This window comes from Bufo bufo, chromosome 6, assembly GCF_905171765.1.
Source record: "Bufo bufo chromosome 6, aBufBuf1.1, whole genome shotgun sequence".
Taxonomy (NCBI): Eukaryota; Metazoa; Chordata; class Amphibia; order Anura; family Bufonidae; genus Bufo; species Bufo bufo.
In genome coordinates, this window is record NC_053394.1 from 123,160,526 (window position 1) to 123,436,778 (window position 276,253).

General features: G+C 45.5%; 3 protein-coding genes and 1 long non-coding RNA gene across 8 annotated transcripts; 2 read left to right on the forward strand and 2 right to left on the reverse strand.

Annotated features, from left to right (window-relative positions):
- Positions 1 to 51,103: 51,103 nt before the first annotated feature.
- LOC121005567 (protein kinase C delta type-like) lies at positions 51,104 to 65,833 on the reverse strand. Its single transcript, XM_040438343.1, has 8 exons — positions 65,581 to 65,833; positions 54,966 to 55,243; positions 53,636 to 53,727; positions 53,295 to 53,357; positions 53,031 to 53,169; positions 52,682 to 52,822; positions 52,447 to 52,572; positions 51,104 to 51,382 (listed from the first exon to the last, which is right to left on the reverse strand). The coding sequence occupies exons 1-8, from the start codon at positions 65,831 to 65,833 to the stop codon at positions 51,248 to 51,250; spliced, it is 1,227 nt and encodes a 408-aa protein (XP_040294277.1). The 3' UTR covers positions 51,104 to 51,247.
- A 9,040-nt stretch (positions 65,834 to 74,873) lies between these two features.
- Positions 74,874 to 81,112, reverse strand: LOC121004695. The gene is made up of 2 exons (XR_005779813.1): positions 80,895 to 81,112; positions 74,874 to 75,456 (listed from the first exon to the last, which is right to left on the reverse strand). It is a non-coding gene; the product is annotated as an uncharacterized LOC121004695 (long non-coding RNA).
- Positions 81,113 to 81,173: 61 nt separating this feature from the next.
- Positions 81,174 to 213,056, forward strand: LOC121006119 (WASH complex subunit 2A-like). Of its 3 annotated transcripts, none has more exons than XM_040439047.1 (30): positions 81,174 to 81,445; positions 89,422 to 89,586; positions 91,545 to 91,610; positions 93,503 to 93,676; positions 100,911 to 101,004; positions 107,539 to 107,613; positions 109,072 to 109,121; positions 119,314 to 119,406; positions 121,137 to 121,224; positions 121,310 to 121,381; positions 121,801 to 121,925; positions 128,940 to 129,009; positions 129,100 to 129,159; positions 142,515 to 142,664; positions 144,678 to 144,808; positions 162,590 to 162,682; positions 163,672 to 163,776; positions 165,324 to 165,446; positions 167,304 to 167,455; positions 169,863 to 169,950; positions 173,729 to 173,869; positions 184,164 to 184,346; positions 184,624 to 184,749; positions 186,081 to 186,182; positions 193,523 to 193,630; positions 196,144 to 196,206; positions 196,761 to 196,928; positions 201,869 to 202,465; positions 209,697 to 209,877; positions 211,953 to 213,056. In XM_040439047.1, exons 1-30 carry the CDS (start codon positions 81,335 to 81,337, stop codon positions 212,090 to 212,092), a joined length of 3,894 nt encoding a protein of 1,297 aa, XP_040294981.1. In that variant the 5' UTR covers positions 81,174 to 81,334; the 3' UTR covers positions 212,093 to 213,056. The 3 variants fall into 3 exon arrangements, with proteins under 3 accessions (XP_040294981.1, XP_040294983.1, XP_040294982.1); XM_040439048.1 differs by having other exon boundaries at positions 81,175 to 81,445; positions 107,539 to 107,609; positions 109,074 to 109,121; XM_040439049.1 differs by lacking the exon at positions 196,144 to 196,206.
- A 3,897-nt stretch (positions 213,057 to 216,953) lies between these two features.
- Positions 216,954 to 243,477, forward strand: ZFAND4 (zinc finger AN1-type containing 4). Of its 3 annotated transcripts, XM_040435059.1 has the most exons (11): positions 217,139 to 217,369; positions 217,763 to 217,815; positions 225,361 to 225,651; positions 230,546 to 230,621; positions 230,716 to 230,783; positions 232,099 to 232,285; positions 234,493 to 234,640; positions 235,059 to 236,174; positions 238,757 to 238,811; positions 239,841 to 239,958; positions 242,372 to 243,477. In XM_040435059.1, exons 3-11 carry the CDS (start codon positions 225,468 to 225,470, stop codon positions 242,505 to 242,507), a joined length of 2,088 nt encoding a protein of 695 aa, XP_040290993.1. In that variant the 5' UTR covers positions 217,139 to 217,369; positions 217,763 to 217,815; positions 225,361 to 225,467; the 3' UTR covers positions 242,508 to 243,477. The 3 variants fall into 3 exon arrangements, with proteins under 3 accessions (XP_040290994.1, XP_040290993.1, XP_040290992.1); XM_040435060.1 differs by lacking the exons at positions 217,139 to 217,369; positions 217,763 to 217,815 and adding an exon at positions 216,954 to 217,126; XM_040435058.1 differs by lacking the exon at positions 217,763 to 217,815.
- Positions 243,478 to 276,253: the final 32,776 nt, after the last annotated feature.

The following is a 276,253-nucleotide window of genomic DNA, read 5'->3' on the forward strand; positions in this document are numbered from 1 at the left end:
TGGTTTCGTCACACGGCAGCGCGCGCAAAATGTTACGCGTTTTCTTCACTCAAGATGGCACCAATGGCCACTCCATTAGCAAATAATGGTGTGTATGTTTTTTTTACTGCCATTTTAGGAAAAGTTGATTCGTTACCACGAAGCGCAAGGAAATTTGGCTTCATTAGAAATTGAATTTTCCCTGAAATTCAGATCAAAGTGAATTTGTTTTACTTTGATGGTCATTGACGTCATCTCACCCGATGTCGTCAATCAAGATGGCTGTGATGGCCTCTACACAATCAAATTATTAGGGTGAGTATTTAAAGGCCTAAATGATAGCCTTAGATGCCGCGATCAGTGATGAATGCAGCATCTGAGGGGCTTAATGATGGACTAGGCACAATCGCTGTTACACCCGCTACATACAAAGAAATACGCTTTGTAACAAAGTAATTTGAAATTTGGCGAAGCAGCTGAATCTAATTTTCAGTAACTTTGCTAATCTCTAGTTGTAAGCTGTAAAATGCTGTTGCCCACTCTGTCGCCATACCCTGAACTTGTCCTCCAAAAAAAGGCCTTATACTGCTACACTGTCCCATCCTGCTGTTTCCAGGGCGTGATGGAACAAAGCGCACAAGTGTCCCGGATTATGGAAACAACCGAGTGGCCTGGTGCACTGTAACTGCCATTGTAGTAAATAGGAGCTCCACAAACAGTATAGCAGAACAAGCCACACTGCTTCCAACTATAATGCCAGCTACTGACCCACTATAATGCCAATGTCCCACCACACTGTCAGAGCCCCACCATAATGTCAATGCCCCACCATAATGTCAATGCCCCACCACACTGTCAGTGCCCCACCACAATGCCAAGGTCCCACCACAATAACAGTGCTGCACCACAGTGCCAGCTAATGATCCACCACAATGTCAGTGCCCCTCCATAGTGCCAGTCCCAGTGCCCACCACATTCTCAATGCCCAACCACAATGCCAATTTCCCACCACACTGTCAGTGCCCCACCACAATGCCAGCTAGTGACCTACCCTCCATGAGCTCACCACACAGCAGATGATTAGAGGGCAGACAAAACGTTCATAAAGTTGTTTCTGCTCCCTTCAAGGGCTACAATCAGGGGCGGACTGGGAGCTTAAAGTGGCCCTGGCAAAAAAATTTAAATAATAGCCTTATGTAGTAGGTCAAAATTGAGAGAAGGCGAGGAAACACAAGTAGGTCAACAATACCATAGCGCAAAATACCATCCCATCAGAACCACTGGCCGGGTACATGAATACCTGATTCTCACAGCTTTAATTACTGCTGAGAGCTTATTATATAACCAGCCAGCAGCAGAGAGGAAGCCTTAGGCAGGTCCCTGGGCATCGTCCCACCATGAAATTTCCTTGTAAGATCTATGGCCAATCTGCCCTTGGACACATATCTGGAAGACCAAAACCACCAAATGTATTTTCTCTGGTGGGAATAGAGTAAGCAATTCAAGGTGATCTTGTACACCACAGAAAAGATTCTACAGATTTGTCTAAAAAATGATAGCGGGAGCCATATGTGGAGTTTGGTGTAAGTAAAGAATTTTTGGTACAATGTAGGTTTCAATTAAATTCTTCCTGCCAATCCACAAAATAAAAGCACCTAAGACATAGTGGCCTTGCAGTGTTCTGGGGGATGGGTTTCTTATCCATAGTTCTTCACCTCCTAGCAGAGTCCCAGATATAGCTGATCTCTTTGAAGAATATTTTCCAGGAGCAGGAGCTCTGAACTTTGCTTCCTCTCCACACAGTAGTTTAACAGAAACTCCCCCCTCCAGGCAGGAAGCAGGACCAACCCACTCCTATAGAGAGGAGAGGAACGGGGTGGTTAGCACTCTTACTTGTTAACACTTGCCTTCCACATCCTTGTTAGATCAAACTGCCACAATCATATAAAACAATATATAGCATAATACATACTATATACAAGGGTAGGACCCCCAAATCAGCAATAAGTAATTCGTCACAAATCAAATTTCTTAGTGAAATTTGAAAAAGCAGCCAAATCCAATTTTTCATAACTTCAGTCATCACTTAATCTAATATATGAAGGGGCAGATTTATCATGCTTTCGCTCTAGAATTCTGCCTTCAAACTGTCTCAAATAGGGTTTTTAAGGGTTTTTGCAGTCGCTTGTGCAAAAATGTTGTGTCGTTTTGCATTATTATACCACTCACTCTAGTTTTGCAATGTGGGTGGAAAAATGGATGTGGTTAGCTATGTTAATGAGTTTCACTCCACATTTCTCATTGAGACTTTAATAAAAAAAAACTAAAAAAAAGTCCAAAATTTACTCCAATAGGAGGATGGAGTAGGAAAACTGGACTAGTTTTCTTGACAAAAGAATTGGGTTTACGGATAAGACACATTTATCAAACAACATGAGACGTTTGGTAAATGTAGGATAAAATAAAACAACACAGACTACAGCAAAACTGACTTCAAATACTCTCTGGTTATGATAAATTCCTCCCAATGTCTCTATGACTTTATCACAGGTTTATTAGAGGTGGCGTTCCCCTTTTAATATCACTGCTCTATATACAGTTCTTTATTCAGACTATATCTCTGATGACATCAGCAGCAGCCAGAAGCCCCGCCTCCTTAGAATTCTGATACTGTGTGACATCACAATGCTATGTCCGGGCTTCCATGTGTTGGGGGTGCACTGGATTCTTTTGAGGGTTAATTGTTGGAGAAAATGGATGCGAGAAGAGTTGCTCTTCTGTTTTTTTTATGTGCTATATTTTCTGTTGATGGAAAGCCCACAAAAACACCTACAGGTAATGGACATTATCTCCGGGGGTTTATCTCACTGAATGGGGACTAAATATAGTTTTTCTCCTGACATAATTATGGGTCCTAGAGGCGAATCTCATTTGTAGTCTCTGTGGCTTGGAGCTCATGTTATAAGACAGTGGAATGTGTGTGACATTGCAGCTGAGCCCCATTTACTTGAATGGCAGTGAACTGCAATACCGTACACAACCCATGGACAAGAGAGGTGATCTATTGAGTTCAATGTATGCATATGTGTATTGGCCCCCCACTTCCTATAATGATGGCACCCAGAATGGTATTATCAAATCTATGGCTATGCAGGGAATTTATAGCTCTGTGTCTGAAAAACGTAGCACTGATCGCTATGAAGATGTACAGTAGTAAGGAATTAATCAGCACAAAATTATGAACATCCGGTCTAAACTCATGTTAGTGTCAATATTTAGTGTCAAAGTTTCTATTGGGGGATTTTTTTTTTTTACTTAAAATATCCCCTTCTCATATAATCTGCATCTTTTAGGTATTATCTCTGATGACATCATCAGTAGCAGCAGCCTCATCCCCAGAGCTCTGATGATGGTGACATCCTAGTGCTTTGTCCAGTCTTCTATGTGTTGGGGTACATGGGAATCTTTTGAGGGTTTGCAGTTGGAGAAGATGGAGCTCAGCAGATTTCTCTTGTAATAGTTGGTGATTTTTTTGTTTGTTTTGCTGAACAGAAAGTCCCAGAGACACCGGGTGGTAATGGACGTTATCACTGGGAGGGTTGTGTAGATTTCTAGGGTTCAGTTAGTATCTCCACCTCATGGTCCAGTTTAGGGGTTCAGCTGCTGATTGATTTCATGTCTTTATTTTCCTTCATTCTTTTATGGACAGTGACTTTCCATGGATCACCGCGGACAACACACGGTCCGGACAGCGAAGGTGCGAATAACAGTGAGTAGTCATTTAATTCCTTTCCTATAATGATGTGCCCCTTATCCAGATGTTACCAGTCCACAGTCTAGCAATCACCACCACTATACCCAGCCAAGCTGCCAGTGCCTACCAGCTGATGTCCTCGTGAAGGGCCCTGCTGGCATCAGGAGGATCTAGAGATGTTGGACAATGTCTTGTAGAATTTTTTCTCTCTATAGTAAGAATTAATAACAAGCATCACGTTTCTTTATTACCAGACATATTGAGCGTTGTCCTGTCGCTTTTCGGACTTCTTCTTTTTGCCGGTGTGATTGTCATAATTTGCTGGTGAGTTTCCTTTTTCTTCTACTCTACACATCACATAATTCGTATAAGATTTAATGTCTGACCTACAGGTGGCGCAGTAACTACAGCAGCCAGTCTATAATACAGGGGCTGGATCGGAAAGTGCTATAATCAGGTAGTCGCTGTCCTCCCTTTCCCGCTGCTATATTATGATATCATATACACTAAGACACCAGATCCTTCCTGCTTGTTATACTGCACCTTTATATCCCAATCTCTGTAGTGGGGGAGGGGTCCATGGGTGTTTTCTGATGGGGAACTGAATATTGTCATCTGTACGGCTCATGTAAGGACTTTTCTCTGTCTCACAGTTATATGGCCTGGCGTCAGCATGTCAAAAATCAAGAAAGGGAACTAAAGGAAGTAAAGATATTTGAGGAAGCGTTTTTAAAGATGGTTGCAGTGAAGAAGCCAGGTAATAATTACTATTTAATAACTAATATAAGCGGGGTACAGATAGAGCCTAGGGTGACCTCATATCTGGTGATCACACACATTGGGGCTCCTTCTATTACCCCAGAAATCAGCAGAATGCAGTGATGAGACAGCTTGTGTCTGCCCTTCAGCTGCACTGCTATATTATTGCATTGCTCATATTACTGAAAGAATAGATTCTGCTCCATATTCTACCTGCTGATGGTTTCCTCTTCCTCTTCAGAAGCGCACGTACCATCTGTGGAGCTCGATCGCCAAGTGCTGCAGCTGCCGATCAATAGACCCTAAGGAGTTTAACTAGTTCCATCACTCCCATTGGGTCCTAAAGTCCTGGATTACCAACTACAGTGACTGTATATGTCTGTCTGTCCCTCTAATTGTCTGTGTGTCATTCTTTGTCTCTCTGTCTATTTGTCTCTCTTTGTGTCTGTCTATCTATCTATCTATCTATCTATCTATCTATCTATCATCTTAGAATAGATAGTTAGATATCGGATACCTGGAGGGGGTGTACATCACCCCCCTCCCCCTCCTCCAGTAAATGTCTCCGTTCCCCTCCAGCCCTAATAACCACACGTCCAGTTGGGGCCTGAGCCTGTGGAACCACAGCAGCCACAGTGGAAAGTCCTGAACACTGTTCTGTGTGAACTGATCTCTATGTGATGCCATGTTTTGTTGCTGAGCCAAATAAAGCCAAGTTGGATTTTTAACCTCTTAAGTCTGTGAGTTTTGTCATTGCCAACCCTGATCCCACATTCACCGATCCCAACAATATCCACACCATTGGCTGGAATGATCCTTCCAGAATCTGGGACTCGCTATGTTACTTAGTTCATGCAAGAGGTACAGTAGCAGTGGCGACTCTAGGATCAATATATAGGGGGGGGCACAGAAGATACACAGTCAAAAATGGGGGGGCACTAGTAATTTTCACCAGCTAATCATACTACTGAAAAATACTAAAGCAGCCGCTTCCCCTGCAGCTACGCCCCTGACGCCGGGGTAATATAATTAAGGGGTGTCAGGGTACATTGGGTGTAATATAACTGAGGAGGGCTATCATACATTATAAAGGGGTAATATAGCTTACATTACCCCTGTATTACGTCCCTGATAGGATAGAACTCCTTAGTTATGTTACCCCTGTATAATGCACCCTGATATCCCTTAGTTATATTATATAACTAAGGGATATCAGGGTACATTACACAGGGGTAATATAACTGAGGGGTATCAGGGTACATAATACAAGGGTAATATAACTGAGGAGGGCTATCATAGGACATTATACAGGGGTAATGTAAGCTATATTACCACTGTATAATGCCTGATAGGCCTTCTAAGTTATATTACCCCTGTATAATAATGTACCCTGATACCCCTTAGTTATATGACCCCGCCGGGATCATATAACTAAGGGGTATCCGGGTACATAATTATACAAGGGTAATATAAGTTACTCAGGAGGCCTATCAGGCATTATACGGTGGTAATATAAGTCATATTACCCCCTGTATAATGTACCCTGATACCCCTTGGTTATATTACCCCCTGTATAATGTACCCTGATTACCCTCAGTTATATAACTGAGGGGTATCAGGGGACATTATGGGTAATATTATAACTAAGGGGTATCATGGTACATTATACAAGGGTAATATAACTGAGGAGGACTCAGTGCTATCAGGGGACATTATACAGGGGTCCTTAGTTATATTACCCCTGTATAATGTACCCTGATACCCCTAAGTTATAGGGGTATCAGGGTTGAGGAGGGGCTGGGTGCAAGCAGGCAGGCCATGAGGCGAGGTAGTGGGGGTACATACTTTGTTTTCTTCTTAGCTTGCCTAGGGGCCGGCCAGGGCAGAGCCAGGCAGAGTTCTTGGGAAGTTGCCATACACAGTCCTCCTCTGGACCTCTCCTGTCCGAAGCTGGGGCCTGGGCTGGGCACAGACAGGCTCACTGACACTAGCAGACGCAGTAGCAGAGCTGCAGAACAGAAGCAAGTGTTCGGGCGGACAGGCAGGCACACAGCTTTACGTGGTGACGTCAACTCTGCGGCTGCCGCACTCCCAGCCTGCGCCCGGCCTGCACGCTCTGCCTCCACTGGGTCTGAACGCCGCCCCCACCCCCATCTGTCATGTCTGTGTATGTTGTCTGTGTTGTGATTTGTGAATCACTCACTCAGTAGTGCGGGCTAGAGTCGGGAAGTTCGGATCTTTCACATGAACCAATTCATGAATCGAATCTTTGGTTCACTCATTGACTCTGAGCTGAGACGCAAGTGAACCGAAGAGCTTAGGTGGTGCGCATGCGCGGAGGCTTCGATTCTGTCACGAGGGTGTCAAGACCCACGCCTGACTCCGTTATACCAGGGGTCAGGAAGTCACAGCAGTTGGCTGCGCGCTCTATGTAAGATAGGGCTGTTTCCTTATGGTAGCTTTCTGGGTTTGCTTTGCACTCTTTTTGGCTCACTCAGGGATCCGTAGCTCCTTCTCCTCAGCTGTTCCTTGTCCAGCACTCCCAACCTCCTTATATTCCCCTCTCACACTTCTCTGGTTGCCAGATATAGAGCTTCCTGCCTGGACTTCTATACTGACCCTCTGGAGCTGTGTTGCTGCGTTCTCTGGTAGTTGGTCCAGAACGTTACCCTCCGGATCCCTGTTGGACCTTTGTGGTCTGCTGTGGTCGCCCACCTGGGTGTATGTGTTTGTCTGTATTGTCTGTCCTCTCCCTGGTGTTTCCCTCTTAGTGTCAGTGGTGCGGACTAGCGATCCCTCCGGCCCGTTCACTATCTAGGGCTCATTCTAGGGAAAGCCAGGGTTTAGGCACGTGATCGCCGCACGGGTGAGGAACCCGTCTAGGGACGTCAGGGCAGTCAGGTGCCAGCCGCAAGGTGAGTCTGGGGTCACCACCTTTCCCTATCCCTTGGGCAGGGCTTTGCTTTTTCCCTCCCTGTGCGTGACACCGGTCATTACATTATATCTGGCCCTTATTTTGTGTAGGTAAAAAAAAAAATACTAATAATTTTTACCTACTTAGAATCCAGTATGGATCCAATTGCTGCTCTGTCCAAACACTTTAATGGCCTGTCTTTGGAGGTGGCAGGATTGAAGGCGTCGGTCCTCCAGCAACAGCAGCAATTACAACCGACCGCAAGCCCAGCGGTTGCTACTGGTAACCAGGTTGTTGCGGAACCCAAGGTCCCTCTCCCTGACAGATTTTCTGGGGGAAGGGACAAGTTTTTGACATTCCGTGAGGCCTGTAAATTATATTTTAACCCCTTAAGGACGCAGGGCGTATCGGTACGCCCTATTTCCCGAGTCCTTAAGGACTCAGGGCGTACCGGTACGTCCTAACTTGAAATCGGTATTCCGGCGCCCCAGGGGTTAATCGGAACGGGATTTCGGCTGAAATCATTCAGCCGGCATCCCGTAACAATGCAGGGGGGGGTCATTTGAACCCCCCGTATCGGCGATCGCAGAAAACCGCAGGTCAATTCAGACCTGCGGTTTGCTGCGCTTTCTGCAGTTTCTGATCCCCGCGGTCCCTGACCGCGGGGATCAGAAACTTTAATGTCCCTAAAATATGGCTTTTACACCCCCCCTGCACCCCTGCATGATTTTTGGCCGGCGGGCGGTGCAGGGGGGGGGAGTTGTGGGCGGTGGGGGCGGTGGGGGCGGTGCGGGAGGCGGGCGGTGCGGCAGGCGGGATCGCGATCCCCCGCCCGCCTCCCCTTGAATAATCGTTGGCTTCTAGTGGGTATACCAGGGTGCCAGCACATTGCTGGCACCCTGGTATAAACGGCTGACATCGATGATGCGATGTCAGCCGTTTAACCCTTTCCATACCGCGGTCCGTACGGACCGCTGTATGGAAAAAGTTAACAGTAAGAGGGAGCTCCCTCCCTCTCCCATCGGGGGGCTGCTGTGCCTTTGCATCCCCCCAATGGAGAGGGAGAGAGCCCCCAGACAGCCCCCTGACAGATCCCCTCCTTACCCTTCCCCGTCTGCGCAGTTCTGACCAGTACTGAGCAGACGGGGAAGGTTCCCATGGCAACAGGACGCCTCTCAGGCGTCCTGCTGTCCATGGTGCTGAACAGATCTGTGCTAAAAGGCATAGATCTGTTCAGACAAGTGTAAAATACAGTGCAGTACAATATATATTGTACTGTACTGTATTATACAGACATCAGACCCACTGGATCTCCAAGAACCAAGTGGGTCTGGGTAAAAAAAAAAAGTGAAAATAAAGTAAAAATCAAAAAACACATTTATCACTGATTAAAAATGAAAAAAATAAAATTCCCTACACATGTTTGGTATCGCCGCGTCTGTAACGACCTGATCTATAAAACGGTCATGTTACTTTACCCGAACGGTGAACGCCATAAAAAAAAAAAAAAAAAAACTATGATGAAATTTAAATTTTGCCCACCTTACTTCCCAAAAAAGGTAATAAAAGTGATCAAAAAAGTCGTATGTACGCCAAAATAGTACCAATCAAACCGTCATCTCATCCCGCAAAAATCATACCCTACCCAAGACAATCGCCCAAAAACTGAAAAAACTATGGCTCTTAGACGATGGAAACACTAAAACATGATTTTTTTTGTTTCAAAAATGAAATCATTGTGTAAAACTTACATAAATAAATAAAAAGTATACATATTAGGTATCGCCGCGTCCGTATCGACCAGCTCTATAAAAATATCACATGACCTAACCCCTCAGATGACCACCGTAAAAAAATAAAAATAAAAACGGTGTAAAAAAAGCAATTTTTTGTCATCTTACGTCACAAAAAGTGTAAAAGCAAGCGATATGCACCCCGAAATAGTGCCAATCAAACCGTCATCTCATCCCGCAAAAAATGAGACCCTACTTAAGATAATCGCCCAAAAACTGAAAAAACTATGGCTCTTACACTATGGAGACACTAAAACATTTTTTTTTGTTTTAAAAATGAAATCATTGTGTAAAACTTACATAAATAAAAAAAATTGTATACATATTAGGTATCGCCGCGTCCGTGACAACCTGCTCTATAAAATTACCACATGATCTAACCTGTCAGATGAATGTTGTAAATAACAAAAAAAAAAACGTGCCAAAAAATCTATTTCTTGTTACCTTGCCGCACAAAAAAGTGTAATATAGAGCAACCAAAAATCATATGTACCCTAAACTAGTACCAACAAAACTGCCACCCTATCCTGTAGTTTCTAAAATGGGGTCACTTTTTTGGAGTTTCTACTCTAGGGGTGCATCGGGGGGGCTTCATATGGGACATGGTGTCAAAAAAAACAGTCCAGCAAAATCTGCCTTCCAAAAACCGTATGGCATTCCTTTCCTTCTGCGCCCTGCCGTGTGCCCGTACAGTGGTTTACGACCACATATGGGGTGTTTCTGTAAACTACAGAATCAGCGCCATAAATAATGAGTTTTGTTTGGCTGTTAACCCTTGCTTTGTAACTGGAAAAAAAATATTAAAATGGAAAATCTGCCAAAAAAGTGAAATTTTGAAATTGTATCTCTATTTTCCATTAAATCTTGTGCAACACCTAAAGGGTTAACAAAGTTAGTAAAATCAGTTTTGAATACCTTGAGGGGTGTAGTTTCTTAGGTGGGGTCACTTTTATGGAGTTTCTACTCTAGGGGTGCATCAGGGGGGCTTCAAATGGGACATGGTGTCAAAAAACCAGTCCAGCAAAATCTGGCTTCCAAAAACCATACGGCGCACCTTTCCCTCTACGCCCTACTGTGTGCCCGTACAGTAGTTTACGGCCACATATGGGGTGTTTCTGTAAACTACAGAATCAGGGCCATAAATAATGAGTTTTGATTGGCTGTTAACCCTTGCTTTGTAACTGGAAAAAAAATATTAAAATGGAAAATCTGCCAAAAAAGTGAAATTTTGAAATTGTATCTCTATTTTCCATTAAATCTTGTGCAACACCTAAATGGTTAACAAAGTTAGTAAAATCAGTTTTGAATACCTTGAGGGGAGTAGTTTCTTAGATGGGGTCACTTTTATGGAGTTTCTACTCTAGGGGTGCATCAGGGGGGCTTCAAATGCGACATGGTGTCAAAAAACCAGTCCAGCAAAATCTGGCTTCCAAAAACCATACAGCGCACCTTTCCCTCTACGCCCTACTGTGTGCCCGTACAGTAGTTTACGGCGACATATGGGGTGTTTCTGTAAACGGCAGAGTCAGGGCAATAAAGTTACAGTCTTGTTTGGCTGTTAACCCTTGCTTTGTTAGTGGAAAAAATGGGTTAAAATGGAAAATTAGGCAAAAAAATTAAATTCTCAAATTTCATCCCCATTTGCCAATAACTCTTGTGCAACACCTAAAGGGTTAACAAAGTATGTAAAATCAGTTTTGAATACCTTGAGGGGTGTAGTTTATAGAATGGGGTCATTTTTGGGCGGTTTCTATTATGTAAGCCTCGCAAAGTGACTTCAGACCTGTAGTGGTCCCTAAAAATTGGCTTTTTGTAAATTTCTGAAAAATTTCAAGATTTGTTTCTAAACTTCTAAGCCTTGTAACATCCCCAAAAAATAAAATATCATTCCCAAAATGCTACAAACATGAAGTAGACATATAGGGAATGTAAAGTCATCACAATTTTTTGGGGTATTACTATGTATTACAGAAGTAGAGAAACTGAAACTTTGAAATTTGCAAATTTTTTGAAATTTTTGGTAAATATGGTATTTTTTTATGCAAAAAAATTAACTTTTTTGACCCAATTTTAGCAGTGTCATGAAGTACAATATGTGACGAAAAAACAATCTCAGAACGGCCTGGATAAGTCAATGCGTTTTAAAGTTATCAGCACTTAAAGTGACACTGGTCAGATTTGCAAAAAATGGCCAAGTCCTTAAAGGGATTCTGTCACCTCCCTTAACCGAAAATCCGATTTTAAAGCATTCATGTAGCACAGCTTACCTTGAATAGGCTGTGCTCTTTTATCTTCTAATCCGTCCAGTAGTTTTTGATAAAATCGACTTTTATCTTTATGTAAATTACCCCTGAAGGTGCCCAGAGGGGCGTTATGTTTGCTTTAGTGTGCCCAGTACCGCCCCTCATTCGGTGCACAAAACGCCTTCCTTCTGACTTGCTAACCGCCCCACAGCCTCTCCTCCCTCTCCTCCCCCTCCCTCATGGCCGAACGTACTCTCGCGCAGGCACAGTACCCTCTGAGGGCTGCGCCAGTGCGATCTGCAGGAGACTGAGGGCATGAGCTTCATCTTTGTCACTGGGCATGCGCCGAGCCCAGTGACGTCAGACGCTCGCTCTTCCCTCAGTCAGCCAGTCCTCACCAGGCTGACTGAGGGAAGAGCGAGCGTCTGACGTCACTGGGCTCGGCATATGCCCAGTGACAAAGATGAAGCTCATGCCCTCAGTCTCCTGCAGATCGCACTGGCGCAGCCCTCAGTGGGTACTGCGCCTGCGCGAGAGTACGTTCGGCCGTGAGGGAGGGGGAGGAGAGGGAGGAGAGGCTGTGGGGCGGTTAGCAAGTCAGAAGGAAGGCGTTTTGTGCACCGAATGAGGGGCGGTACTGGGCACACTAAAGCAAACATAACGCCCCTCTGGGCACCTTCAGGGGTAATTTACATAAAGATAAAAGTCGATTTTATCAAAAACTACTGGACGGATTAGAAGATAAAAGAGCACAGCCTATTCAAGGTAAGCTGTGCTACATGAATGCTTTAAAATCGGATTTTCGGTTAAGGGAGGTGACAGAATCCCTTTAAGGTGAAATAGGGCTGAGTCCTTAAGGGGTTAAACTGAGCCCTTACTCCTCTGGTAATGAAGAACAGCGGGTGGGGGTTGTTATTTCCCTGCTGCAGGGGGACCCGCAGTCCTGGGCATTCTCTTTACCCTCTGATTCCCAGGCTCTTCGGTCAGTGGATGAGTTTTTCGGGGCCTTGGGTCTCATATATGACGACCCTGACCAAGTCGCACTGGCTGAATCAAGATTACGGAGACTCCTACAAGGAGAGCGGCCGGTAGAGGAGTATTGCTCTGACTTCCGTAGGTGGGCTACGGATACCCAATGGAACGACCCGGCTCTCAGGAGTCAGTTCTGCTATGGGTTATCCGAAAGGGTTAAGGATGCGCTTGCATTATATGAGACCCCCTTTTCCCTTGATGCGGTTATGTCCCTTTCTATCCGAATAGATAGACGCCTTAGGGACAGGTTGAAAAAACCGGAGCAATTGGCAACCCCTCCCAAGCAGCAGTTAGTCTGTACGGACTTAGACGAGCCTATGCAGCTAGGAGGAACTACTCGTCAGGTCTGTCCTCCTGAGGCTCGGCGTAGGCGTGGGGTTTGTTTTTTTTGTGGGGAGAGGGGTCATTTCATTAATGTCTGTCCTTCTTTCTTCAGAAACAAAAGACCGTCAGAAAACTACTAACCCCAGGCTGTGTGGAGGATGTCAGCCGGGGGGGTATACGTTTCCTCCATACGTACATCGCAATTTGTGTTGCCAGCAGTTATTGTTTTTGGTGTTAAGACGGAGACTATTTCTTTCTTTCTAGACAGTGGAGCAGGGGTAAATTTGATAGATGCCCATTTTGCCCGCACTATGGGTTTGTCTCTCTGTACGCTACAGAGACCTATTCCCATATTCGCTATTGATTCTGCTCCTCTGTCTCAGAGAAACCTCACCCACATTGTTCATAATTTACACCTTCGGGTAGGGGACCACCATAACGAGATGCTTTCATGTTATGTTCTGGAGGGGCTTCCCACTCCGGTAGTGCTGGGTCTTCCCTGGTTGGTAGCGCACAATCCAGTGGTGGATTGGCAGGCCAGGGAGATATTGGAGTGGAGTGAGCATTGCAGAGAAAATTGCTTAAATAGCAATTGCTTAGTCGCCCCCATAACTACCCTACCTACATTTATTTCGGACTTTGAGGACGTTTTTTCTGAAAAGGGTTGTCAGAAGTTACCACCTCACCGTCCTTTGCCCGGTTAACCTTATTCCCGGCGCAAAATTACCCAAGACCAGGTTATATAATCTTTCGGGTCCAGAGAGACAAGCCATAAAAGATTATATCTCGGAGAGCTTGGCTAAAGGACACATCAGACCCTCTTCTTCACCTGTGGCTGCAGGTTTTTTTTTCGTTAAAAAGAAAGATGGGGGCCTGCGTCCTTGCCTAGATTTTCGCGAATTAAATCGGATAACCATTCGAGACCCATACCCTCTTCCTCTTATTCCTGACCTGTTTAACCAGATTGCAGGTGCTAGGTGGTTCTCCAAACTTGATCTTAGGGGGGCCTACAATCTGATTCGTATCAAGGAGGGGGATGAGTGGAAGACAGCTTTTAACACCCCTGAGGGGCATTATGAAAATCTAGTTATGCCTTTCGGTCTGACCAATGCTCCTGCCGTCTTTCAACATTTCGTTAATGACATTTTTAGTCATCTAATCGGCAGGTTTGTGGTAATATACCTAGATGATATTTTAATTTATTAGTCTGACCTGAGAACACATGAGGTGCATGTCAGACAAGTACTGCAGGTCCTATGGACGAATGAATTATGTGTCTTCGCCGTTCAGGAGATACAATTCCTAGGTTATTTTTTATCTGCGTCAGGTTTCCGTATAGATCCTAGGAAGGTCCAGGCAATTTTAGATTGGGATCTTCCTGAGAACCTCAAAGCTCTGCAACGGTTCTTGGGCTTCGCGAATTTCTATAGGAAATTCATTAAAAATTATTCAGCTATTGTAAAACCCCTTGACTGACATGACTAGGAAGGGGACTGATTTTTCTAAATGGTCTGACGCCGCTAAAGTTGCTTTTTCCTCTCTAAAAGAGAGGTTTACCTCAGCACCTGTACTAGTCCAACCTGATGTCTCTCAGCCTTTTATTGTTGAAGTCGATGCGTCAGAGGTGGGAGTGGGGGCGGTGCTGTCTCAGGGTCCGTCTCCTGGCAAATGGCGTCCTTGTGCTTTCTTTTCTAAAAAAACTATCTACAGCAGAAAAGAACTACGATATTGGCAATAGGGAACTATTAGCTATTAAACTAGCGTTTGAGGAGTGGCGTCACTTTTTAGAGGGGGCAGTCCACCCCGTCACTGTGATTACGGACCACAAAAATCTTCTGTACCTCGAATCAGCTAAGCGTCTCACCTCTAGACAGGCTAGGTGGTCGCTATTTTTTACCAGGTTTAACTTTGTTATTACCTATCGTCCTGGGGCAAAGAATACCAAGGCTGATGCACTATCTCGTTGTTTCCCTGGAGGGGGTAATGTGAGTGATCCGGTACCCATTCTTTAAAGAGGAGTGGTTGTTTCTGCGGTACACTCTGCTCTGGAGGGGAAGGTGTTAGAGGCCCAGGGGGACGCCCCGGTCTCTTGCCCCTCAGAGAAATTGTTTGTACCGTTGAACCTGCGTTTCGAACTATTAAAGGAACATCATAATTCGGCACTTGCTGGGCACCCGGGTAGTAAAGCAACCTTGGAGCTATTGTCTCGTCGTTTTTGGTGGTCAAGGTTGCGTCAGGATGTATTGGATTTTGTGTCTTCTTGTTCTACCTGTGCGCGCGCAAAAGTTTCACATACACGTCCTGCAGGGTCTCTATTACCACTCGTGATTCCCAATAGACCATGGACACATCTGTCAATGGATTTTTATCACTGACTTACCTTTGTCTGCGGGTAAAACAGTTATTTTGGTAGTAGTGGACAGGTTTAGCAAATTGGTACACTTCATTGCGTTACCCGCACTACCTAATGCTAAGACTCTTGCTCAGGTATTCGTCAGTGAAATCGTGAAGCTTCACGGGGTCCCTTCCGATGTTGTTTCGGATCGGGGTACCCAGTTTATTTCTAAATTTTGGAAAGCTTTTTGTTCCCGTTTGGGGGTACACTTGTTCTTTTCCTCAGCTTTCCATCCTCAGTCGAATGGACAGACTGAGCGTACCAACCAAAACCTGGAGACATATCTAAGATGTTTTGTGTCTGAAAACTAAGAGTTGTGGTCATCATATTTACCGTTAGCTGAGTTTGCCATAAATAATCGTCGTCAGGAATCCACTGGCAAGTCACCATTTCTTGGTGCATATGGTTTTCATCCCCAATTCTGTACTTTCAAAGAGGGGGGGTCTTCTGGGGTTCCCGAAGAGGAACGGTTTTCGTCATCTCTTTCATCGGTATGGCAGAAGTTGCAAGCTAACTTGAAAAATATGGGAGGTAAATACAAATGCATGGCCAGGTCCGGACCTTGGAGTGAATGACTATGTGTGGTTGTCTACTAGGAATATTAAATTAAAGGTTCCCTCTTGGAAACTGGGTCCTAGGTTCATTGGCCCTTACAAAATTGTAGCCATCATCAACCCCGTGGCTTTTCGCCTGGAGTTACCTCAGACTTTTAAAATCCATAACGTTTTTCATAAGTCGTTACTCAAAAAATATGTTCCACCTCTAGAACCGTCACCGCTGCCACCCCCTCCTGTTGTTGTGGATGGTAATCTAGAATTTCAGAAATCCAAAATTGTTAATTCTCGTCGGGTCCGCCGCTCTCTTCAATATCTGGTGCATTGGAGAGGTTACGGTCCCGAGGAAAGAATGTGGGTTCCTGCGTCTGAGGTAAACGCTGACAGGCTAGTTCGAGCTTTTCATGCCTCTCATCCTGAGAGACCTAGTCCTGAGTGTCCGGAGGCCCCTCGTAGAGAGGGGGGTACTGTCACGAGGGTGTCAAGACCCACGCCTTACTCCGTTATACCCGGGGTCAGGAAGTCACAGCGGTTGGCTGCGCGCTCTATGTAAGATAGGGCTGTTTCCTTATGGTAGCTTTCTGGGTTTGCTTTGCTCACTCAGGGATCCGTAGCTCCTTCTCCTCAGCTGTTCCTTGTCCAGCACTCCCAACCTCCTTATATTCCCCTCTCACACTTCTCTGGTTGCCAGATATAGAGCTTCCTGCCTGGACTTCTATACTGACCCTCTGGAGCTGTGTTGCTGCGTTCTCTGGTAGTTGGTCCAGAACGTTACCCTCCGGATCCCTGTTGGACCTTTGTGGTCTGCTGTGGTCGCCCACCTGGGTGTATGTGTTTGTCTGTATTGTCTGTCCTCTCCCTGGTGTTTCCCTCTTAGTGTCAGTGGTGCGGACTAGCGATCCCTCCGGCCCGTTCACTATCTAGGGCTCATTCTAGGGAAAGCCAGGGTTTAGGCACGTGATCGCCGCACGGGTGAGGAACACGTCTAGGGACGTCAGGGCAGTCAGGTGCCAGCCGCAAGGTGAGTCAGGAGTCACAACCTTTCCCTCTCCCTTGGGCAGGGCTTTCCCTTTTCCCTCCCTGTGCGTGACGCCGGTCATTACAGATTCACTTGCTGACTCGCTGAGTCGGCTCTTGGCACTTGGTCTGAGCTCTGACTGAGTGAGGAAGTGTAGGGAAGCGGACAGGACTCATGACAGAATGCATTGTCACCCACAGTGACAGTCTGACAGTACAACCAAGTGAAGTGAATCCACAGGGAAAACTGTATGTGCTAAGCTGATAACAGTAACACTGGCTGATAATAAAATAGTCCACAGTCCGCATAGACATAACACAGGAAAATAACTAGTGTGAACCCACCCTTAGTTATATAGCTACTGAATGAGACAGAAGAAGGGATGCCTTTAACATATATATCTCCTTGAGAAGCCAATTCGATCCTAAAGGGTTAATTCAACCTGTAATCTAAACTCGGTGTCCTGTCACTTCTCTTATCTCTGCTGACTGCCCCTTAACCTTATCACTGCTGCAGCCTGGTCATCAGCCTCAGTGTAAACTGTTCTGGTGACTCTTCTTTTAACTCAAAGAATCGAATGAGTCTCTAACTAAGTCGGATCTTTAGATTCTTTTAACCTGTGACTCATTCCATTCTTAGACTCCCTCCTGTACAGTGTGTGACTCATAGCTGCTTGCCTGAGCTCTGATTGGTTGCAGGCCGGGGTTGGCGGAGAGGGGAGGGGCTGGCTTCCACTCTAGGATCAGATTAAGCTCCTCCATGCTGCCAGCGACTCTCTGCTCTGCTATCTGACTGAGCGGCTTCTCACGGATCAGCTCATGGAGGCACATCGCACCCCCATCATAAGAACTTACTAACAATAAATAAGACATCACAATCTGGGTTGGATAAACAAAGGCTGCAATGCTTTATTATGGGTTACCTTAATAAAATTAACACCAGAATAAATTATCGTAAATAATTAAATAATTATAAATACTTCTCCAATAAATAATTAATTAAATAACCCATAAGCATAATCAATGAATTAGAACTACATCCACCCAGCTACACTGAGTGATTCTGCCCCACTAACTCAGCAAAGCGAAAAAAAACACTGTTTTTTTTTTATAAAAAGGGGGGGGGGGGGCGAGGCGTTGCTCCTCTTCTCTCTTCAGACTGGCCACGAACCACCGGAGCAGCTGCAATATAATAAAGGAGACAAGATTCCCGCCCCAAACATCAGAGCAAATCAAATCTCCGGAATTCTCCCCCAGCAACCGCTCTCCACCAATCAGCTTCCAGGATTCTTCAGCCAGCCAACATCCCAGAACAGGAAAAACCGGTTACCTCAGAACACCTTTACAGGTACCCTAAAACAAAAGAGCGGGAAAAGAGAGAGAAGAGGGAGGGAGAGAAGCACTACCTATACATATATATATATATAAATATATATATACATCCCACACATACACACATACAAGCGTACCTATATATACCTAGCCTACATATATAACTGAGGTGCCTGTGCCCCCATGTGCCCCCCAAGCTAAACACTCTGGGGGGCTATTCAGTCAGATGAATCGACTGCTCCGGTTCAGTGAACTGAATCGATTCAAAAGAATGATTCGTTCATGAGCCGGACATCACTAGTGCGGGCGGCCGGGCGCAGCAGCAAATCAGCGGGGGGGGCAAGGAATGACCGGGGGGGGGGGGAATTGCCCCCCCTTGCCCCCCTTTAGTGACGCCACTGTACTGTAGTATCTGCTGACATAAATAACGGATCTTCTACTAGCATTGTTCCAACTGGTTCTAGAAGGCAGGATGTGAGCCATATTATACAAAGGAACATTGCACCAGCCCTTAAAATGGTTTTCCAGGTTTAAACCCCTTTTTAATTAGGCTCTGGAATTTGGTCTACAAAAAACAGAAAGGCACTCATGTGCTCCCTTCTGCTCAGTTCCAGCACCAAGGCTCCATTCAGTGATGCTTCTGGTCCTCAGTCACATGTGCACATCGTGGTCCTTCTCGATTTGGACATGTGACCACTGCAGCCAATCACTGGCTGTCACATGTTGAGTAGAGATGTACCAAGCAGCAAAGACCGGCGGGGAATATATTTATGGGATCATATTTTTTTCATTCGCATCCCATTAGCTTAATAATTTTATAATGACGATAAAACACCTGTGTGGAGGACAATATCTCGCCCCAGTGGTGAAATGGTTTTGAACATCTTTGGTAAATGCTGATGACAAAGTTATTGGCTCGGGGTGTTATACAGTGCAGCATGATATCAAATACATTGGGACTTTGTAGACAACCTTTTTAGAAATAGATTTTTTAGCTTGTTCTTAGCAAAGAAATCCAAATGTGTCCTCTCTAATCATACTACATGGTTTATTACAATGGCAAGAAGTGAGTCCTGATCACTAAAAAGAACAATGGAAGAATTATAGGACCCATAGAAAATGTAACCCTTTTGGTGCTGGCGAACCCCTCTTCTCCTTCCCTCCTCCCCATCACCTAGGAACAGAAGGAAGTGTAACTTGTTCATTGCCTTCCTCATTGCCAACCACTGAGAGGAAGAAGGGGCTTGTGACCAAGGGGAACGTTACCTCATCCTTCGCTAACACTGCAGTGCTGGTGAAGCTGTTCATGCCGCCAGTGGTGTCAGACCATTCAACCCCCCAAAAAATGTATAAATGCAATTTTCAAGAAAAGATAATTTGCAGTCTTCAATTGTTTTTGTACCTAAAAGCTCCCAGCAATATCTCTATAGAAGCATATGTAATGTGGCCCCTTCACAATATGCTTGTATTACTGTTTGATGGTGATGGTAATTAGTGTTGAGCGCGAATATTCACAAAGCGAATTTTTATCTCGAATATCGCCACTTTGAGATTTCGCGAATGTGTCAAATCCATGACCTCATATTCGCAAATACGAATATTCACTTTCAAGACGGATAGTGTTAGTGAAACTCTATCATTATTAATTCTTTTGTGTGTCCTATTCAGAATACAATATTATTATTTTTTTTGAATTGTTCAAAGTCCCAATAATTCCATATTTGCGGGCATATGATGCTACCTTTTATTCGCACAATATAGGTTGCCCCAATAGTACAATATGTCGAAGATAATGCTATATTCATCAATTTCGAATATAGCACAATATTCGCCATATTTGTCAATTTCTAAACGCTATTGCCGCCTCGTGTCAAGGCTGTGAAATGCCTCATGCTGTATTGCGATCCGATTTGTGCGAATGTTAAATACCGAATAATCGCATATGCTAATTTATGTTCCAAGTTCAATAACATTTCCCTGATATCAATCTACAAATCGAATCAATGGTTTAAATACTCCTGTTAGAGTAAGGACATTATATGTAAAAACAATTTCAGCGAAAATTCGTCACTTGACTATTCGCAGTAATCTATTCGTGTTTTTTATTCCCTTCTTTTCTCAAGCGTTAACGGGTTGTGTCATACAGCACTACACTGCATGTATTGCGAAAAATCGTATATGTTATTTTTGCAGCATTCCATTCGCACAACCGACTACCGCCATTTCAAGCTTTCAATACGTGTAAAATCGTCTCCTAAGTCTATTTGCAGCATTCTATACCCGATACGGTGTTTGTCCCTTGTGTTATTTGAAGTACTAGAAGAATAGCGGAATATGTCGAATAGAGTTATATATTCGCATATCGAATATTTGTCTTTATTTTTTCCTTTCTAGGTGACTTGATCCTAACCCCTCCCTACTTTACCAAGATTAGTTGTTTCTCCAGATATGTTCCAAATCCTCAATCAGAAATTTATAAAGCTTTCTGTTCACTTGCCCTGTAATGGTACAATAAAGTGTTTGGCAGTATGATTGTGTCTCCATTTTTGGCCACTTTTAGGCCTACCCTCGCTCCGGGCTACCAGCATTAACCAGCCATCGGTAAGCTCCGATTAATACGTTCAGGGGCCGTCGCCCTGACCACAAGTGGTTAAGGCTGCCGTGCAGCCTGTATTTGTGGGAGGGGCTGAGGCCACGCCCCCTTTGCCTTTATAACCTCGGCGGGACTTACAGGCGGGACGTGCAGCCAGGTACCCCTCCCACCCTCCCCTTTTTCTTCAGTTCTATTGGGGTAGGCCCACTTTTAGGCCTACCCTCGCTCCGGGCTCCCGGCATTAACCAGCCATCGGTAAGCTCCGATTAATACGTTCAGGGGCCGTCGCCCTGACCACAAATATATATAATTTAAAAAAGGCAGACTGATGTACCAGCCCTAAAAAGGGCTTTTTGGGTGCTGTCAGGACGCTGTGGTGAATGTGGTGGCGGCATGGAAGTCATTTGTAGAGATACATGTAGTGAGTGCAGATGGAGAGACCTGGTCCCCATATATTCCACTGTGGAGAAATACGCTTCTAAAGGAGCTTCTTCATCTCCCTGACTTTGAATTCCCCAGAAAGGGGTGAGATAATTTACTCAACTGTATGAAGAAGTTTTTTTCCGCACTTTTGACAGTCTCAAAAGAGATTACAACTTGCCCCGTATAAGTTTTTTTTCGATACCTCCAGTTGAGACACGCCTGTGGGACACAGTTCAGAGCGTCACCTCTACAGTTGAAATGTGGCCTCTTCGAATCTATTGCTAGGCAGGCACAGCCCTATAAACCAGTTTCATCTTTCTATGAGGAGATAATGCGAATGCAAGAGTCTGCACTCAGGCGATCATTTGAAAGCTGGTCTGTGGACATCCCTGATTTGGAGGTGTCTCACCTGGAGGAGTTGAGCTCTGTATGGAGAACCACGGTAATCACTGCCCGAGACCAGCTTATTCAGATTAAGTGGATACACAGGGTGTATCTGTCCCCGGTGCGCCTGTTTCACATGGTAGACTACCAGGTCCTTCATGTCTGAGATGCGGAGAGTCGAGAGGAACCTTGTACCATATGGTATGGGCGTGTCCCACTTTGCAGGGGTATTGGGGTCGGATATGCACTTTCATTAATACAAAGCTGGGGCTTCTGGGGATTTGTTCCCCTATAGTATGCTTGCTGGGACTTGTAGTAGACATAATCCCCACTAAATATGGCAGAAGACTGCTCCGGTTATTAATGTTTTATGGGAAAAAGACTATTCTCCTAAACTGGAAACCTCCTAGGGCCCCTACTCTGGAACATGCTGATCTTAACATGTACAAGCTTACCTACACTGCTGGAGGAACTCCTGACCGCTTTGATAAGATCTGGAGCGTTTGGCTGCATGCGCAGAACACGGTTTAAGTATTAATTTGGGTGGGACTACGGGGTGCTCAGGTATGAATGTCTGTGTGGTGTGAATGATGTCTGGATATCGCTCAATATGTCGGGGGGGGGGGGGATACTGACATAATGGGACATACAGTATGTATATGATTCTGATTGGGTTCCCTCTATACTATTGGATTTCTCCTGTGACTGACTTTTGCGATACCTGAGCCTGCTGTCTTCAACAATGTCTAATGTTTGTTTGTTTTTTCCTTTTTTCTTTCATCCCGGCTGGGATGATGTTGTATTAAAACTGAAAAAATAAATCAGTACAGGGCAAGGCCCCATTTACACACCTAAGGCTACTTTCACGCTTGCGGCAGTGTGATCCAGCGGGCAGTTCCGTATTCGGATCTGCATGTGACTGAAAGCATTTGTGAGACGCATCCGGATGCGGATCCGTCTCACAAATGCATTGCAAGAACGGATCCGTCTCTCCGCTTGTCATGTGGACAGACGGATCCGTCTTGTATCTTTTTTCACATTTTTACCGGTCTGCGCATGCGCAGACATTCCGGTATTTTGAATGCCGGATCTGGCACTAATACATTCCTATGGGAAAAGTCTTCAGTTTTTTTCGCCGGAGATAAAACCGTTGCATGCTGAACTGAAGACATCCTGATGCCTCCTGATCGGATTACTCTCCATTCAGAATGCATGGGGATATGCCTGATCAGTTCTTTTCCGGTATGGAGCCCCTGTGACGGAACTCTATGCCGGAAAAGAAAAACGCTAGTGTGAAAGTACCCTAAGATGCCCGTGCTGCTGGCTTCTGTGTGTTTCCATGGGTTTCTGGGTCCATGCCTTCTCACTGCAAAAGATAGGACATATGTCCTTGTTTGGAGGTCAGCAACCAGGGCAAAGTGGTAATACAGTTAGTAATAGATGTACACAGTGACTCCACCAGCAGCAGGGCCGTCTTTAACGCAGGTCAAAAGGGGCGGCTGCCCTGGGCCCAGTTGCTCTTTAGGGGCCCAAGTCAGCTGCCTCTTAAGCCCCGCTGGTCACTGCCCACAAATTCGATGCGTCTCCACACATTCTATAATAGCGCTCTACTCTCTCTTAGCGCTATACCATCCCCCTACAGCAGCACTACACTGTCCAGCGCTGGTGCGTTCTATCACACATAGCTCCGCTCGGAGGCTTGACACGCAACCTCATGCGCATGCTCACCGAGAGAAGCGTGCTCTTTAAATGCACGCCGCTCTTTCTCACTAGCGGATCAGTACAGCAGCAGTGCGGACGCACGCTTTCAATTTAGGAGCACTTTGTCGCCCACCACCTACCACCTTACCTGCAACAAGCGGCACCAGGTATCTCCCTACACAACACCACCGTTTTTCTGCATATTCGTTTCTTTTTTTCTTTCCTGCCTTATTATGTTGTCACATGTACGCTGAACTCCAATTGAATCAATAGACACTTAGTATGCTTTTTATAATGTCACCTCACTACTACCAACAGTTCATTATATGTATATATTTATAAATATATATATATATATATATATATATATATATGTTTGTATAATGTCACCTGCCTACCACTTACGGTTCATTTCACACATACCAGGTAATCCCCTATACTATACCCAGTCATCTAACTACTATTACCCTTCTTCCCTACTTTGCCTGGTCTTCAGAACGTGAACGCATTGCACCCGCACTGAATCCGGACCCATTCATTTCGATGGGGCTGTGCACATGAGCAATGTTTTTCAGGCATCACTTGTACGTTGCGTGAAAATCGCAGCATATTCTAAATTCTGCGTTTTTCACGCAACACAGGGCCCATAGAAGTAAATAGGGCTGCGTGAAATTCGCATCACATCTGCAAGCAAGTGCGGATGCGATGTGAGTTTCACAGATGATTGCTAAGGAGACTATGTGAATAAATAGGGATGAGCCATTTACTTTATTATTTTCCATTATAACATGGTTATAATGGAAAATAATAGCATTCTATAATACAGAATGCTAAGTAAAAGTCCATTAAGGGTTAAAAAAAAAAATAATTACTCACCTCACCCACTTGATCGCGCAGCCGGGATCCTCTTCTTTCTTCTTCTTGCAGGACCTGCAAAAGGACCTTCGCTGACATCATTGCGCTCACCACTGAACAACGCAACGCAATCGCAGACAAAACTGACTGAAATTGCGCGTGCACTCGTGCGGGTTTCCTGCAATGCACCCGCATTGCATCCATCCCTCACCCGCGACGCCCGTGTGTAAGAGGCCTAGGTATTTACAGTAATTCACGGTGGAGGGCGTGATTGCATGCTAGGGTGTGGGAAGGCGGGATCCAGGGGACCCAAGTAAATTCTTGCCCAGGGTTCAATCAACAATAAAGATGGCCCTGACCAGCAGAACAGTGAGTGCAGCTCTGGAGTATAATATAGAAAGTAATTCAGGATCAGTACAGGATAAGTACCGTAATGTAATGTATGTACATAATGTACAGTACTCATCCTGTACTGTTTCTGCATTTAATACTTTATTATACTCCAGAACAGCACTTACTATTCTACTGGCAGAGTCACCATCTCTATACATTAGATTATCCTGTACTGATCCTGAGTTCCATGCTGTATTATACCCCAGAGCTGCACTCATTATTCTGCTTCTGCTAGTGAAGTCACTGACATTAGAAAAGCTGAAAGGTATAACTCAGGATCAGTACATGAGAAGTAATGTAATATATGTATACAGTGACTCCACCAGCAGAATAGTGAGAGTACAGCCATGCACTCGGGCATAATACTCTCACCGTCCGCACCGCTCTAGGCACACCAGGAGATCTTCAGTTCTTCAAGTCCTTCTCCAGCTCCAGTATCTCCACCAGCCCCAACACCAGTCCTGAAGTTTTCTCCTCCTCTGACAGATATGGGGGGGAAGTAACCGGCGGCAGGAAACTGGGGTGGCCCATTGGGACTTCTCCTCCTCCTACTTTGTGCTCTACAGCTCTGCGGCTCCACTTACCAGAGCAGCAGCACTGGCCTCCTTCTCCCTGCATTGTGCACACATGTGCAGTGCTTAAGTCACAGTTTGGGGAAAATATTTCACGGATGTTATTTTTTTCTGCGCGGCACTGGTTTTGTGGACTTTAAGTAAATTTAAGGAGATTTGGCAACCCTGGACCAGGAGCCTCGGAGCCCCGTTACTCAGGATTACGGAAACACAATATTTGCAATGTTAATGAACCAGTAGGTTGTAAATTAAATACAATTTTTCATATTTTTGGCACAATTTACTGAATATAGATTTACAACAATTTCTAAGCTTGGCAAAAGGGTGTGTTTTAGTGGGAAGGGGGCATGACCTGAGGTGTGATATTTTGCACCACAATTTTGGTGTAAAATTCTGTCAGACAGTGAGCCAACCATTATTTGCTATAAAGTTAGAGTTAGAGTGTCTAGCCCTGCACCAGATTTATCATCCATTATGAGCCACTGTGATATATTTGGTGCAGGTCTAGACAGTCTGTCTTTACACAGGCTACAGGATTAGTAAATCCTCCTAATACTTCCCCAGACAGCAAGTGCTCCATTGCGGTCATTTTGCAATGTGCAACTCGCCAGGGCCCTATGGCATCCCAGGTTTAGTGGAATGATGAGTGGTGTGGTCACGGTGCTCCTACCTGGATATAGCAGGACCCCAGGCTTAGGCTCCAAAGCAAATAAAGGTGGGATTGTTGAGTTAGCAGACAAAGAATAATGTAGATAAACCACGGCACTCATTTTTTTGCAGTTGAATCAATTGTACTTTTATTCAATCATAAATCCATCCAGGAATAAATAATATAAGCTGGCCAATGTTTCGATCCTATCACAGGACCTTGCTCGCGGCCTGGGGTAAGATAGAAAATATAGTACACATGGGTATTTTGTACATAATCAATTGAGTATGCCTAGCTTAAAATGTCGAATAATTCATGCAAAATATATACAAATGCAAATCATATTACAGTATAGTGTGCAGAGGAGCAGCTGTTATTAATGCGGTACCAGCTGTAAAAAAAAAATTATTACACAAACAGCATATGTATTCTCTTCCTCAGGAAGCGACAGATCCACCAACTATCGCAATCAACGTTTTTTTCACAGGCACGGATACCGACCCGGGAGAAGAAGACCCACTGCATACGCCGAGGAAGGGGCATCCACTGATCGAAACCAGATGGGCATCCAGACTCGCTCGCAGGTAGGAACATAGTTGTGAACATTGCCTCATGTACACTATCGCCTGCCGAACTTAATGTACTTTCCAAAGGTTTATCCTTTTGCCCATATGGCAATTTACGCCATTTCTCTAAACGTCTAAACCTCACAAACAAAAGTAAGTTTATGCCTCCCAAACACTATCATGCAGCAGAAGCCTTTATTAATCTCGTACAACTAGAGATTAACAAAAACGTAAAAGATATCAAAAGCGGAACCATACACACTCCCCGGAACCTACATAGTGAAGAATGGATTGCACTCAACACACTTCAGTATGATAAATCCATTACTATTAAACCAGCCGACAAAGGTGGAGCAATTGTGGTTATGGATACTTTGGCATACATAGCCGAAATCCAACGCCAACTGACAGACGTGTCCACATACGAAAAGATGAGACACAACCCTATCTTTCGTATCAAAAAAGAAATGTGTTCCTTCCTTGACCATCATCTCCAGATAGGTACTATTGATAAGACTACTTACACCTTCCTCACTAATAAAAATCCAGTCACCCCAGTATTTTACACACTACCGAAAATACATAGGAACTTAACTAACCCAGCAGGCAGACCCATTGTGGCTTCCATGGACTCTATAATCTCCCCACTTTCAATCCTCTTAGAAAAAATCTTAACACCACTGGTCAAAAGACACACTCCTTTCTGTTGGATACGTCACATTTGTTATCCATTATTCTAAATCTTAATAATATTTCTGCTGAAGGCTTACTAGTAACACTTGATGTTAATAGTTTCTACACATCAATTTCGCATGACAAAGGCATCCAGGCTGTTTCAATACTTCTGACCACTTCTAACTACATTGATGTTTCTTCATTAGAGACAGATTTCATTCGTCCACATTTTGGCAAATCCAACACTGAACCAGTTTCACGAAACTTAGCAAGCAGTTTGCTAACTGTAGCATGGGAGATGGGTGGTCTCGTAGGGTGTCTTGCATTGAAATCTGCTACAATGACCCGGTTACTGCGTTCACCAGACATCAACACAATTTCTATCCGCTCCTCACGTGTTAACCTCGGCGACATGTCAATGGCTGTAAACAAAGAGAAACTTGTAAATAACTCATGAAAGAATAAAGTTATGTTAAAACCAAGCACACCATTGTTTTTCTTGTGAAATTCCCAATAAGTTGTATGTGTCACATGACCCTCTTCCTATTGAAAAAAAAAAGTTGGATTCAAAATGGCCAACTTCAAAATGGCCGCCATGGTCACCACCCATGTTGAAAAGTTTCCCCCCTCACATATACTAATGTGCCACAAACAGGAAGTTAATATCACCAACCATTCCCATTTTATTAAGGTGTATCCATATAAATGGCCCACCCTGTACTCCTCAAAGCCACAATTTTTTTGCATAGAACTCCTGAGATTTGTACTTGAAAACAATTACTTTATGTTCGGAGACAAATTTTATATCCAGAAACGGGGAACGGCCATGGGGGCAAACGTAGCGCCACCCTACACTAACGCATTTATGGCAAAATTTGAAGAAGACTTGATCTATCCACACCATCTTTTTCAGACACATGCTAAAACCTGGTACCGTTATATAGACGACGTCTTCTGCATCTGGAATGGCGACTCCGATTCGTTCCCTGAATTCACTGATTACATCAACAGACAAGACCCAGACCTCACATTCACCTCCCATACTGATCAGCAATCCATCAGCTTTCTGGATACGGTAGTCATTAAATCAGGTAGGCACTCTCACCACTGATTTACACAGAAAACCCACAGACCGCAATACACTATTACATTATTCCAGCTGCCATCCTAAAACCACTAAACAATCCCTACCTTGTTCACAATTTAAACTAGTAACTAGAGTTGTAGAAAACCCAATCCTCAGAGAACAACGTCTAACTGAGATGGCCCAAAAATTCCAAGACGTGGGTAACCCCACTACATTACTCAAAAAAGAACTCTCACCGCAAATCCTACTATACAGAAACCGACATCTTCACCACGCGTCCCTCTGGTAATGACCTATTACCCCATCGCACCCAAGATCAAATCGATAGTCAAAAAACATTGGCTCCTCCTTCAACAATCTTATCCAGACGTCACTGAATTCCAACAGCCCATCCGTATGTGCTACAAAAGATCAACTAATTTAAAAGATAAACTTGTACACGCAGATATCGGCTCCCTTAAACCTAAAGCACTACAAACCACCTTAACTCCTAAAGAAACAGGTACATACCCCTGTCTACACTGCGCTCAATGTACCAATGTGATTAAAGGGAAGAGAATTACACATCCCCGTTCTGGGAAAACATACTACTCCAAGGATTTCTATACATGTAATTCCTCTTTTGTGGTTTAACTGATTAAATGTCCATGTGGCTTAGCATACGTGGGCGAGACCACTCAAAATGTACGCGATCGGATCTCAAAACACAAATCGGACATTCGATGTCATAAAACAGAACAACCACTTCCACACCACTTTATCTCGGCAAAACATCAGGTTAATCAACTCAGATTTCAAATTTTGGAGCACATACCAGCAGCAAGAAGAGGAGGCAACCGGATTGCTAGTCTTAAACAACGCGAATCCTTTTGGATTTTTGAATTGAATACCCTGGCACCACATAGTATGAACAGGGACTTTGACTTTTGCACCTCATAACGATAAAACTATATCCAATTGCATATAGGGATGGACATTATATCTATGTGTTTGTTTTGTACCAACATATTAATGTTTTTTATTTTTTTACTACTTAAATCTTTATTATATTTTACAATTATAATACAGTAAACAATCTAATTTGCTTTACATTGTGTAACAGCATATCCACAATTATACATAAATATATATTCCCACCCCTCCCCACTGCTTGTTCCCAAAAAAAAGCGAGACTCTAGCCTGGTTCTCTCACTCTCTGACCAACATATTAAAGGGTTTCTACCACTTCGTTTCACATAATTAGCTGTCAGACACTAGCGATCCGCTAGTGTCTGCTCTACCAAACCATCCTAATATAATTGCTTTTGGGGCAGTCGTTTCGCTAAAAAAAAGAACTTTTATTGATATGCTAATGAGCCTCTAACCTAGAGGCTTGGTCTACCTTCACAAACTGCCGCCGCCCAGCGCGTCCCTCCAGCCCGCCCATCTCCTCCGGAATGCGATCCTCCCTGTGAGCGTATGTATTCGGCGCATGCGCGGTGAATGTCTGACCGCTTCCCTGCTCAGACATCTCTACTGCGCCTGCGCCGATGACGTCATAGTGCTCCGAGGAACAGGCGCAGTGGAGATGTCTGAGCAGGGAAGCGGTCAGACATTCACCGCGCATGCGCCGAATACATACTCTCACAGGGAGGATCGCATTCCGGAGGAGATGGGCGGGCTGGAGGGATGCGCTGGGCGGCGGCAGTTTGTGAAGGTAGACCGAGCCTCTAGGTGCTAATGACGCCCCCATAGCACCTAGAGGCTCATTAGCATATCAATAAAAGTTCTTTTTTTAGCGAAATGGCTGCCCCAAAAGCAATTATATTAGGATGGTTTGGCAGAGCAGACACTAGCGAATCGCTAGTGTCTGACAGCTAATTATGTGAAACGAAGTGGTAGAAACCCTTTAATGTTTAAACTACAACGGTTTTGTTAGGATATGTTTACTAATATTGTGTCTCTTTTCTACCCCCAACAGACAAAATGACTCATAAAGTCCACCCCGCCAGGTAGTATGAGTGATTCAATATAACACTCCGTATTACATAGTCCTATAGTTATAGTTATATGCCCTTTCTGCAGCACGCCAGACCTGCAGGGTATTGCGAAGTGAGGTCACGGTTATGGGCAATCGAGGGTTGCTCACTGTATTGGAGGAGAACCCTGGGCAGGCATGCGGCAGTGAAGGAGAGGTAGACACTTCCTCTGGGGCACACTCGGTATGTAGGGACCAGGCCTGATGGTGGATGAGGTGCCCTGGATGTTACAGGTATTTTGAGTGCCTGGGGCAAGGTCCCTTTTGGATTCGTGATGCCAGTGCCTGTAACGGTGGCACACCGATTTATAGTTGGAATAAGTGAGGTACACAGGTGGTATAGTGAAACAAACGTTGCTTTACTTAAACAATCCAACTTTGTACAGCAAGATAGTTATACAGTCCTTTAGATCACAAGCTTCACAAGCAGGCTTATTCCACAAGTTGGCAGGTATTGATCATGCAAGATACTCAGAGGGTAAATCCACAACATACTCAGAATCAGGTTGTACCTTTCCTCGGAAATAGTGTACACTGTTCTTCTAGAACTCCTGTCTGGTTTCTATCCCAAGGCCCGGATGCCTAAATGGTGGCTTAAATCCTTGGTAAATATATTTCTTCCTCTCGTATTAATCCTTGCTTTGCTTTCTAGTTCCTCTGCCTATTAATGTACTTATCTTGGCTGGAAATATCCTTGCTTGACTCGTGAATGACTGTCGGTTTCTCCCAGGAGGTTCTGTCCTTCTACTGGGGTGTCTTCTGAGCTAACTAAGGCTCTCTTGGACTTCAGGCAGGCTAGGTTTCCTCACTAGCCTCCTGGTCATAGCTAGCAGCCGGGGCTATCAAGCTGCATGTCAGGAGGAGGCCCTCAGCATATCTCTGGCTGGTGCCTTCTGACTTCTGTCTCCACAGACTCCTGACTCTGCACTACTTCTCCCTGTCTGGGCCTAGACATTTATACTAGGGGCTCCCTATCTCCCTCTAGTGTCTAGGATGTCCAACTACAACCTAACTTGGCCTGCTAAGCATTAACACAGGGGAACATTGCATATAAAAACACATTAGAAAATACATAAAATGCATAATAAAATATAACATTTCTGTCCCTTGTGAGTAGGAGTACACGCACACCAATTGACCCTTGTGTAGTGCCCACACCTATCTAGTGGGACACTACATACAACCACGCTATAACGTTGCCCGTCCTCGGCGCATCATGGAGGGGCCCTGCCCAGCTGGATACTGCACCTGAAAAAGAGAAAATAATGCAAAGCAGGAAAATCTCATCTACATTTGCAAAAATACATTATATGCATAAATCAGGCAGTTCCACTGGTTTAGGAACAAGTTCGGTGAAAAGGGGCGTCGTTCTCTTCTCTCAGGATAGTGTGAGGGAACAGGGGCGCTGACCTGGTGCAGCGTATCAATGATACCAGGATAGTCCATAAGTGCAAATTGTCCATAATAGAACAGTAGACAAAATATAAAAACAATTAAAAGTTCTTGGAGGCTCACAGAACAGTCCGTACCCAGGTTCCTTTCTTATTTAGAGCAAGTGTTACCCTCAAGCCAAGTAAGGTAGAAGATCACAGAGGCTCAGGTACTTTTGAGTCTATACAAACGGAAAATGCAAATGTGATCGCACACTACATCCAGCACTCTGCCCTCCATGCTGGATGAGACATTGGTGTACATTTTGGCCAAAGCGTATTAAGCCACTCACCGCGTCAAGGTCGTCTCATTTTGAGTGGTCCCTAACTCTTGTTCCTACCTGTTTCTGGGCCATGACAGCCACATAAAGTCCAGGGAATGCAGGTCAGCATGCAAGCCAAGTACACTCTGCTTTTAACCCCGTCCGGTGCCATTACAGCTTTCATCGGATCCAGGGATGCAAGTACCAACATGCATGCTGAGCCCACCATATACTTCTCCTGGAGCCAAATGGCTAATGGTAGGTTCTTTATAAGCAGACTCAGTTTTATACTGACTTTAAAACCAGCCTCCAGGACAGATTGACTGGTCAGGTGTGCTTGACTCAAAGGAGATCGCCACGCCTCCAATATATGCTACAAAGAAAAAATGTGGGGGGTTGAGCCCGCACAACCTGCCTGTAGGTGCAGATCACTATGGCGAAATACATATACAAACGGAAAATGCAAATGTGATCGCACACTACATCCAGCACTCTGCCCTCCATGCTGGATGAGACATTGGTGTACATTTTGGCCAAAGCGTATTAAGCCACTCACCGCGTCAAGGTCGTCTCATTTTGAGTGGTCCCTAACTCTTGTTCCTACCTGTTTATGGGCCATGACAGCCACATAAAGTCCAGGGAATGCAGGTCAGCATGCAAGCCAAGTACACTCTGCTTTTAACCCCGTCCGGTGCCATTACAGCTTTCATCGGATCCAGGGGAAGTATATGGTGGGCTCAGCATGCATGTTGGTACTTGCATCCCTGGATCCGATGAAAGCTGTAATGGCACCGGACGGGGTTAAAAGCAGAGTGTACTTGGCTTGCATGCTGACCTGCATTCCCTGGACTTTATGTGGTTGTCATGGCCCATAAACAGGTAGGAACAAGAGTTAGGGACCACTCAAAATGAGACGACCTTGACGCGGTGAGTGGCTTAATACGCTTTGGCCAAAATGTACACCAATGTCTCATCCAGCATGGAGGGCAGAGTGCTGGATGTAGTGTGCGATCACATTTGCATTTTCCGTTTGTATATGTATTTCGCCATAGTGATCTGCACCTACAGGCAGGTTGTGCGGGCTCAACCCCCCACATTTTTTCTTTGTAACATATATTGGAGGCGTGGCGATCTCCTTTGAGTCAAGCACACCTGACCAGTCAATCTGTCCTGGAGGCTGGTTTTAAAGTCAGTATAAAACTGAGTCTGCTTATAAAGAACCTACCATTAGCCATTTGGCTCCAGGAGAAGTATATGGTGGGCTCAGCATGCATGTTGGTACTTGCATCCCTGGATCCAATGATAGCTGTAATGGCACCGGACGGGGTTAAAAGCAGAGTGTACTTGGCTTGCATGCTGACCTGCATTCCCTGGACTTTATGTGGCTGTCATGGCCCATAAACAGGTAGGAACAAGAGTTAGGGACCACTCAAAATGAGACGACCTTGACGCGGTGAGTGGCTTAATACGCTTTGGCCAAAATGTACACCAATGTCTCATCCAGCATGGAGGGCAGAGTGCTGGATGTAGTGTGCGATCACATTTGCATTTTCCGTTTGTATATGTATTTCGCCATAGTGATCTGCACCTACAGGCAGGTTGTGCGGGCTCAACCCCCCACATTTTTTCTTTGTAGCATATATTGGAGGCGTGGCGATCTCCTTTGAGTCAAGCACACCTGACCAGTCAATCTGTCCTGGAGGCTGGTTTTAAAGTCAGTATAAAACTGAGTCTGCTTATAAAGAACCTACCATTAGCCATTTGGCTCCAGGAGAAGTATATGGTGGGCTCAGCATGCATGTTGGTACTTGCATCCCTGGATCCGATGAAAGCTGTAATGGAACCGGACGGGGTTAAAAGCAGAGTGTACTTGGCTTGCATGCTGACCTGCATTCCCTGGACTTTATGTGGCTGTCATGGCCCAGAAACAGGTAGGAACAAGAGTTAGGGACCACTCAAAATGAGACGACCTTGACGCGGTGAGTGGCTTAATACGCTTTGGCCAAAATGTACACCAATGTCTCATCCAGCATGGAGGGCAGAGTGCTGGATGTAGTGTGCGATCACATTTGCATTTTCCGTTTGTATATGTATTTCGCCATAGTGATCTGCACCTACAGGCAGGTTGTGCGGGCTCAACCCCCCACATTTTTACTTTTGAGTCTATCTCTGGGCACATTTCTTTAAAATAGCGAAATCTCAGAGGCTCAGGTACTTTTGAGTCTATCTCCGGGCACGTTTCCTTGACATTTAATGTTGCACAATAAAAAGACAGCACATAAAAATAGCCCACATTATTCCATTGGCATGTATATATAAAAACAAGTGCTGCAATACCCTTAATCAACCTGAAAGGGGGGTTAAAGGGTTAAAGGTGCAACATAAAAAATAGGCACAACTTGGTGAAATATTGTAGAAGCAGGCAGGAGGTCCTGTAAACAAATATGGCTTTGATGCAATTCTTATTTCAGTGGGCGACCATACCACTGAGCCGTGGGTAACTGGCAGCAGCAACAAAGAACCAAAACAAATGACTCCTGTCCTGCAAGGGTTAAATTCTCAACAATGAGGTCCCTTGATGAAAGCAAATCAAAGAAATCAATGGCCTAGGAGGCCAATTCACAGGGGCATGTCATAATCAGTTTGCATCTCAGTGGTGCTCCCTGGCTCTGCTTGTAGATGAGGCCTGTAATAAGCTTCCACAGGCGGATGTGCCCACAACACAGTATTGGGGGGCAACTGCAACATAAATGGACCCCTAATATGTATGGGCCCCATAGGCCAAGGGGTGATTACAGTTGGGGACCGCACCGGTACAGGCATAATTATTGTAGGCTGTGCTGGCCTAGGTACCGCCGCCGCAAGCGGTCCGGTGGGCTCTGGAATAACTGGCTCTGCGCAGCAAGTCACAGTGTGAGAGGGCCTTCTTGGGGGCCTCAACGCAGCCGCAGTAGCAGAAGGTGGCCGGCGGGCAGGGACAGGTACCCTTACCTCTGACCCAGCAACGTCCGAGTGTTGAAGGCGGACCTCTTCCTTCTTAGGTGGCGTCCAGATTCTGGCAGTGGCAATTCGGCGTAACTCCCGCAGCTTCTCCTCCAGACGGACGATCTGGTCATCTAGGCTCTCGGACTCAGGATCGCTGTCCTCCGATGTCGCCGCCGGCACTTGAATCCTAGAGGGTGCATCCTGCGCAGCCGCTGCAGGCTCAGGTGGCGCATCTGGTCTTTTACCCTTCCGGATATTGTCCAGGGTCACATGAAGTCTTTCCAAGTTCTCCATCTCCTTTATAGTCTTCTCCCTGCGAGGCAGCTCAGGGGACGGATAGGGGCTCACCCATTTCTCCAATACAGTTGGCTGCCAGAAAACATTCGGGCCAATGAAAGAGCCCCGCTCTTGAAACGCATGATGGGCCGGTTCTGGAGAGCGCGCTGGTTCGCGCTCGCAGCCAGTATAGTCCTCATCTGCTTCCCAGTCCTCCGGTTCTTTCTTGGGACGGGTCACGGCAGTAGCATATGGGCCTCGCAGGCCCTCGGCAGGGGTGAACTCCACCTCTTCTCCCTCGCGGAGGTTGTGCATATATTCGGAGAGGTAACTCCGCTTGACGGACCTCTGATTTACATATAGGTCTCTGCCGGTGGTATAGTCCTGGATGGAACCGTAGCCACGGTTCTTGTCAAAGGCCACAACCAACCCCTTTCTCCTTTGCAGGCGGGGTTGGGTGTCAGTGTGGCGCTCATGAGCGGTCTTTGCCAGTTCCTCATAATATATCTTTGTCTTTGTCGTCCTCTTTATGGCGGCCTCCCGTATCTCTGCCATTAATGCTGACCACTTGAATGAGGGTTGGAAGAAGTCTCTCCAGGAGCCATAATAATTCTCTGGTTGCGTCCTCGGTGGCGGGCAGGCGGGTTTCTCCGGTCCCGGAGAGTAGGCCGGTGGAGCGTCCTCTGGCTCTACACCAATACAATCCATCTTTAACAAATCAGGCGCGGACATCCCAGCAGAGCAGTCTTCACTCTTCAACATGCTCGATCCTTCTCTGGAGAGCGACAGGGTGGCGCCAATAATTTCAGACAGATCCTCCCATTGCACTGGGAGGCCGCCCCCCAGGTACTCCAGTATGGGGGAGGTGGAGTCCATTTCTGCAGACATGCAAATGTCCAGACAGGGCGGTGGCGCCGACAGATAGCCTTTCCCGCTCTTTTCAGCAAAAGGCGCCAACTTTTACCGCCAATTTAGTATGAAGATGACGCAGCAGTAAATTCAAGCAAGCTAAGCGGCCATCTTTAGCAAAACGCTGTCTATTCACAGACAGCAAGCGGTGGCTTAAATAAGCAGCAAACAGTCCAGAAAATATTATCTTCACACCGCTAATTATGACAGTTCTTTGGCACAGCAATTTTTAATAAAACAATTAGGGCTTGGTCACTTTAAGGCAATTTTCAGCACACAGTTTTACGTCCGCAATGGCGCAGTAATGTTCGTAATCCTGTTTGTGACGCCAATTTATGCAGCACGCCAGACCTGCAGGGTATTGCGAAGTGAGGTCACGGTTATGGGCAATCGAGGGTTGCTCACTGTATTGGAGGAGAACCCTGGGCAGGCATGCGGCAGTGAAGGAGAGGTAGACACAGTTCCTCTGGGGCACACTCGGTATGTAGGGACCAGGCCTGATGGTGGATGAGGTGCCCTGGATGTTACAGGTATTTTGAGTGCCTGGGGCAAGGCCCCTTTTGGATTCGTGACGCCAGTGCCTGTAACGGTGGCACACCGATTTATAGTTGGAATAAGTGAGGTACACAGGTGGTATAGTGAACCAAACGTTGCTTTACTTATATAATCCAACTTTGTACAGCAAGATATTATACAGTCCTTTAGATCACAAGCAGGCTTATTCCACAAGTTGGCAGGTATTGATCATGCAAGATACTCAGAGGGTAAGTCCACAACACACTCAGAATCAGGTTGTACCTTTCCTCGGAAATAGTGTACACTGTTCTTCTAGAACTCCTGTCTGGTTTCTATCCCAAGGCCCGGATGCCTAAATGGTGGCTTAAATCCTTGGTAAATATATTTCTTCCTCTCGTATTAATCCTTGCTTTGCTTTCTAGTTCCTCTGCCTATTAATGTACTTATCTTGGCTGGAAATATCCTTGCTTGACTCGTGAATGACTGTCGGTTTCTCCCAGGAGGTTCTGTCCTTCTACTGGGGTGTCTTCTGAGCTAACTAAGGCTCTCTTGGACTTCAGGCAGGCTAGGTTTCCTCACTAGCCTCCTGGTCATAGCTAGCAGCCGGGGCTATCAAGCTGCATGTCAGGAGGAGGCCCTCAGCATATCTCTGGCTGGTGCCTTCTGACTTCTGTCTCCACAGACTCCTGACTCTGCACTACTTCTCCCTGTCTGGGCCTGGACATTTATACTAGGGGCTCCCTATCTCCCTCTAGTGTCTAGGATGTCCAACTACACCCTAACTAGGCCTGCTAAGCATTAACACAGGGGAACATTGCATATAAAAACAAATTAGAAAATACTTAAAATGCATAATAAAATATAACATTTCTGTCCCTTGTGAGTAGGAGTACACGCACACCAATTGACCCTTGTGTAGTGCCCACACCTATCTAGTGGGACACTACATTTCTAGATATATGCTTTATGCTCCTTTTGCTCGCTATCTTACCTATATACCGATATATATAGTGATATTCTCTATTTGGATATAGAAACATAGAAACATAGAATGTGTCGGCAGATAAGAACCATTTGGCCCATCTAGTCTGCCCAATATACAGTCATGTGAAAAAATTAGGACACCCTTTGAAAGCATGTGGTTTTTTGTAACATTTTTAATAAATGGTTATTTCATCTCCGTTTCAACAATACAGAGAGATTAAAGTAATCCAACTAAACAAAGAAAACTGAAGAAAAGTCTTTTCAAGATCTTCTGTAAATGTCATTCTACAAAAATGCCTATTCTAACTGAGGAAAAAGATAGGACACCCTCACATGTATTCCCTCTTAAATTGGCTCAGATCTCACACAGGTATATCACACCAGGTGCACATAATTAGTAGATCGTTACTCTGCATGTTGAATGAGGCTTGCCCTATTTAAACCTCAGACATTTAGTTTGGTGTGCTCCTGACTGTTGAAGTGAGAGTGAGCACCATGGTGAGAGCAAAAGAGCTGTCAGAGGACTTCAGAAAAAAGATTGTAGCAGCCTATGAGTCTGGGAAGGGATTTAAAAAGATCTCAAAAGATTTTGAAATCAGCCATTCCACTGTCCGGAAGATAGTCTACAAGTGGAGGGCTTTCAAAACAACTGCCAACATGCCCAGGACTGGTCGCCCCAGCAAGTTCACCCCAAGAGCAGACCGCAAGATGCTAAAAGAGGTCTCCAAAAACCCTAAAGTGTCATCTCGAGAACTACAGCAGGCTCTGGCTACTGTTGATGTAGAAGTACATGCCTCTACAATCAGAAAGAGACTGTACAAGTTTAACTTGCATGGGAGGTGTGCAAGGAGGAAACCTTTGCTTTCCAACAGAAACATCGAGGCCAGACTGACATTTGCCAGAGATAAAGTTGACAAAGACCAGGACTTCTGGAATAATGTTCTTTGGACAGATGAGTCCAAAATTGAATTATTTGGACACAACAGCAGAGGACATGTTTGGCGTAAACCAAACACAGCATTCCAAGAAAAGAACCTCATACCAACTGTGAAGCATGGAGGTGGAAGTGTCATGGTTTGGGGCTGCTTTGCTGCAGCAGGACCTGGTCAGCTCACCATCATAGAATCCACGATGAATTCTACTGTGTATCAGAAGGTGCTTGAAGAACATGTGAGACCATCAGTTAGAAAATTAAAGCTGAAGCGGAACTGGACCATGCAACATGACAATGACCCAAAACATACTAGTAAATCAACCAAAGATTGGCTGAAAAAGAAGAAATGGAGAGTCCTGGAATGGCCAAGTCAAAGTCCAGATTTGAATCCCATTGAGATGCTGTGGGGTGACTTGAAAAGGGCTGTACGTGCAAGAAACCCCTCAAACATCTCACAGCTGAAAAAGTTCTGCATTGAGGAGTGGGGTAAAATTTCCTCAGACCGATGTCGAAGACTGGTAGATGGCTACAAGAACCGTCTCACTGCAGTTATTTCAGCCAAAGGAGGTAACACTCGCTATTAGGGGCAAGGGTGTCCTATCTTTTTCCTCAGTTACAATAGGCATTTTTGTAGAATGACATTTACAGAAGATCTTGAAAAGACTTTTCTTCAGTTTTCTTTGTTTAGTCGGATTACTTTAATCTCTCTGTATTGTTGAAACGGAGATGAAATAACCATTTATTAAAAATGTTACAAAAAACCACATGCTTTCAAAGGGTGTCCTAATTTTTTCACATGACTGTATCTGAATACTATGGATAGCCCCTGGCCCTATCTTATATGAAGGATAGCCTTATGCCTATCCCATGCATGCTTAAACCCCTTCACTGTATTTGCAGCTACCACTTCTGCAGGAAGGCTATTCCATGCATCCACTACTCTCTCAGTAAAGTAATACTTCCTTCTATTACTTTTAAACCTTTGCCCCTCTAATTTAAAACTGTGTCCTCTTGTGGTAGTTTTTCTTCTTTTAAATATGCTCTCCTCCTTTACCGAGTTGATTCCCTTTATGTATTTAAAAGTTTCTATCATATCCCCTCTGTCTCTTCTTTCTTCCAAGCTATACATGTTAAGGTCCTTTAACCTTTCCTGGTAAGTTTTATCCTGCAATCCATGTACTAGTTTAGTAGCTCTTCTCTGAACTCTCTCTAGAGTATCTATATCCTTCTGGAGATATGGCCTCCAGTACTGCGCACAATACTCCAAGTGAGGTCTCACCAGTGTTCTGTACAGCGGCATAAGCACTTCACTCTTTCTACTGCTTATACCTCTCCCTATCCATCCAAGCATTCTGCTGGCATTTCGTGCTGCCCTATTACATTGTCTTCCCACCTTTAAGTCTTCTGAAATAATTACTCCTAAATCCCTTTCCTCAGATACTGAGGTCAGGACTGTGTCGAATATTCTATATTCTGCCCTTGGGTTTTTACGCCCCAGGTGCATTATCTTGCACTTATCCACATTAAATTTCAGTTGCCAGAGTTCTGACCATTCTTCTAGTTTTCCTAAATCCTTTTCCATTTGGCGTTTCCCTCCAGGAACATCAACCCTGTTACATATCTTTGTGTCATCAGCAAAAAGACACACCTTCCCATCGAGGCCTTTTGCAATATCACTTATGAAGATATTAAACAAAATTGGTCCCAGTACAGATCCCTGTGGAACCCCACTGGTAACATGACCTTGTTTTGAATGTTCTCCATTGACTACAACCCTCTGTTGTCTGTCACTCAGCCACTGCCTAATCCACTCAACAATATGGGAGTCCATGCTCAATGACTGCAGTTTATTGATAAGTCTTCTATGTGGGACAGTGTCAAAAGCCTTACTAAAATCTAGATATGCGATGTCTACTGCACCTCCACCGTCTATTATTTTAGTCACCCAGTCAAAAAAATCTATAAGATTTGTTTGACATGATCTCCCTGAAGTAAACCCATGTTGTTTTTCATCTTGCAATCCATGAGATTTTAGATGTTCCACAATCCTATCCTTTAATAGGGTTTCCATTAATTTGCCTACTATTGATGTCAGACTCACTGGTCTATAGTTGCTCGATTCCTCCCTACTACCTTTCTTGTGAATGGGCACGACATTTGCCAATTTCCAATCTTCCGGGACGACTCCTGTTACTAATGATTGGTTAAATAAATCTGTTAGTGGTTTTGCCAGCTCACCACTAAGCTCTTTTAATAATTTTGGGTGTATTTCATCAGGCCCCTGTGACTTATTTGTCTTCACCTTAGGCAGCAAACTTAGAACATCTTCCTCTGTAAAGATACATGCATCAAATGATTTATTAGTCATCCTTTCTAGTGGAGGTCCTTCTCCTTTTTCTTTTGTAAAAACTGAACAGAAGTATTCATTAAGGCAGTCGGCTAGCCCTTTATTCTCTTCTACATACCTTCCGTCCTTTGTTTTTAATTTAGTTATTCCTTGTTTTAATTTCCTTTTTTCATTTATATATCTGAAGAATGTCTTATCCCCTTTTTTCATAGACTGAGCTAGTTTTTCTTCTGCCTGCGCTTTAGAAGTTCTTATAACTTGCTTGGCCTCTCTCTGCCTAATCTTGTAGATTTCCTTATCTTCATTGCTCTGGGTTTTTTTATAATTACAAAATGCTAGCTTTTTATTTTTAATGATTTGGGCCACTTCTGCTGAGTACCACAGTGGTCTCTTCCTTTTTTTTTTTTTTTTCTTTTACTGACAAGTCTAATGCAATAAGGATATGAGCCTTTCACTCTTTTGCCTGCCATCTTACCTATCTACCCATATACATAACTATTACCAGATCTATGGTCTGCCCTCCTCTCATCACACTGCCAGTGCCCAGACCCACACTATACTGCTCCCTGCCGATCTCGCATGCGCGGGGGAGCAGCTAGCGTGGTGACGTCACGCGCACAGCGGACCGGCGCACAATATTTAAACTAGGGCTAAAGCACTCGCTCAGAACACCATCCAGAAGCCAATATGCACCAGAAACTAAGGTACACTTGCTATCTATTTTATACAATGGGCTGCTCTATATGAATACTTAGGCTTTTAGGTTAATATCTATTTTGTACATCACTGAGCAGATGCCCCAGACTTTGGCAACCACTGGCGCAGGCACTTATGCAGCCCATATGCTCCCTGACTGACACAAGCATATATAGATATTCCTAATCCGCTACTATTGTGTCTCCATACTGAAATTAGCACTTTTGTGTCCTACAGGCCACACCAGGAATCACTCTTGGGATCCTTAATAGCCTGCGATACCCTGCAATACTTTGCTGTTTGTGTAATTAATTTTTTTTACAGCTAGTACCGCATTATACTGCACCCTATACTGTAATATGATTTGCATTTGTATATATTTTGCATGAATTATTCGATATTTGTATCTAGGGATACTCAATTGATTATGTACAAAATACCCATGTGTACTATATTTTCTATCTTACCCCAGGCCGTGAGCAAGGTCCTGTGATAGGACCGAAACGTTGGCCAGCTTATATTATTTATTCCTGGTTGGATTTATGATTGAATAAAAGTACAATTGATTCAACTGCAAAAAAACGAGTGCCGTGGTTTATCTACAGTCGTGGCCAAAAGTTTTGAGAATTACATAAATATTGGAAATTGGAAAAGTTGCTGCTTAAGTTTTTATAATAGCAATTTGCATATACTCCAGAATGTTATGAAGAGTGATCAGATGAATTGCATAGTCCTTCTTTGCCATGAAAATTAACTTAATCCCAAAAAAACCTTTCCACTGCATTTCATTGCTGTCATTAAAGGACCTGCTGAGATCATTTCAGTAATCGTCTTGTTAACTCAGGTGAGAATGTTGACGAGCACAAGGCTGGAGATCATTATGGCCACGACTGTACATTATACTGACCTTAACTACCACTGAGCACTGTACCAAAGAAACGAGGAGTGCCGTCCAATCAAACTTTTAAAGCAGACAAAGAATAACTTGAGTACAGACCTTGGTAAACTTTAACAGCAGCTTTACTTAGGTAAACTTGATTCCAGACAATATCCAGGCTTTTCTTACATTTAGGCTTTCTCTTGGTTCCAGGAGGCATTGGCATAAACTGACAGGCTTGCTTAATAACTCTGCTTTCTTTCTCTGTGCTGTGCTAAACTCTGCTTGGATCTGGTTACTGGACTTTTGGTCGGTCCTGGTATCCTTGGATTGTGGTGCCTTGGACTGTTATCCCCCTCCTGACACTCAGTAAAGTAAATTATCATGGAGTCCAGGTGCTCTACAAGCTACTTACCTTTTGTGTCTCCTGCTTCAGTTGAAAAACAATTTCCTCTGGTTGCTATGTCTTCCATACGTCCGATTCCATGGCAAGCATAGCTTAGCTTGCACTGGCAGTTATAGGCACATCTGGCTGTTTCTGTGCCCAGGCTCACACGCCACTGTCTAGCCTAGACTAGGACTCACTAGCACTGCTGCCCCTTCCTTCTGGTAGGAAGCAGGACTGGCCCACTTCATCCCAAAGGGGGGAGAATGGACTGGTGAGTTCCATTCTATCTAAGTATCTGTATCTCTCTCTCTGCCATATATGCTGCCACCTGCTGGTGAACCAGGCATAATACATGAGCAAAACAGTCACATAACAGTTATATCAATGCACACTTAAGAAGGACCTGGAATTATATACACAGATGACATAGGCGTTAGCAATAAAAGATAGTAGCGGAGTGAAAGAATAGTATCACCACTCCAGGGTTTTACAATTTCCCTCCTCAGCCCAGCACATAGAGGATCTGACTGGTTTTATTGCAGGCAGTTACTGATCAATGGAATTATAGATAGCATTTGTTATAGTAGGGGCTCCAGCTCCATAGTGCGGCAGGCACCACAGCTCCCTCCACAGCAGTAATATCCTTATTTGCATCCATCAGATGTTGGAAGAACCTGTGGTGCTCCAGTAATCACTCTGGTAGTCACTAGTGTTGATCACGAATATTCGAATTTCAAATTTTTATCGCGAATATAGGTAATTCGAAAATTCGCAAATATTTAGAATATAGTGATATATATTCGTAATTTCGAATATTCGAGATTTTTTTATTGAAAATTTTTGTAATGCGAAGTTTCGTAATGCGAATTTTTATCGCAAATTTTTCAATTGCCCAGTAAAAACATGATTCCTCCCTGCTTCTTGCTTGTGGGCCAATGACTCATTGGCCCACAAGCAAGATGCAGGGAGGAATCATTACTTTAAATGGGAAAAATGATGAATATTCAAAAAAATTTATATATAACACTATATCAAATATATTTGTTTTTTCGAATATTCGTAATATTCTAAAACAAGAATATATAGCAATATAGCGAATATTCGAAAGAAAAAAAACGAATATAGAGCAATTTAGCTAATATAGTGCTATAATCTTCTTTGTCTAATAGTTGTAATTTTTTTCACATCTGAAGTTCAGACTGGAAAAAAATTTGAAACTATTAAAAAAAATAGATTATAGCACTATATTAGCTAAATTTCTCTACATTATATTTTTTCGAATATTGGCTGTATTGCTATATATTCTTGTTTTAGAATATTACGAATATTCAAAAAAACTAATATATTCGATTTAGTGCTACGACTCATTGGCCCACAAGCAAGAAGCAGGGAGGAATCATGTTTTTGCTCGGCAATTGAAAAATTTGTGCTAAAAATTTGCATTCCGAAAATTCGCATATTACGCGATCATTACCTTGTTGATTTTTCGAGTAAAAAAAATCGTAGAATTGTCACGAGGGTGTCAAGAGCCACGTCTGACTCCGTTATACCCGGGGTCAGGAAGTCGCAGCGGGTGGCTGCGCGTTCTATGTACAAAGACAGTGCTGTTTCGTAATGGTAGCTTTCTGGGTTTGCCTTGCAACCCTTTTTGGCTCACTCAGGGATCCGTAGCTTCTTCTCCTCAGCTGTTTCTTGACCAGCACTTCGAACCTCCCTATATTCAAATCTCTCACTTCTCTGGTTGCCAGATATAGAGCTTCCTGCCTGGACTTCTATACTGACCCACTGGAGCTGTGTAGCTGTGTTCCCTGGTTGTTGTTCCAGAACGTTACCCTCCGGATCCCTGTTGGGCCTTGGTGGTCTGCTGTTGTCGCCCACCTGGGATTATATGTTTGTCTGAATTGTCTGTCCTCTCCTTGGTGTTTTCCTCTTAGTGTCAGTGGTGCGGACTAGTGATCCCACCGCCCCGTTCACTACACAGGGCTCATCTTAGGGAAAGCCAGGGTTTAGGCACGTGATCGGCGTACGGGTGAGGAACCCGTCTACGGACGTCAGGGCAGTCAGGTGCCAGCCGCAAGGTGAGTCAGGGGTCACCACCTTTCCCTCTCCCTTGGACAGGGCCTTCCCATTTCCCTCCCTTTGCGTGACGCCGGTCATTACATTATATCTGGCCCTTATTTTGTGTAGGTAAAAAAACAAACAAAAAAAAAAACTTTTTCTTTCTACCTACTTAGAATCCAGTATGGATCCAATTGCTGCTTTGTCAAAGCAACTTCAAGGCCTGTCTTTGGAGGTGGCAGGATTGAAGGCGTCCAGCAACAGCAGCAATTGCAACAGACCGCAAGCCCAGCGGTTGCTACAGGTAACCAGGTTGTTGCGGAACCCAAGGTTGCTCTTCCTGACAGATTTTCTGGGGAAAGGGACAAATTTGTGACGTTCCGTGAGGCCTGTAAATTATATTTTAAACTGCGCCCTTACTCCGTGAGGCCTGTAAATTATATTTTCCCTGCTGCAGGGGGACCCGCAATCCTGGGCGTTCTCTTTACCCACTGATTCCCAGGCTCTCCAGTCAGTGAATGAATTTTTTGGGGCCTTGGGTCTCATATATGACGACCCTGACCGAGTCGCACTGGCTGAATCAAAATTACGGAGACTCCTACAGGGAGAGCGGCCAGTAGAGGAGTATTGCGCAGAGTTCCGTAGGTGGGCTACGGATACCCAATGGAACGACCCGGCTCTCAGGAGTCAGTTCTGCTCTGGGTTATCCGAAAGGATTAAGGATGCGCTTGCGCTGTATGAGACTCCCTTTTCCCTTGATGCGGTGATGTCCCTTTCTATCAGAATAGATAGACGTCTTAGGGACAGATTGAAAAATCCGGAGCAATTGGTAACCCCTCTCAAGCAGCAGTTAGTCTGTACGGACTTAGACGAGCCTATGCAGCTAGGAGGAACTACTCGTCAGGTCCATCCTCCTGAGGCTCGCCGTAGGCGTGGGGTTTGTTTTTTCTGTGGGGAGAGGGGTAATTTTATTAATGTCTGTCCTTCCTTCCTCAAAAACAAAAGACCGTCGGAAAACTACTAACCCCAGGCTGTGTGGAGGATGTCAGCCGGGGGGTATACGTTTCCTCCATACGAACATCGCAATTTGTGTTGCCAGCGGTTGTTGTTTTTGGCTTTAAGACGGAGACTATTTCTTTTTTTCTAGACAGTGGAGCAGGAGTAAATTTGATAGATGCCCATTTTGCCCACACTATGGGTTTGTCTCTCTGTACGCTACAGAGACCTATTCCCATATTCGCTATTGATTCTGCTCCTCTGTCTCAGAGAAACCTCACTCATATTGTCCATAACTTACACCTTTGGGTAGGGGACCACCATAACGAGTTGCTTTCATGTTATGTTCTGGAGGGGCTTCCCACTCCGGTGGTGTTGGGTCTTCCCTGGTTGGTAGCGCACAATCCAGTGGTGGATTGGCAGGCCAGGGAGATATTGGAGTGGAGTGAGCAGTGCAGAGAAAATTGCTTAAATAGCAATTGCTTAGTCGCCTCCATAGCTACCCTACCCACATTTGTTTCAGACTTTGAGGAAGTTTTTTCTGAAAAGGGTTGTCAGAAGTTACCACCTCACCGTCCTTATGATTGCCCGGTTAACCTGATTCCCGGTGCAAAATTACCCAAGACCAGGTTATATAATTTTTCGGGTCCAGAGAGACAAGCCATGAAAGATTATATCTCCGAGAGCTTGGCTAAGGGACACATCAGACCCTCTTCTGCGTCCTTGCCTAGATTTTCGCGAATAAAACCGGATAACCATCCGAGACCCATACCCTCTTCCTCTCATTCCTGACCTGTTTAATCAGATTGCGGGTGCTAGGTGGTTCTCCAAACTTGATCTTAGGGGGGCCTGCAACCCTTTTTGGCTCACTCAGGGATCCGTAGCTTCTTCTCCTCAGCTGTTTCTTGTCCAGCACTTCGAACCTCCTTATATTCCCATCTCTCACTTCTCTGGTTGCCAGATATAGAGCTTCCTGCCTGGACTTCTATACTGACCCACTGGAGCTGTGTAGCTGAGTTCCCTGGTTGTTGTTCCAGAACGTTACCCTCCGGATCCCTGTTGGGCCTTGGTGGTCTGCTGTTGTCGCCCACCTGGGATTATATGTTTGTCTGTATTGTCTGTCCTCTCCTTGGTGTTTTCCTCTTAGTGTCAGTGGTGCGGACTAGTGATCCCACCGCCCCGTTCACTACACAGGGCTCATCTTAGGGAAAGCCAGGGTTTAGGCACGTGATCGGCGTACAGGTGAGGAACCCGTCTAGGGACGTCAGGGCAGTCAGGTGCCAGCCGCAAGGTGAGTCAGGGGTCACCACCTTTCCCTCTCCCTTGGACAGGGCCTTCCCATTTCCCTCCCTTTGCGTGACGCCGGTCATTACAAGAATATAACGAATATTCGAATTTGCAAATATTCGCTGAATATTCTACAAAATATTCGCGAAATATCGCGAAAATCGAATATGACTACTGCCGCTCATCACTAGTAGTCACCTCTTCCTTTGCGTGGGACAATCATTGGTGACATGGACTTTGTGCAGCCCCATATAAAGGGGTTGGCCAGTTTCCTATATTGATGACCTATCATCGACCTGTTGTACGATTACTGTGTTCTCTTCACGGTTTAATCGCAGCTCCTCTGTCCCCATTCACTTTATAGGAAGCAGCAGACGGAGTGTAACTACCTCTTCCCATTGAAATGAAAGGGACGGAGGAGCTGCAATTACACTGATCACCGCTGAGATGTCGATGGCGAGCAGTCAACAGGGAAGAGAACAGAACTCTTGTACAAGTGCTGCGTTCTCTTCCAACAGCTGATCGGCGGTGGTGAAGGGAGTCGGGCCCCTACCGACCAGATGTTGATGACCTTTACAGAGGAGAAATAATTCATATTTATTTCCTGGAAAACCCTTTTAATCACAGGAGATATCATACATGACTGACCTGACTGGCTAGGACCTCACCAATACTCATATATGTCGTACCCCCGGACACCCCCCATTTACTACATGGATATAAACCAGCTCTCCGTTATGTAGTAATATTGTCAGGCAGATCTGTGGTGTAGAAATATGAACTGCAATGACGGAAGATCAGGAGATTTCACACTGAATCACAGCACACAGAAAAGAAGACACAGACACGGTGAATTAAAATGAAATAATTATTTTATTCCTATGTATTATTAAATTTGGACTAATTAACCATCCAGTACTCTTTATAGAATTTACTGCGTAAGAAGATATGAACCAGAGGAAGGCAAAACATAACCCCCTGTGGGGGAAAAAATTCCTTCCTGACCCCATCAACTGGCGATCGGCTACTCCCTGGTTCTCTGCAGTGTCAGCACTGGATGGGGCCCTGTCACCCCTTATATGTAATATTATTCTAAACCTAATATATATTTCTATCTTATCTCTATATTTATCTTATTTATGGCTTATTTCTAACTAATACTTATCTTATATCTTACATAACTTATCTCTATATTAGATATCAGGTCCTGTCACACTGGCAGATATTCTGTCCGGTAAAGATCGGTTACACCATGTTGTTTGCGCTCGTTACCTACATTTATGTGCAGCAATGATCATTAGTATGGGGATAAATGATCGGTAATACGATCATTCATCCCCATACAGTGTTCATTTGTCGGCAGCATATGCCGTGTACACAGGGTGATGTGCAGCCAAAAAACGAGCATTTCTAATGCCACATAAAAGATCTGATCACCGATGAGCGAGGATTTTGTACACACAGCAATGATCATGAGCAGGAACAGCGGAGCTAACGCTTGTTCTTTATCATCCGTCTGTGGAACAGGACCTGATTATGGCTCCCCTTTATCTAATCTCTAATATATCTTTCTACCTTCTCATTAAGTGACAATTCCTATCTTAAACATTTATGGCATACCTACAGCCTGATATGTGCTGTTCTCACCTCTGAGAATCTCATCTATGGAGAGAATGAGGGTCCCTTGTCCCATTAGGAGTCAATGAAGAGGTTTGTAAATACCATAAATGTATAAGGTGGGAATACCCCTTTACCTTATACTTATACCTGATAACTATGGCTACTTTCACATCTGAGCTTTCCCTTTCCGCTATTGAAATCCATCATAGGATCTCAATAGCGGGGGAAAACGCTTCCTTTTTGTCCCCATTCATTGTCAATGGAGACAAAACTGAACTGAACAAAACTCCAGAATGCATTCCGTTCCATTTGGTTGCATCTCCTTCGCGGACAGAATAACGCTGCAAGCAGCGTGTTTCTGTCCGCGATGTAGTTCGTAGCAAGACGGATCCGTCATGACTCACAATGTAAGTCAATAAGAACGGATCAGTTTTCTCGGATACATTAGAAAACTGATCCGTTACCCATTGACTTTTAATGGGGTTCATGATGGATCCGTCATGGATATTTTAAGGATAATAGAACCGGATCCGTTCATAATGGATGAAGATGGTTGTATTATCATGACGGAAGTGTTTTTGCTGATCCATGTCGGATCCAGCAAAAATGCTGGTGTGAAAGTTATATTAAACCTACACTTATCAGTTTACTATCTCATATGTAAGTTACTTCTCTCTTATATCTGATAACTTATTCTTATCCTATCCTATAATTGTGCTATATTTTGTATTTTATTTATTTCTTTAATTTTTTTGCCCCTATGATATGTATCTAATGACTATTTTGTCTTAAAGAATAAATGCACTTTTTCAAAACTTTTAATGTGTCACAGTTTCATATCAAAGGTTTTGATCATGGGGGTCTGAGTGCTGAGATCGCCCACTGATGGTTAAAGCGAGGAGTTAGCGCCATTTCTCCTCACTGCTGAAGACGGTAATGAAGATGGCGTCAGTAGAAATCCAATGAGGCCGTCTTCATTTCTGTCCTCAGCAGTGAGGAGAAACAATGATAACTACTCGTCCTAGTGATTGGTGGGGGTCTCAGCACTAAGACCCCAGCGATCACTATGTCACTATGACATATCAAAAGTTTTGAAATCCTGCAGGTACACATTATATCTAACTTATTCATCTAATATCTATCTAATGTCTAACCCATTTTTATATCTAGGCTGCTCAGACCTCCTTTATCTACCTTCTCCATGTCTTACCCTCTGTTACACCTAACTTATTCCTTTCTATTATAAGCCTTACCCCTATGGTATATCTAATATGTACCAGAACATGTATCCGTTCTGCTTCTACAGTATATATGACGGTTTTTCTTTCTAATCTATGACTGCTAATTACCTATATTACTTCAGTCTACCTTATATTTAAAGGGCATCTGTCAGCAGATTTGTACCTATGAAACTGGCTGACCTGTTACATGTGCGCCTGGCAGCTGAAGGCATCTGTGTTGGTACCATGTTCATTTGCATATATTAAAATATGGGACCAAACATGGGACCAACACAGATGCCTTCAGCTGCCAGGCGCACATGCAAAAGGTCATCCAGTTTCATGGGTACAAATCTGCTGACAGATGCCCTTTGAAGGGGTATTCCCATCTGGCCCATTCATGGCTAAGATGGAAATACCGGTTGCATGCAGAGGCCAGAGACGGGCAGGGTTACTGAAGCAGCAGAGTGGGTTGTGTTACACTGTTTCTGTATCTCCAGAGCTATGGAAATATCACGGCTGCTATACTGAGCTGTTTCCCTAGTTCTTCTTCACCTCTATGGTAGTTACTATAACAGAGTAGCACAATCTACATGGCAGCTTCTGTAATCCCGGCCTCCTCTGCCCGCCTCATACAATGGGTGTTCTGATCTTAGCCATATCTTACCATTTACTTATATGTAACTTATACCTATGTTATATCTTATATTCATCTTAAAGCGAATCTCCAGTTTATCCCATTGGAAATTTAAGCTGTTCAGTTTTTTAACAATCCACATATCACCCTGAATGTAAAAAAGTAAATTGTGTATATGTCAGCAGAATTTAAGGGAAGTGCCTCAAACTACTGCTCTACCCTATGGACAAGGTGGTGGAAGTGGTAATGTGCAGCCATGACATCCCCTATGGTCACACCATCTGCAAGTGAGGTTGTATTCACATCAGATGGCATGGCTGAATTTACCTGTACAGTCCCTGATATTCTCTAAATCGTTACCCCCCTCCCTCCCCCCACTGGAAAGTCACTTTAATTCTTACATCTAACTCCTGTCTATACTATACTTATCATTATTATTATTATTATATCTTATAATTATCATAGACCTATCTTACATTTACATTTTATATTTTTTTAGTTTTTTTTGTGTTTTTTCAATTCTATTAACTATAAATATTTCTAAACTATACTTACCTATACCTACCTTACTTACCATAACTTATGTGAATATATTAAGGAGGCGATCCTTGCCTTTGATCTTCTTAGGATTCTTCTTTCTTCTGGAATGTGGGGCCAGACACAGCAAGGTGCTTCATTCTCCTCCTCTTCATTCCTGCAGGACTTGCTTGTAGATCACTGCAGTGGTGTCCAGACTTCTTTTCTTCACGTGATCTTCCTCTTCCAGAGGCTCAGGGGGCAGCTTGCTCTGATGACTATGGAGCTGGTGTTTCATCAAGGGTTTCCAAGTTGACAAAAAGAAAATCCCTCGAACAAGGCCTGGTCCACTGCTGAAATAGGTGTTCTGACCTCTGCTGCCTCCAGTTTGTCCAGGTGGAATGGTCTAGGACGATGATGAGGTTCAGTTGGCTATAACAAGACAGAATTATAATATTAGGATTATGTCTTTCGGTAGCACTCCTCTTTTAAAAATTGGGGCAATTTCTTTAGCCTTTTTATGGCATAAAAAAGGCACAAACAATGATGCACCTTATATTTTCTCTATAAAATGCAACTTTCTACACTTCTCACCGCTTCTGAAATATGGTGATAATGGTGGGTGAGGTGAAGAGGGACGACTCACTATAATTGATGCCAGAAACTGGTGTATGAGTTGGCATAGGTTTGATTTTTCTGTCACACAAACTTTGAGTTTATAAAAGTTGAGAAATGTTGTAAAAAAGAAAACAACTATTGCTCTTCATGTACTTTACATGACTTCTATGTCATAAAAAAGTGGAACATGTACTTCATAAATATGTTGTTCTTTTTAAACACCATGGAGAGAATGTATTACACCCTGCACTCCAAAATTCGAGCTTGCAATTTTTTGGGGCTTTTGTGAACATAAATTGTGGCTTTTTGCGTCTTTACACTCCTCACTCCAGTTTTGAAAAGGGGTTAGGACAGTGGTTAGTTATGTGGAATAGTTTTACTCTATACTTGGAACTTTAGAAAGTGGCAAAAATAATCTTAAACTCACACTTATAGCAGGGTGGCGTATAAAACCCGGAGCAGCATTTCTACACAACAGTGTTAGGTTTAAAAACATCAAGTTTATCAAACAATGTGACAATTGACTTATTTGGTGAAAAATATGCTAGTGTAGACTCAAGGTAATCTGACTTCAAATATTAGCCTCATGATCAATGATCTTCTGCTTCTCTTCACATGGTACATGATAAAAGTGGATGCCTGCAGCAATAGAATGGAAACTGTAAAAATCTATTTTAACCCCCCACTGGTGTGGTTTGCCTCCACGTAGAGTACGTCATAGGTGGAACAGCAGCACTAGATGTTATTATCTTTCCAGTATTAGTGCCACTAGTAATACTCAATACCTTCAAGATTACAATGAATATCCTCTTATAAAGAATCAGTTCTGTAACCTGTAATAGAAGAGTTGCTGGAACAACATTTGGTTATGAACTTACCTCAGGTGTGTATGGTGGAGGCAACTCTAGGGCTTCCACAGAGACCCAGTCCATACGCTGAAAGAATCGGTGCTTTCTGATGTTACCATTCACTCCTAAGCGTCTGGCAGGATCTTTCCGAAGGAGCTAAAATGATCAAATAAAAACCCGTAAATAGAAGAGATACAGCCAATAAACCATGCTCACAGCCATCACTGTATAAACCATAGTACTAATACCTTGTATGACTACTGACCTTTCTAATGATGTTCTTAATGCCGGAGGATGCATCATCGATTGTCTGATGGTACGCACAATCACTGGTAACCATTTCTTTCAAGATGACACCGAAAGAATACCAGTCTACTCCGGCGTTATACTCCTTCCTAGCCAGCATCTATCAGGAGGAAGAGAGTAGATACTGAATTGGTCAACATGTTCTACAACTGAGGTCACCATGCTGAGTTATCACTATAATAATCTGGGTGATTATGTAATACACTGAGATTTGATGATCTCTAACTGTAATGGGCATATGTCGGGCCATGTGTATGATCCATGATGACTTATACAATTACAATATGGAAAATCTCTATTCTGCTCACCTCAGGAGCTATGTAGCCGATTGTTCCAGCGTATGAAGTGGCTGTTCGGTCTCCATGCATGTTGACAAGTGCAAGACCAAAATCAGTGATCTTTACATGGCCCGTTTCAGCCACCAAGATGTTCTCGGGCTTCAGGTCTCTGTTAAATATAAAACAATTATTTGTTGAAGAGTTGATCCTACAATTAGATATCTTTGACAAATGGCTGATTTTGAGGTTAGACTTTAGGGTGAACCCTGGAACAGACAATTAAAGTGTAATTACCTGTGGATGACGCCCTTTGAGTGCAGGAATTGGATTCCACAGACGAGTTCAGCGGCATAGAATCTGACAGAAAGACAATGAAGGAGTGTAACATCCTGGGATCCGTAGATGATTGTCCACAGAACACACAACAAATCCTGTCAGACCCCAGTGACCTATAATGGGTCAGTCAGGCTTCTGATGAGGTTCTGGTGACTAGAATATGGCCGCAGTCTACACTATTGTTACCACAGAAAATACTAGAACCCTAAATGCACATAAAACAACACAGATATGAAGAGAGATGATCTTATATCTCATATACAGTTCTGATCAGATTTGTAGTTAATAGAAACCTTTACCTTGCACTGGGGATGTCAAGCTGGTCCTTCATCAGTAGGTAGGTGTAAAAGTCCCCGCAGCTCATGTACTCCAGGCCGAGCAGCACATGCAGCTGTTACACAGAACAGACATACAGGTATATTGCTACACATGGTACTATAGGGCAGTATAACTGTACTCTTTTTATTAGTTAAGTTCTAGTTGGTGACCATACGAGACATTGGACTTGAAAGCGATGCCCTTCTGGAGGATCACTCACATATATGATTACATATAACACTTAACCACATAAATATGTATATATATATAACTTCACATACTGATGTCAAAACTGACCATTATACAGAGATCAGTGGAGCTCTATAGTCACCACATATATCTTCCTATAGAAGTCTCCTGCCGTAAGTTACTTTTACAGGAAGTATAAGGCTACATTCACACAACCATATGTATTTTGCGGTTTGCAAATTGCTGATCCACAAAATACAAATACATACTGTCCGTGTTGCTGTTCACATTTTTTCACAGACTCATCGACCCATTTTTCCATGCACCATGTTTTTTTTTTTAATACAAAGAAACCAATTGATCTTTGCCCTCACTTCTAAAATAAGGGGAGCGGTTTTTCATAAATATGGTGCTCATTCTGAATACCATATTTCTCAAGTATCCTGACATAAATACATTGATCTTTACCCCAAACTGTTCTGTCCAGTTTCCCTTCATACAGTGAATATAATTCAAAACTGTAATCTTGCAACCACCACTAGGGGGAACTCATTGCTGCGCAGGAAGTTATACAGTGAATGCACTTTCTGGTAGTGTCCTAAAATCAAAGCCCGATGTTATTCACCAAAGTCTCAAGCAACTTTGGACTTAACCATCTTTGCCTCACCAAATCACATACATTTTTTTGCTGTATGGAGACAGGTCCCGGTACAGCATTAAAACAACGTTTTGGAACAAGTCAACTTCGGATCTTGGATCCGAAGCTTGATTGGCTCACCCCTGACACCACAAATCCTTCAACTTGGTGTGAAAAGGTTGAGAACCACTGCTATAGGTGACAAGGCCAATTTTTGTATTAGACATTTTGGCAAAAAAAGGCCCAATGTGGCCCCGACTATATTAATAATATCAGTAGTCACTTTAGGCCATGGCACACCTTGGGTGACTGGTAATATTTTTTTACAGTAGGGGTACATTATCCCATTTACATGACATGTATGTTATAGACTGAGGTACCCGTATGATATGTTGTCAGAAGATGAGATCAGTGGGGCCCATGAGGCAGTGAAGGACGTGGTACATATAATGGCATTTCATAATATCCTGTAGTCCATACTCTACCTTGGTCTGAAATGCAAAGTCTGCGTGGACAAGGAAGGGACTCCCAGATGCCAGCTGGAAAACTCGTCGCTCCACCATCACAGACTCATCATAACTTTCAGCAAGCAGGGATCTTTTGCTGATGATCTTAACAGCAAAGTGTTTGCGGGTAGATGGATCTTCCGCCAGCAGGACCGTTCCAAAACTTCCCCGGACGAGCACATGATGGAATAATAATCTCCTTTTGATGTTATCGGAGACTGTGCTGCTTGAGCCGGTTGGCCGAACACCGCTGCTTCCTAGGAGGAGAATAAATAGAGGAATTACACGGGGCAGATTTACTAATCCTGGCTCTAATGTGGACAGATTAAGGCAATCTGAAGATGCGCCAAATTTATCACAGGGATTCAGACTGGATGATAACTCTGGTGATAGACACCTTGGTCTTACTTTAGATCAAATATTGCTTGTGGAGCAATTCTGGTGGAATATGTTCTTTCACTATAAATAAAGATGGCCCTACTGGGGGCTATATAGAGGGGAGAGCATTATAAATAAAGGGGGCACAATATCATAGACGGTAATATACAGTGTAATATGGAGTAACAAGAGGGTGCATTATATTTAAATGGGGCACTGTTTGGGGACATTAAACATACTGGGGGCACTAGAGGGGGAAGTTATAAATTCTGGGGACATTAAATATTGGTGGCACTACTGTGGGCCTTATATATACTGTGGGCATTAACCATAAGATGGGCACTACTGGGGTAATATAAATACTGGGGGCACTATAGGGGGGCATTCATCATTACTACAAGGATACTGTGGGGCATTATTATTGGGTACAATATTGAGGCCATTGCTAGTAACGGGGAGCAATGTTGGTTAGCATTATCACTATTGGGGGCACTACTACTAGTGATGGCAATCTGGGAGATAATTATTACTATTGGTGGGACTTTGGGGACTATCTGTAGGGAGCTTCAGAGGAGACACAGGGCCCCCAGACTAGGGTGGCCACTGGCTCCACGCCCCCAAATGGATAAACCACGCCCCCATCACCGGCCAGAAAAAAAACCGGGGGGAGGAGAGGGAAGAACTTTCTGATGGGAACGTGAGCTGGGGGAAGCCAGGGTGCTTCTTTCTCCCTCAGTCAGCCACAGGGAGCCATGTCTGCAGCTCTAGTGACTGACTGGAGGTGAGAGAAGCCTCAGTCAGTTTAGTTTGTAGCTGCAGCTCATGCTCACACAGCACAATGCTGCTGTCTGAGCATGAGCTACTTCAAAGGTGGACATGCCTGCGTCCGTCCAGTCCCTGTGCCGGATGGAGGACAAGGAGTCTGAAAGCCGGACTGTCCGGCCTAAACTGGACTTCTGGCCACCCTACCCCAGACATCAGTGGTGTGCCTAAGGTCATTGGCCTGGGTTGGGTCCTTTCTCTGGCCCGACCTCCCCCATATGCTCCTTCACAGTAGTTATGCCCTCTCTGTGCCCCCTTCAAAGTAGTTACGCCCTAATTATGCCCCCCTCACAGTAGATATGCCCTCTTTGTGCCCCCATAACAGTTATGCCCCTTCACAGTAGTAATGCTCTCTCTGTGACTCCCTCACAGCAGTAATCCCCACAATGTGCCCCCTTAGGGTTAATTAAATAAAAAAACAAGCAGTAACTAGTGCTCTAACAATGTGTGCTTCCATCTGTACTGATGGAAGCGCTTATGGCATCTGGCACCCCCAACAGCAGACACCCGGGGGAGACCCCCACCTTGGCATGCCAATGCCAGACATGGCTTTTCTTGGGATCCCGAAATGAGAAGCCCGCTCCTGTTTACGGCATATCTACAGAATATGCCATAAATGACTGACAGATACAGGTCCCCTTTACACTCTGCAGTTACTAGGGATCAGGCTGTGTATGCGCAAGTCTCTTCTTTCAATGCTATGGAACATTTGGAAATATCTGACTTGGCTATCTTCACAAGTCCCCTAGCAGTGAATGGAGAGAGCCATGTGTGCACGGTCCGCTCTCCATTCACTACAGCACGCAACGTGATTCCATTTATAAATGTAAGTCCCAGAGGTGGGACCCACAACTACTGGACATTTATGGTCCATGCTGTGGATATAGAAAAAGCTTTCTTTATTCGTCACCCATATGTGACGCGCGTTTCGACACTAATCTGTGTCTTTATCAAAGTACAGGTGATAACAGCTCAAAACAATATACAAATGGCACCATTTAAATACAATTCAAATAACCCGCCTCCTAGCCACGTAAGTGATCACATGGTCGGGGGCGGACTAAACCGCCCCCAGCCATGTGACCAGTCACGGGGCCAGAGCGTCATACTGCTACGCAACCAGTCCAAACAAAACTCAATCTAGCCATGAGTGGAGTACGGTAAGACATGTATCTAACCCATGTACTATTATCTATCAGAACAATCTTTGATCCTTTATACATCTGATTTCAACAATTTATAAGTACCGATACATTAGAATTAAACCATCTCCTCATCATGTAGAAGATCATATGATCACGGAAGTAACAATCCCGGTCACATGATTTGTCACATGACACAATATTGTTACGTCACCGATCCAAAAAATGTTGGATCTCACAGAAGATAGGTTGCGGTGCAGTATTGAGAGATCCATGCTATGTTCAAACATATTTCAGAGAACTGAGATATCAACATTTGGTTACAGAACAACAGCATGCATAAATACAAAGTAACAATCCACAATTATCCGTTCCACACATTGAATCAGAGGAAACTACTCAGTGAGTATTCCTTATTGAGGCCTTTGGGGGCAAGCGTCTCAAGTCGATGGATCCAATATGCTTCACGCTGGTGGAGCATCTGGATCCGATTTCCTCCACGTCGAGGTAAGGTCACTTCTTCTAAAATTTGAAAACGCAATTGTGAGATGCGGTGATTTTTTTCTTTAAAATGCTGGGGAATAGGTAGCAAGGTGTTTTCTTTCCTAATTGTAGACTTATGTTTTGCTACCAGGTCCTTCATACGCATTGTCGTCTCTCCAACATAGCACAACCCACAGGGACATTTAAGTAAATAAATCACAAAACTGCTGTCGCATGTGAAATGACCCCGAATGGGGATTTGCTGTCCTGTCTGTGGGTGTGCTATGTTGGAGCCTTTGATCACATTAGAGCAATGAACACAGTTAAGGCAGGGAAATGTTCCCTTCCTAACTGTAGAGAAAGTGAGCTGTCGCTGAAGCATCCTGTCACTTCCTACGTCCGCCCGGACAATCATGTCTCTAATGTTTTTATTCTGCTTATAGCACATCATGGGGCGGTCCCTAAATTCCTGAATTGTGGGGTATGATTTTTGTAAAATATTCCAGTGTTTATAGATGACAGCCTTGACTCGGTCCATCCAAGGATGGTATTTTACAACTAGTGGTATTCTCTGTCCTTTGTCTTTCTTTTCTAATGACTCTGTGGGATTTCCTATCTTATCTCGCTGTTCATGTAATAGACAGGGCGGATAGCCTCTGTCTATAAAGTTCTGAGTCATTTCCCGTAACCTAAGATCACGTGTGTCCTGATCCAAAAAATCCTTGCCATACTCACAATATAGAAGAGTGGCGAATATTGTTATGGATCAGGACACACGTGATCTTAGGTTACTGGAAATGACTCAGAAATTTATAGACAGAGGCTATCCGCCCTGTCTATTACATGAACAGCGAGATAAGATAGGAAATCCCACAGAGTCATTAGAAAAGAAAGACAAAGGACAGAGAATACCACTAGTTGTAAAATACCATCCTTGGATGGACCGAGTCAAGGCTGTCATCTATAAACACTGGAATATTTTACAAAAATCATACCCCACAATTCAGGAATTTAGGGACCGCCCCATGATGTGCTATAAGCAGAATAAAAACATTAGAGACATGATTGTCCGGGCGGACGTAGGAAGTGACAGGATGCTTCAGCGACAGCTCACTTTCTCTACAGTTAGGAAGGGAACATTTCCCTGCCTTAACTGTGTTCATTGCTCTAATGTGATCAAAGGCTCCAACATAGCACACCCACAGACAGGACAGCAAATCCCCATTCGGGGTCATTTCACATGCGACAGCAGTTTTGTGATTTATTTACTTAAATGTCCCTGTGGGTTGTGCTATGTTGGAGAGACGACAATGCGTATGAAGGACCTGGTAGCAAAACATAAGTCTACAATTAGGAAAGAAAACACCTTGCTACCTATTCCCCAGCATTTTAAAGAAAAAAATCACCGCATCTCACAATTGCGTTTTCAAATTTTAGAAGAAGTGACCTTACCTCGACGTGGAGGAAATCGGATCCAGATGCTCCACCAGCGTGAAGCATATTGGATCCATCGACTTGAGACGCTTGCCCCCAAAGGCCTCAATAAGGAATACTCACTGAGTAGTTTCCTCTGATTCAATGTGTGGAACGGATAATTGTGGATTGTTACTTTGTATTTATGCATGCTGTTGTTCTGTAACCAAATGTTGATATCTCAGTTCTCTGAAATATGTTTGAACATAGCATGGATCTCTCAATACTGCACCGCAACCTATCTTCTGTGAGATCCAACATTTTTTGGATCGGTGACGTAACAATATTGTGTCGTGACAAATCATGTGACCGGGATTGTTACTTCCGTGATCATATGATCTTCTACATGATGAGGAGACGGTTTAATTCTAATGTATCGGTACTTATAAATTGTTGAAATCAGATGTATAAAGGATCAAAGATTGTTCTGATAGATAATAGTACATGGGTTAGATACATGTCTTACCGTACTCCACTCATGGCTAGATTGAGTTTTGTTTGGACTGGTTGCGTAGCAGTATGACGCTCTGGCCCCGTGACTGGTCACATGGCTGGGGGCGGTTTAGTCCGCCCCCGACCATGTGATCACTTACGTGGCTAGGAGGCGGGTTATTTAAATTGTATTTAAATGGTGCCATTTGTATATTGTTTTGAGCTGTTATCACCTGTACTTTGATAAAGACACAGATTAGTGTCGAAACGCGCGTCACATATGGGTGACGAATAAAGAAAGCTTTTTCTTCATCATTGGAATTACGGAGTGCTGGTCTTTCTATTGCAAGTATCGAGGTATCTACCTTTTGACCGTGCACCTGGACCGTGACTGATGCGCAGTGCCGCCCATTCATTCCCTAATTGACATGCTGTGGATATGTCATGAATGTCAAGATGTGAAAACCCCTGTAAGCGAACCTCTGGTTTGTCATTCCAGCGACTCCCTAATACTAGCTAAAGACGTGTCAGATTTATTTGTAATGTGTCTTGGCATATTTTAATCGTTTTTTAGTACTCTTTACAGAGGAAGTGACATTACAGGGGGGCACATATTATTATCTAAAGATAACACCAGGCATGGAGAAAACACTAAACTGAGTGTGGCAGCATGCATAAAGGGGTATTCCCACTAACAATCCTCAATATCCCCATCCACAGAAGAGAACAGAGGTCCCAGAGAGCCCCATGAGAATGATGTGGTGGTGCATATGTATGACCACAGTCAGTCCCATAGAAGTGAATTGAGCAGTGGTCATACATGTTCTCCACCTCCCCATTCTCATGGCGCTCTCCCTGACCTCCAATCTCAGAATCTCTGGGGTCCCAGTGGTGGGATCCTCAGCGATCAGACAATTATCCCCAGGAGACGAGTAAAACATCTTTAACCTCTATGGGATTCGCACTCACTTTACCAGCAGTCTATACATAACAATGTCACCGCCATCACACTTCCTACAAGAAACTGCAGGGTTATAACCAGGGCTGTGGAGTCGGAGGCAATTTTGGGTACCTGGAGTCGGAGTCGGCAAAAAATGAACCGACTCCGACTCCTACTAGATTTAAATTGGAATAATAAAAAAAAGAAAGTTTAAATGTCCCAATTCACAAAAAGTTATAATTAATTACCGTATTTTTCGCCCTATAAGACGCACCTGCCCATAAGACGCACCTAGGTTTTTGAGGAGGAAAATAAGAAATAAAAATTTGAACCAAAAGGTGTGCTTTTGGTGGTTTTTGAACTATCGGTGGCCTGTGGATGGCACTATTATGGGGGATCTGTGGATGACACTATTATGGGGGATCTGTGGATGGCACTGTTATGGGGTCATCTGTGGGTGGCACTGATATGGGGGCATCTGTGGATGGCACTGTTATGGGGGGATCTGTGGATGGCACTGTTAAAGGGGGCATCTGTGGATGGCACTGTTATGGGGGCATATGTGGATGGCACTGTTATGGGGGACCATTGTGGGGGCATCTGTGGATGACACATATATAGCATCTTATCTTATGTGTCATCCACAGATCCCCCCCATAACAGTGTCCCTGTGTAGTGAATGGGGGCCGGCATCTGTTTCTGTAATGGCAGCGGGGCCCGGTGCCTGCTTCATTCATAAAGTGGGCGGAGCAGGCGCGTGATGAAGTGAGCTAAGCTATGAGCGCCCACCCGGCCTCCTAACTGCCAAGAAGTTAGTAGTAAGTAGTACAGCGCTAGATTTAAGATGATTGGAATACTTTAACAATATCCACAAGTTAGATATGATTACCGTATACTACAGTGAGCGGGGCCCGGTGTAGTAGAATACAGTGACTGCACCGGGCCCCGCTGCCATTACAGAAACAGATGCCGGCCCCCAGCCCCTCCTCCCTTTCAGCCTATTCACCGGACGGTCACAGCATTCGCCCCCATAAGACGCACTGCTATTTTCCCCCACTTTTGCTAAAAATACTGTACTTCTCTACTGTAAGAATAAAGGCCAATGCATGCAGTGCGTCACGTTACCGCAAAACGAACACATTAAGTGACCATGAAGAAGCATGCTTTTCATATGCTTCACTATATGGCACGCAACGCACAGTTAAGGAGCGGCAATACTTATACTTTCCATTGTGTTGTGTTCCGCTGTTAAAAGGAACGCAACGCCCATGGTTAACCTAGCCTCTCACTGATGACTGATTAAGTAAATATGTTTTTTTGCAGGACTAGAGACACTTGTATAAGTGAAGGGAATGGATAGTCAATAGCTCAAGACTAAAGCTGTAAACCATTTGAAAAACTGCTGTCATTCAGCTAAGGCTATAAAAACTCAGATTGTTAGCTTAAACTTTAAATATGACTATGGGATTCTACTTCCCCTGCCCTTTCCTGGATCCTCCCACTGCCCTATCTTCAGCAGAAGATCAGCACACAAAGGAGAAGGCAGCAGCTTCCTAGCCAGTAGTTCTGTGGTAATGACATGAATGTTGCCTTTCTTTCCTTCAAGAAATGTATAAAATACATTCGCATATTAAATACAGAGGAGTCGGAAGTACCAAAAACTGAGGAGTCGGAGTCGGACCATTTAGCTACCGACTCCACAGCCCTGGTTATAACCCTTTACACTGGACATTAACTTTAACCCTTTAAATGTTTTTTACTGAGGTAAAAATGCATTTCCTATCTATGGGATAGGGGATAAGCATTTGATTGCTTGGGATCCGAACACTGGGACCCCCACCGATCATGAGAATGGGCTTTTTGATACCCCTTAACTGAAGTAAGATAACAGATCTGTATCAAGATAAAATTATTGTCTACCCTCAGCATAGAAGATAAGCATCTGATTGGTGGGGGTCCTACCACAGAGAAGCCCACTGATCATGGGAACAGAGGTCCCAGAGTGGAGTGGAAGCCAAGCATGTGCGCTGCATTCATTCTCTATCAGATTGCCGGAGATAGATGAACTCTGTACTTCTACTATTACTGGCAGTCCTATAGAGAATGAATGGAAAATCAGCATCCAAACTCTTATTTCTAATCCATCCCACAAATAATTTTTTTCCATAATAAATTATATAGAACATTAAATGATTACATTATAAAATACAACTCGTCCTGTAAGGTGATGTTCACACCACAGATCTTAAAATTACACTGAAAAAAATCTGCATAGAATCCACGCGTTTTTAGTGCAGTTTTTGCTGTTTTTTTTTTTAACCAATGGGTGTTCACTGTTCAATGCAGTTTCAGCTTGAGGGTTTTTTCCCCACAAAAAAAACTTAGAAAAAGCACCAAAAACACCTGGACCTTCAATGTCGAGATTCAGCGCGGATTCCGCCCCTGGATGATGAATGCTGCTTCCTTTTTCCACATGGAAGAAAAGTGCTGCCTCCCATTGAAATAAATGGAGGGCTGTTTTGAGGCGTTTTTTGAAGATGATTTTGAGGCAGAAGTGCTCCAAAATCAGCCCCAAAAAACTCTGTATGAACTGGCCCTAAGAAACCAGGCCTTACATGCTATGTCCAAGGAAAATGAACATAAAGGTATGACTTCTGGAAGATAGAGAGGAAGAAATGAAAACGTCATTGCCGAAACTGGTCATTAAGGGGTTTATCATTATACTTTGGCTGGATTTACACAGGGCGTGTTTGATGCATTTTTGTGGTCCTGAGAAACGCCACAGCCTTTTTAGGCCTCTTTCACACGGGCGTTCCGGATTTGCTCCGGATGAGTCGTGTGTGCATTGCGGGAAAACCACGCGAGTAGGCACGCAATTTCCGATGTTCAGTTCAGTGCAATGTGTTTTGAACGTGCGTGAGAAAAAACTGAATGTGGTACCCAGACCCGAACCCGGACTTCTTCACTGTAGTTCGGGTTTGGGTATAACATGGTTATAAGGGAAAATAATATCTATCTTCATTCAGCAGGACCTGCGCTGACGTCACCACGTGGTGAGCGCGATTATGTCATCAAAGGTCCTTTGGCAGGTCCTGAAAGAAGAAGCAAGAAGACGATGCCATCTGCGCGATCAAGTGGATGAGATGAGTTAATTTTTTTTATTTTTTAACCCCTCAATCCACATTTTAGTAAGCATTCGGTATTAAGAATGCTATTATTGTCCCTTATAACCATGTTACAAGGGAAAATAATAAAGTGAATTTACTTTAATGGGGTCTGGGGTTGCTCATCCCGATCATCTCCTAGCAACCATGCGTGAAAATCGCACCGCATCCGCACTTGCTTGCGGATGCTTACGACTTTCACGCAGACCCATTCATTTCTATGGGGCCTGCGTTGCGTGAAAAACGCAGAATATAGAACATGCTGCGATGTTCCCGCACAAGTGATGCGTGAAAATCACCGCTCATCTGCACAGCCCCATTGAAGTGAATGAGTCCAGGTTCAGTGCGGGTGCAATGCGTTTACCTCACGCATTGCACCCGCACGGAATTCTCGCCCGTGTGAAAGAGGCCTTACTGTTACATTTTGAGCAATTTTCTGTGCAGGTGGTCATAGTGCCTTGTCCTACGACCCCACTTTTCTAATTCACTAGTTATGACTTATAATATTATAATTATAATGTTATAGAGAAGGTTCCCTTTAATACTTGATGAATTTGTTTCTAATGATTTGATTATTTATTTACTGGCGTTATTACCCTTATAATCGAAAAATAGTGATAACATTGTATGAAATTAAATTTGAAACATTCCTAAATACATAATAATAACTAACTGTTTTAAATCCATCAAAAATACCAAAAAATTATGACTCCATCTGTTACTAAATCTTACTTAGGGCTCATGCACACGGACGTGTGCTGGGCAGGCCCGTGCGGCAGACCACAATTTGCGGTCCGCAATGCACAGGCATCGACCATAGAGCCACCGTATGCAGACGCTGGACCCATTCACTTGAATGGGTTCCGCGATCCGCATCCGACAGTCCACACCACAAAAAAGTAGTGCATGCACTACTTTTTTGCGGTGCGGAGGCATGGAGAGAAACCCCACGGAAGCACTCTGTAGTTCCGCACCGCACCGCACCGTCCGGATTGCGGACCCATTTTTGCAGGCCGCAATAAGGGCACGGCTATGTGCATGAGCCCTTATACGTCTTTCTATAAATACATTATACTAATAATAACCACCACACAAAGAATTGTTATAAAAACGTTTTATTGCAAGTAATACAAAAACATACAATTTATACTATATACAATAAACATAATATTTGTTACTGTTAAAATATATGCCCATAGCAACCAATCAGATTCCACCTTTCATTTTCCAAAGGAGCTCTGAAAACAGAACGGTGGATACTGATTGGTTGCTATGGACAACTAAGTCAATTTTCCTTTGCACCAATTTTGATAAATATCATGTTTTCAGCAGGTAAGGCAGCGATAAAAAGATGGGGGGAGATTTAGCAAGACTGGTGTAAAAGAAAACTGGTTTAGTGGCCCATAGCAACCAATGAGATTCCCCCTTTCTCTTTCCAAAAGAGCTCAGAAAAACTAAATCTGATTGTTGGAGGAGGAATCTGATTGGTTGCTATGGGCAACTAAGACAGTTTTCCTTTACACCAGTTTTGATAAATCTCCCCCATTTTTTTCAAATATGCTCAAACCCCCCCCCCCCCTCCCCCCATGTAACCCCAGCCTATCACAGGACAACATAAGAGAAGACGTAATTTCCATCAGTGTTCGGCCATTTCCCATGATACAATCATTCCAGGTGACAGAGCAGCATTAGACATGAGCTGTGTGTCCAGTGGGTATCATTGTATGGCTCCCCATACTGATCACATGTACATTATCTACCTGAGCCTCCCTGCTCGTCCTCTGCATCTTCTTTCTTCTGGCCTTCTTCACCTTTCTTGTACTTCTTGGCCCCACTTCCTGAGCTGAAGATGGCTGCTCTCTTCTTGGCTCCCATCTTCTGGATCTCCTCTTCTTTCTTCTGGACCGGTCCTTTGGTCCTCTTGACTGAAGACTTCCTCCCATCAGCCGATGAGTCCACGGTCAGTCTTCTTCTCTTCACTCCTCCCTTCTCCTTTTCTTCCTCCGCATCCATTTTGTCGCTCTGCTTACGTCCAGCAGACATATCCTCCTCCGTCGTCGGTCACTTCCAACTGTCACTTCTAACTGTCACCCACTGACATTCACATGTAATCATCACAATTGCCCTGGTCATGTGACCAGCAACTGACCAATCACATTCAAGAGAAAACTTTCATCTTGCCAAGATATAACACACAGACATTTACAATTCTGTCCAATATTGTTTAACCTCCTCAGGACCGCCGTACGCAGGATTGCGTCTTTGCGGCGGCCCTGCTCTTCTGGGTGGACGCGCAGGCGCGTCCTCTCGCGAGACGCGAGATTTCCTGTGAACACGCGCACACAGGCGCGCGCGTTCACAGGAACGGAAGGTAAGAGAGTGGATCTCCAGCCTGCCAGCGGCGATCGTTCGCTGGCAGGCTGGAGATGTGTTTTTTTTAACCCCTAACAGGTATATTAGACGCTGTTTTGATAACAGCGTCTAATATACCTGCTACCTGGTCCTCTGGTGGTCCCCTTTGTTTGGATCAACCACCAGAGGACACAGGTAGCTCAGTAAAGTCCCACCAAGCACCACTACACTACACCCCCCCCCCCCGTCACTTATTAACCCCTTATTAGCCCCTGATCACCCCATATAGACTCCCTGATCACCCCCCTGTCATTGATTACACCCCTGTCATTGATCAACCCCCTGTAAAGCTTCATTCAGATGTCCGCATGATTTTTACGGATCCACTGATAAATGGATCGGATCCGCAAAACGCATACGGACGTCTGAATGAAGCCTTACAGGGGCGTGATCAATGACTGTGGTTATCACCCCATATAGACTCCCTGATCACCCCCCTGTCATTGATTACACCCCTGTCATTGATCAACCCCCTGTAAAGCTCCATTCAGATGTCCGCATGATTTTTACGGATCCACTGATAGATGGATCGGATCCGCAAAACGCATACGGGCGTCTGAATGAAGCCTTACAGGGGCGTGATCAATGACTGTGGTGATCACCCCATATAGACTCCCTGATCACCCCCCTGTCATTGATTACACCCCTGTCATTGATCAACCCCCTGTAAAGCTCCATTCAGATGTCCGCATGATTTTTACGGATCCACTGATAAATGGATCGGATCCGCAAAACGCATACGGGCGTCTGAATGAAGCCTTACAGGGGTGTGATCAATGACTGTGGTGATCACCCCATATAGACTCCCTGATCACCCCCCTGTCATTGATTACACCCCTGTCATTGATCAACCCCCTGTAAAGCTCCATTCAGATGTCCGCATGATTTTTACGGATCCACTGATAAATGGATCGGATCCGCAAAACGCATACGGGCGTCTGAATGAAGCCTTACAGGGGCGTGATCAATGACTGTGGTGATCACCCCATATAGACTCCCTGATCACCCCCCTGTCATTGATTACACCCCTGTCATTGATCAACCCCCTGTAAAGCTCCATTCAGATGTCCGCATGATTTTTACGGATCCACTGATAAATAGATCGGATCCGCAAAACGCATACGGGCGTCTGAATGAAGCCTTACAGGGGCGTGATCAATGACTGTGGTGATCACCCCATATAGACTCCCTGATCACCCCCCTGTCATTGATTACACCCCTGTCATTGATCAACCCCCTGTAAAGCTCCATTCAGATGTCCGCATGATTTTTACGGATGCACTGATAGATGGATCGGATCCGCAAAACACATACAGGCGTCTCCCTGGAGCCTTCCAGGGGGGGTGATCACCCCATATAGACTCCCTGATCATCCCCCTGTCATTGATCACCCCCCCCTGTCATTGATCACCCCCCCCTGTCATGCTGCATTCAGATGTCCGTATGATTTTTACGGATCCACGGATACATGGATCGGATCCGCAAAACACATACGGACATCTGAATGGAGCCTTACAGGGGGGTGATCAATGACAGGGGGGTGATCACCCCATAAAGACTCTGTGATCACCCCCCTGTCATTGATCACCCCCCCTGTCATTGATCACCCCCCCTGTCATTGATCACCCCTCTGTAAGGCTCCATTCAGACATTTTTTTGGCCCAAGTTAGCGGAAATTTTTTTTTTTTTTCTTACAAAGTCTTATATTCCACTAACTTGTGTCAAAAAATAAAATCTCACATGAACTCACCATACCCCTCACGGAATCCAAATGCGTAAATTTTTTTAGACATTTATATTCCAGACTTCTTCTCACGCTTTAGGGCCCCTAGAATGCCAGGGCAGTATAAATACCCCACATGTGACCCCATTTCGGAAAGAAGACACTCCCAGGTATTCCGTGAGGGGCATATTGAGTCCATGAAAGATTGAAATTTTTGTCCCAAGTTAGCGGAAAGGGAGACTTTGTGAGAAAAAAAAAAAAAATATCAATTTCTGCTAACTTGTGCCAAAAAAAAAAAAATTTCTATGAACTCGTCATGCCCCTCATTGAATACCTTGGGGTGTCTTCTTTCCAAAATGGGGTCACATGTGGGGTATTTATACTGCCCTGGCATTCTAGGGGTCCTAAAGCGTGAGAAGAAGTCTGGGATCCAAATGTCTAAAAATGCCCTCATAAAATGAATGTGGGCCCCTTTGCGCATCTAGGCTGCAAAAAAGTGTCACACATGTGGTATCGCCGTACTCAGGAGAAGTTGGGGAATGTGTTTTGGGGTGTCATTTTACATATACCCATGCTGGGTGAGATAAATATCTTGGTCAAATGCCAACTTTGTATAAAAAAATGGGAAAAGTTGTCTTTTGCCGAGATATTTCTTTCACCCAGCATGGGTATATGTAAAAAGACACCCCAAAACACATTGCCCAACTTCTCCCGAGTACGGCGATACCACATGTGTGACACTTTTTTGCAGCCTAGGTGGGCAAAGGGGCCCACATTCCAAAGAGCACCTTTAGGATTTCACAGGTCATTTACCTACTTACCACACATTAGGGCCCCTGGAAAATGCCAGGGCAGTATAACTACCCCACAAGTGACCCCATTTTGGAAAGAAGACACCCCAAGGTATTCCGTGAGGGGCATGGCGAGTTCCTAGAATTTTTTATTTTTTGTCACAAGTTAGTGGAAAATGATGATTTTTTTTTTATTTTTTTTTCATACAAAGTCTCATATTCCACTAACTTGTGACAAAAAATAAAAACTTCCATGAACTCACTATGCCCATCAGCGAATACCTTGGGGTCTCTTCTTTCCAAAATGGGGTCACTTGTGGGGTAGTTATACTGCCCTGGCATTCTAGGGGCCCAAATGTGTGGTAAGGAGTTTGAAATCAAATTCTGTAAAAAATGACCAGTGAAATCCGAAAGGTGCTCTTTGGAATATGGGCCCCTTTGCCCACCTAGGCTGCAAAAAATTGTCACACATCTGGTATCTCCGTACTCAGGAGAAGTTGGGGAATATGTTTTGGGGTGTCATTTTACATATACCCATGCTGGGTGAGAGAAATATCTTGGCAAAAGACAACTTTTCCCATTTTTTTATACAAAGTTGGCATTTGACCAAGATATTTCTCTCACCCAGCATGGGTATATGTAAAAAGACCCACAAAACACATTCCTCAACTTCTCCTGAATACAGAGATACCAGATGTGTGACACTTTTTTGCAGCCTAGGTGGGCAAAGGGGCCCATATTCCAAAGAGCACCTTTCGGATTTCACAGGTCATTTTTTACAGAATTTGATTTCAAACTCCTTACCACACATTTGGGCCCCTAGAATGCCAGGGCAGTATAACTACCCCACAAGTGACCCCATTTTGGAAACAAGAGACCCCAAGGTATTTCGTGATGGGCATAGTGAGTTCATAGAACTTTTTATTTTTTGTCACAAGTTAGTGGAATATGAGACTTTGTAAGAAAAAAAAAAAAAAGAAAAAAAATCATCATTTTCCGCTAACTTGTGACAAAAAATAAAAAGTTCTATGAACTCACTATGCCCATCAGCGAATACCTTAGGGTGTGTACTTTCCGAAATGGGGTCATTTGTGGGGTGTTTGTACTGTCTGGCCATTGTAGAACCTCAGGAAACATGACAGGTGCTCAGAAAGTCAGAGCTGCTTCAAAAAGCGGAAATTCACATTTTTGTACCATAGTTTGTAAACGCTATAACTTTTACCCAAACCATTTTTTTTTTACCCAAACATTTTTTTTTTATCAAAGACATGTAGAACAATAAATTTAGAGCAAAATTTCTATATGGATCTCGTTTTTTTTTGCAAAATTTTACAACTGAAAGTGAAAAATGTCATTTTTTTGCAAAAAAATCGTTAAATTTCGATTAATAACAAAAAAAGTAAAAATGTCAGCAGCAATGAAATACCACCAAATGAAAGCTCTATTAGTGAGAAGAAAAGGAGGTAAAATTCATTTGGGTGGTAAGTTGCATGACCGAGCAATAAACGGTGAAAGTAGTGTAGGTCAGAAGTGTAAAAAGTGGCCTGGTCTTTCAGGGTGTTTAAGCCATGGGGGCTGAGGTGGTTAAAGGGTTTCTATCACTTCGTTTCACCTATTTAGCTTTCAGACACTAGCGATCCGCTAGTGTCTGCTTTATCTAACCATCCTAATATAAGAGCTTATTGTCCTGCCGTTTAGCTAAAAAAATAACTTATATAGATATGCAAATGAGCCTCTAGGTGCTATGGGGGCGTGATTAGCACCTAGAGGCTCCGTCTACCTTAACAAACTGCCGCCGCCCAGCGCGTCCCTCCAGCCCGCCCATCTCCTCCGGAATGCGATGCTCCTCGTATTCGGCGCATGAGCAGTGAATGTCTGACCGCTTCCCCTCTCAGACATCTCCACTGCGCCTGTTCCTTGGAGCACTATGACGTCATCGGCGCAGGCGCAGTGGAGATGTCTGAGCAGGGAAGCGATCAGACATTCACTGCTCATGCGCCGAATACGAGGAGCATCGCATTCCGGAGGAGATGGGCGGGCTGGAGGGACGCGCTGGGCGGCGGCAGTTTGTTAAGGTAGACGGAGCCTCTAGGTGCTAATCACGCCCCCATAGCACCTAGAGGCTCATTTGCATATCTATATAAGTTATTTTTTTAGCTAAACGGCAGGACAATAAGCTCTTATATTAGGATGGTTAGATAAAGCAGACACTAGCGGATCGCTAGTGTCTGAAAGCTAAATAGGTGAAATGAAGTGATAGAAACCCTTTAAGATGAAAAGAGCAGTTTCTGTTTCTACAGAGCATCTTATGAGTGTGATTCAAGTAATCTCAGTGGCAGCGGTGTCCATATATGTGAGAGGGCCTCATGGCAAGGATGAACATTGGGCTCCTTCTGGTGGTGTATAACTCTGCCACACCCCATGGATGTACATAAAGATTATAAGGTCCCATGACAAAACTTAGTATATCCGTCCCTACCCGCAGTGGTCCAACAAAATAACACCCCTTTATGGGGAGCTCTGTTAATACTGACTCAGCATGCATGCGGAGTGCCGGTATCTCCTCCCTGCAGTGTATAACACCCTGGGGATGAATCTGGCTTAGACTTAGATGCCAGGTCAGAAAGCAGCGCTCTGTGCCTCACTGAAGCCTCACCCACACTGACGTCATAAATATGGCGCTCAGTCTGAACACAATGGGGGAGATTTATCAAAATTTGTGTAAAGGAAAAATGGCTTAGTTTCCCTTAGCAACTGAAAGGAATCCATGTTCTTTATTATGTCAAAATCAATTCTGCTTTTTGCTGAAGTTTTGTTTCTATGTTAGGTACTAAGGCTTATTGCACACGACAGTATATTTTCACGGTCCGCAAAACGGGGTCCCGTTTTTCCGTGATCCGTGACCGTTTTTTCGTCCGTGGGTCTTCCTTGATTTTTGGAGGATCCACGGACATGAAAAAAAAGTCGTTTTGGTGTCCGCCTGGCCGTGCGGAGCCAAACGGATCCGTCCTGAATTACAATGCAAGTCAATGGGGACGGATCCGTTTGACGTTGACACAATATGGTGCCATTTCAAACGGATCCGTCCCCATTGACTTTCAATGTAAAGTCTGGAGTCCCTTTTATACCATCGGATCAGAGTTTTCTCCAATCCGATGGTATATTTTAACTTGAAGCGTCCCCATCACCATGGGAACGCCTCTATGTTAGAATATACTGTCGGATATGAGTTAGATCGTGAAACCTCATTTCCGACAGTATATTCTAACACAGAGGCGTTCCCATGGTGATGGGGACGCTTCTAGTTAGAATATACTACAAACTGTGTACATGACTGCCCCCTGCTGCCTGGCAGCACCCGATCTCTTACAGGGGGCCGTGATCAGCACAATTAACCCCCCAAGTGCCGCACCTGAAGGGGTTAATTGTACTATCATATCCCCCTGTAAGAGATCAGGGCTGCCAGGCAGCAGGGGGCAGACCCCCCCCCTCCCCAGTTTGAATATCATTGATGGCCAGTGCGGCCCCCCCCCCCCTTCCTCCCTCTATTGTAATAATTCGTTGGTGGCACAGTGTGCGCCCCCCCCCCTTCCTCCCTCTATTGTAATAAATCGTTGGTGGCACAGTGTGCGCCCCCCATCGGCCCCCCCTCCCTCTATAGCATTAACAACATTGGTGGCCAGTGTGCGGCCTCCCATCTCCCCCCACCCCCCCCGATCATTGGTGGCAGCGGGTTACTAGCAATAGTACAATAGTAAAAGATTCATACTTACCTGGGAGCTGCGATGTTCGTGTCCGGCCGGGAGCTCCTCCTACTGGTAAGTGACAGTTCATTTAGCAATGCGCCGCACAGACCTGAGGCTGTCACTTACCAGTAGGTGGAGCTCCCGGCCGGACACGAACATCGCAGCAGCAGGTAAGTATGAATCTTCTACTATTGTACTATTGCTAAGTAACCATGGCAACCAGGACTGTAGTAGCGTCCTGGTTGCCATGGTTACCGATCGGAGCCCCAGCGATTAAACTGGGACTCCGATCGGAACTCCGCTGCCACCAATGATGGGGGAAGGGGGGGGAGATGGGAGGCCGCACACTGGCCACCAATGTTGTTAATGCTATAGAGGGAGGGGGGGCCGATGGGGGGCGCACACTGTGCCACCAACGAATTATTACAATAGAGGGAGGGAGGGGGGGGGGCGCACACTGTGCCACCAACGAATTATTACAATAGAGGGAGGGAGGGGGGGGGGCGCACACTGTGCCACCAACGAATTATTACAATAGGGGGGGGGGGGGCGCACTGGCCATCAATGATATTCAAACTGGGGAGGGGGATGGGGGTCTGCCCCCTGCTGCCTGGCAGCCCTGATCTCTTACAGGGGGATATGATAGTACAATTAACCCTTTCAGGTGCCGCACCTGAAGGGGTTAATTGTGCTGATCACGGCCCCCTGTAAGAGATCGGGTGCTGCCAGGCAGCAGGGGGCAGTCTTGTACACAGTTTGTAGTGTATTCTAACTAGAAGCGTCCCCATCACCATGGGAACGCTTCTGTGTTAGAATATACTGTCGGTTCTCAGCTTTGAAAAAGCTTTATGCAGACGGATCTTCGGATCCGTCTGTATAAAAACTAACCTACGGCCACGGATCACGGACACGGATGCCAATCTTGTGTGCATCCGTGTTCTTTCACGGACCCATTGACTTGAATGGGTCCATGAACCGTTGGCCGTGAAAAAAATAGGACAGGTCATATTTTTTTCACGGCCAGGAAACACGGATCTCGGATGCGGCTGCAAAACGGTGCATTTTCCGTTTTTTCCACGGACCCATTGAAAGTCATGGGGTCCGCGAAAAAAAACGGAAAACGGCACAACGGCCACGGGTGCACACAACGGTCGTGTGAAAGAGGCCTAACTCTGATTGCTGTGAAACTAATATACTGTAAGGTTTCTATTCTCTGTAACCCTGAATCTTATCTCTTTGGCACTACTCCCGGACAATATTCCTAATATGGAAGTTCCGTTTTTGTTTCTATTTCTCTGACTGTAGAATGATACGTGTTAATATGATAGGTTAAATACATAACATACGATGATATGCTAATAAAGAGGGTAAAGCCCCCTCTATATAACCTGTGTGCATTAAAAATAAACCTCAGAGTGTTCATTCAGTACATCACTGTTGTGTCTTTCGTTACCTACTGAGTGAAGCGCTCTCCTGACGTCAGAAAGGGACTCAAACCAAGCCGATACTAGAAGTTTGGTGCCAGGGGTACCAAGTGGGACTCTGAGATTCCTATCAGCAACCAATCACCTTTTTTTAAAAGAGCTCTGAAAAATGAAAATGGAACTGGAATCTGACTGGTTGCTATGGACAAATAAGCCACTTTTCGTTTAAACTAGTTTTGATAAATCTCCCCCAATATTTTTTATGTTTTTACACCAGACAACTGATTTATAATTATCCTCCTTTCCCTTCACATCGTAGATGATGAAACTGACCACCAGCTGCTACCACTAGAGCAGGCATGCTCAACCTGCGGCCCTCCAGCTGTTGTAAAACTACAACTCCCACAATGCCCTGCTGTAGGCTGATAGCTGTAGGCTGTTCGGGCATGCTGGGAGTTGTAGTTTTGCAACAGCTGGAGGGCCGCAGGTTGAGCATGACTGCACTAGAGGGAGCTCAGAGCATAGGAATTAATACAGCTACCATCAAACTCAGTCTCTATGCACTGACCTACCCAAGAGGCATTTGTAGATTGTAAGCTCTTTGCCCCCCACACACCCTCTGTATCAGTCTGTTAATAGTTTCTTGTCTATCGTATTAGTATACTTATTACGTATGTGTAACCCCCTCTTGATATAAAGCACCATGGAATTAATGGCACTTTCAAATAAATAATAATAATCTGCAGAGAAGCAGGAGTTCATCCCCATGCCCTCTCTCATTATCTGTCCATAATGCCACGCCGAGTGGCAAAGATTTGATAAATTTATTAAGAGGCCTGAGCCCGTTAACAAGTTGTTCGCATCTTACTTTAACAGATGTGTATGCTTGTCTTAGTAACACCACCACCACCCCTCCTCTCAAAAAAATTAAAAAAGTCCCACATTTTGTATCAAGAGTGCAATCTGTACTGACAAAAACAAGGAATTATGAGGCCACTTAGACAAAAAATGTTCTTGGGAGCACAAGCATAAAACACAATAGTGCAGTCTAGATGAAAAGTCACAGAATGACCTCAGCAGGTCCCGATGTCTTTGAGGCCATCTCCTAGTTGCTTGATGGTACTGTTCACTTGCACCTTTGTTTATTAACTGTACATGTAGTTTTGGTTATCCTATGCTATATTGTGTTGGGTACAGTGGCCATTGGTTTGTGTAAGGTGACCATATATTTATAGTACTGGCATACATTGTCATTTCTATCTTGTGATTGTTGAATCTACACCTTTCAGTGTTCATACATTTACTAGTTAATAACTGGGGGGCATTTGATTTTTTTTTTGCTGTTTTTAAGCTCTTATTATAAGTCCGATAAAACTGCATTTTTGACCATTTGGAGTACATCATCTTTTGTAGCCTTCTTATATGTGGTTTTGGATGTGTGGCAAACATTTATATTCTTTTATATGGTGCCAGCCTTTTTGTCTTCTTGGATGCGGCCATTTTTCTACTGCAAAACTGTGGTCCACCAAAAAGTGTCTACCTGAAAAAAAAAAAAAAAAAGAGATTACTAAATAAAATAAAAAAAACACCACTTTTTAATAACAGCTGTAGGAAGGCGCAAGAGTCCGTCGTTGATGGAAGGCATGTGTCACCAAGGTTCCTGGCCTCGGTGAAGTAAGAGCCAGTATTTTCAGGTGTCAGCAACAGCTAATGCTGATTGACACTTTGCTATTTTAGTATGGCTGTATAGCTGATCCGGGACGGCTCTTACTGGGAGTAGGCAAAATGCTGGGTGGGTGGCTACTCCCCACGTTCAAGGCCGGGTCTTGACTAGCCTATAAAAAACCCAGCAAGCAGTGTCTGCTGTGTATGGATTACTCCTCTCTGTCAGTCTCTGTGTTGGGACCTGGGAGTTTGGGTCTGGATTAAGACCTGCTACCTTGTTGGTGTGAAAGCAGGTGGATTCTGCTCTGTCCAAGGACTTCTTCTTTGCCGAATGGTGTGAACGAACACCAGAATCACAAGGTGACCGTTTTCCTTGAAGCAGACTTTTTGTTTTGTCACTTACTTAATGTGTGAACACTGAACTGTTTAATTCAAAGACTTTGTTGTTGCCTCTATACTGCGTCCACTAACCCTGCCTACCAGAGCGAGTCCCCACACAGTGTATGTATCTAGACTTTCAAACAAACCTCTGTCATAGTGATATATGAAAGCTTTCGATCTGTGAAGGCGCAAGTGCTGGGACCTCTAAAACGAGGAGAAAGAGGTTCACATAGAGCACTGTCTCTCCTCGCTGCTGGAGAGGGACTGAAGCCTGTCTTCTGCAGCGAGGAGAGACAGTGCTCTGTGTGAATGCCTCTTCCTCCTCATTCTAGCAATCTGTGGGGGTCTCAGCACTTGGATCCCGACCAGTCAAAAGCTTTAGGGTACGGCCACATGGTCAGGTTTCTGCATGCAGTTTTGGAAGCCAATATCAGGAGTGGTTCATAAAAGGAGAGAAAGTATAAAGGACAGATACGACATTTTTATGAATTCTCTCCTGGTTTTGGCTTCCAAAACTATGTGCAGAAAACTGACCGTGTGGCCGTACCCTAATACGTCACTGTGACATATCATATATGTATGGTCTGTTAAAGGAACAGGTGCACTGTAGCTGCTATGTTTATCCCCCATGGGGTGGACAAAACCCGTGGAAAGCGGAAGTGTTACCGTACAAAGTTATCTAATGGCAAGAATCATAGGAATAGGTCACATCGGTGGGATAATAGACTGATTTATTCTCACCGCACGGACAGACTGCTGCAAAGATGTGCGATAACAGTGTGACCGTATCATCCACAAATGGTGGATCCTCTCCATGGGTTGTACTGGGATGAGCTACACGTGTAGAGTGAAGCTGGGAACTGGATGAAATCACGAAGACCTAACGGAGATAATCTGTAGGAAGGATGTAATGGATGTGTTACTGGTAGTGTTGAGCGAAGCAAAGCATTCGAAGCGGAATTCGGTCCGAAGTTTAGGAAAATTTCGCTTCGCAACGAAGCCGAATTTCCTTGCGCTCGTGATAACAAATCAGGTTTTCCTAAAATGGCGGCTGCACGTGTTGCAAAGTGAAAGTAGGAACGTGAGATCACCCATAATGCCATGCCGCCAGCCAATCCACAGGTAGCCATCCCCTGTGAGGTCACAGCCCTATAAAACCCTCATCCCGGTCTCCGGCATTGTCCTGTGAGCTGAGCCTAGGGGGACACGGGGCAAGCGACATAGTTGCTACAATAATCCAGAGGCCATGTTTGATCCAGCCACAATGTTCGGCATCTGGTTTTAACCCTAATAAGCGAAATACCATTAGGTTCAACGAGGGATCCCGAACCTTACGGAGGAATCCACATGGGATTCTGGTCATCCCTGTTGTGAATTCCTCTATTTTATTGCTTTGAGGAAGGTTTTCCTGCCTAAATGTTGTGTACCATCACTGGTACCATCACACAGGAGCTCCTGCAAACACGCTCCGGCTCCCCCCGATACCCGACGGGGGAAGCTGACGCACACCCGAAGGGCCACGGGTTCTGAAGAGTTGAAAGTCCACGATTGGCATGACACCCCGCAGCCATGGCACCCGTCGCACGCGCCAGTGGGTGCCATCTTTAAATCCTCTGCCGCTGGCATATAGTTACTGTCTGCAGTCGTGAAAGCATTAACTTCCAAGTCTTCACACTGAGATTGGGCCACCAAGTGGGAAGAATATGATTAGGCAGAGTGGCCTGGGTATACCTGATTCACAGCGATTTGTGAATTAATTCAGAACAATTTCTTGGTGAACTTCGCTCATCTCTAGTTACAAGTAAAGGCCCGAGTTATTATCAGTGCCCCTCACTAGCTCTGTATCCACGGCCTGGACATGTTATATACAACCTATACACCCGGATGAACCCCTGTACAGGTCTATTGTATTGTACCAGTGACATTAATATATGACAGGATAGGGGATAAATAGTTGATCGCTGGGGGTCTGCCCGCTGGGACCTCCACCAATCCCAAGAATAGGGGTGCCATTTCCCTCGTTTTGACGGAGCAGCACATTGGGCATAGGCCCTGCCACGCCATTCATTCTCTATGGAAGCGCCAGAGATAGCAAGTACAACGCTCAGCTATTTCTGGCACTCCGATAAATGGAGCAATAAGAATGGATCAGATCGGGGCAATGTGACCTCAGTTTTCATGATCGGTGGGGGTACCCATGCTTATTCCCTATAACTTCTAAACTTGGCACAACCCCTTTAACAGACAGCAGTACACCAATTCGGACCCTCATTGATTAGTAAGAGAGGAGAGCTTTGGTTCTGGAGGACCCAACATGTCCATGTATTACCTGAACAGCCCACCACAAATGACAGCAGACCTCTGGTGGTCTTAGCACTGTTAGCCCTGTTATGACAGCCCCTCTGCCCCTGAGACAGTCCATTTCTTTGGTACTAGTGTCTTCTGCTAGCAAAAACAGTTGATTACAGGTGGACCCTGGCTGCAGGACCCCACAATCAGCACGAGGGTGGCCGCACATGTGGAGGGGAATCTTGTTCACTTTGGGAACTTCGTTCTAGAGATAGTTGCAGGTCCTGGAGGTGGCAGCTGCACCCATCTGACATTGGTGGGATATCCTAGCAATAGCCACCAATGTTCCAGGAGAGAAAACTCCTTTAAGGGTACAGTGACTGAAATGTACGTAGGCAAAAACTGGCGTTTATGGGGGCTATTTAGTGGGCAGTTATCGGGCACTTATTTTCTCTAATGAAAGCATGGTATTATACACTGAAAAGGGGAATGTGTGCTTAATGGATGTCCTGGGGATGGTGGAGGTGGCCAATTTCATTCATTTTACAATGTCCCAGGTCAATAACCCATATAATGCGGATAGTTAAAGTAGATTTTTGGGGAAGAAAATGTCCGGAATGGGTTAGAAATAAAAAGGGTACAGGGCAAAAGAAAAACAGAGTGTTAATCAAAGAGCTATTTGGATACAAATCCAAAAGATCTTAGAGTAACTGCAGGGCGCTAATAGGAGGGAGAGTTAATCGCTAAAAGAAGAAGTAGTAGGCGGCTGCCAATAGTGGCTGTATATGTAGAAAGCAGTGCTACATAGGTATATATAGTGAAAAGGAAAGAAAGTTGTCAGCCACAGGGAGAGGCGCCATCTACTGATGGTTACTAAAAATCAATATAAGAGAGCAGAAAAAGCATAAGTCAAAGTGTAAATATTCATAAAGCAGAAATTTAAAAAATGGGTGTGAATAAGTACCTAAAATAATGATAATAAAATAATAATAAATGATAATAAAAATAATAAAGACTGCAATTGTGAATAAATACTTCCTCCTCTCTCAAAGATCCTCCAGTTATGCAAGCACTAGTGGGATGCCGTATACTCCAAATATTCCTCTTTCTACCACAGCTCCTGTAGGAAAAGCGCACCAATAGTGGAGCACAGTATAGGCTTCTCACCTGCACCTTTCCCTATTATACTCACAGGGGCGCCCCTGATGAAGCTTTGGAGCGAAACCCGGGTCGGGCAGGAGCAATAGGCTGCTATTTGTTATAATCTCTTGTGTCCACCTACATTTGTGAGTATAATTAAAAAAAGGTTTTATCTACTGAATAGCGGCTCTTCACTATTGGAGCTTTTATGTTATATAGAACTACTAAGGAATAAGAACATCGGAGGATTTGTGGTGTTTACTGTGTCTGAGGTGCCTGATTTCCACCTGCCCCTGTGAGTATAATAGGGAAAGGTGCAGGTGAGAAGCCTATACCGTGCTCCACGATTGGTGCGATGTAGTGGAAAGAGGAATATTTGGAGTATATGGCATCCCACTAGTTGCTTGCATAACTGGAGGATCTTTGAGAGAGGAGGAAGTAGTGAATAATCGCGCGGACCTGAAAAAACGCATGCTGATATTGTGAATTGAGCCCACTTCACTCCTGGGACCCGCAGCAGTAAAACCATTGTGACACCACGGTTTGGAACTTTTGTGACTTTAAATTGTGAATAAATAACTCACTTCACCAGGGAGGTGGGCTGTGGGATAAAGCTCAAGGCACCCACAAACACAACTTCCCTCGCCTGGATCGCTTGTAGTGTCTTAGGAAGAACGGCAGTCCCACTGACGGATGGTACTTCTGGTAAAATCCTTTATCGGTATCACAGCTCAACGCGTTTCAGGGGTGTTACCTCATACCCCCTTCCTCAGGAGCAACCACACTTAAAGGGGTTGTCCGGGTTCAGAGCTCTGAACCCGGACAACCCCTTTAATAAAATAATAAAATCATGGAGTTATGGGCACTTATTCACACCATTTTTTACATTTCTACTTTATGAATATTTACACTTTGACTTATCCTTTCTCTGCTCTCTTATATTGATTTTTAGTAACCATCAGTAGATGGCGCCCCCCTGTGGCTGACAACTTTCTTTCCTCACCGATCGCGTGCTTCTGACCCTGCTGTAGTGTTGAGCGAACTCGTGGTTTCAGGTTCGGGTCATCTAAGAATCCTGTTACGGATTCCGCTACCACAGACCATAACTTATAAAGTGGCCCCGTAGATGGAAATATGAAAAGTTATGGGTGTCAGAATATGGGGATGCAGTTTTTATTATAGTCCGTTTTAGCTGAATCCGGAATAACGGAGTTCTTAGATAACCCGAACCTTCATGGTCCTGGCCTGGCTCGAAATGCCCGCTCAGACAATCTCTGGCTGAGCGTGAATTTCCAGACATTTCCTATGTGTCCATCTGAGAGCAGCGGCGCCCAGAGCAGCGTCACGCGTCGGCGGTGTGGGATCAGTCCCGTGGGTATTGCTTTTTCTTTATATTTAACTCATTCTGGTCTGTTAAAAAAAAAAAATTCCACCCCTGGAAAATCCCGTTTAAAGGACTTGCCCCCTTTCAAGGAGTATTTCTCTGACCAATTTTTCACCTACCCACAGGACGTGTGTCTGATGGGACCTCTACTTATTGCCAAACTGGGGTACTCCGGTGCCATGTTGCCCCCATCTGCATGCCCACTGGAGGAGGAATCTGAATGGAGGGAGTGGAGTCCCCCAAAGACTTTCAATGACACAACATGCTGCTGGAGGGGACAGAGGATTGGGGCCCTCACCTCTCTAGCACTTCCCATAGGTGATAAACACTCTTTATATTTCTACTTCCACCAATCGGCGCGTCCTGATGACGTCAGCGGCCGCTGTCAGGCGGATCACGTGCGCGGGCAGGTCACATGACGCCTGTCACCTGAGCGCTGCTCCAGTATGGCGCCCTCGGCTGTCTAGAGACTCGGAGAAGTCATGTAGAGCTGCTCCCTGCTTCGTCCTCCGCACACTGATCGGCGCTGCTCTCAGCTGTGTGCTCCGCTGTAGAAGCCATGAACGGCCCCGTGAGCGCTGGGCCGGAGGAGCTGGTGTGGGAGAGACCGTGGTCCCTGGAGGAGATCGGAAGGAGCAGCCAGAACTGGTCACTGGCGGCCGATGCTGGGGTGAGGGAGATGTGGCCCGGGGTCTGGCCCCGAATGGAGGAAGAGTTGTCAGTGGCAACCAATCCGATTACAGCTAGGGGTCATGTGACTGGTTACTATGGGCAACTGCAGCGCCTTCTATCTGCTCTATTCTTTATGTAGAAGGCCTGATGGAGTCCGGGGGTCAGTGACGGAGTCTCTGTCTAAGGCCTCTTGCACACGACCGTATGGCTTTTTCAGTGTTTTGCGGTCCGCAAAAAATATGGATGACATCCGTGTGCATTCCGTTTTTTGCAGAACGGAACAGCTGTCCCCCGATAGAACAGTACTATCCTTGTCCGTTATGCGGACAATAATAGGACATGTTCTATCTTTGAACGGAAATACGGAAACGGAAGGCATACGGAGTACCTTCCGTTTTTTTTGCGGATCCATTGAATTGAATACGTTCCGTTTTTGCCTTCCGTATACTGAACCAAACGGGGGAAAAAATCTTTGTGTGCAAGAGGCCTCATGCACGTTTGCACACAAACGTATTTTCTTTCTGTGTCCGTTCCGTTTTTTGGCGGACCGCATACGGAACCATTCATTTTAATGGGTCTGCCAAAAAAAAAACCAGAAGGTACTCTGTGTGCATTACGTTTCCGTATTTCCGTTCCGCAAAAAAATAGAACATGTCATTATTGTCCGCATTACAGACAAGGATAGGACTGTTCTATTGGGGCCAGCTGTTCCGTAAAATACTGAATGCACACGGACGTCATCCGCATTATTGGCGGATTTGTTTTTTTGCAGACCGCAAAATACATACAGTCGTGTGCATGAGCCCTTAGAGGGCTTTTCCAGAGGTCAAATATTGATGTCTTACCCTTAGGATAGGCCATTGACATTTAATCCGCTGGGACCCCTGGCCTAAGTGACTAGGACACCTGTCCCCGTATGGATATGCCACTATGCCCGTATAAAACGCATGAGGCCCGTTTGATTCATTCTGCTGTTCGGAATGGATTAGACCACCGTTCAGCCAGCAGCGATGACATAACCATAAGGATAGATGTTTAACCCCTCAGATGCTGTGCCGTCCATTACGACCAAGGCACCAGAGAGGTAATTTATCAGGATTGGGCTGATTCTGTTACCTGAACAGAACACCTGCGAAGAGATTGCGGTAGTCGTTCTGTTGCTATGGCAGCCTGTCTTGGCAGGACTGTCCTAGGCAAGTTCCTATTGAGAATCTGTCAGCAGTTCTATTCTGCTAGGTCAGGGATCAGCAGCCTTCGGCACTCCAGCCGCTGTGATACTACAATTCCCAGCATGCACACTTACTCGGCTGTTCTTGAACCTCCCATAGTAGTAAAAGAGGTTGCTGATCCCTGCGCCAGGTTCTACCAGCACCAGCGCTGCCAACGAGTCCCTATATTCATGAAGTCACTTCCCCCCCCGCCCACCTGCCTCTGATTGACAGGTTTTGCTCCATATGATTCAGCAGCAGGGGGCGGGGAGAGCCTGGAGCTCATGAATATCAGGACTCATCAGCATGTGTTGGAGCTGTTTAGCACAAGATTTTAGCAAAACGGCTTTGTCAATTAAAGAAAGTGACCCAGCATTTTTCCAAGGGGATCTGTCACCAGTTTCTGTTGCTAGTTACGACACCATAAAACTGGTGACGGATTCCCATTAAGCCTTGCTGGTGGCAGGACTTGATAGGAATCTCACAGTTCTACCATAGAGTGCAATAGTGTGTTCTTGCAGACTGTGGTATAATTGATCCAACATTTGCACGTTCCAGTCCCCTAGGGTGGCTAAGAATAAAGTTTAAAATAAAGAAAAAAAAGTTTTAAAAAATTCAAAGGCCCCCTTTAGTGAACTATCACAATGTGAAAGTATTTGTCCTGTACTGTGAACGCCGTGACAGAAAAATCAAAATGTTGCCTTGCCTCCCCAAAAAATGTGATGGAAACTGATCAAAAAGTAATACGTACGTACGTACATATGTGTCACTAAAAACTACAGAGAACGTGCCCCGTAAATGGAAATATGAAAAGTTATAGGTGTCAGAATATTGAGATGCAAAGAGATTCTTTTCAAATATATTAAAACATAAAAAATCTATATAAATTTGGTATCGCTGTTATCATACTTCACCCACAGAGAAAAGTTATGTCATTTATACCGCACAGTGAACACCGTAGAAATGAAACCCATCCAGCAATGGCACAAATTATTTTATTTCCAATTCCCCAACCCCATTAATATTTTTTTCCAGCTTAACAATACTTCATATGGAATATTAAATGGTGGCATTAGAAAGAACTTGTCCTGCAAAAAGCAAGCCACTGTACGGGTTACGGGTTTTGGAAGGCAGGGAGGAAAAAATGAAAATGCAAAAATTGAAAACGGCTGCAGTGAAGGGGATTAAATAACCTGGACAATCCTTTTAACCACCTAATAACTTAAAGGGGTGGTCTCACTTAAGCAAAAGGCATTTATCATTTAATGAAAGTTAATACAAGGCACTTACTAATGTATTGTGATTGTCCAAATTGCTTCCTTTGCTGGCTGGATTCATCTTTCATTACACTGCTCGTTTCCAAGGTTATGTCCACCCTACAATCCAGCATTTCCTGGCAGCCCCGTGGAGAGCCCCGGTACGTCACCGGATCTCCAAAAAATGCCTTTGACCTGCGCGATTTAGTGCAGGGCAAAGGAGAGCATCGGAGCACGAACTGGGCTCCCGGGGTGAAAATGGAGGAATGGAGGAAAATGGAGGAATGTCCGGATTAAGCTCTGAACCTGGACAACCCCTTTAAAGGATAACTGTCGTATTTATTTATTTTTGGAGTATTGGATTGTGGTGATTAATCACCTTGGTGGCCCTATTTCAACTTTTCACTGTGTATTCAATTACCCCTTAATTCCACAGTTTTGTTCCCTGCACTGCCTACTTTTACCTGTGCTTAAAATAGGGTTGCTAGGCATGGTCCGTCTATCTGTTGAAGGACGGAGGACGCAGAAGCAGGCTGCGTGCAAGGTCACATTACTGACAGCCAGGGACTGTAAGTAAATTATTAAAGCCAGGTCCTCCCCAGCAGCTGATAACAGTGCCTGGGCTGTGTGCACTTCTCCCTGTCCCTGCGCTTGGCAGACGCTCCCTCACAGAGCTGGAGAATGCAGAGTGGAAGCAGCGCACAACAGGGAAGGGAGATCTGCCGTCTGCTCAGTGAATAAATAAAAGCAACATGTGGTAAGAGGACCCCTTTGTGCTGCAGGAGATTAACCCTTTAGGGGGAGGGCTCTGGTTACTGACACTTTTGCGGGGCTATTGTTACTGGCTAGTGAGGGCAGGCGGGATTAGCCTCAGGGTGAGGGCAGTGGCGGCCATCTAAACTGAATAGTGAAATTGCAGTTTTATGCAGACTGGTTGCTAAGGGCTGAATCTTATTAAATATGCGGTAAGTCAGTCTAAGGCCCCTTTCACACGGGCGAGTATTCCGCGCGGATGCGATGCGTGAGGTGAACGCATTGCACCCGCACTGAATACCAACCCATTCATTTCTATGGGGCTGTGCACATGAGCGGTGATTTTCATGCATCACTTGTGCGTTGCGTGAAAATCGCAGCATGCTCTATATTCTGCGTTTTTCACACAATGCAGGCCCCATAGAAGTGAATGGGGCTGCGTGAAAATCGCAAGCATCCGCAAGCAAGTGCGGATGCGGTGCGATTTTCACGCACGGTTGCTAGGAGACGATCGGGATGGAGACCCGATCATTATTATTTTCCCTTATAACATGGTTATAAGGGAAAATAATAGCATTCTGAATACAGAATGCATAGTAAAACAGCGCTGGAGGGGTTAATTTTTTTAAAATTTAACTCACCTTAATCCACTTGATCGCGATGCCGGCATCTCCTTCTGTCTCCTTTACTAAACAGGACCTGTGGTGAGCATTCATTATAGGTCAAGGACCTTTGGTGACGTCACTCCGGTCATCACATGGTACGTCACATGATCTTTTACCATGGTGATGACCGGAGTGACGTCATCAAAGGTCCTTTACCCAGGTCCTGAAGAAAGAATACAGAAGGAGATGCCGGGCTGCGCTATCAAGTGGACTAAGGTGAGTTAAATTATTTTTTATTTTTTTTAACCCCTCCAGCGCTGTTTTACTTTGCATTCTGTATTAAGAATGCTGTTATTTTCCCTTATAACCATGTTATAAGGGGAAATAATACAATCTACAGAACACCGATCCCAAGCCCGAACTTCTGTGAAGAAGTTCGGGTTTGGGTACCAAACATGCGTGATTTTTCTCACGTGAGTGCAAAACGCATTACAATGTTTTGCACTCGCGCGGAAAAATCGCGGGTGTTCCCGCAACGCACCCGCACATTTTCCCGCAACGCCCGTGTGAAAGAGGCCTAATAGTACCTGATTCTGGAATATCATGTTATTAGTAACTACATATATGAAAATTGAAATTAGGGTCTAAGTGTGACAGTTCTCCTTTAAGTGTCTTGTATTAACTTTATCTACATGATAAATGCCATTTGCTGAAGTGACACAACCCCTTTAACTGTTCTGCCTGAACCCAGCTTGGGTAGAATGGGGGACTGCTTTAGCTGCTCATATCTCTGGATTCGTAGCAGCTAGAGATATGGGCCTGGTCTTGTTTGAAAGACTACATACAAGAATGACAACATTAGCTGAACATCAGCTGGAGATATCGTTGTTAGAAATCGAGTCAGGAATAAATGCAGTGAAACCTGCTTTTACTTTCACTTTCAGCTGACAACCGAAAGCAAATGCAGACAAAACTGACTGAACATGATTGTGAAATGGTGCGAGTTTCACTGAACGCATCCGCAAACAATCCGGATCGTTCGTGTGAAAGAGGCCTTAAAGTGATATCTTCCCAGCAGCTAAAGCAGCCGCCTGCCCCTTTCAGTCTGAGCAGTTCACGAGCTGACAAGCTGCAGGAGGAAAGAAAAAAATAATAAAAAATATATAGAAATGTGGCATTATCATCATTGTAGTGACCCACATAATAAAGTTATACCACACAGTGAACATGGTAAATTAAATTCCACAAAATAATTTTAAAGGGAACCTGTCATCAATTTTATGCAGACCTCACTGAGGGCAGCATAAAATAGTGACAGAAATGCTGATCTCAGCGGTGTGTCACTCATGAGCTAAAAGTAAGTGGTCGCTGAAAACCAGCATCATAATCATTGCAGACTGGGCCTGGAAAAGAGTCAAATCTACCTGAGAAGAGTCCTGGTTATTATAATCTCCTGCTCTCCCGCCCGTCTGCTGATGATTGGCCGTTCTCTTCTAGAGAGAAAGGGAGACAACTAGGTAGAAGACTGTCAGTCATCAGCAGGTGGAGCTGGAGCCTATGAATACCCAGGACTCTTCTCAGGCGGCCGGGTCTCTTTTCCAGGCCCATTTACCATTTTCGCCTCAGGGGATGTTCACATGGTGGCTTTTTAATCAGAATTTTGCCCGCACGTAAAAACCCGCGTCCTCTCTGCCTCCCTCGCATCTCAATGGGAGGCAGCACTGAGGATCAGGCCCAGTCTGCAATGTTTGGGATGTTGGTTCTCGGCAACCTCTTACTTTTAACTTTTTTATGACCGCAGAAATCAACTCGCCTGTCTCTACTTTATACTACCATTAGTATGGGCAGCATGAGGGTCCATTCACACGTCCGTGTGTGTTTTGCGGATCCGCAAAACACGGACACCGGCAATGTGCGTTACGCATTTTGCGGACCGCACATCGCCGGCACTAATAGAATAGGGCATGTTCTATTTTTTTCGGGAACGGAAATGCGTACCCGGAAGTGCGGGTTTGTGCGGCACCATAGAAATGAATGGGTCCGCAATTCCGTTCTACAAAATGCGGAACAGAATTGCGGACGTGTGAATGGACCCTAAAGTTGATGACAGGTTTCCTTTTAAAATTGCAATTTTTAAAAAAACATTTCCCCTTTTAAAAATAAATTAATAAAAGCTATTTAATACTATATATATACACCAAAATGGTTCCTAAAAACCTACAACTAAGGCTACATGCACACGAACGTTGTTTGTTTCCGTGTACGTTCCGTTTTTTTTTGCGAATAAGATGCGGACCCATTAATTTCAATGGGTCGGCAAAAAATGCGAACAGCACACCGTGTGCTGTCCGCATCAGTATGTCCGTTCCGTAGCCCCGCAAAAAATAAATAAAACATGTCCTCTTCTTGTCCGTTATAGGCATCGTTACAATGGATCCACAAACAAAAAATGGACGTCAAACGGATCCGCAATTTGTGGACCACAAAACACGTACGGTCGTGTGCATGTAGGCTTATCCCGCAAAATAAAATTTCGAAGAAAAATTTTTAAAGTTCTTACTGCTGGGACACAAAGGGCGAAAATGTTACTGGTCCTTGAGGGGACATTCACACGGTGGCTTTTTAAGTGGAATTTTGGTGCAGGCAGCACATCGAAAAACCCGCTGACGGCTGCGTCCTCTCTGCCTCCTGAGGATCGCAGAGCGTCTTTACGCCACCACTCCATGATCCTCAGTGCTGCCTCCCATTGAGATGTGAGGGAGGCAGAGAGGACGCGGGTTTTTACGTGCGGGCAAAATTCTGATTAAAAAGCCACCATGTGAACATCCCCTGAGGCGAAAATTAATTGCCACTAAGGGTTTAAAAATGCAATTGTGTCCCCTAAGTTGAGCGCCCACAAGATTTACTTCAGACACGTATTAAAAATCTACAGTAAAAAAAAAAGTGCCATTTTTGCGAGGGTTTTTCCAATTTTTGTGTGACTGTTAGGCGGTTAAAGTCCATCCGTCAGCAGATTTGTTCCTATGACACTGGCTGACATGTTGGCAGCTGAAGGCATCTGTGTTGGTACCCTGTTCATATGTGCCCGTATTGCTGAGAAAAAGGAAGTTTAAAAATATGCAAATGAGTCTCTAGGAGCAACGGGGGTGTTGCTGTTACTCCTAGAAGCTCCGTTTTCTCTACAACTTCTGTCATCACACCTGGCCGTGACTTCTCCTAAAGCAAACCAAAGTGCATCGGACGCGGCAGTTACAGAGAGCAGAGCCTTTAGGTGTAACGGCAACACCCCCGTTGCTCCTAGAGGCTCATTTGCATATATTAAGACATCATTTTTCTCAGCAATGTGGGCACATATGAACATGGGACCAACACAGATGTCTTCAGCTGCCAAGCACACATGTAACAGGTCAGCCAGTGTCATAGACAAACCTGCTGACAGGCTGTCGTCGGTAGGTCATCATTGTTAGATTGTGAGGGTCCAACTGCCGACACCCCACAGATCAGCTATTTGAAGGGACAGCGATGTTTGTGCGAATGCTGCGTCCTCTTCAGTGTTGGCCTGCCACCGTGTATATGGTAGCAGCAGTGCAGTGTAATTACAGCTGTCCACTTTAATTGAAGAGTAAGCTGTAATTACCCGTCGCTGCCACTAGAAAGCGACGGCGAACAGGCGAACATTGAGGAGAACTTACATAAGCACAGCAGCCTCTTCCAATACCTGATCGGCGGTGATGCTGGAAGTCGGACCCCCGCGTACCTGATACTGATGGCCTGTACTGAGGATAGTCATCAGTATCATGAACCTGGACAACCCTACGACTAAACACCGTTCAAGTAATGTATCCAGCGTCACAGGAAGCGCCCAGCTAGATGGTCGATTGCCATTAGTGCATCACTAGTCCTTCTCTCTGCACTTGGAGACCACAGAGACCTACGTGGAAGATCAGATTTTATATATTTTTATTTGTTGTCCTCCACTTGCTTGTGCTGTTATTGTGGTTCCCGTATATACGTGAATCTTCCCTTGTAATATCTGCCTTGTCATTTGCCGTTGTAAGTCTATACCATGCAGAATTCTCTACCCGATCCATTGTTGATCAGTAAGCAGATCTCCTGGCCATTTCCTTACCATTTGTGCTCTTATTGCTTCAGCTCCTGCATTTTCTCCAAGAGTTCTCCCACCAAACCATCTCTAGAACACATGAAATCGAGAAGCAGCTGGATGGACTTGTCCATGAAGCAAAGACCTCCGAGTGCCGGCTGCACAACATCTTCAACGATTTCCTCATGTTATCTAACACTCAGTTTATAGAGAATGTGAGTGACCGGTGTTTGTTCCTTTAGTAAATGGTGGGAGGTAAAACGTCTACAAATGCTCCATCACTTGTGTTAGATGTACCAAGGAACGTTCATGTTATAGTAATAGTCCTAATCTTTATATACCGTACCTCCACAATTCAGAGGGGACATGTAGAAATCAAAATGGACATCACAGATTTACAGGCTTGGGGTTGACGCAAAAAGGTAAAATTGATTGTTTTCTAAAGTGGTCCGGCCATTTTTGTACTAAATAGTGCAGTGCAGATGTAGGCGAATGAGCTAGTACCTAGAGTGTCGGGATTACTGTCAGAAGAAGGACATTCGGTTCTGAAGAATGAGGTGGGTGTAAACAGGGAGGAGACAGTTTAGGAAATGTGATAAGCCTGCCTAAAAACATATGTTTTAAGGTAAGTTTAAAGCTAAAAAATTTGAGTAAGTTGGGAATTAACCTGATTCTCCAGGGCAATGCATTCTAGAGAGCTGGGGCAGCTCAAAAGAAGTCTTGAAGGTCAGATTGTGAGGTTTGAATTATGGAGGATATTAATCTTAGATCGTTGGCAGAACGGAGAGCGTGAGTAGGGTGGTAGACAGAAATCAGGATGGTTATGTAAGTAGGTACCACACTAGAGAGGTTTGTGGGTGAGGATGAGGAGTGTGAACTGTATTGTGTGGTGGATGGGTAACGTGACTGGCACAGGCTAAAGGCATCAGTGTAGGGGTTGGCCAAAAAGATGATCCTGGCTGCTGCATTTAGGACAGACTGAACGGGAGAGAGTTTAGTGAGTGGAAGACCGATTCGTTACAGTAGTCAAGACGAGAATGAATAATAATGGTTTCCATGAAAAAAAGGTGGTTTCTGGAGATGTTCTTGATGTGCAGACGACACCAGAGTGCCAGTGATTGAATATGTGGAGCCAAGGAAAGACATAACACCAAGACAGCGGGTGTGCAGCCCAGTAGTTATGATGGGGCTCCGAATGAAATATCAGGTATAAGTAGGTTAGGAGATGGGGGGGGAAAGACAAGAAGTTCAGTTTTTGAAAAATTTATGGGGTCATTTATCAAACTGGTGTAAAGTGGATTCCACCTTTCATTTTTGATAGCTCCTTTGGAAAATGAAAGGAGAAATCTGATTGGTTGCTATGGGCAACTAAGCCAATTCTACTTTACACCAGGTTAATAAATGACCCCCTTAGTTTCAGATAAGGGACATGTTAGACACAGCGGGCGGACAGTCATTGATGTTCTAAAGTACGGCAGGGGGTGATGTCGTCAAATCTGCTGATGGTCTGTCCGATAGGGACTGGTATTGGGTCATAAGGCTGTGAAGAGCTCCGTTTCTTCACCATTGACTTGTAAATGTGTCAGCAGATTGCAGGCGGTTGTTTATGGCAGCCTGGTTTCTGTCTAGAGATGATTTGATTTTGAATAGTTTTTATGCATTTTTATAGTATATAAGCTTAAAAAGCATGTTGGTTCCATACCAGACTAAAGGCCTTTCAGGTGGGCCAACTCAGCAGGCAATTATTGGGAACACACCGCTCGTTCACGATATTTGCCTGCTCATAAGAGTAGCTGAGGGCTGCATATAGATGCAGCAATCATCTCCTCTGTAAGGAGACGAGCGATCGCTGCTGTGATCACATGCCCACCTAAAGAATCTGTTACTGGGCAGAGGATCCCTGCTTACACAGGACGATCTGCTGCCCAGAAACAATCATTTTTGGCATCTGCATTGACCATGCTTTTACTTAATGAACCAGTGCTTGCTGGTGATCATCAGGACCTTTACACAAGGCAGTGTTCCTGATGATTGCTGTGATCATCAGCCCGTGTAAAGGGGCCTTTAGTCATGGTGGTAATGACATCATGATTTCACTTACCATGCGCTGCTCTAAATTTGATATATAAATGTAATTGTACAACAACTAGTAACTGGGTCTGTTTTTCTCCAGAGGGTGTATGATGAAGAAGTGGAGGAACATGTTGTAAAATCTGATGCAGTAGAGAAACCAGAACCGGTAAGTCTCATCAAACAGAACTGATTTCGCACTTTATTTTGTTCTGTTCTTTTACCTGCATTTTACAGTAAGTTAATATTTGTCACCACCAGTCGCTGCTACTTTCCACACATTTCAATGTAACCAGGCGATCAGATAAAACTTTCAAAGAACTGTCCAACCCCGCGTGTCGCTGCGAGGGGTTATTAATTACTTTCCCTATTGTACTGGGAGGGGAGCATAGATAAAGCCAATCCTCGTTTTACCTAACAAAAAGAGTGTAAAAAATGAATTTCTTGAATTTGGATTTAAAACGACAGTTTTTTAGCCCTTTTATATTTGAAGAATAAAGGGGCTTTGCAATAGGATGGTTGTTAAAACTCCCTTCCTCCCTGCCTTGCCTACTGAACTGGCACTCGGATCAATACATGACCATTCAGTCTCTGTCTGTGCAATGCACGGCACACCCTTATGTCGCATATGTGACATGGCTGCAATGGAAATAGCACGTCGGGCGTGCCCTCACCATTCGCCTACTGTATCGTTTAGGCTCTGTTCGGTCATCATCATCCATAAGGCCTCATGAAAACTAAAAATGCATGCTGTGTGGTATACAATCTCTTGGCGGTGGGCAACTTTTAAGAAAAGGTCTAGTATATGGCGTCTTCTGGGTGTTAAGGATCTATGAAACAAAGCCAAACTTCTCAGCACTTATATGAGGCTTTTTAAGCCTTGTTCACAAGTGACTGACTAGATGCAGATTTGCTGTCGTGGATTGAAGTGCGACAAACCTGCAACGTTGTACAGTACTAACAAAGGGAATACGTTTATAGCAATTCTCATTCACATGTGGCAGAAAAAATCCACAGCAAAAACTGACCTGTTATGCGTATTTTAAGGGGCATCTGTCAGCAGGTTTGTACCTATCGCACTGGCTGATCAGTTTCATGTGCACTTGGCAGCTGAAGGCATCTGTGTTGGTCCCATGTACATATGTGCCCGCAGTGCTGAGAAAAATGATGTTTTAGTATATGCAAATTGGCCTCTAGGAGCAACAGGGGCGTTGCTGTTACACCTAGAGGCTCTGCTCTCTCTGCAACTGCTGCACTTTGACGGGAACAAGCAGCGAAAATGTGATCACTCCTGTCCTGACTAACGTCTCGTGTTGCAGTAGAGGAAAGAAGCTTACCGGCAGTTATCTGTGCCGGATACTGAAGCACACAGCGCAGTGAGAGACTTTAGGAGTAATGCAGGGGGCACAGTAGTTGCAGAGAGAGCTGAGCCTCTGGGAGTAACTGCATTTTTCTCAGCAATGGGGGCACATATGAACATGGGACCAACACAGATGTCTTCAGCTGCCAAGTGCACATTCACATCTGCAGCTTCTGCAACAAAATCAATGGCAAAACGCACCACAAGCAGAAAACCAGTCACGTGTGAACCCAGTCATATAGTTCTGCACGTGCATTTAACGCTGTACACGCCAGACTCCAGACAGGTTTGAGATGTTAGATTAATCATCCTTCTCCCGGTGGAAAGCAGAAAGAACCTACAAGTTCTGTAACTCGTGTTCATTTTGATCTGTTTATTCGACATGAGTGACAAGGGGGGCGAGAAGAAGGAATGTGAAAAACGTAACGTACAGTGCTTGGGTCTCTAGGGGGGAAGTGAGGGACCAAGCGTACCAAGAGAAGAGATATTGGAGAAGTCTAATCAAAGACACGGCCTAGAGATGACCACTATTACTAGCATTACTTAGAATAGTGGGATTGGGTTAGGTAGATCTTGTGATTTTGTATGGACTGTGGCCGGGGCGATGTGATCGGGCAGATAGGTTTCTCTTCATTTTCCATGTTGTTTGTTCTTTTTTGCTTTATTAATTATAGTTGATAACATTTCTTACCATTTTAAAGGAGAAAACCCGGGAGCAGAAGGAAGTAGAACTGATCCCAAAAATCCAAGAAGCTGTAAATTATGGATTACAAGTTCTGGAAACGGCATTTGAACAACTTGACATCAAGGCAGGAAACTCTGATTCTGAAGATGAGGAAGTCAATGAAAGGGTTGAACTTATTCTGGAGCCAAAGGTAAAGTGTCATTCCACCAGACAGAACTAATGGAAATGCCACTGATATGAGGTAACAGAAAGACCTTCTACACATACAAAAGCCTGTGGAATCATGGGCGAATTAAAGAGGACAAGTCACCATGAAATGCAGTGCATGCCTGTTATAGAGCAGGAGGAGCTGAGCAGACTGATATATATAGTTTCTTGCCCAGTTTCCTTGGGGGACACAGAAGACCTTGGGTATAGCTCATCTCCATAGGAGGCGTGACACTAAGTGAAAGCTGTTAAGCCCCTCCTCCACAGCTATACCCTCAGCCTGGAGAGAGAGACTGCCAGTTTTTGCTTAGTGTCCAAGGAGGCAAGACACTCCCTGCTCTGCAGGGCTGTTTTTCTCCTTGTTTAAATTTTTGATTTTTACTTTTTTCTTTTCTTTTTGTTCCAGATCATCAGGGACAACAGAGACGCACTAGACCTCTCTGTTCTCCCGGGGTTGAGCTGCGCCAGTGCCGGTCACCCGCACTGCTGCCTCCCCCACAGAAGGCAAGGTGGATCAGGGCAGCCTCGCTCCCCTACATCCCGCCAGCACAAGGGTCGCCCCCGCACGCCAAGTCCCTCTTCCAGCGTCCTGCCACTACGGTGCCAGTAGCTGAAGGGGCGACCCTGCTGGAATGGACCGAGGGTGAAGACGGCTGTGGTAAGAGAGAGGCTTCTCCAGCCCTACGTCGTCCCCCCTGGTCTCCTGCGTGCCTGACCCCCATACTGGGCCTCTGGACCCTTCCCCTGCTGGACCTTGGCTGGCCCCTGGGGTGCCGCAGAGCGACAATCTGCTCTCTGCCTCCCCCTCCCTTTTCCTGGCCCTCATAGGATATGAACTAGCTAGTGGCTGTCTCCCCACAGCTAGCTGCAGAAGCTGCGACATAGTTTCTGCTGTCGCCTGCATTCTCCTCACGGACACCCCGTCTCTGGGTCCCCCCATCTCCTTACCGCAGTGTTGCGTAAGGCCTCGCCTCCGGCCAGCATTAATATTCCGGTGCGGCCGGGCGCCGCAAAAATTTCAGCCTCCGCGGCCTGCTAGGCCGCCATTCCGGGCCTCTGACTCTTCCGGCCGGCGGGGTGGGCTCCCGCGGCCGGCAAGCCGCCATTCCGGGCCCCCTGACTATTCCAGCCGGCGGGGTGGGCTCCCGCGGCCGGCAAGCCACCATTCCGGGCCCCTGTCTCTTCCGGCGGCGGGGTGGGCTCCCGCGGCCGGCATTGGGCTTGACTATGCCCCAGCAGGCCCCGTCCGACCGTCGGTGCCGGTCGGCGGGGCTCCGCAAATTTTGTCCCAGGCTTCGGCCTGCTGGGCCGCAATTCCGACCGGCCCGCGGGGTGGGCACCCGCGGCCGGTTTGAAGCGCCACTCCACCTCAGGTCCCGGCCGGGCGCCGCAAATTTAGACCCCGGCTTCGCGGCCTACTTGGCCGCAAAATTCCGGCCTCTGGTGGAGGGGGCGGGAACTTCTCCAGGCGCGAATTCTTCCCGCCTGGGGGTTCCTCCGCCCCCAGGGGATCGCAGCGCCGCCCTCCAGGCCGGATCCCTGTTAACCCTTTGGGTACAGGCCGGCTCCCAATGGGCCTGTATGGTTGGCCCCCCCTTTTTTCTGTCTCTCAGACGATCTGTGCCCCTATATGTTGGCCCCTCTTTTAGCCTCAGAGAGGCTGTGTTTAAAATAAAAATAAAAAATAAATAAATAAATAATAATAATGAATAATAGATAACAAATTTCTATTGGACTGCGCAGGACGCTGCAGCCTCATCAGTAGTGCTGCATGTCTGCATGACCTCTTTCCACAGGCGGCATGGTGTTGCGCTCCCAGTCTGCGTCGCTGCTAGGGCATTTTCCCTTTTTAGGCGGTTTTCTTGCTCTCTTCCAGGATACGGCGCTGGCCAAGTGCATGCGGCCCTTCCGTAGGCAGCATTCATCATCTCTCCAGTTATGGTGCCTGCCATGTGCATTCCCCCCCCCCTCCTAGGCGGGATACTGCACTCTCCCTGGCTGCCGGCTGTGCATGACCCCCTTCTTAGGCGGAATACTGCACCTTCACCGGATACGGTGCTGGCCATGTGCATGACCCCCTTCCATAGGCGGAACGCTGCACTCTCTGGATTTTGCTGCCGGCCATGTGCGTGACCCCCTTCCATGGGCGGAACGCAGCACTCACTGGATTCGCTGCCGGCCATGTGCGTGACCCCCTTCCATGGGCGGAACGCAGCACTCACTGGATTCGCTGCCGGCCATGTGCGTGACCCCCTTCCATGGGCGGAACGCAGCACTCTCACTGGATCTGTTGCCGATCATGTGCATGACCACCTTTTTAGGCGGAATACTACACTCTCACCGGATACGGTACTGGCTATGTGCACGACCCCCTTCCATAGGCGGAATGCTGCACTCTCACTGATGTGCTATGATGTACTTATGTACTATGTTACTATGCTGCACTCTCACTGGTTTCGCTGCCGGCCATAGGCATGACCCCCTTTCATAGGCGGTATGCTGCACTCTCATTGGATTCGCTGCCGGCCTTGGGTATGCCTCCTTCCCTCAGGCAGCATACATACATGTTTTCTCGCAGGTACGTTGCTGGCCATGTGCATGTACCCCATACATGGCAGGGTACTTGCACTTTCACTGGATCCATAGGCATGACCCCGCTTCCGTGGGCGGTGTACGCACTCTCGCTGGATTCGCTGCCAGCCAGGGGCATGCCTTCCTTCCTCAGGCGACATACACACATTCTCACTGACTGTGTTGTCTCTCGCCGGTACGTTGCTGGCCATGTGTATGACTCCCATACATGGCGGGGTGCTCGCACTCTCCCTGGATGAGATGCTGGCCATGTGCATTACCCCCCCTTTTTCTGGGCGGCATGCTACACTCTCACCGGATACATTGCTGGCCATGAGAATGGCCCTCTAACATGGGTGGAACGCTTGCACTTCCTTGGACAGTGCTGGCCTTGTGCGTGACCACCCTTCATTTCATGGGCAGAATTTGGCACGCTCATGAGATTCACGGCTGTCCTTGTATGGCTGTGCTGGACTTGTACATGTCCCCCTTCATTGGCAGAGTAGTTGCACTCTCGCTGAGTTCAGTGTTGGGTGTATTATTGCACACTCACTTAATGCTAGGATAACCCTGTGCATGTTCCCCTTTCACTAGGTGGACCTCCTGCGTTCATGCTGGATTATAGGGTATGTCCTGCTTCTCTGAAGTAGGTACGGCCTTGGGCATCACTCCCTTTTGGGATGGGCCTTTGCACTCTTGCCGACTGCAGTTTGCCAGGTACAATTTCCCCCCTTTCGGGGCGGACTGATTGCGTTCCATCGCATGCTATACTAGGCTTGTGCATAACTCCCTTTCAGGTTGCACTTTGCAATTCCGTACATGCTGTGGCACTCTGTGGCGAGCCCCATCTTTTTTCGCTGAGTAACCTTTTTGCAGTGAGCGGACGTTCTTGGCGTTGTTTGGGCCGTGTATGCCTTCTCCTCCTGTAGGTGGGTTGGCTTTCTCACTGCTTACGTGGCTGCTCGTACGTATGCCTCACCTGCTTCCTGCGGCATTCTTTTGTTTTCTTGGGATACGATGCTTGCCGCAAGCCTTACACTCGTCTCTAAGGAGTTCATTCTGTCCACCTGACCCGGACAGGCTCTATTGCTCTCTGCTGCACCGAGCTGGGTGGTACTCATTCATTTAGTTGGCCTTTCATCCCAGGGAGTGTTCGTGGGTCCTAGATGCGTGCCCATTCGTCCTTCCGCGGCATTGCTTCCTTGCGCTAGTGGTCACATGGTCGAGAGTGCTGTTGCCTGCTGCGCCCCTCAAATTCTTCGTTGGCTCTGGCAGGACTGCGGTTTCCTTGCCTGCTGCAATTTCCTCCTCTTCGGATGCAGTGTGGTATGAGTCCTTCCTCTTGGCGCCTCTACGCTTCAGTCTGATCTGCTACCAGGTTCGGGCCGCTTTTCTCGGGAAGGTCACCCAACTTCTCTTGGGTGCTCGATTACCCAGGTCCGGAGGACCTCCGCCTTGAGTTCTTCAGGGTATTCGCCTTCTGCGAGGCGGTGTTCCGGGCGTCTCACAGTGTAGCGGAGTTCTGCTTTTGGGCTGTCCTATGGCTTCCCTGTTGCCACTCCTCCTCCTTTCGGTTGGAGGGTGTTATGCCGGCCTCTGTCTCGACTACCTTATCGCCGGCTCTGTTTGGCTCCCGCTTGGTACAGATCACTCTGATGTGGCTTCTGCCCCGCCAGACTTCAGAGGCTGTTCTTTCACTGTCCTCCCTTCTGGGAGAGCATGGTTGTTCATGTGGATGGTTCCGGTGTTCCTTTTGGCCTGGTACTGTCTCCCTTGTTCACACTGGCTGTATTAGCTGTGTGCCTATTTACCGAGTCTACCGCGTTCTGTCCTCCCGCTGAGTGCAGATTGCGTGGTCCATTCTAAGACAATGGTCCTGCGGTAGACTTACCTTCTCGGTAACTTGGGGGGACTACCTTTCGGTCCAGATTGTCCTTTGATCTCCCACACGGGACTGTACAACGTGGCTACATCAGCATGGACTTTAGCCTTGTCTTGTCCTGGCATCTGGCGGATCCTTTGGGTCCTTTCCGTCTGTCCTTCTGCTCCCCCACTCGGGTGGATACGGGACAACGTTGCTCGAGGGCCGACGGGACCAGTTTTTTGTCGACCCTTCTGCCCGTGTTACTGGTCTGCGCCTGATCACATTGGGTTTTCGCCCGCTTGCCAGGCGACTCCAGCGGGTTCGCTACTGTCCGCTCCTGGCTGTGTTTTGTCCAGGATCTGTCGTAAGACTTAGGTTTTTTTTGTCTGGGGTTCTGTGGGAAGCTGTGCATTCCCCACTCTGAATTTCTCTCCCCATGGTTCTGTCTTTTTTCCAGTCCGGCCTGGACCTGGGACTGGGACTCCTTTACTTGAGGTGTCAAGTGTCTGCGCTGTTCTTCCTCTTCCAGCGTTCCCCGGCCCTCTGGGCCTGTCAAGTCCTTCTTCCTCGGAGTGGCTCTTTGGTTCCTCTGTACTGTCCTTCGGTACCGCCCTGGGGACTACATACTGAGCTCTCGGCGCTCCAATCTTTGTCCTTGGAGCCGTTACAGAAGTTCTCTCTACCCCTTCTGTCCTGTACGGTTGTGTTTCCGTATCAGTCGTGCCTCTGACGGGTGTCTGAATGGCCCCTTTTTTGTTCCGAGCCTTCTGTCTTTTCCTAGGACAGGGCTGTTCTACATCCCGTTCCTTCCTTCTGAAGGTGGTGTTTGCCTTTCGCTTCAACACTTCACCGATTTGGACGTTGTTTGGGCCTTGCCGTTTTTACTTGGAGATCTCCGACTCTTGTCGACGTTCGGCCTCTTGGGTTTCCAGGAGGTCCGTTCATAGGGTTGACGGACTCCAGGGTGGTTTTTCCTCCGCTTTATCAGATTGACTATTGCTGAGGTTACCGCACCAAGGGCAGGATTCTGCCTTTGGTGTCACCGTTCATTTCACCAGAGCGGTCGGTGCCTCCTGGGCCGGAGGCATTGGGCTTCGGCCATGCATTTGGGCAAGGCGGCCACAGGTCTTCCTTGCACGCCTTACCGAGTTCTACAGGGTGCATACTCTGGCTTTGGCAGATGCTGCCTTGGCCCGCCTGGGTCTGCAGGCGGCGGTTCATTGATGCCTTTCGGGTGCTTCACCTTGGAGCTGTGGTCCCTCCCCTTTTGGACTGCTTTTGAACGTCCCAAGGTCTTCTGTGTCCCCCAAGGAAACTGGGCGAGAAAACGAGATTTTTGTATAACTTACCAGTAAAATCTCTTTCTCGCTCTTTCCTTGGGGGACACAGCACCCACCCATTCATTGTTTTTTTCTGCACGGTTTCCGAGTTTTTTTGTTACCCGTTGGGTAGTTGGCTTGTTGGTTCCTTGTTGGACTTTGCCTTTTCTCACTACTTGGACACGCAACTGGCAGTCTCTCTCTCCAGGCTGAGGGTATAGCGGTGGAGGAGGGGCTTAACAGTCTTCACTTAGTGTCACGCCTCCTAGGGAGATGAGCTATACCCAAGGTCTTCTGTGTCCCCCAAGGAAAGAGCGAGAAAGAGATTTTACTGGTAAGTTATACAAAAATCTCGTTTTTATAGGAAAAGATTCAGTAAAACTTGTAATTTATACATTAAAGTCCCTGCTCTTTCTGACTTCCTTGCCCACGGTGAGGTGTTATCAGTGAGTGGCAGCTATCTGTGTATACACACTTAGAGTGTGAGCCCCATGCCCGTATAGCGATCCACAATGCACGGGCATCGGCCGTGTGCCCGCCGTTTGCAGATGCGGATCCGTTCACTTGAATGGGTCTGTGATCTGCAAGATTCAGTCTACACCGCATAAAAATAGAACATGATCTATTTTATTTTTTTTGCGGTGTGGAGGCATGGGCCGAAATTGTGCTCCGTGCCTCCGCTACGCACCGCGGACCCATTCAAGTGATACGGAGCGCACACAGCCAGTGCCCGTATATTACCGACCCACTGTTTGCGGGCCGCAATACAGGCACGGCTGAACACGTTCGTGTAGATGAGCACTTAAAGGGGTTGTTCAGGTTCAGAGCTGAACCCGGACATACCCAGAATTCCACCCAGGCAGCCCCCTGTAATGTGCATCAGAGCATTTCATGGATTTTATGGAGTTCCAGTAACGTATCGGGCTCTGCATAAGAACTGCTAGGCGGAGGCTTATCTTGTGCCAAGATTTCAACTTCTTACCTATCCACAGTATAGCGGATAAGTATCTGAATAATGGGGGTATGATTCCTGGGACAATTACAGATCAAGAGAGCGGGGGTTCGTTGTCCATTCCCACCCTGAATGACTGGAGCCCGCATGCTGCCGCTCCAGTCATCCATATGGGACTGAGAAGCTGATTACAGTGCCTGGCTATCTCCTGCAGTCCCATAGAGATGCATGGAACGGCAGTGCACATGCTTGACCGCTGCTTCATTCATATGGGGGAGATATGTGACCCTCGTTTTGGTGATCGGTGGGAGAGGCCATCAGTGTTCAGTGTCTGCATTTCTTTATGCAGAAATTCAAATGAAGAGGAATTATTGAAATCGCTTCTTTCAACTATGTCTGTACTTATCTTGGACCATTAGGTTACTATGGTGTTTTATACACGGCAGAGTTTTTAGTTTTAATTCTGTGACCATTGAAGTGAGTAATAAGTTCACATCTTGTTTCTTTTCAGGATTTATACATAGACCGCCCTTTACCTTATTTAATCGGCTCTCAGCTATTCATGCAGCAAGAGGATGTAGGTCTTGGGGACCTTTCAAGTGAAGGTAACTCTTTGTATGTAATTAGAGACCTATGAAGTTTAGAGGGACCATAACGCAATTCTATGACGGAATGCCTTTAGAGGCATTCCGTTATACATTCCATCATAATAGAAGTCTATGGGCTGCATAACGGATCCGTCCTGTTTCCCTTATGCAAGAGAGGACTCCCCTGCATAACGGAAACGGGACGGATCCGTTATGCAGCCCATAGACTTCTATTATGATGGAATGTATAACGGAATGCCTCTAAAGGCATTCCGTCATAGAATTGCGTTATGGTCCGTGGCAGCGGAATCCATAACGCAATTCTGCTTTTACCACCAAACAAAGCGCAAATGAATTTCAAAATATGACATTCGCTCATCTCTAGAAGTTTCCTCTACTCTGTGAAAGCTCTGTATATAATACTTGTGGGATTAACTATAATAGGAATTGTTTGCGTATATGTCTATTTTATGATTTTACTGCCTGAATAAACGCTTAAAATAACTTTATTAATATCTTTATTAAAATAGGGGCGACCCACCACATGAAAACCTCATCAGGCTAAGTCTGGAGGAATGGCTCCCACCACAATTGTATGGGTACAGCCTAATCCTCCAGACCTAATAAAACAGTGTGTTTTACTGGATATGTCAGGGTTAATGTAATACCCTGCCAAGATATCCAAACACTGTAGTAGTTGCTCAAGGTGCGCTGAATACACTTATTACAACAGCTATACACTAAGCTGCAGCTGGACACTTTGTTGTAACAGTGCGTCACACCAGCAACAAATGTAGATAGCAAAGTGGGATGGACATGGTGCAGGACATGGTGCAGGACATGGTGCAGGACATGGTGCAGGACATGGTGCAGGACATGGTGCAGGACATGGTGCAGGACATGGTGCAGGACATGGTGCAGGACATGGTGCAGGACATGGTGCAGGACATGATGCAGGACATGGTGCAGGACATGATGCAGGACATGATGCAGGACATGGTGCAGGACATGATGCAGGACATGGTGCAGGACATGGTGCAGGACATGGTGCAGGACATGGTGCAGGACATGGTGCAGGACATGGTGCAGGACATGGGTGCAGGACATGGGTGCAGGACATGGTGCAGGCGAGAGCTGTATTTATAGAGCTCTACCCTATAACCTGCTTTTCCAATCCAGCCTTCGTTGGACTTGATTGCTATTTACATAAACATGAAATTCCCTGCCTATTCATGCGTCTGCTCGACGCGTTTCTAGATCACTTTGGTGACAGTGATATGTCCTCAGGAGCAGAGTAGTACGTTGGCATAAGTGCAGTTCGCCCCATGTATTAAGCGAATACTGCCACTCTGCCTGCAGCACACAGATACACAGCCTCCGGCTCTATTATGGCCGTAGCGCGGACGCTTGAAAGCCTCTCTCATATAAAAGGTAGCCACTCCCACTAGGCGGAGCTAGTTGGCATGCGGATACGTCACTTGGGGGAGTGGAAAGTCAATCTCCTCCGCTCTGCCCGTTCTATACATGCTAACCGCTACAGTGGGTAATATTTTATTTGGCTGAAAAATTGCTTACCGTACCAGGGGGTGTACAGAAAGGTGCAGCATCACCCTAGAGGTGTGTGGATCTGAGTTACAGCAACTTAACCTATTCGATTATTTACCATATCCCCAATTCACAATAAAGTCACCCAGATGACAGGTGACATATTTGGTGGAGATATAATGTGTCCGAAGTACATCAATCCACATCCCATTATCCCGAAAACACATAGACCAGAGTATTTAAAGGGATATATGCGGGATGGTCTAATTCAATCATATAATCCCATCAGTTTGTGTGGAATCACCATTAGCAACCAGTGACTAATCAACCGGAAAGCCACTGGGGTAGAAGTCCACTTCATATCCATAGTATTGGGACGTCCAACTTCATAATTCAATGGAAAATCTCATTTTAAATGAAACCTGTATAGGACATAAAGTCATTTAGACCGAAGGGTTTTACAGTTCTCAGTGTAAATGTCCACTGCGCCTCTTTCCGCAGCAGCAGGTTGTCTATGTCCCCTCCTCTCGGAGATCCTCTAACATGTTCACTTCTCTGGAAGGAAATACATTGTCTAACTCCCGGGGGACATTCCATGACAAGCCCTCAGATAAAGGGGGCAATGTGGTTGTCCTGGATGATGATAAATATGTTGAGATGTGCATGCGGATACTGGATGACAGTGATTAGAACACAACCCAATGGAGGTGTTTAAACGTGAACTTAGGGGCAGCAGCATCTCATAGACAGAACAGAATTTGCGTTTCTGTTACCTGAATATCCTGTAACAGCAGCATTTTATAGCCTACCAAAGATCCACAAGGGGCTGAACCCTTTGAAGGGTAGGCCCATTGTGTCAGGAATCAATGGTTTGACTGAAAAAATCAGTCTGTATGTAGATGAGGTGTTGAGAGCATTTGTCACGAACCTTCCTTCCTACGTCAGAGATTCCATGGACGTCCTGAGACGGCTTAATGACGTTTATTGTGATCCAGGTACCCCACTGGCAAGCCTCGATGTAGGGGCTTTTTGTAGCTCGATACCCCATGATAGGGGCTGCCAAGCTGTGGGGACATTCCTAGCAGACAGGGGATCACATCTTGCGAATCATAATGGGTTTGTAATTGAGTTGCTTGAATTTATTCTGAGCCACAATGTGTTCACATTTGATTGAAAGTTCTACCACCAGCTCAGGGGAGTTGCCATGGGAAGTCCCTGTGCCCCTACGTTTGCCAACCTCTACCTGGGCTGGTGGGAGAGAGAACATGTATTCAGCGAGACCATGGAACAATGGACGTCGTCTATTGTCTTATGGCTCAGATTTATAGACGGTGGAATGGCACCAGCACGGCCTTCAATGAGTTTGTAATACAGCTTAACAAGAATGATTTGGGTCTATTCTTTACAAGTGAAATTGACTGGACTCAATTGACATTCCTGGATCTATCTATAAGCATTGATGGATCCAGAAAAATCACCACTAAGATGTTCCGAAAACCCACTGCTACCAATACCTTACTGAGATGGGAGAGTGCACATCCCACTAAACTAAAATATGGGATACCAAAAGGGCGATATTTAAGAGCTCGACTCAATTGCTCAGAGTGGGTGGATTTCAAAAGCATCCTCTGATCTACAAAAAAGATTCCATCAGAGAGGGTACCCTGGCCCTTGTCTTGCTGAGGCCTATTAGCATGCCTCAGCAAGTAATAGAGATGATCTCCTGGTCCCTAAACAACGGACGACAAAATCCGAATTATAGGCACATATAATAAGGCAAACAAGGAGGTCCGGAATATCATCAAGGAGAATTGGGGGATTTTGAAATCAGATCCGGTGATTGGACATCTTGTGGGTCAATTTCCACTTATTACGTATAGAAGAGGGAGTAATTTGAGAGATCAACTGGTGCACAGATTGTACAGTCCCCCAATACAGCCCACTTGGTTACCCAATAGACCACCCGGTACGTTCAAATGCGGTAAATGTGTTGCATGTAAGGCCATTAAAAAGGGCAATATAGTAAAATGCACCACAACCGGACGGAACTTTGTTATCAGGTCGTTCATCAACTGCAGAACGGTGGGGGGGGGGGGGGGGGTCTATGTGGCTACATGTATCTGCCAAAAACAATATGTGCGTAAAACCAAGAGGGAATTTAGGAGACGGATTGGAGAACATTTGCTGAGCATCAGCAATGAGAATGATACTCCAATTGCCCAACTTGTCACGGAATGTCCCCCGGGGAGTTAGACAATGTATTTCCTTCCAGGGAATCGAACATGTTAGAGGATCTCCGAGAGGAGGGGACATAGACAACCTGCTGCTGCGGAAAGAGGCGCAGTGGACACTTACACTGAGAACTGTAAAACCCTTCGGTCTAAATGACTTTATCTCCTATACAGGTTTCATTTAAAATGAGATTTTCCGTTGAATTATGAAGTTGGACGTCCCAATGCTATGGATATGAAGTGGACTTCTACCCCAGTGGCTTTCCGGTTGATTAGTCACTGGTTGCTAATGGTGATTCCACACATAAACTGATGGGCTTATATGATTGAATTAGACCATCCCGCATATATCCCTTTAAATACTCTGGTCTATGTGTGTAGGGATAATGGGATGTGGATTGATGTACTTACGGACACATTATATCTCCACCAAATATGTCACCTGTCATCTGGGTGACTTTATTGTGAATTGGGGATATGGTAAATAATTGAATAGGTTAAGTTGCTGTAACTCAGATCCACACACCTCTAGGGTGATGCTGCACCTTTCTGTACACCCCCTGGTATGGTAAGCAATTTTTCAGCCAAATAAAATATTACCCACTGTAGCGGTTAGCATGTATAGAACGGGCAGAGCGGAGGAGATTGACTTTCCACTCCCCCAAGTGACGTATCCGCATGCCAACTAGCTCCGCCTAGTGGGAGTGGCTACCTTTTATATGAGAGCGGCTTTCAGCGGCCGCGCTACGGCCATAATAGAGCCGGAGGCTGTGTATCTGTGTGCTGCAGGCAGAGTGGCAGTATTCGCTTAATACATGGGGCGAACTGCACTTATGCCAACGTACTACTCTGCTCCTGAGGACATATCACTGTCACCAAAGTGATCTAGAAACGCGTCGAGCAGACGCATGAATAGGCAGGGAATTTCATGTTTATGTAAATAGCAATCAAGTCCAACGAAGGCTGGATTGGAAAAGCAGGTTATAGGGTAGAGCTCTATAAATACAGCTCTCGCCTGCACCATGTCCTGCACCCATGTCCTGCACCCATGTCCTGCACCCATGTCCTGCACCCATGTCCTGCACCCATGTCCTGCACCCATGTCCTGCACCCATGTCCTGCACCCATGTCCTGCACCCATGTCCTGCACCCATGTCCTGCACCCATGTCCTGCACCATGTCCTGCACCATGTCCTGCACCATGTCCTGCACCATGTCCTGCACCATGTCCTGCACCATGTCCATCCCACTTTGCTATCTACATATGTTGCTGGTGTGACGCACGGTTCCAACCAAGTGTCCATCTGCAGCTTAGTGTATAGCTGTTGTAATAAGTGTATTCAGCGCACCTTGAGCAACTACTACAGTGTTTTGGATATCTTGGCAGGGTATTACATTAACCCTGACATATCCAGTAAAACACACTGTTTTATTAGGTGTGGAGGATTAGGCTGTACCCATACAATTGTGGTGGGAGCCATTCCTCCAGACTCAGCCTGATGAGGTTTTCATGTGGTGGGTCGCCACTATTTTAATAAAGATATAATACTTGTGCGCTAAAAGAGATTGACTATTTTTCCTATTTAGTATTAAAGGGGTTCTCCGTGCTTTTAGTATTGATGACCTATCCTCAGAATAAGTCATCAATATCAGATCGGCAGGGCTCTGTCACCCGGCACCCCCACCGATAAGCTGTATTAAGGGAAGGCGCACACTAGACATAGCAGAAGAGAGACGGCACGTGCGCACTGCACATGCCTTCCCATCATACAGCTGATCGGTGGGGGTGTCGGACCCCTGCCTATCATGAGGATAGGTCATCAATATTAAAAGCCTGGAGAACCCCTTTAATTTAATACCCTTTTATACAGGCCGATAATTGGGCAAACAAGTGTTTGCAACCCTGGTTCTCAAACATTGGCCCATGTAACATGGCAGCAATCAGCTGAAAAACTGCCCTCATTTGTTGGCTGATTGCATCTTAGAGCTGGGCCTAAAAATTATTATTGTCCCTAGCACATTGCCCACGTGTAGATGGCGGATGTGCTGCCCACAACATGCAGACTGTATGGGGAATTTCTTTGAAGTAGAAATTGGCCCAAGCCACTCTGCTTTAGAAATGTTTTAGAAAATTCACAAAATGTTTTAGAATTTCTGCCTTCCAGGGCCAGAAAGCCAATAATCATCCGTTTTTTCAACTCTGATAAATCGCCCCTTGTACTCATGACAGCAACCAGCGATGTGCGTGCAGACAGCGTATCACACACCCTATACACCCGCTAAGCCAGCTCGCCACACGTCACTTCCTTCATGAGCTGCGCGCTGCCTATTTCAAAAGTAGGAAGTGGTCATAATAATGTGACTCAACTGTGTAGACCGGAAGCTCTTGCGAGCAGGGCCCTCACTCTTGAGGTTTGAATTGTAGCTTAGGTTGTAATTCTAATATTGTTGTAAAGGGCTACATGCACACGAATGTTTGTTTCTGTGTCCATTCTGTTTTTTTTTTGCGGATAGGATGCGGACCAATTCATTTCAGTGGGTCCGCAAAAAATGTGTGCTATTCGCATCCGTATGTCCGTTCCATAGCCCCGCAAAAAAAAATAGAACATGTCCTATTCTTGTCCGTTTTAGGCATTGTTACAATGGATCCGCAAAAAAAAAAAACGGATGGCTTACGGATGTCATCGTTTTTTTGGGGTTTTTTTTTTGCGGATCCGCAAAACACATACGGTTGTGTGCATGTAGCCTAACAGGTATTTTTATTATGTTTCCACAGAAGGGTCTGTGGATAATGATCGGGGCAGTGTAATTGACAGTGAGAAGGAAGACGACAAAGATAACGAGGAGGTAACTGTATGTTTTTATCTCAGTCTCTGAAATATGCAGGAAGCTCGCAACGGTGACGCTCCCCACCAGCTACGAGGGTCTTTAGGATAGATTTGCCAATCAGATCGTGCTCAGGAGCATTATTTCAAACCACCCACTCCCAGTAGATTTGCACACCGTGGGGCTTTATATTGTGGTACCTCTAAAATGGTGCTTTTCATTTCTAGCAGTTGTCTGCCCATAATTCATTTACCTTGTGATATCTTTGTGGGCAGACCCCTTTAACAAATGACTCAGTATCCGTAATAAATGAAAGGGGTATTCCGGTTGTTAGAGGTTATGCCATATCCACAGTATTGCGCTCAGCTATCTATGGATTTCCCATACAAATGATTAAAGCGGCGGCACGCATGGCAGACCCGGGCATTCCATTGCTTTCAGGGGGTACGGGGCCCCCATTTTCGTGATCAGTGAGGGGCCCAGCAGTAGGACCCCCACAATCTAATAGTTATCCCCCATCCTGTGGATAAGGGATAACTACAAACAGCCAGAATACCCCTTTAACACCGAACCTAAAATAAATGATGCAAGCGAGGAAGAGATAATGTCCTACTGTTTTGCGGGATTTTACTGGAACAAAAAATCTTGAGAACACGGGGGTTAATCTTCTGATCAGTTTTCAGTAGGGGTCTTACATCTAGCCAGAGGATAGTGAGGAGGAAGGGGGGACATGACTGAGCTCCTGGACACACTGAGATTATGAGACAAAATTGGAGTAAAGGCGAGATTAAGGCTAGGGCTACACGACGACATTTGTCACACAACATTTTGTCGCATGACAATTTTTATAATTATAGTCTATGCAGACTATCACTGTCGCAGCAATTGTCGCGCAACATTGGTGCGACATCAATGTCGCAGTGTAGTTGTGTCCTATGTGTCGCGCGACTTATTGTCGTCGTGTAATCCTAGCCTAAGGAAGGCGTTTTCGGGATTATTATTTTTTGTGAATTTAGTGTTTATTGCAGAGCATGCTTTTTGCAGTCTTCCTCAAGTATAATAAGAGAGAAGTATTTAAGTGGTTGCTTCACTTTCCCTGTGCAGTGTTTGCTGTAAGGGCCCCTTCACACAGCTGGACACCTGCACTGAAACTTCGCCAGCGGCCGCATGGTTTCTACTTCCCATTTGTTTCTGCAGGAGGCAGCGCTGAAGATGGTGGAGAGGTGGTTTACAGCCACGGCCACGTTAAGAACGCCTGCGATTTTCAGCGCTGCCTCCCATTGAAATGAATGGGAAGCAGAAATTTACACGGCCACCAGCGAATTTTCAACACAGGTGTTCACGCCACAACTCCGCCGGCAAATACCGCAGTGTGAACAGGCCCCAATGATGCGTTTTATTTGTTTTCTTGCTCTGCTTTGTAATAGTTATGTAGTTCAGTGTAATAACTTGGTCAAAACCTTTGTTAATTGTTTCCAACTACAGGATTCAGAAGAGGATTTTGGCAACAACTCTGAGGAAGAAGGGAAATCAGTAAGACAATGCATGGCTAAGTTCACATTATCGCCACACTTTCATTTTTTTCATTAAAGGGGCTGTACACTTTTTGCAGGTGTTTAGGCAGGGCCCCCCCTTCCTCCCTGACTAGACCTACAAAGGGAAGCAGATGTTGACAATAGGGGATCTGACCAAGGAGGTGAGGGAGCGAAGGAACCGGGATCCAGTGGCAGGAGCAGGTCTAGCCTGGGGGGGTGGGATATATTATGTAGAAGAACATCACTGCTTTCTTCTCAAAGCAGCACCACACCTGTCCATGGATTGTATATGAGTGGCACTGTGCTAGAAAAACCCAAATAATTGGTGCAGATGTGTAGCAGTGTTTTTGGTAAGAAATCAGTCATGGAAAAAAAAAAACTTTCAATGAGCATCTGTCACTATGTTCAGCCCTATTACACCAGGCATAGCGCCTGGTAGGGTTGATCATAACTAAAATGAGCCCTTTGTTTCTGCAGTTGGTATTACCGATGGATAGGAATTCTTATTTTTGGTTTTATGCAAATGAGATGCTTGGAGCACCGAGGGGCTGGCTTCACCTGTGCCTTTCGTGTTTCCACTCCCCCTCCCAGTAATATTGACAGGGCCAGGTGTCCTCACTGCTCTGATGTCTGGCACGTGTGCAGTGAAGACGCAAAGCAGGGACAACTGCAAGAGATCTCCACCGTGCCAGCAGGTGCACAAGATTTTGGAGCCAGGCATCGGTGCAGTGAGGATGCTTGGCCCTGTCGGTCTCGCTGGGAGGCTGAGTGGCAACCAGAAGAGGTGAAGCAGTGCCCTGAGGGGCTGGGCCAGCCCCTTGGTGCTCCGAGCACCTTGTTTGCAAATAGCTAAAAATAAGAATACAGAGACAAAGGACTCATTTTAGTCACCATGATCAACCCTACCAGGCAGTATACTTTGTTTAAAGGGGTTCTACCAATGATGGTACCCAATTTTACATAAAGAAAAAACAATCATCCGTGGGAATGTTTTCCTGTTCTGTCAACACCACAGAACTGAAGGCCATACAGACACAAATGCCAGTGTGAACAGAGCCTAACTATACAGGGTCATTTATCATTTAGTCTGCATTACGCATATTGCATGAATACATATTCACATGAACTAGACACCTCTTCAAGCCTCCCCCCACCCCCAATACATTTAATGAAATTAATAACATGTTGTTTAATTTTTACAGCTCCTATGCAGGTCTTTTTGTCTCCATGGTAACAGACTGCAAACAACCCTGTGTAGTCTGAACCTGCTGTCCTACTCCCTTCCATCTGCTCATTTCTTGCTTGAAGATGGAAAGAAGTAGAACACAACACTAGAAAATGCTTAATTAAGACCCTTTGCAAAGTTGATACATTTTTGAAGCACTGTGGCAATAATAAAGGGCTGCTTACAAAGGTGCACATACGGTAGCATTTACAGCCGGTACTGTATCCTCTTTAGATTATAAGTAGGGATGAGCGAATCGACTTCGGATGAAACATCCGAAGTCGATTCGCATAAAACTTTGTTTCAATACTGTACGGAGCGAGCGCTCCATACAGTATTGGAATGTATTGGCTCCGATGAGCCAAAGTTATTACTTTGCGAAGAGTCGCGAGACTTCACATAATAACTTCAGAAATTGATTTATACTGTAAAAAAAAAAAAACATTTCCTGTTACAGTAGAAATTGATTTATGAAGTTAGTATGCAAAGTCTCGCGAGTCTTTGCAAAGTAATAACTTCGGCTCATAGGAGCCCATACATTCTAATAATGTACGGAGCTCCTGCTCCGTACAGTATTCAAACGAAGTATTATGCAAATTGATTCGCTCATCCCTAATTATAAGCTCTTGTAAGTAACATCCCCTCTTCTGTCATTTTATTCAGATGATTGTGATTTTTTTCAATATATTAGCTGCTTCTAACTATAAAATACTGTGAAATATATCTATACTGTATTTTTCAGACTATAAGACACACTTTTTAGCAAGCAAAAAATCTATGTCTTATAGTCCACAGTCAGGGAGGACCATCAGTGCCAGACCCACCTGACTGTTTCCTTAATGATTTGTGTAACTCTGCTGTGCATGGTATGTGTGTTCAGCAGAGCTGTGTGTATCTACTGTGCATGTAGCAGTGCTGTATGTGTCAATCCGCTGTGCTTGTAGCAGTAATGTATGTCTGTACAGTGGTCCCTCAAGTCACAATATTAATTGATTCCTGGACGACCATTTTATGTTGAAACCATTGTAACTTGAGTAATCGGTTCCAAAGCCCCAAAATGTCATCCAAGATAAGAGAAAATGATGATTTAAGAAGAATAAGCAGGGGGGCGTGGCTTGTGAGTGCATGGAGTAAGACGCACTGTTCACTGCTCCTGCTAAAATCCTGCTCATTTACACTGGAAGCGCACTCAAACTGCCTGAAATTACTTTACCTGGGGAGAGGAAGGTGTCCGGTGATTGCGGTGACAAAATCGGGAGCCTGAAAATGCCGAGGAAATCGTCCAAACTGGCGAAACAAGACCGCATGGAGAAAGGCCAAGATGGCGCCGGAAGTGGAGAGGGGTCGGCGCTGCAGGAGACGGTGAGCCAGAGCGCGGCTGCTAAACTCAGTAAATATGCCAGACTGGACGGTGGAGTGGGCGATTCGGCCAGCGATAAAGGGACTGATATACCTACCTCCTCTGATCAGGAGGACGGATCCATGGACGGTGATGACCCGTTTTTTTCCGGTCAGCCGGTGCTCAAATCTGCAGCCCCTGCAATAGTTCCAGTAGACCTGCGGGTTGATTCTACAAGGGAGCCCACACTGAAAGATATAATGGTGGCAGTGGCAAGCTGCAACAGTACCCTTAAAGTGCTTGCAGTGCAAGTTGGCAGCCTGAGATCAGATGTGTCTATAATCAGGCACGACCTGCACAAGATTTCTGAGCGCACTTCAGAGTTGGAAAAGAGGGTGTCCTCACTGGAAGATGTTATTCAACCTCTGCAAATGGCGTCAAAAATGAATGGGAAAGATATAGCTGCCTTATACGCCAAAGCGGATGATTTAGAGAACAGATCGCGGAGAAATAATCTGCGAATTGTTGGAATGCCAGAAAAAACAGAAGGGGCCAATGCTACAGAGTTTGTGGAGAAATGGTTGCACCAGTTATTCCATGAGAAGGGCCTATCTTCCCTGTACGCGGTTGAGCGGGCGCACAGAGTCCCTTCGCGGCCGCTCCCGCCAGGCAGGCCTCCTCGCCCCATACTGGCGAAGATTCTACACTTTAAAGATCGGGACACTATCCTACGCCAGTCAAGGGACAATGATGAGATGGTCATGAATGGGGTCAGAGTGTCCATTTTTCCGGATTATTCCAATGAGGTGCAGCGGAGGAGGAGCAGATTTATAGATATAAAGAAAAGGCTCAGAGTGCTACAAGTTCCGTACGCCATGTTGTTCCCGGCTAGATTGCGAGTGGTGGCATTGGGATCCACCAGATTTTTTGAGGACCCTGATGAAGCGACACAGTGGCTGGACGTCCACGAGCGGCAACTGAGAAGTGGAGCCCTGGACACTTGAAGGAAACAGTTTGCAGTTTTTTGTTCACTTTATATGCATAGGATTGCACCCTAATGTCACTTTAATCTTACACCCGTTTTATAGTGTATTGAGTGTTGCTACCACATGGTAGATCCTGATGCAGGAGTAGGAGGTTGGGATAAGAAATGTATTTCCCAGTTGTGGAGAGGATTCTCTACCTGAGGGAGAGTGTTGGAATCAGAAATGATTTTTGTTCAGCATTGGGCATGGTGCTTACAGATTGCCCTGCGTTAGAGTTGGATGTTTGGGAGGGGGGGGGGTTGGGGTTACTGTTCAAAGTAGCCTGATCACTGGGGAGGGGGAGGGATGGGGGGGGGAGGGGGACGGGTCAGAGATGGGTGAGGGGCGTGAATTATGAGAGAGTGACATTAGTATGGAGTGTGAGATTCAAACATGCCGTAATCTTTCATCATGACACAGGTGATTAAAGTGTTGAGCTGGAATGTGAGGGGAATGGCTGATGCACGAAAACGACAGTGTATATTTCAATATTTGGGTCGGTTTCAGCCGGCTATCTGCTGCCTGCAGGAAACGCATTTGTCAAATGATAATGTGCAGTGGCTGAACAAAAATTGGGTAGGGCATGTGGTACATGCAATCCATTCCTCTCACTCCAGGGGTGTAAGTGTGATTGTGCATAAAAGTATAAGGTACGAACATCTGAAACAATGTGTGGATGCTGAGGGCAGGTATGTGTGTGTAGTGTGCAAGATTGATGGGATCCAGGTGGTGTTGGTGTCAGTGTATGTGCCTCCACCTTTTGCTTCCCCTTTAATACGGGATATTATGACCTTTGTGGCGGACTTCCCTGGACTGCCGTGGCTGCTAGTGGGGGACTTCAATTGTACATTGAATGACTCCATAGATAGAGGTCGGGTAGAAGGTGCCAGTGGATCACCGGGGAGTGTGGCTCTTAAGAATATTATGAGGGAAACTGGTTTACTTGATGCTTGGAGGCTGCGTAACCCGGATAAGCGGGTGTTTTCATGTAGATCTGCTACGCCCTCCATCATTATCACGTATAGATCTGGCTTTGGTTAATGATGTTATGCTACCACTGATAAGAGATGTTATTTATCACCCTCGGTCGTTGTCTGACCATTCCTTGGTGCAGATTGATTTGTGCCTGGGCGTGCTTAGGCAGGGACCGAGGTTGTGGAAATGTAACCCGCATTGGTTGAATGTACTTGGTGATTTGTCTGAGATTACTCTGGAGGTCAGGGAGTACTTTTCTATTAATGGAGGGACGGCTTCAATTCACGGAGTCTGGGATGCCATGAAAGCGTTTTTGAGAGGGGTACTGATCAAAGAAATAAGTAAGCGTAAATCTAAATCCAGAGAGGCAGATGTTAAAGCTCATGTACAAGTAACAGAGGCTGAAAGAGAGTTTGGTAGACTCCCCACCATGGCTAATAGTGAGGCGCTGGAGGTAGCTCAGGAACAACTGAGGTGTCACCTACTACAAGCTGCAGAGAGGAAACGTAGTTTTTACCGCCAAAGATCTTTTGAGGAGGGAGAGAAAGTTGGGCATCTGCTCTCAGTAGTTTCTCAGGCACAGAGGGGTTCTTCTTGTATACAAGAGCTAATGGATGGTAATGGGAATAGTAGCCAGGATACAAAAGGGATATTAGATATTCTAAAAGGTTTTTATGTCTCTCTCTATGCTTCCAAGGCGTCTAGCTCGGAGGAGGCCTTGTCCGCCTTTCTGGCTGAGGCTCAGCTATCAGTGTTATCAGAGGAGGATAGTGAGACTGGAAGAGCCGATCATGCTGGAGGAGTTAGAGGTAGCTCTTGGGGGGATGGCGAACGGTAAGGCGCCGGGGGCAGACGGCATACCAGTGGAGGTGTATAAAAAGTTGCAAGGGGTACTTCTTCCTGAATTACTTAAGGTTCTTGAATATTCTCTGGAGACGGGTTCGCTACCACATTCTATGCAGGAGGCTATCATAGTAGTTATTCCTAAGCCTGGGAAAGATCCCAAAGTTCCTGATTCCTATAGACCAATTTCGCTATTAACAGCAGATGTGAAGCTCCTGGCGAAGGTGTTGGTGAACAGGCTGTCCAGGGTAATACTAACTATAGTGCACCCGGATCAAACGGGCTTTATGCCTGGGAAATCGACTGCTATAAATATCCGTAGAGTATATGCCAGTCTGAATATTCCAGCAGATAATGGAGGAGATAGGGCCTTACTTGCGTTAGACGCCGCCAAGGCGTTCGACAGTGTTAAATGGAACTACCTATGGGAAACCTTGAGAGTCATGGGCTTTGGTGCTCGATTTATTCAGTGGGTGAAAGTGTTGTATTCAAGTCCAAAGGCACGGATCAGAGCTAATGGGGGGTTGTCAGATAGCTTCTCTTTGACCAGAGGCACCAGACAGGGGTGCCCATTGTCACCCTTGTTGTTTGCGTTAGCAATTGAACCACTTGCAGCCCTTATCCGCCTGTCACCTCTTATTGTGGGGTTTAGATATGGTGAGACGCAAAATAAAGTGGCAATGTATGCTGATGACACTGTTATTTCTAGGTGACACTGGGGGCTCTCTGGATGCGGCCATGGCTTTAATAGATAAATTTGGTGGCTTCTCTGGGCTTCGGATAAATTGGCAGAAGTCTGCCCTGATGCCGGTAGACGGACAGGCACTCTCTGGTGTGCAGGCAGATAGTTTGATACCCTGGGTGGGCAAGTTTAAATATTTGGGGCTATATATAACACCTAGACTGCTAGATTTTGAAGAGCTTAATTTAACTCCTTTGCTAAATACCTTTAGGCTGAAGGCAAGGACATGGGGTAGACTCTTTTTGTCGGTGGTGGGCAGAGTGAATCTCCTAAAAATGGTAATGATGCCTCAGTTACTATACATATTGAATAATGCCCCTGTATGGATCCCAGTTGAGAGATTTAGGAAAATACTTTCGATATTTAGAGATCTTATCTGGAAATATGGTCAAGCTAGGATTAAGCTGGAGACGCTGCAATATCCCAAGTCTGAAGGTGGCTTGGCTGTCCCTAACGCCTGGATTTATTTCTTAGCCTCTCAGTGTCAACATTTTAAGGGTTGGATGGAATTTCAGCTACCAGATGTGACGGGGAAGATACTGCAACACTGGTTGGGCAGTAGGGATCTTATGGGTATTCTGGAGGGTGCAGGGATGCATGGGGGGAGAGAGAAAGTAACGCTTATAGAGCTTATGAAAAAAGTGTGGGCAAAGGTGAAATTGATCAGGGGAGTTGGTGGGGTAGGAGAGCTTTCCCCAATATGGAACAATAACTTGATGCCAGAGTTCATTTCTCTATCAGGAGTCCGGAATTGGGAATCCCATGGAGTAATGAGGATAGGTCAATTGATCGAGACTAATGTATTTAAATCATTTCAAGGCCTACAGCAGGAATTCAACATTCCTAAAGTGTGGTTCTATCAATACTTGCAACTGAGACACGCCTATGATGTCACGATAAGGAAGGGTTGCATTATTGCAAAAATGGATGTGGTCCATAAACTGGTTCTCCCAGCTGGAGGAAAGAGAGGTCTGATTTCACAGGTGTATACTCTGCTTTTAGACAAATTCTTGATAGAATTCCCTCTTACAAGGATGAGAAAATGGGAAAAGGATCTGGGGGACATCCCTAAGGAACAGTGGGAAGATATATTGGAGGCAGTCCCGAGAGTGTCTGTAAGTGAACAGGGCAAGCTGTCACAATTGTTTATCATCCACAGAGTCTACAAAACTCCAGTGTTTTTACGGAAAATTGGGGTTAGAACTGATGACAATTGTCCAAAATGTATGGCGGAAGGTGCAGATCTGTTTCATATGCTTTGGTCTTGTCCAGTGCTAAGTAGTTTTTGGGATGAGGTGTTGACTTTGATTAATCGTAACCTGGAGTTGAGGGTGCAGAAGGACCCCAAGATATGTGTGCTGGGATATGTGAAGGAGATTGGTGGGGGAGAGGCGGTCAAAGTGGCAGTTGGGAGACTATTGTATGTGGCCAGGAAGTTGATTGCCTTTAGGTGGATCCAGGGGAGTCCGCCAACTGTGGATGAATTTGTGAGAAAGGTGAATGATAATGTTGACTTTAGAGAGGGGAGTGTTTGTTAGGAGAGGATGTCCTCAGAAGTTTAAAAAGTTGTGGAATGAATGGTTGTCTCACACTCATGTAGTAATATAAAAAGGTCTTGAAAATTCATGCTCTGATTTGGGGGGGGGGGGGGGGGGGGTTGGTAGTTGGGGGAGGGGGGGGATTGTTGGGTTTTAACAGTCAAATAACTCTGTAACTGTTTTGTCTTTATATTGGTATATTCATTATGTACAATGACTGTAGAAGATGTATCAAATATTTGGACATATGATAATGTTTTATACAATTCTGTGTATATGAGATGTGGAGGGGAGAAAATCTCAGAAAAATTGTAGACGCAAATTGTCTTGTGATATGCCAATTTTATTTAAATAATAAAAACGATTTGATTGAAAAAAAAAAGAAGAAGAATAAGCAGATAACGAAGACAGGTAAAACCTTACATATAACAGAAATAGCTGCTAACTAGCAACTAATCCAGCTATTTTACCAGAGAGTGACCTTGATGGGTTGGATCTGAGGCATTGTATGTTTAATCTGGTTTCAACTTGCGATGGGTCCAAAAAGACCATTATATGTTTAAAATATTGTATCCTAAGGCCATTGTATCTTGAGGGATCACTGTATCTGCTTTGCCTGTAGCAGTGCTAAGTGTATAGTACGTGTGTTCTGCTGGGCTGTTTGTATATAATATGTTTGCTGCAGGGTTGGGTGCGTATATGAACTGGCCATGCAGCAGAGCTGTGTGTGTGTATTGTTATAATGTCCTGAGAGAGTGAGAAATACTTAAAAGAAAGAACAGTAAGAGCAGAACAAGCATGGCGAGACACTACAGAGCAATACGGGAGATGCACATGACAGGAGTCACATTTACGCCTATCACGTGTTTGTTTCAATCATCAGAAGATTACACACGAGGGTTAACAGGAGCTGACGTAAACTATTAACCCTCTCTACCCTAGACTATTAAAGCTAGTGATTTTTGTCCTGTCCACTTCAGTAAGCTACCAGTTTTACTAAGCAGAGAATGTGTATTTCCTAGTTTTCTGTGGTCTACAGATGTAGCAGGGGTAACACACACACTCTTAGGCTACTTTCACACTCGCGTTAGGTGCGGATCCGTCTGGTATCTGCACAGACGGATCCGCACCTATAATGCAAACGCTTATATCCGTTCAGAACGGATCCGTTTGCATTATGAAGAACAAAGTCTGTCCTGACTTACATTGAAAATCAATGGGGGACTGATCCGTTTTCAGTTGCACCATATTGTGTCAGTGAAAACGGATCCGCTCCCATTGACTTACATTGTAAGTCAGGACGGATCCGTTTGGCTCCGCATCGCCAGGCGGACACCAAAACGCTGCAAGCAGCCTCCAGAGCGGAATGGAGGCGGAACGGAGCCAAACAGATGCGTTCTGAACGGATCCTTATCCATTCAGAATGCATTGGGTCTGAACTGATCCATTTTGAACCGTTTGTGGGAGCCCTGAAACGGATCTCACAAACGGAATTCAAAACGCCAGTGTGAAAGTAGCCTAAACTCATTGCGTTATCTTGAAACAAAAGCCATTGGAAAGCAATTGCTTAACGCATTTAGTTGCATTTAGGGTTAGATAACATGTCTCATAAAGCATGTGTGTTAACCCTGCTACATCTGTAAATCTTGGGGGGGGGGGGGGGGGGGGTCTTATAGTCCGAAAAATACAAGTGTGTGTATAATAACACTAAGGGTGGGAGAAATGGTGGCACCCACAGACAGACCTGTTCTACGTACTAAGCCCCCTTCCCCCCCCCCCCCTAGAAATAAATGTTACACTCTTTACCTTTGATTTTTTTTTCCAATAGGTTATTGGTACTCAAAATATTTAGTGACAAATATCACCCTACACTGTTCCGACGACTTAAATACATTTAGAAAAAAGTGGTACTTTAGGAACGCCTCTTATTGGAGCTCGATCCCCCTCAGTGTATGTGTGACACTTACCTGATAATCTTTTTCACTCGGGTTGGTTTCTCACAATAAGTGCTGCAGTGTAAATCATGTGAGCAGGGGAAGAAGGCAATATGAGACACAACCTGAGGGTCATGGGAGTCCCCATTCTCCAGAAAGAAGTCCCCAACCATTGGACATTTATGGCATATCCGGTGGTCAGAAATCCGCTTTTAGATCACAGGGTTACGTTCTATTAAAGGCGTCTTCTCTCCTTGTGATAAGTAATGTTTTTTCTATATCCATTCCTAGAATCAAATTAAGAGCAAACATAAGACAATTTCTGTATTAGGCTACTTTCACGCTCACGTTTGGTGCGGATCCGTTCAGATAATACAACCGTCTGCATCTGTTCCGAGCGGATCCGTTTGTATTATCTTTAACATAGCCAAGACGGATCCGTCTTGTGAGAGCCCTGAACGGATCTGATAAACGGAAAGCAAAAACGCCAGTGTGAAAGTAGCCTTATATGGTTTCTTTAGGAAAACGAATTTGCATTATGTAAAAATGTCTATTTCCACCTTGTACAGCACCACCCAGCTCTGAGTGACGAGGATGAGGATAATGGTTCAGACCTGTTTGGCGATTCCGACAAGGAGGATGAGGAGGAAAATGATAAATCTGTAAGAAGTCATGCTTATCGCTCTCCGCCACCGTTCTATGAAATAATGCTCCAGCTTTGTTAATGTATGGGGAATGCTATTGCAAGACCTTTAACCTGCACTTTACATGAAAATACTCATTAAAATCATATAAAAGACACATTGGGGGAGATTTATCAAACTGGTGTAAAGTAGGACTAGCTTAGTTGCCCATAGCAACCAATCAGATTCCATCTTTCATTTTCCAAAGCATCTGTGAAAAATGAAAGATGGAATCTTAATTAGTTGCTATGGGCAACTAAGCTAGTCCTACTTTACACCAGTTTGATAAATCTGCCCCATTGCGTTTACAGTAAGAGGAGCTAACTGCAGATTGAGTTCAAGGGGTTTCCTGGGATTGTGATAGGTTAGACCATCAATATCATCTTGGTTGGGGTTTAACCCCTAAAACCCACAGCAATCAGCTCAATCTCATTCACTTGAATTGGACTGAGCTGTAGTACCTGGCACAGCCTCTGCTAGCTGTATGGCGCTGTGTCTAGTAAACATTAAAGCGCAAATGTAGCTGGAGGGTGCCAGGAGTTGGACCTTCACCAATCTGATGCTGAAGGTCTATCCTTAGGCTAACCGATCAAATATTAACGTCCTGGAAAACCCCTTTTATCATTAAAGGGGTTCTGCAGTTTGTTTAAGCTGATGATCTATCCTCTGGATAGATCATCTGATCGGCGCGGGTCCGACACCCGGGACTCCCGCCGATCAGCTGTTTGAGAAGGTAGCGGCGCTCCAGCAGCGCCGCGGCCTTTTCACTGTTTACCGCTGGCCCAGTGACGTCACGACTAGTATCAACTGGCCTGGGCGCGGCTAAGCTCTGTTCACTTGAATGGAGCTTAGCCCCGTCCAGGCCAGTTGATACTAGTCGTGACGTCACAAGGCCTGCGGTAAACAGTGAGAAGGCCGCAGCGCTTTCTCAAACAGCTGATCAGCGGGGGTCCCGGGTGTCGGACCCCCGCCGATCAGATGCTGGTGATCTATCCAGAGAATAGATCATCAGTTTAAACAAACTGCAGGACCCCTTTAAGACTAGGCAGCCATGGGTTTTGCATGGTTTATGTAAATTAAGATCCATCACTTACTAATGTGGTGTTGGTAGCTGAACTGCCTCTGTAAGCCATTCTCAATGCAGTCACATCACCACACTCCCTATCTTTTCTTTTGACTCCCACTGTAAACAATAGAACAGCAGAGCTGTGTTGCACGTGAGTAATTACAGCAGTATTTCACCTTGTGTTGGAGAGGCATGCAGTCAGCTGTAAGAGGGGATAGAAATCTTGGAACTGCATTTCTTTACATAGTAATCCTGCCCGCTGCAAGCCCTGCCAGCATCAAAACAAATGTGCGGCACAGAACTGGGCATAACTAATGAAAATGAGAAATAACTACCTCTAATCTGTGGTGGTATCACCTGCTGAGCATTCAGAACACACATATGGATATTTTTTCTATATTTTTATTGTCTCAGAAAATTTCCTTAACTCAATAGTTGTGTAAAGCGACTCCAGATTAGGAACTCTGACTCAAAAAATCAGATAAGACAACATAAAATGAAACACTTGTATATCATTTTAGCCCATGAATATTACATTAGAATGCCATATTAGTGATAGGTTTAATTTTACCTAAAGCATATCTCGTTATAGTATAATAAAATTATTACAGTGACTGATTTTTTTTTTCATATTTACTTTCAGATCAAGACGAGAACAAGATCCTTTGCTGATGAATTAGCAGCACGCATACAATCAGAAATTCCAAAACGGCAGGAGACAGATCAGCCCTGTATGTTGAAATAAGTCTTCTCTTTACCAGTCTGAGTAGAAATTGTTTTCTAATGTTTTTTTTTTTTTTTTTTAAATCATTTTAGCTATATCATCTATTGAAGTCAAAAGCAAAAAAGAGAAGGAGACTAGAGAAGTGCGGAATCTTCCCTCTGATGGTAAGATGGTCTTTAAAGGAGATCTCTCACTGACCAGGCTTATCACCTGTCCACACAATAGGGGATATGTATCTGATCACTGGGTGTCTGACTTTTGGCACCGCCAAAGATCACGAGAATGGAGGTCCCGGAGTGCCCTATGAAAATGGAGTGGTGGGGACTAACACTTCATTCGCTTCTATGAGGCTGTTGTAGTTACACATACACCCTTCTACTTCGTTCTCATCGGACACTCCGAAACATCCATTCTTGTAACCTCTGGGGATCAGACCCCAGCCATCGGATACTTATCCCCCATTCTTTGGGTAGGGGTTGTTAGTGGGATAACCCCTTTTAGCAGCATTCAAGTTTAAAAATTCATATATCACATATTTTACATTCTTTGAATTTCATGAAATGTGTCTATCTTCCATTTTAAGACGAAGAGGATGATATTTTTAAGCCTCCCAAACTTACAGATGAAGATTTCTTCGGCAATAAAGGAGGACTGTTCAGTGGAGGCAAGGGGCTTTTTGATGATGACGATGAAGATGATGGAGGAGAGGTTGGTGAATTGTTCTGACCAAAAATCTGTTTCATTTCTGTGAATGCATCAAATACATGGATTTCTGCAAGTTCCATTCAGAAAAATGGAACGGTCACTGAAATGTCTGCAACAGATCTGCTGGATGTGAACGTACCCCGGTATTCCCAGTGAAGTATTTCATTTAGTTTGTTATGGGTTGACCAACTTTTTATACCCGGTGTGTGTCAAACATAGCATCAATGTATAGTAAACCAAAATTTAAAGGGCAGCTTAACTGTTGGACTATGCTGAGGTTAATAAACATTGTAAGAAAAAAATCATTTAAAGGATCACTAACCTTTCTCAAAACTTTTAATGTCATAGAGACACATCAAAAGTTTTGTTCTGTGGGAATCTGATCGCTGAAAACGTCACAATCACTAGAACGAGGGGAGAGAAGCGTTCTGATAGTACGCTCTCTCACCTTGCTACAGAGGATGGAGTCGAGATGGGCCCATAGACTTCTATGGAGCCTGTCTTGTGCAGCAAGGAGAGAGAGCGCGTTGTCCACATGCTTCTCTCCCCTTGTTCTAGGGATTGTGGGGGTCTCAGCGTTCAGGTTCCCACTAATCGAAACTTTTGATATGTCTCTATGACATATCAAAAGTTTTGGGAAAAGTTTGCGACCCTTTACTATGACTTTGGGTTGTCCTGAACTTTAAACCTGTGCATTATAAACGTATGGTGCAGGTTTTAAGCTCCTGCTTCAGTTCCTCAGCTGTCAGAGACCTTAAGGAGGTTGATACATGTTTCCTTCTCTTTTCTTTGCAGCCTACTAAGTGCTTAGTGAGCAGTGTGTAGTGAGTAGAGGCAGGGGCAACGCTGCTGCCTTTTGAACCCGTCAGTGAAATGACTACCAGGTGCTCCCTGGCACGGCAGAGCTGCGACCTAGACCAGCTCTACCAGCAACTATTATCACCACGGGGGCATATTTTTCTTTATATCTTGGGTTCCAAAATACTGAAGAGTCAATTTCCCTTAACCCCTTCAAGACCAAGCTAGTTTTCACCATAAGGACCAAGCCACAGTTTGCAAATCTGACATGTTTCACTTTATGTGGTAATAACTCTGGAACGCTTTTACTTATATAAGCGATTCTGAGATTGTTTTCTCGTGACATATTGTACTTCATGTTAGTGGTAAATTTGAGTCAATGTGTTTCACCTTTATTTATAAAAAATTCCAAAATTTACAGAAAATTTGGAAAAATTTGCAGTTTTCTAAATTTTAATTTCTCTGGTTCTCTGACAGACAGTGGTAACTTACAAAATAGTTATTACTTTACATTTACCACATGTCTACTTCATGTTTGCATCATTTTGTAAATGTTATTTTATTTTTTTGGGATGTTAGAAGGCTTAGAAGTTTAGAAGCAAATTTAAAAAGAAATTCAGAACATTTCCAAAACCCACTTTTTAAGGACCAGTTCATGTCTGAAGTCACTTTGTGAGGCTTATATAATAGAAACCACCCAAAAATGACCCCATTTTAGAAACTACACCCCTCAAGGTATTCAAACGTTGTTAACCCTTCAAGTGTTCCACCAGAATTAATGGAAAATGGAGGTGAATTTTTAAAATTTCACTTTTTTTGCAGATTTTTCCTCATATAAACCTCAATATTTGTTACCCTGATTCTTAAGTTTACAGAAACACCCCATATGTGGTGCTATATGGGGGCACAGCGGGGCTCAGAATGAGAGGAACACTGTGTGGCTTTTGGTAGGCAGATTTCGCCGGAATAATTTTCAAGCACCATGTTGCATTTGAAGACACTCTGAGGCACCCCAACAGTGAAAAAAAAAAAATAGTGACCCCATTATGGAAAATACACCCCCCAAGGAATTTTTCAAGGGGTGCACTGAGCACTTTGGCCCAATAGCCGTTTCATAGAATTTAGAAAGACTTGGCACTGAAAATGAAAAATTTCAAGAATATCTCGCTTTAGGCCCAAATTTTTCATTTTAACAAGGGGTATCAGGAGAAAATGCACCCCATAACCTATTACCCATTTTCTTCTGAGTACGTCAACACCCCATATGTGGTTGTAAAGTGCTGTATGAGCACACAGCGGGGCTCAGAATGGGAGGAACACCGTGTGGCTTTTGGAAGGCAGATTTCGCTGGAATAATTTTCAGGCACCATGTCGCATTTGAAAACACTCTGAGGCACCCCAACAGTGAAAACCGCAAAAATGAGGCTCTAGGGGTGCCAGAACATAAAAGGAAATTGAAGAATTGCCTCATTTAATAAAATGACACCTTTCAATGTATTAATCTAGGGGTATAATGGGAATTTTTAAGGTTTTTATTTTATTTTATTTTTTTTATTTTTTTTGGTGGGAGCTATTATTGGATTGCCAAATGGAAAAATGCTCAACTGAAAATATCTTGCCATGGATTAATTAAGAAATTAGTGAAATGGACTTAATGGATATCAGTGGAGGTGTGCTAAACTTGAAAGCACTCTCCAATGCAGAGGCCCGGTTTAGAGGGGCAGGTCTGACAGTAGTGAGTGGTGTCTTTCCTAATCCCTTTAACCGAGCAAACTCGACACCTTTTTTGGGGTCGGAAGTACTCCAGGGAAATGCTGCCCACGTATATTCTTGATACCCCAGAAGCACTGCTGGATGAAAAACTGCCCTCTCCTTCCTGAACGTCAAAAATCTATTTTTTTATTATTTGTTTTCCTGAGATTCCAAGAAGGTCCCCCCTCTTAAGGCACTGTAGGGCTGTAGTACCTGGTCTGAAAGATCCACTCCACCCATGAACTTGTTGTAATCCTGGATACACACAGGCTTGATGTTCTGCTCTGTGGTTCCTCGGACTGGGACTGGGGTGGACTGATCTGCATGGAGGGTAGTCAACACAAGAACATCCCGTTTGTCCTTGTATTTTAGCAGCATCAAATTTTCTGAGCAAACAGCCCTGCTTTCCCCACGACGCACTGTCTGATCTATAAAGGATTTAGGGAGCCCTTTTTGATTTCTTCTAATTGTGCCACATGTGCCTATGCCTCTGGCACCAAGGCACTTCAGGAGAGGGACACTATTGTAAAAGTTGTCCAAATACAGATCGTATCCGTGGTCCAGCAGGGGGTGGACTAAATCCCATACTACCTTTCCACTTATACCCAGAACCGGTGGACAATCGGGTGGCTCCGTTTTGGAATCTTTTCCCTCGTAAATACGAAAGCCCAGTGTATACCCGAATACACTTTCACAGGCCTTATACAACTTCACACCATACCTAGCCCTTTTATTGGGCAGTTACTGGCGGAAATGTAATCGGCCTTTGAAGTGGACCAATGATTCATCCACTGAGAGACATTTTTTGGGGGGTATATACTTGACCAACTTTGGAATTGTAGTGGTCAATCACTGGCCTAATTTTAAAGAGTCTGTCATAACTGGGGTCGCTTGGGGGTGGGCATTCATTATTATTGCTGAAGTGTAGGAATCTTAGAAGAGCTTCGAAACGGGCCCGGGGCATGGCAAGACAGTAAAGAGGGGTGTGATATAAAATATCTTTGTTTCAATACGAACGTATTGTTGTTTTTTTTATAATGCCCATGCTTAGGAGAAGTCCCCAAAACCTTTGCATTTCAGTCGTGTTAGTAGGGGTCCATTTGCGGGGCCTTGAGAGATAACTGTCTGGATGGGAGGCAATAAATTGCTCTGCATATATATTTGTTTGTTCCACCATCAAGTTAATTAGGTCATCAGTGAAGAATAATTGGAAAAAATGAATTTCACTGAAACCTGTTGTATCTACATTGATGCCTGGAGTGGCTGTAAATTCAGGCACCTGGGGCACATAGTTATCTGCGGGGATCCATGAAGAGTCACTTGTACGGGGCTGCGACTGCGCACTACCCCTAGGACGCCTACGAGGGGGTTCATCATTAGATGAATCATCTGAGGAAGATGAAACTAAAAATGTCACTTCATCTCCACTGTTGGAGTCAGTGTCCTTAAAAAGTACGGCATATGCCTCTTCGGCTGTGAAAAGCCGTTTAGTCATTTTACCCTAAACTGTAAACTAACGTAGATTTTTTTTTTGTCTTTTTTATATATATATATTTTTTTTAAATAGAACAGCAGACTAAAATACTGTATATCCTTTAGGATAGGATAAAAACTCCCTGAGTCACTTGGAAATTATTGACAGGTGTCACAGGTAGCACAGATGGCTGGCGATGAGCCAGGGGTCTAGTATGGGGCACAGAGTAGTGCCAATATCCTCCTTACTGGGGCAGAAAAGGGGTTAAGTAATGTATTATTTTACAGTATTAGATGGCACAAATCCACATGGGGCATAAGAGACTTATATTTTACAGAATGGTGCCACTCAAGCACAGGACACGAATATATACACACAGGAGGATGGCACATCTACGATTATTTTTTTATTTTTTTTATGTAACTTGGGAGTGTGTGACAGGTGTCTTGATGGACGGACAGGCTGGCGTGACAGGTGTCTTTATTGAACGGACAGACTGGAGTGTCAGGTGTCTTGATGGACGGACTGGCTGGAGTGACAGGTGTCTTTATTGAACGGACAAACTTTAGTGACGGGTGTCTTGATTGACGGACAGGCTGGAGTCACAGGTGTCTTGATGGACGGACAGGCTGGAGTCACAGGTGTCTTGATGGACGGACAGGCTGGAGTCACAGGTGTCTTGATGGACGGACAGGCTGGAGTCACAGGTGTCTTGATGGACGGACAGGCTGGAGTCACAAGTGTCTTGATGGACGGACAGGCTGGAGTCACAGGTGTCTTGACGGACGGACAGGCTGGAGTCACAGGTGTCTTGACGGACGGACAGGCTGGAGTCACAGGTGTCTTGACGGGCGGACAGGCTGGAGTCACAGGTGTCTTGACGGGCGGACAGGCTGGAGTCACAGGTGTCTTGACGGGCGGACGGGCTGGAGTCACAGGTGTCTTGACGGGCGGACGGGCTGGAGTCACAGGTGTCTTGACGGGCGGACGGGCTGGAGTCACAGGTGTCTTGACGGGCGGACGGGCTGGAGTCACAGGTGTCTTGACGGGCGGACAGGCTGGAGTCACAGGTGTCTTGACGGGCGGACAGGCTGGAGTCACAGGTGTCTTGACGGGCGGACAGGCTGGAGTCACAGGTGTCTTGACGGGCGGACAGGCTGGAGTCACAGGTGTCTTGACGGGCGGACAGGCTGGAGTCACAGGTGTCTTGACGGGCGGACAGGCTGGAGTCACAGGTGTCTTGACGGGCGGACAGGCTGGAGTCACAGGTGTCTTGACGGGCGGACAGGCTGGAGTCACAGGTGTCTTGACGGGCGGACAGGCTGGAGTCACAGGTGTCTTGACGGGCGGACAGGCTGGAGTCACAGGTGTCTTGACGGGCGGACAGGCTGGAGTCACAGGTGTCTTGACGGGCGGACAGGCTGGAGTCACAGGTGTCTTGACGGGCCGACAGGCTGGAGTCACAGGTGTCTTGACGGGCCGACAGGCTGGAGTCACAGGTGTCTTAACGGGCCGACAGGCTGGAGTCACAGGTGTCTTGACGGGCCGACAGGCTGGAGTCACAGGTGTCTTGACGGGCCGACAGGCTGGAGTCACAGGTGTCTTGACGGGCCGACAGGCTGGAGTCACAGGTGTCTTGACGGGCGGACAGGCTGGAGTCACAGGTGTCTTGACGGGCGGACAGGCTGGAGTCACAGGTGTCTTGACGGGCCGACAGGCTGGAGTCACAGGTGTCTTGACGGGCCGACAGGCTGGAGTGACAGGTGTCTTGACGGGCCGACAGGCTGGAGTCACAGGTGTCTTGACGGGCCGACAGGCTGGAGTCACAGGTGTCTTGACGGGCCGACAGGCTGGAGTCACAGGTGTCTTGACGGGCCGACAGGCTGGAGTCACAGGTGTCTTGACGGGCCGACAGGCTGGAGTCACAGGTGTCTTGACGGGCCGACAGGCTGGAGTCACAGGTGTCTTGACGGGCCGACAGGCTGGAGTCACAGGTGTCTTGACGGGCCGACAGGCTGGAGTCACAGGTGTCTTGACGGGCCGACAGGCTGGAGTCACAGGTGTCTTGACGGGCCGACAGGCTGGAGTCACAGGTGTCTTGACGGGCCGACAGGCTGGAGTCACAGGTGTCTTGACGGGCCGACAGGCTGGAGTCACAGGTGTCTTGACGGGCCGACAGGCTGGAGTCACAGGTGTCTTGACGGGCCGACAGGCTGGAGTCACAGGTGTCTTGACGGGCCGACAGTTGTCTTAACGGACGGACAGTAGTGACAGATGTCTGGATGAGGTGATGATGACAGGACTGGACAGGACTAATCTCACTGACTGGGGCAAATCAGGCACAGAAGAGTGGCAAATCGGTACTGAAGGGGTTAATTATGTACGAAGCAGGGGATGAGGCACAGAACTGACTACAGATGACAGACGACAGGCTGTTGATGAGGCACAGAACTGATCTGTGTCACTGATTGGGGCACAGAAGCAGCTTTTCGGCACAAAAGGGGTTAATTCGATCTGGTAGGTATTAATGTAGAGCATTTCACACTATCTCCTGCTCTGATCGCTTCACTGACAGGAATTGGGACGATCAGAGAAGGAGAAGCACATAGTCCCTCCCTAACCCCCCCCCTTACCTGCCCCGATGCGCTGTGATTTGTCCAATACTGCAGAGGGACCAATCACAGCGATCGCGGGCGGGTCAGAGCTCCGATGCAGTTCCCTAGCAACCCCAGCACGCCGGCTTCACTGAACCTTCAGCGCTTCGCTCCCTGCGCTGACAGAGAAAGCCGATCACGTGGGATGCGGTGAGGCACCACATTCCCCCACGTACATGTACGCGATGTTGCGTGAAGGGGTTAAAGATCTTTTATGATTTTATGGGGGATATATTATGTTTAAAAAATTCTGCTGCTGTTTGTTTTAATTTGTCTATCTGGCTTGGTGTATTCTTCCGACTGATGTGTAAACCATTTTCTGTTTCTTGTTGGCTCCAGGGCGACCTGTTCTCTGATGTCCAGAAGAAGGAGCCCAGGATGGCAGAAGCAGCTCCTGTAGCAAGACCAGGTACAAAGTGCTGTTGGTTCAGGTCTATTAAAATGCTGTCACATTGCAGTGTTCAAAATGTGTGGTTTAATAAATCTGTCTACACTGCAGAAACCTTCCCATCAGATGTGAAAAAGAAACCGCCCTATGGAGGAGTTTCCCTTTTCCCAGGTATGAACTTATATATACTTAATACATGTACTGGATCAGAAGACGGTGGAGCTATGAGCGGTCTTAGGCTCCTTTCACACTAGCGTTCGGGTGTCCGCTCGTGCGCACCGTTTGAAGGGGCTCACGAGCGGCCCCGAACGCATCCGTCTGGCAGCAATGCATTCTCAATGGAGGCGGATCCACTGAGAATGCATCCGCCTGCCAGCGTTCAGCCTCCGCTCAGCGAGCGGACACCTGAACACTGCTTGCAGCGTTCGGGTGTCCGCCTGGCCGTGCGGAGGCGAGCGGATCCGTCCAGACTTACAATGTAAGTCAATGGGGACGGATCCGCTTGAAGATGACACCATATGGCTCAATCTTCAAGCGGATCCGTTCCCCATTGACTTACAATGTAAAGTCTGAACGGATCCGCTCAGGCTACTTTCACACTTAGAAAATTTTCTAAGTTTTAATGCAGACGGATCCGTTCTGAACGGATGCGAACGTCTGCATTAAAGGAGCGGATCCGTCTGATGAAACATCAGACGGATCCGCTCCGAACGCTAGTGTGAAAGTAGCCTTATAGATCCAGCGATAACCACATCTGGGTCTAGAACTTAAGCGGCCAGGTTCCTCCTTTTATCTGACTTTTAGGAGACATCCAGATCGGACAGGAACACTTTAGATTTGCATAGTACACAACCAGCAAAATGGAAGAAATTTTAGCAAATGTTATCCACATGCCTGATAAAAAAAAAAGAAAAAATAGAATTAGATCGCACATCCGCATACTTTGCTTTGATCTATAACTGCTTCTCAGCGCAATATTTGGTGTACGGCCCCTATACTGCATGCTATATAACCTTGTCGCGGTGAGTGGGCCTATGCTTTTTGATCAAATTGTACACTAATGCCTCATGTATAGCATGCAGCATAGGGGGAGGTATACGATAAATTGCGCTGAGAAGCGATGTAAATTATGCTTAGATGCAGTTATTAGAAAAAAACATAGTATTGAGGATGTGCGATCCAGTTCTTTTTCTTATATTTTACATGTATTGTAGAATCTATGCTCTTTTTCCCCCTGGTATCAGTACAACTCCCCATTCGGCCCAGGTGCTTTTTATTAGCAGGAATCTGCATAAGGGTATAAATTCCTACCTCTCAGTTGGAGTTCCTGAGAGTATGTGATAAGGTGAGTTCCACACCGGTTCACATCGTGCAGTACTGCACAGCGGCCATTGTTGCTTCGGTGCTGTGCTGGTGGGTTGGTGGGGCCCAATGCCAGGGTGGCTTTGCCAGACAGCGGGGGTGCTGTTTGACTGCTGGGGCCTGCTGGTGCGGTGCTGCGGCGTCGGTGGTCGCCGTGCAGCACTGCGCCAAATTTAGAATAGGGTCCCATTCAAAGAGGAAACCTTGTCGTGGTGAGTGAGTGATCAAATTGTATACTATTGCCTCATGTATAGCATGCAGCATAGGGGTAGGTATACGATAAATTGCACTGAGAAGCAATGTAAATTATGCTGAGAAGCAGTTAGATAAAAGCATAGTATTGAGGATGTGCGATCCAGTTCTTTTTCTTATATTTTACATGTTATCCACATGCTGCTGAATAACATTTATGCTGCTGGTTTCCACCATGGATTTAACCCAAATCCGGAGCAACATCTGCAACATATACGCCTTTAACTCATGCTGATTTTTACACAGAAGATCAGGTCCTGTGTGAACTTACCCTTAGGCTACATTCACACGGCAGTATTTTTCTATATCCCGATTTTCGGTCCGTTTTTTGCGGATCCGTTGTTCCTGAAAATGTTTCCGTATGTCATCCGTTTTTTGCGGATCCGCAAAAAACGGAAACATGTATAAATTTCAATAAGCAAATAAAGTTGTTTGGATTTCTTTGAAAAAAAAAATGAAAAAAAAAAAGTGAATAAAAGTTTATAAAATAAAAATTGAATTTCCAGGAACGGAATCCGCATAAAACGGCTGACATACGAATGTCTTCCGTTTTTTGGAGATCCATTGACTTTGTACCAGGATCCGATTTTTGCAGAAAAGAATAGGACAAGTTTTATATTTTTTCGGACATGCGGAACGGAACAACGGAAACGGACAGCACACATTGTGCTGTCCGATTTTTTCCAGGACCCATTGAAAATTAATGGGTACAGAACTGGTCCAGATCTGTTCAGCATAAAACGGAACAGATCAGGAAAGAAAAAACGGACGTGTGAATGGACCCTTATAGTGACGTTATTTGTAATTATTTTGTTCCTATGTCCTTACCACGAATATCTTTATCCTACTTTGCTTGAATACTAGCGAAAATGTGCGTATGTGTGAACATGAATGCACATAAGGTCTCCATAATCATACAGCACATGGTAAACATGAGGACATGTTGTCATTAGAATTTTGTCTGGGAAAACTAGATTTTTGTACTTACCGTAAAATCTGTTTCTCTTCCGTTCATTGGGGGACACAGGCCTTGACCATGGGTATAGCTGTTGCCGCTAGGAGGCGGACACTAAGCACACAAAGTATGAGCTCCTCCCTCTTCAACTATGCTCTTCCTACAGGGACTAAGCTAAATCACTTAGGCTGGGTTCACACTTGAGCATATTATATATGCGCGTTTAACGCGCGTTTTTGTCGCGCGTTTTTATGTGCGTTTTTTGCTATAGTAAACGCGCGTTTGACGCGCGTTTGTGTGATTGACTGCAGTGTCCTATGGCCACAAACGCGCGTCAAAACGCCCCAAAGAAGCTCAAGAACTTGTTTGAGCGTAGGGCGTTTTTCAGCGCGTTCAAACGCGCTGTAAAACGCTCAAGTGAGAACCAGGGCCATAGGGAAGCATTGGTTTTCATGTGTTGAGCGTTTTACAGCGCGTTTGAACGCGCTGTAAAACGCTCAAGTGTGAACCCAGCCTTAGTGCAAAAGCAGTAGGAGAAGCCAGACAACAAGAAAATCACACTATGTACAAACCCAGAACCACACAGGCCCTTTAAACAAGAGAATGAGTGGGAACTGTGTCCCCCAATGAACGGAAGAGAAACAGATTTTACGGTAAGTACAAAAATCTAGTTTTCTCATCCGCCTCATTGGGGGACACAGGCATCCGCTTCATTAGTGGACACAGGCTTGACCATGGGACATTACAGAGCAGTCCCCAAGGTTGGGCATAACAAGCAACCCCTTCCGTCAATCAGAGAACTGCCATCTGCAAAACTGTACGCCACAGAGACGCGTCAGCAGATGCAAAGGTGTGCACTCTATAATACTTGGAAAAAGTATGCAAAGACGACCAGGTAGCCTCCTTGCACACCTGAAGGCCCGAAGCCTTGTGATGCACTGCCCAATAGGCCCCCACTGACTGGGCCAAATGAGCAGTCACCCGGAAGGGCGGGGTCCGGTCCTTAATGTGGTATGCTTCCACAATAGCCAAACTAATCCATCGAGAAATGCAAGTCTTTGACGCTGCCAGCCCTCGTCTCGGCCCCCCTGGAATCACGAACAGGGAATCCGTCCACCTGAAAGATGCTGTCTGGGACAGATAAACCCGAACGGCTCATACTAAATCCAGGGTATGGAGCGACTGCTCCCGAGGATGAGACGGGCCCAGACAAAATGAAGGGAGAATAATCTCCTCCTTTAGATGGAATGCCGACACCACCTTCGGCAGGAAGGACTGCACAGGGCGAAGGACCACCTTATCCTGATGGAGGATCAGGAAGGGCGACCGACATGACAGAGCCGCGAGATCCGACACTCTACGGATATAAGTAATTGCAACCAAAAAAAGCCACCTTATAAGACAGGAAGCGCAGCGGCACCTGCTGCAAAGGCTCAAACGGAGAAGATTGGAGAGCGTTGAGCACTAGATTAAGATCCCAAGGATCCAACGGAGGACAGAAAGGGGACGCAGCATGTGCCACCCCCTGCAGAAAAGTCCGAACCGCCGAAAGCGAAGCTAAATTCCGCTGAAAAAGAATGGAGAGAGCCGACACTTGCCCTTTTGAGAGAGCTGAGAGCCAGCCCTAAGGCCATGCCCAATATCCATACACCAGTTGTCGATACCCCTCAAACTGTAAGACCAACTAAATACTTCCCTAAGAAAGCTAATACGTTACACATTCATGAAAAAAGGGGTCATACAAATATTAATAGCCATAGACGTAGGGGTCCACATGCTCAATTTTCATCAAAGCCACACACCCTGAATAGGAAGTCCAGTTCTTGCAGGGGCCCATTTCAACCAACTATTAAAAATAGTACCCCATCAAAAAAGATTTGTCTATCTGATACTATTAGTACTACGCATAGTACTTCCACTCTAGTTACAAAAACAAATACCCCTTCCATCGGATTAAAAGAGAATATTGTGGATACATCTAGCATGGAATTTCATACCCCCTTATTATCCTTCGCTACAAACATTGAAACTAGCAAAATGACCCCAATACCTACTATTACTAAAAATCCCCTTTTGACCTCTTTCGGTGAAGATATCCTGTCAACCTGTGCATCATTAGATTTATCAGCAACCCAGTTCTCCGTATATCCCAACTCGCCCTCTGAATCCACAATAACATCTTTAGTCCTATCAGAGATATCAGATTTGGAAGCAGATTCCTTATCAACTGCACACAACCATTACTCACCTCCAAACCCCCAAGTACCAACCCCTCTCAAACACACACCTGGAACCGATTCGAATAGGATCAGCGAATTTTCAAATGGGGTAATCTGAAGATTTCAGTATAGGTGCTAATATTTTAGAATGTTACCCATTGGCTGGTACATCCTCAACTGTTTTTCTTTTTTAGCCCTACCCCCAAAGATCACCCCCACTGCAATATGCCCTGTTTTAGAGAGTCCTCGGACCACGAGAATCTCAAATTATTTCCAACCATTGGGACCGAAACCAACAAAAAGAAAAAATACAGAAAAGGCTGCAGAGGTGGCAGGAACAAGAATAAAAACAAAACGAAGATGCTAGGGGGAAACTATACTATCACCCCAAAATCCAAAGCTTCAGGTATCTTCAACCTTTCCTCTTACAACCTAACCAAGCACGAAATCTCTCTGTTAAAAAAGGGTCTATCCTTTTGTCCAATCTCTAAAATAAATGAGTTTGATCTTTTTTTGGACCTGAACAAATTCGTCAAGAAGCTGACGATAAAAAGACATTTCAAGCCGATGAGAAAAGTCAACATCCTTTAGGTATACCATCTGGTCTCAAGCCCCCATCAAACTTCTATCCAATACACCATAAAGGACCTTTGACACCTTTTACGCGATCGTATCTGATGAATTCCACAAAATCAACATGAAAGGACCAAAAAAAATCAAATTTTTAAAACCATATGAAAAATCAGCTTTAAAAAAACTCCAAGATAATAAAGGTATTGTTATTCGCAATGCAGATAAGGGGGGGGAGGTATAGTCATACAGAATAAGGAAGACTATATCAAGGAAGCCGAATATCCGGCATCGAATATTATATCCCCCTTGAAATGCATCCCTCTCAAGAAGATAAAAAGGAGTTCGAGTCCCTCGTCAAATCAGCAGCAGACGTACTGGGGAAGAAAGAATGTGAATATATAATGGTCTCAGATTCCACACTTGCAACGTATTATAATCTCCTGAAAATCCATAAGAGCCTCAAAAATCCCACAGGAAGACCCATCATTTCAGGTGTTTTATCAATTACTCGCAATCTTTCGCATTATATAGACATCTTTTTGCAAAAATATGTAACGAATCTTAAGTCGCACCTCAAAGACTCCACCTCTCTTATAAAAGAATTGAAAAACATCAGATGGGAATCTTCATACCACTGGCTTACTCTAGACATGTCAGCATTGTACTCAAACATTCCCCATGACTTGGGAATCCAATGCGTATCAGAATTCCTAAGTAAAGATCAGACAATGCCAGTACAGCAGAAGAATTTCATCCTAGATGGCATCAAATATATTCTGACACATAATACGTTCCAATTTCAAGATAGAATGTACAAACAAATACGGGGTACAGCAATGGGAACTAGGTTTGCCCCGAGTTATGCGAACCTCTTCATGGGGAGCTTTGAAGAATTCCACATCTACCAAACCTATTTTTGGGACAATAACCTTATTTTTTTTCCAAAGATATATTGATGATTTGATCTTTATTTGGAAGGGAGACATCACCACCATTGAAAAGTTCATCACACACCTTAATAAGAACCAGTGGGGAATATCATTTACAGGAACCCACCACAAAAATTGAACCGAGTATCTCGACCTTGAGATATTCACAGAAGGGAGCGAAATCCTCACTTGCACCTATTTTAAGACCGTCGACAGCAACAGCTATCTAGATTTCAGAAGCACCCACTATAGAAAGTGGAAAAACAATATCCCATTCAATCAGTTCCAGAGAGTGAGACGCAATTGTACCCGAGAGATAGACTTTGAGGAACAAAGTAAAACCCTTATAACAAGATTCAGTGAAAAAGCATACCCAAGCGGGGTAGTAAAGGAAGCCAAGGAATGAGCATCCAACCTGACTCAGTGGGAATGCCTGGAACCTAAATTGTGTTCAAAGAGAAAGAGAGATGGAGTTAAATATGAACTTCACCACCACATATAACCAGGATCATGACCGGATTAGAACAATCCTCATAAAAAATTGGTATCTGTTGAAAAAGGACCCAATACTCACCTCAATCATCCCAAAAGTACCTCGCCTCACATACAGAAGGGCACGGACTCTAAAGAATATTCTAGCACCAAGTAAGTTGAAAAAGTCAGAGACCGGAACTTAAAACACCAGTATACCCCAACAATTGGGGAGCAAAAAATGGGGCCATCCGAGGTGTTAATGCTGTAAGACCATCTGTCAGAAGACTACATTCAATAACACTAAAGAAGTGGAATATTTTCAAATACAAAGCATTTTGGATTGCAATTCAACTCGCGTCATCTACATCCTGGAGTGCCCGTGTGGCCTACAGTACGTGGGTAGGACCACACAAACACTTAGAAACAGACTAAATAAACATCGGTCTAATGTAAAAAAAAAAAAAAAACTGTTTCAAAAGCATAGTGTTTCCAGGTACGCAGCAAATACGCATGGGGGACTCTTCTCAGGGTTCAATATTACACCCATAGAACAGATTCCAGTCCACCAAAGGAAAAATGTGCAGTGCATTAAGCGCTGCGAAATGTACTGGATACACAATATGAACACATTTTGTCTAAATTAGGCTTTTGAAATTAACCTCTAAGCCATAGCAGCTAATTTAGTCTATCCTAGCTATATTGTATTATACATACAAAAACCTCTCTTCCACGTTCAGTCCTGAAACAATAATACTAAACATACTGTCTTCTATATAAATAAACTTCATTATCCCTTAATAATTTTTTATGACAAATATACAATCTTAGTCCGCATGGAATCCTCATACACATTTTTTATGATAAGAATCCGTCCATATAGATAAAAATGCTGATTTATATAAGCTAATTATTTAGTTTCCCTGTATAGCTACACTCCAGCCATAATGCCTTTGTGTATTAATGTATTATATTATCCACGATAAAGACATTTTTTGCCCATATTGTATCCCCTATAACACTTTCCATGATGTGCATTCCTTCCATACAGATGATAATGCTGATCTATATAAGTTAATCCCATTTAGTTGCCCAATCACACCTCTACCAAGGCCTTTTCACCCTCTGGTGAAGCTCCTTCTTCTTTGAAACAGGCGCTCCTAAATGAATTCCCTCGCAGTCTTCCAATCTCCATAGTAACACGGGTCAGGTGACCTATCCAGGTAAATATGAGAGTCGGAGCTTCCAGCGAGAGCGCAAACAGCGTCTCTTGTTTTACAGCAACTAAGTCACGTGGTCGCAATATACAGCGACCACGTGAACCCGCACATGGTTACGCATACTAACCAGAAGCACTAGGGCGTCTATCTTTCCCTAGTTACCAGGTCAAATAGTCGCACCAAGCAGCGACCAAATGACCGGAAGGGCCTTCCTTTTTTTCTTTTCCTTGTATCACTGAACCAGCGTCCTCTGCTCCCTAGCAACTGGGACACGTGACCGCACTAGCGATCACGTGATCCCCACTGAGCCAGCCGTATAATCTATCTACATCTCATATAGAAATAAGCATATTTGAATATAAGCCATATGAATTACGGCGTATTCGATCTTTATGTGTTTTAATCTTGCTATAGGATTGATTACTTCGAATGTGAATATGTTTTAATGATATGCAAATGAGGGGACATCCTGGGGCATCACCACTCCCACTGGGCTGTCCAGGGATGCTCCTTTTGGCATTTTTTTAGGGTATAAATACCTGTTCTACATGTTTTTTTGTTTATCAAGTCATTTTGACCTAATGAAGGGGCTCTAGACCCCCGAAACGCATTGTTTTATATTGGCAAAAAAGAATAATCGCTTAAGAAGAAGCTCCTGTATTCTTCATCCAAGTGTCCTGGTAAGGTGTTACTGCGCCAACCTGCGTCCTGCTATTTATACTTTACTAAGTCCATGCCCGACTGCAGGAAAGCCAAAAGTCGGGGCAAATAAAAGCGAAAGGGAGACAGCTGTCGCCGCTCGCACCAACTAAAGTAGGACTTCCAGGTTCGGTGGTAGATTCTGGTAGACGACGGCTTCCTGGCCCGAATCATGGTCTGGACCACCGCATCTGAAAAACCACGAGCCTTCAGTACAGCGGCTTCAACAGCCATGCCGTTAAATGTAGCGACCCTAAATTCGGGTGGAAGATCGGCCCCTGCGACAGCAGGTCCTCCCGAAGAGGAAGACGCCAAGGTTCGTTGGTGAGAAGGGCGACTAGGGACACGTGCCACACCCTGCGCGGCCAATCTGAGGCCACGAGAATGACGGGCAGTCCCTCGGACCTGATCTTCCGGAGGAGACGTGGAATGAGAGGAAGAGGCGGGAACACGTAGTGTAACCATGGGGTCCCTGGACCGTGCGACGAAGTCCTCGACCTTGTTGTTGAAGCATGAGATCCACATCCGGTCGCCCCACATTTTGCAGATGGCCCGAAAGACCTGCAGGTGAAGAGCCCACTCGCCGGGATCGAGACTCCTCCGGCTGAGAAAGTCTGAGATCCAGTTGTCGACGCCGGGTATGTGAACTGCCGACAGTGCCGGAAAATGTTTCTCCGCCCAGCTGAAAATCAGCGCCGTCTCAGGCATGACTGCTGGGCTCCGAGTGCTGCCCTGGTGATTGATGTACGCCACCGCCGTGGAGTTGTCGGACTGAACCCGCACCTGACCACCCCTTAGATGGTCGGCCCAATGTCGCAGAGAGAGCGGAATCACCCTCAACTACAGAACATTGATTGGAAGTGAGCGTTCCTCGCGTGACCATACTCTTTGAAGAGAGAGATTTTTCAACAGTACCCCACCCCCCCACCCCCTGAGGCTTGCGTCCGTTGTTAACACCTTCCAACGGAGAGGGAGGAACAAGCGACCTGACGTCAACATCGGAGAGACCATCCACCATCTGAGGGCCTGGCGCACTGGGGCAAGGTGACGCATTGGCTGATCTAAGGAGGCTGGGGAACGATCCCATCTGGACAGAATGGCTCGCTGAAGCGTTCTGGTATGGAATTGAAAATAGGGAACTGCTTCGAAGGCAGAGACCATGTGCCCAGGATCCTTCATGCAACGACGTATGGGAATGTGAGCTGGCCGCAACAAGGGGAGAATCTGAAGACTGAGAGCGGATAGTTTTTACGGAGGCAAGAACACCTTGGCGTGACAAGTGTCCAGTACCATGCACAGATAGGTTAACCGCTGTGATGGATAAAGACAAGACTTCTGCCATCCAAAGCACTCCAGAACAATGCTCAAGCTGTCCGCCGTCCCCTGGAACCACTGACCCTTCACCAGGATGTCGTCTAAATAAGGGATCGCCACAATCCCTCTGGCATGGAGCAGGACCATGACTGCCACCAGAACCTTCGTAAAGACCCTGGGAGCCTTGGCCAAGCCGAACGGGAGGGCTACACACTGGTAGTGAAATGGACCCACTGCGAACCGGAGAAACCTCTGATGACTGACTAATTTGGGCACGTGAAGATAAGCGTCCTTGATGTCTATCGAGGACAGGTACTCCCCCTGTTCCATGGACGCAATGACCGACCTCAGTGCCTCTGTCCGGAATCTGCGGACGCAAAGGAAACGGTTGAGCGCCTTGAGGTCCAGAACGGGACGGTCCGTCCCCTCTTTTTTGGGAACCACAAAGAGATTGGAGTCAAACCCCTGAAAATGGTCTTGCGCAGGAACCGGAACAATCGCACCTTGCTGCAGCAGCGTGCGAATTGCCAGAAAAAAAGAGGCTGCGGGAGAGGCCGGAGGAGACGACTGAAAAAACGGGACGGAGGGGAAGACTTGAAATCTGAGACGTGAGCCAGCCAAACATGCCGAAACACATGAAGCCGGCCGCTCACCCGAACGGAGGGCGCCGGAAGCCGTCTGTCATGCATTGGAGCCCTTAGGGTTAAAGGACTTGGAGCCCTGTTGACGGGAACCCCAGGAAGGGCACGGCTTGAAGTAAAGTTTGCGCTTCTGATCCGTGGCCAAGTTGTCGGACGCCCTCTTGAGGCTGGAAAAACTCCTAAAGGCACGAAAAAAAGGCTTCCGCTTTTTTGCCCTATTAGACCGGCCCCCTGCTCTTACCATCTGTAGTGTCCGAAATGATCTCATCCAGGTGCTTAACAAAAAGTCTGCTGCCGGTAAAGGGAAGGGCCGTCAGGGTCTGCTTTGAAGCATTATCTGCTCCTCACTCGCCCACCCTGGCTTTGGAATAAAAGACTAAAAGAAAGAACAAGGATTCCTGAGTGATCACTGTTCGTGTCTGAGACTCTACTGGCGATCCAGGCGCAGGAGGTGTGATGTGGGTGTCTTGAGCTTTATCCCACATTACCCTCCTGGGTGAAGTGAGTCACTAAAATTTTGATTTTATACCTTCATTTTATATTTGTCTATTATCGCCATTTTGATTTTGTTTTTACTACCATTTACCTATCATATACCAACCAACTGTAATATCTGGTGAGTGTGTTCACATTGCCACGCAGCTTTTGCGCACCTAAAAACATAAGCCTCTACCTTTGGGTTTTACACCACCATAACCCTAGACACTAGGGATTCTGGCGCCTCTCTGTGGTCCTTTTTTGCGTCTCCGCGCAACCCCACTGTTTTCAGACATAATGACACCTCTGGCACCCCAATGAGGAAAAGGGGAAGGTTAGGCCCTGTAAGAAGGGACAAACAACACTTACCCAGCCTGTGTCCCTCCAAGCAGAAAGCCAGTCCGTCAGCGTCCCGCCAGGTGCTTTAAATACAAAAGTGGGCAGAGCCCACTCTCCCTCTGCTTCAGCTTCGGCATGGGAGCGAGGAATCCACATGCCCAGCCCCCAAAATGACGTTGGCCCTACAGTGCCGGCCGTCTGCTGATCAGTCAGTGACAGAGTGCGTCAGAAGCTCATGAATATGAGGACCCACAAACATGTGCACTGGACTGAGTGGATTCCGGCACTGAATTTGCTCTAATATGTCAGCGGCAGGGTGCGAAGAGAGCTGGAAGCTCATGAATATGAGGACTCCGGCACTTTACTTGCGCTATATCTTCTCAGTACTGATTTTAGCAAACAACTGGGGCAATACCCAGCATTAAACTCCGGTCCTCTGTCACCACTTTCTTCTGCCTTCTGCCACTGCCCTATGTAGCCAAAGAAGCACAAAATTTATACGATTATTTGTGATTTTACACCGCTTTTGACACTGGGAATTTAGCTGCGGTAAACTAAGTTAATTAGGAGCATACCAGATTTATCAGCTGAGACTTTTTAAAGGCAGTCTGTCACCTCCCGAAGCACAATTAATGATGGCCTATCATCAATATCTGATTGATCAGCTGTTTGACGAGGAGGTGGGCCTCCATGTGAGCGCAGCTTCCTGGTCTTTACACTACACATCGTCTCCTCTGGAGCGTTGGCATAGTGTAATTATAAGTATTAACTTCATTCAAGTGCACTGCCGAAAACTTCTGCGACTATGGGCAGTGTAATGAACAGGAAGCGGTGCTCACATGGAGCGCTGCCTCCTCGTCAAACAGCTGACCGCAACCGGCGGGGGTGTCGGACCACCGCTGATCAGATATTGATTACCTATCCTGACGATAGGTCATCTATATGTATGTACTTGCCGGATAGTACTGCTTGCACTCCTCAGGATCGCTCATTTCTATGTTGATACCTAACTCTGCCATCCCAGTGTTCCTGCGCAGCGTCACTTGAGTACATTGACAGGACATTTACACTAGCGCTCAAAATGGACAGGATGTCCTGGGTGTAATTTCAGCAGCATTTTGCGGCCCAGTGGGGGAACGTAGGTGAGTATCAGCATAATAATTTGTGATCCAGACTCCTACAAGCAATACTAGTTATATCGTGCTGCACTTAATTGCGATGCCTGGGTTTAGTGACTGTTTTCTGACAAATCCGTGGATTAGAGGGATGATAAATCTCCCTCTTTGTGCCTGATGTATTCTTTCAGCACTCTCTATTTTTGTGTGGTTTTGGCTACTGGGAGTACAGCCCTCTAGCTGGGATATGCTTCCCTTACATAGGGCGCATCCTTTTATAGAACATAAGCGGCCAGATATCAAGATACAAAATATCCAGAAAGGTGCAAGATCCACGCTGATTACTCCAAAACAAACCACAAGCACCACGTAAATTATATCAAAATAAGCTTTATTTTTAACACAATAATGTATAAAATGATATGTAAAATGTAATGATGGGAGGCTGCAAGCAGTAATCCAAAGGGAACACAAGAGGGCGCTGAGATATCAAGTCATTATAGTCGATAATAAACACCTAATAGACTCCTAATGCAGCAATGCAAAATGACTATAATAACTCCAGGCTTTGTCCTTTTACTACATAGTTTGGTGTTTATTATCGACTTGATATCTCAGCGCCCTCTTGTGGCTTGCAGCCTCCTTTCATGAAATTTGACATATATATATTTATACTTTTTTTGTGTTATAAATAAAGCTTATTTTGATATTATTTACGAGGTGCTTGTTGTTTGTTTGTTTTGGGGTAATCACTTTTTTATGGTGTTAATTCCCCCATTAATGTGGACACGTTCGATATTAAGTGCACGTGTCATGTTCGTGGTCACTGTTAGAATATTTCTAGAGGGTTATTTAGATGAACATTTGGAATAAGTCTACTGCAAACTAACACAGTTCTGACTTGTGACATTGGCAGTATATTAGGGGTAATGTCTATTTTAACCATCCCTTGTGCTACAGGAGGGGAGAATGTGATCAGCTCGTCCGTGTTGTCCGAGAAGGAGAAAAGAAAACCGCCCACACCGAATATTGCCCCAAAACCTTCAGCCAGTGCCGATCTGTTTGATGATGATGACGTTATCTTTGGAGCAGCTCCAACCCCACCTTCAGGTATACATCTCCTCTGTGGACTGCTAACCAGTTCTTTTTGATAAGGAAACAAGTTTTTTTTCCATGTAAACCAGGTACAGTGTGTGTGTGTGTATGTAAAATTAAAATTTGTTGGGTTGAAATGGATTCCACCATTTTTATTTATTGTGGCAAAAGTGACGCGTTAACTTTATTTGGCGAGTTAGTATAACCAGAGAGCCACCAAGTTTATATAGTGTTTATGTTTGACAAAAAAAAAATAATAATTAGAAAATATTGCTGTGCATCGCCATATTAAGACACCCATATCTTTTTGACTTTTCTGTCGATCGAGCTGTGTGAGGGTTAGGCTACTTTCACACTGGTGTTTCTGGGTCCGCCTGTGAGATCCGTGTCAGGGCTCTCACAAGCGGCCCAAAACAGATCAGTTCAGCCCCAATGCATTCTGAATGGATAAGGATCAGTTTGCCTCCGTTCAGCCTCCATTCCACTCTGCAGCTTGCAGCGTTTTGGTGTCCGTCTGATGAAACTGAGCCAAACTGATCCGTCCTGACTTACAATGTAAGTCAATGGGGACGGATCAGTTTTCACTGACACAATATGGTGCAATTGAAAACGGATCCGCCTCCCATTGACTTTCAGTGTAAGTCAAAACGGATCAGTTTGCATTATCATGAACATTTTTTGGGGTTCATGGTAATGCAAACTGATCCGTTCTGAACGGATACAAGCGTTTGTATTATAGGTGCGGATCCGTCTGTGCAGATACCAGACGGGATCCGTCTGGTATCTGCACAGACGGATCCGCACCTATAACACTCTAACGCAGGTGTGAAAGTAGCCTTAGTTGTTTTTTTATATTTTTTTTGGCTGTAGTTTTTATTAGTATCCTTTAGGGGTGAAAACTATTATTTTAGCATTTTTTTATTTGCATTTCTTTGGGAGGTGAGATGATTTAATAGATGAAATGAGATTTTTTTAATAAATGGGTAAAAGGGTGTTTTTAAATGTATATAAATAATTGTATATATTCAAAAAACTGCATTGATTTATTTTTTATTTATTTCCCTGAAGGCTGTTCACATGGTGGATGTTGATGCTGTCAAAATCCACCATGTACTTAATGGCCGTTACTGCCTGGGTCATTCACTCTGAATGCCGTGGACCCACTCACGGCTTAGCTCCATTGATTGGAGCTAAACCACAAACGGACACCCACCGTGGCGTCCGCCGGACACTGCACCAGGAAGGGACATGTCCCTTCTTGGCACGGTCTCAACATTAGGGCTCATTCACATGACCATATATTGTTTCCGTTCCGTGTTTTTTTTTTTATTTAATTTTTTTGCGGACCGTATGCGGAACCATTCATTTCAAGTTACTCCGTGTGCATTCCGTTTCCGTATATCCGTATTTCCGTTCCGCAAAAAAATAGAACATGTCCTATTATTGCCCGCATTACCGACAAGGATAGGACTGTTCTATCAAGGGCCAGCTGTTCCGTTCCGCAAAATACGGAATGCACACAGATGTCATCCGTATTTTTTGCGGATCCAATTTTTGCGGACCACAAAATACATACGGTCATGCGAAGGAGCCCTTAAACTTCTGGCCGGCTAACTGCAGCGCTGCCTCCAATTTGAAAGCAATGAGAGACAGACACCAAACGGCCATTGCCGGAATTTTAGCATGGTGTCTGCGCCAAAATTCCAATCGCAAACTCTGCCATGTGAACGGGCTCTTAGGGGGACTTTAATTGGTTGTACTCTACACTGCAATACTTCTGTACTGCAGTGTATGGTGATTTCCTAAACATCCTGTTACACCCTGTTAGAGCAGTCAGCTGGCAAGCCTGGGGGCTTTGCTAGGCCCTGGTTATCATATCAACCTCTTGAGTCCACACCATACACACCGTGCTGTCCTTGTGATGTATGTGTACATCAAATGTCGCGAAGGATGTCAAATTGGTCATAAAATAGAGTTGTCAGTAACTATTAACATTTGAATTTTGTGTTCTTTTTTTTTTTTTTATAGGAAAAGCCAAGCCGGCCTCAGATCTGTTTGCTGATGAAGATGACTTATTTGATAACCGCAGTTCAATCAGTTCTGCAGCAGTTAAATCAAAAGAGACCGAGGCGTCGACACACAAGACACTGGAGAAAAAGGTGAGGATGTCCACATGTTACACACACATTGCCAGTAAATGTCCTTTTAGCATAGTGGGCACAATGGTGTGTGTAGCCAGAAGATAAACCAATCCCAAGGCCAGGATCCCATTCCCTCACTCACTGATTAACCCTTTCTACCCCGGGCCAGTTTTCACCTTTCTGCCCAGGACATTTTTTGCAAATCTGACGTGTCAATTTATGTGTGCAATAGCTTTGGAACACTTTTATTTATCCAAGCCATTCTTTATTATTATTATTATTTATTATTAAAGCGCCATTCATTCCATAGCGCTGTACATATAATAAGGGGTACACATACATAATACAGACAATTGCACTAATCATAAACAAGACGAGTTACAAACTGGTACAGAAGGAGAGAGGGCCCTGCCCGTTAGGGCTTACAATCTACATGGTATGGGAGAAGGACACAGTAGGTGAGGGTGAAGTTGGTCATGGCGGTATAGAGGCAGCAGGGTCACTGGTTTTAGGCTTGTCTGAAGAGGTGGGTTTTCAGGTTTCTTTTGAAGGATTCCACTGTCGGTGAGCGTCTGATATGTTGGGGTAGCGAGTTCCAGAGTGTGGGGGATGTACGGGAGAAATCTTGGAGGTGATAAGAGGAGAGAAGGAGGTCTTGTGAGGATCGGAGATTGCGTGTGGGGATGTATCGAGAAAGTAGCTCAGAGATATAGGGTGGGGACAGGTTGTGGACGGCCTTGTATGTATTTGTTAGTATTTTGAACTGAATTCGCCGGGCAATGGGGAGCCAGTGAAGGGATTGGCAGAGGGGAGAGGCAGAGGAGTAACAGGGTGAGAGGTGGATTAGTCGGGCAGCAGAGTTGAGGATAGATTGGAGGGGTGCGAGAGTGCTAGATGGAAGGCCACAGAGGAGAGTGTTGCAGTAGTCTAGGCGGGAGATGATGAGGGCATGTACAAGCCTTTTCGCAAATTCTAAGTTAAGGAAAGTGCGGATGGGGGAGATGTTTTTGAGTTGGAGGCGGCAGGTGGTGGAAAGGGCTTGGATGTGCAGTCGGAAGGAGAGGGCAGAATCCAAGGTCACTCCAAGGCAGCGGACTTGGTTGACCGGGGAGAGTGTGCAGCCATTGATCGTGATAGATAGGTCTGTTGGGGGGGTTGAGCAAGATGGGGGAAAGATGATGATGATGATGAATTCTGTTTTATCCATGTTAAGTTTTAGAAAGCGAGAGGAGAAGAAGGATGATATAGAACAGGGATGCTCAACCTGCGGCCCTCCAGCTGTTGTAAAACTACAACTCCCACCATGCCCTTCTGTAGGCTGAAAGCTGTAGGCTGTCCGGGAATGATGGGAGTTGTAGTTTTGCAACAGCTGGAGGGCCGCAGGTTGAGCATGCCTGATATAGAAGATAGACATTGTGGGATTCTGGATAGTAAGGTGGTGATGTCTGGACCAGAGAGGTAGATTTGTGTGTTGTCAGCATAAGATCGATACTGAAAGCCATGGGACTCTATGAGAGAAGAGCAGGGGTCCTAGGACAGAGCCTTGCGGGACACCAACACAGAGGGAATGAGACGAGGAGGTGGTGCGAGAGTGGGAGACGCTAAACGTCATGTCTGTGAGGTATGATGTGATCCAGGAGAGGGCCAGGTCAGTGATGCCAAGAGTGAAATTTTTTTCTCGTGACACATTGTACTTCATGATAGTCATAAATTTGAGTCAATATATTTCACCTTTATTTATGAAAAAATCCCAAATTTACCCAAAATTTTGAAAAATTCACAATTTTTTAAATTTTTATTTCTGCTTTTAAAACGGAAAGTGATACCTCATAAAATATTTAATACTTAACATTTCCCATATGTCTATTTATGTTGACATCATTTTGTAAATTTAATTTAATTAAATTTTTTTAGGACGTTAGAAACCTTAGAAGTTTAGAAGCAATTCTTAAAATTTTTAAGAACATTTCCAAAACCCACTTTTTAAGGTTCAGTTCTGAAGTCACTTTGTGGGGCTTACATAGTAGAAACCCCCCATAAATGACACAATTGTAGAAACTGCACCTCAAGTTACTCAAAACTGATTTTACAAACTTTGTTAACCCTTTAGGTGTTCCACAAGAATTAAAGGAAAATGGAGATGAAATTTCTAAATTTCACTTTTTTAGCAGATTTTCCATTTTAATCCATTTTTTTTTCATCAAAGGTTAACAGCCAAACAAAACTCAATATTTATTACCCTGATTCTGCGGTTTACAGAAACACCCCACATGTGGTTGTAAACTGATGTAAGGGCACACGGCAGGGCACATGGTTTGTGGAAGGCAGATTTTGCTGGACTGGTTTTTAGATGCCATGTCCCATTTGCAGCCCCCCTGATGCACCCTTACAGTAGAAACTCCCAAAAATTGACCCCATTTTGAAAACTAGGGGATAAACCAGTTTTATTAGTACTGTTTTTGGGTACATATGATTTTTTGATCATTCATTATTATACTTTATGGGGCAGGGTGACCAAAAAATTGTTAATTTTGGCCCTTTTTTTTTTTTATTTTTTTTTTTACAGCGTTCACCTGAGGGGTTAGGTCATGTGATATTTGTATAGAGCAGATAGTTACGGACGTGGCAATACCTAATATGTATACTTTTTCTTATTTAAGTTTTACACAATAATAGCATTTTTGAAACCAAAAAATGTTTTAGTGTCTCCATGTTCTGAGAGCTATAGTTTTTTAATTTTTTTTGAGCGATTTTCTTATGTAGGGTCTCATTTTTTGCAGGATGAGGTGACTGTTTTATTGGTACCATTTTGAGGGACATATCCCTTTTTGATCGCTTGGTGTTTCACTTTTTGTGATGTAAGGTGACAAAAATGGCATTTTTTGACACAGTTTTTATTTAATTTTCTTTAATGGTGTTTATCGGACGGTGTGGCTCATGTGATATATTTATAGAGCCGGTCGTTACGGATGCGGCAATACCTAGTATGTGTGTTTTTCCTTTTTTTTTTTTTTCTATTTTTTTATTATGAAATCTGGGGAAAGGGGTGTTTTTTTACTTTTTTTTTTTTTACTTGAAACTTTATTTTATTTTTTATTAAAAACACTTTTTTTTACTTTTTAAACTTTTTTTCTGTCCCACTCTGGGACTTCTGCAATGCATTACAATACATCTGTATTGTAATGCATTGCCTGTTAGTGTATTACTCAGTGTAATACACTAACAGGTTGCCTAGGAGACCAAGCCTGAGGCTGGATCTCCTCGGCACCCGTAGAAGGCAGGTCCCAATGCCGTGCAAGGCATTGGGCAGTCTCTGCACGGCATCGGGCTGCCTTGTCACCCATTGGGTCCCCGCCACAGCGGCACGGGGACTCGATGGGCTTCCTCACCCGCAGCAAACCCCTTCTATGTCGCGGTCAGCTATCAGGGATTGCTGGACCCCTGCAGTGATCAGGCGTGCACCGCTTCGGTGCCCGCCCGATCACCATGACGTACTACTACGTCAAAATGCGGGAAGTCACTGACTTCCATGACGTAATAGTACGTCACATGTCTGGAAGGGGTCAACTGTTATGTGGGGGAAGGGAAGTGACAATTAGTGAAATGCGTTTAGTTGTCCCTTTTTTTAATTCCTGTGCACAAGGCAAGAGAATGAAGCTTTACGGTTACCCATCGAGCTTTGTTCATTAGTGAATCTACTCTTTATGTTCAAAAACGTATTTATTGGTATAATAGCAAGATGGCTGACCTGTACGAAGCATGTAAATAATAACATAAATGAACATAGGTCTCCAATAGCATTAGATAATGTCAAATATAGTTTGAAGAAGTATGAAGTAACAGAACATAGTATATATCGATCAGTAGGAACCTAGCCTACATCATGAGTTACATGAATAAAGCAGTACAGAAAACAATGGCCTCAACTCTCGCGACTCTCCCAGTCCGAAAATATAAGGGACAAGCGGGTGGGGGGGAATCGAGCAGTCAAGTCTTCCATGTACTAAAGCAGATATTTAGAGAGATAGGAAATACTGTAAGTTAGAAGAATTGGCACAGATTAACCAGGGATTCCATATTTTTGAGCATCATTCCCTGGTATCATTTAACCACTTCACGACTGCCCATTGACTATAAACATCCTTGGGCTGGTCGTTTATCTCTGAATGGACGTTCTGGAACGTCCATTCAGAGATGGCAGCTGCACGCTAATCGTGACAGCAGGGCACCCCAGAGAGAAGGCAGGGACTGTTCCTCGGTGTCCCTGCCTTCTAGATGGCTGTATATACATGTGACCGCCAGGGCCGAGATAGTGCAGGAGCTGTCGGGTCTTCCACAGACCTCGATCAGCTCTGCACTTAGGCTGTACAGCGCAGTATTCTGCTGTACAGCCTCTCTGGGGGGTCGTATTTCCCCTGTAACTGGGGCTACTATCTCAGACCCAATTACAGGAGAAATCAATAGTTAAAAAAAATGAAGATAAATGTTCCCAGAGGTCTTGCATGACCTTATGGGGGACACAAAGTGTAAAATAAAAAAATTAAGTGTTTTCCAAAAAAAAAAAATCCCCCAAATCCGTTATTTAAAAAATAGAAGAAAAAAAATAAAATAGACATATTTGGTATCACCGCATCCGCAACAACCGGCTCTATGATAATATCATATGATCTACCCAATCAGATGAACGCCGTAAAAAAAATACAAAAAATATACATTGCGCTGAAACAGATTTTCTCGCTCATATCATTGGGGGACACAGGACCGTGGGTATAGCTTGCTGCTGCCACTAGGAGGCGACACTAGGCTGAAAGCTGTTAGCTCCTCCCCTGCAGGCTAATCCCCCTCCAGCCTGGAGAGAGCATATCAGTTTTTAGCTTGGTGTCGTAGGAGGCAGACCTCCCTGCTTTGCAGGGTGGCGTTTTTATTTTATCTTTTGATTTTATTATTTTTATCTTTAATTCACAGACTACTGGAAGGGGGCACAGGGTCGCCTGCGTCCCTGTATCCCCGGGAGGCTGGCCGGTGTATCTAAGTCACCGCCTTGCCTCCCCCAAGAAGGCAAAGTGGACCAGGGCAGCCTCTCTCCCCTGCTTCCCCCCAGCAAGAGGGCCACCCTCTCTTCAGCCCTTCTCTGCCCGGACCCCTGTCGCATGGTGCCAGCGGTCATAGGGTGGCCCTGCTGGTGTTGCATCATAGGGTGAAGAACACAGATGAAGACAGGTAAGTAATCTGCTTCATCCCCCTAGCTGCAGGAGAACCTCCTCCATCTTCCACCTCCCCACCCGCCCGTCCGTCAGCCCGATCTCCGGCCTCACTGCTCTCGCCGCACGGCCGCTCTGCGGCATATCGGGTCTATTTATTAGAGGCAGCGGCATAGCACAAGGGCGCGCTTATGCGCCGGGGGGAACGTATTGCAGATTGGGGCGCCGGGCATTACCTTTCAGCCGCAGCGGTTCCAGTACCGCTGCGGTCAGGGCCGGACATGGGGAACATAGGCATTCTGACCTCACTTCAGCATTAGGCTGCCGTTCCCGGGCTGGAAGGGGGCGTGGCTTGCCGTTCCCGAGCTGGGAGGAGGCGTGGCTTGCCGGTCCCGGGCTGGGAGGGGGCGTGGCTTATTCTCCCGCCCTGATTCAGCTTCCTAATTCTTCCTCGGCGCTGCGTGGGTAGGACACAGGACCTGGGACCTCCATACTGGTAGGCAATCGATACCCCCATCCAGCAGGAGATTTGACCATGTCTGACCCGGCCACTGACCCCCACCAGGCACCCTGTAGGACCACTTACTATGCCTGCTCCTTATGTTCGGAGAAATTCCCTCGTGGTCAGTCACTATCACTGTGCTCTGCATGTCAGAAACCTGCACAGAGCCATCCCCCTAGGGCACAACAGCCCACAGAAGCCCTGGAGCTGCCTGTCCAGGGGGAACCAGACTGGGCAAGGTCCCTGTCACGGGCAGTGGAAGACCTCTCAAAAATCTCCCTTTCCACCCTTTCATTGCTGGGTCGTTTGGTAGAGAAATCACCACCGGCGCAACTCGCACAGTCGCATAGCGCACAAACCAGAGGCAGACTTCCTAGTAAGCGCCCCAGAGCAGGCACCCGTTCCTCCTCTGACGCCTCAGCATCCCCCCCTGCTCCTGGATCCCATTCACAGGCGTCCTCCCTTTTAGGCGACGCACTGTCAGAAGGAGAGCTTGGGGATTCGGATGCAGATATGGATCCGGAGCACTCTTCTCAGATTGCATCCATGGTGGATAGCCTGATATCGGCAATAAGGGACACCTTCCAGGTTCAGGAGGACCTTCCCTCCCCTAGCCAACAAGGGGTGTCATTTCTGCGTACGAAGCAGAACCCCAAATCGTTCCCATTACACGACGATTTTTCTATCGTTGTCACGAAGGCTTGGGACCAGCCAGGTTTGCGTTTCATTATTCCGAAACGCCTAGACCTACTCTACCCTTTTCCACGCGAGTCCATGGACAAATGGTCCTCCCCACCGGTTGCTCGCTTGGCAAAATTCACTACCATCCCGGTGGCGGATGGCTCGTCCCTCCAGGATCCAGTGGACCGCCGCATAGAGTCACTCTCTAAGTCGATCTTTACGGCGAGCGGTTCGGCATTGCTGCCGATTTTCGCCTCTGCCTGGGTAGCCAAAGCAGTTTCGGAGTGGTCCCTCCGTTTGAACCAGGACATAGCGTCCGACCTCCCTCCCGCTGAACTTCAATCGTCAGCGCTCCAAATTTCTCAGGCAGGGAAATATCTCTGTGAAGCGGCTCTGGATGCTGGGACTATGATCGCCCGTTCCTCAGCTCTCGCCACTTCCATCCGCTTGGAGTTGTGGCTCAAGGCCTGGAAAGCCGGTTCCTCATCTAAGCGCTCCCTGTTGAGGCTTCCGTTCTCAGGGTCTCGGCTATTTGGGTCCAAATTAGATGAGATTATTTCGGAGGCTACGGGTGGAAAAAGCACCCATCTGCCCCAACCCAGGGCAAAGCGGCCTTTTCAGTCCAGAACTTCATCTTCTCGCTTTCAGTCCTTTCGCCGCTTTTCGGGCACCCGTTCAGCACCCACCTCAGCGGCGGGGCCGCCCAATCAGGATCGGCGGAAAGGACCGTCCTTTAAGCCCCAGCAGGCCTGGCGTCCGCAGCCTCGCACAGCCCCAGGTAAGCAGCCTTCAGCATGAAGGTTTGTCCCCACCTGTCGTCTTCTCCTGTTTCAGGAGATTTGGCACGCCCATATTCCGGACGCATGGGCGCTCAAGGTTGTCTCCTCGGGCTACAAAATAGAGTTCAGGTCTCTTCCCCCCAACCGCTTCTTCCTCTCCCAGCCCTCCAGGGATCCCATCCGGGCCGCGGCTCTTTTGCACGCAGTCCAGTCACTTCTCTCACGGAGGGTGATTTCCCCTGTTCCCTTGGAGGAGCGGTTTACGGGTTTTTATTCCAACCTGTTTGTGGTCCCCAAAAAGGAGGGCGATGTGAGGCCAGTGCTGGACCTAAAACTGTTGAACCGTTATCTGCGGGTTCAAAGGTTCAGGATGGAGTCCCTCCGTTCCGTGGTTGCTTCACTGGTGAAAGGGGAGCACATGGTGTCCTTAGACATCCAGGATGCATATCTCCACATCCCCATCGCCACAGCCCACCAACGGTTCCTTCGATTTGCCGTCCAGGCAGCTCATTACCAGTTCGTCGCTCTGCCGTTCGGTCTGGCGACGGCTCCGCGAGTATTTACAAAAGTTCTTGCCCCTCTTCTGGGGATTCTGCGGTCCAGAGGCATTACTCTTCTCCCGTATCTGGACGACATCTTAATCAAGGCACCTACAGCGGCTCAATGCGAAGAGAGTCTTCAGATTACGATGAGCACCCTCACTCGCTTCGGGTGGATAATCAACCTGAGGAAGTCATGCCTGTCTCCCACCACTCAGATCAGATTCTTGGGCATGACACTGGACTCCGAGGCTGCCGTGGTGCGTCTACCACTGGACAAGAGATCGGACATTCAGAGGACGGTGCGTCTGCTCATTCAGCGCCGCAGGGTGTCGATTCGCAGCTGCATGCGAGTACTGGGCCTGATGGTGGCCTCCTTCGAGGCGATTCCATTCGCCCAGTTCCACACCAGGGATTTTCAGAGGCTCATTTTGTCCTCCTGGGACAAGTCCCGGGATTCTCTGGACCTCAGGATCTCTCTGTCCCACCCAGTGCGCGCGGCTCTTGGCTGGTGGATGGTACCGGACCACCTGTCCTCGGGGAAGTCCTTCCTCCCAGTGTCATGGACGGTGGTCACGACCGACGCCAGCCTCCGCGGCTGGGGAGGGGTCTTCGGTACCCGGACAGCCCAAGGCGTTTGGTCTCCGTCGGAGTCCAAACTACCTATCAATATACTGGAGCTCCGGGCCATCTACCTCTCCCTCTGCCATTGGACCCCCGGTCAGGATACAGTCGGACAACGCCACAGCGGTTGCCTATATCAACCACCAAGGGGGGACTCGCAGCGGGGCGGTGATGAACGAGGCCGCAAGGATTCTGCAGTGGGCGGAAGCCCATGTTCCGGTGATCTCGGCTATATTCATCCCGGGTGTGGACAATTGGACAGCGGACTTCCTCAGCCGAACGACGGTGGACTCGGGGGAGTGGTCTCTCCATCCGGAGGTGTTCGAGGACCTTTGTCTCCGGTGGGGACGCCCGGAAGTGGATCTGATGGCGTCCAGGCTAAATCACAAACTCCCGTGCTTTCTGTCTCGCGCAAGAGATCCGATGGCGTACGACGTGGACGCCCTCGTGGCTCCGTGGGACAACTTTACGTTTCTGTACGTGTTCCCTCCGTTACCGCTCCTACCTCGGATCCTACGCAGAATCAGGATGGAGGGCATTCAGACGCTTCTGATCGCCCCAGACTGGCCTCGTCGAGCTTGGTACTCAGAGCTCATTCTTCTTCTGGGAGACGTGCCGTGGCCCCTTCCACTCAGGCCCGACCTGCTCTCACAGGGCCCAGTCTTCCACCAGGGTTTAAATACGCTACATTTAACGGCGTGGCTATTGAAACCTTCCTGTTGAAGCAAAGAGGTTTCTCTGATGCGGTTGTTCGCACGATGATTAGGGCTAGGAAGCCCTCCTCCGCCAAGATCTATTATCGGACGTGGAAATCTTTCCTCAAATTCTGTGAGGACAGGGATCTTCCTCCCAGGCAGTTTTCCCTCCCTACGGTGCTGGCTTTCCTTCAGGCGGGTTTAGAGCTGGGACTAGCTCTGAGTTCGCTGAAAGGTCAGGTTTCTGCTCTTTCCATTTTTTTCAGGCGTACACTGGCGGTGTTCGGTCCGGTCAAGACTTTCATACAGGGAGTGGCTCACACCGCAGTCCCTTATCGGCCACCGTTGCATTCCTGGGACCTGAATCTGGTGCTGGTAGCGCTCCAGTCCGAGCCATTTGAACCTCTGCGATCAGTCTCCCTTCGCATGCTTTCATGGAAGGTTGCGTTTCTGGTTGCAATTACCTCCATCCGGCGGGTGTCGGAACTGGCGGCTCTCTCGTCCAAAGAGCCCTTCTTGGTGTTTCATCAAGACAAGGTAGTACTCCGGACAGTGCCGTCCTTCCTGCCGAAGGTGGTGTCGGCGTTTCATGTTAATGAGGACATTGTTCTGCCCTCTTTTTGCCCTGAGCCTTCTCATCCTAGGGAGGTGGCTCTCCACCGTCTGGATGTGGTACGGGCCTTGCGGATCTACCTGGCAGTGGTGGCCCCTTTATACGTACGGACTCCCTGTTCGTAATCTCGGAAGGTCCTCGTAAAGGTTTGGCAGCCTCGAAGGTGACGATTGCTCGGTGGATTAGATCGGCCATTGCAGAGGCCTACCGCTCTAAGGGCAAGGTTCCTCCTCCCGGTATCACGGCTCACTCTACCAGGGCGGTCGGGGCTTCTTGGGCTCACCTTCACCACGCTTCGGCGTCTCAATTGTGTAAGGCAGCGACTTGGTCCTCTTTACACAGCTTCACGAAATTTTACAGAGTGCATTCTTTCGCCTCGGCGGGTGCTGCTCTTGGCCGCAGAGTTTTGCTGGCCGCAGTGTAGTGTTTTACCGGAGGGAGTTGGCTTTGTTCTGGGCCAGTGGTTGTTTCCCGCCCCGGGGACTGCTTTAGGACGTCCCACGGTCCTGTGTCCCCCAGTGATATGAGCGAGAAAACAAGATTTTTGTGAACTCACCTGTAAAATCTCTTTCTCGCTTTATTCATTGGGGGACACAGCACCCACCCATTTTTTCTTTTATTATGAGGCCAGTTGGTCCGAGTTGCCGGTTGGGGCTGGTGTCCGGTTTGGTTTTTTTGTTGGGCAGTGGTCCTTACTGGTTGTGTTTTGTTTCGGTACTGTTTCTCCTACTGCTGAAGCACAAACTGATATGCTCTCTCCAGGCTGGAGGGGGTATAGCCTGCAGGGGAGGAGCTAACAGCTTTCAGCCTAGTGTCGCCTCCTAGTGGCAGCAGCAAGCTATACCCACGGTCCTGTGTCCCCCAATGAATAAATCGAGAAAGAGATTTTACAGGTGAGTTCACAAAAATCTCGTTTTCTCACTCATATTATTGGGGGACACAGGACCATGGGTATAGCTGCTGCTGCCACTAGGAGGCGACACTAGGCTGAAAACTGTTAGCTCCTCCTCCACCAGATATACCCCCTCCGGCTAGGAGAGAGCGCTCAGTTTTTAGCTTAGTGTCGTAGGAGACAGACCCCCTGATTGCAGGGTGGCTGTTATGTTCTTTTTTATTTTTCTCTTTCTTTTCAGGACATGGGGGTCCAGAGCCGCAGCGGGGCTCTGCATCCCCGGGAGGCTGACTGGTGATGGATATTCCACCGCTCTGCCTCCCACAAGAAGAAAGAGTGGACCAGGTCAGCTTGTCTCTCCTGCTCCCCCCAGCCATAGGGCCACCTATTCCTGCCCTTCACTCCAGTCCCTGTCACTTGTGCCAGGGACTGAAGAGGTGGCCCTGCTGGTCTGTGTTAGAAGGGTGAAAACCACAGATGAAGACCGGTAAGTATGTCTCTCTGTGTTTGTATGTCTGGCACTGCGAGGGTTAAGCGCATCGGAGGAGCGGGGGAGCATTAGCACCAGCCTTCCTACCAAGACGGCAGCTGGAGGGGGCGATGGCACTGTTAGGGTAAATGGCCGCGCGGGAGCGACTCTGCTCCTGCGGCCTCTACTTGTAATCAGGATAAGGTGGTGCTTCGCCCGGTTCCTGCCTTTTTGCCCAAGGTCATTTCAGCTTTCCACATCAATGAGGACATTGTATTGCCTTCCTTTTGTCCTCGGCCCTCCCACCCGAGGGAGGTGTTGTTGCACCGTTTGGATGTGGTGCGGGCTCTGCGGATTTACCTGTCCACTGTGGCCCCCTTTCGGCGTACGGATGCTTTGTTCGTCATTCCGGAGGCTTCTCAGAAGGGGTTGGCAGCCTCGAAGGTGACGAACGCGCGGTGGATCCGTTCCGCTATTTTGGAATGTTACCGTGTCCGGGACAAGGATCCTCCCCCGGGGATTACGGCCCACTCTACCAGGGCGCTTGGGTCCTCCTGGGCTCACTTCCACCAAGCGTCGGCGGCTCAGTTGTGTAAAGCCGCGACTTGGCCGTCACTTCACACTTTTGCAAAGTTTTACCAGGTTCACACTCTTGCTTCTGCGGACGCAGCTCTGGGCCGCCTGGTCTTGCAGGCCGCGGTGTGATGCCTGTCACGAGGTGCTCGTGTTTTCTTCACATTGTTTGATTTCCCTCCCCAGGGACTGCTTTAGGACGTCCCATGGTCCTGTGTCCCCCAATCATATGAGCGAGAAAATGAGATTTTGTGAAACTCATCTGTAAAATCTGTTTCTCGCTTGATTCATTGGGGGACACAGAACCCACCCCGTGTTCTAAGGCTACTTTCACACTTGCGTTTGGGGTTCCGCTTGTGAGATCCGTTTGAGGGCTCTCACAAGCGGCCCCGAACTGATCCGTTCATCCCCAATGCATTCTGAATGGATAAGGATCCGCTCAGAATGCATCAGTTTGGCTCCGTTCCGCCTCCATTCCGCTCTGGAGGCGGACACCAAAACGCAGCTTGCAGCGTTTTGGTGTCCGCCTGGCCGTGCGGAGCCAAACGGATCCGTCCTGACTTACAATGCAAGTCAATGGGGACGGATCCGTTTGACGTTGACACAATATGGTGCAATTGCAAACGGATCCGTTCCCCATTGACTTTCAATGTAAAGTCAGGAGTCCCTATTAATATACCATCAGATCTGAGTTTTCTCCAATCCGATGGTATATTTTAACTTGAAGCGTCCCCATCACCATGAGTTAGATCGTGAAAAATCAGATCCGACAGTATATTCTAACACAGAAGCGTTCCCATAGTGATGGGGATGCTTCAAGTTAGAATATACTAAGAACTGTGGACATAACGGCCCCCTGCTGCCTGGCAGCACCTGATCTCTTACAGGGGGCTGTGATCCGCACAATTAAAACATAATATCAATCAATCAAAAAGTACCCCAAAATGGTAGCAATAAAAACGTCACCTCGTCCCGTAAAAACAAGCCCTCACACAAGACTATAACCAGAAAAATAAAATAATATGGCTCTAAGAAAATGGCAACACAAAAACATGATTTTTTTTCTAAAAATGTTTTTATTGTATAAAACGCAAAAAAAGCTAGACATATTTGGTATCGCTGCGTCCGTAATGACCGGATCTATAAAAATATCACATGATCTACCCCATCAAGTGGACAGTGTGGAAAATAAAAAAAAATTGAAAATTGACACCAAACAGCTTTTTTGTGACTTCACCTCCCAAAAATGAGATAAAAAGCAACCAGAAAGCCAAATGTACGCCAAAATGGTGCCAATAAAAACTACAGTTTGTCTCGCACAAAATAAGCCCTCACGCAGCTCATTCAACAAAAAATAAAAAAAAGTTATTGCTCTTAAAAACCGTGACCGAAAATTCCATGTTAGAAAATCCAGAAGCTGCTCCTTCCCTTCTGAGCCCTGGCGTATCCCCAAATAACAGTTTACGACCACAATTGGGGTGTTACTGTATTCAGGAGAAAGTGGGTAGTAAATTGGGATGGGGGGGGGAGATATTCTCCTGTTATCTTTTGTAGAAAAGAAAGTTTGGGCCTAAAGCACCAGTTTCTTGTTAAAAAAAAAAAATATCTTTTTTCAAAAAATTTCATTTTTCATTTTCACACCCAAGTATTAAAAATTCTATGAAACAACTGATAGCATGAAGAAGAAAGCACCGCGGCACTCGCCACTGGTCACAAAGTTGCTGTTTGCAGTTTATTTTTCAGATACACATCGTGGACGCGGACAGGACACAGGTGAATGAACAGGCTACAGCTGTTTCGCGCTGTGTTGCGCTTTGTCAAGCCTCCTGTGACGTGAAGGGGGAGGGGGCAAGAAATACCCTCATCTCATGCACGTCACTGGTTACAATTAAAGTGATATAAAAAAACGTGTGCTAAAACCAATCAAATGAAAACAGCTAAGTCATTCTTGTCATTCAACCCTAGAGGGCCCATGGCTTGTGTTTTGATCATCCATGCAGGAGAATGCGTTTTCTGTCCCCTCTCATGGGGGTGTGGACCACTTCAATACCCGCACATTTCAAAATTTCACTGTTCCCCGCATGTTCATTATGTATATGCTCAATTAATCTAGTTGCTCCATTTCTGGTAATAATAGATTTTTTGTGTTCCCTAAAACGTACATATAGGCACCTGTGTGTCTTTCCAATGTAAAATCTCCCGCATGGGCACAAAATCGCATACACAACATATTGGGTCTTACAGTGTATACGGTAAATTGTTTGACTACATGTCCCAGCTGCAGATACTTCTGTTTGTGTACATGTGTGCACATAGAGCAGTGTCCACATGCGAAGTTTCCTCTGGGAGCACTCCTGTCCAGCCAGTTATCAACTGGACGGGGGAGGTTGCTCCTGACAACGGCATCCCCTATAGTCTTACTTCTGCGGAAACTGACAATGGGAGGATTGTCTACCATGGCTGCCAGGGAGGGATCCCTCTGCAGCATCTGCCAGTTATTCAAGATCACTGTTTTGATGTTTAGTGGAAGCCATTGGGGAAAAGTCGAATGTGAACACCACTCTACGCTGGCCATCATTATTTTGTTGTCTCCTCTTTTTCTTTTTTGTGTGGATGTCCCTACCCAGAACCTTCCTCTTGTGCAAGCACTTCCCATATGCGTTGTCTACTATCTTCTCCGGGTAACCCCTCTGTAAAAATCGTCTCTTCATGTCTCCACATTGCTCTTTAAACTCAGTGTCATCTTTCACAATTCTAGCAAGGCGCATGAATTGGCCGTAAGGAATGGCGGTTTTTATGTGGGGTGGGTGATAACTCTTGTAATGTAGTAGTGCATTCGTGGATGTAACCTTTCTATAAATAGTGGAGTTTAGCCGACCATCCTTAACCCTCACCTTGACATCAAGAAAATCCAGTTCCTCCGCACTGATTGTGCTGGTGAACCGCATATTCATATTGTTGGCTTGATTCAAATATTCCACGAATGCACTAAACATATGTTGATCACCTGTCCAGACAATGAATATATCATCGATATATCGAAGGAAAACCTTGATATATCGAATGAATGGATTCTGGACAGTGTAGATATACTTCTCTTCAAAAATAGCTAAAAATAAATTAGCAAGGGTGCATAAGACAGGTTTCCCCATTGCTGTGCCTGACAATTGTTTGAACCATTCCTGATTAAAAGTAAAAGCATTATGTGTCAATATGAATAAGAGGGATTCTGTGATAAAATCAACATATTCGTCACTTTTATTAATTCTGCGCAGGATGTCCCTAATCGTCTCTATCCCCAGTTCCTGTGGAATCCTGGTGTATAGACTCTCCACATCTACCGCGGCTAAATAAAAGCCGTCCTGCCATTGTACATCCTTCAAAGCCTCCAAAAAATCGGTGGTATCTTCCAAATAGGAAGGGACCCCCTTTAACACTGGGCGCAACATCCAATCCAGATATTGGGACAGGGGTTCGGTCAGAGAACCGTTTCTGACACTATGGGGCGCCCAGGTGGGTTCACCAGCGATTTATGGATCTTGGGTACTATATACCACACAGGTTTAATAGGGAATTGGGGATAGAGCTTTTCGGCCGTGGTAAGGGGTCTGAGGTAAGGGGACTAAGTTGTTTATAGGCTTCTCGCATATAATATGTCTTATGCATAACTACCACATTGCCCTCCTTGTCGGCTGGTTTGACTATGATCTCTTTACACTTCTCAAGCCAAGCCAGAGCCCTGTGCTCTCCCACACTGAGATTGGACTGAGTCTGTGGGTATATCAATGCTTTGGTTTCCTTCATGACTTGCTTGAAAAAGAGATCCAGACTGCCTCCATCCGACAAGGGGGGGGGGGGGGGGGGGGGGGGGGGTAAACGTGGATTTAATTCCTTGTCTAAAGGCTCTGATTTTTGCATGTGTGTCTGTACCTCAGGGTCCCCACTATTCTCCAGGTCTAACAGTGTGAGAACTAACTAGCAGTGCCGGTTGCGTTCTTTTCTCTCATTCCTTGTGATCTATGAAACAACTGTTGAGTGAAGTGCTCGATACACCCCTTAAAAATTCCTTGAGTGGTGTAGTTTACAAAATGTAGTCACTTTTTGGGGGTTTTCAATGTGGGCGTACCTCAGGGCCTCTTCAAATGCAACATGGTGCCCAAAGACCATTCCAGCAAAATATGCCCTCTAAAAACCATATGGCGCTCCTTGCCTTCTGTGCCCTGCCGTGTGCCCGTACAGCAGTTTACGACCACATATGAGGTGTTTCTGCAAACTGCAGAATCAAGGTAATAAATATTGAGATTTGTTTTGTTAACCCTTGATGTGTTCCAGGAAAAAATTGATTAAAATGGAAAATCTGCAAAAAAAGTGACATTTTGAAATTTCACCTCCTATTTTGCTTTAATTCCTGTGGAATATCTAAAGAGTTAACAACATTTCTAAAACCAGTTTTGAATAGATTGAGGGGTGTCATTTCTAAAATGGGGTCATTTATTGGTCGGTTCTATTATGTAAGCCCCACAAAGTGACTTCAGAACTGAACTGGTCCTTAAAAAAGTTGACTTTGGAAATTTTCTTAAAAATTTCAAAAATTGCTTTTAAAATTCTAAACCTTTTAGCTTCCTTAAAAAATAAAATTACATTACCAAAATTCAGCCAACATAAAAAAGACATATGGGGAATGTTAAAGGGGTTCTCAGGGCTTTTAATATTGATGACCTATCCTTAGGATAGGTCATCAATATCAGATCGGTGGGGGTCCAGCACCCCCGCTGATCAGCTGTTTGAAGAGGAGGCGATGGCGAGAAGGTAAACAGTGAAGAGGAGTCAGCGCTGGCATGACCTATTCTGAGGATAGGTCATCAATATTAAAAGCCCGGAGAACCCTTTTAACTAATAAATATTTTATGAGGCATCACGATCTGTCTTAAAAGCTGAGAGATTCAAATTTAGAAAACAGTGAATTTTTTTTCACATTTTCGTTTACTTTTGGATAATTTTTTTTATAAATAAAGGTAAAACATATTGACTCAAATTTACCATTCACATGAAGTACAATGTGTTCCAAAGCTATAACCACATAAAGTGACACATGTCAGATTTACAAAATTAGGCCCGGTCTGGAAATGGTTAAAGTGACATTACGTTTCTCATATAACACAATGCGATTAACCCTGTGAATAACCACCGATAGCGAAAGTGAGGGAGAGCACCACTTGGACGCAATATGAATCCTCGCGGACATAAAGATATATTGTAAAAGCTTATAGTAGTGAATGTGCTTTTTAAAGGGACTGTCACCAGCGACCTCCCTATACAGCTGTTTGCATCGACACATAGCTGTGGTTCACCTGATTAAAGCACTGTTTTTCTCTTGTTGACCTGAGCCTCCATTCCTGAGTTATGATACTTTTTCTTAATATGCAAATTAGGTCATTGGTGTGCAATAAGGGCATCACCGCTGCACCCAAGCTCCACTCCTTTCTGTGGCCAGACCTTCCCTGGCTGGCCTGTCAAAACTGCCTCGCCCTGTGAATCAAAGCAGCTAGTGAGAAGCTGACCACAAAAAGGAGTGGAGCTTGTGTGTAGTAAGTGCAACAGTGATGCCCTCGTTGCTCCAAATGCCTAACTTGCATATTGAGTATCATAACTCGGGAATGGAGGCTCAGAGCAACAAGAGAAAAACAGGGTTTTAATCAGGGGAAACACAGCTGTGTGCCTGTGCAACCAGTTGGATAAGGAGGTCGCTGGTGACGGATTCCTTTTAAGGTGATGATTATGAACATTGGATGTTTTTCTTTTTTTTTTCTTTTTGACTGGGCAGAGGGCAGTAAAATCTAAAATAATGTGAAGGTAGATGTATGGGTCGCCTTGTGCCATTTGTCCTCATGGATGGGAATACAGAGATTATACTGTAAATATGTATTAAAGACCCCTTTTTACGCCACTGACCACTGCATCCAAGCAGTGATTAAATGGAGAGGGAGCAGCGGATATCTTGGCTCGACCCATGCACTTCTGTAAGAGTAGGGAAGTCATGTATGCTCAGCTGTTTCCTCGACTCCCATAGAAGTGAATGGAGCGGACCCCGCACATGTAGCATCCTCTCCATTAATTACTGCCTGGACTTGGTGGAACCCTTTTCTGGAAATGGCTGCATCATGTGTAAGATGGGAGTACCCCTTTAATGTTTTTTGCTGGTTCTCTATAATTAGTATTTCTTACTTCCAGAGCCTACCGATCCCTGCCGAAAAAACTCAGCCTTCTGAACCACCAATCAAAAAGCAAACCAAGGGTCTCTTCTCCGATGAGGAAGATTCTGAGGTACGGTCACCGCAAAACTTTTTTTTAACTTTATTAGCTTTTGTACCATATCTTATTTGCCCCCCCCCCCCCCCCCCCCCCCTGAGATCTTCCTCACAGTCAGAACCTCCTTATCCCTGTCACTGTGAAGACTGTATAAGGCCTCGTGCACACCGCCCAACGGCAGATCGGCAATCCACGGCCGTGTGCACCACGCATCACGGATAAGGACCTATTCACTTGAATGGTTCCGCAATTCCGGAGATGCGGAACACCGTAAGCACTACGGAGTGCTTCTGTGGTGTTTCTTTCCGTTGTTCCGCACCGGACAGACCACGGACTCATTCAAGTTGAATGGATCCGGCCCGCTGCACGGATGTTGCCCGTGCATTGGGGACCGCAATTGCCTGTAGACTGTGAAACGTAATTTGAAATCAGTAGCCAAAGTCCATCAGCAAATCATCACAAGCAAAGAGCGCTTATCCTCGCCTTATTAGACTATTAAATGAGGCATTCCCCCGGCCGTATGCAGTGGCTGGAATTGGGGTCGATTCACAAGTCTGTAGTGTATTGCGGACCCGCAATACACCCGGCCGGCACCCCCATAGAAATGCCTATTCTTGTCCGCAATTGCGGACAAGAAAAGGATATGTTAAAAAAATTTCCGGAGCAGCGGACCGGAAGATCGACAGCGCGCTCCGGAAATGCGGATGCAGACAGCACACTGTGTGAAACCCCCTTTGATTACGTCCGTAAAAAGGTGTATTCGTGGTCACTAAGGGGTTAAGAGTGGAGCTGACATATTTGAGGGTGAATTACATAAAAACAATCATTATTACTGCTATTTTTTTTTAGAATATCTTTTTAGGCGATTCCCATGTAACCGTGCACTAATCTCCACACATTCATGTTCATTATATCACAATGTTTCAATGTATAAAATGAAATTTGTATAGTAATATTTAGACAAGATTCCCCTTTTTTTACGTTGTATTCCTATCCCTTTATAGTCAGATTTGTTTTCACCAAGTCAAGCTGGCAGCAAGCCTAAAACAGCAAGTGCGCCAGCGACCAGGATCGGTAAATCCTTATCGCTGTTCGATGATGAAGACGATGTAAGTTTTTATATTTTTTTTATATAAAGAATAACTCCATTTTCTTTTGTCTTTAGTTGCTTTGTTTCGTCCTTTTTGTTCTGGTCGTATTTAGTTTTACACAAGCTGAAGTAATGTAAGCCTGCAATATAACGGGAGTCACAACGCTGAGCTGGATCTGTCGCACTACGGGCGCCAATGGTACACAGCAGACCCCATTGACCGTTGGAAACCGTCTGTTACTGCTGAGATGTCCGACATTTTGATGGGGAAAAATAGTTTTGGATGCAGCACTATGTTTTCCATCTAATGTTATGGAACCTGCAACGGAGGCTCCAAACAGAAAAAAGGCCAGCATTTTCACTCTTTTGGCCAATGCTTCCTAACATGTGAAAATAGTGTTCTATGGCTCAGTGTTGGCTAAAGGAACGGATAGAATAATTAATTAAAGGGGTCATCCCACTTCAGCAAATGGCATTTATCATGTAGATAAAGTTAATACAAGGCACTTCCTAATGTATTGTTATTGTCTATATTGTCTCTTTTGCTGGCTGGATTCATTTTTCTATCACATTATAAACTGCTCGTTTCCATGGTTACGGCCACGCTACAATCCAGTAGCAGTGGCCGTGCTTGTACAATATAGCATTTTTTTCTGTACTACGCAAGCACGGCCACTGGTGCTGGATTGTAGGGTGGTCGTAGCCATGGAAACGAGCAGTGTATAATGGGATGGAAAAATGAATCAAGCCGGACAAGGAGGCAATATGGACAAAAACAGTACATTAGTAAGTGCCTTGTATTCACTTTCTCTACATGATAAATGCCATTTACTGAAGTGAGACATCCCCTTTAAAGGGGTTTTCCTACAATATGAACGTATACCAGATTCACAGTACAGAGGATACATATCTGATTGGTGGTGGTCTGACAGCTAGGACCCCCATGATCACGAGAACGGGATCCCGTTCCGAAAATGAACTGGCAGTTCGAGCATTCACATTTCTACACCAGGCAGTGGGCATGAATGACCCTCCACTCCATCCATTTGGAGGGACGGGACCCCTGTTCTTGTGATCAGTAGTTATCCCTATGGAGGTTTGTATTGTGGGAAAACCCCTTTAGGACCTTCACTGAAGGCATGCTATAATTGCAAATTTATTTCTATGAATGTAGATGCTTTTGAATCTTTTTATGATTTTTCTTATATGCACTTTAATTTTTATTTATAATCACCGCTAAACCCCCCCCCCCCCCAACCTTTTTTATTTGAGGGCCGGTTTTATTTGCTGTATTTTTTATTAAAAATCCTGCAAGTATTGTAATCTATTATAAAGGTATAACATGTCCAGTCTGAAGACACATAACCGACATCTTAGTTGGAGACAGCGACCTTGGCTATGGATATTGCCACTAGGAGGCTGTTTCTTCGGGCTATAACAGTCCTGATGACCCTAACCACAGTAGTTTCAGATTAGGAGTAGGAGGCAGATTTTAAACGAAGCATAATAGACCGATCTATTTTTCTTCTGTGTTAATTCATCTGAGTGTTTTTGTTTTTTTTCCAGGATATTTTTGGTTCAGTACCAGAAAAAGCGGTATCAAGTGCTGCCTCCAAGCCAGTGCAAAAATCTACCATACCAGCAGAAGTGAAGAATCTAAAATCTGGCTTTTTTAGTAGTGATGAGGAGGTAATACTTTTCATATTCTGAATTAAGTACCACCATTTGAGTCAGCACAGTAAAATAGAGTACGGTAGTCCCGCAAAATGTATAAACTGAAAAAAGACAGCCCCCCAACTCGGCATTTAGGCAGAAACAGGGTTACATGGCATACATGTGCTGGGTCAACACAGGACACATACATGGGATAACTAAATAGGACTAATGGTGATTTAGTGGTTCTTGTTGTGGCTATTACAACAAATTCTTCACTGTGTGTGTACTTCTATAACATGGCTGCCTGTCTCTAGGTGGTGTCATCAGAGCAGCCTTTACACAACCAGGACAGACCTGATGCCAAGATGCTAATTGCATAGACTGACAGACATGACGATATGGTGTTGCTATAGGCAGTAATACTGTGTAAGTTCTGCTCCTGGATAAACTACTGTTCATCGGTTAGATCCATGGACAGTGTTAACGGATTGTCAGGGGTCACATGCCATGTGTAAGGGTCACATGACTGACACCAAATTTAGTCCAGTAATCCAATGGATGCATTACACATAATGCTGTTTTTAATTTTTAGATACAGACAAGGGCACAGTTATATGAAAGGTTTGCAAGCAGAAGTTTAAATGCAAGAGTTTAGGATTTACTAATCTATAAACAAGTAAAATAAAAAATCTGAATACCCCTTTAACTGTAAAGATTTGATGTCCCCTTTTAACTTTTTTTTTTTTTATATATATATGTTTCTTAAAGGGGTTATTTGGCCTAAGAGCCAACAAACCCAATAATGACAACCTGTGGACAGATTCAAAAAAAAATAAAAAAATAAACTGTCCGGCATCCCTTCCATTCCTCCACCGCTGCCCTGTTCTCGGCCACTGCTAGTCCCCGCTTAACTGGAAATGGCTTGCTACTGCGGCCAATCCCGGGACTCATTAGTCTCATGCTTGAGCAGCATGTCCCTGACTGCAGCAAGGTGAGTTGTGTTTTTTTTGTTGTTGTTTTTTTGTAGCCATTGGTTACCATCATTCCCATTGTCAGCTCCTAAACCGGACAACCCTGAGTAGGTAGATAGATCATGAAGCCATAAAGATGTGCCATATGGCAAGAAGACATCGGCCCAGATTTACAAATGTGTCTGCGTCAAAAATCTTTTTCAAGAAAGTGGCACAATCTTGCGCTTTTAGAGTGTCTACCCTTTTTCTCCCAACATGCACAAGAGGCAGGGCTTAGCGGAAAAGGGGGAATGTGTCTATCCCTCATCCAGCCTGGGCGACGGTGATAAATCTGGTGCAGGATTAGACAGTCAGTCTAAGCTTACACTGTGTGTAAGATTACTAAACCTGTACCATCATGTTGCAAGTCCTGAATAAAAAGGTCAGTTTCAGACATTGGTTTCACCTTGGGCTACTTTCCCACTGGCGTTTTGGCTTTCCGTTTCTGAGATCCATCATAGGCTCTCACAAGCGGTCCAAAAGGGATGAGTTTTGCCATAATGCATTCTCAATGGAAAAGGATCCGCTCAGAATGCATCAGTTTGCCTCCGTTTAGTCTCCATTCCGCTCTGGAGGCGGACACCAAAACGCTACCCGTTCTGCTGTCCGCCTGACGAGGCGAAGCCAAACGGATCCGTCCTGGCACACAATGTAAGTCAATGGGGACGGATCAGTTTTCTCTGGCACAATAGAAAACGGATCCGTCCCCCATTGACTTTCAATGGTGTTCAAGACTGATCTTTCATGGCTATAGAAGACATGATACAACCGGACCCGTTCATAACGGATGCATGCGGTTGTATTATTGTAACGGAAACGTTTTTGCAGATCTGCAAAAAAAAATGCTAGTGTGAAAGTAGCCTTACTTTGTTCCATGCAGGATCTTGTCACTCAACCTGCCAGCATAAAACCAACTGAGAAAAGCAAAAAAGATGCAGCTGTTCCTCCAAAGCCCAAGAAGGAGGAGAAGAGTGAGCAGAAACGTAGCCTGTTTGATGATGACGATGATCTTTTTGCAATTACAAAAGAGAGGTATGTGTTTTCTTTATCATCTGATTTTAAAAAAAATGCATGTTTTTTATTTTATTTGCAAATTTCGGTGGTTTTAGCTTATTGGATAAGCTGTTTAAAGAAGTTTTCTGAGACTTAAATACTGATGACCCGTTCTCTGGATAGGTCATCATTATGTGATCGGTGTGGGTCCAACACTTGGGACCTCTGCCGATCCGCTGTTTGAAGAGGCAGGAGCGCTTGCAGTACCGCCATGGCCTTCTCTAGCTTTCCCTAGGCTGAGTGACGACACGTTCATCAGTCACATGGCCTAGGCGCAGCTCAGCCCTATTCACTTCTATGGGGCTGAGCTGATACCAAGCACAGCCGCTATACAATGTACAGTGCTGTACTTGGTGAGCAGAGAGAAAGCCGCGGTACTACTGAGAGCATCGGTGTCTTCTCACACAGCTGATTGGTGGAGGTACCAGGTGTCAGACCCCCACCTATCCAAAGGATATGTCATCAGTATTTAAATCTCGGAACACCCTTTTAAATGGGCAGAACATGTTTTCCAGGCCACATAGATGTTAGATTTTGTGGTTCTCTTTGAAATTGGTAACTGATAAGGCTGATTATTGTCAATGGCTAGCCTTAAATGGATTAGCCCATGATTAATGTAAAAAATGAAAGTCCGATATCATGTAGTACATGACAATCTCTTTCTAATAAAGCTAGAACCAGCCCTGTACCTCACATGGGTCCAGAGATCTCCCCATTCATTGCATCAATTGCTCTGCTAGATTTATTTGCTAAGCTAAGAGAGCTGACATGCACATAGGTTCGCCACCATTTCACTGTGAGGACTCTGTTGAGGACCGATGAACAGTCCAGTGTTGGCGCGTACCCAGTCAAATTCACTAAAACATTGTTCCACACATCAGTCTCATTCAGTTGTACTATCATCTCCAAGAGACCTGTTTCCTCTTGTGGCCGTAATTTCTGCTTGTTCTTCCTTTTTCCACGGCCCCTCCTTTGTCAGTGTTAAACCTCATCTGCCACTTTTCTGCCCAAGCCTCCAATCTATCCAGATCCCTCTGTAGCTGTATACTGTCCTCTGTAGTATATATACACAGTGTACTGTCCTCTGTAGTATATATACACAGTGTACTGTCCTCTGTAGTATATACACAGTGTACTGTCCTCTGTAGTATATACACAGTGTACTGTCCTCTGTAGTATATACACAGTGTAATACTGTCCTCTGTAGTATATACACAGTATATGGTCCACTTCCGTGTTAATTACTTTAGACAGTTTAGTGTCAAATGTAAAAATTTATATTTTACTGTGCAAGCCTTCTACAAGATCATGAATAAATATATTGAAGAGAATAGGGCCCAATACTGACCCCTGTGCTACCCCACTAGTGACAGTGACCCCTGTGGTACCGTTAATGGTGGGTTCACATCACGTTTTTCTCATCCTTTTTAGTCTACTTTCACACTCGTGTTTGGTGCGGATCCGTCATGGATCGGCACAAACGCTACCGTTCAGATAATACAACCGCATGCATCCGTTCAGAACGGATCCGTTTGTATTATCTGTAACATAGCCAAAACAGATCCGTCTTGAACACCATTGAAAGTCAATGGTGGACGGATCCGTTTTCTATTGTGTCAGTGAAAACGGATCCGTCCCCATTCACTTACATTGTGTGTCAGGACAGATCCGTTTGGCTCCGCATCGTCAGGCGGACACCAAAACGCTGCAAGCAGCATCTTGGTGTCCGCCTCCAGAGCGGAATGGAGGCGGAACGGAGGCAAACTGAGCAGATCCTTATCCATTCAGAATGCATTAGGGCAAAACTGATCCGTTTTGGACCGCTTGTGAGAACCCTGAAACGGATCTCACAAACGGAAACAAAACGCCAGTGTGAAAGTAGCCTAAACCTACCAATGTAAAAAATGTATACATTTTTTTTTAACAGACTGTGCAGGATACAAGAACGTGGTGTGCTGCGTTTCTGTATCCTTTTATTTTTTTATATATATTTTTTTTTTACTTATACTTCAAACAGAGGCATAAAACGTGATGAGAACCCACCCCAATAACCACCCTCTGTTTTCTATCACTGAGCCAGTTACTTACCCACATACAGACATTTTCTCCTAGCCCAGGGGTCAGCAACCTCCGGCACTCCAGCTGTTGTGAAACTACAACTCGGCATGCTCCACTCACTTCTGTGGGAATTCTGAGAACATCCAAGCAGGTGTACATGCTGAGAGTCGTAGTTTCACCTGGAGTGCCGAAGGTTGCTGATCCCTGTCCTAGTCCAAAGAGTCTGAAAGTTTAGTATATAAACAGACAAACCATTCTCTCCAGTACCTGCCTACTGTAGAAAATGGACTACTTTGCACCTCCTTAACGGGTATGTCTTCGTTTATAGTCAGAAGACTCATCGGGTTTCCCTCTTGTTTGAAGATGACGTCAGCACTGAAGAGCCTTTGTTTTCATCCGGAATAACCAAAACTTTGGTAAGTTGCCAATTCTGATAAAGAACAACACCGCTTTTGCCAGAAAACGCTGTCGTGGCTCAGTTGCTGCCCTGCATTCATCAACACGCTGTGAAGAATATTGCAATATTTTGTCACTCAAAAAAAATCACTACGTAGCCTGAAGAACGCTTCCAAATCGCTACAACCAAGTAATTAACGCCCTAATCACTAGAGAATAAGCAGGGATTTTATTAGCAAGAGATTTTCATGAATTGGTAAGATATTTAGTTTTACTTAGCAAGTGGCGTCCTTTAGGTCGTCTAATGTCGCTAAGGTGGTTCGAAATTCCTATGCTTGTATTATCTGTTTAGCGATATCTCTTCAAATCCAAGTCGATCCTCAAATGTTACTTGAGATTTCTCACCTCGTCCTTGCCAGTTTTTAGAATATAGCAGGGGTGCCCAACCCGCGGCTCCTCGCTCCTTCACTTGCGGCTCTCAGAGGAGCGCGGTCTCCTCTACATATGCGGCTCGCAGGGGAGCGGGCCAGGGATGTCTTGGGTATCGAAATATCAGCAGCACAGGGGAGAAGGAAGAAGAAAGCAGTCCCCCTCCCTCCTGTGCTGCTGCCACTGCCACCAGTGAGAACACAGAGGAGGGGAGGGGCTGTGGCCACTGCCACCAATGAAGTTAACTCACTCATTTATTCAAATACAGGAGGCGGGTGCCTGCTTGCAGAATCATATAGCCCGCACCCGACCTCTATGAGAGGTAGCTGAGATCCGCGGCAGTTAGCCAGTTAGGTGCGCACCCGAGGGGTTAACCGCTGGGGATCGCAGCGCCGTCATAGAGGCCAGGTGTCGGCTATGTGATTCTGCCGGCACCCGCCTCCTGTATCTGTATTAAAGGTTAATTGTCATTGGTGGCGCAGTGCCCCCCTCCCCGTTAATACGCGGAGGCCCGCTCTCTGAACTGACGCTGTGCACGTCAGATCACTGTGGAGAGGGCGTCACAGTCTTCAGAGCAGAGGTAGGCTAAGCCTCCTACACAGTTTTATTTTATTAAAGTACTGATCTGGGGGTCTTTTCTGACATGGGGGTAGTATGAGCTCAGATAAGACCCCCAAATCCTCATCAGACCCACAAAATAAGCCTCTGCAGTGCTCACATAAGACACCAAAAATAAGCCTCCCCATGCTCACATCTCCCCTATGTAATCTTGAAACACAATGTGAAAAACAAAGATTGCCAGAAGTCTCACTAAAGCTGTCTACATTACAGGTAGGAAAGGTGGTTTAAATGCACTTTTAAATGTTTGATAACTCAATTGCAGTAATACTGTCGTGTGCACGCATGTATTTGTGTAAATGTATAGCTGAATATATGAGATGAATATAACGTCCTTCTAATAGAAGTCATAGCAGCGCTCGCCCGCCCAAATAGTAAAAATCGTATCTCCCGCTCTCCTCTCCACTTTGCTGGTTGCTAGAATTACCTCCCACTTCCCCAGTGCTCACATCACACCATCCTTTATCATTAGTGACCAGCAGGACCCCATCCCCAGCAGTCATACTTCCCATCCCCACATACTTCTGCAGCGGGCCCTCTTTGGTGGCTTTCAGCACAAGGTCGGAGCATCCTGTAGGAAGGGAGATGGCAAAACCCTGTCCTGGGCTGATTTTTCTAGTCATGGCTGAAGACTTGGAGCAGATTTATCATACCTTCATTCCAGAATTCTGGGTTCAAAAAGTTGCAAAATAGGGCTTTTGCGACTTTTTTCTTTTTTTTATACCACTTACTCCAGTTTTGCAATGTGGGTGGGAAAGTGGGTGTGGTTAGCTATGTTAATGAGTTTCACTCCAGATTTATCATTAAGACTTTTTTTTAAAGTTGCAAAATAAAAAATCGCACTGGTAGGAGAGTGGAGTAGGAAAACTGGAGGAGCTTTTCTAGACTAAAGTGTTAGGTTTAAGGATAAGACATATTTATCGAACAACATGAGACGTTTGATAAATGTGACATAAAGTACAGGGAGGGCAGAATTATTAGGCAAGTTGTATTTTTGAGGATTAATTTTATTATTGAACAACAACCATGTTCTCAATGAACCCAAAAAACTCATTAATATCAAAGCTGAATATTTTTGGAAGCAGTTTTTAGTTTGTTTTTAGTTTTAGCTATTTTAGTGGGATATCTGTGTGTGCAGGTGACTATTACTGTGCATAATTATTAGGCAACTTAGCAAAAAACTAATATATACCCATTTCAATTATTTATTTTTACCAGTGAAACCAATATAACATCTCAACATTCACAAATATACATTTCTGACATTCAAAAACAAAACAAAAACAAATCAGTGACCAATATAGCCACCTTTCTTTGCAAGGACACTCAAAAGCCTGCCATCCATGGATTCTGTCAGTGTTTTGATCTGTTCAACATCAACATTGCGTGCAGCAGCAACCACAGCCTCCCAGACACTGTTCAGAGAGGTGTACTGTTTTCCCTCCTTGTAAATCTCACATTTGATGATGGACCACAGGTTCTCAATGGGGTTCAGATCAGGTGAACAAGGAGGCCATATCATTAGATTTTCTTCTTTTATACCCTTTCTTGCCAGCCACGCTGTGGAGTACTTGGACGCGTGTGATGGAGCATTGTCCTGCATGAAAATCATGTTTTTCTTGAAGGATGCAGACTTCTTCCTGTACCACTGCTTGAAGAAGGTGTCTTCGAGAAACTGGCAGTAGGACTGGGAGTTGAGCTTGACTCCATCCTCAACCCGAAAAGGCCCCAAAAGCTCATCTTTGATGATACCAGCCCAAACCAGTACTCCACCTCGCTGGCGTCTGAGTCGGACTGGAGCTCTCTGCCCTTTACCAATCCAGCCACGGGCCCATCCATCTGGCCCATCAAGACTCACTCTCATTTCATCAGTCCATAAAACCTTAGAAAAATCAGTCTTGAGATATTTCTTGGCCCAGTCTTGACGTTTCAGCTTGTGTGTCTTGTTCAGTGGTGGTCGTCTTACAGCCTTTCTTACCTTGGCCATGTCTCTGAGTATTGCACACCTTGTGCTTTTGGGCACTCCAGTGATGTTGCAGCTCTGAAATATGGCCAAACTGGTGGCAAGTGGCATCTTGGCAGCTGCACGCTTGACTTTTCTCAGTTCATGTGCAGTTATTTTGCGCCTTGGTTTTTCCACACGCTTCTTGCGACCCTGTTGACTATTTTGAATGAAACGCTTGATTGTTCGATGATCACGCTTCATTAGCTTTGCAACTTTAAGAGTGCTGCATCCCTCTGCAAGATATCTCACTATTTTTGACTTTTCTGAGCCTGTCAAGTCCTTCTTTTGACCCATTTTGCCAAAGGAAAGGAAGTTGCCTAATAATTATGCACACCTAATATAGGGTGTTGATGTCATTAGACCACACCCCTTCTCATTACAGAGATGCACATCACCTAATATGCTTAATTGGTAGTAGGCTTTCGAGCCTATACAGCTTGGAGTAAGACAACATGCATAAAGAGGATGATGTGGTCAAAATACTAATTTGCCTAATAATTCTGCACTCCCTGTAGTCCAACACAGACTCAAGAAAAACTGATGTAAAATATTCCCCTCATGATAAATTCCCCAGACTTGATATAATGTGATCATCATTTTGTCCGTTGCCTAAAATTGCAAATTTCAGTGAATGACCAACTAGCTATTTTCTTAACAAAATAGAAGAAAAAAAAAATCTGAATATTGCCAGTCACACGGCACCGTATGTTGGATATATTTTGTACTCAAAGCATTTTTTCTGACAGGAACAGCCAAAGACACCTGTTCCTGTGAAAGAAGAAAATGGGAAGGCATCCTTAGCTGATGATACAGATAAGAAAGCCGAACCTAAAGGAAAAGTCCAAGCTGTGGAGGAAACATTGCCTCCAGTACAAGATAATAATATGGTAAGCAGTTTTGTTTTGTTTTTATCTAAAATAGGTGAAAAAGATGGCTATGGTGTAAGTCGTGCCCTCGGGCTGCAATCTAAGAAAACTTGTTGGATGTCGGCATCCTGTTGTTTCCCCAGAAGGCAAGAGGATCCAGAGGTTTCTCGTTAATGTCATTAAGGGACACAGCACCGTGGGTATACACGCCCAGCTCCCACTAGGAGGCAACACTAGATATTAAAAAGGTTGGCTCCGCCCAGGTGGGCTATATCCTCTCCACAGACACTAGGCTAAACAGCTTTAGTCTAGTGTCTGTAGGAGGCAGACACAACCTGCTCTTCTCCTGCAGGTCTTGCTGTTCCTTTTTTGCTTTTTTCTTTATTTTTTCTCTTCACTTTACAGGTGCAGGTTTTATCATGCAGCAGGGGGTCTTCATCGTAGAGGTACACTTTAGTAGCACCTCCTGCGGGTGCGTACCTCGGTACCTCGCCTGTCATCCAGTCCCCCATTACTGCATCCGCAGTGGAGCACCGTTAATCCCACTCTACACTCACCTAAAGAATTATTAGGAACACCATACTAATAGGGTGTTGGACCCCCTTTTGCCTTCAGAACTGCCTTAATTCTACGTGGCATTGATTCAACAAGGTGCTGATAGCATTCTTTAGAAATGTTGGCCCATATTGATAGGATAGCATCTTGCAGTTGATGGAGATTTGAGGGATGCACATCCAGGGCACAAAGCTCCCGTTCCACCACATCCAAAGATGCACTATTGGGTTGAGATCTGGTGACTGTGGGGGCCATTTTAGTACAGTGAACTCATTGTCATGTTCAAGAAACCAATTTGAAATGATTCGAGCTTTGTGACATGGTGAATTATCCTGCTGGAAGTAGTCATCAGAGGATGGATACATGTTCTCATTCTGTTTACGCCAAATTCGGACTCTACCATTTGAATGTCTCAACAGAAATCGAGACTCATCAGACCAGGCAACATTTTTCCAGTCTTCAACAGTCCAATTTTGGTGAGCTCGTGCAAATTGTAGCCTCTTTTTCCTATTTGTAGTGGAGATGAGTGGTACCCGGTGGGGCCTTCTGCTGTTGTAGCCCATCCACCTCAAGGTTGTGCGTGTTGTGGCTTCACAAATGCTTTGCTGCATACCTCGGTTGTAACGAGTGGTTATTTCAGTCAACGTTGCTCTTCTATCAGCTTGAATCAGTCGGCCCATTCTCCTCTGACCTCTAGCATCCACAAGGCATTTTTGCCCACAGGACTGCCGCATACTGGATGTTTTTCCCTTTTCACACCATTCTTTGTAAAACCTAGAAATGGTTGTGCGTGAAAATCCCAGTAACTGAGCAGATTGTGAAATGGCACCAACAACCATGCCACGCTCAAAATTGCTTAAATCACCTTTCTTTCACATTCTGACATTCAGTTTGGAGTTCAGGAGATTGTCTTGACCAGGACCACACCCCTGAATGCATTGAAGCAACTGCCATGTGATTGGTTGACTAGATAATTGCATTAATGAGAAATAGAACAGGTGTCCCTAATAATTCTTTAGGTGAGTGTAGTGCGACTTTACCGAAGGGGTGACCCTGCGGCGCCCGAAGACGCCAGATGGTGAGTATGCTCCCTACCCTAGTTAGGGACTCCTTCCCTCCCATCCATCCATACACAACCGGGGTCCCCTCTTCCCTGGCCGTCCTTCCCTTCCTCGGCCTCCTATTTATTCTAGTCCCCAACTTGTGCCTGGACTAGGCCGCGCCAGTTCCCGCCTTTTTCCTGGCATCCAGTATCTCTGTGTGGCTCATTTTCTTTCTATATTGGGGTCGCTATGACCTCCCCTTCCTTCCCCCCTCAGGGCATTCCTTCCTCCCCTCCCCAGGTCCCGCGGTGTCCGCCCGCTTAGGGTGCTTCATTTTCGACTGTGGCATCTACTTTAGTCCCCTGCTCCGGCTGTGACAAGGCTGCATCTGTTTTCCGATTTTCTTATCTTTATTTTTCCCCTGCCATCCATGGGTTCTATTGGGTCATTTTTCTCACCAGTAGGGGTCGCTTTGACCCCCTTTTCGTGCATACCCTTTTTTGTAGCCTTTTGGAGCTTTTTTTTTGCTTCCCAGCACCCTGAAGCTTCAGTCCGCTGGGTGTCCCTCATTTTCAGCTACACTATCTACTTTAGCCCCCTGCTTTTGCCTGGACTAGGCCAAACTCTTTCACTTCATTTTTTTCTGGCTTCCTGTTTTTTTTCTAGGGGTGTTGCCTCCCTCATGGCCTTCTAGAGGTCTCTGCATGTAGCGTCATTGGTGTGACGTATTATCTTGGGCCCCTGTTCGGTGGTTCATGTTGTGGCAGGTCCCCTTGCCCTCCATCTCTCCCCCTGGGTTGCATCTGCTCCTGTGGTGGCTGGGGGATGCTGTGCTATCGGCCTGGCTGGCCTGCATGCAGTAACTGGATCCTGGGCTCAGTCGCGTTACCCAAAACTCTGTTCAGGGGTCACCTCCCCATGTGGGTCCCTCACCTCCACCGTAGCCTGCACCTATTCTCAGCTATGATGGTATTATGGCGATCTTCCCTGCCCTCATGCTGCAGCATCCGAGTTCTTAGCTTGCTGCCTCATTCCATATCAGGGGGCAGAGTCCAATAGCGGCCTAGGGTCTCCACTCATAGGTCCCGCTCATCCCCTGCATCCTGGTTTACTCCCAGGACGGGACTAACACTGAGGGAAACGCCTCAGGTTTCTTCTACCTCATCGGGGGACTCCTGTGCACCGATTCTAACTTGGAACAGAGCATCAGGCGGTCTTCCACCATACAGTATCTCTTGGGGTGGTCAAAGGCAAATGTCCACTGAGGAGCCTCTCCTCTCCAGGGTTGGTATCCCCTTTAGTGTATTTTCAGATGGCACTCCCCTGGTTACAGGTAATTATCCACACAGGTAAGTCAGCTTGCCGCCTCTTCAGTAGGTGGTGCTTTACCCGCCACCGTGTTTAGCAAGCCAGCACACCTATGTGGTGTCCCAGGTACGTACTCCTTAACCTTCACAGGGGGGTACTCGTACCACTGCCAAATGCTGTATCCAGCAGACTTTCCTGGTTCCAAGGTATCTCCTTTTCAGTTGGAGTAATTTCACTACCAGTGGCTATAGTCAACACACCCCCCTAGTCCAAGAGTGTTCCAGGCCACCGTATTACTTCTCCAGACGCTGTAGCCAATACACCATCCTGGTGCTAGTGTGCACCACGCAACCATATTACTCCCTTATCAAGCGGAGTACCTGTACCATCTTTAGATGCTATAGCCATTTCACCTGTCTGGTACTAGTGTGCACCATGTAGCCACATTACTCCTTTATTAGGTGAAGTACCTTTACCATCTTCAGAGGCTGTAGCCATTATACCTGTCTGGTTCTAGTGTGCACCATGCAGCCGTATTTCTCCTTTCTCAGGCAAAGTACAGATGCCATCTTCTGATGCTGTAGCCATTGCACCTGTCTGGTTCTAGTGTGCACCATGCTGCCACATTGCTCCTTTCTTAGGTGGAGCACCTGTACCATCTCCAGATGCTGTAGCCATTACACCTGTCTGGTTTTAGTCTGCACTACACAGCCGTATTACTCCTTTATTGGGTAGAGTACCTGTACCATTTCCAAATGCTGTAGCTATTACACCTGTCTGGTTCTAGTGTACATCACGCAGTCATACTACTTCTTTATCAAGCGGAGTACCTATACCATTTCCGGATGCTGTAGCCATGTCTCCACTCTCATTATAGTGTGCACCATGCAGCCAGATTACTCCTATTCTCAGGCGGAGTATTTGTAGTATCTCCAAGTGCTGTGCCCTATTGGTACAATCTGTGGCGCATACGGCTCCTGCATTACCCTTTCCTGGCTCTATGTGGCCCCTCTTCTTGTGGCATGATGGTACCATCCCCAGACGCTGTATTCATCACTCTTTTCTGGTTCTAGTATGCATCTGGCACCCCATTACCGTCATGCGGTTTACTTGTACTATCTCAAGGCGCTGCATCCGACAAACGATCCTGGTTGTATTATGTACCTGGTAACCATATGTTCCCTCCTTCTTGGGCGGAGTAGAGTTGCAATAGTTAGATCCAGTATATGGCTGGCCTGTTCAGATCTGACACTTGGTGCAGTACCTCCTGAACCAGGCCCTCTGGGTGCACGTCTTCTCATTGCCCCTGTACTAGGCATGATTTTTACTTTATTGCTTGACGCACTATTTAACAGGACTTCTCAGTCCTGTTATGCACCAGACGACCACACTCCCTCCGCCATGGGCAGGTTTTTGGCTATCATGCTAGGTTTGTTTTTCGTCAACCTATAAACTACTCCTGTATTCCGCACAGCTGCGTTACCGCATTTCATGGATGGAGTACTCTCGTTTTTGCTACTGCCTCTCTGCTTTGTTTTCAGAGTTACATGGCCCAGTCCTTGCAGAGTACCTGGATCACTACTGGATGCTCTTTCCTGCAGGGATACGCAGCATTGTGAGCACCAGCCGCTACTGCAGTTTTCGGGTCATTGCTGGATGTGCTCTATGATGGCTGTGACAGGACTAGTGAGCGCCACAGACCTACTTGGTGGGTAGAATTTTCTACTGCTTGCTCTGGCATCGGACATGGTCCCGTAGTTCTCCCATGGTCTGGACGTTCTTGGTACTCCCTTATGTTCTCTGATTAGTTGTGCTACATGACAGAAATGCCGTTTGCTTGGGCCTTGCTGTTGTCTGCACCTGTCAGTTTCTTCCCCCTTCCTTGGGGGTTTCATTGTGCTCTGCTGGTAGCTGGTTTCTACATGTCAGTGTAGTCTCTCCCAGCTTCCCCTGCCGACTTCTGCATCCTTTTCTGACATATGGATGTCTGGCGATTCTTTTACAAAATCCAGGGTGCTGTACTTGCCCCTTCCGGGACAGTGTTATACAGTATGCTAGTCGCTACACTTGGGATGGGTGGTTAACCATGGCTGATGTTTTTTTTCCCCTATGGTTGCTACATTTCATTTTTACTTTGAAAATCTGGCTATTATTGTCCTCATGTGGTCCAGTTCTGTGGACCCTACTTGAGCCTCTGACTGGGTAATCCTGCTTGGAGTCCCTGACACAATGATTCTTAGACCATCTAGCTGGCCGGTTCCCTCTGGGGAAGCTACTTATGGCATCTCTGACCGCACATGCTCTGTATGACAGCTGCTTCTTTGGGCCCGGTTTGGTTCTTTTCCCTTCTGGGTCCCCATAGGCTTGTTTCCGTCTTGAGATTCTAACCTCTCTGTATTTCATCTTTTATTTTATTTTTTTGCTGGTATCTTCTGTTTAGGCTCCTGCCAAAACCTGCCTTTGCAGATGTAGATATACCCTTAAAGGGATTGTTCACCCCGGGGGCCTTTTATGCAGACCCCCCCCCCCCGAATGGCTGGACCCGTGGTGGAAATCATAGTTGCCTAATTCCCGCCTCTGGGTTATGGCAGCATCGATCGCTCTGGGCGCTGCAGGTCTCGGGTCTCTCCACGTCAGCGTCCAGTTAGACGCAGGTCTCGTGGTCGCTGCAGCCAGTCATTGACGTGTAACCCATGTGTCATGTCACTGGGTCACACATACCCAGGTCACACATACCGGTAGTTTAACTTTTAAAGGAAGTGTGTCACCAAAAATGTTATATACCAGTTAAAACCAGATAGTGACACATCCTTTTTTGTAATCCCTTTTTATTTCTGATTACAGATGTATTTATTCTATTTCCTGATCATTACTATGGGGACGGCCATCTTGCCTAAGCCGTTCTTAACAGCATTTAGAAAGCATAAAGGAAACTGCTTTACGGCAGCCCCATGGTCCATAGGACACGATGGTCAGGAGGGGACCTCTCATTGACTTCTATGGGAGAGTTTTCTAGGCATGCTCTGTGCAGAGGTCATTGTACAAGTAAAGGATAGATAAGCTCTGACAATCACCTATTGTGAATTGGGGATCCTGTCTTATCTGTCATGCTAATCCTGCCTGTAATGATATCACCTCTGTGTATAGAGAAGCAGGTAACTGAAGTAAAGGATCTGTACAGACCAAGAAGTGACGCCTATTAGGCTTAGAGGCCAGTGTGAAAACTGCAGGATTCTATGGTTTTTGTTTAACCATCAGAAATTCTTAAAAAATATGTTAAACATAAAAATGGGATTTAAATAATAGGTCATTTTCTGAGACACATTCTCTTTAACCTCTTCAGGACACAGGGCGTACAGGTACGCCCTTATGTCCTGGTACTTAAGGACACAGGGCGTACCTGCATGCCCTGTGTATTTCTGATCACCGCCGCGCAGCCCCCAGGATCTCACAGGCCCTGGAAGTTGTATGAGTAATACACACAGTATTACTCATACAGCCAATTCATTCCAATACAGAAGTATTGGAATGCATTGTAAAGGATTAGACCCCCAAAAGTTTAAGTCCCAAAGTGGGGAAAAAAATTAAGTGAAAAAAAAAGTTGAAAAAATAAAGTTTTCCCCCCAAAAAATTAAAAGTTTCAAGTAAAATAAACAAAAACGTAATTTTCCCCCAAATAAAGTAAAAAAAAATTGGTAAAAAAAAAAGTATACATATTAGGTATCGCCGCGTCCGTATCGACCGGCTCTATAAACATATCACATGACCTAACCTCTCAGATGAACACCATAAAAAATAAAAACTGTGCTAAATAAAAAAAAAATTGTCACCTTACATCACAACAGCAAGCGATCAAAAAGGCGTTTGCCCACCAAAATAGTACCAATCTAACCGTCACCTCATCCCGCAATAAATGAGCCGTTACCTGAGACAATCGCCCAAAAAAAAAAACCTATGGCTCAGAATATGGAGACACTAAAACATTATTTTTTTTGTTTTAAAAAAGCTGTTATTGTGTAAAACTTACATAAATAAAAAAAAATGGATACATATTGGGTATCGCCGCGTTCGTATCAACGGGCTCTATAAAAATATCACATGACTTAACCCCTCAGATGAACACCGTAAAAAAAAAAAAAAACTGTGCTAAATAAACCATTTTTTGTCACCTTACATCACAAAATGTGTAATAGCAAGCGATCAAAAAGTCACACGCACCCCAAAATAGTGACAATAAAACCGTCATCTCATCCCGCAAAAATCATACCCTACCCAAGGTAATCGCTCAAAAACTGAAAAAATTATGGCTCTCAGACTATGGAAACACTAAAACATGATTTTTTTTTTGCTTAAAAAATGAAATCAATGTGTGAAACTTACATAAATAAAAAAAAAGTATACATATTAGGTATCGCCGCGTCCGTATCGACCGGCTCTCTAAAAATACCACATGATCTAACCTGTCAGATGAATGTTGTAAATAACAAAAAATATAAACGGTGCCAAAACAGCTATTTCTTGTTTTCTTGCCTCACAAAAAGTGTAATGTAGAGCAACCAAAAATCACATGTACCCTAAACTAGTACCAACAAAACTTCCACCCTATCCCGTAGTTTCTAAAATGGGGTCACTTTTTTGGAGTTTCTACTCTAGGGGTGCATCAGGGGGGCTTCAAATGGGACATGGTGTCAAAAAAACAGTCCAGCAAAATCTGCCTTCCAAAAACCATGTGGCATTCCTTTCCTTCTGCGCCCTGCCGTGTGCCCGTACAGTAGTTTATGACCACATATGGGGTGTTTCTGTAAACTACAGAATCAGGGCCATAAATATTGAGTTTTCTTTGGCTGTTAACCCTTGCTTTGTAAAAGTAAAAAATATGTTAAAATGGAAAATCTGCCAAAAAAGTGAAATTTTGAAATTGTATCTCTATTTTCCATTAATTCTTGTGGAACACCTAAAGGGTTAACGACGTTTGTAAAATCAGTTTTGAATACCTTGAGGGGTGTAGTTTTAGATGGGGTCACTTTCATGGAGTTTCTACTCTAGGGGTGCATCAGGGGGGCTTCAAATGGGACATGGTGTCAAAAAAAAACAGTCCAGCAAAACCTGCCTTCCAAAAACCGTATGGCATTCCTTCCCTTCTGCGCCCTGCTGTGTGCCCGTACAGCGGTTTACGACCACATATGGGGTGTTTCTGTAAACTACAAAATCAGGGCCATAAATATTGAGTTTTCTTTGGCTTTTTGTTAACCCTTGCTTTGTAAAAGTAAAAAATATGTTAAAATGGAAAATCTGCCAAAAAAGTGAAATTTTTAAATTGTTTCTCTATTTTCCATTAGTTCTTGTGGAACACCTAAAGGGTTAACAAAGTTTCTAAAATCAGTTTTGAATACCTTGAGGGTGTAGTTTCTAGAATGGGGTCATTTTTGGGTGGTTTCTATTATGTAAGCCTCACAAAGTGACTTCAGACCTGAACTGGTCCCTAAAAATTGGGTTTTTGAAAATTTCTGAAAAATTTCAAGATTTGCTTCTAAACTTCTAAGCCTTGTAACATCCCCAAAAAAGAAAATATCATTCCCAAAATGATCCAAACATGAAGTAGACATATGGGGAATTTAAAGTAATAACTATTTTTGGTGGTATTACTATGTATTATAGAAGTAGAGAATTTGAAATATGGAAATTTGCTATTTTTTTCAAATTTTTGCTAAATTTGGTATTTTTTTATAAATAAAAATGAATTTTTTTTACTTCATTTTACCAGTGTCATGAAGTACAATATGTGACGAAAAAACTATCTCAGAATGGCCTGGATAAGTCAAAGTGTTTTAAAGTTATCACCACTTAAAGTGACATTGGTCAGATTTGCAAAAAATGGCCTGGTCCTTAAGGTGAAATAAGGCTGTGTCCTTAAGGAGTTAAAGGGCATTTGTCAGCAGATTTGTACCCATGACACTGGCTGACCTGTTACATGTGCACTTGGCAGCTGAAGGCATCTGTGCTGGTCCACATAAATAGAGATTTACCAGCTCACCTCCTCATAATGAATCCTGTGCACGGATTAGGGCCAAGTAAGTCCATTCGTAGAAATCCAAGAAAGTAAATCCAGCACTTCAAATTTTCAAATGCGCTTTATTTCCTAACACAGCAGTAACTCGCAGATACAGTCCCTTCACCAAGACAGCAGTTAACAGTTGACGCGTTTCGAACAATTATGTTCTTAATCGTGCGAGAAGTTAGGGCCCGGTGTGATGACATTTTCCCTGCCTGGCACTGTCAATCAATGTGCAGAAGGCACAGCAGTTGCAGAAAGAGCAGAGCCTCTAGGTGTAATGGCAACGCCCCCATTGCTCCTAGAGGCCAATTTGCATATATTAAAACTTAATAAGGTTTTACTATATGCAAAGGAGGGGGCGTTACCGTTAGACCGAGAGACTCTGGTCTCTCTGCAACTGCTGCACCCGCGCCAGTGTAAAGTTATCACACCTGGCCCTGTCAATTAAAGCGCAGAGAGAGCAGAACCTCTAAGAGCAATGCCAACAATCCCGTTGCTCCTAGAGGCTTAAGTGCACATGCAGCAGGTCATGCCCTTTGAAGACTCATGGGCATGACTTACACTGTGGCTTGCTGCCAACATATGCTTAATGAACAAAAAAGTGTCTCTTTCCGTATTACCAGCTGCAGTCCTAAAACAATGGAAGATAGGTCCACACTTCCAAAATAGTCAGCAAAATGAATATATGTTAGGACCGCGCTACAATATTGGGTAGAAAAATGCACAGTTTATAAATCCTCAGGTGTTCCTTTCAACTCGATCCTCAGTTGATCTCCTTCTTCATCACCATCACTTCGACCTCTATACCAACCAGCAGTAAGCAACTCGTATATATTCTCCTTCTTCCGCAATACCAGATTAAAACACAGCCACCTTTCCTTCAAAAAGGAAATCAACATAGGGCAGACCTGCTGGTAAAGAGAATGCTCTGGTATTGCGGAAGAAGGAGAATATATACGAGTTGCTTACTGCTGGTCGGTATAGAGGTTGAAGTGTTGGTGATGAAGAAGGAGTTCAACTGAGGATCGAGTTGAAAGGAACACCTGAGAAATTATAAACTGTGCATTTTTCTACCCAATATTGTAGCGCGGTCCTAACATATATTCATTTTGCTGCCAACATAGCCTACAACATCATCTACATATACATCGCTCTCTAAGTACCGTAAGTAAGAAATCCAACTTGTGTAAGCTGCTGATCTACCTTAATGACACCCTTAATTTTATTTCAGTTGAACGTGTTTGCGTTTAAAAGAAAAGCGGGTGCACCGTAAATTTCACAATTTTACATCTTCTTTGTAAATTCTGTGTTTTTTTACACATTTCTTTGTTGTTGTTTTTTTCACCTCTATCAGGTAAAACCAGTTCCTTTTGAGGAGTCAGATGGCGAGGATTTGTTTGCATCATCATCACCACCACAACCTGCCAAGCAAGCCAGCAAGATGAAAAGTAAAAACGTACTGAGTCTCTTTGGAGACGAAGAGGATGACATGGAAGATCAGTTTGCCGTTAATATTATACAGCATGGCACTGTGAAGGTAAGCAGGGGTATTGTGTTCTTGTATGTGGGCATGCTTCCTTGATCAGCGGCAGTAATGCGATGCAGTCAGGTCACAATCCTAGATCTGACGGGAATATAGATGTTGGGGACTAGGGGTTAAAACTCGGGATCCTATATGTTGGCATATAAAGGAAATAAATTGAAAAACAGAAGTATGGTAATGCGCTGTGTTCATGATGGACGTAGAAACCTCTCCCGAGTATATTGGAAACGTAGTTAAGCACAGAACAGTCACCTGTTTAAAACATTTTTAGGACTCTGTGGATAAAAGCGGTCAGTGGAAGAGCACAGGAGTGTTTCAAGATGAGGAACTTCTCTTCAGTCAAGAGCTACAGAAGGATAATGACCCAGATGTCGATCTGTTTGCCAATAAAAAATCAGTAAGTGGTTTAACTTTGTGTGGAGATCTTCATACAGATAGGTTCTCACTAGCATCAGTAGAAAGGTGTTCGCACAAAGTAGTTAAAGAGTAACTACACTTTATTAAAATGTTTGATATGTCATAGAGAAATATCAAAAGTGTTGATCGGTAGGGGTCCCAGCTCTGAGAGTCAGAAGCTCTGAGCCGAGCGCTGAGCACAGTAGTGAAGACCTAGACTTTCTATTGAGACCTTGTTCACTCCCGCGCTCAGGAGCAAGGAGAAGCAGCGCTCGGCTAAGCGCATCTGACTCTTCGTTCTAGAGATTGGTGAGGGTCGCAGCCCTGGGAACCTGCCGATCAACACTTTTGATATGTCCATGTGACATATCAAAATTTTCCAAAAAGTGTAGTTACTCTTAAAATATTCTAATTTTTTCAAATCAGCACCTGGATCTGAATAATTTTGTAATTGCATGTAATGAAAAATGTTGTATAGCTACTGAGCTTTTCAATAAAATTGTACTTAAAATGTATAGCGCCACCTGCTGTTTGTTATTTTGCTTATTTCTTGTCCACCTCACTGAGGTGGTCACACATGCTCAGTGTGAATCTACAACTGTCAGAAGCCATGGCAGTTACGGGGAAAGAGCTATAGCAGAAAGGACATGCCCCCTTCCCTAAGCTGCCAGCCTGAAAGAAATCTAGCAGAACAATTGGAGCAATGAATGGGGAGATCTCTGGATCCATGTGAGGTACAGGGCTGGTCCTATAGAAGTTTATAGGAACGAGCTGTCCCATTGAAATGAATGGGACTGCTTGGGTGCAATTACACCTGCTCACCACTGCAGATGCGATGGCAAGCAGGTAAACAATGAAGAGGAGGCAGCGCTGGCACGGCACGCGCTTTCTCTTTAAACAGCTGATCCCCCGCCGATCTGATATTGATGAACTATCCTGAGGATAGGTCATCAATAAATATAACTTGGACAACCCCTTTAAATGAATAGAGCCATGACAAGCATGCATGTCCCTCCATTCATTCTCTGTAGGATGACAGAAACGGCTGCATACGAGTAGTCGAATAGGCGGCTATCTCCACCAGTGCCATAGACAATGAATGGACCTCGACGTGCATGCTTAACCACCGCGCCATTCATTCAGAGAAATCAAGAACTCTGCCCCTGGGTTCAGCGGAGGTCCTAGCTCTCGGACTCCCATTGGTCATATGTTCAGGCCCCATTCTGTAGCTAGAGGATAAGTTTTGATCTTGGTACCAACTCTTTAAGGGACACTAAACCATGACCTGAATGTTAAAAGTAAACTGAAGAAAATGTTTGGCTTGTGTTTCAGTCCGAGAGACCCAAAAGCACCAAACTCTCAACGGGAGCAGGATTGTTTTGTGAGGATGACAATGAGGACCTCTTCAGATCAGCTAAGCCGAAAATTCCCCCAGTAAGTATTTATATACATAATATATGAATAATTGGGAATTTCCCTTACGCCCATGACAGCACCCTTGAGAGACCGCCTCCATCCAGGACAGGAAACAGGAACTTTCGTGGAGAGCTCATAAGGAGGAGCATGGCCCCAAGACCACCAGTTCCTGTTTCCTGTCCTAGACAGGGACGGTTCGTGGAGAAAAGAAGAAGGTTAGGCTGCAGGGCCCCTGAGAATTAGTTCGAAGTGGGGTTACCTGTTCCGGCGTAAGTCTCCTCTAGGAGCCGCCGGCCGGAGTCTGGTGCTGCTGCTGGGGTCTGGCTTACGCTGCGCTGCCGCTACTCTGCAGTCCCGGCCGCAATGAGAGGTGCGTCCGACACACCGGTCCCTCCTGACAGTGTTCAGGCGGGCCGGGGCCTCCTCCTCACCATCCTTCTCTGGGGAGACAAAATCTTTCGATCCAAGCGAGATCCGGTCTCTGCGTCGAGACTTCCGGTATTTGGAACGCATGTAGCGTGCGTTCCGGAAGTAGGAAGTGCTTCTCCTACTTAGGGCCGCAGATGGTTTCAGCAGGACCCGACCGAGGGAATCGAACCCACAGGAGGCGCACGGTCAGCAGCAGCCCAGCCAGCCTTATAGGAAGCCGGATTTTTTGGATCCTGGGAGTCACTCTACCCCACAGCGGTATGGAGGAGGAGAGTGCCCAACGCGCCGATCAACAGGAGGGTCATGAATGCAGACTGGTACTCCTGGTGGGGTAAGGGGGATCATTCCCCATCACTTGTTGTTTTTAGTCAGGCTAAATCTCCTTTCCCTCTTTTCTTTCTTGCTTTTTAGACTATAAAAGAGGGCCCTAGAAAGGCAATTTCAAAAACCAGAGGGAAGGAATGTGCCGTCTGTAAAAAGAAACTTGCCACCTCTTGGTCGAAAAAATTATGTCAACATTGCATTGAGAAACTAGTGGAGGAGGAGTCCCCATCCCTTTTGCAGAGTATTAGGGAGATGGTGAAGACAGAGGTCTCGGATTCTTTGAAAGATTTCAAAAAGAGCTTCCCCTCTGTAGCCTCGAGCTCCCTTGGAACCAGATCAGGCACAGCTAATAAATCTGACTCGGATCCCTTAGAAGATAGTGATACAGGAGAAATCCTGGATAGCCCAGACTCGTCCCAGGATGAAGAATCCACGGGCAGGCCACTTTTTTCCCCGGATGATACGGAAGCTTTAATAAAAGCGGTTCGTGCGACCATGAAGCTAGACGAATCCAAAGACCCAAAATCCGTTCAGGATATCATGTTTGGTGACCTCGGGCAGAAAAAATCTAGAGTTTTTCCCGTAAACGAGAATATAAAATTCTTGATACAGAGGGAATGGCAAAAACCCGATAAAAAAATTTTTGTCCCTAAAAATGTGAAAAGGAAATATCCTTTTGATGAGGCAGACTCAGTAAATTGGGACAGGCCTCCTAAGTTGGATGCACCGGTTGCAAAAATCTCAAAAAAATCGGCTCTACCGTTTGAGGACTTGGGTACTCTTAAAGACCCTATGGATAAACGAGCAGAGGTTTACCTTAAAAAAGTTTGGGAGACCTCAGCTCAAGCGTTCAAACCAAATATTGCCGCCACATCCACTGCTAGGTCTCTGAAATTATGGCTGGAAGAATTAGAATCCCACATTCAGAATAAAACCCCGAGAGATCAATTGTTAGCCGTTTTTCCCACTCTACTTAAAGCAGTAGACTTCATTTCTGATGCCTCGGCAGATGCTTTAAAATTAAATGCTAGGTCAGCTGCACTTTCTAATTCAGCCAGACGAGCTATTTGGCTAAAAGGATGGTCGGGAGACACTGGATCAAAAAATAAACTTTGTGCAATTCCTTGTCAGGGCGATTATCTTTTTGGGTCCGTCTTGGACGACCTTTTGGATAAAGCCTCGGACAATAAAAAAGGATTCCCTGTCTCCAGACCCCTGAAAAAACAGCGTTTTTTTCGCAAAAACAAGAAAGATTTTTTTAGGGGCCAGAGGAAAGATTTCAGAGCAGACAACAAGAATAGGAAAAGTAAGGGTTTCCTCTTTAGTTCCCAATCCTCCTCAACCTCTAAACCATCACAGCAATGACGGTCTCTCTCCCGTGGGTGGCAGACTTTCTCTCTTCCCTTACGCTTGGGAAAAAATCTCCTCAAGCCCCTGGATTTTAAGCGTAATAAGAGAAGGGTTTTGTCTAGAGTTTGTCTCTCACCTACCGGACAGATTCAAAATTACAAATTTTCTAGGAAATTCAGGCAAAAATCTAGCTTTACAACAGGAGATTGCATCCTTACTTCAAAAAAATGTTCTAATTCCGGTGCCAGAGGCGGAGAGAGGCAGGGGTTTCTACTCTTCCCTTTTTCTGGTTCCCAAACCGGATGGAACATTCAGAACAATCATAAATCTAAAAGATCTAAATCAGTATCTCTCCTACAAAAAATTCAGAATGGAATCCATCCAATCAGTTTTAAAACATCTTTTCGGAGGCTGTTTCATGGCTACGATAGATATAAGAGATGCGTACTATCACATCCCTATTCAGGCAGACTGTCAAAAATTCCTCAGAGTCGCTGTTTCAATAGGAAGTCACATTCAGCACCTACAATATACAGCCCTTCCCTTTGGGATTTCTCAAGCTCCCAGGCTTTTCACGAAAGTCATGGCAGAAGTCATGGCTCATATAAGAGAAAGAGACATTCTAGTGATTCCTTACCTAGACGATCTCCTGGTGGTAGCAGAGTCAGAATCCCTTCTCGAAATACACCTCAAAAAAGTAGTGCAGATCCTAGAAGACCTCGGCTGGCAAATAAACTGGGAAAAATCACATCTAATACCTTCCCAAGTTCGTGTCTTCCTAGGAATGATGCTGGACTCAAAGAAACTACTTTGTATCCTACCCCAAGACAAGATTCAGAGATTAATACAACAAGTTCAGTCCCTGATATCTACAAAAAACCCTACTATCAGACAAGCAATGGCGGTCTTGGGCAGAATGACTTCCACTATACCAGCGGTCAGTTGGAGCCATCTTCACTCCAGACCCCTACAGTGGCAAATTCTGAAGGAATGGCAGGGTACCCTACGCCCATTAGACACACCCCTCACACTCACCCCCCAAGTGATCCAGTCTCTTCGCTGGTGGCTGAATCCCGTAAACCTGTCCCAGGGGCTCCCTTGGATCCAACAAAATTTTGTTACCCTTACCACCGACGCAAGTCCTTCCGGTTGGGAAGCCTGTTGCCTAGGGTACTTAAGGCAAGGTGTTTGGGAGAGAGAGCAGAGTCTAGACTCCCAAAATATGAGGGAACTGAGAGCGGTTTTTCTCGCCTTAAAAGAATTTCTTCCTCTACTTCAGGGAAAAGCTATAAAAGTTTTTTCGGACAACGCCACAGTTGTCTCCTACTTAAACAAGCAAGGATGAACCAGATCAGAAAATCTTATGCAGTTAACAACGGATATCTTTTCCCTTATATTTCCCTCTGTTCCATCCCTTATGGCAGTACATCTAAAAGGTACAGAAAACAAGGTGGCAGATTTCTTAAGCAGAAATACACTAGACCAGGGGGAATGGTGTTTGAATCAAATGGTCTTCGATCAAATAATTCAACTTTGGGGTCGCCCTCATCTGGACTTATTTGCTACCAGAGAAAACAGAAAGTGTCATCTTTTCTTTTCCCTCAGCGCGAGAGATTCACCAACAGGGATAGATGCCTTCTCCCTTCACTGGCCGAACCAGCTCCTCTACGCCTTTCCTCCGTTAAGACTTCTTCCAAGATTCCTACAGAAGTTGAGACAAGAAAGAACGACAGTGATCTTAAATGCTCCATTCTGGCCCAGAAGAACCTGGTTCACTTGGTTGAGGAAGCTATCCTTGACAGACCCTTGGATTCTCCCGGAGAGGCAAGACCTTCTGTCCCAAGGACCGGTCAACCATCCGAGTGTGAGGCAGTTACACTTAACAGGATAACTCTTGAGGGGGAAATCCTAGAAAGTAGAGGACTCTCCAAGAAAGTAGTTTCCACTTTACTATCCTGCAGAAAGGATATCACATCTTCCATTTATCTCAGAATTTGGAACACCTTCCAAAAGTTTGCCAAAGATCCGGTGAATCCTTTAAATCCTCCTCTTATGTGTAAGGTTTTCGATTTTCTGCAAGCCGGTCATGAAAAGAATTTGAGGCCAAGTACTCTTAAGGTACAGGTATCCGCTTTGAGTGCATTCTTTGATTCTCCCATCGCCAACCACCCGTGGGTCCGAAGATTTTTTAAAGCCATCAGCAGGCTTAGACCTATATCTGGACCTTCAGTTCCCCCCTGGGACCTCAACTTGGTCCTCACTAGCCTCACGGAGCCTCCCTTTGAGCCACTTAAAGAGTTACCCATAAAAATCTTGTCCTTCAAAACAGCTTTTCTTGTAGCAATTACCTCAGCAAGGAGGGTTGGTGAGATTTCGGCTTTTTCTACTTCACCACCTTACACTAACATCCTAGATGATAGGGTACTCATTAAACCAGACCCTTCCTTCTTACCGAAAGTGGTTTCTATGTTTCACAGAACACAGGATATTATCCTTCCTTCCCTGTGTCAAGATCCGAGAAATGAAAAAGAGGAAAAACTCCATTGTTTAGATGTAAAAAGATGTCTATCCCATTATCTGGAGGTTACTAGTCAGTGGAGGAAAACCTCAAAACTTTTCATTCAATTTAGTGGGAAAAATAAGGGTCTCCCAGCTTCTACTAAAATCCTTTCCAGATGGATCGTGAGAGCTATTAATTTGGCCTATTCTTCAACTGGAAAGGCTCCCCCGGGGGGTTTTGGTGCTCATTCCACAAGATCAGTTTCCACCACTTGGGCAGAAAGGGCCGACACTACCTTAGAACAGATCTGTAGAGCAGCCACATGGCAGTCGCCGGGCACCTTCTTTCGCCACTACAGATTAGACCTAGGCACTAGAGAACAACTAGCCTTCGGTAGAAAAGTCCTCCAGGCAGTAGTCCCACCCTAAAAAATAAAGGGGTTTCTATTCTATTCGTCTCTCAAGGGTGCTGTCATGGGCGTAAGGGAAATTTAAGATTACACTTACCGGTAATCACTTTTCCATAAGCCCATGACAGCACCCGGGTTTATTCCCACCCTATATAGAATTAATACCAAAAAAAAAAAATATATAGATATATATGGAAAAAAATATATATATATAAAAATCATATATACAAAAAAATAAATAAAATCGTTTACAAAAAAAAAAATATATATATATAAAAAAAAAAAAAAATATGTGTAAGAGTGTGGTCTAGGACAAGTTCTTGCGATTAACTGGTGGTCTTGGGGCCATGCTCCTCCTTATGAGCTCTCCACGAAAGTTCCTGTTTCCTGTCCTGGATGGAGGCGGTCTCTCAAGGGTGCTGTCATGGGCTTATGGAAAAGTGATTACTGGTAAGTGTAATCTTAAATTTCTTGTCATTAGGTTAGATTTAAATATTATATGGGACCATTATTACTAGGTATTAGGATCACAGCTTAGAAATTCAGGTGACTGGAATAGCTTTTATATTGCATCCCACTGGAAGAGAACCATCTTGATAACACCACCTTGTGGAAGTGGCTCCCTGGGAGTCCAAATCTGACTTTTTAACAAGCCTTGGGATTTGACAAGGGAAGATAACCAAGCCGAATATCCATCTGTAAACAGCTGTTTCGGGGTGCATGCCGCTCGTCGGTACGGAGTAGTATTCTGGCTGGCTAAGTGTGACGCTTTGAATGCAGCTTAGGTAGAGTGCTGGATCTCCTTAAAGAGACCGGTCCTATATGGAGAAGAAACTTGACCCAAGGAAATAAGCCTCGGTACATCATCTTGGACAATCCCTTTAATCTCCAAAACACGTGATATTAGAGGTTAATGGCAGCATCAGGTTGTGATTATCTGGGGGGAAGGGGGGTTCACTTGATTGGCAGTTATCTAATCTCTGGGGGCTGCTTTGTACCAGTAGAACCTTAGCTACTGGCGTGAGAACCTGTGCCCAGTTTTCTTTCATTTCTATTATATTACCCAAATGATTCACGCTGTTCAGCCGGTCTTACTGTCTGTTTTTCTTTGAATATTTCTGTATTTTACCATATGTGATTAGATCAGCAAAGCATAGATTTTCTGTTTTTTATACTGATTTTAAGGGTAACTAACCTTTATGTACAATTTTAATTAAAACTATTCTAACAATTGATTTTTGTAATACATATTTTTTTTTATTTTTACAGTTTTACAGATAAAATTGGCACCCCAGAGTTGAGGGAGTTCATAGTGCTTTGGAATCCGTACACCTCTGATCTATGCGGTGTACGGATTCCACTGTACTGCGGGCATAGGAGCCTTAATGGGCATTGTACTGGCAGGAGCACACATGGCTTCTTCTGCCTGTGCCCGCCCTGCTCATCTAAAAGCTCTGCATAGCACATCCAGGAGACGCTGCACTGATTTGCTATGCCAGGCTTCAGCTTAGCAAAGAAAGCAGCGATGTGTGCCCCTGCCAGTACAGCGCTCACAGCGGCCCCATCTCTACACTGCAAAGCGCTATCGACACCTTGAACTTCGGTTGCCTATTTTGTCTGTAAAGTGGTAATAAAAAATATCTTACAAATATTAACTCTAGAGCATTTAGAATGGTTTTAAATAAAGTTGTACAAAGGGTTAGTTAATCCTTCAGACTAGAAAGTTATGGTCATTCTAAAGGCTGTACCTCCCCAAGAGCAGGATTCGGACGACCAGTCTTACCCATTACTTTGTTGGCATATTCTGCAAGCGGGTTATGTGGGTAGTTAGAGTTTAGCTTAGAGGACCTTTCACCGCTCCTGGCATGTCTGTTTTAATAGCTTCATGCATTCCCCATGTAATAACAAGTCTGGAGCATCTATTCTTATGTCCCTTGTTGTCCCATTCCTTTATCATTTCTACTAGAAGTTATGACTGAATTGCTATTAGCCTTCAGTAAGGGTATAGAGGGGAGGTAACCAGTTGGGGGCGTGTACCTGCACAGTCTGACTCTATCCAATCAGTGCTGCCATTTTCAGACTGTGCAGGTACACCCCCCCCCAACTGGTTACCACTCCTCTGTACCCTTACTGCAGACTGCTAGCAATTCATTCATAACTTCTAGTAGAAATAATAGAGGAATGGGACAACATAGAGACAACAATTCTGGAGCATCTACTCTTATTACATGGGAAATGCATGAAGCTATTCAAACAGACATGTCAGGAGAGGTGACAGGTCCTCTTTAAATATTGGACATGTACAGTATATCATTGGTGACCTGGCATGTGATTTTCCTACTATAGAGGGTTCAAGAGAAGAAAATTGTTATAAAAAAAGAGAGCAAGGAAACTTCTAAGGAATCCGGCAGACCATTGGGAGCTAATGAGGTGACAAAGACTGAAGAGACGGAGGTTGGTATCTCAATATGAATTTAAAGGGAGTGCGTCACCAGGGAATTCACTGTTAAACCAGGCACATTGCTGGCTCAGCTGAATGTAATGGTATATTTCACATAACGATCCATTGTTTCATTCTGGAGAAAAAGTATCTTTTTATCAAATACTTTTGATTCAAATGCAAATGAGCAGTTAGGTGCACTGTGGGTGGGCCCAAGACATTCTGTGCACCGTTGCTCCTCCAGCTTCTTCTGCCAGCCCTTCCTCCTGCATAGTCCTCTCTCCTTGCTTTACACGAAGTGACATTTGCCTGAGCTAGTCCTACAAGGTTTAACTGTGACTTTCCTGGTGACAGATTCTCTTTAAATGGAAATACATTGCAAATATTAATAGGTACTTACTAATGTATTGTTATTATTATCCATATTGCTTCCTTTGCTGGTTTGATTCATCGCATTATACAATGCTCATTTTCCATGTTTATGACCACCCTGCAGTCCAACAGTGGTGGGGGTCATGCTTCTACAAAATAGGAAAAAGCACAGGCCTCTCTGGTGGCCAGGACCATGGGATCGCAGATAAGCACGCATGCGCACCTTGTATCTGCACTGCAGCGGTGGTCGTAACCCCTGGATACGAGCAGTGTATAATGTGATGGAATGACAAATCAAGCCAGCAAAGGAGGCAATATGGACAATCACAATACATTAGTAAGTGCCTTGTATTGACTTCCAAAACATGATAAATGCCACTTGCTGAAGTGAGACAACGCCTTTAAGAATGCAAAGAGGAGAGTTTTAAAGGGAACCTGTCACCTGGATTGTGGGTATAGAGCTGAGGACATGGGCTGCTAGATCGCCACTAGCACATCTGCAATATCCAGTCCCCATAGCTCTGTGTGCTTTTATTGTGTCAAAAAAACTATTATATATATGTGTAAATGAGGCTACTAACGTTTCCGGAGCCCAGCCACGCCCACTGTGAAGGAGCCCAGCCACGCCCACTGTGAAGGAGCCCAGCCACGCCCACTGTGAAGGAGCCCAGCCACGCCCACTGTGAAGGAGCCCAGCACTGCCCCGCATCCTCCGAATCTCCTCCATGCTCCCTGATGTCACAAAGCTGAGATGAGGCTGATGCCAGTACAGGGAAGGAACACTATGCCGACACTGCAAGGAGGATGCGGGGCGGTGCTGGGCTCCTTCACAGTGGGCGTGGCTGGGATCAGAGTCAGAGAACGCTGGACTCATCTTTGAAGCATGGAGGAGACAGGACTCATCTAAGGTTCATTTACATATCTATAAAATCGTTTTTTGACACAATAAAAGCACACAGAGCTATGGGGACTGGGTATTGCGGATGTGCTAGCAGCCATCTAGCAGCCCATGTCCTCAGCTCTATACCCAAAATCCCGGTGACAGGTTCCCTTTAAATGAATAAATCACAAGTTTTATTGATTCTTTCCCCACAAAACTATTACCGATCTGCTCCTCGTGCTCTATAACCTGCTGCAGATTGCATTACGTTTCACGGTGACAGGTTCTCTTTAAACATTTTACATAGTCATAAGAGAAGTAACTCTGCTATGTTACCCATGTCCCATGCCGCCCGGCTACATCCAGGAAGATGTATAGACCTTAGGCCTAGTTAGAAGAATAGCGCTGTGTGACAGAACGTAAGTAACCCTGTTGTAAGTCAATAGGGTCTGTCAGACGCTGGAAATAACAAATAATCTTTATAATTAAAGGTAACCTTACACAGTTGTCATCCTTCTAGAGGAGAGATATTTTGCATATTTTTCCCAGGGAGCATTGTCTTAAAAGGATTGGCTGGGTAATATCCATTGGTTAAAAATTCCTCAGAATTCCTCAAAATCACTCATTGATCCCCTGCCACACGTTTTCAAAGCTTTCTCAGCCCCTGCTGGTGCCTCTCGACTCTCAGGAAATGCCTGCACAGCCGATCGCTGGCAGAGGCGGATCAGAAGTGGAGACCAGCAGGGGCCTGGGGAATATGAGCGGCAGGGGATCGGTATGTATTAATTTTCTTTATTTATTTTCATTTTTACAGCATTCTGTTTCCTTTGGGTATAATTTTTTTTCCGCCTTCGAAAACCCCTTTAAAGACTTCCTACTTTTGCTGGATCTCTTGCTTGGAGAATTGGTACCTTTTGTGAAGATGTCTATGAATTAGGCTCCATTCACACATCCGCAATTCCATTCCGCATTTTGCGGAACGGCATTGCGGACCCATTCATTTCTATGGGGACGCACGACCCTGAAAAAAATAGAACATGTCCTATTCTTGTCCGCAATAGCAGACAAGAATAGGCATATTCTATTACTGCCGGCAGTGTGCGGTCCGCAAAATGCGGAACGCACATTGCCGCTGTCCGTGTTTTGTGGATCCGCAAAACACACACGGCTGTGTGAATGGACCCTTAGCATATATCCATATTATTGTTTTTCAGTACCTTATTGATTTTGATGTTTTATTTTCTTCCTTTTTTGGTTTAAATCCATATTGTACAGAAAACGACTGACCCAGCACCAATTAAAACCAAAAGTCCTTCCTCTCGGATTGGAAAACTCCAAGTAACTATTGAACATTACCATTCTTTTTTTCTTCTTCCTTGAGATTTTTTCCAATGATTTCATTCTGCCTTTGAAGCCTACATTTCTTCCAGTTTTAGGCCAGACACAGAAAAGTGAGTTCAGTGCGAGAAACTCACAGCGTGTGTCAGTGTGAAGTCCCGTTTTGACCTCTGCTCGCAAAGCCTTCTAATGATTTAGAAGACCGACCCTGAGAGTCCTGGAAGCTATTGAATTATACTGATATCATGCTGTCAGTGTAATACAATAGATTCCAGGTCTCACAGGGACACACAGCATTATAAACCATTGTAATGCAGGACCTCACACTGACACGCTGCAAGTTTCTCTCATTGAACTCTCTCCTGGTTGTCTGACCTTACTTTTTCTCCCACTAGAGGTGCTTGGAACTGGGCTGGCCTTTCCTGTGTGTCGTGCATGCGGCTTTTTCTCCTTCCTATGTCTATGATTACTACTACATGAGCTTACTACTTACACACGGGATTACTAGGACTTGGTAACAAGTGCGTAAAAAACTGTATACATTCTGTTTTCAGGAAAATTTGCTTATTAACCCAGCCGCATTGTTACCTGGGGCTGTTCCAAAGCTGTCAGGAGCAAGAGCGCAAACATCAGCACCAGAGGACAACTTGGCTTCAAAAAATTTGGGTGGCACAAGCTTTGAGACCCCTGCACAAGTTGATACTCTTCATAATGCGAATAAGGTAAGTCACTTACATATAGACTTATGGTTCACATATAGTCTAGTAGACCTATTGTACGATAGATGGGGGATAGTGGCAATATTTGCCACTATCTGAATAATAATCTTTGGAGAAAATAATTCTGGTTATTGCAGGTAAGTTGCCGGGTGTATCCGGTTAATGACCAGCATCCGGAAAAATCTAAACACTAGTCAGATGTAAGGCATATTATGGTATCGCCTTGGATGAGCTCCTTTAGAACAATAGAAAACCAAATTTTAGGCCTAATGCACACGACCGTATGCATTTTGTGATCCTCAAAACGCGGATACGCAAAATACGGATGACGTCCGTGTGGCATCCATTTTTTGGCAGACCCGTTGACTTCAATGGGTGTGGACCGCATTTGGCAGCCAAGAATAGGACATGTTCTTTCTTTTGCGGAAGGGATATACAAATGAGGAAAGCACACTGGTGATCGGCAGGATCTCCACATCCGTATGTCTGTTCCACATACAGTACGTATACTTGGCTGCAAAATACAGACCCATTGAAGTCAATAGTCTGTAAACTAAAAAAAACTGATGCAACATGGACATCATCCAGGTGTGCTTGAGGCCTTACCCTACACTACCCAGTGTAAAGGCGACACTTTCCAGAATGCGTCCTACCGGGGGAAACAGACACTTCACCAGGGAGGAGTTTGCATTGTTGACCTCTGCAAATATTTCTTTAATTGCTTCAATTGGTACTAAAAAAAAAAGAGGCAACTGTGCAAATAGCCTTAAAGGGAACCTGTCATATTGAACATCTATGTAAGGCTACGTCTACACGACGACCTATTGTCGCACGGCAAATAGGGCACAACTACACTGCAACATTTGTAGCGCAACATTTTGTTGCACTAATGTCGCGCGACAATTTTTATAATGGCAGTCTATGGTGTCGCACTGCAACATGCTGCGACTGCAACGCAACAGTCGCAGAAAAATCCATCTCGACTGTTGCAGTGCGACACCATAGACTGCCATTATAAAAATTGTCGCGCGACATTAGTGCAGCAAAATGTCGTCGTGTAGACGTAGCCTGATGTGCAGGCAGCATGTTCTAGAGCAGGAGGAGCTGAGCTGATCAATCTATAGTTTTGGGACACAAGTTCATTGCCTGGTCATTGTGGGTTCAGAGAGTCCATAGCTGTCAGTCCATGGGTAAGACCACCCACTAGACTCCTAAGCCTACAATGTTTAGATATTTAAATGAATAGGTTAAAAATTCTACTGACTCTTTTTTTCAAACTAAACCGTGTATTAATCTACTTAGCAAATCCTGCTCTATCTGCTAGCATGTTCAACGTGACAGGAGCCCTTCAAAAATCTTTGTGTTTACAGCTCCTATGCAGAGAGATGTGTCTCCATAGTAGTCTGGTCCTTCCTTCTTTCCATATAGTAAACATGAAGTACAGGATAGATGTAGGGGAAATAACGCTAGGAGTAGTCCTGTAGACACAAATTATTAGGAGATCTCAGGACTATTTAAACAGATTCTTCTTCTTTTATTAACTAACATGAATTTATGCAATAATTCCGATTGGTTGAAAAAGTATAAAACTACAGATCACTGATCTTCAAAGGGAGAAAAATGCATATAGTTCTTGATGTAATTATGACAATCTCAACAAAAAGAGTAGATGACCCCAGATAGTGGATAAATCTACTGCAGGGCTGCAGTAAACGATTATTTTAGTAATCGAGTATTCTACCGATTATTTTTACGATTAATCGAATAAGAAAAAATGAATTTTCCTTTATAAAAACTCAGACCCCCTGCCATCAGTCCCCAACACACTCCATTCCCCCCTGTGCGATCATCCCAAGTGCATCAGTTCCCCCCCAGTGCCATCAGCTCCACTATCCCCCAGTGCCTTCAGCTCTCTCCCACCCCAGTGCCTTCAGCTCCACTCCCCCAGTGATTTCAGCTCCACTCCCCCAGTGATTTCAGCTCCACTCCCCCAGTGATTTCAGATCCACTCCCCCAGTGATTTCAGCTCCACTCCCCCAGTGATTTCAGCTCCACTCCCCCAGTGCGGCCGCCAGCTCTCCCCCACCCCAGTGCGGCCGCCAGCTCTCCCCCACCCCAGTGCGGCCGCCAGCTCTCCCCCACCCCAGTGCGGCCGCCAGCTCTCCCCCACCCCAGTGCGGCCGCCAGCTCTCCCCCACCCCAGTGCGGCCGCCAGCTCTCCCCCACCCCAGTGCGGCCGCCAGCTCTCCCCCACCCCAGTGCGGCCGCCAGCTCTCCCCCACCCCAGTGCGGCCGCCAGCTCTCCCCCACCCCAGTGCGGCCGCCAGCTCTCCCCCACCCCAGTGCCGCCGCCAGCTCTCCCCCACCCCAGTGCCGCCGTCAGCTCTCCCCCACCCCAGTGCCGCCGTCAGCTCTCCCCCACCCCAGTACTTTCAGCTCACCCTCCAATGCCACCAGCTCCCCCATGTCATCAGTTGCTTCCCCTCCCACTGCCATCAGCTCCCCCCACTGCCATCAGTTCTCCCAGTCCTCCTGCTAGCCATCAGTGCCCAGCCGCAGCGCTAGTGAACTAAAATGTCCTGATGTGTGTACGTCAGGATCCAAAGCAGCGTTGTGCGAGCAGGCGGGTGACCACGGAGCGTGAGTAATAGCAAGCTCTTCACTCACTCTGTGGTCACATGGCACAAACGAATCATCGATTCGCTTCGAGGATTTTTTTGTCGAGTTAATCAATTAACTGAGTAATCGTTTCAGCCCTAATACATTTACTGTATAAACCACAATAAGTACAAGTATTGGGTGGGAACAGTAAATCTACAGAAATGTTGAGTACTCTACTCGAAAGTCCCAACGCTTTTCCCCATTAGGCAATGGTTTATCAGGGGACAATTTGATATGGCATACAACAGTGGTGTATAATACACATAACAAAAACATATATAGTATGTAATAAGTACGTACACCTAAATAGAAGGCGCCTGTATTGGTGATAGAGTATAAAGAGTCAGATGACTCAGAATAAGTACATTGGGGTTATGTTGAATAAGGAAGTGGCGTACTTCATGGAAGCCTCAGATGTACCGTCAATATGCCATATTAGACGTGGTTATACGGTATATTGAGATTCCTATATTGCCACAGTCCTGTTGATGAATAAATATGATCATCATTAAAGGCATACTGGGGGAGAGAGAGGGCAAATTAAATGCCGAAAACTACTTTTTGTTGAGACTGTCATTATTACATCAAGAACTATATGCAGTTTACTCCCTTTGGAGATCAGTGATCTGTTATTTTGATTATGATTAGTGATTTGTGGAAAAGTATAAACACTGATCAGTCATAACATTAAAACCACATGTGTCATTTTGAATTAGGTTCTCCTTGTGCTGCCGAAACAGCTCTCTGGTACCAGGACTTAAGCAGCAGGTTCTTTTAGTCCTGTAAGTTGCACGGTGATGGCAAAAGATTTTTTTGACCCAGTCGCCATCACAATTTATCCCTGGTCAGACTCCCTCAGATCCTTGCAGCCTAGCCGAGTACAGCGCTCTTTTTCCAGCAGTCTCGTAGAGAATGAATGGAGCGGCGGGGCACATTCTTGACCTGCGGCTTCATCATACCTGGGAAATGGAAACCCCGCTCTTGGGATCGGTGGCGGTCCCAGAGGTTGGTTACCCCTATCCCGTGGATAGGGAATAGCTTCAAAACTTGGCACAACCCCCTTAATCTTTGTAGATAAGAAACGTACAGGTTAGGCTACTTTCACACTAGCGTTTTCAGTTCCGCTATTGAGATCTATCATGGGATTTAAACAGCGGAAGAAAACGCTTCAGTTTTGTCCCCGTTCATTGTCAATGGGGACAGAACTGAACGAAACGGAGTGCACTAAAATTTATTCCTTTCCGTTTCTTTGCGCTCCCATCGCAGACAGAATAACCGTGCAAGCAGCGTTTTTCTGTCCGCGATGTGGTGCAGAGAAAACGGATCCGTCCCCATTGACTTAGGGTACTTTCACACTTGCGTTGTTGGATTCCGGCAGGCATATCCGGCAATCTGTATGCAAACGGCTACCATTTGTAGTCTCACAAATGCATTGCAATACCGGATCCGTCTCTCCGGTTGTCATCCGGAAAAAACAGATCCGGTATTTATCTTTTTCACATTTTTAAAGGTCTGCACATGCGCAGACCGCAAAACTGGATCCGTTTTTCCAGAACACTTGGGGCCGGATCCGGCATTAATAAATTTCAATGGAAAATAATGCCGGCATTCCGGCAAGTGTTCCGGAATTTTGGACGGAGAAAATACCGCAGCATGATGCAGTATTTTCTCCGTCCAAAAAACGTACAGTGACTGAACTGAAGACATCCTGATGCATACTGAACGGATTGCTCTCCATTCAGAATGCCTGGGGATAAAACTGATCAGATTTTCCGGTATAGAGCCTCTAGGACAGAACTCAATACCGGAAAAGTTTAACACAAGTGTGAAAGTACCCTTACATTGTGTGTCAGAACAGATCCGTTTTCTCTGACACAATAGAAAACGGATCTGTCCCCCATTGACTTTCAGTGGTGTTCATGACGGATCCGTCATGGCTATAGAAGACATAATACAACCGGATCCGTTCATGACGGATGCATGCGGTTGTATTATTGTAACGGAAGCGTTTTTGCAGATCCATGATGCTAGTGTGAAAGTAGCCTTACTTGATCTTGACCGTTACCAAGTCGGATGTGACTAGCTTTCTGCTTTTGTTGGTGATTTGCAATTCGAGCAGTCATCAGGAAATGGGCATACATGAAAAAAAGCTGAATATCTGATAATCCAGCACATATCCAGCAATATCTGATAATCCAGCACCTTTGAGGCCAGGTGTGGTTATTTATGTCGAGGGGCTTTTTACCAGTTTCCTAAGCATGCTGTGACTTTGTGTTCATCAGACTCGTGTGAAAGTTGGTGGTAAAAGAAGACCTCCTACACGAATAGGCAGGAAGGTGGCATCCCAAGATTCCGGGGACAATGAAGATGCGTTGCCACCAATATCCCCTACATCAGCTGCAAAGCCTGAAACTGGACCAGCGGAGTCAAACTGGAGAACAGATCGAGAGGAAATTTCTACCATGAAGTTATCCTTCTCCGAAAACGACATACAGCCCAGAACACATCGAAAAGCCGCTGTAAATCCTCTGACTCCTGATGTCAATGATTTCTTTGGGTCCGACCTCTTTGCAGATAACTCAGTACCCAAGCCAGTTGCACCCAGACAACAGAAAGAAGAATCGCCAGGTGGCGACTTTTCAGAAAAGCCTTTCTTGGATCCGGGGAAGAAATCTTCAGCTGTGCTGTTTGGTGGTGACGGTAGTGATGATGATTTATTTAAGTCCAGAAAAGACAAAGCTAAGAAGACACCCCAGCCCACCTCTCTGATCGACAAGGAACCTGAAGATGATCTTTTTGGGTTTCAGAAACCTCCGAAGAAAGTAGATACTCAGTCAGTTGTTCCAAAAGAGACTTCCGCAGCCAGCGACATGTTTGAAGTAAGTGGTGTATGTTTTTTTTGCAAGTCTGGACATTTAAACCCTTCAGATTGAGTACAATCTTTCATGATCTCTCATTTTGGGATCAGGAAGATCAAAGGTTATGGACACCTTTGGGGAAATTTTCTTTTCTCGTGCTTTTTTCCATTGGGGGACACAGACCATGGGTATAGCTTGAGGTATTAGTAGGAGGGACACTATGCAAATGAAAGAGCTCCTCCTCCTCGGGCTATACCCCCCGACTCCACCAGGAGGAACTCAGTCTTTGCTTAGTGTCTGGTGAAGGAGGTTGACACTCTCTGATTCTACTCCTTTTTGTTATTTTTATTCTAGATGGGGACACAGGTCGGCATGGCGCCTTCCTGGTCCCCCATGGAGTGCCCGCCGCCGTCTTTGGGACGTTGCCTGGCTGCCTCCATTTCCCCCCAAGAAGATAAGTGGAACCGGGCTCGACCTGTTAGCTCCGGCATCCCACCAGCTCCTGGGTCACCTGCTGCTGCCCTCCTCCCAGAGCACTGCACTCCTGGAGTCAGACGTCTGAAGAGGTGAGCCCTGCTGGTCCTGAACGGAGGGAGAAGACTGCAGGAGCAGATAAGTATAACGGCAATCGCTCTGCTTCCCCTCCCCTCCCTGTCTTATGTCTATGGGCCGCCTGGGTGAACTGAGGATGTTCTCTGTCCGGGGGTTCTAGGGCATGGAGGCACTATACTGGCCAATCTCCCTGCTGGGACTCTCTGCTCCCCCTTTATGAGGCATGACTTTTCCCTGACGGCGCCTGCTAACCTTGGACAGAACAAGGGCTGCAACTGCAGGCAGGCGTGCTTCCTTCTTAACCCCCGCTTTGCTGTGTTCAGCACGGGGACATGTTTTCAGAATCACAGGGAGTGGAGCGCGCGATTTTTTCGCGCTTCTATGATGCGGCCGGGGGGCGGAGCCTAGCGCGGCCGGGGGCGGAGCCTAGCGCGGCCGGGGGGCGGAGCCTAGCGCTTCGCTCCGGCATCTTCCTCCGTCTGCTACAAAGGTTCCCACGCTCCTATCCGCTCCCCTGCTTCTCTCTGAACAGCAGGTATCTCAGTGATACCCTATTCAATCTGCTTCTCTGAACAGCTGTCTAGCTGTGTATGTGTGTATAAATGCCTTGCTTCTGATGTGAACGATCTCTAGTTCGATTCCCAGGAGACACTTTTAAGGTTTCTTTTCTCTAACTAACTGCAACTGTAGATTCTTGCATAGTTGTTATCATGCCTAAGCCAAGTCACCTTCTCAGGCTCCAATGGGGTCCTGTTAGACCACTGGTGTTTGTGCCTCCTGCCCTGGCCCTGGACAGGATCTCCTTCCTGCCCAACCCAGCTCCTAAGGCAAGCTGGTATCTCAGTGATAAGGCTGTTGCCCCAGTCCAGGCTTTCTGAGTTCAAACCACTTTCAGCCTTTTTAAAAAAAAAAAAAGTGGGAAAAATGTTTATTTCTGTCCCAGCAGAGCTGGCGGTACCCGCTTGGGCATCTGCCAGGTCCTGCGCGGCCGCTGATTTGGCCTGAGTCGCCAAGGCAGCCATGTCCTTTTTGGACCGTATGGCAGTTGCCAATCCAGTGGCCCCTACCACTCCGTCTCCCCGCAGTGGTTCCCGCTGAGGTCGCCTGACTAATAAGAGGCAGCGTGAGCGGTAGCATCCATCTTGGATGACTCCGTTTTTTCCCCCCTCGTCTAGAGGTGTGTTCAGACGACTCTCTCCCCCCTAAGGAGCGCAGGTCTGAAGGGGGATTGTCCGGCTCGGACGAGGTCATGGGCGGGTCCCTCCGCCTAAGCTCCCCACGTTTGGCGGACTTGGTAGCGGCTGTCCGTGATACCTGTAATCTCCAAGGGGATTCTCCTCTACGCGGGAGTTCCCCCCTTTTTTTGTTTTCTGTCCAAGAAGCCATAGGTTGCCGCATTTTTTCCTATCCATGAGGAATTTCCGCGGTCATACCCAGAACCTGGGACAGGATCCTCCTTTTACGACTGAGCAGTGTGGAGGGCTGGTCTTCTCCCCTAGGGTGGATCCCCCAGTTTCCAGGATCACGGCCTTCCCTGTCCTTACCGACTCCTCTCTGCAGGACGTTCGGGACAGGCGCCTCGATTCTCTCTCAAGAGCCATTTATCTCTGGCGAAAGGCACGTTAGGTCAGTGTTCTCCCTAAGTGTGGTTGCAGCGCCACCACCTGAACCTGGCGGAACATGAGGCATCTACTGACACACCGGATTTGGTTCCCCAGGTGTCTGTCTTCCAAATTCCTTTGCGAGGCTTCCATGGACATTGATTCCCTCTTTAACCCGCATTGCAGCCCACTCGGTCATTCTGCACAGAGAGGTTGGGTTGATAGTGTGGGACGCTGACGCTTCTCAAAGTGTCCCCTTACTAACCTCCCTTTTGAGGGTTCCAGGTTTTTTAGGGCTCAGCTGGACGAGTTCTTCTCTACCGCTATCTGGGGGCAAGAACTCTTACATTCCACACCTACGTCCTAACGTCCTTTTCGAACCGGGTCCTCCGGTTCCAGTACCAGTCCTTTCGCTGCCCCACCGCTGGGGGGCTACAGGACTCCCGCAGGAACCTCCCCCCTTCAAGCCCCAGCCGTCATGGTGTCCAAGGACGCAGTCGACCTCGCTGCTACTTCCACAGGTTTGGAGGGCTCATGTTCAGGAACGCCTGGGCTCTAAGAATTGTAACGTCGGGTTACAAGATAGTTTACATCCACCGTTCCGGGGGATCCGTTCCACCTCGGATCTCTGGATGGCAGTTTCTTCCCTTCTGGACCAGGGGTATTATTACCCCGGTTTCTCCAGAGGAACAGGGCACGGGTTTCTTTTCAGACCTGTTCATCGTTCCAAGGAAGGAGGGGTCGGTGCGTCCGACCCTGGATCCGAAGCTGCTCAAAAAATTTTTCCTCCGGATAAGGAGGTTTCAATTGGTATCCCTCCGCTCCGTTATTGTTTCTCTTCTTCGGGGTAATTCCTCGCGTCCGTAGACTTCCAGGACGCCTGTCTGCATGGCCCGATCACAGAATCTCACAACGATTCCTGCGCTTGCCATGGGTGGCTGACTCTATGTATTTTTGTCGCCCTCCCTTTCGGGTTAGCGACTGCCCCTAGGGTCTGTACCATGATCCTAGCGCCTTTGATGGCTCTTCTTCGCACCAAGGACATTTCTTGGCGTCCGGATCACTGTTCAAATGAAACAGCTCGGATGGTTGATCGACTTCTACGATCCTTCTTCTCCCGTCCCTGAAGCTCTCCTTCAGGGGATATTTTTGGATGCCTTGACCGAGAGATTTTTTTCTTTCAGACTACTAGGTCTTCTGGATCCAAATAGCGGTGTCGCACCTTCTGCGCTCCCTGTGTCTCTCCTTTCGGGGGTACCTGCGGGTCCTCGGTCTTGTGGTGGCCTCTTCCGAAGCCGTACCATATGTCCAGTTTTTTCTCACACTCTGTCGCCGCGACAGGAAATCTTTCCCTCTGGGACGAGACCTCTCGTGGTCTGTACGCTTACATCTGCAGGTGGCGCGTTCTGTTTTTTTCTACAGGTCCAGGAAGCTCTTTTTTTGTGGGCTCCCTATGAACCTGACGGCGGGAAGATCGTTACTCCCGTTCTTTTCCTGGACCACTGATGCCTGCCTCTGGCTGGGGCGGCGTTCTCCGGTCCCACTCGATTCTGGGGGTTTGGTCGGCGACGGAATCGTTTTCCCTATCAACATCCTTGAGCTGAGAGTGAATTACTTCAGCCATCAAGGTGGGACCGCAGCCGGACAGTGATGCGGGAAGTATATAAAAAATAAAAAATAAAATAAATTAAATAAATAAAATTCTGCTGTGGGCAGAGTCACACGTTCCGGTGTGGCCAGCAGTATTCCTTCCGGGAATAGGCATCTGGGCTGCGGACTTTCTAAGTCAAAACAAGGTGAAGCCAGGCGAGGGTCTCTGCATCCGGGTGTCTGCGATGACGTGCGTGGCGGGTGGTGCCGTCCGGATGTGGATCTGATGTCGTCATAGGTTCAACAACAAGCTCCCAGGTCTCCGGCTCGCGCCCGAGGTCCGAAGGCGTATGGGGTGGACGTGCTGGTGTCTCCGTGGCAAGTCTTCAGCCTCCTCTATGTCTTCCTTCCGCTTCTCTTCTGTCGAGGGGTCTACGCAAGATTGCGGTGGATGGGATTCCGACCGTCCTCATCACCCCAGATTGGCCTAACCGCGCATGGTTCTCGGATGCTGGCGGATGCCCCATGGCTTCTTCCCGACAGGGAGGTTCTACTGTCTCGGGGTCCTCTCTTCCTCCGGAATCTACGGTCTCTTCGTTTAACGGCGTGGCTGTTGAAACCGCCATCCTGAAGAAGAGGGGATTCTCTGATTCGGTGGTTAGAATCATGATCAGGGGAAGCCGGCTTCCTTCCGGATTACTATCGTACCTTGTAGGCCTTCATGACTTTTTGTGAGAACTCGGGGTTCCCTCCCCTTCGCTTTTCCATCCCGATGGTGCTGTCTTTTCTTCAGTCCGGACTTGAGATGGGACTGTCGCTGAGTTCCCTGAAAGGTCAGGTTTCGGCGCTGCCGTCCTTTTTCAAGGGTCCCTTGTTCTTATGGGTCCTGTGAAGGTTTTTTCTTCAGAGGGTGGCACATTCGGTTCCCGTATGTTCCACTTTTGCCTCCTTGAGATCTCAATTTGGTCCTGCGTGCTCTGCAGACGGCCCCCTTTGAACCTCTGAGAGAGGTCTCCCTGACCTTTCTTACCTGGAGAGTGGTCTTCCTTGTGGCCACATCTCCCATCAGACGGGTGTCTGAGCTGGCCGCTCTTTCCCGCCAGAAGCCCCTTTCTAGTTTTTCTCCAGGATACGGTTGTGTTCCGTCCGGTTCCCTCCTTTTTTTGCCCGAGGTGGTCTCTTCTTTCCACCTTTAGCAAGGATCTTGTCCTGCCCTCCTTTTGCCCTTCTCCGGCAAACTCCAGGGAACGCGCTCTACACTCCCTGGCTGTCGTCCGGGCCTTGGAAGTGTATCTCACGGCTACGGCTTACGTCCGCAGTTCTGATTCCTCCTTGTGGTTCCTGAGGGACCTCGTAGGGGCCTGGCGGCCTCCAAGGTCACTGTGGCGCGATGGATCCGCTCTGCTGTTGTCACGCTCGTGTTAGGGTTCCCCCGGCACGAAATGCCGCTCCCGCCACTAGGGTGGTGAAGGTTTCCTGGGCAAGGCGCAATCGTGCCTCTGCGTCTAAGCTGCGTAAGGCGGCCACCTGGTCGTCCTTACTTTCCTTTACGAAGTTTTATCAGCTGCATCCCTGATGCTGTCTTTGACCGCAGGGTTTTACAGGCTGTGGTTCCTGTTTGACCGTTTGGACGTTCCTCCTGGCGGTGCTGAGATTTTTTTCCCACCCCATGGACTGCTTTAGGACGTCCCATGGTCTGTGTCCCCCAATGGAAAAAAGCACGAGAAAAGGAGATTTTTGTGAAACTCACCTGTAAAATCTTTTTCTCGTCTTTTCCATTGGGGGACACAGCTCCCACCCATTCTGTCTGTTGCAGGAGGGGTCTTCAATTCAGTTTTTGCTTATGGTTGGACCTTATGGCTTGGTCCGATGGTTTCCATAATTTTTTATTGCTCCTTCTCCTACTGCTTGTGCAAAGCCTGAGTTCCTCCTGGTGGAGTCGGGGGGTATAGCCCGAGGAGGAGGAGCTCTTTCATTTGCATAGTGTCCCTCCTACTAATACCTCAAGCTATACCCATGGTCTGTGTCCCCCAATGGAAAAGACGAGAAAAAGATTTTACAGGTGAGTTTCACAAAAATCTCCTTTTATGATTGAATTTCACTCATTTTGTGGTCTTTAAAAATTTTCTGCATTTTTTGTGATACATGGGGTTAAAAATCATTTTATTGCAGACTGTCACTCTTGAGTTCCATCAGCTGATGGCTCAAGTCAAGCCTTATCTCTGATCTCCTGACCTCATAAACACTCATTTAAGCCATATTCTTATCAGTTTGATAAGCGTTTAGCTCTAGTGAATGTTCATGAGGTCAATATATCAGAGATGAGCCTTCACATGAGCCATCAGCTGATGAACTTCAGAGTGATAGTCTACAAATAGACTGATTTTTAAACCCATGTATCACAAAAACTGTTGAAAATTTTTAATAAAGACCAATTGAAAACATTATTTTTAGTCCAAAATGAGCAACAACACAGTCTTTAAATTTTTTTTCCCAAAGGTGTCAGCCTTTAAAGTATTTTTTTCTTTTAGTGTTTATACACCCCCCTAGATAGTTGGGGCCGATACTGACGCCCCTTCAGATTTCATGATGTGTTGTTAAATTAAACTTCTAAGTTTTAAGGTGTTGCCCGGTTTAGAAAACCCATTTCTAATATGTTAGAGAATTTTTAATTAATAGAGCTAGATTTAGTTTCTTACCTAGAGAGCAGCAGAAAGAGTTTCTCTTGCACTGGAGGACCAAACAAGTCCATTCATTACATGTGCAGCCCTTTGATTTTGGTGTGAACTGTGTAATGCTTCATTTACCCTGTGGTGGTGCTGCAGGGAAAGTGAACAGTTGCTGCTTGGTTTTTCCACCGATTATAGATGATCACTGGGGGTCTCGGCATCAGGAAACCCTCTGATCAGTCTATTGTCAGGTGGCGTTTTCTAACAAGGATTTTCTAAAGTGTACAATCCCTTTAAGGCCTCATGCACATGACCGTTTTTGTGGTCAGCATCCGAGCCACATTTTTTGCGGCTCGGGTGCGGACCTATTCACTTCAATGGGGCCGCAAAAGATGCGGACAGCACTCCATGCGCTGTCCGCATCCGCTGCACCATTCCGTGGCCCCGCAAAAAAAATCTAGCATGTCCTAGTCTTGTCCGTTTTGCGGACAAGAATAGGCATTTCTACAATGGGCCTTCCGTTACGCAAATTGCGGAAGGCACACGGGCGGCTTCCGCGGTTTGCGGACCGCAAAAAACGGCACGGTCGTGTGCATGAGGCCTAAGTCTGTTATGGAATGCTGATTATGGCGTAATGCCCAACATTTCCACATAGCAGCATGATTATAGTATTTGGGTTACTGGGCAGATATAAGCGTACGCCCCTGACAGTGGACAGTTTTTCTTCAGATATCTAACCAAATACTTTTTGCATGGATGTATCAACGTTTTAATGGATCGCCCCTATGACAGTACCACGGATTTTTCTATATTTTTTTTTTTCTGTCCCTTGTTTTTAAGGATGATATATTTGCAGCGGAAGCTATCAAACCAGTAAAGAAAGCAAAAGAGAAAAAAGGGGCATCTGAAGCCAGTCTCTTCGATGATAATGCAGATATTTTTGCTGACTTCACACAAAATCCTAAAGAGAAGAAGTCCAAAAAGAAGGCAGAACCTAAATCCATATTTAATGATGACATGGGTATGTATGGGAGAAATCACTATCTTGCTAACACGTACAGGAGATTTTGCTGTTTGCCCCCACTATAATGGTAGGTATTGGTACTTGCCATCAGAAAAAGTAATGTAAACCTAATAGCAAGAAAATGTTTACTTGAGGTGAAGTTAAAGGGGTTATCCCATGAATAATATAAAAAAAGAAAATTAGCCCTATATTAAATGGCAAAGCTAGAACCAGCCCTGTAACTCGCATGGATCCAGAGATCTCCACATTCATTGCTCCAATTGTTCTGCTAGATTTAGGGTACTTCCACACTAGCGTTATTCTTTTCCGGCATTGAGTTCCATGATCAGTTTTAGCCGAATGCATTCTGAATGGAGAGTAATCCGTTCAGGATGTCTTCAGTTCAGTCGTTTTGCCTTTTCAGGACGGAGATAATACCGCTGCATGCTGCGGTTTTATCTCAGGACAAAATTCCGGAACACTTGCCAGAATGCCGGATTCGGCATTTTTTCCCATTGACATGCATTAATGTTCCGGCAAAACGGATCCTTTTTTTGCGGTCTGCGCATGCTCATATTTCATTGAATAAGGGCTGATGCACGCGACCGTTGGATGTTTTGCGATCCGCAAAACACGGATACCGGCTGTGTGCATTTTACGGAACGTCCGGCCCCTAATAGAACAGTCCTATCCTTGTCCCTAATGCAGACAATAATAGGACACTGAATGCACACAGTCATTTCCGTTTTTGTGGTCCCATTGAATTGAATGGTTCTGCATACTGGCCGCAAAAAAAAACGGAACGGTCACGGAACAGAAATACATTCCTGTGCATGCGCCCTTGGGGAATGCACATGGCCGGTATCCGTGTTTTGCAGATCCGCAATTTGCGGACCACATGAGTCATGTGCATGAGCCCTAACTCGGTGGCTATGATACATTTGTAAATACATGCAATTCAGATCTAGGTGCTAGCTTAAAACTATAGCATATTTTTTGTGGGACAACCCCTTTAAGGGTCCATTCACACGTCCGTATTGTATTGCGGATCCGCAATACACCCGGCTGCCACCCCCATAGAACTGCCTATTCTTGTCCGCAATTGCGGACAAGAATAGGACGTGTTCTATTTTTTTCCGGAGCCGCGGACCGGAAGATCGGGGGCGCGCGCCGGAAATGTGGATGTGGACAGCACACTGTGTGCTGTTCGCATCCATTCCTGCCCCATAGAGAATGAATGGGTCCGCACCCATTCCGCAATTTGCGGAACGGACGCGGACCCATTCTACGGACGTGTGAATGGACCCTAAGGCTGAGTTCACACTTCAGTTATCCATCAGTTATTGTGAGCCAAAACCAGTAGTGAAGCTTACTGAGAGATAAGGTATAATGGAAAGATTTGCTCCTATTCTGTGTTTTTGACCCAAACCTGGTTTTGGCTCTCAAAAACTGACCAAATAACGGAAGTGTGAACTCGGCCTAAGCTGATCATAACCTAGCTGACCAAGCAGTTCTTTCCGCCCACAAATAAGATGCTCAGGTCACCCAAATTTGATCTGTTTTAATAGGGAGAGGATTGTGATCGTCTACCGGTCACCTCTCCCGGTTGACCTTGAATATTAAAGGGGTTCTCTTATGAACAGTGTTTATCATCTATCCACAGGATAAATGTTGCATCACTGGTGGTCCCAACGGTGGAAACTCAGGTCCCCAAGTGCCCTCTCTGAATAGAATGCTGGTGCATGTCGGTCCACTGCTCCATTTTTTTCTATGGGACGGACAGGGCTGTCTACATCAGTCCCATAGGTGTGAATGGTGCAGTTGACCGACATGTGCGCCGCCGCTCCATTTAGAAAGGGCTCTCGGGGACCCGCGTTCTCTGGATCGCAGCGGGTCCATTACATGATAAATGCTAATCATTGGATAACCTCTTTAAAATACTTTCTTCTGATGGCACGTAGTAGGGAATGGGTCGAGCAGTTGGCTCAAAGGGCCAGCTATGGTTGTGAGGACTGGCTTTTTGCAGTGAGGAGGACTCTCTGCTTCCTCTGAAGTATCTCGGTGCCCTAAAAACTGTTTTTCATTTCATTCAGACGATATATTTTCAGCGTCCGTGCCCAGTGTGAAGAAGACCAAGTCAAAATCCAAGTCATCTCAGCAGGGGTCTGAAACCAAGCCGGATGCCAAGGTTTCCACAGCGTTTGACGATCCCTTGAACGCTCTTGGGAAATGAGAAGGAACGGCCAGCCTCTAGAGAATATATTTGCACAATTTCATGTCGTTGGTTCATATTCAAGCCATAGTATCAGTAGTCAAATATTTTACTTACAAATTATAGGCTAAAGAAGGAAAGTTTTTTTTTTTAGATTATTTTTTTTTTTTATGCACTTAAATGTCTGTGCCAAACTTTCTTACCTGGAAGAGCTGATCATCTCAGATGTGTATAGAACAAGGGCCAGCGTGTTGGACTGGGCGGCCTCGTCCTGACCGTGGCAGGAGACATTCCATTACTCGTCAGCTCGTCTGTGGTTTTTTTTGTTGCACCGAAGCTGGGTGCAGTTTCCGTATTTCTTGCGTATTTTCAGAGCGAGAGGTCAGGGCTCTATTCTTCAGACGCCTTTCTTTGTAGTTTGCACAGGAGGTAAAAATATAGCTAAACGTGGATCAAGTTGAAAAGTGGACTGCGTCAATATCATTATCCAAGCAAGTGACAACCGTGTGCGTCTCTATTCTCTTAGGCTCTGTTCACACTACCATCATGGTTTTTGTTTTAGTGGAAACCATGACGATCGTGCCAGATCCATCCTATAACGGTTGCCAGTGGGGCCTGACTGGCTTCCTTGACTCAGTGGGGGTCTGTTTGAGTGTTCGCCCCTTAGTTCCTCCGGTCTAATCTGACGGAACTGCTGTCGGAGGCTGTAGCGGTAGTGTGAATTTAGCCTTGCATAGGACTTCATAGGCAATTGTCAAAAAGGTTTTCCATCCCTTTATCATTTCCAAACTGGGATGAAAGAAGGTTCCAGCCGTCTCATTATATTTATTATATCCCAATCTGCATCCTGAAGGATTTCACACGGAGTTGACATCATGTATCCATGATGCAGTACATTTATAAAATACCGTACATACTGTAAAATCTGTCTGAATACAGTAATTCTATCCAGATGTCTAACAAATAAAACCTAATTCTATACCTATCTTCTCTATTTTAATTAGAAATGATGTGAGATAACACTAAGGTGCCATGCACACGGCTGTAGGCGGTCAGTGCCTGTGCTGTGGACCACAAATAGTGGTCTGCAACGCACGGGCACCGTCCTTGTGGCCACCAACTGCGGACCCGTTCCCTCGAATGGGTCTGCAATCCGTTTGCACCGCAAGAAAACAGGACATGTACTATGTTTTTATGGTGCGGATGCCAGGACAGAAAGCCCACAGAAGCGCCCCGCGGGCTTCCCTGCACCGTGTCTGGCAGCCTGCAGACCAATTCTAGTGAATGGGTCCACATCCATATTACGGAGCACACACGGCCGGTGCCCGTATATTGTGGACTGGCGGTTTACGGTCCGCAATATGAGCACAGACCGCCTACGTGAGGCCTAAGGGAGAGATTTATCAAGACCGGTCTTGATATTCCCTGTGCCACCAGAGGATCATAAATTAAGGGCATCCTCCGGTAGTCCATGTGCCCAGAATTAAATCTGTAGTGGGCCCCGAAGATCCTGGAGAAAAAAACTTTTCCGAGCTGCCTTTGGATCCAATAATTTGCCAATAGGGTCTATTTATTTGAATCAAAATCTATGAAACTTTATTGATGGTTTGGGTAGGGTTGCCACCTTTCCCAACACAGGTTAAACAAGGAGGTGTGGTTTAACATGGGTGTTAATTGATCATATTTTACGTTTTGCACTTTTTTTTTATTTTTTTTTATAAAATCTAACTTTTTACTGTTGGGGACAGAGAGAGTAATATTTAGTCTCTATTTTTGAAGTGTTTCTGTTGAGGTTCAAACTCATCACCATTATAGCATAAGTATCATTTCATATTTTTTTTAGTAATTGCATATTTATTTTTTAGTATTTCCAAATTTATTAAAAAAATAAAAAATCTGCTATATATGAATATATGGGAAACCACTACTGAGGTTTTTAGACACAATATATCTGCAGCAGTTTAACATTGAGCTCTATAGCTTAGTTGTTAAGGTTCTTGTCTTTAATGTACAGGTACAAGAAAAAGTATGTGAACCCTTTGGAATGATATGGATTTCTGCACAAATTGGTCATAAAATGTGATCTGATCTTCATCTAAGTCACCACAATAGACAATCACAGTCTGCTTAAACTAATAACATACAAAGAATTAAATGTTGCCATGTTTTTATTGAACACACCATGTAAACATTCACAGTGCAGGTGGAAAAAGTATGTGAACCCTTGGATTTAATAACTGGTTGAACCTCCTTTGGCAGCAATAACGTCAACCAAACGTTTCCTGTAGTTGCAGATCAGACGTGCACAACGGTCAGGAGTAATTCTTGACCATTCCTCTTTACAGAACTGTTTCAGTTCAGCAATATTCTTGGGATGTCTGGTGTGAATCGCTTTCTTGAGGTCATGCCACAGCATCTCAATCGGGTTGAGGTCAGGACTCTGACTGGGCCACTCCAGAAGGCGTATTTTCTTCTGTTTAAGCCATTCTGTTGTTGATTTACTTTGGGTCTTTGTCCTGTTGCAACACCCATCTTCTGTTGAGCTTCAGCTGGTGGACAGATGGCCTAAAGTTCTCCTGCAAAATGTCTTGATAAACTTGGGAATTCATTTTTCCTTCGATGATAGCAATCCGTCCAGGCCCTGACGCAGCAAAGCAGCCCCAAACCATGATGCCCCCACCCCCATACTTCACAGTTGGGATGAGGTTTTGATGTTGGTGTGCTGTCCCTCTTCTTCTCCACACATAGTGTTGTGTGTTTCTTCCAAACAATTCAACTGTGGTTTCATCTGTCCACAGAATATTTTGCCAGTACTGCTGTGGAACATCCATGTGCTCTTGTGCAAACTGTAAACGTGCAGCAATGTTTATTTTTTTTGGACAGCAGTGGCTTCCTCTGTGGTCTCCTCCCATGAAATCCATTCTTGTTTAGTGTTTTACGTATCGTAGATTCGCTAACAGGGATGTTAGCATATGCCAGAGACCTTTGTAAGTCTTTAGCTGACACTCTAGGATTCTTCTTCACCTCATTGAGCAGTCTGCGCTGTGCTCTGGCAGTCATCTTTACAGGACGGTCACTCCTAGGGAGAGTAGCAGCAGTGCTGAACTTTCTCCATTTATAGACAATTTGCCTTAACGTGGACTGATGAACAGCAAGGCTTTTGGAGATACTTTTATAACCCTTTCCAGCTTTATGCAAGTCAACAATTCTTAATCATAGGTCTTCTGAGAGCTTTTTTGTGTGAGGCATCATTCACATCAGGCAATACTTCTTGTGAAAATCAAACCCAGAACTGGTGTGTGTTTTTTATAGGGCAGGGCAGCTGTAACCAACACCTCCAATCTCATCTCATTGATCGGACTCCAGTTGGCTGACACCTCACTCCAATTAGCTCTTGGAGATGTCATTAGTCTAATGGTTCACATAATTTTTCCACCTGCACTGTGAATGTTTACATGGTGTGTTCAATAAAAACATGGTAACATTTAATTCTTTGTGTGTTATTAGTTTAAGCAGACTGTGATTGTCTATTGTTGTGACTTAGATGAAGATCAGATCACATTTTATGACCAATTTGTGCAGAAATCCATATAATTCCAAAGGGTTCACATACTTTTTCTTGCAACTGTAGATGGTGGAGTTTGAATCCCGGCAGAAACACTTCAGAAATATCGGGTAAATAAAATTTCAATACACAGGGTGTCCCTAGCATTCTGACAACGTTTGGGGATAGCCCCTTCATCTTCATAGCACTGACTCTATAAGGGACTCCTAAGCAGCTGGGACGCCAGCACTCTGTTCCTTCCACTTTACCCAGACGTAGCCCCTTCTTCACCCATTGAGCCCCTATGAGTGGAACATCGGCGCATTTTATGGTATGGTTCCCCCACCTTGGCCTGCGACCACATAGGTCGTCGTCCTGCAAAGGAATGAGCAGGGCCAGTAGCGTTTGATGTTTTTATACAAGGGCTATCATTGTGATGTCATAAACCAAATAGCAGCACCGTTACCGTCCACCACTATGGATAATCGCCTTTCTTCAATCTGCTCGCAGTGGTAGATCCCGGCATCCGGACCCCTGATGTATATGCATAGAGGGACTTCAGCGCTCTTCATTCAGCGCAGAATAACCCTTTATTTACCAAGCATGGCTAGGATTTGACTCTATTGAGTCTTTACCATTTTCTTATTGATCGTCCATCCTTTGGATAGGTCATCAGTATCTGATCAGTTGCGGTCCGACATCCGGGACCCCTGCCGATCAGCTGTTTGAGAAGGCAGTAGCGCCACAGCCTTCTCGCCGGCCAGTGACGTCGCGACTAGGGATGAGAGAACCTGTGTTTCAAGTTCGGCGTACAGCGTTATCTAAGAATTCTGTTATGGATCCTGCTACCACGAACCATAGATTTATGGTCTGTGGTAGTGGAATCCATAAGGGAATTCTTAGATAACCCGAACCTTGTACACCGGGCTTAAAACACAGGTTCGCTCAACACTAGGCACTACTACGTCACGTGGCCTGGTCGCAGCTCAGCTCCATTTCAGTTCACACACACAGCTCTGCTGCATCATACTATACAGATGAACAGTGCTCAAGACAAAAACCTCCCACAGCATTTCTTCTCTTATGGAATGTGACTGAGCAAATGGTCATGATGACATCATCAAAGGTCCTTTACCCCCTTGAGGACAGCACGTGACTTCATAGATCACATGGCAATGACATCATCAAGGTCCACTCGCTGTGATCATCTACGTCCCCTAGCGTCCCTGATCACATGACCTAGCAGTAGCCTTCCTGCCTGGAGGAGTCATGTGACCGCCGTTGTTAAGGACGGGGGTTAACGTCCGGGTATCTCTGTAACAACAACAAGAGCAGTAGATCCCGCCCCTCGCTCGCCTCCCTCCGCTGTCTGAGTGACCACGCCCACTCCTCTGATTGGCTGCCGCTACGCCTTTGGGTCACCGACGTGCGAGCCCGATGCTTAATGGTCGGAAAGTCTGTCAGTCTTCCTGACGTCACAAAGGAGAGGCGTGGCTTGGAAGCAAATTCGGGTTAGTCGCTGAGAAGGTGTTGGAGGGGGAGAGTTGGGTGGGGGTCTTATCTCCCCATGTGGACATAGCTGGAGGGTCGGGGGTGATATGCGGGTGTATTCACCCTGCACAGAAGGGCTAGTCGAATATTGGTGGGGGAAGGGGCAGCAGTGCTGGTGACTCTCACCCAGTGTACTCCTACCATCAGTGCCAACTCTCATGGGTATCTCCACCGATGAGTGATCTTCTGACTGACATGCGGAGGTAGGTCATGCCCTCTCAGGATTAAAGTGTAAGCTCTTGTGGTCATCGTCCTAAGGTTAGGTCATTATACAGGTGGGGAGCATGCATTGTCCCTGAGGTGACGTCATATTTCATCATACTGGGGGGTGGGGATTGATGACCTGGTATTAGTATGCCCTGACCTTGTAATTCTAATAACTAGAGTATTCTCCTCCTCATCAAGCAGATGTCATCTCCCCACCCCCAGTGCTCTGCGGGGGTCCTGCTGCTGACACATCTCCTCCTGTCCACACCTGGCCCTGCCCTCTGTATTAGGAAATAGTACCTGTATTGCAGGAGCGCTCAGTATTCCCATATACAGGTGACAGGGCGGATCGTGTCCATAGAGTTAGGCTCTGTTTGCTTTTCTTTTAGGCTGTGTTCACACTGTGCTTCTTCCGCAGTTTACAGCGAGAAACAAATAGCAGGCAGGTAAAACTGCGTCCGAAAATTATTCGGATGGACCAGTGGTCATGATGCTGGGGGGGGGATTTATAATGCCCTATGAAAAGCAAGCGGCCATTGTAAAAGGGAGTCTGTCGCCTCCAAAATCATAAAACCATGTCAGGTAGGTGCCCCGAAACATAGCCGTACCCTTCTTGTGAAAATCCATTCCTCTAGGGGCTTATTCACACAACTATAGGCCGTCCGTGCCCATATTGTGGACCGCAAACATCGGGTCTGCAGTATACGGGCAACGGCCATGTTCTTAAAGGGGTTTTCCAGGAGTTTAATATTGTTGGCTTACCCTCAGGCCATTAATATCTGATTGGTGGGGGGGGGGTCTGACCCCTGCGGACAAGGTGTTTGAAGAGGCAGCACTGCGGCTTCTTCACAGCGCCGTACATTGTATAGTGGCCGTGCTTGGTATTGCAGCTGAGGCCTATTCACTTCAATGAGACTGTGCTGCGCCTAGGCCATGTGACTGATGAACGTGAGCTGCCCTAGGAAGAGGCTGCAGCCCTCATCGGAGCACCGCGGCCTCTTCAGACAGCTGAATAGTAGGGGTGCCGGGAGTAAGACCCTCACCGATCAGATATCGACAAGCTATCCTGAGGACGGGCTAGTAATATTAAACTCCCAGAAAAAAATCTTTAAAGGGAACCTGTCACCGGGATTTTGTGTATAGAGGAGGACATGGGTTGCTAGGTGGCCGCTAGCACATCCGCAATACCCAGTCCCCATAGCTCTGTGTGCTTTTATTGTGTCCAAAAAACGATTTGATACATATGCAAATTATTATTATTATTTATTATTAAAGCGCCATTCATTCCATAGCGCTGTACATATGATAAGGGGAGCACATACATAATACAGACAATTGCCCGTTAGGGCTTACAATCTACATGGTATGGGAGAAGGACACAGTAGGTGCGGGTGAAGCTGGTCATGGCGGTATAGCGGCAGCAGGGTCACTGGTTGTAGGCTTGTCTGAAGAGGTGGGTTTTCAGGTTTCTTTTGAAGGATTCCACTGTCGGGGAGAGTCTGATATGTTGGGGTAGCGAGTTCCAGAGTGTGGGAATGTGCGGGAGAAATCCTGGAGGCGATTGTGGGAAGAGGCGATAAGAGGAGAGGAGAGAAGAAGGTCTTGTGAGTATCGGACAGTGCATGTGGGGATGTATCGGGAAAGTAGCGCAGAGATATAGGGTGGGGACAGGTTGTGGACGGCCTTGTATGTATTTGTTAGTACTTTGAAGTGAATTCGCTGGGCAATGGGGAGCCAGAGAAGGGATTGGCAGAGGAGTAACAGGGTGAGAGGTGGATTAGTCGGGCAGCAGAGTTGAGGATAGATTGGAGGGGTGCGAGAGTGCTAGATGGAAGGCCACAGAGGAGTTGCGGTAGTCTAGGTGGGAGATGATGAGGGCATGTACAAGCATTTTCGCAGATTCAAAGTTAAGGAAAGTGCGGATGGGGGAGATGTTTTTGAGTTGGAGGCGGCAGGTGGTGGAAAGGGCTTGGATGTGCAGTCGGAAGGAGAGGGCAGAATCCAAGGTCACTCCAAGGCAGCGGACTTGGTTGACCGGGGACAGTGTGCAGCCATTGACCATGATAGATAGGTCTGTTGGGGGGGTTGAGCAAGATGGGGGGAAAGATGATGAATTCTGTTTTATCCATGTTAAGTTTTAGAAAGCGAAAGGCGAAGAAGGATGATATACAACAGGCATGCTCAACCTGCGGCCCTCCAGCTGTTGCAAAACTATAACTCCCATTATTTCCTGACAGCCTACAGCTATCACCCTACAGAAGGGCATCGTGGGAGTTGTGGTTTTACAACAGCTGGAGGGCCGCAGGTTGAGCATGCCTGATATAGAAGATAGACATTGTGGGATTCTGGATAGTAAGGTGGTGATGTCTGGACCAGAGAGGTAGATTTGTGTGTCCTCAGCATAAGATCGATACTGAAAGCCATGGGACTCTATGAGAGAGAAGAGCAGGGGTCCTAGGACAGAGCCTTGCGGGACACCAACACAGAGGGAATGAGACAGTGTCAAAGGCAGAGGAGAGGTCAAGGAGAAGGAGGACAGAGTATTGTTTCTTGGTTTGGCTGTCAGTAGGTCATTGGTGACTTTGGTAAGGGCAGTCTCAGTCGAGTGTTGGGGTCAGAAGCCAGATTGTAGCTGGTCAAAGAGGGAGCAGGAGGAGAGGTGAGAGGACAGTTCAGAATGGACATGTTGTTCAAGTAGCTTTGAGGCATACGGAAGAAGTGATATGGGGCGATAACTGGACAAGGAAGATGGGTCAAGTGAAGGCTTTTTGAGGATGGATGTAATGGTAGCATGTTTAAAAGCAGAGGGGAACCTGAGATGAGTCCTGTCCCTGACTCATCGCAGGTTGATTTGCATAGCTATCAAATTGTTTTTTTTACACAATAAAAGCACACAGAGCTATGGGGGCTGGATATTGCAGATGTGCTAGTGGACATCTAGCAACCCATGTCCTCAGCTCTATACCCAAAATCCCGGTGACAGGTTCCCTTTAAAGGGCTGTGCGGGCATACTCTATCAAAAAAAGAAAGCCGTAGCTGCATGCTGTAATGGGTATCATGCACGGTTGGATTAGGACCCATGTGTGCTACTTGCTGGGTATCGGACAGTTGCCTTGGCAACTAATGCGCCCAGTGTGCAGCTGGCTCTTCCCACCCCCGATGTCACATTGGTTGGGAGCGTGTCCCTATGCAATGCCTTTTAATAATATGCCCTCTTCATACACAGTTGTTTTGGAGGTTTTTGTTTGTTTGTTTTTTTACTGGTAAAAAAGCGCCAGAAAAAACATGTGGTTTTGGGCATGTTTTTACTCACCTTTTTCAGTGACTTTCAGACTTTTTCATCACATGGATGAAAAAAAAACCTGCTGCTTTAAAAAAAAAATTAAAAGAAATGTAAAAACCTATATATTCTGCATCTCACATTTACCATCGGCTTTCACCTAACACCTGGAGTTTTCATTTTTCCTTTAAAAACTCCACAGAAAATGGTGTGAATGCAGCCCTTAAGGGGCTGTTCACACTGGTGGTCTTTTGGGCAGACCCCTCAGTGGGACCGGACCCGCGGAGGGAATCGTGCTACCTGATCTGTCTCTGGGCTCTTTCTCTCCCCCGACTCGACTGCAGCTCTTGGGTCTCTCCGTGTCATCATCCGGTTTGGCACTGGTCACGTGGCCGCTGCAGCGTCAACATGTGCCCCAGTGATATGATGCATGTGGGGCACATCACCCCTGATATGTAAATTTTTTATTGCCTATTTTACAGGATGAATCCTGAATAAGTAAAACTGTAATCCTCTAGACAGAACGGTATAAAAAAATATAATGGGGGGGGGGGGAGATTCACGGAACTTTCTAATATGGGGCTGAAACGATTACTCGATTGAATCGAGTAATTAGACACAAAAAAATCCTCCATGCAAATTTTTTGCATCGAGGATTTGTTTGTGTCATGTGACCACGGAGCGGGAGTAAAGTGCTTGCTACTACTTGCCGCTCCGTGGTCACCCGCCGGCCCTCGTGCTGCACTGTCCTCCTGACACATCATCAGGACAGAGTGCACTATGACCTGACGCTGCGTGACGTCAGGATGACAGTGCAGCACGCAAAGAAGACAGAGCGGCACCCCTACAGGAGAGGAAAGTATTAATGGCTGCTGGAGACTAGGAGCGGAGATGGTAGCACTGGGGGAGCTGAGGGCACACTGGCATCGGAGGGGATGATAGCACAAAGGACTCATGGCATTGGGGACTGGCACATAGAGCTGATGGAGCTAGGGGGGAGCTGATTGCACAGAGGACTGATGGCACTAAGGGGGGGGGGGCTGATGTGACTGGCATAGAGGACTGATTGCACTGGGAGGGAGCTGATGGCAACCGGGGGGGGGTTGAGCTGATGGCAAAAAGGTCTGATGATGGCACGGGGGGTCTGATGACATTTTATAAAGGAAAACGTTATATATTTTTTTTAAATTAGTTTTTAATTATTAGAGTACTCGATTAATCGATTACTTGATTACTAAAATAATTGATAGCTGCAGCCCTAGTCTAAAAGAAACACTCTTGATTGCCCACAGCAGCCAATCACAGCACTGCTTTCATTTCTTATCATGTGCTTGAAAAATCAAAGATCATTTGCTATGCCAAACGGAGGTTTTCTTTTGTGGGCACTTTCACATCTGGTTTTTTCAGTGTTTTTTGTGGGTTTTTTTTGCAGCGTTAGTTGCAGTAAAAACACCAGCTCCAGATGTTTGCAGGTCTTTGGGGAAATGTGAAACATAGGGCACTTTTTTTTTCTTTTCTTTTTTTTTTGCTACTGGTGGTTTTGTTGTTTAGGTGACTTTTTTTTGTCTTTCTTGCTTCTTTTCAAAAACTCAGCATCCTGGAGCTCTTTCTGTTTTCTTGCCACTTTTTGTATAGGGGAAAACCGCCATGAAGAAAATGCTAGTGGTTAGACGCACTGGGGGAGATTTATCAGAGTTGGTGTAAAGTAGAACTGGCTTAGTTGTCCATAGCATCCAATCGGATTACACCTTTCATTTTCTAAAGGAGCTCTGATATTACACCAGTTTTGATAAATCTCCCCTCCTGTGCCAAAAGAAGCCACAAAAGAAACAAATGCCTGTGGTTATTTTGGCAATTTTAGTGGTAGAAAAACACCAGATAGTAGTTAAAAAAGAAAACCACACACACACACACACTGAGTGACGTCTTTTGAAGCCAGAATTGTGACACAGATTGCATCCGAAGAAGTTGCCTCATTGGGGGCTGTGCTGCGGTCCGTGTGGCTGGTCATTTAGAGTCACTGCACTTTCACACAATTTCATTTCATTAAAAATTGTGTAATTAGCAAATGTCTAAATAACTTAATAAAAAAAAAAATCTCCCTGCATCCACCTGAAAAAAAGCTGTAAAGTTATGGCCACTAGGGGGTCTCACTTCCACCTAAGTTGCCTGTTGTCAGTCCCTAGTAACGGAGACAGAAGATGGCTGAGAGGAAGTGGGTGTGTGTCAGAGCTAGCTGAGCTCCTGAACCTGATAACAGAACTGCTTCTGAACATCACATGAGCCTCCTGCCTTTCCGTAAGTGTGACTTATCCCTCCTTTTCAGCTTTCAGAGCTCTCTAGAAGAAAACCTAGTGGGAAGTGAGGTCATTGCATACAGTACTGGCAGAAGGGAGACACCCCTTCTTCTTAGAGAAATGCATCTAGCTGTGCAGCAGAAACTGGGAATAAGAGCTCATTCACTCGACCGTGGTTTGATTCCGCATCCGAGCCGCATTTTTTGCGGCTCGGGTGCGGACCCGTTCACTTCAATGGGGCCGCAAAAGATGCGGATAGCACTCCGTGTGCTGTCCGCATCCTTTGCTCCGTTCCGTGGCCCCCACAAAAATTATGAGTCATGTCCTATTCTTGTCGGTTTTGTGGACAAGAATAGGCATTTCTATAAAGGGCCGTCCATTCCATTCCGCAAATTACGGAAGGCACGCTGGCGGCATCCGTGTTTTGCGGATTCGCAATTTGCGGACTGCAAAACACGGCACAGTCGTGTGAACAAGCCCTAATATGGCTGGCTAAAAGAGACTTTAGGGAAGCCAAAACATAACTGTTCCTTCACAGTTATGATTGTACAAAGAGGCACAGCTATTATGCAAACGTTTTTTTAACAACTCTGTTACGCTTCAAAGACTCAACCACGCCAAGAGGACATGTCCGGACGGACACTGTTGTAAACTACGGCGGGTGTCCTTTTCCAGACTAGCTCCATTCAATGGGGCGGGTCCACGGCATTGGAAAACCAAGGCCCAAAACCATGGCGGTTTCTGCTGTGGAATACGCTGTGGATTTTGACATGAGCCAAGTGAACAGTTTTCATAAATCTGCCCCATTATCCATACCTAGTTGTTGTCTGCTATTTCTCCTTCAGTGTTTGCTTCTTTCAGGGCGCAGATATGGCAGGTTTACACGTATGAACGCTTGTTCCTGATAATCAGCCCTTGTAAAGGTGCTGCTGATCACCAGATGAACGAGTAAATGGGGATCTGCCAGCCCAGAAACGTTAGGGGTCATTTATGAACAACATTTTTACACCAAAAAATGCACAACTCCCTTTTTGCTGCTTTTTGAACGCCCATCCCACAATATTATGTTGCACAGGCGTTTTCTGTGCAGCGTTAGCCGTGTCGAGGGTGAGGAAAAGGGCGTAAATGTTGGTAAAGAAACTGCTCCAGCCAGGGTCTGGTCTAGTTTTTCTGCCAAGCTCTCGGACTGCTGAAGGCATGCCTGATCATAAATTAGCCACATCTTCTGCCAACAAAGCCAGTGCAAAAGGGGCGTAAAAGACCAGCGTAAAAAGCCGGTCTTTGTAAATGACCCCCAGTGTATCTGTATGAGGATAAATAATTGCTGTAGTCCCTACAGAGAAGGGGATTGCTGCATGAAAATGAGGCAGTTATAGGAAAGTATTATTTCCTTTCCAATTATGGCTTGCTGTCACCTTTAGGGCTCATGCACATGACCGTATGTATTTTGCGGTCCGCAAAAAATACAGATGACATCTATGTGCATTCTGTATTTTGCGAAACTGAACAGCTGGCCCTTCATAGAACAGTCCTATCCTTCTCCGTAATGCAGACAATAATAGGACATGTTCTATTTTTTTCCAGAACAGAAATACGGACATATGGAAACGGAATGCACACGGAGTAACTTCAGTTTGTTTGTTTTTTGCGGACCCGTTGAAGTGAATGGTTCCTCATATGGTCCGCAAAAAATGCGGAACGGACATGGAAAGTAAATACGTTCGTGTGCATGAGCCCTTAGTCTAAGATTCACCTCCTGTCCCATCAGGTGCTCCGTTTGCTGCTCTGTTCCTCCTCCATGCTCTGCACTGCAGCTCTGCTTGTTTAGATTGTCTGCTAGGTAAACAGCCCATTTGCACATGGTTACGTAACCTTCACTCAAAGGTTCTGTTCACGTTTTCTAAATAGTTTCCATTAATACAGGAGCCATGATGGATCCTGACAGATCCTGATGGTTTATACTGGATCCATCGAGTTTCCTTTTTCTTACTGGGAAGAACGGCGCAGTGTGCCTGTCAAAGATGAGAATAAGAACTCAAGAAGGAACAGGCTGGGTTCACATCCACATTGTCTGTTCCAGTTTTCTATTCTGTCAAAGGAGCGGAAAACCAAAAATGACTGGTGGATCCGTCACCAGCAACGGCGCCTGACTGACACCATTAACTTATAATGGGGTCCATCAGCTTATAGTCCTACATGTCTACGCTGGCCACTTGTGTCTTGTATTCTTCATGCTGTCCTCTTCCTCTCATTTGCCCCTTCTCTCTTCCTGCAGGAACACCCAATGAAACATCGTCGTCTGGTCAGAATGGCAGGAGTAGTAGATACGAGTATATTTAGTGGTGATCATTGACCTGTCATGGCGCTGCGCATTTACTTTATTTCTAACCTCTTTCTTATTTGTCTGCAGGTTGCCATATTTAAAAATGGAGACTGAGCGCATGATAATCTGCCCTTTGTCCGCCGTCTAGAGGTTTCCTCCTTTTAATTCTTCTCGCTAATTTTATATCCTATGCAATGTCCAACAAGAAGGAGCCTCCTTTTTTTAACGAAGATAACCTTGGATCCTTCCATTACAAGCTTCCTTTTTATGAGACCATGGAGCTCTTCATTGAAACTCTTACAGGGACTTGCTTTGAACTTCGGGTGTCGCCCTTTGAAACCGTTGTCTGTGTAAAAGCCAAAATTCAAAGGCTCGAAGGTATTGATTGGACAGAACCGTGGCTGTTTGACTTGTAATATGTTACTTGCATTCCAGGTTAAATCAAAGCAATGGCCCTTCTGCATGAAGGTGTAAGGCGAGACATACACAAGTGCGTTCAATATGAGAAACTTGCAGCATGTGTCAGTGCGAGGTCCCTTTCTGACCTCTGTTCCTATGACAGGATCGCACAGCGTTGTAATGATTTATAATGCTGTCTGACCCTGACGGTCCTTGAATCTACTGAATTACACTGACATAGTGCTGTCAGTGTCTTGCAATGGATTCCAGGACTCTTGGGGTCACACAGCTTTATAAATCCTTAGAACGCTGTGTGATCCTGACGGAGGAGTGGAGGTCAGAACGGGACCTTGCACTGACACACGCTGCAAGTTTCTCATATTTAATGCACTTGTGTGTGTCTGGCCTAAAGGGCTGCCTATAGCAATCAATCAGATTTCAGCTAAAGAAAAGAAGTGATATGACTGGCTGCTGTGGACTGCACCAGCATTTTTTTTTCTTTGAATAATTTTAGATTTTTTTTTGTGTGTAGTTGGACCAGTAGCATCTGTTTGGACTGTACATTGGTCTGTTACATTAAAGGGTTACTGCAGCACTGCTGCCATCAAAGCGAATGGGAGCAGTGCTGCAGCAATCGGCTCCATCCACGACACACAATGGACAGAGCTGTAGTTCCAGCGTCTGAGCTACTACAGAGCTGTAGTTCCTCTGCCGATCAGATATTGATTACCTTCCTGAGGCTAGGTCACCTGTATATGAGGATCAGCTCCAAACCCCTCCCCCCCCAAACTTGAGTCCTCTCCATTATGTGTGTCAGAATGCAGGTGAGTATGAAGATATACAAATATATATATGGTAGAGGTTTTTTTCAGTAGCTGATTTAAAAATGGATTGAGAAGTTGCATGTTACTACTTATAGGCAGATTTGATGGCGGATTTTATAGAAGTCAATAGGGTAGCAGAGAAATAATATGTATTTATATAGCGCCACCATATTCCGCAGCGCTTTACAAATTCATAGGGTTCATGTACAAAACAAAAGTAACTGGCTGATCTGCAACTGAAACACAGGGCCCCGCTCGCTGCTACATAATATTGTGATAAGTAGGATTTGAGCCATTATTGAACGGACAGGAGTGGTGCCGGCCGATCTGCTTCGGGTTTGGGACTGTTAGAGTACATGCACACGTTCAGGATTCATGTGCGGAGAATCCGCACTGAAATCGGCAGGTGTTCGCAGGCAAATCTGTGCGGTCAATCCGCATCAATTGGTGCGGATTTGGTGCAGATTTTACTAACTGAAGAAAATCCAGTCAGGAAAAATAAAATAAATTGACATGCTGCGGATTTTAAAATCTGCGCAGAAAAAGATCAGCATCGTGTGCATTGAGAATTTCAAATTCTCATAGAATACAATGTACAATGGACCTACGCTGCGGATTTTACACACGCAATCCTGATCGTGTGCATTTAGCCTTAGAAGAACGAGTTCAGGCCAGAGGAGTTTACTTGGGTCATTTTAGGGAGCTTGAAGGTGGAGAAGTTGTGGATTGACCTAGTATTCCGGGGCAGAGTATTCCAGAGAGTAGGTGCAGCTCGAGAAAAGTCTTGAAGACGGGAGTGAGAGGTACGAATGATGGAGGTTATTAATCTTAGTTAGGTCGCTAACAGAACGGAGAGCACGAGTAGGGTGGTAGATGGAGATGTATGGAGGTGCAGCACTGTGGAGAGCTTTGTGGTGGATGGGCAACCAGTGAAGTGACTGGCACAGACTAGTGGCATCAGTGTAGCGGGTCTACAGATAGATGAGCCTGGCTGCAGCATTTAGGACAGACTGAAGGGGATAGAGTTTAGTGAGAGGGAGAACGATTAGTAATGCGTTGCAGTAGTCAAGATGAGAATGGAGCAAGGAAACAAGAGTTTTTGCCGTTTCCACTGTAAGAAAAGGGAGGATTCTGGCGATATTCTTGAGGTGCAGATGACAAGAGCGTGTAAGTAATTGGGTATGGAGAACAAAGGAAAGATCAGAGTCAAATGTGGCCCCAAGACAGCGGGCATGTTGCATAGGAGCTATGATAGTGCTGCAGACCGAAACTGAAATCTCAAGTTTAGGTGGGTTAATAGATGGAGGAAAGACAAGGAGTTCAGTTTTAGATACAGAGAGGACATGATGTTAGAGACAGCTGCCAGACACTTACTGGAGTCTTGGAGTAAAGCAGGAGTGATGTCAGGGGACGAAGTGTATAGTTGGGTGTCGTCAGCATAGAGATGGTATCGAAAGCCAAATCTACTGATAGTCTGTCCGATGGGGGCTGTATAGAGGGAGAAGAGTAGAGGACCCAGTACGGAGCCCTGAGGAACGCCGACATCAAGAGGAAGAGCCAGCGAATGATGCACTAAAGGAGCGGTCAGAGAGATGGAGAGAGAACCAAGTGAAAAACTAAAAAACCTCAAATACTCTTCCGATATTCTTGTAAAAACTCCTCCAAAACTTTTTAGAAATCTGCCACCAAAGACGACCTGTTTTCGACTAGGAATCTGCTACAGATTTTTCTGCCGCTGATTATTGCTGTGTGCGCCTAGGGCCAGTTTGAGTTTTTTGCCGCTGACTCTGGAGCATTTGTGCCTCAAAATCAGCTCCAAAAAAACCCACCTCAAAACGGCCTCCCATTCATTTCTATAGGAAGCAGCACGCATTTGCTTTTAGAATTGTCCGTGTGTTGTTTATGCGGATCCGCGCCAAAAACCTTGAGTGAAAATGCAGCTTTGTTTTGAAGTGAACACCCATTGATTTAAAATCTATATATAAAAAAACAGGCTGAAAACATGTGCATTCCACGCAGAATTATTATTTTTTTTGTGTGTGCACATTTTCTAAATCTGTCATGTGTACATCCCCTAAGAGTTTTCAACTCTCAAAAGACCTCCGACTTCTACAATATTGTCGCCTGCGGCCGTACTAGGTTTGGCGTGCCTGTCCGTGTATGATCTTGCAGTTTATCCGGCTTCTGGCATGGCTAGCTCCGGTCTGGGTACTGTAGAAGACTTGGTCCAGGCGGTCTACGGCTGTTTCTGTCGGTGCGTTAATTGTGTTGTCACGGGGACGTGGCGTAAACAGTCTTTCCAGTAAGTCCACTCTTCTTCTCCCCTGCTGAGCTCTAACAATGGGTAAACCTCCTCTCGGTACATGGCACTTGCCGAAGGTCACTTTTGTGTTTTTGTTTTTTATTTAATTCATTTTCCTTTATTTGTGTCATAGGAAATGGTCGTTATTCGGCAGTAGTGTCCTTGTGTAGTGCTACAGTGTGGGTTATCTCCTGTCGGGCTGAAGTAGATGTTTGATAGAGATTTATCAAACTGGTGTAAAGTAAAACTGGCTTGGCAACCAATCAGATTCCACCTTTCATTTTTCAGAGCTTCTTTGGTGGAATCTGGTTGCTATGGGCAACTAAGCCAATTCCACTTTACACTAGTTTTTATAAATATCCCCACAAGATGAGGATTTGTAGAAGGCCCTGTTGATTGGTACATGTCCTAGTGTAGCCAAGCGGGTCCTGCCCATCATTCATGGCTAATAGTGGAAATGCTGTTGATGAGAATCTTCTAAATTAACATGGTTTTGTAAATCTATACATGGAAGTGAGAAAAACTTTGGACGCCACCTAAATGTTATCTGGGCGGACTAGAGGTTGATGGGCAGAATGGTTTTACTTCTGAGGGGGTTCCAACCCAAAAAGTGAAAGCAGAGTCATTAGTTTGACCGACCTCCAACCAATAAATGTATTCCTCTATCAGATCTCTGTTCCCGAGGGTCCAGGGTCTTGTGTGGTCTGCAGTCATTGCAAAGCTTCCAGGGAAATGTCTTCTCCTGTGCATGGGTAGGGTCTGAGCCTGCGCAGCAACCAGAAAAGGGGCCATATAAGACTATGAAACCACGCCATCCTCGTCAGTGGGCTGTCCAGTATCTCAGCATTGCCCCATTTGCCTGAAGCTCAGCTGTAATACCAATAACAGCCTTTGGCTAAGAGTGGCGCTGTTTCTGGAACCATTTGAACCTTGTGGTAGCTATGGAGTGACGTCATGTGTTTTGTGCCTTAATGAACTGTTAGCGGGTACATTTAATTGGCGTTTTTTGTAATGGGAATGTATCAGTTTTCTGTTTTAATGCAAATCAAAATCAGGTGGTGAAATGTTTTATTTTTTATTTTTTTTTCTATGTAATCTGTTTTTATTTTCTGATTGTAGATTTATTTATTTTTTCTATTTTCTGTCATTGGTTATGGGGGCAGATATCTTGCTTGATTGCTTCTTTGACTTGTGCCTGGCAGTTAGATTTGCTTTACAGCAGTATAATGATGTGGAAATTTCCAACGAAAAAAAACATTTAAAGGGAACCCATCGGCTGCACTAGGATGCACGGACGGTGGGCAGCATAGTGTAGTCACAGACTGGCTGATTTCAGCGGTCTGTCACTGCTGTGATGCAGTCAGTACCTTTTTTGAAGCACCGACCTGGAGCATTCGCCTGCACTGCGAGGGAGACGAGTCCGATGAGGCTTATTGTCCCCACGCTCTGCAGATGATTGACAGATTTATAGATTTTTTTTTATTATTTTTTTTTTTCTATTCACAACAAGGAGAAAAACTGCCACTCATTGCTCGGAGATGGAGGGCAGGAACAGTGAGCCTCATCGGACTCCTCTACCTCTCAGCGCTGGCGCACGCTGCGGCGGGTCAGTGCTCTAAAAGTACCGACAGACCGCTGAACTCAGCATCACTACACTATGCTGCCCTTAGGGATTAACACAATGATGGTAATGACCTGTAACCTGCCCACATCTATTACCGTATATTAACCTTTTTCATCTTTTTAGGCATTCCCATCGCACAACAACATTTGATTTGGAATAACAAGGAACTAGAGGACGAGTGTAGCCTGAACGACTATAAGTAAGTGTTTGTTTTTTGTTTTGTTTTTTCTCTTTTTGCTGTAAAGTTTCTTTTTGGTCTGTCACCAACCACAACACTTGGTATTTTTCTCTAGTATCTCTGAAGGTTGCACTCTGAAGCTGGTGCTGGCTATGAGAGGAGGTCCAATTAACACTCGTAGAGGTAAGTAGATTATGAAACTTTAGCAGGACCAGTAGGTCTAGGGGCTACTCTAATGGGGGCACGTGAAACGCTCGTTCATTGGGTGATCCTTTCGTGCAAAAAAGGAAATGTTCATTTTTGGGCATCAGATCTTTCTGTCTAACCAGCCTCTGCTGCCCAGAGACAACGCAGCTGTATGAGCAATGGCAGTGGCCACTTGTCCTCATACTGTGGAGGTGATCGCTGGTGGTCACCTCCACTAACGAGCAGCCAGTTGAGGGAAGGAAGCTGCTCCTCAGAGCGTGGAAACCCGCCTAAAAGGTCATTTTACACGGACTGATTGAGAGAAGTCATCAGGGATGAAGGTTTGTGTAAATGCTCGTTCCCGATCTGCCTGCGCTGGCAGTCACCTGATGAACAAGCAAACCTTCATCGGGAGATGTCGTCCTGCCGGAACAAAAAATCATCGTTCCTACGCATTGTGGTATATAAGCAACGATCTGCTGCACAGTAAAGATGAAAGAATAAATATATATATATATAATATAATATATATATATATATATATATATATATATAATTTTTTTTTATGGGGACAAGTGATCGCTGTTTCAGTCACTTGTCCCCATACAGTGGATGTGATTGCTGCATGACCTGACAGTGATGGGGAGCATCTGCTTCGTTCCTGATAAATAGTCTGATCCTTGGTCCATGTAAAAGGGCCCGAAGACTTGCACACTACGGATTAGATTTTTGTAATACAGCATCACATGCAGTGTATTCTTTGGACTGCAGCTGTAGCTCGATAGTCCATCGGTAGCACTACAAAGAGTATCCGTGTGGCCCTAATCTAAAACTGAGGCATGAACACCTAGCATTTCATATACCTGTGCAGTCTAATATTTTCTATCTACCCAAAACCAATTCCTAGGCTTTTTTTGGAAACTTATGCAGACTAGCAGCATTTAACATTAAAATATGCGACCTGGGGGCTATGAAACGGAGCAATGGCATTCTATCAGGAAGAGGGCGTTCCCAGGAGTCAAACAATGAGCATCCTGCTCCCTTTCCCAGTGACATAAATCATTTGGATATCTGTCAGTGGGAACAACATGCCAGACTTGAGCAGGTGCTTCCCTGTCAGTGCCCGGAGTGTCTCTTTTCTAATAAGCTCTGGATGCAAATTCTACACACCCAGGCTCTGCCCTTTGGGACTAGTCTGCCGCCGGTTCAGCAGCCAGTGACTGTCAGAAGTACAGTTCACACCCGAGTCTGCCGCACATGAAAACTAATAGGATAGTTTTATCTGTTATTTTTTGTTTGTTTGCGTGTTCAGTGCCATTGGATGACCCGGTCAGAGACCTAGCGGAGTACATGGACCCAGTACGAGACGAGATGTGGGAAAAGGCCGCCACTAATAAGCAGGTTACATTTTTGGTATACCGTGAAGGAGATCAACTGAATTTCTTCCGAGTAGTTGACCGAGGAGATGGTACCTTGACTCCATTATCGGAATCTCTCAGGTAAACACCACTTTACGCCTACATATTTACTGGGGGACATTTACGAAAAAGCGCCCATCTTAGTTGACGTGCAGCATATCTAAGGGCTCATTCACACGACCGTAGTGTTTCACACGGATACCGGCCCGTGTGTGTGTTCTGCAATTTGCGGACTGCACATGGCCGCCACTGTGATAGAAATGCCTATTCTTGTCCGCAATTGTGGACAAGAGTAGGACATGCTCCATCTTTTTTGCGGGCCCGCGGAACATAACTACGTGCTGTCCGCATCTTTTGCAGCACCATTGAAATAAATGGGTCCGCACCTGTTCCGCAAAATTGCGGAACAGTTGCGGACCCGTTCATACGGTTGTGTGAATGAGCCGTCAGAGGTGTCTCCTATCTAGGAGCTCTGTGGTCTGATCTTAGTTCAGCTATGGTCTCGCATTGTGAAGAGGATTAGGTAGACCTATTTGTGTGCCACAAAAGCCTGGTACCTATCTGACCATGACAAGATTTCCAGTTTTCACGTCAGTCATCTGTAGATCTAGACTGATGTGCGAATTTACTGCTGTTTACTGAGTGATCTCTTAAACTTTAAGGTGTTTCCAGAATTGATTGATTGACCTGTATACTACAAGTGAATGGCACTGAGATTGCAGGACATTTCCCGGTCTCTGCGGTGTAAGAAGCTGTGCTAGTTCCGGTGTGCCACAACTCCTCCTATCAGCTAATTGGTGAGGGTGTCATGAGCTGGATCCACAGCAATCTGATATTGATGGCCTATCCGAAGGATTGTTCATCAATTTTTAAGTCCCTGAATCATGCACCTTTAGATACAGTAGCTGTCGACTGCTTATTCGGCCAAGCTATTCCTCATCTCTCCCCCCCCCCCCCCCCCATACACATGCACGCACAGTTCATCCAAGCTTGCATGTGTTCTCAATAGAGAGAAGAGCATAAGCTGCAGCCAGAAACTTGTATTTGTATTGGTAGCGTATCTTCTGTGAGAACATAGGTTTAGGCATGTTGAAATCCAACCTGACCGTTCTTGACCCCTTCAGCTAGAATTGTGATGCATTAGGCTAGTTTCACACCAGCGGTAAATTCTTTTGACAGGCTCTTTCAGCAGAGGAACAGCGTGCTGAAGACATCGTATCCGGATACTACCTGACCCTGCCAGAGCCCACTGACTATAATGGAACTTGCTGGGGATCTGGCCTGTTTCCGGCATTATTGCTGGGATTCGGCCGGACTAAAGACGCTGCTTTGCCTGGTGGTGCGCTGGCGTTTTCCGGCTAGGCCGGATATGTCTTCCACTAGTCTGTTCTTCAGCCAGAACAATTTACTGCTAGTGTGAAATTAGCCTTAGGTGTGCTGCCTTAGGTCTGCTGAACTTGGCAGGTTGCGTCTACGTTCATCTCCACCTTTTATGTCTGAGAAGGGAGTTTAATGAAAGATTGAACGTCCTGCCTGACGAATTTGTTTCCCCTGTGAGCAGAGGCCCAAAAGGGCCACATTGCAGGTGCTGAACAACATACTCTGGACTTTAGGAGTCACCATCTGCCTTCAGTTTACAGTGTAATAGGTATCAAAGCCCAGGAGAGCGTCAAGATAGATACTAAATAATGAGCAGGCCTTGAAGAGGACCAGTTTAGTTCTGTGAGGACATAAGTTGGTCATAGAAATTGGATAGAAGTTGGTTGATGGTTGAACATCTGGTGAACCTTCACTTTGCAGACACAGCCATACACATTTTGGTCCATAGCTACCATAACAGTTATTATGTGTTCAATGAAACCATGCGATGGACAAAAGATATTTCTTGGAACAATCTTTCATTCACGAAGATCTTTCTTTGAATGAAAGGTCTTTCATCGGACAGATATATGGCTGACTTCTTTTCAGACGATCAACTTTAGACTGATGTGTGTGGCCACCTTAGAACTGGCTACATATCTTTCAGCTGGCTCATTCATTTTTTATTATTTTTATTTTTTGTACTAGTTTGCTCGCAACTGGCACCATTAGTTGTAGCACCCAAATTGTCAAGTGGGCAGACTTCACTACCCAGTGACATTTTCTGAGAGGGCTGATACTAGAGCATGTACTCGATCTGCCAGCACATTATCATCCAGAAAAAGAACACTACATCCGCTTGAAACATTAATTATTTCTGAGTACATTTCTTTTATCCTGTACATGATCTGTTTCTGTCTTCTCGATAGTGGAGGTTCGGTCTATAACTTCTATGCAGAAGATGAGGATGGATATGAGGCTTCTCCATCTGGCCAACAGATTATAGAAAATTCAATCACTATGAACAAAATGAAGTTGTTGAAATCAAAGATGGAGAGCATGAACCTCAATAAAAAGGTCTTTAAAGCAGTGAATGCTTTCTCTGAACTAGTGTGACTGTTTCCTAAAGCTGTCTTCTCCAAACTGTACTTGATATAACATAGCATTGTATTGTACGCAGGTTCTAGTACTCCCTTACGTAATTTGTTATTGGAGGTATATACCTATCAAGTTAGTGGTTGTTTCTGGTGGATGAACTACTTGATAGCTGGATTCCTTATAGGTTTTACAGTTTTGTAAGTAATTTCACCAGAAGTATTAAAGGTATCTAAATGTCTCAAGATAGGGCTGAAGCTGCCTATATAGAATACACCCTGTCTTCTCCTAATGTGTAATTTTTGTAGTGTCACTGCCTGAGACCTTTACCATAATTTATTGAAGTCTATGTTTGTCACTTGGCACACTACAATTTTCTTCAATCATTTTGTTTTTGTAGCCGAAGAAGTCCTCTAAGTTGAAACCCCGGCCTCCTAATGCCCCACGGCCTACAAGTGGCTCAATGGCTTTTGCCCGTCACAGACTTCTCAGAGTTCTCCCCCACATTGGACAAACGTTTCTACCTCCCGGGAACCCTTACGTGTCCGAGTCTTCCCACAATGCACTTTCTACCCTTACTGCTGCTACTAGAACAATACCTTCTATCACTAGTGACTTTCTCAAAGAAGAAGAGGAGACCTGGGAAAGCTCAGCATTAATTCCATCACTCACTAATATTAATTTACCTCCCAAGGTTTCACGCGTGGAACTTGAAAATGCGAGTCAATCAACAAATACAGTCCTCTCCCCTGTTACTCCTTTGCCCAAGAAAGATGGGCTGACAAAAGACAGTGACTCCCTCTTACATCAAAACCTAAACCTTTTCTCTTCGGAAGAAACGTCTAGATCAATTTCAGAATCCTTTGCGTTGTTGGCTGAGGCAAGTCCTTCTGAGCAGTATGGAGAACTGTGCAGCTTGAGAAAAATGAAATCTGATTTTGAATTGACAGAAGTCAACGACGAAACCTCCGCTGTCGAAACACATCAGACTGCACTCTCCAAATCGCTGAACGCTGAACTGATGGAGACCTCTCTTATCAATACTGCTGAAATAAGTCCACCGAGAGGCAAGTTTCTGTCACCCATCCACTTTTCTCCACAGTTGAACAATGCCACTTTTTCTAAGACGTGTCAGCCTAAATGTTTCGATTTGGGAAGCCTGAGACCACCTGCTTCTCACAGTCATTTCCATTCCCTGCAACTCCAAAACATGGCTGATCCTGCATTTTCTAGGACTACTAGATTCAGAGGAGTGAAAGTGGAATCTCCAGGAAAGCGATCAGATGTGATTACCAAAATGGAGGCTAGAGACATGACAGAGTTGGTTAATAAAGCATCGAAAGAACCCATGGGGTCACTTAATAACTTAGGTTTTTTTGCTTCGCTGGCTCGAAGCGCAAGTAGAGACAACTTAAACAGCTCCAGCAATCCCGGGAGACTACGAAATCTTGTTGCTCCACCAACCACTCTCCAGGAAGAGAAAATTTCTTTACACGACAGTTTGAACGTCTTTAGCGTGAGTATCCAAAAGTACTGATTAACAGGTTCTCGAATGCTGCTGTTTTCAGCATTGTGGCCCAAAAAATCTCCACTGGAAACCTTTTCGTGCAGTACAGATATGCCTGCATAAGGAAAACTGCAGCACTTAAAGTGAACCTGCTGGACAATTTCTGCTGCCCTGTAGAGGGAGAGTAGCTGAGCTCAGTGATAGGCAGGTTTATATGATTTGGAGCAGGATAGCCAAGAAAACCTTGACAGGACTCCTAGAGAGACAGTGAGAGTCCTGATTACCCCACCCGCACAGGTGGATTCCTGTGTACATTGATGCCATATTCAGCTCTCAAACAGGGCAGCATAAATCACCTGACAGGTTCACTTTCAAAAGTAACTCTTATTTTAGTGTGTGCATGTGGAATAACAGTGAAGCTGATTACATTTATTAGGCTAGACCAGTGGTGGCGAACCTATGGCACACATGCCATCTGTGGCACTCAGTGCCGGCCATGGGTAGGATTGCCACCTGTGCACTATTACCAATGAGCACTTCCATTGTGGAGCGCTCATTAGTACAGTCTTTGCCCCCCTCATCTGCTTGTGTTAAAAAATACCTCTCCTCATCCATTTGATCACACCGCGGGGAATACTCGCTGCTTACTGTATGTGCAGGACAGGACATGCACTCTGGCATGATGGCGTTTCGCAGCATTGACTGGAAGCAGCAGGACCTCTGAAATATCATCCTGCTGGAGCTCAGGTCCTGTCCTGTGTATCCAATGAGCAGCGAGGTGAGTTTTATTTTTTTTTGCACAAGAAAAGTGGGGAAGGGGCCTTTAATAATACTGTGGCCTCTAATTGGGGCATGATTAATACTGGGAGCCACTAATGGCGGAAAAATACTAGGGAGCGCTATTTTTATTGGGGGCCTTACTAATATTGAGGGCCACTACTGGGGCATTATTAATACTGGGGGTCGCTAATGGGACATTTATAATACTAGAGGGCCCTAACGGGGCATTCCTTTTACTGGGGCCTATGTTAAGCCACGTCCCCACAGCTTAACTTGGCCAGTATTTTTGAGTATTCAGGTTAAATTGAAGTGTTGGTACTTTGCGATAAATAAGTGGGTTTTGGTTTGCAGTTTGGGCACTGGGTCTGTAAAAGGTTCACCATCACTGGCCTAGACAATCTAAAGATGTAGCACATTTTTACAGTGGCTTGGGCTAAATGATAAATTTGATGCATCTTTAGACAGTTTGTGTAACTTTACACAACCTTTTGGTTGGCTTAATTTGTGGCAGATTTTGACACACATTAGCACTTAAGTATCTCCCTCTTTTTCAATTAGCTAGGCCACTTCCCCACTGCATCACAACCCTTGTTGAGAGCAGCACAAAAAATATTAAGAACGCAAAGATTGGTATGCTAAGCCGGCCTGTGATGTCCCCTGCGCTGCCAAAAGGTGCACTTAATTTATGACTAGGTGCAGGCTTTGTCATAAATTAGGCGCATCCTACTGAGGTTGGGGCGTCTAGATTAAAATCTACTCCAGCCCCTAGCAATCCTCAGTGGCAGCATAGAAATGTAGCGTGCGCTCAAATTTAGGCGCACAGGCATTCAAAAAGTTGAAAACCAGGAGGTTTAATTTATTTTTTATTATTATAATACCAGATTCTGGCTTAGGGGCTCATAATAAATGGACCCCCCCCTTCCTTCCATAATCTGGTGCAAAGCAGTTTTTGTGCAACTTAATTTAGCTTATTAAATCTCCTCCAGTATTTTTAGGCATTTATATGACTTATATTCTGCTTATAAGTGGAGAAAAAAGTATTACTCTGCAGTAAGAGATATATATATATATATATATATATATATATATATATATATATATATATATATATATATTTATTTCTTTTATAAAGTATGATCGCTTGTATTATTGATTTATGGGAAAAAATGTTAATGAGTTACTGTTTGAAGGAAAACTTAATTGGTCCCATTTTAACAAACTTTGTATAAATCAATAGCACAAGTTAATATAAGAAACTTTGCAATACATCTTATCAGAGGAAATGTCTTTTTCTCTCTCCAGCAGCTCACTTCTCCCCTCTCCATAGACTTCTGTGGGCAACATGTAATCCGATCCTTCAGTAAACAAACAGCCATCTTTTCTCTCAAGACGGCTTAGTAGAGCATGTTAGTTTAGGAGTAGACAAATGTAGACAAATTCTGCATATTAAATCTGGTTTTCCTGTCTAGTTTATATCCCCTATTTGTTGGATTAGTTTATGCCAAAAATGTGTCCAAATAGCCAGATTACACCAACTCAGATTTATACACCAGTATCCTGCACCAGTTCAGCTTTATTAATGTGTAGGAGGTGGACAAGGTCTGATCACGCCAACATTCTGGTTTAGAAGTCATGGATATTGTAAAAATAAATTTTTATGGCATATCTGAATAATGTGTCAAAAATGAAGCGCGCAGATTTTGCACAAACAGTGCCAAGAAAGCGTCGTACTTGCCATAGTAAATTTGGTCCATTCAGTATTGTCCTTCATCATCGTTGTGTCCTCCATTGAAGCTGTGTTGTCTTTCCAGGCACCTCATGGACTTGGACAAAGTGTGATTAATGCAAGCTGCGGAAAAAGCACAGGTAAGAGAATTAAAGTGGTCAGTTATATAAAGTTATCCCATCTCCATAGGGTGCTCCATATGCCATAGCGCCCCCCCCCCCCCCCCCCCCCCCCCCCAAAATGATTGGAGCAGCCAGTTAGGCATGTACTTGGCCACTCCATTCATTTATATGGGAGTTCCGGAGACGGAGTACAACACTCCGCTATCTTCAGAACTCTTGTAAAATGAATAAATTCGCCATGCGCTTGTTCAACCCGCCGCTCTGTTCATTTTGGTGGGTTTCACAGTGTACAGGGGCCGCACTTTCATGTTCGGTGATGGTCCCAGCTGTATAGTAGTTATCCCCTATCCTGTGGACTGTTTCCTGGGTTAATTGTTGTGTGTTTTTAAAGTTTTTGATGCAGTTTCTTTGAGCCAAAGTCAGAAGTGGCTTGAAATGGAATGAAAATGATAAAAGAAGGACTTGCACATCTCCTAGATCCAGTTCTGCCTTAAAAACTGCATCAAAAATAGCCACAAAATGCTGTATAGGACACCGGAATCTGCAGGAATTCCAAAAACAAATTTGGTTGCTTGTCTGTGAATCAAACCCTGAACAGTTTTTTGTTAATCTACATGAAAATAAACGAAGTACATAATGAACCCGTAGATACGTCTATTTTACCCTTTCGATATGTATCGCTGCCTTGAGCATTGTAGATTACTATTTTATATATCCAGACACGGCCACGTGTGTCGCTGGCCTCAGCAGTGGCGTGTCCCTAGGAGTCACAAGCCACCTGGAGACATGTCACCACCGAGACCAGCGACTGACCACAGCAGCTGGATACATGGTTTTGTCAGCAGTTAAAAAATCCAAAAGGTTGGACAATCTCTTGGCATTGTAAACAATGGGGGCATCACAGTGGGAAATGTGGATTTGGCGTTCTAGGACAATTTGTAAAAAAATATTGAGAAAACCGAATTGCTATGTGACATTTTGGAAACCTTTTTCATAGTAGATGGCTAGCTGGCTGTGCTTTACAGTATTCCTTGTCCTCCCGTACAGTTGAAGCCACACATCTCTTTCCTCCTGTCAAGTCTGCTATTCGGAGTAAGAAGAAGGCATCCAAGCACTGCTTTCTCTGTGGGAAGAAAACTGGCTTGGCAACTAGCTATGAATGCAGGTAACTGTTCAGATCCTGGCTGAATATCTGCTAGGCTTGGCATTCAAACTGCAGGCTCAATGAAACTAGGTCAGGAAACCGCTGTAAGGCATTGTTCTCACAGTGCAGTTCCCCTGTTTGATAGAAATAGTCGTCCACAGCTCATCTTTCAATCAAACCAGCTCTTTATTGCTATTTCAACACGTGGACTTTGTATAGGGGTTGTCCCACGAAGACTGATTTATAAACCTTTTTATATCTTGCACTTACTGTATTTATTTGCGACCCCCAGATAATCCAGGAATAATCTTAGTATAGCGCCACCTTCTGTTTTTGTAGAGCAGTCTTTCTGTGTCCACCTCTGTAAATGTGCAGTGGTGGACACACGTGCCCTGTTTTGCGCCTCTCTGCACATTGAGGGATGCAAACATTATTCCTGGAATATCTGGGGATTAAAGCATTTTATAATAAGTGTAAATACAAAAAATGTTTAGAATTGTGGGTTGGATTTAACTGTAAACCACATTCGTCATGGGACAACCCATTTAAAAAAATGTAAAATAAAAGTACAGTACATTGATGGATTTAGATTTCACAACAAATGTATTGTGTGTGAACCCAGTCTAAGAAAGAGAAGGACTTGTGTCGTATACTGTGTATTATCTTTGCCATTATAATTCTTCATGGCTGTTTCATGCTGTATGTGGTTATGGGAAATCTGGGTGACGACCACATTTACCAAAATAACTATTACTGGGGTTGTCACCCAGGTTCCCAGACACTTCTGTTTAAAGGGAATTTGTCATCAGAAATGACAGTTTTAAATCGATTGTTCATGTAAAACGTATTTTTAATAAATTTGTGGTGAACTTAGGCTACTTTCACACTTGGGGCAGAGTGATCCGGCAAGCAGTTCCGTCGCCAACTAATGTCATTTGTAAGGGTCCATTCACACATCCACAATTCTGTTCCGCATTTTGTGGAACGGGATTGCAAACCCATTCATTTCTATGGGGCCACAGGATGTGCTGCCCGGATCTGGAATTGCGGATCCGCACTTCCGGGTCCGCAATGCAGTTCCTGGAAAAAAAAAAAATAGAACATGTCCACAATTGCGGACAAGATTAGGCATTTTCTATTAAGTGCCGGCGATGTGCGGTCCGCAAAATGCGGAACGCACATTGCCAGGGTCCGTGTTTTGCGGATCCGCAAAACACACACTGACGTGTGAATGGACCCCAAGACTGATCAGGATCCTGATCAGTCTTAAAAATGCCTGATCAGTCAGAAAAATGCATTGAAATGCCCGATCCGTCTTTCCGGTGTCATCTGGCAAAACGGATCCGTCTTTTTTTTTTTTTCACCTTTGCATGCGCAGACCGGAAGGACGGATCCGGCACTAATACATTCCTATGGAAAAAAATGCTGTATCTGGCATTCAGGCAAGTCTTCAATTTTTTGGTCGGTTTTCTCTTTTGCCTGATCAGTCAAAATGACTGAACTGAAGACATCCTGATGCATCCTGAACGGATTACTCTCCATTCAGAATGCATGGGGACATACCTGATCAGTTCTTTTCCGGTATAGAGCCCCTGTGACTGTGTGAAAGTACCCTTATTTTTCATTTTCCATATCACTACTTATATTAAAAAAATCTAAATCCTACAATCTTTCAGTTTTTGCACTGGCCACTGAACAGATTACTTTTCAGCAGTCATGTCATTATCACAGGAAGGATTGCAATGACAGATGTTACCTATATATAGATAAGACAGGATCCACCATTCACAAAAGGGGTGATTGTCAAAGCTCATCAATTATTTTCTTGTATAATGACCCCTGCACGGGTCACATGCCTAGAAAACAATCACATAGGAGTCTGAGTCCCCCTCCTACCTATTTCTATGACTCATGGTGGCTGCTGTGAAGCATATTTTTAAATGCTGTTAAAGGGGTGGTCTCATCATGGACAATGGGGGCATATCGCTAGGATGTGCCCCCATTGTCTTATAGGTGCGGGTCCCCGCAAGGTGGTGGCTGGAGGACTCCGGTCCGGCTACCACCAAGCCAGCTCCCCATAGAAGTGAATGGGAGCGTACCACACATGCGCGGCCCCCACTCCCATTCATTTCTTTGGGGCCGACTGATGATGTCCATGATGAGACAACCCCTTTAACAACTCTGGATCTGTCACTAGTTTATGTTGCCTTAAGTTGGGACATCATAAAACTGGTGATTCCCTTAAATTACATAAATCTTAACAAAAAAGGGTTGTGGAAGACGGTGCTATCTGTTAGCAAGTGTTCAATTTCCCTGCAGCACCCCAGCAGGTGAAATGAAGCATTACAGGCTTGTGACACTTAGATGCTGTCTCCTGCTTAGATATGCTTATGTCCATTCTGTACATTAATAATGTGTGATACTTTTTCTCTAGGTGTGGGAACAATTTTTGTGCCACTCACCGTTACGCAGAAACTCACAGTTGTACCTATGACTACAAAACAGCGGGTCGGAGATATCTGCAAGAAAGCAACCCAGTCATAACTGCGCCAAAACTCCCCAAGATCTAACTGTTCACGCTGTATATGCCATCACACCAAAAAACGGTTTCTTCTAATCATGCCTTTATTTTTTTTTTGGCCTCTTCTCCGAGGTAAACATTTGCCAAGTTCCAAGCATCCATTCCGATTCATTAAATGATGTGAAAAGTTGTTAAAAAGGAAAAAAAAACATCTCTCCTCTTCCTTTGCGTTTTGTGTTAAGTTTTAGATTGGCAAACAATGCTGTTTCACTAGACAAATCTTACAGAAGATGCACTTTACTCAAAAAATATTTACTGTATAAGTGGGGGATACAAAGATGGAACGAGTCTTGTATTCATCTGTTTGTGTTGTCTGTTTTTATTCTTGTCTGTTTTTGTATGGTTAAATTATTTCCTCAATATGCAAAACTGTATGGGGACGGGATACGGTCCTTCAAGGGAACCTCTACCAAACAAAACCTTTTGGTAGAGGTTTCCTGCTTTTGTACTGGATTTCATCCAGATCCTGCAGCCATCTGAATGCAGCCTTAAAGGGATATGCCAGGATTTTACTAATTGTTAGGCAATCGGTCAGTATCTGGTCGGGGGTGGATCAGACACCCTGCATCCCCTCTGATTGGCTCCGGCGACAGAACTACACCGCTGCATCCATTGTGTAGCTGGCCATTCACTTCAATGGGAGCAGTGCTTACATAGTGGTTAGAGCTGTGTGGTTCCTGTGTAATCGGCATGGAGTGTTGGACCTCTGTTGAGAAGACTGATGAATAATAAAATCCTGAACAACAACTTAAATTGGCTTGTATCTGTTAGTCTGAATGAGCATTAAATAGCTAATATCAGCCACACTTTTGGGTATGCAATGAAGTGTTTCCTGTTACAAAGCCTCCAAATTAGGCGTTTTTATTCTTTTGTAATCGTTCCTTTTTAAACTTCAGGGTTTTTTCCTTCAGAAATTCAGATTGCTGTCATAAAAAATTAAATAAATATTGTCTTTTAATGAGTTTGTGTCATTTTTATTCCTTGCGGGTGCAAAATGAAGTAGCGGGGCATACAGCGGATTTTGAGGAGTAGATAACGTTTACAGTTCGAACGGTAACCATGTTGGACCAGGACATTTCTCGGTGGGCCGTCTGGTCCTTCCTCACGGCCGGCCAGTGGAAGTTTTGGTGGGATGTATTTTGTGCTGCTGGCAGTATTTTTTTATGGACTTTTTTTTATGGGCTGCAGTAAGAGATTATTTTAGTAATCGAGTATTCTATCGATTTTTATTTTTACGATTAATCGAAGAAAAACCTTCCTAAAATGACGTATTGCTTTATAAAAACAATATTTTAATTTATTACAGTGGTATAGCAAATAATTGCGCACACATAAGGCTACTTTCACAGCTGCAATATACAGTACGTTCTGTCAGAGGAACAGCCAGCCAGAATGTACCGTATCTGGTATAGCTGGGTACTGCCGGCTGCTGCAGCCATGGACTGTAATGGGGTCCGGCCTTGTTACAGCATTTAAGCTGGGTTTTGGCCTGACAAAAAAAAGCTTTGGACGATACCCAGCATGTATGCCGGAACATGGCCAGATGGCCTTGGACCACATTATAGGCAATGAGAGCATATAGCTGGTTGTATCCGGCTATACCCAAGACGGTATGCTCCAGCAGGCTGTTCTTCTGCCAGAACGTGTATCTAAGGTTATGTTGTGAACTCCGGCAGTCTGTTCCGGTGGAGGAACTGGCTGCATCTGTCATAGCTGGATGCCCATTGACTATAATGGGGATCTGGACAAAAAATTCCTGCACTGTGACACAGCCCCTCCATGTCATGTCCCTCACTCCCCCAGTGCCATCAGATATCATCATCATCAGCCCCTCCATGCCATTGCCAATGATCCATGTCCCCCAGTGCCATCAGATATCATAAGCCTTCCATGTCACTGCCAATTTGCCATCCATGTCCCCCAGTGCCATCACTTCAAATCACAGGTGCCCCCTTCAAATCTGCGCCCCCATCCATCCCTCACCCCCCCCCCCCAGATTCGCGCCCCTGCTAGTGCTATCTTATACTTACCTTTCCTGGCAGTGCGCTGACATGGAGTCCGCAGGAGACTAACGCGTCTTCTTCCCAGCATGCACTGGGAGGGACTTGACGTCACACACAGCGTCATCCAGCCCACTGACTACGTGTGCACGCCAGGCCCTGCAGCGCGGTGCCGACTAGAGGCCACGGAGAGGTGAGTGAAAGGCTTCATTTCACTCGCGCTCCGTGGTCACGTGATTTAAACGAATCAATTTTTTGGAATTGATTACATCGATGAATCGTTTCGGCCCTAGACTGTGGTATTTGGCACTGTTAGGGTGGTATAATATGGTATTGTTGGCCCTGCCTTCCATCAATTTGGACCCAACTAGAAAACGGGGACACTTTTTTAGTATTTTCTCCAGGGCCACTTTAAGTTCCTAGTCCACCCCTGTGGACCATAATCATACAGGGTAAGTGTCTGTAGCAGCGGAATGACTGTACTGAAAATGCCCGTTCAACGATTGTAAAATCATTCATGTAAGCGATCACAATGATAGAGGTGGTTCCACAAATGCTTAATTTGGTTGAAGTCTGGGGAGTTATGGGGCCAGGGTAGTACATGGAAGTCTTGGTCATGCTCTTCCAACCATTGTTGGACATTGCTAGCCGTGTGACATGTCACATTGTCTTGCTGGAATATGCCATCTGCCCAGGGAAGACAATTGTCATCTATGGGTGTATGTGATCTGCAAGCATGGATTCATACACAAATCAGTAGAGTGCCTTCCACGTGGATGAGTGGGCTCAGAAAAAGCCACGAAAATGTTCCCCAGACCATAACGCTGCTATCACCAGCTTGTGTTCTTCCAGCAAAGGTTTCAGGGTGAAGCAGAAAACATGACTCATTTGAGAAGACGACACTTTGCCAATCAGCGGAGGTCCAATTCTGATACCGGCGCGGAAACTGAAGCCTTTGCTGCCGATTGCAACTTCAATAGCAGAGGTGCAGAGACCATCCATCTGCTTCGGAGCCCCAAATACAGTAGGGTTCTCTGAACTGTTGTTTTAGACACGTGTCTGGTAGCCCCTGGTTTATTCTGACTGTGAGCAGCTCCACTGTAGCGTGTTGGTCTGCCCTCATGCACCTTTGGAGCTGACATTCCCCTCTCACATCAGTGGCACGTGGTACTGGGCAGTTTCCACATGGCGTTTTCGTCTCTTTTACACATGACAGCAATGAGGGATATGTCTGCAGACAGCCTATCGAACACCTTATAACTCACCACAAGTCACTTCCTTCATGAGCTACAGATGTAGCAGAGTTAACAGTCAGTTATAATGTGCTAACTAGATGTGATAACTCACCAGGTATGACTTAACTCTGCTACATCTGTACACGCTGCCGACATCAAAAGTAGGAAATGGTCATAATAATGTGACTTGACTGTGTATGTATATGATTACAGGCACGGCAACCTGAATGGAAGCATTCAGTGCTGGGAACAGAAACAAGGTTTAGATTAACCCCTTCCACTACCATGACTCAACCGGTGGTTGAGGTAGTGTATGGAACAGGATGCTGCAGTGAGCTGTCCAGGCTGTATCGACTGGGAACGACAATCCCTGGTCGAACCCCATCATTTAACTCCTCAGGTACCACGATAAACGCTGATCGTGGCACCTGTGAGGCAAGGCAGAGGGATTCGGCTCCCTCTGCCTTCGGATCAGAGCCCCCGCTCTGATCGCAGGGCTCCAGCCAGTTACCATGAAAGCCTGGACACTTGCTATGGTAAGCTCCCTACTGCTGTGTGCACAAAGCAGAACTCAGTAGGGAGCATGTGAAAATCCTGTTCACCCTTATAGATCTCTATTAGGGTGAATAGGACAAGGGATCAAAAGATCCCAGGTTCTAGCCTCCTAAGGGGACTAATAGTTATTAAATAGAAAGTAAAAAAAAAACATTTACAATGAAATTTAATATTTTAGTCGCACCCCTTTCCCTATGTTACATATAAAAATATATTAATGATAAATATAATAAATATCAGGTTTTGCCGCATCCAAAAATTTCAGAACTATTAAAATATTTTTTTTAAAATTTATTTCCGTGTGGTGATTGCTGTAAAGGAAAAGAAAACGCACAATTCACAATTTTTTAGTCCCCTTTCCACCCCAAAAATTGATCAAAATGTCATACGTGTGGTGTATTCGTAAAAATGGTACCAAACTACAGTTTGTACCTCAAAAAACAAGCCCTCATACAGCTCTGTGGATGAAAATATAAAAAAGTTATGGCTGTCAGACATTAAATATTAACTTTTTACTTTGTGGCAGCAGGCTCCTATCAGTAACCCGACGTATAAATGCGCCAGATTTCAACGTGATCTGCTGGCGGCCCACGCCATTGCAAATCTCTGTGACTGCGCTGTTATTAGACAGCTGCGGTTACAGGGAGAAGTCCGTAAGCCAGCGGTAGGGGTCTGGCTGTGATAGATGCTTGTAGCATTCTGCTACAAGCAGCTATAACAGCGTAAAATGTAAAAGCCACCAGGGAGCGCTTTTCCTTATGTAAGATTGCCACCTGCTGGCTGTAAATGAACCCTTTCCTGCCCTGACTGGCACGAAGAGGTTAATTCACTTAAAAAAGTAAATGAAAAGTAAAAAATAAATTATTACAAAAATTTTCTGAAAAGAAATGCAAAAAAAAAAAGTTATAACCGTAGTTACTAGTATTAGCAATATTATAGCAGGCAGGGGCGGATTAAGTGCATGATAGGCCCGGGGCTGTCTAACCAACTTGGGCCCCCCCCCCCATTTTTGTTTAGTTTTTTTTTTGTATGAAGAGGCTGCGGTGCTTCATGGGCGCCACAGTCTCTTCTTAGACCATATGACATCTTCAGACAAAAAAAAAAATACCCCAAATTGGGTCCTAAACTGAAAAATTTGGTCGCCGAATTTAAAATACATATAATTATAATAAAAAAGACATGGAGGAGAATACAGCACCACATACCTCTTACATCCAGTGACATCTCCTGTCATGTAGACCTTCTCTTTCCTCTTCACCTCCATTTGACCCAGACCACCATGGCAAATTCTTTCAGCCGCATCTCGTCTCTACAGTTTGTAACACAGATACATTAGATTTCTCAATTCCTCCTCATCCTGATGTCCCCACAGTTTCATCCTGCTGCCACTCCCAATACTGTGCCCGTTGTGCCCCCCAATGTCCAAGGTACTATACTGCTTAAAAAATAGTGACCCTTATAGACATAATTGGAGTCATTTATCAAACTGGTGTAAAGTAGAACTGGATTTCCAAAAGAGCTGTCAAATATGAAAGGTGAAATCTGATTGGATGCTATGGGCAACTAAGCCAGTTCTACTTTACACCAGTTTGATAAATTACCCCAAATGTCCCTATAGTGTCCACAGCAGCTATAATGTCCCCTAGAGTGCCCCAGTAATAATAACACCCTCTATTGTCCTCCAGGCAATAATCCCTGTATAGTGTCCCCAAAAATAATAGAATTGCCCCTACAGTGCCTTCCCAATAGCAACACCCCCATATAGTAATTTCCACCACACTGCCCCCACATAGTAATTCCCCCATAGTAATTTGCCCCCACACAGTAATTTCCCCCAAACTGCCCCCATATAGTACTTTGCCCCCACACAGTAATTTCCCCTACATAGTAATTTTCCCCACATAGTAATTTGCCCCCACACTGCCCCCACAAAGTAATTTCCACCACACTGCCCCCACATAGAAATTACCCCCACACAATAGTTTCCCCCACATAGTAATTTGCCCCCACATAGTAATTTCCACCACACTGCCCCCACATAGAAATTACCCCACACTGCCCCCACATAGCAATTACCCCACACTGCCCCACGCAATAGTTTCCCCCACATAGTAATTTGCCCCTACATAGTAATTTGTCCCCACATAGCAATTTCCCCACACTGCCCCCCACATAGAAATAACCCCACACTGCCCCCACATAGCAATTTCCCCCACACTGTCCCCACACAATAGTTTCCCCCACATAGTAGTCCCTCCCATAATAATTTGTCCCCACACAGCCCCATATAGTAATTTGCCCCCACATAGTAATTACCCCACACTGCCCCCACACAAGTTTCCACCACACTGCCCCCATATAGTAATTTGCCCCCACATAGTAGTCCCTCCCATAATAATTTGGCCCCACACAGCCCCATATAGTAATTTGCCCCCACACTGCCCCCACATAGTAATTTGCCCCCACACTGCCCCATATAGTAATTTGCCCCCACACTGCCCCCACATAGTAATTTGCCCCCACACTGCCCCCACATAGTAATTTGCCCCCACACTGCCCCATATAGTAATTTGCCCCCACATAGTAGTCCGGCTCCCATAATAATTTGCCCCCACATAGTAGTCCGGCTCCCATAATAGTTTGCCCCCACACAATAGTTTCCCCCACATAGTAGTCCCTCCCATAATAATTTGTCCCCACACAGCCCCATATAGTAATTTGCCCCCACATAGTAATTACCCCACACTGCCCCCACACAAGTTTCCACCACACTGCCCCCATATAGTAATTTGCCCCCACATAGTAGTCCCTCCCATAATAATTTGGCCCCACACTGCCCCCACATAGTAATTTGCCCCCACACTGCCCCCACATAGTAATTTGCCCCCACACTGCCCCATATAGTAATTTGCCCCCACACTGCCCCCACATAGTAATTTGCCCCCACACTGCCCCCACATAGTAATTTGCCCCCACACTGCCCCATATAGTAATTTGCCCCCACATAGTAGTCCGGCTCCCATAATAATTTGCCCCCACATAGTAGTCCCTCCCATAATAATTTAGCCCCACACAGCCCCCACATTCCCCCTCCCATGTATTCGAGGTCCCTTCCCTAATATGTCCTCCTCTGTGTGTCGTCCCCCACATGTCCCCCAAAGTAGGCACATGAAATAAAATTAAAAAAAATAAAAGCTAAATACTCACCGTCCAGGGCAAGGCACTTGATCGCAGACGAAGGCCACCCCACCACCACAATAGAGTTGAAATTAAATGAACAAGATGTGCTTTAACTGCAGACTGTCAGCTTTAATTTGAGGGTATTTACATCCAAATCAGGTGAACGGTGTAGGAATTACAACAGTTTGCATATGTGCCTCCCACTTGTTAAGGAACCAAAAGTAATGGGACAATTGGCTTCTCAGCTGTTCAATGGCCAGGTGTGTGTTATTCTCTCATTATCCCAATTAAAATGAGCAGATAAAAGGTCCAGAGTTCATTTCAAGTGTGCTATTTGCATTTGGAATCTGTTGCTGTCAACTCTCAAGATGAGATCCAAAGAGCTGTCACTATCAGTGAAGCAAGCCATCATTAGGCTGAAAAAAACACAACAAACCCATCAGAGAGATAGCAAAAACATTAGGCGTGGCCAAAACAACTGTTTGGAACATTCTTAAAAAGAAGGAACGCACCAGTGAGCTCAGCAACACCAAAAGACCTGGAAGAACACTGAAAACAAATGTGGTGGATGACCCAAGAATTCTTTCCCTGGTGAAGAAAACACCCTTCACAACAGTTGGCCAGATCAAGAACACTCTCCAGGAGGTAGGTGTATGTGTGTGTCAAAGTCAACAATCAAGAGAAGACTTCACCAGAGTGAATACAGAGGGTTCACCACAAGATGTGAACCATTGGTGAGCCTCAAAAACAGGAAGGCCAGAATAGAGTTTGCTAAACGACATCTAAAAAAGCCTTCACAGTTCTGGAACAACATCCTATGGACAGATGAGACCAAGATCAACTTGTACCAGAGTGATGGGAAGAGAAGAGTATGGAGAAGGAAAGGAACTGCTCATGATCCTAAGCATACCACCTCATCAGTGAAACATAGTGGTGGTAATGTCATGGCGTGGGCATGTATGGCTGCCAATAGAACTGGTTTTCTTGTATTTATTGATGATGTGACTGCTGACAAAAGCAGCAGGATGAATTCTGAAGTGTTTCGGGCAATATTATCTGCTCATATTCAGCCAAATGCTTCAGAACTCATTGGACGGCGCTTCATAGTGCAGATGGACAATGACCCAAAGCATACTGCAAAAGCAACCAAAGAGTTTTTAAAGGGAAAGAAGTAGAATGTTATGCAATGGCCAAGACAATCACCTGACCTGAATCTGATTGAGCATGCATTTCACTTGCTGAAGACAAAACTGAAGGGAAAATGCCCCAAGAACAAGCAGGAACTGAAGACAGTTGCAGTAGAGGCCTGGGAGAGCATCACCAGGGATGAAACCCAACGTCTGGTGATGTCTATGTGTTCCAGACTTCAGGCTGTAATTGACTGCAAAGGATTTGCAACCAAGTATTAAAAAGTGAAAGTTTGATTTATTAATATTATTCTGTCCCATTACTTTTGGTCCCTTAACAAGTGTGAGACACATTTGCAAACTGTTGTAATTCCTACACTGTTCACCTGATTTGGATGTAAATACCCTCAAATTAAAGCTGACAGTCTGCCGTTAAAGCACATCTTGTTTGTTTCATTTCAAATCCATTGTGGTTGTGTATAGAGCCAAAAATGTTAGAATTGTGTCGATGTCCCAATATTTATGGACCTGACTGTATATCTAGGTACACACCCATACAAGCATCCCTCCCCTTTTTAGTTCACAAAAGAAATAAAAAATATACCATATTTTCCGGCGTATAAGACGACTGGGCGCATAAGACGACCCCCAACTTTTCCATTTAAAATATAGGGTTTGGGCTATACTCGCCGTATAAGACTACCCCTGCCTGCCCAGCCCTCCCTGTCTCCAAGACGATCTTCTCCAGTCCAGGGAACTGACCATGGCAGCCAGGGCTTCAGTAGCGTCCTGGCTGCCATGGTAGCCTATCTTTTTCTTTTTCTTTTCACATTCCCAGTTTCCCACATAGGAACTACTAGGGGCTGGGAAAAGATGGTGGGTCCATTGCTATGGGGGATCTGTGGATGGCACTGTTATGGAGGATATCTGTGGATGGCACTGTTATTGGGAGGGGGATCTGTGGATAGCACTGTTATGAGGGGGGAATCTGTGGATGGCACTGTTATGGGGAGGGGGATCTGTAGATGGCACTGTTATGGGGGGGATCTGTGGATGGCAATGTTATGGGGAGGGGGATCTGTGGATGGCACTGTTATGGGGAGGGGGATCAGTGGATAGCACTGTTATGGGGAGGGGGATCTGTGGATGGCACTGTTATGGGAGGGGGATCTGTGGATGACACTGCTATGGGGGGATCTATGGATGACACTATATAGCATCTTATGCTATATGTGTCATCCACAGATCTCCCCCATAACAGTGTGCCCCAATACACCGGCCCCGCCGCTCACAGCAGTATAATATCTAACTTGAACTTTAAATCAGTAACTTGAACTTTAAATCAGCGCTCTGATCTTTATTACCTTACAATGAAGCTCCGGTAACAGGCAGAGCGGGCGGCGGCGTAACGTCACTCACTAACGTGATGCGCCTGCTCCGCCTGCTTCATTCATAAAGTGGGCGGAGCAGGCGCATCACATGAGTGAGTGACGTTACGCCGCCACCTGCTGTGCCTGTTACCGGAGCTTCATTGTAAGGAAATAATATACCATCGGATCTGAGTTTTCACGATCTCACTGAGATCGTGAAAACTCAGATCCGATTGTATATTCTAACCCCTAGGCAAGCGTCCCCGTCACCATGGGAACGTCTGGGGGTTAGAATAAACCATAGGATCAGTTTATACCCGGCGTATAAGACGACCCCCGACTTTTGAAAATAATTTCTAGTGTTAGAAAGTCGTCTTATACACTGGAAAATACGGTCAATATATATATATATATATATATATATATATACACTCACCTAAAGAATTATTAGGAACACCTGTTCTATTTCTCATTAATGCAATTATCTAGTCAACCAATCACATGGCAGTTGCTTCAATGCATTTAGGGGGGTGGTCCTGGTCAAGACAATCTCCTGAACTCCAAACTGAATGTCAGAATGGGAAAGAAAGGTGATTTAAGCAATTTTGAGCGTGGCATGGTTGTTGGTGCCAGACGGGCCGGTCTGAGTATTTCACAATCTGCTCAGTTACTGGGATTTTCACGCTCAACCATTTCTAGGGTTTACAAAGAATGGTGTGAAAAGGGAAAAACATCCAGTATGCGGCAGTCCTGTGGGCAAAAATGCCTTGTGGATGCTAGAGGTCAGAGGAGAATGGGCCGACTCCAGCTGATAGAAGAGCAACGTTGACTGAAATAACCACTCGTTACAACCGAGGTATGCAGCAAAGCATTTGTGAAGCCACAACACGCACAACTTTGAGGCGGATGGGCTACAACAGCAGTAGACCCCACCGGGTACCACTCATCTCCACTACAAATAGGAAAAAGAGGCTACAATTTGCACGAGCTCACCATAATTGGACTGTTGAAGACTGGAAAAATTTTGCCTGGTCTGATGAGTCTCGATTTCTGTTGAGACATTCAAATGGTAGAGTCCGAATTTGGCGTAAACAGAATGAGAACATGTATCCATCCTCTGATGGCTACTTCCAGCAGGATAATGCACCATGTCACAAAGCTCGAATCATTTCAAATTGGTTTCTTGAACATGACAATGAGTTCACTGTACTAAAATGGCCCCCACAGTCACCAGATCTCAACCCAATAGAGCATCTTTGGGATGTGGTGGAACGGGAGCTTCGTGCCCTGGATGTGCATCCCTCAAACCTCCATCAACTGCAAGATGCTATCCTATCAATATGGGCCAACAATTCTAACGAATGCTATCAGCACCTTGTTGAATCAATGCCACGTAGAATTAAGGCAGTTCTGAAGGCAAAAGGGGGTCCAACACCGTATTAGTATGGTGTTCCTAATAATTCTTTAGGTGAGTGTATATATATATTAGTTTTAGCAATAGTATAGTAGAATTTGTGCATGTAAAATATACAAACATAGGGCTCATGCAAACGATAATGTATTTTGCGGTCCTCATTAAACGGATCCACAAAAAATATTGATGACATCCGTGTGCATTCCGTATTTTGTGGAACGGAACAGCTGGCCCCTAATAGAACAGTACTATCCTTGTCCGTAATGCATGTTCTATTTTTTTTACGGATCGGAAATACGGACATACGAAAAAGGAATGCACACTGAGAAACTTCCCCCTAAAAATACGAACGAAAGAATATACGTTCGTATGCATGAGCCCATGCACACATTTTTTTTATAAAAAAAAAAAATCTAGGTATTCGTTTAAGCTATATTTTATATTTTATATATTTTTATAAGATATGTAAAAAAAAAAGAAACTTTAAAATATCCAAATTTACCCAAGATTAATATCTTAGGGGAACAACATAAAAAAGTCAATTTGAAGGAGCTTGTAACGTTTTGACGCTGTACAAGCTTTTTCTGGCAGTACGATGCCATAGAACCAGCAATAGAAAAATAGGCTGCCAATATCCAAAATCTTTTGATGTCTTGCGGCGGGCTCAGCCAGTAGATAAATTACATAAGTAGTGTCCATTTTCAAGGTACAAGCGTATGGTAATGGTTTTAGAAACATTTTCAAATTAATAAGAAAGGAATTTTTTTTTTATTTTTCATAATTTTCTGTTTTTTCTTAAATATTAAAAAAATATATATATTATATCAATCATCACACAAAAGAAATGTCTAAGGTGTCCCGTGAAAAAATATCAAATACATGTAGGCTGTCAGAAATTATTCAGTTATTTACAGTTAGATAGGTAATGAAGTGGTTAATATTGTTAAGCAAGTTTTTACATGTGATGTGCCTGGTTTTCCAGCAGGTGGCATATTGTTCTGGCAGATTCCTTTAAAAAGAATGGACCATTTAATTCTGCCCCCCTTTGGGCAGAAGTGGGTTTTCCTGTTTTCCACCAAAGGAGGGGTTTTCAGGAAGTTAGAGGAGTTGAGTGAGAGAGTCTAAAGAGACCAGACAAGGCACAATGAGGGAAGCATTTTGCCCTCCAGCTGTAGGAGCTTTGGGAAAGCAGCTCATAGAGCAGCAACTCCTGATATTCATCAGACTTGAGGGGGACAACGACTCCAAGACACCCCACTCTGTTTTACACAGTTACCAAAACTTGAAGCTAAAGATAGCATTATGAAATAAACAGTCAAGGCCAAATGCCAGAATCGTGCATACTGCTGGAACCAAGAAAGAGAAATATCAAGTACTGTTCTGTTACTGCAAGTCTATTCCAAGTAAAGAAAAGTTAAACTTCTTAAAATATGAACTTCATGTAACCCTGTGAAGTTACACCGGCTGCGTTATCTGAAATGCCCAGTAGATGGACTCAGTATGCTGTTAATAAGACATTGAGCATTGATCACCTGACTGGCTGAAATGAGTCACATGGTTAGTGACATCATCGCAGGTCCTAAAACGACGTGGGCTGCACAGCTCTAAAGAGGAAGGTCCTGGAAGTTTCTGGAAGTTACGATTTGCTCAGCCAGAGAGAGGACATGGGTCTGGCATTGAGAGACTGCAGCACAGAGATAGAACCTGGCGGAGAGAACTTACTTCACCCAAGATCACACCTGCTGAGAGAGGGACCGCTGGCAAAGACAAGCGCTGAGTCCAGACGTCTGGTGAATCCAGTGAAAGGAGATTGCTGCGGACTGGCCTGGTAAATGGTGTTGTGAGGGTAAGTCAAACCTCTCCCTGTATCACCACAGGGCACCTGTCTCCTCACCACAATAAAGACTCTGAGGTCCCGTGCGGACATTACACAGCTCAGGCTGCTTCAGTGACCCTGCGGAGCAAGAGCTTATAAGGGCCCCAACTCTCCTATGTGCACCAACGGCCATTAGGGCGAAGATAGGGGATGGGACGCAGGTGTGCTAGTGGGTGGGTGAGGAAGAATCCACATTACTCTGTTATTTGTGTTACGCTATTGTATTTTCCTATGTATGTTGGTTCATTTTGTTACGCATTATATAAAGTTAATTCCAGTTAGGCTGTGTCAGTCTCATTTGCACCAAGTATGTTCCCAATGGAGCCTCACATCCCTACCCCGGATGCTCCACTGGGTGGAGGCACTGCCGCAGACATGTACCCCAACTCCCAGATAGCGGAGGCTCAGGATCCGCCTGTCAGGCATAGTGAGTTAACTAGGGTTAGGGACCCCATAGACACTAGGGGGTTCCCCCAAAACCCCGTTACATATGGAGGCACTGCTGAGATCAATTGGGGTACAACCAGTGAGAATAGATTAAATCCTCAGGCCACTCCCTCCTTTGCAAAAGAGTGGGCCCAGCAAAGAAATGTACCATTGCAGCAAGCTGTGATGTTATGCAGAGTCCCATCCTGCTGTGAGATGAATCACGTCATCTTGTGTATAGAACTTCGATTGGGAATAGGAATGGCGACCGTCAGGGATATCCTGCAGGATTCTGAAGGCCAAACTTACATGTTAATATATTGTCATACGGACTTGGGAGACCATGAGATGCCTACCAACATTCATTTATATGGAGCCCCGGATGAAGGATGCTCTTTAGTGTACGCTCTCCTTGATAAGAAAGAAAGGGTCTCGCTGCAACAACCCTTTAAATTAGAACAGAGAGATTATGTCACAGGAAATTATTCTAAGCTCCTGACTCCCATCTCCGGAAAGGCCGGAACCATTCCTAAACAAGCTGCCCATCCTCCTAGAGAACAGGGGATGATTACTCCTAAAGCAGAATTTCATCCATCTACAGCATTACTGAAACCAGACAACCCTGAAGTCCCCACCCCGCCTACAGGAGGTAGTGATGTATCGGACATACTCCAGAAACTCTCAGAAGCCATAGTGACGGCAAACCACACCCATAGTTACCGCAAACTAAAGGTGTTTTCTGGGAATCAGCCTGTTCCTTCAGGAGAAGAGCCTTTTGAGGTCTGGAAGGATAATGCTATGCAGTTGTTGGAGGAATGGTCTTGTACGGATACCATAAAGAAACAGCGGTTGGTGGAGAGTCTTCGTTTTCCCGCTACAGACATGATAAGACTGTACAAGGAAGTAAATGGGCAAGCTACTGTGCACGACTATCTACAAGTTTTGCAGGATGCTTATGGGAAATCAGAAGATTTGGATGATCTGCTGGTTAAGTTCCTAGACACTAAGCAGAAGGAGCATGAAAAAGCCACTGACTATATCAACCGGTTACAGCTATCGCTTGGAAAGTTATTCCATAAAGGAGCAGTTCCTGCCTCTGAGTTGGATGCTCGGCTATCTAAGCAAATTCAGAGAGGTGGTTTAATCAATAATCCAATTATGATTTTGCTGAGAGCCAAGTTGGACGATAAAGTCCTGCCTTATTCCACCTTAATAAATACAGCCAGGAGATTGGAAGACCAGATGTGTCCACCCCTACAGAAGGAGAAAGAGGATACAGAACTGTCAGCTCTTAGGAAGAAGGTGGCTGAATTGGAGTTCTTATGCAAGTCACCACCAGAGAGAGCAGATCCTCCCCCTGGAAGTGGGGGGCAACACAGGAAGACTCAGAAAAAACTGTTTCCTGAGGATTCACCCCGCCGAGGGGATTGCTTTAAATGTGGAAAGTCAGGGCATTTTCAGCGGGAGTGCCCTGCGAACTCCATGGAGGTGGATGTGGAGGTGCTGGCAACCGAGCTTGAGGAGACTCAAATGACCAGGTCTTACAAGCGAAGGAAGACCCGGCCTACCTATGGTTTATCTGTAGGAGCCAAGGATGGGCCTAAATCTTTGATACACGTGCAAGTAGAAGGAATTCAGGCTTCAGCATTGCTAGATACAGGTTCTCAAGTCACCATTATCTACCGAGACTTCTATGAATGTCATTTGAAACACATTCCTATGGAACCTGCAGGAGAGTTTCAGCTATGGGGCGTTGGTTCTCAAGCTCAACCTGTGGAGGGATGCATAAAAGTGACCATAACTATTCCCCAGTTAAACACTGGGATAATATGTCCTATGGAGCTGGAAGCTTTGATATGCCCTGCAGCCAGGAAAGTGTGTGCCCCAATAATATTGGGCACTAATGCAAAGATGGTACAGGATGTATTCAAGGCCTATCTGACAGAAGTGGGAGATGTCTCCTTAGACCGACTGATGGAGGTCAGCCCTGTCCTAGGGAAAGAGTGTAGACGACTAGCCCTTGAAACAAAACCAGGGTCGTGCCACTATTCAGGAACAGAACCTGCATTTGTGAAGCCTGGTGAGACCAAAACCTTACGAGCCATAGCCTCAATGCACCATGAAATGTTGGGGGGAACTGGACAATACCTTATTGAGTCTCTGCCTGAAGAGGATCAGAAGAAGGGGTGGACTCTCATACCTGAGGTGAAAGATTGGCGGAAAAGGTGGTGTCGGAGCTTTCCTGTGATGGTACAGAATTTAACCCCCACGGAAATCCGGATTGATCGTCATCAGAAGATTGGTGTGATACACCTTTTAGATCAAGTTTCGTCCATCATGTCTGTGAGTGCAGAACAGAAGGATCATGTGAAAGCACCTTTAGATTTTGATCTAGAAGAGTCTCCTCTACCACAGGAGTGGAAAGACAGCCTTCGTTCAAAACTGGTCACCCGAGAGGGAGTGTTTTCCAGAGCAGAGATGGACGTGGGGTGTTCTAAGAGTGCCACCCATACTATAAGACTTGCTGATTCTACTCCTTTCAGAGAAAGGTCAAGAAGAATACCCCCTCGAGATGTGGAAGATGTCCGGGACATACTCCAGCAGATGGAAGGAGCAGGCATCATCACAGAGTCTCGGAGCCCCTATGCCTCACCTATTGTGGTAGTGAGAAAAAAGAATGGTTTAGTTCGGCTATGTGTGGACTACCGTACTTTGAACAAGAGGACTGTGCCAGATCAGTACACTTTGCCCCGGATAGAGGATCTTCTGAACGCCCTATCTGGCAGCCAGTGGTTCAGTGTGCTTGACTTGAGGTCTGGATATTATCAGGTACCCATGAAGAAGGAGGATCAGGAAAAGACAGCTTTCATCTGCCCTTTGGGGTTCTTCCAGTTTACCAGAATGCCACAGGGAGTCACAGGAGCTCCTGCTACTTTCCAGAGGCTGATGGAGAAAACTGTGGGGGATATGAATCCCAAAGAGTGTCTAGTGTATCTAGATGACCTAATTGTTTTCGGGAAGACACCAGAGGAGCATGAACAAAGATTGCTAAAGGTGTTGGATCGACTTCAAGCTGAAGGCCTGAAGCTATCAGTGGACAAATGCCGATTTGCCCAGAACTCTGTCACTTATGTGGGGCATATAGACTCCGCTGAAGGAGTAGCCACAGATCCTGCTAAAATTGAAGCAGTGTTGAATTGGCCAAGACCAGATAACATCAGTGAGTTGCGATCCTTTCTCGGATTCTGTGGTTACTACCGAAGGTTCGTGAAAGACTACTCAAAGATTGCTCGAGAGTTACATGACCTACTGAAGATTACCTCTGACGTAACGGGTGCTAAGGCACCATCTCCTAAAGACCCCTTTGGAGAGAAATGGACTTCAGGATGTGAAGATGCCTTTCTGACATTGAAGAAGAGACTTACAGAAGCTCCTGTTTTAGCCTATGCAGACCCTGAGAAACCATATATCCTCCATGTGGATGCCAGTATGGAAGGTCTAGGGGGTGTACTGCACCAAAGTTATCCAGAAGGATTGAGGCCGGTGGCTTACATAAGTAGAAGTCTTACAGGTGCAGAGAAGAACTATCCAGTCCATAAATTGGAATTTCTGGCACTCAAGTGGGCCATCGTGGATAAACTACATGACTATCTGTATGGAGCAACATTCGAAGTAAGGACTGACAACAATCCACTTACCTACATTCAGACTACAGCTAAGCTGGATGCCACAGGACATAGGTGGTTGGCTGCCTTGTCAAGCTACAGTTTCAGCCTGAAGTACAAGCCTGGGCCCAAGAATGTCAGCGCAGATGCCCTGTCCCGCAGACCTAGACTCCCTCCTCACCAAGAAGAAGAGGAGTGGGAAGAGATCCCTGGGCCGGGGGTAGGAGCCTTTTGTCAGATGTATGTGGTGGCCGAGAGACAAGAAGAGTTTGCCGAGCTAAGGGGGATAGACTCCATTAGCCACTCTCCAGAAGCCGTGCCTGAGGTGTTCCATGCTCCAGTCATGCTTCAACAGTGGTCCAGTATAACCACAGAAGACAAGAAGAAGGCTCAAGCGCAGGACTGGTATATTGGGATAGTTATCAGAGCAATAAAGACTAAGAATCCTAAATTGCTGACTTCTCTACCTGTGAGTCAAAGAGAATTATACCGAAGAGAATGGAGCCGACTACATCTTGAAGATGGAGTACTCTATACACTGCGTGCAGAATTATTAGGCAAATGAGTATTTTGACCACATCATCCTCTTTATGCATGTTGTCTTACTCCAAGCTGTATAGGCTCGAAAGCCTACTACCAATTAAGCATATTAGGTGATGTGCATCTCTGTAATGAGAAGGGGTGTGGTCTAATGACATCAACACCCTATATTAGGTGTGCATAATTATTAGGCAACTTCCTTTCCTTTGGCAAAATGGGTCAAAAGAAGGACTTGACAGGCTCAGAAAAGTCAAAAATAGTGAGATATCTTGCAGAGGGATGCAGCACTCTTAAAATTGCAAAGCTTCTGAAGCGTGATCATCGAACAATCAAGCGTTTCATTCAAAATAGTCAACAGGGTCGCAAGAAGCGTGTGGAAAAACCAAGGCGCAAAATAACTGCCCATGAACTGAGAAAAGTCAAGCGTGCAGCTGCCAAGATGCCACTTGCCACCAGTTTAGCCATATTTCAGAGCTGCAACATCACTGGAGTGCCCAAAAGCACAAGGTGTGCAATACTCAGAGACATGGCCAAGGTAAGAAAGGCTCAAAGACGACCACCACTGAACAAGACACACAAGCTGAAACGTCAAGACTGGGCCAAGAAATATCTCAAGACTGATTTTTCTAAGGTTTTATGGACTGATGAAATGAGTGAGTCTTGATGGGCCAGATGGATGGGCCCGTGGCTGGATTGGTAAAGGGCAGAGAGCTCCAGTCCGACTCAGACGCCAGCAAGGTGGAGGTGGAGTACTGGTTTGGGCTGGTATCATCAAAGATGAGCTTGTGGGGCCTTTTCGGAGTCAAGCTCAACTCCCAGTCCTACTGCCAGTTTCTGGAAGACACCTTCTTCAAGCAGTGGTACAGGAAGAAGTCTGCATCCTTCAAGAAAAACATGATTTTCATGCAGGACAATGCTCCATCACACGCGTCCAAGTACTCCACAGCGTGGCTGGCAAGAAAGGGTATAAAAGAAGAAAATCTATTGACATGGCCTCCTTGTTCACCTGATCTGAACCCCATTGAGAACCTGTGGTCCATCATCAAATGTGAGATTTACAAGGAGGGAAAACAGTACACCTCTCTGAACAGTGTCTGGGAGGCTGTGGTTGCTGCTGCACGCAATGTTAATGGTGAACAGATCAAAACACTGACAGAATCCATGGATGGCAGGCTTTTGAGTGTCCTTGCAAAGAAAGGTGGCTATATTGGTCACCGATTTGTTTTTGTTTTGTTTTTGAATGTCAGAAATGTATATTTGTGAATGTTGAGATGTTATATTGGTTTCACTGGTAAAAATAAATAATTGAAATGGGTATATATTTGTTTTTTGTTAAGTTGCCTAATAATTATGTACAGTAATAGTCACCTGCACACACAGATATCCCCCTAAAATAGCTAAAACTAAAAACAAATTAAAAACTACTTCCAAAAATATTCAGCTTTGATATTAATGAGTTTTTTGGGTTCATTGAGAACATGGTTGTTGTTCAATAATAAAATTAATCCTCAAAAATACAACTTGCCTAATAATTCTGCACTCCCTGTAGGGTCGTGAAGTATCATGATCACCCTGACAGAAAACAATTGGTACTACCCCACAGATACCGTGGCATGGTCCTGAGAGCTCTCCGCGATCAACATGGGCATCTCGGGGTGGACAAGACCTATGGCCTAGTACAAGATCGGTTCTATTGGCCTCGCATGAGGGAACATGTCGAGCAACATGTAAAGACATGCAGGAGGTGTATCCAGAGGAAGACCCTGCCTGTGAGAGCTGCCCCTATGGGTCATCTGAAAAGTACGGGACCCATGGATCTTGTGTGCATGGACTATCTCGGCATTGAGAGCGATACAGCGGGAATTGGAAATGTGCTGGTGGTAACGGACCATTTCACCAGATATGCTCAAGCCTTCCCCACTAAAGATCAAAAAGCTGTGACTGTAGCCAAAGTCCTTTGGCAGAAGTATTTTATTCACTATGGACTACCCAATCGGATACACTCTGATCAAGGTAGAGACTTTGAGAGTAAGTTGATCAAGGAGCTGTTGGACATGTTGCAGGTGCAGAAGTCCAGAACCACACCTTATCATCCGGAGGGTGATGCACAGCCAGAACGGTTCAATAGGACCCTCCTAGATATGCTAGGGACTCTCAAGCAAGTCGAGAAGCGGTCTTGGAGTAAACATGTGGAAGCCATGGTCCACGCATACAACTGTACAAGGCATGAATCTACAGGGTTCTCACCCTATTTCCTAATGTTCGGAAGAGAAGCTCGATTACCGGTAGATGTCCGTTTGGGAGTGTCTCCTGATGGAACAGATTCAACTTCACACTTTCAATATGTGAGGAACCTCAAACAAAACCTTCATCGGGCCTATGAGTTGGCCACCCAAGCTGCAGCAAAAATGGAGGAACGGAACAAAAGAAGGTATGATTCTAAGGTGAGATATCGGGAGATCCAAGCAGGGGATAAAGTTCTTCTCCGGAATCTAGGTGTGCCTGGAAAACACAAACTGGCTGACAGATGGAAAGATACCCTGTTTGAGGTTGTGTCCAAACTGGAAGGACTGCCAGTGTACAACATTAGGGGCCCGGAGGGCCGAATAAAGGCTTGGCATAGAAACCATCTGCTTCCAGTTGTGTATGCTGATGAAGAGGAAGAGAGTAGTGAAGAACTGGAGGGAAACCCAGCAGAGAGTCCTGGAAATGGGGCAGAGGAGACCCCGGGAACTCCCAGTGCAGAGGATCCGTGGTGGTCATCACCCGCAGAACAAACACAGCAATTGCCTCCTTTAACTCCGGTGGTTCCACAAAGTCCCGGAACCTCTCCTGGGTCACAAAGTTCTCCAAGGTTGAATCCAGAAAGTCCATGTTTTGTGCCTGGAACTCCCCTTAGAGACTCTACTTCGAAGGCAGGAGTCGAAGTCCCACAGTTGATGTCCCAAGATCCTCTCCCACAGCGAGAACTGAGACACAGTACCAGAGTGCGGCAACCCCATAGGGCCTTAGTTTATGATAATATAGGAGAGCCCAGTTATGCCCCGCTGACACAAGCAGCATCTAAAATGGCCACTTTCCTACATGCACTAGCTGAAGTGGTAAATGTTAGTGACTCTTTACCCTAAATAAATAGCTAGCTAGGATATTACTGTGCCAACTGTACTGTATGTATGCTAAATATATTTCTGTTGAATTTTTGTTAAGCCCCTGGCTAGGACTTGCCAGTGGAAGGCAAGTATTTTTCAAGGGGGAGCATGTAACCCTGTGAAGTTACACCGGCTGCGTTATCTGAAATGCCCAGTAGATGGACTCAGTATGCTGTTAATAAGACATTAAGCATTGATCACCTGACTGGCTGAAATGAGTCACATGGTTAGTGACATCATCGCAGGTCCTAAAACGACGCTGGCTGCACAGCTCCTGTACGGGTTGAGACTAGAATGGAGTTGTTAGAATGAGGTCCTCCCCCTGGAGTCAGTAATCTAGCCTGTTCAGTGTAGAGCAGGCTAGAATGGAGTTGTTACAATGAGGTCCTCACCCTGGAGTCAGTAATCTAGCCTGTTCAGTGTAGAGCAGGCTAGAATGGAGTTGTTACAATGAGGTCCTCACCCTGGAGTCAGTAATCTAGCCTGTTCAGTGTAGAGCAGGCTAGAATGGAGTTGTTAGGAGGAGGTCCTCACCCTGGAGTGAGTATTCTAGCTTGTTCAGTGTAGAGCAGGCTAGAATGGAGTTGTTAGGAGGAGGTCCTCCCCCTGGAGTCAGTAATCTAGTCTGTTCACTAGAAAGCAGGCTAGAATGGAGTTGTTAGGAGGAGGTCCTCCTGTTCTTCATGTTACTTATTAAATTCTTTGCATTCTTAATTCTGGAAACTGTTTTACTAGATTTATGAATTCCCTATATAATTTTTTCATATATATATTTATTGATGCAATAGAAAAAATTCCATTCTGCTTGTTTTTACAAATACATAAAAATAGAACTAAGGGGTCATTTATTTTTAAATATATACGACCTTTTGGTGTATTTTTGGTGCAGATTTTTTCGCAAATGTGATTTGCGGCAAAATCTAAGACTTCTTCCCCTTCCAAGTCACTTACACCAGTTCTAAATAAGGAGGAATGGCGGGGAAGGGGTGGCCCGGCTGGTTTATAATTTCCTACACCAATGATGTAATTCTGAGCCGACATGATCAAATTCAGAGTTTTACAGTTGTGTTCACACAGCGCGGCCATTTTCTGTTAACACTCTCATTAATGGCTGTGTGGTTTTGCCAATAAAACACACAAGTGTCAATCAAAATGCCACTTATAAAACCACGCCGACCACATGAGCACGCCCTTCATGTATTTTAATTTCACAGTTTTATCTTCCACAGCCGACTAGATTAAGGACTTCTCAGAGAGGACCAATATTAACTCAATAAGCCACAGCAAATACAGGAGGACCTCCTTCTGCCCACTCCACTCTAGCCTGCTCTTTATAGAAAAGGCTAGGTTACTGACTCCAGGAGGAGGACCTTCTTCTAATATCTCTACAGCTTATATTACTGATAGTAGAGGAGGACCTCCTTCTAACACCTCTGCAGCTTCTAGCAATGATAATAGAGGAGCACCTCCTTCTAACAACTCCATTCTAGCTGATTCTATAGTGAACGGGCTAGATTACTGACTCCAGGATGAGGACCTCCTTCTGCCCACTCCATTCTAGCCTGCTCTGTATAGAAAAGACTAGATTACTGACTCCAGGATGAGGACCTCCTTCTAACACCTCTACAGCTTATATTACTGATAATAGAGGAGGACATCCTTCTAACATCTCTGCAGGTTATATTACTGATAATAAAGGAGGACCTCCTTCTAACACCTCTGCAGCTTCTAGCAATGATAATAGAGGAGGACCTCCTTCTAACAACTCCATTCTAGCTGATTCTATAGTGAACGGGCTAGATTACTGACTCCAGGATGAGGACCTCCTTCTGCCCACTCCATTCTAGCCTGCTCTGTATAGAAAAGACTAGATTACTGACTCCAGGATGAGGACCTCCTTCTAACACCTCTACAGCTTATATTACTGATAATAGAGGAGGACCTCCTTCTAACACCTCTACAGCTTATATTACTGATAATAGAGGAGGACATCCTTCTAACATCTCTGCAGGTTATATTACTGATAATAAAGGAGGACCTCCTTCTAACACCTCTGCAGCTTCTAGCAATGATAATAGAGGAGGACCTCCTTCTAACAACTCCATTCTAGCTGATTCTATAGTGAACGGGCTAGATTACTGACTCCAGGATGAGGACCTCCTTCTGCCCACTCCATTCTAGCCTGCTCTGTATAGAAAAGACTAGATTACTGACTCCAGGATGAGGACCCAGGATGAGGACCTCCTTCTGCCCACTCCATTCTAGCCTGCTCTGTATAGAAAAGACTAGATTACTGACTCCAGGATGAGGACCTCCCTCTAACACCTCTGCAGCTTATATTACTGATAATAGAGGAGGACCTCCTTCTAATACCTCTGCAGCTTCTAGCAATGATAATAGAGGAGAACCTCCTTCTAACAACTCCATTCTAGCTGATTCTATAGTGAACAGGCTAGATTACTGACTCCAGGAGGACCTCCTTCTAACATCTCTAAAGCTTATATTACTGATAATAGAGGAGGACCTTCTTCTAACACCTCTGTAGCTTATATTACTGATAATAGAGGAGGACCTCCTTCTAACACCTCTGCAGCTTCTAGCAATGATAATAGAGGAGGACCTCCTTCTAACAACTCCATTCTAGCTGATTCTATAGTGAACAGGCTAGATTACTGACTCCAGGATGAGGACCTCCTTCTGCCCACTCCATTCTAGCCTGCTCTGTATAGAAAAGACTAGATTACTGACTCCAGAATGAGGACCTCCCTCTAACACCTCTGCAGCTTATATTACTGATAATAGAGGAGGACCTCCTTCTAATACCTCTGCAGCTTCTAGCAATGATAATAGAGGATGAAAGGAATCCATGTTCTTTATTATGTCAAAATGAATTCTGCTTTTTGCTGAAGTTTTGTTTCTCTGTTAAGAAGTAACTCTGATTGCTGTAAAACTAATAACTGTAAGGTTTCTATTCTCTGTAACCCTGAATCTTATCTCTTTGGCACTACTCCCGGACAATGTTCCTAATATGGAAGTTCCGTTTTTGTTTCTATTTCTCTGAGCGTAGAATGAAACGTGTTAATATGATAGGTTAAATCCATAACATACGATGATGCTAATAAAGAGGGTAAAGCCCCCTCTATATAACCTGTGTGCATTAAAAATAAACCTCAGAGTGTTCATTCAGTACATCACTGTTGTGTCTTTCGTTACTTACTGAGTGAAGCGCTCTCCTGACGTCAGAAAGGACTCAAACCAAGCCGATACTAGAAGTTTTGGTGCCAGGGGTACCAAGTGGGACTCAGAGATTCCTATCAGTCCGAGATTCCTATCAGAGGAGAACCTCCTTCTAACAACTCCATTCTAGCTGATTCTATAGTGAACAGGCTAGATTACTGACTCCAGGATGAGGACCTCCTTCTAACACCTCTGCAGCTTCTAGCAATGATAGTGGAGGACCTCCTTCTAACAACTCCATTCTAGCTGATTCTATAGTGAACAGGCTAGATTACTGACTCCAGGATGAGGACCTCCTTCTAACACCTCTGCAGCTTCTAGCAATGATAATAGAGGAGCACCTCTTTCTAACACCTCTGCAGCTTCTAGCAATGATAATAGAGGAGCACCTCCTTCTAACAACTCCATTCTAGCTGATTCTATAGTGAACAGGCTAGATTACTGACTCCAGGAGGACCTCCTTCTAACATCTCTAAAGCTTATATTACTGATAATAGAGGAGGACCTTCTTCTAACACCTCTGTAGCTTATATTACTGATAATAGAGGAGGACCTCCTTCTAACACCTCTGCAGCTTCTAGCAATGATAATAGAGGAGCACCTCCTTCTAACAACTCCATTCTAGCTGATTCTATAGTGAACAGGCTAGATTACCGACTCCAGGAGGAGGACCTCCTTCTAACACCTCTAAAGCATATCCTACTGGCTCCAGGAGGAGGCCCTCCTCCTAACATTCCTATTCTACCATATTACTGGCTCCAGAAGGAGTACCTTATTTCACCCACTATTCTAATAAGGGTCCATGCACATAAACATATGCCATCTGAGATATACAGTCCATGAGCAGGGCATATGTCCCAGAGCGCATAGCTTCATAGTTTACTATAATGCAGTGCACATCGGGCCACCTGCGGGACTACCATCCCAGACTCGTATTATCATGGGACATGATTGATGCCGCTCTGGGACATATGGCCTGCTCATGAATGCTATGTCTCGGAAGGCACACGTCTGTGTGCATGGGCCCTAACATGCAGTTGTTAGGAGGAGGTCCACACTCTGTAGTCAGTAATATATTAGAATGGAGTTGTTAGCAGGAGGTCCTTCTCTATTATCAGTAATATAAGCTGTAGAGTTGTTAGCAGGAGGTCCTCATCCTGGAGTCAGTAATCTAACCTGTTCACGATAGAATCAGCTAGAATGGAGTTGTGGTCGCGGCCACGGTCAGTAAGGTGACTGGAAGGGGCCCTAACAGTGGCTGGTGTGTGCCTGGAGCCACGGGACGTGGGCCTGCCTAAAAGAGGGCCAAAAAGACACCGGGTAGGGAAAGTGCTGTCGTTTAAGCATGTTTAGAACATGTTTACAAAGCCAAGGAACGGAATACCTGGCGGGTTTCAGTTAGCGGATCCGGAATGTACCGGGAGAAACAGGCAGATCTCCACCTACCCATGTGACGAATGACGTGCGGAGGCATCCCGTGCTTGGAAGCTGCCGATGCGGAAGGAATAACCAGATATTGTTTTGGGGTCCATCCCCACCCCTGCGACCAGGGATCTGATGTGTGAGATGAACTGTGGCGTGGATAGGGGTTTCCCTTGGAATGGAAGCAAAGGAGACTCAGGATCTGGAGATGGCGTGGAGTCTAGGAGACGTCGGAGCACCAGAACCGGACACCAGGCGTTTTCGGACTCAAAGAAGCGAATCTGTACGGGAGGACCGGTTTGGGATGTCTTGGTGGAAGGAAGGCTTAACACCAGGTGATCCTGGCTCCAGGATAGTTGCTTACTTTTCAGAAAGGTCGCCCTTTGGGAAGAAACTGAGAATTCTCCTGGGCGTAGGAAGCCGTAGAAGCTTAAATACATTGCGGCCTTGATGACCAGACTAAAGGAAGGGCCAAAATGGGTTGCCATCTAGGGTTGCTGACAGCAGCCTGAATAGTTCGCCGGAGACCGGCCGTCGGGAAGGAGTTGAGTCCTTGCTGCTTTTCTCAATGCCCCCGAGTGTGGCCTTGAAGGGCTTGAGATGTGAAAGCCAAGCGAACCTCTGGATTCTGCAGAACTAAGAAATGTTGCGCCCCGGCTAGGTACAAACGGATGGTGTTGGGTGCCAGCTTGAGGTTGACATGGCAATGGGCCATAAAAGCCATGATGTTGGAAACGAAGGCTGTATCTTGTTGGGGATGGTCCCTGGAAAATTTTAAAAAGAGGTTCCAACCTGTGCTGTAATTGCGGGCAGTGTTGATGGAGAGGGATCGGTGCATGAGGTCCTTGGCGGTTGCCAGCAGAGACCTCAATCCAACATCAGGTTGCTGAAGCCAGGAATCCGGGCCCCGGTCTGGTCTGCTTCTGGACATACCTGAAAGAACGTTTGAAAGTTGAAACGAGATAAGGCATCAACTGCCGTGTTGCTGACACCTGGAATATGGGAACATGAGAAATGGAAGTTATTGATCAAGGACAGCCAGACCAGTTTGCGCAAAAGGGACATGATCTTGGCAGACTTGGCTCGGCCTTTGGAGATGTTGTCCACCAAGTCTTGACGGTCTGAAATTAACATGACACTGGAATTAGCCCAGAGGTGACCCCAGACAGAGGCGGCTGCCACGATGGGATAAAATTCCAGAAATGGAGACGGACTGAGGGCCTGAGGGTCAGAACTGACCTGAGGCGGCCATGGACCAGCTAACCAGTGGGACCCGAAGATGGCAGCGAACCCCCGGGACGCCGCGGCATCGGAAAACACCCTGGCGTAGGACTGGGTCCTTGATGGGACGAACAGTCTGACCCCGTTCCAGGCTGAAAGAAAGCTGTCCCACATGCGCAAGTTTGCCATGGCAGCCCTGTCCAAGTGGACAATGCTGTTGGGATCAGAGGCTGCAGGAAGGAGCGAGAGCAGGCGAGAAATAAAGGCCCTGCCCTGGAGCATCACCCTTAAGGCAAAGTTTAATCTACCCAGAATGGACTGAAGCTCGACCTTGGTCACCTGGGAAGAGGTGATGGCCCCTGCAACGACTTCTCCGATTAGGGACAGTTTTGCCTCCGGAAGCCTGGCATCCATCCTGTCGGAATCTAGGACAAAACCCAGGAAGGTGATGGAAGTGGCCGGCCCCGAGGTCTTGCCCTGCGATATTGGGATGTGAAGGGCGGCAAAGAGCTCCAGGAGGGAGTGCAGCCCGGATGGCTGACATAGCAGAGGTTCTATGAGGAGAAAGTCGTCCAGGTAGTGGATGACCGCTGGGGCGCTGATTTTTATTTTATTATTTTTTTTTTCCTTTCTCTTTTTTTTTTCCTTCAGCCTTCCGGCTGATGCTGGGTGCCTGATGCCCCTTCTGCTTAACTCCGCGATGAGCCTTGGTACGGTCCATCTTCGGAGGGATTCTGGGCCGCCTTTGCCAGAGACCGAAGTTCCCGGGAGGGACAAAGCGTCGTCGACGTCCGAAACTTGTGACATGGCTCCGAAGATTGTAGTGACCTTGCGCCAGACCTGGAATTACAAAATATGGCAGCTGGAGAGGTCACGAGGACCGTGTACCGTAATTACTAAGGCCGTGAGCAACGTATTTGAGAACGTACCTGAGAGCGTGGATTCAATACCCTTGCCTTACCGCCTGAGGATCGACGGAAACGACCCGACTGGCCCTGAGGACTGGAAAAGTTAGGAGCAACGTGAGAGAATTGCGGAGCGGGATCTGAAAACCAATGATGACGCGGACGTACACACCGCTGTGCCGGCTAACAACGGAAACAGAGACGTGGATGAATGGAAACAAAGAACAGAGGGGTGTCTGGAGAGCCAGGAGGCGGAGTCGTAGACTGTGGCGAGAAGGAGGCCTGGATGTTCCAGGATGAGTGGCGAGGAGCGACCTGAACGTTTCAGGTTGGGTATGTGAGTAGGGTTGCCTGAGCGCTGAAGGCTACGTAGGACCGGGAAGACACCTGACGTATCGGCTAATGATAGTAATGACGGCTGCACGCAGTGGGCTGAAGAAAACAGGAACGAGACCCTGAAGTTTCCGGCAACGGTAGACAGGGAAGACACCTGAACGCTTCAGGCTAAGATGGACAGAGAAGACACCTGAACGCCTCAGGCTAAGCTGGACAGAGAAGACACCTGAACGCCTCAGGCTAAGCTGGACAGAGAAGACACCTGAACGCCTCAGGCTAAGATGGACGGAGCAGACACCTGAACGCCTCACGCTAAGATGGACGGAGCAGACACCTGAATACTTCAGGCTAAAATGGACAGAGAAGACACCTGAAAGCCTCAGGCTAAGATGGACAGAGAAGACACCTGAACGCTTCAGGGTACATTGACAGGGAAGACACCTGAACGCTCCAGGCTAAGACGTACAGAGAAGACAACCTGAATGCTTCAGGTTGAGCAGGATAGAAACATCCCCAGAACGCCTCCGGGGAGGTAGCACGGGATGCAGCCCAGAATTACCTACCTGAAAACCCTCAAGCTTGAGAATTCCCTCGAGTGCCCGGCAGGGACCTTCTGCCGAGCCTGTTGAAAAAAAAATATATATTTTTTTTTGTAAGAACATAAGACACCCGCCCAATACCTAAACCTGACGTCCGGAGGTCGAGACACGACACGGCGGGGACCACGAACGCTACGGGCACCTGGTAAAGGAACACAAATGTGAGAGTTTGACAGAGTGAGGGCCGGGCCTGCTGGGTCCGGGAAAAAGTAGGGCCGTGTAGCCAGGTGTGAGCGCCGGAGGATGGGAGCAGCAAGGGCCGGAACCCCCGCGAAGGCCAGGCTGGAAGGTCGCAGGACTGCGTGATTGTGTGCGGCTGGCAGGAGCGTTGACAGGGCCCCAAGGGCCACAGATCCAAACCTGGGTGGGCGCGGAGGCGGGTGGAGCCTGCGCCACGGACCGACCTGTCTATGTGCGGGTGGCAAGGTGGTGAGACACAGGAGCCAGGTTCAAGGGAACTAAACGATTCTTGAATGCAACACAGGACTGACCTCCCACCGATGTTAGGAACCTGGTATCTGGGGGCACGGACGACTCTGCGGACAGTGATGCCAAACGGTGCAGGTGTCAAGCATTGACATGCAAGGGTAGTGTGAAGACAAGCTGAGCCCATTATGTGGTAGCCACATGTAACCCAGTGTCACCCAACACTTGAGCAACCAAGGCAGGGACATAACTCCTGCTTCCAGCAGCACAGCTGTGCAGGGAGCGGGGATGCAGCGATGTGTGGCTCTGCTTGGGGTGAGGGACGGAGATGGTGTGCGTTACTTCTCCCCCATCCCCCCCCGGCGGCCAGCACGCTGTGCGGCAGACGGAACCGGCAGCACATGCACACGACCTCTCGCGAGAGGCTGGATGCGCCGGAATGGAGGAGAGGCCCGGCCGGCGGTGGGGGCTCGCAGGTGCAGGGGACCAGGAGGCGGCAAGAAGGAGCGGACCCGCGGGTGGACGGCCGGAGAGACGAGAGGCGTGAGATGCTGCTTACCTGGGAGGCGTGCTTACCGGAAGTGACGGGAGTCACCGGAAGTACGTGTAGCCGAGCGCGGTGTAATGAACTGGCCGATGGGGTTTAAGAAGGGAGACCTGGCCCCTCCCACAATTACAGGCTGCATGCAGCCTTAACTATTTGTTAGAAGGAGCTGCTCCTCTATTATCATTAATATGACCTGCAGAGTTGTTAGGAGGTTCTTCTCTATTATCAGTAATATAAGTTGTAAAGGTGTTAAAACAGGCATCCTCCAACTGCGGCCCTCCAGCTGTTGTAAAACTACACCTCCCATAATGCCCTGCTATAGGCTGATACCTGTAGGCTGTTCGGGCATGCTGGGAGTTGTCGTTTTTCAACAGCTGGAGGGCCGCAGTTGGAGGATGCCTGTGTTAGGAGGTCCTCCTCTATTATCAGTAATATAAGCTGTAGAGGTCAGAAGCCAGTAGTATAAGCTGTAGCGTTTTTAGAAGGAGTTCCTCCTCTTGGAATCATTGTTCTAAAAAAGTTTCCTTGAGAATGTAAAGAATTTAATATCAAGAGCAGGAGAACCGCCTCCTAACAACTCCATTCTAGCCGGCTTCATGGGCGCCGTGACACCTGCAGTGGAAGGGTCCCTAGGTCAGAGTTGGGAGGATTACTACCACTACCCCCCCCCCCCCCCCCCTTCCCAAAAGGTACTGAACAGGTACCTGGCATGTAGTTTACAGGACTGTGAGGCTGAGAAAGCCATATGTGTTCACACACTGTAAGGTAGGGGTATATGTTGTATAGGCAGAGATATGCGAGAATTACCCCCGAAGTCAAGCCAATATACACACACACAAATTAAAGTCACATACTTTATTTATTAAATATATGCTTTATTTTAAAACTTTTCAATAAATACCATTTGTCCTGTGTGTGCATAGATATAACTGCAGGCGTCTGTATATCTGAGAACACTGCACCTTCATGTCAATTGTTGACATGTTCTGAGAGACCAATTATAACATTTGGTTGTTTATTTTCAGCCCCCCCAACACCAAAGAGGAAAAAAATTGAGAAACCGTTAAAGTGTTTGTTTTCCAACATTTCAGAACCATTTACAGTTTTATACATTAAATACAGACTTGCATTTGAAAAAAAATTACAAGTTTAGCAAAAATAACAGAACTCAACTACAACAAGGCACTGGGAATAAGACTAAAGATAAAAAACACTTCTATTAAACTATACCTCAAAAAAGGTACATAAACTGCTTCCTCGTTGTCTTCTGTTTTCTGGGTGCACTAGTCCACAATGTGGTTGTGTCCGGCGCCAGTCTTTTATATATGAAGGAAGCTTAGGCTGCTTTCACACTCACATTTTGTGCGGATTTGTCATGGACAGACAGACCCGCACCGATAATACAAACACCTGCATTCGCTCAGAACGGACCTGTTTGTATTAGCCTACTTTCACACTGACATTTTGGCTTTCCGTTTGTGAGATCCGTTCAGGGCTCTCAGAAGCAATCCAGAACCTATCCATTTTGCCCAAATGCATTCTGAATGGAAAAGGATCCGCTCAGAAGGCATCAGTTTGCTTCCAATCAGTATCCTTTCAGTTTTGGAGACAGACACCAAAACACTGCCTGCAGCATTTTGCTGTCAGTCTGACAAAACAGAGCCAAACTAATACATTGTGTGTCAGGACGGAAGTCAATGGGGACGGATCCGTTTTCTCTGACAATCGAAAAACGGATCTGTTGCCCATTGACTTTCAATGATGTTCAAAACGGATCAGTCTTGGCAATGTTAAAGATAATACAAATAGATCAGTTCTGAACGGATGCAGACGGTTGTATTATCTGAACGGATCCGTTTGTGCAGCTCTGCACCAAACACGAGTGTGAAAGTAGCCCTATCTTTAACAAAGCAAGGAGTGTTCAAGACTGATCTGTTTTTGATAGGGTCATAGAAAACGGATCTGTCCCCATTGACTAAGGCTACTTTCACACTAGCGTTCAGGGCTCCGCTTGTGAGTTCCTTTTGAAGGCTCTCACAAGCGGCCCCGAATGGATCCGTCCAGCCCTAATGCATTCTGAATGGATGCGGATCCGCTCAGAATGCATCAGTCTGGCACCTTTTGCCTCCGCTCAGCAGGCGGACACCTGAACGCAGCTTGCAGCTTTCGGGTGTCCGCCTGGCCGTGCGGAGGCAAACGGATCCGTCCAGACTTACAATGTAAGTCAATGGGGACGGATCCGTTTGACGTTGACACAATATGGCTCAATTTTCAAACTGATCCGTCCCCCATTGATTTTCAATGTAAAGTCAAAACGGATCCGTTTGCATTATCATGGTAATGCAAACGGATCCCTTCTGAACGGATCTAAGCGTTTGCATTATAGGTGCGGATCTGCACCTAACGCAGGTGTGAAAGTAGCCTTGGACAGGAATTAGGAAATTGGCCACTCACTGTAGCTAAGCACCTAGTTCCAGTGCTATGACAGTACTTTGACACACAGACTGGTACCCAACATAACCGCATCAGTGACTGGAGTGTCAGGGAAATAGAAGGACACAGAAGGACACAGACAGGCGTTATCTGGCCTGTAATTACCTGCTGAAGTAGCAAACAGCATGAAAGTTTATTACAGGCCAGATAACGCCTGTCTGTGTCCTTCTGGAGAGCATACACAGACAGATGAACTGATAAGCAGAAGAACAGACAGGCCAATGTGTTCGGGGGTTGGGGGCTGTATTTTTCTAAAGCCAAGTTTAGATGACCTAGTAGAAAGGTATCCTGGCTTGTCTGTGCCGTCTCCCCAATGGGCGGGGTGCGCACTGTGAATACAGCGACTGAACTTGGTTTAAAAACGACATCCCTCATATTTCAGTCACTTCACAGCAGATGACATGAAGTTTATTTTGTATTGGCTGCGGAATCGGAGGGAGTATTGCCTAACATGGTTAGGTGTGGCCTAGTGGGGTCAGGCGCCCTAATCCTAGAGTATGGGCACCCTAAGGTAGAGAAGCAAGGCTGGATTAGGACAGCACATTCAGGACACTGCTTCCAAACTAGGGCTAGCCTGTGTCTGCTGTAAGGCCGGAGTCTAGACGCTGTGGTGTATGGGCACATGAGCACACCGGCCATTATGCCATCGGAATCCAGGGGAATTACACAAGTAAAGTGCCAATGGCACACTGGAATGCACCCGCACCGCCATAGAAACACTGCTGTGCCGTTAAGCTGACATCACCAATTTGAATCCCAGCTAAGGAGCTTACACAGGACTTCCGCTGTTCTGACACAATCATGCTGTTTACTGTCTGCCACCGAGACATGACAAGCAGCGACACAACAACCCCTTAGATAGTTTGTAGTGGTGCATACAGCATACTTACTGCTATCAGACTGTACAGCGAGGAGCACTGGTGTGCTCGGCTCCTCTGGCTCTGCTGGATGGCAACCCCTCTGCTCGGCCATTCTGCTCAAGAACAAAATCTATTGGGTGAATGCACATCAATGTTACCACACAGCAGCTACAAGATACACCCAGCCCCATACACAGAGGCTTACACCCCCCCTTATTGATCTGCCCCCCCTCCCACAGATCTGCACCCTCATGTCCCCAGAATACACCACACACACCCCATAGATCTGCACCCTCATGTCCCCAGAATACACCACATGCCCCCCCCATAGATCTGCACCCCCATGTCCCCAGAATACACCACATGCCCCCCCCCATAGATCTGCACCCCCATGTCCCCAGAATACACCACATGCCCCCCCCCATAGATCTGCACCCCCATGTCCCCAGAATACACCACATGCCCCCCCCCATAGATCTGCACCCCCATGTCCCCAGAATACACCACATACCCCCCCCCCATAGATCTGCACCCCCATGTCCCCAGAATACACCACATACCCCCCCCCCATAGATCTGCACCCCCATGTCCCCAGAATACACCACATGCCCCCCCCCCATAGATCTGCACCCCCATGTCCCCAGAATACACCACATGCCCCCCCCCATAGATCTGCACCCCCATGTCCCCAGAATACACCACATGCCCCCCCCCATAGATCTGCACCCCCATGTCCCCAGAATACACCACATGCCCCCCCATAGATCTGCACCCTCATGGCTCCAGAATACACTACATGCTCCCCCCTTGGAGATTGACCCCCCCACACAGAGATATGCACCCTCATGGTACCAGAATACACCCCCCATAACCCCCTCGTCCCCAGAATGCACCACATGCCCTCCTCACAGATTGACCCCCCTCTCCCTCGTCCCCAGAATACACCACATGCCCCCCCCCATAGATCTGCACCCTCAGGGCCCAAGAATACACCACATGCCCTCCTCACAGATTGACCCCCCCCCCCCCCATGTCCCCAGAATACACCACATGCCCCCCCCCATAAATCTGCACCCCCATGTCCCCAGAATACACCACATGCCCCCCCCATAGATCTGCACCCCCATGTCCCCAGAATACACCACATGCCCC

What these genes read in the sequence shown, in the direction of transcription:
- ZFAND4 (XM_040435060.1), top strand. Translation starts at nt 225,468, where the DNA reads ATGTCCAACAAGAAGGAGCCTCCTTTTTTTAACGAAGATAACCTTGGA. An exon ending in TCCAATTAACACTCGTAGAG is followed by an intron (nt 230,784 to 232,098) that starts GTAAGTAGATTA and finishes TTGCGTGTTCAG; the next exon opens with TGCCATTGGATGACCCGGTC. An exon ending in AAGCTGCGGAAAAAGCACAG is followed by an intron (nt 238,812 to 239,840) that starts GTAAGAGAATTA and finishes CCTCCCGTACAG; the next exon opens with TTGAAGCCACACATCTCTTT.
- LOC121005567 (XM_040438343.1), bottom strand. Translation starts at nt 65,833, where the DNA reads ATGGATGCGGAGGAAGAAAAGGAGAAGGGAGGAGTGAAGAGAAGAAGA. An exon ending in CTTGACATCCCCAGTGCAAG is followed by an intron (nt 53,358 to 53,635) that starts GTAAAGGTTTCT and finishes TCTTTCTGTCAG; the next exon opens with ATTCTATGCCGCTGAACTCG. An exon ending in TCGGCTACATAGCTCCTGAG is followed by an intron (nt 52,823 to 53,030) that starts GTGAGCAGAATA and finishes TCCTCCTGATAG; the next exon opens with ATGCTGGCTAGGAAGGAGTA.
- LOC121006119 (XM_040439047.1), top strand. Translation starts at nt 81,335, where the DNA reads ATGAACGGCCCCGTGAGCGCTGGGCCGGAGGAGCTGGTGTGGGAGAGA. An exon ending in AGGAGTTTCCCTTTTCCCAG is followed by an intron (nt 129,160 to 142,514) that starts GTATGAACTTAT and finishes CTTGTGCTACAG; the next exon opens with GAGGGGAGAATGTGATCAGC. An exon ending in CTCGGATTGGAAAACTCCAA is followed by an intron (nt 196,207 to 196,760) that starts GTAACTATTGAA and finishes TTCTGTTTTCAG; the next exon opens with GAAAATTTGCTTATTAACCC.